We start from the raw sequence: 236,023 nt of genomic DNA on the forward strand, positions 1-236,023 counted from the left end.
CCACCACACTCATCATCATCATCACCACTACCACCACAATCATTTTCATCACAACCACCACCACCACACTCATCATCACAACCACCACCACCACAATCATCACAGCCACTACCACCACCACCAAGACCATACTCATCACCACAACCACCACAACCACCACAACCACAATCATCACAACCACTACCACCACCACCAAGACCATACTCATCACCACAACCACCACACTCATCATCATCACCACCACCACACTCATCATCACAACAACCACCACCACCACACTCATCATCACAACTACCACCACCACAATCCTCATCATCATCACAACCACCACCGCACTCATCATCACAACCACTACCACCACCACCAAGACCATACTCATCATCACAACCACCACCATACTCATCATCATCACAACCACCACCGCACTCATCATCACAACCACTACCACCACCACCAAGACCATACTCATCATCACAACCACCACCATACTCATCATCACAACCACCACCACACTCATCATCACAACCATCCCCAACACCACACTCATCATCATCATCATCACAACCACCACCACCACACTCATCATCATCACAACCACCACCATACTCATCATCATCACAACCACCACCACACTCATCATCATCACAACCACCACTACCACACTCATCATCACCACTACCACCACCACACTCATCATCATCACCACTACCACCACACTCATCATCACCACTACCACCACACTCATCATCATCACCACTACCACCACCACCATCATCATTACCACTACCACCACACTCATCATCATTACCACTAACACTACCACGTTCACCACTACCACCACACTCATCATCATCACCACTATCACTACCACGTTCACCACCACCAGAACCACCACGACCGTACTCCTCCTCCTCATCATCACAACCACCACAAGTACCACCACCAGCACGTTCACCAGCACCACGACAACAACCACCGCCACAACCACGCCGCGCTCCATCCCCACCGCCGTCGCCCCCGCTGCAGCTGCTGGCGTTCCCACCGACGGCGCGCGTCCGCTCGCTGGCGCGTCCCCTCCACGAGGACTTTGCGAGCGCGGCCGTGTGGCACGCCCGCCGGGGCCTGCTGCTGCGCCTGGACCCGCGCCGCGGCCTGCAGGCCCAGCGGCTGTGCCGCGGCCGCGTCTTCTGGGACGGGCCTTGCGCGCCACCGCCGCCGCCGGTCCCGCCCCCGGTGCCCAACAAGCTCGAGAAGAGGGAGGTGGTGACCATGTTCGACGTGCGCCGCTTCTGGGACGGTGGGTGAACGGCGGGCGGGGGGGCGGGCGGGCGGGGCGACGGACGGGGCCACTGAGATTTACCAAAACATTTTTATGATAAAAATAAAAGTCTTTGAGTTGTTGCGCCTTTTGGCGTCATCTGGTCCAACACCATGTTAGACTAGGCTCTAAGGAAAGCTGTCTCGGGTGTGAACCAATCAACTTCATGGACAATGCATACATTATCAGAGTTATGTTTTTTGTTTGCATTATGACCGCAGGTATTGTGGTCTATGCAAACATGACTCCTTGTAAAAAAGGTGTCAGTTTTGTTGCCAGATAGAAGGGTAAAAAACCAATTATCAAAATAAAAACAGTTCCAATTTTTAGTCTTATAGGTGCTGATTCTAGATTTGAAGCTTTCGTGACTGCAGGGATCCATCCTCTTGGTTCTTTCGGTAAAGTCCCGTAGAAGGGAAGTAATAAAAATAATACAAATAAAACATAATAATATTTCGATTTAAAGCTTTCGTGACTGCAGGGATTCATACTCTTAGTTTTTTCGGTAAAGTCCCGTAGAAGGGAAGTAATAAAATAATACAAATAAAACATAATAATATAATATAATAAAATATTATTTTATTATAATAAAAGAATATAATATTATATTATTTTATTATGTTTTCTTTTTATTATTTTATTACTTCCCTTCTACGTGACTTTACCGAAAGAACCAAGAGGAAAGTCACGTAGGTTAAAAATTGAAATTAAAATTAATAAAAAATAAAATAATAAAAATCACGACGTTTCGGAGGCACACGAATAGCAGCATACACGTGCCAACCCACCCCCGACGGTCCATTACGGCTACACGGCGGGGCGCGGGGGGCGGGAGTGGGGGGGGGCAGCCAGCTATGGCTGCAGGGTTTTGGTAGTACATGTTGTTTATGCCATTTATTGTGAAAATTCCGTCACAGTTCCTATGATCACTGTTTCATTGCTTTCATGGCTTTATTTTGGTGATTTCGAAAAGTGTATTGGTTTAGCCATGTTTGTTTGTTGTAGTACAGAGTTAGACTGATGGCCTTAATCTAAGTTGTCTTGTGGTTGTTGTTGTTTGACTTGCATCCCACTGGGATTTTTGCACACAGCGTTGGTGTACGGTGCTTTTTCTGCAATATTTTGCTGTCTTTTCTTGGATTTTCTGTTTGCACTTAGTCACATATTCACTTTAAGATGTTTTTTTGTTCATGTTTTTGTTTGTTGCGGTTGCACCCGATTCAAGAGCCGAATGGCTCACAGGGCTATACCTAATCAATGAACTTGAACTTGAGATGTTCGTCCGTGCCGATGACCGTTCGTCACCTGCCCCCCGCACGCTGTCGTTGGCGCACGCAGAGCTGAGGGCCTTCAAGGAAGGCCGTGGGCCCGAGCCGCGCTTCACCGTCGTGCTCTGCTTCGGCGAGGAGTTCCCCGACGAGAGGCCCCTGCACCACAAGTTCGTCACCGTGCAGGTCGGTGCCCTGCCGGGCGCACCGCCACGCCCTGACCACGCCCTGCCCGTCCTGAACACCCTGAACACCCTGAACACCCTACCCACCCCGCCCACCCCGCCCAACCAGCCCACCCACCCCACCCTACCTCACCCTGCCCACCCTACCCACCCACCCCACCCTACCCGCCCTGCCCACCCCGCCCACCCCGCCCACCCTACCCACCCTACCCACCCCACCCACCCCACCCACCCCACCCACCCCGCCCACCCCACCCACTCCACCCACCCCACCCTACCCACCCACCCTGCCCAACCCGCCCACCCCACCCACCCCACCCACCCCACCCACCCCACCCTACTCACCCTGCCCACCCTACCCACCAACCCCGCCCACCCCGTCCACCCCGCCCGCCCCACCCGCCCCGCCCACCCTACCCACCCACCCACCGACCCCCACCCTACCCACCCTGCCCGCCCACCCCGCCCACCCCACCCCACCCACCCACCCCCACCCTACCCACCCACCCCCACCCTACCCACCCACCCCCACCCTACCCACCCCGCCCACCCACCCCGCCCACCCCCCCCACCCTACCCGCCCTGCCCGCGCGTCGAACGTCGTTTTGTTGTAGTAGGGACCCATTGTGATCTATAGAAATCGGACACAAAGAAACCCGTCGAGACTCGGAGAAACATAGACGTCCACGTATAAACTATCAAACTGTTATTAACCAATTTTGACTTTGCCAGTTAAGCGCCACTGAGTAAGGTTTGCCACGTAAACAAAACGCGCCAATAGGCTGCTACCGGTAGTGTGTTGGAGAGTAAATCCAACAACGTTTACAATTTGAGTACCGTGCCGTTTCCCCGGTGATTACATCCAGTGTCATCCAGCGATTTTGCTAGAATTGTCGTGGGTTAACGACGAATTTACACCCACGCGATCCAACCCAAGTAAAACCTTTACCGTGATAAAAATCGCTTTTCGAAAGCCTGCGTGTCAAAGTGAGCACATTCGTCGTTGTTAAGCCGTCGTTTTTTTTTCTCTCGCCGCGCCAGGTGGAGCCCATTTTCGCCAAGCTCTGCTACGAGAACGCTGTGCGGAGCGCACGGACCGAGCCCGGCGCCTCGCCCTCTCGGCTCTGAAGCCGCGAACTGGCCCCCCCCCCCCCCCTGGAGTACAGTACAACGTCGCTCGCTATGGCCGGGCATATACGTTGTGGTTAGCGCGCCGGGGGGCAACCCGACCTTTTTCGACGACGGTTTTGGATCCAGCGGGGCCGGCCCCGGTTAATACTGCGGCCGCTTAGCCGATGATCTCGCACGACCGCGCAGGCAGGCAAGGCAGGCGTGCGTGCGTGCAAGAGTGGGCCCTTGTGGTCCAAATTAGCCAAAAAATGTCAATGAAAACTAACACCACAGATGGCTCGACTGTGATTACAGCAGCAGCAGCAGCCAGCGATCATTGCCACCCCCCACCCCCCCCCGGTCTCCAACCCCCCTCTACTAAAACGAGTCTTGAGACTTAGCGAGGCTTTCCTGGGTAAACAAACAGAATCATACTAATAATTTGGACATCGTTAGAAAGTATAAAAAAATACTAATTTGGTGAGACTAGATTTGAAGTTTTCATGACTGCAAGGATTCATACGGGTCAGAGCTGAAGTGGTCACGAATTAAATTTCGATTTAAAGCTTTCGTGACTGCAGGGATTCATCTTCTTGGTTATTTCGGTAAAGTCACGTGGAAGGGAAAGAATAAAATAACAAAAATAAAACATCATAAAATAATTCTCACGACGTTTCGGCCACAACGCAAGCAGCCGTCCTCAGGTGAAGAAGAGGTCTGTCGATCAGGTAAAGAACAGGTCTGTCGATAAGACAGAGTCTGATCGACAGACCTGTTCTTCACCTGAGGACGGCTGTTTGCGTTGTGGCCGAAACGTCGTGAGAATTATTTTATTATGTTTTATTTTTATTATTTTATTATTTCCATTCTACGTGACTTTACCGAAAGAACCAAGAAGATGGTCACGAATTGGTGCACACCTTGTGTTTACGTGACACAACCTTTACCCATTGGGATGTGGCGGGTTTAACGACACATTTACATCTCACCAAATTAGACACTTTGGTGTTTTTTTCGGTAAAGTCACGTAGGTAAAAAAATTTAATCTAATAAAATCACGACGTATCTTGGCGTGAAAACAAGCGTTAGACACACTTAAGCGGTGTTGTGCTTTTGCTAAGTTGTCCTCACCTGCAGAAGGATGCTTGTGTTGCGCCCGAAACGTCGCGATTTAATTCATTTTAATGTTTTTACTACCTACGTGACTTTTACCGGAAAAAACACCAAAGAGTCTAATTTGGTGAGATGTAAATGTGTCGTTAAACCCGCCACATCCCAATCGGTAGAGGTTGTGTCACGTACACAGAAGGTGTGTGCCAATTCGTGACCACTTCATCACTGACCCGTTGCGTGCATTGGGAGAGTAAAACCACGACAAACATTTACTAAATTTCCATTTAAAGCTTTCGTGACTGCAGGGATTCATCTTCTTGGTTCCTTCGGTAAAGTCACGTAGAAGGGAAATAATACAATAATAAAAATAAAACATAATAAAATAATTCTCACGACGTTTCGGCCACAACGCAAGCAGCCGTCCTCAGGTGAAGAACAGTTCTGTCAGAAAGACAGCGTCCGAAACGTCGTGAGAATTATTTTATTATGTTTTATTTTTATTATTTTATTATTTCCATTCTACGTGACTTTACCGAAAGAACCAAGAAGATGAAAACATTTACTATTTTCCCGAGCAGCTGTGTAAGACGTTTCGCTGGCGATTATTACAACAACAACAGCAGCAAGCAGCTTCCATCGGGCGTTCAGCCAGAATTGTGAAAGAGTCTTCCTGCTTTGACCTTCAAAACATGAACTGTGGGTAAAATTGGTGGCGAAAGCCGACGGTGTTAATCTATAGAAGGCGATGGTTTACAACAACGGTAGCACAGGTCTCCCAAGCGCATTTCTTTAATCGATGGCAGCTATCCCTGTGTGGAAGAACCTTCGAGTTGATGTATATATATATATCATATGTATGTACCAGAGGTCGCAATCGGGTACCCGATACCCGGCGACCCGTACCCGGCGGGGTACGGGTCGCCGGGAATCGGGTAGGGTATGGGTACGGGTACCCGTTTGCGACCCTGGTGCGGCCGGGTACGGATAGGCCATGAGTCACTGGTGAGTAACCGTGTGTCACTCATTTCCCAACGTCTTGTCTCTTCTCACAATTCAAGTTCCTAGAATCAACCCACCCGCGCCTGCAACATGGCTTCATCCCAGAGGTCGCAATAAGGTACCCGATACCCGTACCCTACCCGATACTCGGCCTGGTACGGGTAGCCGGGTATCGGGTAGGGTACGGGTACCCGTTTGCGACCCTGGTGCGGCCGGGTACGGGTACGGGTAAGGAATCAAAACCCGTTTGCGACCTCTGGTATGTACGCATGTACGTTGAACTTCTTTCGCACCGTACGTAGCCAACCGTGCTAATCGGAGGTGTGCGAGACAAGGACGACGAACTGAACACGAAAAGTAGTTCACAAACGAATGCGATGTTGAATTTTGTTGAAGTCGCACACTGTGGGAAATCGGGAGGCGCGTTGATTCATTTTATCAGTTTATTTTAGGTTCGATCGCCGTGTCCGTGGCAATGTAATGTGTCGTAACTCATAGCCCTCCACCACCCGACCACGGCATAGCCAATCAAATCCGGGCCATCTCGTCACATGGGCACATATGCAATTTGGCTCATCGGCAAAGCCAGAGGAAGAAATGCTGAGAAATCGCAGCAAAAGCGTCATTTAATCCGACGTGCCGCTGTCGGATGTTGAACGTTGACCTCCCCGGAGAGGGGGGGGGGGCGGGGGGGCGGGGGGGCGGGTGAATGCTGCTGTCGGATTTCACCAAGCGGTCCGCTGGCCCCCCACCTCTGATTAGCACCGTTGGCTACGTACGGTCCGAAAGAAGTTCAACATCGTCATCAACATCGTCCTCAACGTCGTCATCAACATTGCCGTCAATCATTTACACCATTGGAACCTCATTTGCCAGTAAAAAATATGATCATTGATTTTTTACCCTCTTATCTGGCAACAAAACTGACACCTTTTTTACAAGGAGTCATGTTTGCATAGACCACAATACCTGCAGTCGGAATGCAAACAAAAAACATAACTCTGATAATGTGTAGTAGAGTTAACTACTCGATGTTCACAAACTGGGAGAGCAAATCGTTAACAAGGTTTTCCCGCTCAAACTAACGGTCAGGGTCTCACAAGCTGTGAGAGCTGACCGTAAACAAGGTTTTCCCGCGTGACCAAACGGTCAGGGTCAGATAGGGTGAATTGGGATCGAAAAGCATATTGGGAACGACCAATCACAGGGTTCCACAAGGTGGCCGGGGATTGGACAACCCGGCCACGAACAAGTATAAAGCCAGAGCGCTCAGAGCTCTCGGGGAGTTCGACTACACGAAGACCCAAGACGGCGGAAGAAGCCTAGGACCCTGGACCAAGCCCTCCAGCCCTTATAAGGGCTAGGGTTCAGAGTAACCAGTGGTCGGGGAGACATCTCCCTAGGTCCAGTCAGAGGACTTTGAAAGAGCGGGATATTAAGTAGCCTGTAGGGTGCGGAGGCTTGTACGTTCTGAGTGTAACGGGTGAGGGGACCGTATACCCCTCAGTGCATAGGGACTGTGTTCATGAGACGAATAAAAGTGTGTGCTACAAAAGACGTTGAAGAGTCCGTCTGTACAACACTACAAATGTATACACTGTCCTTGAAGTTGATTGGTCCACACCCGAGACAGCTTTCCTTAGAGCCTAGTCTCACATGATGTTGGACCAGATGACGCCAAAAGGCGCATCTGGTCCAACCCACGTCATCTGGTCCAACACCATGTGAGACTAGGCTCTAAGGAAAGCTGTCTCGGGTGTGGACCAATCAACTTCAAGGACAGTGCATACATTATCAGAGTTATGTTTTTTGTTTGCATTATGATTGCAGGTATTGTGGTCTATGCAAACATGACTCCTCGTAAAAAAGGTGTCAGTTTTGTTGCCAGATAAGAGGGTAAAAAACAAATTACCATTACCGTCAATGTCGTCGTCATCATCATCATCATCGTCGTCATCATCTCCGTCGTCATTATCGCCGTCACTCAGGGATCAATACAATGAGCGGTACGGTGATACCGCGGTTTAAGCGGGGGACGCGTTCTTGGAAGGTGCGACGACGGATATCACAACGACGTCGATCAAAGCGATTTATAGAGCAGGAGTAGTAGTCGTAGTCGGTGGTGGTGGTGGTGTTGTTGGTGGTGGTGGTGGTGTTGTTGGTGGTGGTGGTGGAGGCAAAGGCCGAGAGGCGACGGACAAGGCTGTCAGCGACGCGAGCATGGGGTCGAGGCAACGCCAATGGGGTCGCGGTGTTACTAATAAAGCGACGACCTGTTTGCGAAACGAGGCGTCGTCATTCACATTCGTAGCGTCACCTCGCCGCGGTCACCCGCGCTTTGGTCTGCGGTGGTGGTGGGGGTGATCATAATGACGGCGGTGGTGGTAGTGGTGGTGATGGTAGTGGTGGTGATAATCGCGGTGGTGGTGGCAGTGGTGGCGATAGTAGTGGTGGTGATAATCGCGGTGGTGGTGGCAGTGGTAGCGATGGTAGTGGTGGTAATAATCGCGGTGGCAGTGGTGGCAGTGGTAGTGGTGATAATCGCGACTTAGAATAGGTAACTTGATGCAAACAGCACCCCAAATATAGGTCAGCTATTCCTGTTTAAAAACCAACTCATTTCTGCAATCAAATTCTCATCATCCAGCTCCCCATGGTGTAAACAGGTGCAGTGACCGACACGCATCACCCACTCCGTCTCTCTACTGGCCTCTCCATTCGCGAACTCTGAAGAAGGGTCATTGCCCGAAACGTCACTCATTATATATGTTCCCTTTAAGGCCAGTGTGGTTAATGGCAACACGGTGGCGAGATGTTAACCACCTCGCCTGGTGTACGGGAGGTCATGGGTTCAATCCCGACCTTGACGCCTTTTGTACATTTGGAGTTTGCGTGTTCTCTGTCGCTCCATGTGGTCGCGTGGATTTGTCTCCGGGTCCTCCGTTTTTTTTCCAACTAATCACACATTGAGAATCGGCGTCACGAGTTCAAGAAGTATTTTGTTTCTGCCGTCAATGTCCGCACGAAGAGTCCCACATGCTTTAGCGATCACTTATGGCCAGGTCGTTTCTGATTTCGAAAATGTGGAGGGGGGGGTAAAAACGATCTGGTAATTTGCGAGTGATTTACGGCACCAACATGACAAACAAAATATAAAGTTACAACTAATTTTGAAGTTTTAACAAAACCAAACGTCACGCGAGGAATCTAAAACAAATATTTGAACGTTAATCAACCTCCAGACATGCAGTGTACGTTTACAAAAGGTTGTATATTTGTCAAAGCTGTTTATATAACATACAAAATGCGTGAGCTGTTTTAAGCAATGAGCTTTTTTACACGCTGCAGTTGGCATCCTTCATTTAAACTGCATCTCACCACGCTAATCCACAACACGCGGGAGGCGTGTAAACGTCGACAGGGACGATTCTACTTACGAACGAGTTCGGTTCCAGAGGTCTGTTCATAAGTCAATTTGTTTGCAAGTCCAACTTTATTCCTGTCGATTTCAAACACGGTGCATGGCGTGTATACACGTTCTGGAGATGTAGATGCCACTGGTTCTTCACATTCTGCAGATGTAGATGACACTGGTTCTTCACGTTCTGCAGATGTAGATGCCACTGGTTCTTCACGTTCTGTAGATGCCACTGGTTTTTCAAATTCTGTACATGTAGATGCAACTGGTTCTTCACGTTCTGTAGATGCCACTGGTTATTCACGTTCTGTAGATGTAGATGCCACTGGTTCTTCACGTTCTGCAGATGTAGATGCCACTGGTTCTTCACGTTCTGTAGATGCCACTGGTTATTCGCGTTCTGTAGATGTAGGTGCTACTGGTTCTTCACGTTCTGCAGATGCCACTGGTTCTTAACGTTCTGTAGATGTAGATGCCACTGGTTCTTCACGTTCTGCAGATGTCGATTCCACTGGTTCTTCACGTTATGCAGATGTAGATGTCACTGGTTCTTCACGTTCTGCAGATGTAGATGCCACTGGTTCTTCACGTTCTGTAGATGCCACTGGTTTTTCAAATTCTGTACATGTAGATGCAACTGGTTCTTCACGTTCTGTAGATGCCACTGGTTATTCACGTTCTGTAGATGTAGATGCCACTGGTTCTTCACGTTCTGCAGATGTAGATGCCACTGGTTCTTCACGTTCTGTAGATGCCACTGGTTATTCGCGTTCTGTAGATGTAGGTGCTACTGGTTCTTCACGTTCTGCAGATGCCACTGGTTCTTAACGTTCTGTAGATGTAGATGCCACTGGTTCTTCACGTTCTGCAGATGTCGATTTCACTGGTTCTTCACGTTATGCAGATGTAGATGTCACTGGTTCTTCACGTTCTGCAGATGTAGATGCCACTGGTTCTTCACGTTCTGTAGATGCCACTGGTTTTTCAAATTCTGTACATGTAGATGCAACTGGTTCTTCACGTTCTGTAGATGCCACTGGTTATTCACGTTCTGTAGATGTAGATGCCACTGGTTCTTCACGTTCTGCAGATGTAGATGCCACTGGTTCTTCACGTTCTGTAGATGCCACTGGTTATTCGCGTTCTGTAGATGTAGGTGCTACTGGTTCTTCACGTTCTGCAGATGCCACTGGTTCTTAACGTTCTGTAGATGTAGATGCCACTGGTTCTTCACGTTCTGCAGATGTCGATTCCACTGGTTCTTCACGTTATGCAGATGTAGATGCCACTGGTTCTTCACGTTCTGCAGATGTATATGCCACTGGTTCTTCACGTTCTGCAGATGTAGATGCCACTGGTTCTTCCCATTCTGCAGATGTAGATGCCACTGGTTCTTCACGTTCTGCAGATGTAGATGCCACTGGTTCTTCACATTCTGCAGATGCCACTGGTTCTTCACGTTCTGTAGATGCCACTGGTTATTCACGTTCTGCAGATGCCACTGGTTCTTCACGTTCTGCAGATGTAGATGCCACTGGTTCTTCACATTCTGCATATGTAGATGCCACTGGTTCTTCACATTCTGCAGATGTAGATGTCACTGGTTCTTCACGTTCTGTAGATGCCACTGGTTATTCACGTTCTGCAGATGCCACTGGTTCTTCACGTTCTGCAGATGTAGATGCCACTGGTTATTCACGTTCTGTAGATGTAGATGCCACTGGTTATTCACGTTCTGCAGATGCCACTGGTTCTTCACGTTCTGCAGATGTAGATGCCACTGGTTCTTCACGTTCTGCAGATGTAGATGCCACTGGTTCTTCATGTTCTGCAGATGTAGATGCCACTGGTTCTTCACGTTCTGCAGATGTAGATGCCACTGGTTCTTCACGTTCTGCAGATGTAGATGCCACTGGTTCTTCACGTTCTGCAGATGTAGATGCCACTGGTTATTCACGTTCTATAGATGTAGATGCCACTGGTTATTTACGTTCTGTAGATGTAGATGCCACTGGTTATTCACGTTCTGCAGATGCCACTGGTTCTTCACATTCTGCAGATGTAGATGCCACTGGTTCTTCACGTTCTGCAGATGTAGATGCCACTGGTTCTTCACGTTCTGCAGATGTAGATGCCACTGGTTATTCACGTTCTATAGATGTAGATGCCACTGGTTATTTACGTTCTGTAGATGTAGATGCCACTGGTTATTCACGTTCTGCAGATGCCACTGGTTCTTCACGTTCTGCAGATGTAGATGCCACTGGTTCTTCACGTTCTGCAGATGTAGATGCCACTGGTTCTTCGTGTTCTGCAGATGTAGATGCCACTGGTTCTTCACGTTCTGTAGATGCAGATGCCACTGGTTCTTCACGTTCTGCAGATGTAGATGCCACTGGTTCTTCACGTTCTGCAGGTGCCACTGGTTCTTCACGTTCTGCAGATGCCACTGGTTCTTCACGTTCTGTAGATGTAGATGCCACTGGTTCTTCACGTTCTGCAGATGTGGATGCCGCTGGTTCTTCACGTTCTGCAGATGTGGATGCCACTGGTTCTTCACGTTCTGCAGATGTAGATGCCACTGGTTCTTCACGTTATGCAGATGTAGATGCCACTGGTTCTCCACGTTCTGCAGATGTAGATGCCACTGGTTCTTCATGATTTGAAAATGTAGATGCCACTGGTTCTTCACGTTCTGGAGATGTAGATGCCACTGGTTCTTCACGTTCTGCAGATGTAGATGCCACTGGTTCTTCACGTTCTGCAAATGTAGATGCCACATGTTCTTCATGTTCTGCAAATGTATATGCCACTGGTTCTTCATGTTCTGCAGATGTAGATGCCACTGGCTTTTCACGTTATGCAGATGCAGATGCCACTGGTACTTCATGTTCTGCAAATGTAGATGCCACTGGTTCTTCACGTTCTGGAGATGTAGATGCCACTGGTTCTTCACGTTCTGCAGATGTAGATGCTACTGGTTCTTCACGTTCTGCAGATGCCACTGGTTCTTCACATTCTGCAGATGTAGATGCCACTGGTTCTTCACGTTCTGCAGATGTAGATGCCACTGGTTCTTCGCGTTCTGCAGATGTAGATGCCACTGGTTCTTCATGTTCTGCAGATGTAGATGCCACTGGCTCTTCACGTTCTGCAAATGTAGATGCCACTGGTTCTTCATGTTCTGCAAATGTAGATGCCACTGGTTCTTCACGTTCTGGAGATGTAGATGCCACTGGTTCTTCACGTTCTGCAGATGTAGATGCCACTGGTTCTTCACGTTCTGCAGATGCCACTGGTTCTTCACATTCTGCAGATGTAGATGCCACTGGTTCTTCACGTTCTGCAGATGTAGATGCCACTGGTTCTTCGCGTTCTGCAGATGTAGATGCCACTGGTTCTTCACGTTCTGCAGATGTAGATGCCACTGGTTCTTCACGTTCTGCAGATGTAGATGCCACTGGTTCTTCACGTTCTGCAGATGTAGATGCCACTGGTTCTTCATGCCACCACCGCCATATATTGCGCGGCGGTTGAGCTTGCGACTCTCGGTCTCAACAGGCAGGTTTGTTCGCATCTCTGAAAGGTCGTAAGTCGGACGTTCGTAAGTAGAGTCACTCTATACATATTTTCGGTAAATTAATGAGTTGTCGTCCTTCCCAACCCCCATGAGCACCCACGGTTAGCTACGTACGGTGCCAAAGAAGTTCAACCCACGCACGTGCGAGGGGGTCATCCTCGATCCCATACGGATGAGACGGTGGCAGAGGTCGCAACCGGGTACTCGATACCCGTACCCTACCCGATACCCGGCCGGGTAGGGTACGGGTACCCGTTTGCGACCCTGGTGCGGCCGGGTACGGGTAGGCCGTGAGTCACTGGTGAGTAACCGTTTGTCACTCATTTCCCAACGTCTTGTCTCTTCTCACAATTCAAGTTCCTAGAATCAACCCACCCGCGCCTGCAACATGGCTTCATCCCAGAGGTCGCAATCGGGTACCCGTATCCTACCCGATACCCGGCCGGGTACGGGTAGCCGGGTATCGGGTAGGGTACGGGTACCCGTTTGTGACCCTGGTGCGGCCGGGTACGGGTAAGGAATCAAAACCCGTTTGCGACCTCTGGCCAACAGTCGTCCCGATCAACCAAACCATCGCCGCTGCCTCCACAACGGCTGCGCCCAGCGTCGAACACGGACGAACTCCAAGCAGAGCCGGTCTTGCGTATTGTAATAACACTGTAATGTTTTATTTTTTTGATAAAGCGTAATGCATGCGAATTTGCGGACAGGAAAAAAATAAACACACCGCGGCGTTTTGAACGCGCAAGTTGCCCAAGATCTGTGGTCCTATATTGGGATGTTTTGGCCAACTTGAGGACGATGGCATTTGCAAGACAATTTAAAAGACGACACAGCAAAGAGCTGATCAAAGGCCACGTACGTTTTGGAATGTCAAGATTACTACGTTACGTAGCAATTTACAACAACAAAACAACCATCCGTTTCATGTCCCATGGCTGCAAAAAAAACAATACAATCTTCACCATTTGAACCTCATTTGCCAGTAAAAAATTATGATAATTGGTTTTTTACCCTTCTATCTGGCAACAAAACTGACACTTTTTTTTACGAGGAGTCATGTTTGCACAGACCACAATACCTGCAGCCATAATGCAAACAAAAAAAACCACTCTGATAATGTATGCACTGTCCTTGAAGTTGATTGGTCCACACCCGAGACAGCTTTCCTTAGAGCCTAGTCTCACATGGGTTGGACCAGATGACGCCAAAAGGCACATGTGAGACTAGGCTCTAAGGAAAGCTGCTATGGGTGTGGACCAATCAACTTCAAAGTTATGTTTTTTTTTTGCATTACGGCTGCAGGTATTGTGGTCTATGCAAACATGACTCCTTGTAAAAAAGGTGTCAGTTTTGTTGCCAGATAGAAGGGTAAAAAAACCAATTATCATATTTTTTACGGGCAAATGAGGTTCCAATGGTGTGTGTCTTTTGTCGCAGCCGACAATGACCAGGCTGCGACGTCGAACGAGGGTTGATCCGGGAGTGGCTGAATCCCCAATTGAGCTCTCGGCATTTGGAACGCCCTGTGCTCAAGTTCTCTCTGACAGCGGCATCGATCTCTCTCTCGACAGAGGGCAGTCATACCTTGTGTAACGATAACACTGTAACAGCCTGAACAACAACGTAAGGCACTCGACCATCAGAACAGAAATGCATTGGACCTATACAGGGGACTCCTTTACTTACGAACTGGTTAGGTTCCAGAGGTAATCTTCTTGGTTCTTTCGGTAAAGTCACACCGAAGGGAAATAATAAAAATAAAACATAATAAAATAATTTGTGAGAATTATTTTATTAATAAAAAGTAAACATAATCAAATAATTTGTGAGAATTATTTTATTAATAAAAATAAAACAATCAAATAATTTGTGAGAATTATTTTATTAATAAAAATAAAACATAATAAAGTAATTTGTGAGAATTATTTTGTTAATAAAACATAATCAAATAATTTGTGAGAATTATTTTATAATGTTTTATTATAATTTTATTATTTCCCTTCTGCGTGACTTTACCGAAAGAACCAAGAAGATGAATCCTGCAGTCACGAAAGCTTTAAATCGAAATTCCAGAGGTAAGTTCGTGCGTCGATGTGCTCGTAAGTCCAAACTTCACTCCTGTCGATTACAAACACGTTGTACGGCGTGTACAATAAACACGAGGAATGGCTTTAAAAGTTCTATAATCTCCTGTAGATGCCACTCGATTCATGTTCTGTCCGCAGATGTAGATGCCACCACCGCCATCTATTGTGCAGCAGAGGCAACTGGACATACGGGGACAGGTTTGTTCGTATCTCTGGAAGTTCGTAAGTTGAATGTGCGTAAGTAGAAGAGTCCCTGGAGCAGTGTGTGGCACACCGAGCCACCGCGTGATCACACGCAAATGCCAATGGCTGCTGCGATGCACAGACCATCGCCAAACATACTTACACAACTATTTATTTGACCAGGTAAGGCCCACTGAGCTACGTAGCTATTTTACTGGTAGGAACCTCCTGGTTACACAAGCCCACAGGGGATTATTGTGTCCGTCCGTCGTGCAGGGAGGGGCTGGGTGGGGAGGGAGGGGCTGGGTGGGGAGGGTGGGGAGGGGCTGGGTGGGGAGGGTGGGGAGGGGCTGGGTGGGGAGGGTGGGGCGGGGCTGGGTGGGGAGGGTGGGGCTGGGTGGGGGGTGGGGCTGGGTGGGGAGGGGCTGGTCACCCCGTAGTGCCCTTATAAAACTCAACGTTTAACCTACTCACGCCGGCTTGTGCCCACCCTCAGTCGGCCATATTTGCGGAATACACCACACCACCGTTGACCCTGGCCATTGACCGAGCAACCCAACGTTCCTACCAGCTCCCTCCGCAGCAGGAATGTGTTTTGACCAGGTAAGGCCCACTGAGCGACCTGATTATGACCTGGCTATCATCACAACTCATAGCCGAACGAGGTGACGGCTTATCGCGTGGACATTTATAGCCGCCAGATACTCTTAAACGCATGTTTCTAAATCTGGAGGTTAAAACCGGAGGCGTCCGGAGGAAAAAAAATCTACACGACCACAGGGAGAGGGAATATGCAAACTCCAAATATACAACAGGCATCAGGGTCGGGATCGAACCCACGACCTCCTGCATACTAGGCGAGGGAGTAAACATCTCCTAGCCACCGTGGCGTTTCACGGTAGACAGCCCTGGTCTGTGAAAACCGTGCAGTTTACCGTCATAAAGTTCAACACAATACTGGTACCAGATCTCCGTACAAATCATTTGCTGCCACCCAAACACAGACACCAACTTACTGACTTGGCAGGGAATAAACCCAGGCAGGTGGCATACGCAACAGCAACTCAATCGATATGCTATGAAGGCAATGTGGAATATTTTCACGTGACACACATTTCGATGAACTTACATGTGCCCATTTATATTACAAATATATATATATATATCTGTCCCTCCACGTAAAAAAATAATCTAAAAGTATTTTACACATTCTATCAGCCGCACGGCCTTCTGGGAGGGCATCATTTTAGCAGCATTGGTTCAACACAAGCAAAGCTCTGGGCTGGTATTTCGACATTAAATGTCTCATCAGCAAGGCTTGCGCTTGAGCCGATGCTGATGAAATGCCAGGCAATGTTTCTAGCCAAGAACCACCCCTCTCTGTTAGACATGGTTCCGAGCTCTGCACACGAGACTAAACACAACGCACAACGCAAACTATTCACGAGCGTAGCTGCTGAGAAGATAATTGACGGAATAAATAAGACGACAAGTCGCCCGCCTTCACATACGCGAGGCACAACAGACATGCGGAGGTGGGCGTCTTTGCCGCCTTATTTGAACCCGGCGGGCATTTAAAAAGCAGACGGATGCATCTCCGTGCAGCGGCTGGGAAACAGGCAAAAAAGGTTTTGTAAACGTAGTCCACGACAGAGGTCGCAACCGGGTACCCGATACCCGTACCCTACCCGATACCCGGCTACCCGGCCAGGTACGGGTACGGGTAGCCGTTTGCAACCCTGGTGCGGCCGGATACGGGTAGGCCGTGAGTCACTGGTGAGTAAATGTTTGGCACTCATTTCCCAACATCTTGTCTCTTCTCACAATTCAAGTTCCTAGAATCAACCCACCCGCGCCTGCAACATGGCTTCACTCATTTCGGGTAGGGTACGGGTAGGGAACGGGTATCCGTACCCGGCCGGGTACGGGTACCCGTTTGCGACCCTGGTGCGGCCGGGTACGGGTAGGCCATGAGTCACTGGTGAGTAACCGTTTGTCACTCATTTCGGGTAGGGTACGGGTAGGGAACGAGTACCCGGGTACGGGTACCCATTTGCGACCCTGGTGCGGCCGGGTACGGGTAAGGAATTAAAACCCGTTTGCGACCTCTGGTCCACGATGTCTCCTGTTGGCGATCTCAACCACCCCACACCCCCCCCCCCCCCCACGATGTGTTTCTTCTTCTCTCGCAAACGGCGACGCCGCTTCGACCCGCGATGCCGCTGCCTCTGGCTCGCGTGGGGAGGGCACCTCGGACGACTGGACACGTCGCCGGTGACGTCATCATCCAGGGGCTGCTGTTACTCCGACCCGGTCCGAGGGTACCGAACGGCCGCGTGTCTCTTCCTCGCGACGAAGTTCCGATGGCGCAGATTAAAAAAAAATAATGTAATTGGGACGAAAAACGAAAAGTGCACTCTTCTCTCCGTGCTAGACAGCCCAACACACACACACACACATCAACACACGGCCCCACGCATACTGCACAGACACAGCCCTGGACACACAGCACAGTACACACAACACAGTGCACACAACAGTACGGTACACAAACAAATATCCCCTGTATAGCCTTAACAGACTGTCGGGGCAAGTTCTGTTAGCAAGCACCTATGAAGGCTGGAACGGTACACGACGGGGTGGGTGGCCAGCACCACGCCCGACCCGCCTTTGTTTACACACCGCACCAGGTACTCATTTGAGGCCGAGTCGACCTAGGGGAGGCCCAGGACCGGTTCAAATAATCGTCACCGGTGTTGGCCGTGAGCGGGAATCGAACTCGGGTGGCCGGGTTCGTAGCGCGGCGTAGCGCTAACCGCTACACTACCAACAACAGCACACACAACAGCACAAAGATAACAAAGATCCCCCGTATAGCCTTAACAGACTGTAGGGGCAAGTGCTGTTAGCGAGCACCTATGAAGGCCGGAACGGTACACTAGGGGGTGGGTGGCCAGCACCACGCCCGACCGCCTTGGTCTCCCCAGTGGCGATGTTTACACACCGCACCAGGTACTCATTTAAGGCTGAGTCGACCTAGGGGAGGCCCAGGACCGGTTCAAATAATCGTCAGCGGTGTTCGCCGTGAGCGGGAATCGAACCCGGGTCGCCGGGTTCGTAGCGCGGCGTAGCGCTAACCGCTACACTACCACTCCCCACACAACAGCACACACACGCACGCACACACTGCCCAACACGCGCACGCACCCACGGCGCCTACACAGAACGCGGCACGGGGTCCCTGCCGGCGCCGCCTAGGAGGCCAGCCCCATCTTGTCGTACACCGCCCGCATGGTGCGCTGCAGCTGGCGCGTGAAGAGGTGTGAGGAGCGTCCGCAGTGAGTGTGCACTGTGGCGAGCAGCTCGCGCTCCAGGGGATAGAGCAGAGACTGGAAGAGGTTCTCGTCAAACGGGAACTGTGAATGGGCGGGGGGCAGAGGATACAACAACAAATGAACAAAATTGCACGATGATGATTTTTTGTTCGCATTTTGACTGCTTGTGTTGTGGTTATTGCAAACATGATGCCTTGTATAAAGGTATCAGTTTTTGTACCAGTTGAAAGGGTAAAAACCTACTACTATATTTTGCCACTGGTAAAGGAGGTCTCATAGTGTAAATGCTTACCCCGAGCTCTCAATACTCTGATAGTGTGCTGTCTTTGAGTTGTACGCCTTTTGGCGCCATCTGGTCCAACACCAATGGAGACTAGGCTCTAAGAAAAGCTGTCTCGGGTGTGGACCAATCAACTTCAAGGACAGTGCATATCATTATCATCATCATCATCAGAGTTTCGATTTAAAGCTTTCGTGACTGCAGGGATTCATCTTCTTGGTTCTTTCGGTAAAGTCACGTAGAAGGGAAGCAATAAAATAATATAATGTTTTATTTTTATTATTTTATTACTTCCCTTCTACGTGACTTTACCGAAAGAACCAAGAAGATCATCAGAGTCGTTTCTTTTTGTTTGCATTTTGACTGCTTGTGTTGTGGTTATTGCAAACATGATGCCTTGTATAAAGGTGTCAGTTTTTGTACCAGTTGAAAGGGTAAAAACCTATTACTAAAGTGAAATAAATCATGACGTTTCGGGCGCAACACAAGCGTCCGTCATCAGGTGGGACAACTACAGCAAGAAACAATTGCTGAAGTGGGCCAAAGGGCTGCCGTGACAAGAGGCCATATACCATTGGAACCTTATTTGCCAGTAAAAAATATGAGGTTCCAATGGTGTAAATGCTTATCCCGAGCTCTCATACTCTGATGGTGCATTGTCTTTTTTGAGTTGTGCGCCTTTTGGCGTCATCTGGTCCAACACCATGTGAGACTAGGCTCTAAGGAAAGCTGTCTCGGGTGTGGACCAATCAACTTTAAGGACAGTGCATACATTATCAGAGTTATGTTTTTTGTTTGCATTATGGCTGCAGGTATTGTGGTCTATGCAAACATGACTCCTTGTAAAAAGGCGTCAGTTTTGTTGCCAGATAGAATGGTAAAAAAACAATTACCATATTTTTTACTGGCAAATGAGGCTCCAATGGTATAAAAAAAATAGTTTAGAAATAACGACAACCAATTTCACATCCAGTTAAGAAATGTCCTATCTGGGCAGCATTAAAACTTGATAGAATATCACCCAGCCGACTCAGATCTCGAATGACACCCTGTCCCGATGTTCAATTGAAAACTATGGTTGTCAAACGGTAACCGGTAAACCATTTTCAGAATCGGTGATTGCTTCCGAAATTCGGGAACCGGTAACCAATTCCTGCGCAAAGTCGGTAAAACGAGCTAAATAGCTCAGTGGGCCTTAGCTGATAAAATAAAAAGTGGTTTAGTTTTAGTTAAATAATTAAAGACCAAGCTTCTCCAATGCCTCCTTAGCTCAGAGGGGTGGAGATGTGAAGGCGGCACATTCCCTGCTTGTTTATTAGGCTGCGTTGCCATTGCGTCATATTCTGAATATGTGTTTATTTATCCTGGAGTAATTCTATGAGCTATCAAGCTTTTTTTTTCACAATAAGAGTGCAAAATTGAGGAAATGTAAACAAATCACTTAAAAAAAAATATTTAAAAAAATATATATATATTTTTTCTATCTTATCAGGTAAAGTCTAATGAGCTAAAACAACGAAACGGCTCATCATCATCACCATCATCACCACGTGTAAATTTATATCAGCAGCCAAACACCCAATCCCGCTTGACGTCCGGTGTACGCCGCCATAACGTACCCGAGGCGCGAGAAATTCACGGCCGCAAAAAAAAATCGAAACGACAAACGAAACGCGCTCGCGACGTCGCTTTCAAAACGCGAACTGGCGTGTCGCGTACGTTGTGGATGGCGTCGTAGACGGCACGGAAGGCCGGCTGCTTGTCGTCGTGGTAGACTCCGCGGTTCCCGTGGAGGACGTAGACCCCGTGCGCGTCGGCGCCCTTGCAGCTGCTGCCGTACATGCAGTGGTCCGGTCGGTAGTTCCACTCGCACGGAAACACGCGGAGCATTTCTGCGGTAGCGCCAAAACGTAAAAACGTAAAAAAAAAGTTAAAGTTTTGCTTCGCTGCCGTACATCCAGTGGTCCGGCACGGAAACACGTGGAGCATTTCTGCAGTAGCGCCAAACGTAAAAAAAAAGTTAAAGTTTCGCTTCGCCAGGGGTGTGAGCGACGGCGAGAGACACGAGGAGAGAGGGGGAGCTGTGGGACCAATCCCCTGCTCTCTCCTCTGAACCCAGGCAAGCAGAGAGTTCGGGACATTCGTCCGCGCAAGTTTCTGTCACTCCTCTCTGCTGCGCGGTTTGTGCTCAGTGCCGGGCTCATGTTGAAAATGCAATAAAGGAATAAATCAGAGACAAGGGAGAGTTCCGTTCGCGTAAAAAAAAGTGGCCACGGGTCAACGAAATTGATAAAAGCAACGACAGAAGAAAGAACAAGTATAACCAGTAAAAACAAAGTTTTTCACTATAAATCCTTTATATGTGTGGCGGCTAGAGTCCTCTCGTCCTCTGGCTTGAGATGGCTGCCACCTATGGGTCAGATGATTGCATTGCACCATTAAGCAATTGGTAATTAAATATAATATTTTTGTCCTAAAAAGTGTAACATTTTGGGAAAATTTTTTCACGAACATTAATTGTCACGCACAACGAGTCTGTGTGGGAAATGTCAGCTCGATTGGATCACGGGAAGTGGGTTAAAAAACGACCGAAAGATTTGCACGGTCCTAAGCAAGCAAGCGAACTTAATATAAAGGATTTTAAAAAGTAAAATGATGAAGACAAAGATAGCGGGAGCCTTTTGAAACAAGTCCCCCGGTCCCAGCGAGGCTTTCCTGGGTAAATGAGTGGAGCATTCCCTCGTTATCCGCTAGAGGTACGTATCCCCGGAGATGCTCGTGAAAAGCAAAATAAAATTCGCGGATGATATTGGCCTACGAAATTAATTACCTATATAAATACATGACAAATTTCGATTTAAAGCTTTCGTGACTGCAGGGATTCATCTTCTTGGTTCTTTCGGTAAAAGTCACGTAGAAGGGAAATAATAAAATAAAAAAAATAAAACATAATAAAATACAATTCTCACGACGTTTCGGCCACAACGCAAGCAGCCGTCCTCAGGTGAAGAACAGGTCTGTCGGAAAGACAGCGTCTGAATGAACACCACCAAGCTTGGCAGCGTATATTATCACAACGCAAACGTTTTTAAATTGGTAATAATAAACCTAAAGTAAAAAATCTATAAATATGAAAGTATTAAATAAACGTTTGTAAATTAACTTACGCTAAATCATGATGCTGCACAGTCGAAGGATGCAGTAACGATGATTCTGACAACAACGATGATGATGACCGTGATCCCATCACTTTATCGCATCACATTCTCTCTCGTTGCTTTAATACCATCACTCTCGTTCTCGCTCTCTCTATAGATGCAGCAGATATGGCCAATTCTAGATTTGAAGCTTTCGTGACTGCAAGGATTCATACTCTTAGTTCTTTCGGTAAAGTCACGTAGGTAAAAAATGAAGTAAAAATTAATAAAAATAAAACAATAAAATCACGACGTTTCGGAGGCAACACAAGTCTCCGTCATCAGGTGGGACCGTCACAGCCAGATTTGCTGCATCAAGTGTTTTATTTTTACACTATGGGAACCTCATTTGCCAGTAAAAATATGATAATTGGTTCTTTACCCTTCTATCTGGCAACAAAAAAAAAAAAAGGTGTCAGTTTTGTTGCCAGATAGAAGGGTAAAGAACCAATTATCATGTTTTATTTTTATTAATTTTAATTTCATTTTTTACCTACACGGTGACTTTACCGAAAGAACTAAGAGTATAGATATGGCCAAGTTCGTAAATGACGAGGCAATACTGAAACCATGTCTCCCTCTCGACGCCCTCCTCCGAAGAGCTCTGAGCAGCTGTTCACCGGGATTGTGGTGGAAGATGATGTTCAGGAGGTCCTGGTCCCCCCAGGTGATGTTCAGTTTGTACTTCTTGTACAGCGGCAGGAGCATCTCTTCCCACTGCAGTTCCACGGGGCTCATGTCGTTCTGCGTCGACAGAAAACACGGACGGCGCACACCCCCCCCCCCCCGCTTGGCTTTAGCTTTAGACAAATCAGCGGCAGCGGCAAATACAAACAGCAGCGGCACGCACGGCAATACGAGCACCTCCGAAGAGAACGGTTGGCTATGTACGGTGCAAAAGAAGTTCAACGTGCGTGCACACACAGTGCCTTGCGCGCTATCGTACTGCGAGCGCTGTCGTGCCGTGTACCAGGTGAGGTAGTCAACACCATGCACCTTGTACCAACCCCTGTATACCAGGCGACGTAGTCAACACCGTGCACCTTCTACGATCTCCCGTATACCAGGCGAGGCAGTCAACACCGTGCACCTTGTACAAACCCACGACCTCCCGTGTACCAGGCGAAGTAGTCAACACCGTGCACCTTCTACGAACCCACGACCCCCCATACACCAGGCGAGGCAGTCAACACGGCGCACCTTCTACAAACCCCCGTGCACCAGGCGAAGTAGTCAACACCGTGCACCTTGTACGAACCCACGACCCCCCATACACCAGGCGAGGCAGTCAACACCGTGCCCCTTGTACGACCCCCCGTATACCAGGTGAGGTAGTCAACACCGTACACCTTCTACGAACCCACGACCTCCCGTGTACCAGGCGAGGCAGTCAACACGGCGCACCTTGTACGTGGCGGCCCGCACGCGCGTCAGGTTGAACAGCATGACGCCGGAGTTGATGCCCGTGGCGCCGTAGTAGGGGTGCCGGGCGAAGCGGCTGTACCAGCCGACGCGCGGCTCCTCGTGCTCAGGAGCGACGGCGGCCGCCTGCGCCGCGGTGAACTCCGGCAGCATGGCCCACAGGTCGTCCACGGCGCGCAGGAACAGGATGTCCGTGTCCACGTAGAGGAGAGAGTCCACGTCGGTCAGCAGAGTCTGAGCCGGGCAAGTGGTTCAAGTTCGTGTATTAGGTATAGCCCTGTGAGCCATTGGGCTCTTGAATCGGGTGCAACGGCAACAAACAAAAAAACTAAAACATGAACAAGACAATATCTTATAGTGAATATGTGACTAAGTGCAAACAGATAATCCAAGAAAAGACAGCAAAATATCGCAGAAAAAACACCGTACACCAACGCTGTGTGCAAAAATCTCAGTGGGATGCAAGTCAAACAACAACAACAACCACAAGACAACTTAGATTAAGGCCATCAGTCTAACTCTGTACTACAACAAACAAACATGGCCAAACCAAAAAACTTTTCGAAAATCACCAAACTAAAGCCATAAAAGCAATGAAACAGTGGTCATAGGAACTGTGACCGAATTTTCACAATAACCAACATAAACAACATGTACTACCAAAAACCCTGCAGCCATAGCTGACTGCATGAGTCACTCCACAACAGCAGGAGCATCATAATTAGTTCTTTACCCTTCTATCTGGCAACAAAACTGACACCTTTTTACAAGGAGTCATGTTTGCATAGACCGCAATACCTGCAGTCATAATACAAACGAAAGAACATAACTCTGATAATGTGCACTGTCCTTAAAGTTGATTGGTCCACACCCGAGACAGCTTTCCTTAGAGCCTAGTCTCACATGGGTTGGACCAGATGACACCAAAAGGCGCCTTTTGGCGTCATCTGGTCCAACCCGTGACTTTACCGAAAGAACCAAGAAGATTATGTTCTTTCGTTTGTATTATGACTGCAGGTATTGCGGTCTATGCAAACATGACTCCTTGTAAAAAGGTGTCAGTTTTGTTGCCAGATAGAAGGGTAAAGAACCAATTATCATATTTTTACTGGCAAATGAGGTTCCCATAGAGCAGGAGCATCAGTCGGAGTATCAACATTTTTCAATGCACCTTTAAGATCAGTGCACTAAATGTTGCGAGTGCGGACACGGTGGTCTCTCACAGGCAGGAAGAGGCGCTGGGAGGCGCAGGGCTTGAACAGCTGTCGCCACTCTTCGGCGTACTCCTTGGGAAACGTGATGGGGTACACGGAGAAGTTGTACTTCCTCCGATACTCGTCCGGCCACGAGTCGAGCTGGGGGGAGACACGAGCGACGAGCCGTTTCCTCACTCCCGCGACACGATCAAGACGAAGATCTGTCGGAAAGACAGCGTCTGAATGAACACCGCCAAGCTTGGCAGCGTATATTTAAGCTGGGTTAGGGGGGGAAGAGCGCCTTGACAAAGGAATTTGGGGGGCTATTCGCTCGTTTTTTAGAAGTGACCTGGCCTCATATTATAGGGGGATCATCACGCGGAGATGGATATCGGCCACAAAGCGGCCCATCATTTGGGCATCTATAGGACCAAAATAATCTCAATAACCTCAATGCACGTTGCTAAATGTGTAGGTAAATTCCGGAGGACACGTATAAGAATCCACGCGACCGCGGGTAGAACACTCAAACTCCAAATATACAGCGGGGGTCAGGGTGGGGCAGAGGTCGCAATCGGGTACCCGATACCCGTACCCTACCCGATACCCGGCTACCCGTACCCGGCCGTGTACGGGTAGCCGTTTGCGACCCTGGTGCGGCCGGATACGGGTAGGCCGTGAGTCACTGGTGAGTCACCGTTTGTCACTCATTTCGGGTAGGTTACGGGTACGGGTAGGATACGGCTACCTGTACCCGGCCGGGTACGGGTACGGGTACCCATTTGCGACCCTGGTGCGGCCGGGTACGGGTACGGGTAAGGAATCAAAACCCGTTTGCGACCTCTGGGGTGGGGATCAAACCGCACGACCTCAAACCGTATACAGTAGAACTTCTGGTCACGAACGCTTCTGACCACGACCAAATCGGGTTACGACCAAAGTTATGGAACGAATTATGGTCGTGACCAGAGGTTGTACTGTACCAGGCGAGGCAGTTCAACGTCTCGTCACCCCGCAGAGCCGTAGCCAGACTGCCGGGGCAGGAGCCGGATCAACGGGCGTGGTGGTGGTGGTGGAGGGGGGGGGGGGGCATCGTGCAACGTACGCTTTCGGCGAAACTGCGGTGGAGTTGCAGCTCGGCGAAAATGTGGAAGTGCAGGTGCTTGCGGCTGAAGAGCACGGCCGACTTGGCCATGACCAGCGTCTCGTTCACCCGCTGGCCGCACGCCACCACTGCCACGTGCATCGTCTCGGACGCGCGCCGCCGCCGCTGCTGCTGCCGCAAGCGCTCGCTGCGAAACGGCGGGCGACATTTAAGGTTCCAGATTTGAAGCTTTCGTGACTGCAAGGATTCATACTCTTAGGGTTTTTTCGGGTAAAGTCACGTAGGTTAAAAAAAAGTAACCGCACCTTCTTCTTGGTTCTTTCGGTAAAGTCACGTAGAAGGGAAATAATAAAATAATAAAAATTAAACATAATAAAATTATTCTCACGACGTTTCGGCCACAACGCAAGCAGCCGAAACGTGGTGAGAATTATTTTATTATGTTTTATTTTTATTATTTTATTATTTCCCTTCTACGTGACTTTACCGAAAGAACCAAGATGAATCCCTGCAGTCACGAAAGCTTTAAATCGAAATTTAACCGCACCTTAACAACTCTGGCACCTCCCCCTCTCAACCGGTCTACATAACAAAGGCTTAGTCGTTTGTTATGTAGACTAGCAGCAGCTTCAGCCGCAACGAGCGTGCTGTGACGGTTCCACCTGAAGACAGAAGCTTGTGTTGCCTCTGAAACGTCATGATTTTTATGTTACTTTCATTAATTTTTATTTTAAAAAAAGTTTAACCTACGTGACTTTACCGAAAAAACCTAAGAGTATTTAAGGTTCCGTCCGGCTGTGCGCGGTTGGCTACGTACGGCGCGAAATAAGTCCGGCGTGCGCAACGCGCGTGCATGTACGAGCGCGTATCGAATTTCTACGTTAAATTAAATAAAAAAACCGTTTTACATGTCAAACACATTCCTGCGGAGGGAGCTGGTAGGAACGTTGAGTTGCTCGGTCAATGGCCAGGGTCAACGGCGGCGTGGTGTATTCCGCAAATATGCCCGACTGTGAGGGCGGGCACAAGCCGGCGTGAGAAGGTTAAACGTTGAATTTTATAAGGGCACCACGGGGTGACCAGCCCCTCCCCACCCAGCCTACCCCTCCCACCCCTCACCCAGCCCCTCCCTCCCCACCCAGCCCCTCCCCACCCTCCCCACCCAGCCCCTCCCCACCCTCCCCTCCTAAACCCAGCCACTCCCTGCACGACGGACACAATCATCTCCTGTGGGCTGGTGTAACCAGGAGGTTCCTACCAGTATAATTCGTATTCCCTCTGCACACGCACAGGAATTAAAATAATGACGTCTTCGTTATTTGTATAAACATTTTTAAGTAATATTAATAAATACTTTTTAAAAACACGCTTTCATGAAATGTACCGTACTAGTAATGGCAGAACTCCACGACTCCAGGAAGTGGCCCCGAAGCTTGCCATAACGTAAGGGGCCCGTGGTGATTTACAGCCAACGTCAGTTGAGCGTGGACAATTAGACCCAAGCCGAAACATAACGTGTAAAAAAAGATTGTTTAATTTTTTTTTCCATGATAGAATATTGTATTGTCAACAGTATGGCATAAGTATACCAAGTTTGTAGTCGATACCACATTGGGAAGTGGGTTAAAATTGAGTTACAAGATTTGCGGATACAACAACAACAATAACAGACGGAGTGAGTCAAATGAAAGCATGTAATAATAAAAAATATTTAAAAATACTTTTTAAAAACACGCATTAATGAAATGTACTGTCCGAGCTGCCCCTCCCCCTGCCCCCTTCCCCCATCGCCCCTCCCCTCCTTCCACACCCCCCGCCCCTGGGCGTGGCTCCCCGAGGCTTGCCATGACGTCAGGGACCACGTGGTGATTTACAGGCAACGTCAGTTGATCGTGGACAATTAGAGCCGTTAAAAAGATTGTTTAAAAATATATATTTTTTATTTTTTAATGATAGAATATAGTATTGTCATCAGTATGACATACCTATACCAAGTTTGCAGTCGATACGACATTGGGAATACGGTTGAAATTGAGTTACAAGATTTGAGGATACGACAACACACATAGTAAGTTAAATAAAAGCGTGTAAAAATGTTTTAAAAATATGTCTTGGATTTATTATGATAGAATATAGTATTGTCACCAGTATGACATAAGTATACCAAGTTTGCAGTCGATACCACATTGGGAAGTGGGTTCAAATTGAGTTACAAGATTTGAGGATACGACAACAACAACGACGACAGACCGAGTGAGCTAAATGAATGCGTGCAGTAGCAGCAGTAACAAAAATAAAATGGCCGCCACCTCGCACGGACTCCGTCTGGTACCTGACGCCCAAGACGGGCGGCTGAGCCCCGGCACCGTGCAGGTGAAGGTCGCGGCTCAACACCTTGACCCCTCCACCTCCTCCTCCATCTCCTCCACCACCACCTCCTCCACCTCCTCCTCCCTTGAACTCGAAGAGGAGAGTAGAGCTCCAGCCCAGGGCGTAGAGCGCCCCGCACAGCGCCAGGACGCAGCCCGCCAGGGCCACGCGGAGCGGCAGCTTCATCCTCACACTGCCAGCGGCGTCTGTGGAGACAGGGAGACAGTGTACAGTGGGACAGTGACTAGAGACAGTGAGACAGTGTACAGTGAGACAGTGGGATAGTGAGACAGTGGTACAGTGAGAGTGGGATAGTGAGACAGTGGGACAGTGAGACAGTGGGACAGTGTGATAGTGGGACAGTGAGACAGTGAGACAGTGGGATAGTAAGACAGTGGGACAGTGAGACAGTGGGATAGTGAGACAGTGGGACAGTGTGATAGTGGGACAGTGAGACAGTGAGACAGTGGGACAGTGAGACAGTGGGACAGTGAGACAGTGGGGCAGTGAGACAGTGGGACAGTGAGACAGTGGGACAGAGAGACAGTGGGATAGTGAGACAGTGGGACAGTGAGACAGTGGGATAGTGAGACAGTGGGACAGTGAGACAGTGGGACAGTGTGATAGTGGGACAGTGAGACAGTGGGACAGTGAGACAGTGGGACAGTGAGACAGTGAGACATTGAGACAGTGGGACAGTGAGACAGTGGGACAGTGAGACAGTGGGACAGTGAGACAGTGTACAGTGAGACAGTGGGACAGTGAGACAATGACTAGAGACAGTGGTACAGTGAGACAGTGGTACAGTGAGACAGTGACGAGACAGTGATACAGTGGTATAGTGAGACAGTGGTACAGTGAGACAGTGAGACAGTGACTAGAGACAGTGAGACAGTGGGACAGTGAAACAGTAGTACAGTGAGACAGTGTACAGTGAGACAGTGGGACAGTGACGTGAGACAGTGGTACAGTGAGACAGTGGGACAGTGTACAGTGAGACAGTGACTAGAGACAGTCAGACAGTGAGACAGTGAGACAGTGTACAGTGAGACAGTGACTAGAGACAGTGAGACAGTCAGACAGTCAGACAGTCAGACAGTGAGACAGTGTACAGTGAGACAGTGACTAGAGACAGTGAGACAGTCAAACAGTCAGACAGTGAGACAGTGTAGTGAGACAGTGACTAGAGACAGTGAGAGTGTACAGTGAGACAGTGAGACAGTGTAGTGAGACAGTGACTAGAGACAGTGAGACAGTGAGACAGTCAGACAGTGAGACAGTGTAGTGAGACAGTGACTAGAGACAGTGAGACAGTGAGACAGGGACTAGAGACAGTGAGACAGTGGGACAGTGAGACAGTGGGACAGTGGGACAGTGAGACAGTGAGACAGTGAGACAGTGTAGTGAGACAGTGACTAGAGACAGTGAGACAGTGAGACAGGGACTAGAGACAGTGAGACAGTGGGACAGTGGGACAGTGAGACAGTGAGACAGTGTACAGTGAGACAGTGTACAGTGAGACAGTGGGACAGTCAGACCGTGTACAGTGAGACAGTGTACAGTGAGACCGTGTACAGTGAGACAGTGTACAGTGGGACAGTGTACAGTGGGACAGTGACTAGAGACTTACCACCATTCAGTCCGTTGAGTCTCTCGTTTGGAGCCCCGTGTCCCCGTGTCCTCTTGTCTGTCCCCGTGTCTCTGTACCTGTGTCTCTGTGTCTGTCTCCGTGTCTCTGTCTCTCTGTTTCTGTCTCTGTGTCTCTGTCCCCGTGTCTCTGTGTTTCTGTGTTTCTGTCCCTGTGTCTCTGTCCCCGTGTCCCTGTGTCTCTGTCCCCGTGTCCCTGTGTCTCTGCCCCCGTGTCCCTGTGTCCCTGTGTCTCTGTCTCTCTGTGTTTCTGTCTCTGTGTATCTGACCACGCCGCAAAATCACAGCTTTCGCCTGAGCTAATCGATTCAGTCACCAGTTAGAGCTTCCGATTCCCGCCCTTCGATTCTCTCGCCGTCCGCGAAGCGGTACAAATCGAAATCGACTCCGGCTGTCGCGGCGTTTTTTGTTAATCGCTTAAGGCGATTCCGAGTGGCGCGTTCACTACCGCAGATGGGCGATTCCCATTGAAAGAATGGAGTTGATTCCATAATCGATTCGCTTTCCATGATTTGACAGATTCGATTTAGATTCCAGCCTTTCTATTGTGTTTTAAGAACGGCTTATTGTTGGGCAAATACTAAAGACTGAGCTGATCATAAATAAAAACTACGTACAGAAACAAAACAAAACATTAACTGAAGGTTTCGAATATTTTGTGGTTGCTGAATGTGAATCAATTACTTTAGGATACTTACATTACGATATCACAATTTAAACTAAAAATATGTATTTACATAAAGTAAACGAACCAATTAATAATAGCAATTCAAATCTTTAAGGGCAAAAATAAAACCGAATAATCGTAGCTGACAACTGTTCACAATAACCAATTCGCACGAAAAATGATGTCTCCAACAGCAGTTTGCAGTACATACCTTTAATTAAATTAAAAAACGATTACGATTTAAATTCCATGATCAAGTTCAAGTTCATGTATTAGGTATAGCCCTGTGAGCCATTCGGCTCTTGAATCGGGTGCAACCGCAACAAACAAAAACATGAACAAAAAACATCTTAAAGTGACTAAGTGCAAACAGAAAATCTAAGAAAGGACAGCAAAATATTGCAGAAAAACCACCGTACACCAACGCTGTGTGCAAATATCCCAGTGGGATGCAAGTCAAGCAACAACAACAACCACAAGACAACTTAGATTAAGGCCATCAGTCTTACTCTGTACTACAACAAACAAACATGGCCAAACCAATACACTTTTCGAAATCACCAAAATAAAGCCATGAAAGCAATGAAACAGTGTTAATAGGAACTGTGACGGAATTTTCACAATAAATGACATAAACATGTACTACCAAAAACCCTGCAGCCATAGCTGGCTGCATGAGTCACTCCACAGCAGCAGGAGCATCAGTCGGAGTATTATAATTTTTCAATGCACCTTTAAGATCAGCACACTAATCCAAAACACAGGTCACGGGCAACGGGGATGTATTTGGAATCCATCGTGTGCGAGATGTTAACCACCTCACCAGGTACGCAGGAGGTTCGCGGTTTCTATCCCAACTCCTGCTGCTGTTACCAACCACGTTCAAAATGTGCACTGCTGATAGCCACAGGCAAGCCCATGTGCGGGTTTTATACTGGTAGGAACCTCCTGGTTACACCAGCCCACAGGGGATTATTGTGTCCGTCCGTCGTGCAGGGAGGGGCTGGGTGGGGAGGGGCTAGGTGGGGAGGGTGGGGAGGGGCTGGGTGGGGAGGGTGGGGAGGGGCTGGGTGGGGAGGGTGGGGAGGGGCTGGGTGGGGAGGGGATGGTGGGGAGGGAGGGGCTGGGTGGGGAGGGTGGGGAGGGGCTGGGTGGGGAGGGTGGGGTGGGTGGGGTGGGGAGGGTGGGGAGGGATGGGCTAGGTGGGGAGGGTGGGGAGGGGCTGGGTGGGGAGGGTGGGGCTGGGTGGGGAGGGTGGGGAGGGAGGGGCTGGGTGGGGAGGGTGGGGAGGGGGAGAAAAAAAATATTTGAAACGGCTGTTACGCCGTGTGAACCTGAAAATTCAATTTCCATGTACAAGAATACGGGGTAAACCGTGTGGGTTGGCAGGTGTGCCTTTCTGAAGAACACGCAGAACCACAGAGTATTTCCAATAAATATGCTAAATTCCTCTTGATATGCAAATTATTTTGTCAAGGCGCTCTCCTTCCCCCTCCAACCCAGCTTAAATATACGCTCCAAGCTTGGTGGTGTTTCATTCTTCACCTGAGGAAGGCTGCTTGCGTTGTAGCCGAAACGTCGTGAGAATTGTATTTTATTATGTTAAATTTATTTTATTATTTCCCTTCTACGTGACTTTACCGAAAGAACCAAGAAGATGAATCCCTGCAGTCACGAAAGCTTTACATCGAAACTTTGAAATCAAGTTTTTGCCGTTTCACAATCACCACACCCTGGTTCTCAGCTGTTGTGGAGGACAGAACACGCAGTTCTAAGGGGCCGTCCATAAATGACGTCACACACCTATTGGGGGGTGGGGTCAGACATTTGTGACGATGTGTGACGAAGGGTGGGGGGGGGGGTTCCGCTTCGGTGATTCTGCACTTGCTCTATTACTATAGTACTGTACCGCCTTCAACTTTTATGAACGACTGGGTGTTTAAGGTTCGGGGCCGTCCATAAAAGACGTCACGCACCTAGGGGGGGGGGGGGGGGTCAGACATGTGTGACGATGTGTGACGAAAGGGGGGGGGGGTTGTTTGAGAAATGTGACGTCACATCAAAATGCGCAACTTTAAATAAATACAAACAACACGTTCTACTTAATTAAATAGACTTTTTTATTAATGTTTTCTCCTACAACATCAGAGTGCAGCGCCACATTAAATACGCACTTCAATGACAATAGTTTAAAGCGATTTGAAGCATGTTTTATTTTGGGATGGGGGGCAGAGCTTTGTAACGTCATATTCGAGGGGGGGGGGGTCTGACTTTTTGTGACGCCGTGTGACTAGGGGGGGGGGGAGGGGGGTCAAAAATCGTCAAAAATCGCGTGACGTCATTTATGGACGTCCCCTAAAGAAATCACGTGTGGTTAGTGCAAACTTGATGCCGTGCAACAAAAAAAAGTGTCAATTTGGTGCCTGAACATCAAATCATTGCGGGAATATTATCTCCTCGTGTTGGGTGACGTGATGACGTAGTGGGATGCAGTCGCACGCAACTTCTTATCCGGTGACGAGAGTGGGCGGTGAAGCTTTTGTTGAATCCTTTGTAGCGCTGCTTTTATCTTTGTCTTTCTCTCCGGGTTTTTGGTCGAGTGTAACGTCTCTAATGGCAACGCAACTTAGCACACGAACGTTGAATTCACATTGCATCATAAAACACATGTGTAATAAAGGTCGTTGAGGCGACTTCTGAAATCCGGTCTTTTATTCAACTTGCATTGCAGCTTTCCTTCACGCTGCTGACAGGCAGCGTGAGAGGGATAGATAGAGACGCACCGCCACGTGGCAACCCAGAGCCCCGCTCCCGCGTGGCCCCCTTCCTCCGTTCGTTTCCGTTCTGACCACGTGTCGTTCGTCTCCACCACTATTTAATACCCGGGTCACGTGGTACGTTTCCACCAATCCTGGTTAGCCTCCATGGAATATTCCAGGCTCCCTCGTAAGTTCCCGGGACCACGCCCCTGACTCATCTCCCCATTGGCTGTGGCCAAAGCCAGCAGAACCAATCCTCTATTTCCAGCTGTCACCTTTCCGTTACGTCAGGGCCACGCCCCTAGGCTTCCCCCCATTGGCTATAGACCAGGACCGGCAGAGCCAATCATCATGACGAGTTGTGATACGTCAGTGAGCCGGATATATCCTCACATTACACATGCACAGGCGGACACAGCAATGCGTTCACGCTTTCAAACTCCTTTTACAGGAAATCTAGTCTGTGTCTCATTGGGATGTCCTCCAGAGATGATATCCAAGACCGACCTTGGCACATATCTTTTGTTCAGTGCTAAATTACACTTTAGCGTGTGTACGAGGCTGCATAAACATCTATTTTTTCTATCTTCAAATGTGTAAAGACTTTACAAACTTCTCTTGAGATGGCTGTTTATTGAAGACACGCTCACTTGACATCAGGCGGAGACCCCCACTGCAACAGCCCCAAGTCTCCCGCACATCTCCCCCTTATATACCAACACGAGGCCACGACCCCCCTTCCCGAACCTTCTTGCTGACTCTGGACGCTCGCTCCACCGGCAGACTCCACCGTCCTCTTCCGTCACCTGACCGCGCTTCCTTCTCAATCATTCCCGTAGCCACCAGTCCCTTCGCACTCACAGCTGACTCTCCTGTCATTACCTCCCGTGGCCACCAGTCCCTTCACACTCACAGCTGACTCCCCTGTCATTACCTCCCATGGCCACCAGTCCCTTCACACTCACAGCTGACTCCCCTGTCATTACCTCCCGTGGCCACCAGTCCCTTCACACTCACAGCTGATACCCCTGTCATTACCTCCCATAGCCACCAGTCCCTTCGCACTCACAACTGACTCTCCTGTCATTACCTCCCGTGGCCACCAGTCCCTTCGCACTCACAACTGACTCCCCTTTCATTACCTCCCGTGGCCACCAGTCCCTTCGCACTCACAACTGATACCACTGTCATTACCTCCCGTGGCCACCAGTCCCTTCGCACTCACAACTGACTCCCCTGTCATTACCTCCCGTAGCCACCAGTCCCTTCGTAATCACAACTGACTCCCCTGGCATTACCTCCCGTGGCCACCAGTCGCTTCACACTCACAGCTGACTCCCCTGTCATTACCACCCGTGACCACTAGTCCACTCACACTGCATGTAGACTCCACTGTCATTACAAATGTAAGTTAAGAGTGCCATGCACTTCAACTATTAATGAAATTAAAATTTTACTAGACTGTAATCTGGCGAGGCACTGTTGTTGGGGTTGAAACCGTGACTAAGTGTTACAACACGTTGATTTAATAAATAGCAGAGGCAATCAATTTGGAATAACGTTTTTATTTCTGTAAGCAAACACCCAATCCCAAAATCATTTGCAAACCCAATGTTCAACATGCTTATTATCACGGATTTATTTAACCAAATCTTCATGGCATTTCTATAGGGTTGTCCATAATTAACTTCCTGATTTGAAAAAGCGGTATTTTGTATTAAACCATTTTTTTTTGCAGAAATAAAGTAGAAGCCTGGGAGTTTATGAGGCATCGGTTACACACCTCAGCAGCATGCAATAACAGTTGAAATTAATTTTCAGATTTTTTTTCCAATTATTTCAACACGGAGAGACTATCGCAGATATTCTAAGAGCTGAACAGCTCCCAACTCCGCACCGTTTTCGGGCGTTGATGTCCCGATTTCGGGAATCAGAAACAACGGCGGACGCAAAGCGTTGTTGGCAGACCTCGAACCGGGTCGATCTCCGACTTCGCCACAAGTTTTGAGGAGAGTGACGGAAAATGCCGGTGAAAGAGCACGGATTTGGCAACGCAATGCAGGCGGTCGTTTACAAGATATTATTTTTCACGCGTAATCGTATAAAATCTCTATGTTTTAAATAATTTTCCATCATTCGGATTTGTCCCGTAAACAGGACCAAATTAGATACTACTTCAGCCCACCCGTACGTTGGAGAGTAAATCCACTCTCCAACATACTACCTCGCCTGGTATACAGGAGATCGTATATTTGGAGTTTACATGTGTAGTGGCATAGAATAAGTAATGTAGCAGCATAGCGCTGGCTGCTGGCGGGGAAGGGGATCTGCGGCTTACAGCAGCCCTGATGTCAGCAGACCACGTGACCCACCAGACAGAATATTTGGGGTAAAGGTTACAGAAGGGGCACTTGGGTGAAGCCCAGGAACCCGTTAGTAGGTTCTAGAGAGGGGACGTGGTTGGGGCAGAGCAAGGCCACACCGGGAGTATAAAAGGGGGCCCTGAGCGAGAGCTCGGGGCTGTCGTTTGGAGTGGGAGCCCCGTTGTGTTGTTGAAGATCGTCGCCATTGTCGCTGTCGTCTTCACTCGATAATTTGCTCCTAGACGGTAGTTGGCTGTCTCGGTTCAGCACCGTCAGTGTTAAAAGGCTCGTGTTGTGTATAGGCTAGCAACCCACGTAGAGTTGTTTATAAACAACTCGCGACAGAAGAGTGTCTACCAGCGTAGGCTGTGTATTGTGCCGAGGGTGCTCGGTTAAATAAAAGAAGGGCCTCCAACTCTTAGTGTCTCCGAGTTAAGTCACTACTACACATGTTCTCCCTGTGGTCGCGTGGTTTTTAGAATCAACATACGTTTAGAGTATTTGGCTGCTATAAATTTGCACATGATGAACCACGTCGTTGAGTTATCATTTGTGGCCAGGCCACTTATGAAGAAGAGCTACATTGATCAGTGGGCCTTAGTTTAGCTACACAAACGGATTAATGTTTATTGAGTATGGCAGGCAGAGAGCGTTTAATGATGACGAGTCTCGCCTTGGCCTGATTGAGGGTGGTTTCATTCATAAATTTCGCGTCAAAGAGATTGAAAACACCCTCACTCTTCATGCTCCGCGCGCCCACCTTCTTGGCCAGGCTCGATTTATTTCCCAGGAAGAAGTGGTTGAGCTCCCCTTTCTCCATGCCCTGAATCAGGAGATCCATGAGGTCGTCAAGGCGGGCATTCAGGTTCGTTGCGGTGTCTTCCCACTGCGTCGGGTTCGTGCGCGTGAGCAGGTGGAGGAAGGCCGTCTTCAGGTGGTACGAGCAGATTCCACTCGCGAACTGCGACGTCTCCTCCAGCCGAGTGTCGTGCTCCCGCAGGTACTTGAGGATCTTCAGGGTCTTCAGGTGGCAGGAAGAGCTTGGAAGCTGATTCAGGATGTCTTTCTCGAAGACCGAGAACGACAGCCTCCAGAGAAGCTGTTCTGGGGCAATCTTCAAAGGCTTGGCCACCACGTAGAGACCATCCCCAATGTAGACCGCAAGAACCAGGTCCACGTGGATTTCATTGTCAGGGCTGAGAGTTATGACGAGCGTACGGGCTGGTTGGTAGCCTGTAAACTTCACATCAAATCTAACCAGAGGTCGTATGTTGTTCATTGCTTGGTCTACTAATGACTGAAACCAATGATATACCTTTGATGGGATCAGGTATCCGCCTTCGGTGAATTTATTTTCAAATTGACTTGGTGGTGTTGATACTTTCTCGGGCCTTTGCAATTGTTTGTGTCGCTCGACTTTTAATTGACGATAGCCACCTGGTACACTGGCATGTGAGATTGGGACAAAGTTGAATTCAGGGTGAGAGAGAGGAATCATAAAATCCAGTTCCATATCTCCCCGAACTTTGAGTCCTTCGTAAGAGCTGCCGGTGGGAATGAAATCATCTGCAATGACGGGTTCCAAGCCTGGCTGTTGAATTTTTCTCATCTCTTGCAGAAGTTTCCTCACCTCTCGATTAGCAGTGTTGATGTGGCCTTCGAGCTGTTTAGGTGGGAATTCAACTTTCTTTTTGTAGAATTTATTAAGTTCGTCCAGATGATCGGTGCCAGACGCCATTGTCGGAGTAGTTCACTGCAACACAATTTTTTTTGTTAATTACTGTTAACCGTTAAAGGTTTACCTCAAATGTATTGACTTTTGTGATTCCTAACAAGCATTATTATTTTGATTTAAAGCTTTCGTGACTGCAGGGATTCATATTTTTTATTGTTTTATATTTATATTATTTTATTATTTCCCTTCTACGTGACTTTACCGAAATAACCAAGAATAAGCATTATTATATACAGTATATAATGACATAATGTTGAGCATTACACACCACCCTCGCATTTTAGTTTTTTTAGATTGCATTTTAATTAAGGACGGGGTAGACCCCATCACAGATGTGACAGAGCCTTGCAACGTTCTGACCTGCCTCTACTGGAAATCTGTGAAAATAGCTTAATAGCTCATCGGATTCCTCCAGGACAAATACATGTTCTGATTCTGCACTGCTGAACATGCAAAATCTGCCTCTGATCAATAATGGAATGTATCCTTATTACTTCACAGGCCAAAAACTCCTAATCATTTTTGCAATGCCATCTGCACCTTAGCTGCAGGCCAAATTCAACATTGCCCCAAGGTCAGAGTGCAATGCCAAGACCCTCAGTTCCGTGATATACATTATTTTGTGATGGTGCATTGGCAGTGGCGCACACGCATAATTAGCATAAAAACAACAATAACACTGCCTTAACATGTATTTAATATTCTAGATTTGAAGTTTTCGTGGCTGCAAGGATCCATACGCTTTGGTTCTTTTGGTAAAGTCACGTAGGTGAATTTTTTTGTTTTTAAATAAGATTTTTTTTATAATAACTAAATTAAATCACGACGTTTCATCAGGTGGGACAACCACAGCAAGAAACAAAATTACTGTCAAATGTATGTATTTAATAGGCCACATTTTGGGCAATTGCCATTCAAAGAAGGGCCATTTCTTGAAACATTAGCTAATAAATATTTAAGACAGTGCTATTGATGAATGCGAGTTTTTTTTTTTTAACGTGTGATTACAAGTGGGCTTCTTAAGTGTTGTGAAGTGATGATCTCGGCCCAGTCACCAATCACTACGCAAAAGGCTCATCACATTACATTTGGCTCTGCACTTGATTGAAATGAAATCACTAGCTCGAAATTAAACTCTCCTTGACGCATGACGGACCTAAATGGCAATGTCGATGACATCCGCATTAGGCCTGCGGCCGCATTTTCAACATTACATTTTTCTGTTGCTGCCCGCTGCAATAATTTGATCGCTTCAAATTTCGATTTAAAGCTTTCGTGACTGCAGGGATTCATGTTCTTGGTTCTTTCGGTAAAGTCACGTAGAAGGGAAATAATAAAATAATAAAAAAATTTACATAATAAAATAATTATCACGACGTTTCGGCCAGAACGCAAGCAGCACCTGAGGACGGCTGCTTGCGTTGTGGCCGAAACGTCGTGAGAATTGTATTTTATTATGTTTTATTTTTATTATTTTATTATTTCCCTTCTACGTGACTTTACCGAAAGAACCAAGAACATGAATTTGATCGCTGTTTGCTTTCGTTTCTAGAAAACAGAAAGGGTTCGTGGTCGAAGCGCTTCTCCCGTATACTGGAGTTTTACCCTTCCCTCTGGCTACTTGGCTTGTGTTTTACAACTTGGCAACTCTGGGCTCAAAAGCTAAAAAGTTTATTTGTGTGAGACAGTGCGAGTGGGGGGAGGGGAGGGGGGGTAATGCTTGGGGTTTGTGTAAGGTTCGTGGTGGGTGGAAACAGTGTCGTAATATTTATTTTCCTGGAGCAATCAGATGAGATATAAAGCTTTTTTTTCTCACAGATGTCCAGTCGGGGGCGGATAAGGACGTTACCGCAACAAACAGTACAAAAACACGATAGCAGTGCAAAGTGCAACAAAGGTAAACACATGTGTGATGTGAGCGCCGTCCCCTGTAATATTGCGGGGCGCTCATTGGTTATACAGCTACGGCTTTTCTCGAGTAGAGATTATACTGGTAGGAACCTCCTGGTTACACCAGCCCACAGGGGATTATTGTGTCCGTCCTCAGGTAGGAACGTTGGGTTGCTCGGTCCTCAGGTGAGGACGGCTGCTTGCGTTGTGGCCGAAACGTCGTGAGAATTGTATTTTATTATGTTTTATTTTTATTATTTTATTATTTCCCTTCTACGTGACTTTACCGAAAGAACCAAGAAGACTTTACCGAAGAATTGAATAAACAACTTGAATTTCTACCGTGTCGGAGCCACTCATTTCACATGTGCAGATGCCGAGCACCTTTGCTCACCACGTATGCATGTTTCTATTCATGAATCTGACCCTTTACTTAAGGTGTTTTTTTTTTACTTATTTGTCCCGAGGCTGCATTGGACAGTTGCCAGGCACAGGGAGAAATCCACCACTGTCACTGGGCAAAGTGTCGAGGCAGTCATCAAATTCACCGTTTTATTTGATGTTTTTGGTGGTAACTACCTCGCCTGGTATGCAGTAGGTCGTGGGTTCGATCTCGTCCCTGATGTCTGATGTGTGTTTGCAGTTTGCGATGTCTTTCTCTCCGTGGTCGCGTGGATTTTTTTTCAGGTACGAACGCTACAACAACAGACGATACAAAAACATGATAGTAGGCGAGGGTTAGATAAGGGCATCGTCACATGGTGAGTCTATTTCCTCATTCGCCACCTTACTAGTTGTAAGACGTGGCAACAATAAAATGATTTTATAATCGTGACGGAGAGAAAACGGCGAAGCGCCACTCACACCCATTAGCATCGCCCCTCGCTGTCCAAAAACTGTGGGGAGAAAACAAATGGCTCTGCCCCTTTTTACCACGATGGGCAAATTGTAAGCTTCGATTTAAAGCTTTCGTGACTGCAGGGATTCATATTCTTGTTGTTTTCGGTAAAGTCACGTAGAAGGGAAACAATAAAATAATACAAATATTAAACAATAAAAAAAAATTCTCACGACGTTTCGACTGCAAGACAAGCAATCATCATCACGTGTGAAATCTTGCTGTGGATTTCACACCTGATGATGATTGCTTGTGTTGCAGTCGAAACGTCGTGAGAATTTGTATTGTTTTATATTTTTATTATTTTATTAATTTGAAAAATTTCTTGCTGTGGATTTCACACCTTGATGATGATTGCTTTTGTTGCAGTCGAAACGTCGTGAGAATTTTTATTGTTTTATATTTTTATTATTTTATTAATTTGAAAAATTTCTTGCTGTGGATTTCACACCTTGATGATGATTGCTTTTGTTGCAGACGAAACGTCGTGAGAATTTGTTTTGTTTTATATTTGTATTATTTTATTGTTTCCCTTCTACGTGACTTTACCGAAAGAACCAAGAATATAAATTGTAAGCTGTCTATGTTATGACGACGACGACGAACGACATTCCTTTCAGAGCAGTATTCTATTTTTTATAAAAGCGGTTAGAAGCCGGTTAACATTTTTCGCCGCACGTACAAAAATGACTGGCAACAACAAACGCACCCTGTTTCTTTTTCAAAAATAGTTTTAACACGTTAGGCTTTAAGAGCGGAAAAGTGGAAGACTCATTCACAATTCTGGCAATCGCATGATGATGCAGGTTGTTGTTGTTGTTCTTGTAAACACCAGCCAAACGCCCTTTGACTCAAATTGTAAATGTGTCGTGAGTTTACTCTCCAACACACATACCGCTGGAGCTGAAGTAGTAACCAATTGGCACCTTCTGTTCACGTGATAAACATTACCGATTGCATTTCGATTTAAAGCTTTCGTGACTGCAGGGATTCATCTTCTTGGTTCTTTCGGTAAAGTCACGTAGAAGGGAAATAATAAAATAGAGCGTTCATTAATTTGTAGTTTTATCCGCTTCCAGTTACTAGCTAGTTAGGGCAATTGGTTGAAATATTGATGTTCATTATTCATACATTTATACTGGTAGGAACATATTGGTAACACCGGCCCACAGGGGATTATTGTGTCCGTCCGTCCGTCGTGCAGGGAGGGGCTGGGTGGGGAGGGAGAGGCTGGGTGAAGATGGGAGGGAGGGGCTGGGTGGGGAGGGGAGGGGCTGGATGGGGAGGGAGGGGCTGGGTGGGGAGGGGCTGGATGGGGGGTGGGAGTGGTGGGGCTGGGTGGGGAGGGGCTGGTCACCCCGTGGTGCCCTTATAAAACTCAACGTTTAACCTACTCACGCCGGCTTGTGCCCGCCCTCACAGTCGAGCATATTTGCGGAATACACCACGCCGCCGTTGACCCTGGCCATTGACCGAGCAACCCAACGTTCCGACCAGCTCCCTCCGCAGGAATGTGTTAATTAGTTTCTCAACATTTCTGAGAATGTATTGGTTGGACAGACGGACGGATGGACAAACCGGCTGTCACCTGATGAGGCTAGTTGTAATTACTGGCGGAACGTCGAACTCCAATTGTAAATGTTGTGGATCTGCTCACTAACACACTGCTGTGCTGGACTAGTAACGAATTGGCATGTTCTGTTTACGTGACAACGCTTTCTAATTGGCTGTGGCGGGTGGTGCCGGGTTTAACGACACATTTATAAAAACACAAAAACCCCTATTATGTAAAACCGAATAATTCTGCCTCTTCTTCTTGCTTCTTTCGGTAAAGTCACGTAGAATGGAAATAATAAAATAATAAAAATAAAACATTATAAAATAATTTATTATGCTTTATTTTGATTATTTTATTAAAATAATTTATTATGTTTTATTTTTTATTATTTTATTATTTCCATTCTACGTGACTTTACCGAAAGAACCAAGAAGATGAATCCCTGCAGTCACGAAAGCTTTAAATCGAAATTCTGCGTCTGTTTAAAAAAAAATGCTTTAAAAAAAACATTAAAACGGAAAATTGGGGGACTAAATGTTTCCCAGTTTACCCAAAACTTCAGCCGAGATCTGCCCTTGGGGTTGGTGGTGGCGGCGTCGATTGAACGGTTCGCAAAATGGTCCCCAAAGTTGCTCGCAGCAGAGAGTCTCGATCCGCCACCCCTGCTGACATTCCACCGAGATGGATTACCGGCTCCTGGACCTTTGGTCGACGGGTCAATGTTCATCAAACCCGGACGTTTACTCACTGGCTGCGACTACTGCGTCCATGAATAGAAATACTGTACGGTACAAACGACGAGCCATCTGCAATGTTGGCAGCAGAGATGATTTTGCAACGTTCCCTAAGATGCTTTTTATTTCACAATACAGGAGGCACACACACAAATTGAGATGTGATATTTGTTTTTTTTTACCCTTTTATCTGGCAACAAAACTGACACATTTTTTTTACAAGGAGTCATGTTTGCATTAACCACAATACCTGCAGTCAGAATGCAAACAAAAAACACAACTCTGATAATGTATGCACTGTCCTTGAAATTGATTGGTCCACACCCGAGACAGCTTTCTTTAGAGCCTAGTCTCACATGGTGTTGGACCAGATGACACCAAAAGGCGCACAACTCAAGGACAATGCACTATCAGAGTATGAGAGCTCGGGGTAAGAATTCTGACCGCAGGTATTGTGGCTAATGCAAACATGACTCCTTGCAAAAAAAAGGTGTCAGTTTTGTTGCCAGATAAAACGGCAAAAAAACAATTATCATATTTTGCAACTGGCAAATGAGGTTCCAATGGTGTAAATTGAGATGTGTGAGGAGTCGTATAACATACCGGGGCGTGTATCCACACACAGGAGCTGGGAAGAAATATCTTCCTGTTATCTGCAATATCACATATCGGGGAGGGGGTGGGCGGCAATACTGTATATAGTTAAATCACCAATCTGCATACTCTTCCCTGTAAAATGAGGGTTAGGTGTTTACTTACATTCCACACAATGACGCGCAATGATCGCTGTGAATCGTTAGTGACCAAAACGTTTTTTTCACTCACTTCCTCTTTCTTTTTCTTCTTCAGGAACTGCCAACAGCCACCATCGCGACATCGGATGGGTTATACGTGGCACGTCGTGGAGACGAGAACGACTCAGTTTAACACGTAGGCTTTCGCGACCAATACCATCCATAGTAGAGGTTTATGGGTTATATTGCGTACACATATAAACGCGTCGTGAAACTCACTACAGCCAATTAGTAAGGGCTGTCACGTGAACAGAACATGGCAATGTGTTACCAATCTGTAAGCCAGTCTTCGAGCGTGACAAAAAAGAAAAGTCGCTCCGCTTGATTCCAGTGTCAAATTTTACATACACGACGTTACACACCACATACATACAACTTAATCAAAATTACTGCACGGAAAAACATCACCCCCAAGTCTTCGAGATTGAAGCACGGTGCAGTGAATGCGGTAACTTTAAAAAAAAAACAGGATGCTTATATCTTCTTAGTTCTTTCGGTAAAGTCACGTAGAATGGAAATAATACAATAATAAAAATAAAACATAATTAACTAATTCTCACGACGTTTTATGTTTATACTTTTATTATTTTATTATTTCCATTCTACGTGACTTTACCGAAAGAACCAAGAAGATGAATCCCTGCAGTCACGAAAGCTTTAAATCGAAAGGATGCTTATATTCGTATAGCCCTGTAAGCCATTCGGCTCTTGAATCGAGTGCAACCGCAACAAGCAGAAAAAACTAAAACATGAACAAGAAAACATCTTAAAGTGACTATGTGCAAACAGAAAATCCAAGAAAAGACAGCAAAATATTGCAGAAAAAGCACCGTACACCAACACTGTGTGCAAAAATCAGTCCCTCCAGAAAAACGCGATTATGCGATCGCAAGATTTCACGCAAAATCAGCCAAAGTCCGCATATTTATGCGGGGGGCGCGTTTTTTCAAATACGCCGCACTTTCGCCGCATAAATTGCAGATTTCCGCGCGCAAAATATGCGGGCTTGCATGATTTCATAATCCCCGCATTTTCGTTGCAAAAAGTCACATATATCTTAGCAGAAAGTTGAAAAATGTTGCGTTTACTTCACACAAGCGCAGCCATTTCCCCTGTTGCCATGTGAACGTTATGAAGTGACGTCACTCATTACGCGACATCATTGAAAAGCTGCAAACCCCGCGATGCCAATGAAACCATGATGAAGCCCGCAAATCTTTCTCATTTGCCAACAAACATAAGCGCAAAAGACCGCGCAAAGCAGTTCCCCAGTGTGTTACATGACAGTGGGGGCAAATTATTTTGCATAGCTACCTCTGTAAAACAGGAAGCACACATTTTATTTTTTAATATTTTATTTATTCATTTTTACAGAAGTTGTAGCATATTCATTTTGTAAAGCTACAGAACTTGTTCGACTCAATGTTTTGTAAGTTTGAGCCATCTGTTTGTTAAGGTCTGAAATAAAACAAGATGAGAACTTAAATATTCCCAGCACTTTCTGTGATGTAGTATGCTTGCTTATCATAGGAAGTAATAAGAAATGACTCTTTACATTAAAGTAGTAGCCTAGTGAATAGGGTGTTGGGGGAATCACTTTTTTTTCTCTTTTTCATCAAACCGCAGTTTTTGCAAGTTCCCGCAATTTTTGCAAGTTCCCGCAATTTAATCGCATAAAATTGCATAAATATCCCGCATATTCCATCGCATTTTTTAAGAAAACGTGCCGCATAATCAACGATTTTTGCCCGCAACAATCACCAAAAAACTCCGCGTTTTTCTGGAGGGACTGAAAAATCCCAGTGGGATGCAAGTCAAACAACAAGAACAACAACCACAAGACAACTTAGATTAAGGCCATCAGTCTAACTCTGTACTACAACAAACAAACATGGCCAAACCGAAAAACTTTTCAAAAATCACCAAATTAAGCCATAAAAGCAATGAAACGGTGGTCATAGTGAAACACTGATCACTCACCAGCATCAACGGATGCCCTCTGGTTCAGCTGGGCGAGGCTGAACGCGGAGCGGCGCTTTTGCCGGCTTTATTTATATTCGCGTCACCCGAAGGGGGGCAACGTAGTTTCTCGGAAAGGCGGTCAGAGAGAGGCAGTCAGCCGTGTCACGAAACGTGACGTGGCCGTGGGCGCAAAGCGACGCTCCCAAATTGCAAAGAGCGATCCGACAAGCGATTCGTCGCTACCATTCTCCACCCCCCCCACCTCACCCCCTTTGTCGTATTCCGACATTGCCCTCTGTGTGTGTTCAGGTTGTTCATGGAGCAGTGGCGTAGTAGCAAAAGTAGCTACATATGTCTTCTTGGTTCTTTCGGTAAAGTCACGTAGAAGGGAAATAATAAAATAATAAAAATAAAACATGATAAAATAATTGTGAGAATTATTTTATTATGTTTTATGTTTATATAATAAAAATAAAACAAAATAAAATAATTGTGAGAATTAATTTATTATTTTTGTTTGTATTATTTTATTATTTCCCTTCTACGTGACTTTTCCGAAAGAACCAAGAAGATGAATCCCTGCAGTCACGAAAGCTTTAAATCGAAATTTAGCTGTATATGCTACGGGTGCCCGCGCTAAATGCTTTCAAGCTATCAATTCCGGTTCGGTGATTCTGCACTTGCTCTATTACATTAGTACTGTACCGCCTTCAACTTTTATTGAGGTTAGGGGCCGTCTAAAAATGACGTCACGCACCTGGGGGGGGGGGGGGTCAGGCGTGGATGAAGGAAAATCTAATTTTTTTATTAATTATAAAATGTTATCTCGATTGACGGGTAATGCTGCATAGTATTGCAGGACAGTACAGGATCGAACCCGCGACCCTCCTGTATACCAGGCGAGGTAGTTAACATATCCTAGCCACCGTGATGATGATGAGAGAGAGACACGCAAACTCCAAATATACAGCAGCAGGCGTCAGGGTCGGGATCGAAGCCAGGACCTCCTGCACACCAGGCGAGGTAGTTAACATCTCCTAGCCACCGTGATGATGATGAGAGAGAGAGACACGCAAACTCCAAACATACAGACAGCAGGCGTCAGGGTCGGGATCGAACTCACGACCTCCTGTATACCAGGCGAGGTAGTTAACATCTCCTAACCACCGTGATGATGATGAGAGAGAGAGACGCAGACTCCAAATATACAGCAGCAGGCGTCAGGGTCGGGATCGAACCCAAGAACCTCCTGTATACCAGGCGAGGTAGTTAACATCTCCTAACCACGGTGATGATGATGAGAGAGAGAGACACGCAAACTCAAAATATACAGCAGGCGTCAGGGTCGGGATCGAACCCACGACCCTCCTGTATACCAGGCGAGGTAGTTAACATCTCATAGCCACCGTGATGATGATGAGAGAGAGAGACACGCACACTCCAAATATACAGACAGCAGGCGTCAGGGTCGGGATCGAACCCACGACCCTCCTGTATACCAGGCGAGGTAGTTAACATCTCCTAACCACCGTGATGATGATGAGAGAGAGAGACACGCACACTCCAAATATACAGCAGGCGTCAGGGTCGGGATCGAACCCACGAACCTCCTGTATACCATGCGAGGTAGTTAACATCTCATAGCCACCGTGATGATGATGAGAGAGAGAGACACGCAAACTCCAAACATACAGACAGCAGGCGTCAGGGTCGGGGTCGAACCCACGACCTCCTGCACACCAGGCGAGGTCGTTAACATCTCCTAGCCACCGTGGATTCAAGGCTTGGGGAAAATATACGATGGTGGCAGGGAATTTCAAAGTGCAGCAGTGTGAGGGGAAACGCAGAGAGAGTATGTTGTCTGCATCTTCAACTTCTTTCTCACCGTACGTAGCCAACCGTGCTAATCGGGGGTTGACCTTGATTATGGTGGCGTGAACACAGCGTGGGCGAGACACAGCAGTAAACTTGGTCGACCTAGTGCTCCACATCTACTGTCGTGGATGGAGGAAAATCGAATTTGTTTTATTAATTATACAATTTTATCTCGATTGACGGGTAATGCTGCATAGTATTGCAGGGCAGTAGAAGAAATAAAACAGGTTTGAAGTTGAGCCCGGCATATGTTTAAAAATAGAAAATTGCTTGCAACATGGGTGAGGCATCAGCAGTTATTGTGGCAAGCATTTTAAAAGCAAATGGCAAACTGGTATATGCAAACGCAATTGCGGCTGCACCCAAAACAAGAATGTGTAGCTCATAAGAGTACCCTAGTCACGTGTAAGAAAGGCAGGAGTTTCTAAAACTGTGTCGTTTTCTTTTATATTATGTCTAAGAAGAAGAAGATGACGATTGTACCGTGGCCGCAAATCCCAGGGGACGCTTGGGGCTCATGAATAAATCTGCGCGGTTCCTGCCCGCCACTCGTGGGTTTCCCACGATCCAATTCTCTGCACGATTCGATTGCGATTAAAGAACCGATTCGTTGTTGTTGCTGTTGTTGTTGTCTCGTTTGCATTGTTTCCCATTGCGTCTCGTGTTTGCAGCCACCGTTATGAAGTGTGTGCGAATCGCGAATCCATGAGCAGGTCCACCGATTTGTGGCTCGGCGAATCCGAGGGATATACTGGCAGTTGGCACGAGGTGGCGACATTGTATGAATAATGATGATGATGATGATACTGGTAGGAACCTTCTGGTTACACCAGCCCACGGGGGATTATTGTGTCCGTCGTGCAGGGAGGGGCTGGGTGGGGAGGGAAGGGCTGGGTGCGGAGGGGAGGGTGGGGAGGGGCTGGGTGGGGAGGGGGGTGGGAGGGGTGGGGCTGGGTGGGGAGGGGCTGGCCACCCCGGGGTGCCCTTATAAAACTCAACGTTTAACCTACTCACGCCGGCTTGTGTCCGCCCTCACAGTCGGCCATATTTGCGGAATACACCACGCCGCCGTTGACCCTGGCCATTGACCGAGCAACCCAACGTTCCTACCAGCTCGCTCCGCAGGAATGTGTTTGAACTGCAGTAGAACTGGTTCCACTGCAAGGAGACGGCGCTGTTGAGGCGAGCATTGGCGCGGGTCACGCACATTTGTGAAACTCCTAAACCCGGCCTCGCTGTGATGTGGCGAGGAAATGGAAAGGCAGCAGTGGAGACGACTCCACATTTGCGTGCATCTCCGAGTGCTTTCATCCTGCAACGCACAGCGGGGTTTGTTAAATTTTAATCAAAGTTCCTACGATTACTATTGTTACATTGTATTTCATGGCTGTATTTTGGTGATTTCGAAAACATATGGTTAAGCCATGTCTCTTGCGGAAGTGCGGAATTGGCCTGATAACTTTAATCTAAATTGTCTTATGGTTGTTATTGTTTGACTTGCATCACACTGGGATTTTTGCACACAGCGTTGTAATAAGTTTGTTTTTGTTCTGGAAGATTTGCTGGTCTATCCAGGATGTTTCTGTTACGCGTCGTCGCTTTAAGATGTTTCTCTGTTTATATTTTGTTTGTTGCGGTTGCGCCCGACTCAAGAGCCGCATGGCTCACAGGGCTATACCTAATACATGAAACTGTGCCCAACGCGTAGCCAAACCTCATTAATAAAACAAAAAATGGCCAAATATCCCAATGTGACAGGCCCCTTGTGAAACGTCTTGATACTCTGTGAGGCTTTCCTGAATTAACACAGGCCATTGTTGTTGAATTATTGATAAGTATTTAACTTCGTATTTGTTTGTATAAACGAGGTTCCTAAGCACAGGCCCGAAGGTCAAACAAATGCCGGGAGGCTAACAATCGACATCACTATCAGAGTTGTAATTGATAGACGTTTGTTAAAATTAAAATGTTGCGTTGACCTCTGGGCCTATGCTCGGGTGAAAGAAAGGATGGGAGGGATTTTAAAAGTGCATCTGGGCAAGGTAAGAACTAGAACCAGAACCAGCAGTGTTTGGTGGTTGGGGGCGAGTGGTTGGGGGAGGGGGGTGGGTGTGGGGGGTGGGTGTGGGGTGGTTGGGGGGAGGTTGAGGGGAGGTTGGGGGGTGGTTGGGGGAGGGGGTTGTTGGGGAGTGGTTGGGGGGAGGGGGGTGGTTGGGGGGAGGTTGGAGGAGTGGTTGGGGGGGAGTGGTTGGGGGAGGTTGGGGGGAGGGGGGTGGTTGGGGGGAGGTTGGGGGGTGGTTGGGGGAGGGGGTTGTTGGGGAGTGGTTGGGGGGAGGGGGTGGTTGGGGGGGGGTTGGGGGGAGGGGGGTAGTTGGGGGGAGGTTGGGGGAGTGGTTGGGGGGGAGTGGTTGGGGGAGGTTGGGGGGAGGGGGGTGGTTGGGGGGAGGTTGGGGGGTGGTTGGGGGAGGGGGTTGTTGGGGAGTGGTTGGGGGGAGGGGGTGGTTGGGGGGGGGGTTGGGGGGAGGGGGGGTAGTTGGGGGGAGGTTGGGGGAGTGGTTGGGGGGGGGTGGTTGGGGTAGTTGGAGGTGGGTGAGCAAGTTTCAAACACAACTGGCTGCAGGGAACCCATTAATTATGAGTTTCAAACTCTCGCAAAGCCACCCAACTATGTCCACGCAAAACATGTTTAACACATTCCATCAGCCTTTCCGTCTTCTGGGGCTGTCTAATTTCAGCGGCATTGGTTCAAAATAAGCAAAGTTCCATGCTGGTTTTGATATTCAGCGTCTCATCAGCAGAGTCACGAGAACATGTTTGAGTTTGTTCCAGGGATAGTCTCGTTTGGTCAGTTTCCCGCTGCTGTTGCTGCTGCTGCTCTAGCTGCTGTTGCTGCTGATGCTGCTACAGCTGCTGCTCCAACTGCTGCTACAGCTGCTGCTGCTACAGCTCCAGCTGCTGCTACAGCTCCTACTGTTGCGACATCTGCTGATGCTACAACTCCTACAGCTGCTGCTGCAGCTGCAGCTACAGCCCCTACAGCGCTGCTGCTACAACTCCTACAGCTGCTGCTACTGCTGCTACAGCCGCTGATGCTACAGCCCACACAGCTGCTGCTACAACTCCTGCAGCTGCTGTTATTGCTGCTACAGCCGCTGATGATACTGCTGCTACAGCTGCTGCTACAGCAACCACAGCTATTGCTGCTACAGCTGCTGTTACAGCTCCTGCAGCCGCTGCTGCTACTGCTCCTATAGCTGCTGCTACTGCTGCAACAGCTCCTACAGCTACAGCAACCACAGCTACTGCTGCTACAGCTGCTGCTGCAGCTCCCACAGCTGCTGATGCTACAACTCCTACAGCTGCTGCTACTACTGCTGCTGCTGCTGCAGCTACACAACCACAGCTACTGCTGCTACAGCTGCTGCTGCAGCTCCCACAGCCGCTGATGCTACAACTACTACAGCTGCTGCTCCTACTGCTGCTGCTGCTACCCCTGTTCAGCGACACGACCGCCGCAGTATCTCACCCGGCGTCTTCCGACCGGACGATCCGGATTTACCCGGTGACCGGCAGGCAGCCGTCATTGAGTCTGAGCCAGTTTTTTTGTAACAAGAGTCATCGCGTTGTTTGCTTTGGGGAAGATTTTTTTTTTTGCCGGTATCAAGATGATGAAATAATACAGAGGCGTTCTACCCTTTCCGGCAAATAACACAGGAGGTGTTAACGGTGTACAAAGACCAAATAGACACACCTATTGTAAGGCATCTTCATTCACGGAACAAAAGGCGTCCCATTGATATAACTACTCAACCCCGAGCTATTCATCACTTGATATGAAAAAATAAGAATAGGTTTAATAACCCTCTCTGGCAATAAAACAGGAGGAGTTAATGTGTTCGAATGTCTGCATTGACCACACGCAAGGCCTTAATTATAATATATTAATTATAATATATTAATTATAATATATATTGGGGGACACATCTCCCCCAATATTCAAATATACTCAAAATGCCCCCCCCCACCCAATATATTGCTATAAATATATATAAAAAATTGCTATGCTATTTAAATAAAAACAACAATTTGCTAAACCTTGGCCACAATATCTGGACTTGTCTTCATATAACAATGCATAGATTTATGTTTATATGATTGTGGTTATGGTTGTACTTTATTAATCCCTAATCTCTGCCATTACATACAATGAAACAAGAAAAAGTAAAAAAAACAGAGCAGTGTAATATAATACACTATTAGACATTGTTGTCAAAAATAAATAAAAAGTCCATACCATGTGTTAGTGAATTTTTTAATATTTTAGGCAGGAAATGGCAGGAAATTAGTTTTCAAATTTAGATATTTTTTCTGGGGGTGACCCCCAGACCCCCTGGAAGATTTGCCCCCCCCCCCCCAATGTTGACTCAATGGCTACGGCATTAACCGCACGTACATGTGTACAACATGCAGACAAAAACATGCTCTGATAACACTGGTCAATAGAAAAAAATCGTTTTTTTCTGGCCTGGACTTTTGCAGCTGTTTTAGACTAATTTCAGGATGCTGATTCCAAATCTGAGCTCAGATTTGCTCTATCACATCTAATTGTATGCTATTGGCATACCCCATTTTCATTGATTTTACCAGAAATTAACTCTGTCACTTATGATTGCAAGTTGTTGCGAGTCAGTGACTGCTTTAGTATTAAAATATGGTGCTGTATTTTTAGGATAGTGTGTTTATAATATCATTTTATGTAGATATCCACATTTATTTAATATTTTTCTTCCGCAGTTTTTATTGAAAATGCAATATTTTATATTTCAAAAACCTGATGTGATAGACAAAAACTGATGCCAGATTTGGAATCAGCACCCCAAAATTACCTTAAACCCGTTGGAATACCTTGTGCTAGAAAAAGTGTGTTGACCAGTGTAATAGACGGCATTGTCTCTGAAACTGCGCAGAGATGTTCATTTTTGTTTGCATTTTGACTGCTTGTGTTGTGGTTATTGCAAACATGATGCCTTGTATAAAGGTGTCAGTTTTTTGTACCAGTTAAAAGGGTAAAACCCTATTACTATTGCATACGTTATCGATGTCTGTGTGTAAGTCCATACGTGTGTGTGTGCAAGTCGATGTGTTTCTATGTGTGTGGGTCGATGTCTGTGTGTGTAAGTCGATGTGTGTGTCTGTCTTTTTTCGCCCGAGCAACGCCGGGTATTTCCCGCTCGTGTTATTATAATAATAATCAAAAGCTTATTCTTGTTTTTTTTCAAATTTTCTTTCTGTGGATTTCACACCTAATGATGATGATTGCTTGTGTTGCAGTCGAAACGTCGTGAGAATTTTATTGATTTATATTATTGTATTATTTCCCTTCTACGTGACTTTACCGAAAGAACAAATAATATGAATCCCTGCAGTCACGAAAGCTTTAAATCAAACATCAAAAGCTTGTTCGTATGGTTTACCGCAAGCATGCATGTACCTATACATGGGGGGCGGGGGATGGGGGGCGGGGGATGGGGGGCGGGTAACCCGAACAAGTTGGGCAATGACTCATTGACGACACCAGCAATAAAAACTATTTGTCCGTGCTGGGGGGGAGGGGGAGAGTGTTTTGTCTTTCTTATAAGCAGCTGTGTGTTCCACAAAACGCAGAGCGTCATATTTAGTCATCTCCGTAATAGTAGTAATTAAACACATCCCTGCGGAGGGAGCTGATAGGAACGTTGGGTTGCTCGGTCAATGGCCAGGGTCAACGGCGGCGTGGTGTATTCCGCAAATATGGCCGACTGTGAGGGCGGGCACAAGCCGGCGTGAGTAGGTTAAACGTTGAGTTTTATAAGGGCACCACGGGGTGACCAGCCCCACCTAGCCCCACCCCTCCCACCCTCCACCCAGCCCCACCCTCCCCACCCAGCCCCACCCAGCCCCTCCCCACCCTCCCCTCCCCACCCAGCCCCACCCTCCCCACCCAGCCCCTCCCTGCACGACGGACGGACGGACACAATAATCCCCTGTGGGCTGGTGTAACCAGGAGGTTCCTACCAGTATAATCATCATCATCAATAATTAATCAGCACCGCAGTATTAAATTTTGACTTAAAACTTTCGTGACTGCAGGAAATTATATTCTTTGGTTCTTTCGGTAAAGTCACGTAGATAGAAAAATAATAAGAAAAATTAAGTAAATAAAAATAATAAAATATTTTTTTATATAAAAAACAATAACAAAACCAAAAAACACTAATGTATACTGTAGTCTGGTTCTAAATCGGAGTGAGTATACTGGCAGTCTATAATGTAGACTGTAGCCTAGTTATTACGTTTGGTGAGTATACTGGCAGTCTATAATGTAGACTGTAGCAATGGTTATTAAGATAGGTGAGTGTACTGACAGTCTATAATGTAGACTGTAGCCTGGTTATTATGCTGGGTGAGTGTACTGGCAGTCTTTAATGTAGACTGTAGCCTGGTTATTAAGCTGGGTGAGTGTACTGGCAGTTTATAATGTAGACTGTAGCCTGGTTATTAACCTCGGTGAGTGTACTGGCAGTCTATAATGTAGACTGTAGCCTGGTTATTAAGTTTGGTGAGTGTACTGGCAGTCTATGATGTAGACTGTAGCCTGGTTATTAAGCTGGGTGAGTGTACTGGCAGTCTATAATGTAGACTGTAGCCTGGTTTTTAAGCTGGTGAGCGTACTGGCAGTCTGTTATGTAGACTGTAGCAATGGTTATTAAACTGAGTGAGCGTACTGGCAGTGTATAATGTTGTAAAACATGTTTTATTACACATCCTCGCATTGTACATTGCAACACCCTGACATAAAATTTATTTAAAAACATGTAATGTAGTCGGTTTAAAAAGTCGTACTCCGATTGTAAAACTTGTGGATTTGCTCTCCAACACACCGGTGTTGCTGTACTAGTATACTACACTACACTATACACTACTATACACTACACTATACACTACTATACACTACACTATACACTATACTACTAAACACTACACTATACACTACACACTACACTACTATACACTACACTACTATACACTACACTATACACTACTATACACTACACTACTATACACTACACTATACACTACACTATACAATACACTACACTATACACTACTATACACTACACTATACACTACACTACTATACACTACACTATACACTACACTATACACTACACTATACACTACACACTACACTACACTATACACTACACACTACTATACACTACACTACTATACACTACACTATACACTACACTATTATACACTACAATATACACTACTATACACTACACTATACACTACACACTATACACTACACTATACACTTCACTATACACTACACTGCTATACACTACACTATACACTACAGTATACACCAGAGGTGGGACAAAGTCATTGTTATACAAGTCCAAGTCGAGTCGCAAGTCATCAAATTCATGACTCGAGTCTGACTCGAGTCCAAGTCACATGACTCGAGTCCACACCTCTGGTATACACTACTATACACTACACTATACACTACTATACACTTCACTATACACTACACTATACACTGGTGCTGTACTAGTAACGAATTGTCCACGTTCTGTTTACGTGACAACCCTTACTAGTTGGCTGTGTCGGGTGGTGGCGGGTTTAACAACACATTTATATATTTACGCGATCTACCCCCCCCCCCCACCAAAAAAGCCTATACTATAATTGATCATGTGTGCGCGGCAAAACCTGTATATACCATGTGGTTAGGGGCCGTCCATAAATGACGTCACGCGATTTTGGACGATTTTTGACCCCCCCCCTCGTCACACGGCGTCACAAAAAGTCAGACCCCCCCTCAAATATGACGTCACAAAGTTCTGCCCCCCCCCCCCCCCGAAAAAAATAAAACATGCTTCAAATCGCTTTAAACTATTGTCATTGTAGTGCGTATTTAATGTGGCGCTGCACTCTGATGTTGTAGGAGAAAACATGTATTAAAAGTATATTTTATTAAGTAAAACGTGTTGTCTATATTTATTTAAAGTTGTGCATTTTGATGTGACGTCACATTTCTCAACCCCCCCCGCCCTCGTCACACATCGTCACAAATGTCTGACCCCCCCCCCTCCTCTAGTTGCGTGACGTCATTTATAGACGGCCCCTTACCGGTAATGCCAAAGTTCATTTATTAGGTATAGCCCTGTGAGCCATTCGGCTCTTGAATCGGGTGCAACCGCAACAAACAAAAAACAAAAACATGAACAAAATAAGATCTTAAAGTGACTAAGTGCAAACAGAAAATCTAAGAAAGGACAGCAAAATATTGCAGAAAAATCACCGTACACCAACGCTGTGTGCAAATATCCCAGTGGGATGCAAGTCAAGCAACAACAACAACAACCACAAGACAACTTAGATTAAGGCCATCAGTCTAACTCTGTACTACAACAAACAAACATGGCCAAACTAAAAAAACTCCCACCAAGTTAACGACCCCCCGACCTGTGAGCCCACTCCTGAGTCGTGAAATTAAAACTGAGTCAACAACTGGGACGAAGTTGTCTTCTCCGTTTTCACAGCCGCCCTAGGGCACAAACCACTCCACCCTGCCACAGCCAGCGGCTATACATCGCAAATAGTGCATTCTGTTCTTTGCCGCAAAGAGTAATACTAATGCAACAAACTAAAGGAAGAAAAACCCCTCCCAATCCCTTTCGGTGAGGTATAAAAATTAATTCTAGATTTGAAAGTTTCGTGACTGCAAGGATCCATACTCTTAGTTTTTTTGGTAAAGTCACGTAGGTAAAAAAATGAAATTAAAATTAATAAAAATAAAAATATCACAAAATGCCTCCGAAACGTCGTGATTTTTTATTATTTTATTTTTCTTCTTGGTTCTTTCGGTAAAAGTCACGTAGAAGGAAAATAATAAAATAATAAAAATAAAACATAATAAAATAATTCTCACGACGTTTCGGCCACAACGCAAGCAGCCGTCCTCAGGTGAAGAACAGGTCTGTCGGGGAGACAGCATCTGAGGACGGCTGCTTGCGTTGTGCGTTGTGGCCGAAACGTCGTGAGAATTATTTTATTATGTTTTATTTTTATTATTTTATTATTTCCCTTCTATGTGACTTTACCGAAAGAACCAAGAAGATTAATCCCTGCAGTCACGAAAGCTTTAAATCGATATTTCATTTTTATTCATTTTAATTTCATTTTTTACCTACGTGACTTTATCAAAAAAACTAAGAGTATGTATACAAATTAATTTACCGTGCGTTTTATTTTATTCTCCCTAAAACCATTGTTACTGTTACACCAGTTTGCGCCTTTTGGCGTCATCTGGTCCAACCCATGTGAGACTAGGTTCTAAGGAAAGCTGTCTCGGGTGTGGACCAATCAACTTCAAGGACAGTGCATACATTATCAGAGTTGTGTTTTTTGTTTGCATTATGACTGCAGGTATTGTGGTCTATGCAAACATGACTCCTTGTAAAAAAAAGGCGTCAGTTTTGTTGCCAGAAAGAAGGGTAAAAACCCAATTATCATATTTTTTACTGGCAAATGAGGTTCCAATGGTGTAAATGCTTACCCCGAGCTCTCCTACTCTGATGGTGCATTGTCTTTTAGTTGTGCGCCTTTTGGCGTCATCTGGTCCAACCCATGTGAGACTAGGCTCTAAGGAAAGCTGTCTCGGGTGTGGACCAATCAACTACAAGGACAGTGCATACATTATCAGAGTCATGTTTTTGTTTGCATTATGGCTGCAGGTATTGTGGTCTATGCAAACATGACTCCTTGTAAAAAAGGTGTCAGTTTTGTTGCCAGATAGAAGGGTAAAAAAACAATTATCGATTGCAAGTTTGTTCTTTACCTGATTGCGCACTCGTGCCACTGCTGGCGGAAGGACCTCTGCAGGAGGGAGGAGCTCTGTGCGCCTCCCGATCGCGACAAGGGGCCGTCCATAAATGATGTCACGCGATTTTGGACGATTTTTGACCCCCCCCCCCTTCGTCACACGACGTCACAAAAAGTCAGACCCCCCCCCTCAAATATGACGTCATAAAGCTCTGCCCCCCCCCCCCCCAAAATCAAACATGCTTCAAATCGCTTTAAACTATTGTCATTGTAGTGCGTTTTAATGTGGCGCTGCACTCTGATGTTGTAGGATAAAACATTTATTAAAAAGTCGAATTAATTAAGTAGAACGTGTTGTCTATATTTATTTTAAGTTGCGCATTTTGATACGACGTCACATTTCTCAAACCCTCCCACCTCGTCACACATCGTTACCTACTCACCCACCCACTCACTCACCCACTTACTCACTCACTCACCCACCCATCCACTCACTCACTTACCCACTCACTCACCCACTCACTCACTCATGCACCCACTCACTCACTCACCCACTCACTCACCCACTCACCACACTGCAGGTCACTACACTGCTATTTTGGCATCTTCCCTCGCACTGGTCCGCTTTGGAATTCCCTCCCAGCATCGCCAGGCCGTCGTAATAGCCCTTGCTCAATTCGAGAAACGTGTGCATCCTCATCTATCACAACTCTTGACGGTGAGTGTTTGTGGCTGGCCGCATCACGTTTCGACCCTTTTGGCCCTGTGCTCAACGACTAAAAAATAAAAAAAAACTCACCATGACCCTTCGCTAATGTTCACGAACAATCCTGCCCCCATCGCCAGCGGCTCATCCACACAGCCTGTGTGTACGGCTCTTATAGAGATGGAGGAGGGGCGGCGAGGGGGGTGCAGGGGAGATGAGAGGGGGGGAGGGAGAGAGAGGGAGGGCAGAGAGAAGAGAGAGGGGAGAGAGAGAGGGAGGAGTCTTTTGACTTTTAAACAACTTTTATACAGGGAGGAACAATGTTCCACACTGCCCACCAGGGATTATTTAGCTGTCTGTCTGACTGTATGTCTGTCGTGCATAAATAAATATATAATACACACAGCTCTTTGATTGGTGGAGACCTTACAAACAGCTCTTTGATTGGTGGAGACCTACTGCCGGGTACGGAGAGGGGAGGTGCCTAAGGGAGGAGGGTCAGGGGAGGGGCCTAAGGAAGGGGGGTCAGGGGAGGGGCCTGAGGATATGGGGGGGGGGTGGTCAGGGGAGGGACCTAAGGGAAAGGGGGTCAGGGGAGGGGCCTAAGGAGGGAGGGGCCTAAGGGAGGGGGGGGGCGATAGTTAAGGGGGCTGTTTGCCTGGCTACCTAAAGTCAAGTTATCTTTTATACATACAGGTAGGAACAACAGGTTCCACACTGCCCACCAGGGATTATTTGTCTGTCTGTCGTGCACGAATGCGCTGTCCAACCAAGTTCCTACCTGCCCACTCAGAAGGAACGTGTTTGTCGCCAGCAGCAACAGCACTGGAGGCGATTTCGAAAATGAAACACACGAAGTCACCAGCAAACAAAAGAAAATCAACGCTACAAATCCACGCGCCGTGGCGCTAAAAGCACCGCGCACAACACCAATACGTGGAGTGCAAGAGCCTGGACTTGTTGTTCAAGGTCCTCAAAAACATCCTCCTAAAGTTCAGCCTCCACTTCTCCCCGACGGTCCTCATCTTTGGATACCAAAAGGGCGACGGACCCCAACATCTTCAGGGGCTGGTCATCGGCTACGCCAAGCTCGCCATTTACAGGGCGAGGAAGGTGGCCCTGGAGGGGAAACGTCCGGCCAGCAGCCTGGGTCATCTTCCGCGCTCTGCTCGGAGCCAGGGTGTGTGGGCTGGAGTTCCGCCATGCGCGGCTGACCCACGCCGTGCCGGCCTTCAAGGAGCAGTGGGCGATGGAGGAGGCCGTGTGCTCGGTGGCAGATGACGGGGAGCTCTGCGTGCTGATGTGAGCTACCCGTCGGAGGCCGTCGGACTGCAAGAAGGGCTGCGTGCAGAACGAGAGTGAGCGAGAGAGTGAGCGAGAGAGTGAGCGAGAGAGTGACCGAGAGAGTGACCGAGAGATTGAGCGAGAGAGTGAACGAGAGAGAGAGCGAGAGAGTGACCGAGAGAGTGACCGAGAGAGTGAGCGAGAGAGTGACCGAGAGAGTGACCGAGAGAGTGAGCGAGAGAGTGAGCGAGAGAGTGAGCGTGAGAGTGACCGAGAGAGTGACCGAGAGATTGAGCGAGAGAGTGACCGAGAGAGTGACCGAGAGAGTGACCGAGAGAGTGAGCGAGAGAGAGAGCGAAAGAGTGACCGAGAGAGTGACCGAGAGAGTGACCGAGAGAGTGAGCGAGAGAGTGACCGAGAGAGTGAGCGAGAGAGTGACCGAGAGAGTGACCGAGAGATTGAGCGAGAGAGTGAGCGAGAGAGAGAGCGAGAGAGTGAACGAGAGAGTGAGCGAGATGTGGGGGTTTACATAAAGCAAAGTTATTTAAAAAAAGAAAATTACGAAATGATGAACGAAGCAAAGTGCCGACTACACCGAGCATCTTCTTGTTTCCACTGTTCGTAAAAAGAAAATAAAGAGGTTGGATGAAGGCCTTCCCCCAAGCCTCGGTCATCGTCTCTTCGTACAATTTTTGCGATGTGGTAACAACAACAAAAAATTCCTACCCAGCTCGCGCGCCCGAACTGATTTCATCTCCCCATCTTTCCCGGTGGATGCGTTCCCATGCCTTGGCTGCCACCTTCTGAACCTTTAAGTATGGAAATAAAACACTTCAAAGTAAAATAAAAAGAGGGAGGAGAGAGATGGGGAGAGAGAGAAGAGAGATTATCTTTCGTGAAATCTTTCATTAAAAAAGAAGGGGGCACATAAAGCAACGCATTGAAATAAAAATGATGAACGAAGTAAAATGCCGACTACACCGAGCATCTTCTTGTTTCCTCTGATCGTAAAAAAAAGAGAAGTTCCTATCTAGATTTGAAGCGTTCGTGACTGCAAGGATTCATATTCTTGGTTTTTTTCGGTAAAGTCACGTAGGTAAAAAAAAATAATAAAAGTAAAATTTAAATAAAACATATTTTAATATTTTTTTTACCTACGTGACTTTATCGACAAAACTCAAGAATATAACTTCCTATCGCTGGGTGCTCGCGAGAGAATGAAGGAAGGGGTGTGGGGGGGGGAAGAGTGCGTTGGTGCGTGGGTAGGTGGGACAACGCGTCGCTGCCTCGAAGCTTTAAAACTAAAAAGAACCCCACCGCACCTCTGCATTGCCTCACGGCGATCGAACTCTCTCTCTCTCGTTCGATCGCCCGCCCCTGGCGCCATCCACATTAATCGACATCTCAGGAGCCACAGCTTGCTCGATCGAGGCTTCTTCTTGGTCTGCCTGCTGCTGCTGCTTCTGCTGCTGCGGCGGGAGTGGCTGGGATTGTATCCGGCGACCATGACTCCTGCCGGGAGAGCGATAGTTGCGCTGTGCGTGGCTAGCGCCGCTATCGTCATTGCCGCCTCCTCAACTCCGCTTGCCCAGGTGAGCGCGTGCACGGCTTTCTCCGGGTCGCGCGCGTGTGCGCGTGCGTGCGTGCGCGCGCGTGTGGGGGGGGGGAGCGGTGGTGGGGCGGTTAGCGCTGCGCTGCGAACCCGGCGACCAGGCGTTCGATTCACGCTCACGGCCGACACCGGTGACGATTATTTGAACCCGGTCCTGGGCCTCCCCCTAGGTCGACTCAGCCTACACATGAGTACCTGGTGCGGTGTGTAAACATCGCCACTGGGGATGTGGTGCTGGCCACCCACCCCCTCGTGTGCCGTGCCGGCCTTTATAGCTGCTCGCTAACAGCACTTGCCCCAACAGTCTGTAAAGGCTATAAGGGTGATCTTTGTCTTTGTGCGTTTAATCGGGCAGTGTTAAGCGCGCTGCGCTATAAACCCCGGCCACCCGAGTTCAATTCCCGCTGCTCACGACCAATAACAGTGGCGAATATTCGAAGCGGTTCTGGGCCTCCCCTAGGTCGACTCAGCCTACAAATGAGTACCGATGTATAAACATCGCCACGAGGGAGACAAGGGCGGTCGGGCGTGGTGCTGGCCACCTTACCCCCACTTGTGTCTTGCCGGCCTTCATAGGTGCTGCTCGCTAACAGGAGTCATCCCAACAGTCTAAGAGCGAGTGAGTGTGTTGCTGTAACCTTTATTGTGGTGGTTGAACATCATATGGATGAGATGAACTATCTTCTTGGTTCTTTCGGTAAAGTCACGTAGAAGGGAAATCATAAAATGAAAAAAATAAAACATAATAAAATACAAATCTCACAACGTTTCGGCCACAACGCAAGCAGCCGTCCTCAGGTGAAGAACAGGTCTGTCGGAAAGACGCTGTCTTTCCATAATAAAATAATTCTTGGGAAGACAGACCTGTTCTTCACCTGAGGACGGCTGCTTGCGTTGTGGCCGAAACGTCGTGAGAATTATTTTATTATGTTTTATTTTTATTATTTTATTATTTCTCTTCTACGTGACTTTACCGAAAGAACCAAGAAGATGAATCCCTGCAGTCACGAAAACTTTTAATCAGGCAAGTTTAGTGAGATTTTATGAATCGTTAATGTAGTCTGGCTGGTGTTCGACAGGATGAGGATTTGAGCTGGCGTTTTAAGCACCCCTCTTTCCCCGTGACTCATCGGCTGCTTGGGGACCTGGTCTTTTGCTTTGGCCAGCTACTCCGCTGCGTCCGTGTACAAAGACTCCCTGTCCAGTCCGCTGATGGGTGACGGCCACTCCACGCCGTGCAGTTTGTCGGGGGTAAATTTCTCAATACTTCGCCACGCTGGTCATAGAGGGTTTGGTGAAGGGCTGGGAGGGGGTGGGGGTAACGTGGAAGTGCGGTGGATGATTGTTTTTTTTTGCTGCACTGCTCTCTCCTGCACGCAAGAATAGTCTTTGAGTCTCGGCGAGGATTTTCCTGCAGCAATTAAAGGCATTGTTTGCCTTGTGTAACGCGTAGAGGGTTTTTTTTTGTTGAACCTGTTTGACTCACAGGTTACGGCATCGCATTTATCCACAACTCTGGCTGTCGCCTGATGATGCCGGTTGTAAATTGCCGGCGAGACGTCGTACTCGAATTGTCGATGTCGTGGGTTTACTCTCCAACACACCGGTGTGCTGAGCTAGGAATGAATAGCCACGTTTGATTGACGTGACACACCCTTACTAGTTGGCTGTGTCGGGTGGTGGCGGGTTTCACGACACATTTATATTTACGGGTTTGAACCCAAATAAAAAAAACCTTATTATGGTTCGCTTCGTCATGTTGAATTTTATGCCATACACCGCGGGGTTCTTTGAGGTTTTTTTTTGTGTCGGTCATTCTGAATGCCTGGTCTCTCGCCCGATGCTTGGCTCAGTGGCAAGCGATACGCAAATTTTGTTACACAATTCGGTCGCGATGATCGCTCCCCTCACCCCCATTAATTGTCACGCGGTCGATTCGGCGTGCACACCACCCAGGTGACAACTGCCATTTGTTGGTTTGTGTCGGGTGGTGGAGGGGTTACACGACGCGCATTTTAGCCAGATTATTCTTAGGCCTAACCCCCCCATTTTTTTGCGAATCCCTTCGTGGTCTTACCCCACCGCTTGTTTTCATTTCTCGGCGTCGCCTTCTCGCGCTCCACGTTCTCAATCTTTGCGGCCTCTCTCCGTTCCTCCGTCTCCTATTGCTCAGTCCACGCTGTCGCTCTGTCTCTCTTTCTCTCTCTCTTCTCCGTGGCGTGCGCGATGACACCACAACCACGTGACTTTTGTTTTGTATTGTACGCGGTGCTTTCAGCGCCACAGCGCGTCGATTTGTAGCGTTTATTTTCATTTGTTTGCTGGTGACTTTGTGTGTTTCATATTGAAATCGCCTCCAGTGCTTTTTGCTGCTGGCGGCAATAAACGTTGTTTAAAAAGTCAAAAAGTCTCTCTCTTCTCGACAACCCCCTTCGCTGGAACAAACTTCGCCCTACACATTAAGCGGTGACCTTCGCTCGCAGAGTTTCCGCTCCGCACTCAACAACTCTCTTCTTCCACCATTGGAACCTCCTTTGCCAGTAGCAAAATATGATAATTGTTTTTTTTACCCTTTTATCTGGCGACAAAACTGACAACTTTTTTTTACAAGAAGTCATGCTTGCATTGACCACAATACCTGCAGTCGTAATGCAAACAAAAAACACAACTCTGATAATGTATGCACTGTCCTAGAAATCGGTGTCGACCAATCAAATTGGTGTGGACCAATCAATTTCAAGGACAGTGCATACATTATCAGAGTTGTGTTTTTTGAGAGAGACCTATAGACTCACCACACAGAGACCCATAGACTGACACAGAGACCCATAGACTCACCACACAGAGACCCATAGACTCACACAGAGACCCATAGACTCACCACACAGAGACCCATAGACTCACACAGAGACCCATAGACTCACCACACAGAGACCCATAGACTCACACAGAGACCCATAGACTCACCACACAGAGACCCATTTCTTTAGCTGTATCGTGCTGTGACGGTTCCACCTGAAGACGGAAGCTTGTGTTGCCTCCGAAACGTCGTGATTTTTATTTTATTTTTCTTTTATAAATTTTAATTTTTTTACCTACGTGAATTTACCGAAAACCTAAGAATATGAATACCTCGTTATTTCGGTATTTCATAATTCGTAATTGGGGATAATTTTGCACGACTGCGCTTTCGGCATATACGGTGTATTGTTAGTTCACCATGAGCCGAATTGGCATAGCAAATGGTCCAATTTCGGTATAGCACGTGGAGTCATGCCGCTCACAACGACCAAAACAATGTCGAGGCACGTGGCGAGCGTGTTCAGACCCGTCGCTGTCGACTTGACCTTGCTCGTGCACTCAGCGCAAGCCAATCATCAAAGAAATGTCGTCGAAAGCTACATCAAGAAGTAATAGGAAGATACCGAAGTATAAATCCCTTAGGGGCCGTCCATAAATGTCGTCACGCACCTGGGGGGGGGGGGGGGGGTGTCAGACATTTGTGACGATGCGTGACGAGGGGGGGGGGGTGAGAAATGTGACGTCACATCAAAATGCGCAACTTTAAATAAATATCGAATTGTTATAAGAACACTAATTGTTATAACAACACTCCTACAACATCAGAGTGCAGCGCCACATTAAATACGCACTACAGTGACAATAGTTTAAAGCGATTTGAAGCAAGTTTTATTTTCAAAATGGAAATATGGTTTTGGGGGGGGGGGGGCAGAGCTTTGTGACGTCATATTTTAGGGGGGGTCTGACTTTTGTGACGCCGTGTGACGAAGGGGGGTCAAAAATCGTCCAAAATCTCGTGACGTCATTTATGGACGCCCCCTTAGTCCGCGAGACAAATCCACAGTTTTGGATAGAATTGATGCAGGGTGTGTCAATGCTTATAGTGTGCGATGAGTTTGGAAAACAAATTTGGAAAGAATATTCACGTAGGTAAAACATTAAAATTAATAAAAGTAAAATAAAATAAAAATCACGACGTTTCGGAGGCAACACAAGCTTCCATCTTCAGGTGGAACCGTCACAGCCACGACAGCTGTATCAAGTAAATGAGAGATTGCAGGAGCTACCACTCCGTTTATTATATAAACCACTCCGTTTAGCTGTCGTGGCTGTGACGGTTCCACCTGAAGACGGAAGCTTGTGTTGCCTCCGAAACGTCGTGATTTTTATTTTATTTTACTTTTATTAATTTTAATGTTTTACCTACGTGACTTTACCGAAAAAACCTAAGAATATGAATCCTTGCAGTCACGAAAGCTTCAAATCTAGAAATTTGGAAAGCAAATGTATCGGGGCAGGAGGTCATGGCAGATAATCCGGCAAGGCCAGAGCCCCCTATGTGCCGAATTAGCAAGGGTTTTGCTCTGCATACTGACCTATCAGTTGGAAAGCTGGAAATCCAGGCTGGCAGATTCGACTGAATGCCGATTGACGGAGGCCCCCAGCACATGAGCGCGTGATGCCAGAGACGATCAAAGGCTTTGAGAAATGTCAAGGACTAAGAGCGGAGATTACGTCGTATTTCCAAATTAAAAGAAAGAAAATAAAACACGGCTCAAATTTATGTGAGTCTAATTAAACCCTCCAGCACACTACCATGTTAATGAGACGTCAGATTTATTACGTATTGTTTCTTTAAATGTATGAAATAAATTATACTCCACCCTATTTGGCTACATGTTCAAATTGTGTGCTGAGTGGCTCAGAGTTTAGAGTGCTTAGCTGGCACCACTAAGAGCCTGGGTTCGAATCAGGGTTTCGTGATTAACCGATGTTTTCAGCCAAGTCACCTTACATTGAAACCCTATGCTCACATAGAGACCAACAGACTCGCACAGAGACCCATAGAATCATAGAGACCAATACGGAGATTGAATTATGATTAAACTGGTTTCTCAAGTGTAATAAGTTGATGGTCTCTGCCCGCTTAACAATGATTTAGAAACCCCACAGGCCAAATAGAGTCGGCGTAGACTAAGATGTGGATTTTTTTCATACGTGTTCTCCAGTGTAACCAATTGATATTTTGTTTGATAGCCTGCGTGATGAACACCGTCGGCAGGGCACATATTGAACAAGTATAACCCGTAAAAAAAAGTTTTTCACTATAAATCCTTTATATGCGTGGCGGCTAGAGTCCTCTCGTCCTCTGGCTTGAGATGGCTGCCACCTATGGGTCAGATGATTGCATGGCAGCATTAAGCAATTGGTAATTAAATATAATATTTTTGTCCTAAAAAGTGTAAAATTTTGGGAAAATTTTTTCACGAACATTAATTGTCACGCACAACGAGTCTGTGTGGAAAATGTCAGCTCGATTGGATCACGGGAAGTGGGTTAAAAAACGACCGAAAGATTTGCACGGTCCTAAGCAAGCAAGCAAGTGAACTTAATATAAAGGATTTTAAAACAAGTAAACCCGTAAAAATAAAGTTTTTCACTATACATCCTTTATATGCGTGGCGGCTAGAGTCCTCTCGTCCTCTGGCTTGAGATGGCTGCCACCTATGGGTCAGATGATTGTCTGCCACCATTAAGCAATTGGTAATTAAATATTTAATTTGTTTTCCCTAAACAGTGTAAAATTTTGGATTTTTTTTCACGAAAATTAATTGTCACACACTACGAGTCTGTGTGGAAAATGTCAGCTCGATTGGATCACGGGAAGTGGGTTAAAAAACGAGCGAATGATTTGCACGGTCCTAAGCAAGCGAACTTAATATAAAGGATTTAAAAATATATTCGCCTGTGGAGGACGCGGGGATCGATCCCGCGACCTTTGGCATGGGAAGCGAGGGCGCTACCAACTGCGCTACTCCGCCACGGCCTGTGGAGGGGTTACGCTCTGGGCTCTTACACTCTGACGTTCAGCCAAAGCCATAAATTAGTTCTCTTTGAATATATGTAAAATATTTTTTTTTTGCCTAAAAAGTGTAAAATTTTGGGAATTTTTTTTCACGAACAATAATTGTCTGGCACAACGAGTCTGTGTGGAAAATGTCAGCTCGATTGGATCACGGGAAGTGGGTTAAAAAACGACCGAAAGATTTGCACGGTCCTAAGCAAGCAAGCAAGCACGCAAGCAAGCAAGCAAGCGAACTTAATATAAAGGATTTAAATAAAAAAGGTGTAACCAAAAAGTGGGTGAGAGCTGAAGGTGACTGCAGATGTCGTTCCGTGACAACATACTCATCCTGGGCTGTTCTCTGAAACAGGGTGATGATTGACTGCTGGCTTTTGCTTCATAGCCGCAACGGATTCCCTCGTGCCACTCACACACAGTCGCTATTTGTGAACACGTATCGCCGACTTAAAGTTAAACGTCGCGTATCTCACCACCGAATTAGGTGGTGATAATTGTTCTCCAAGTAACTCACCGGCGAGTAAGCCAAAAACAATAACAGCTGGCACGTTAAACTCTTCAAGGACAATGCATATATTATCAGAGTTTCTTTTATTTTGTTGCCAGAAAGAAAGGGGGAAACCCCTATGATTATATTTTCGTACTGGCAAAGGAGGTCTAATGATGTAGATGTTCACCTCGAGCCCTCATTACTTTCATAGTGCGTTGTCTTTGAGCTGTACGCATTTTGGCGTCATCTGGTCGAGCACCAATTGAGACGTGGCTCAAAAGAAAGCAGTCTCTGGTGTGGACCAATCAGTTTCAAGGACAATGCATATACTATCAGAGTATTTTTGTTTGCATTTTGACCACAAGTATTGTGGTTAATGCACACATGATTCCTTGTAAAAAGTGTCAGTTTTGTTGCCATAAAAAAGGGGAAAAACCCCTCTATTATGATACAAGTTATGCAAAGAGTAAATTCTGTTTTGCCGTACACTGTCCATTTCTCTGATCCACAACCTCTGCTGACGTCACTCAGCAGGCCTCGTCACGTGATGGCGGCTGCCGGCCGGGATTCGCCGTGGGCCACGTCTGTGCGGACATCCCGAAGCGTGTTCCGTCGGGCCACGTGATCCTCACCCGTGAGTCTATAACCTTTGGATAATGAAGAACACATGGTGGATAACCCATAGATAATGGATAACCTATGGATAATGGATACTAACCCATAGATAATGGATAACCGATGGATAATGGATAATAACCCATAGATAATGGATAACCGATGGATAATGAATAATAACCCATAGATAATGGATAACTCATGTATAATAAATAATGCCTCCTCACCCGTGAGTCTATAACCTTTGGATAATGAAGAACACATTGTGGATAACCCATATATAATGGATAACCCATGGATAATGGATAATAACCCATAGATAATGGATAACCCATGGATAATGGATAATAACCCATGGATAATGGATAATAACCCATAGATAATGGATAACCCATGGATAATGGATAATACCCCATGGATAATGGATAATAACCCATAGATAATGGATAACCCATGGATCATGGATAATAACCCATGGATAATGGATAACCCATGGATAATGGAACATGGATCCTCACCCGTGAGTCTAAATCCATAGATAATGGATAGTAACCCATGCAAAATGGATAATCCATGGATAATGGTTCCTTACCCTGAATCTAAAGCAATGGATAATGGTTAATAACCCACGGGTAATGGATAATAACCCTTGGATAATGGATAACCCATGGATAATGGATACTAATCCATGCATAATGGGTCCCCACCCGTAAGTCTAACCCCATGGGTGATAATGGAGGCGGTGTTTCTCAAACTTTTAGGCCCCATGGACCGCTCAGGGAATGCAAACATTCTGCGGACCACACAACTCCCCCCACCCCTCACCCAAACCCCCACCCCTGGTGACGAAAGCATTCACTTATCTCTCTAAATAGCAGTACCCATACAACACTTTTATATTACCGCAGCATTCCTTTTTTTGTTTGACGCCGCATTACGTTTTTAGGGTTAGGCTGGTTAGCTAGCTTCATATTTTTTTCATATCGTGAGAAAAATATTAATTCACGGCTCAAACAAAAGGAATAATAAACGTTGTCATCGTTTTTCCGAATCAACCCAGCATCACGGCCACTGGTGGGACCACCTAGGCCAGGGGTCCCCAACCCCTGGGCCGCGGACCGGTACCGGTCCGTGGCCTGTTAGGAACCGGGCCGTACAGCAGCAGGAGGTGAGAGCGGTGAGTCCGCGAGTGACCCGCCCCCATTGTTTTATTATTCACCACTTCCGTCCACGCCTCTTTCCCGCACTGCGCACTTGTCTCAGTCACAGTCTTGCTAAGCCCACAAGCTGCTGACCCTAGCCAATATGAGTAAAAAACAAACATCGCTGGAGAGTCTTCTTGGTTCTTTCGGTAACGTCACATAGAAGGGAAGTAATAAAATAATAAAAATAAAAATAAATCGCTGGAGAGCTTCTTTGAAAAGGGGGAAAGACCTAATGATGACCCCCCCCCCCCCCCAGGTCCGTGAAAAAATTGTCTTCCACGAAACCGGTCCCTGGTGCCAAAGAGGGTTGGGGACCGCTAACCATTAGGACCATCGGAGACCACCGGTGGTACCGTGGCCCACACTCTGAGATCCACTGTTGTAGGGAAAAAATCATTCGGTCTCCAGACTAGGACTGCCACTTTTTCGACAGACCAAACACACCCACGCCCATATCATGGGACCGTTTTTGCCAGTATCAAAGTATGGAAAATTCGAATAGGTTTTACACTTTCTGGCAAAAAAAACAGGAGGTGTTCAGATGTTTAAACACTAAAGAGATAGCTGTTGCAAGGATTGAAGTCTGCAATAACCACGCGTGCTTGTGGTTAGCATGCAAACATGCTCTGATAATTCATGCATTGTCTTTGAAACCGATTAGCCGACACTAGAGACAGCAGCCATTTTTATGGCCTAGTCTCACGAGTGCCAGACCAGATAACGCCAAAAGGTGACCAGTGTTCGCCTTATGATACATTTACCCCATGCGATGTCGCTACCGGATCTCAGTGAAAGTTTTTTCCTGACACCCGAATGCTGAATTCCCATTCGGAAATTGTCCAGGAGAATGAAACTCTGGAGAGGTGGAACCCATAGGGTGCGTGGGAGGTTGAGTGGGTGAGTGAGTCAGTGAGTTACTAAGTGGCATTTTTATGTAAAGAGTCCGTGGATGAGTGGGTGACTGAGTGAGGAGTGGGGTGTTTCACCTTTTCCACAAACCAAACCACAGCAATATTTGCCAATCAGTCTAGACCTGTGCAGTGTTTTTACAGTAATAAAGTTCAACCCAAACCCCCAGATCTTGGTAAAAAATCATTCCTGTCACCCGAACGCAACTGCTAATACCCGAACTGTTTAGGTCAAACCCGGGCAGTTGGTAACTAGTCTCCTCCCATAAACACACACATATTTTTTGTAAAATATCAGGCTTTTCAGACCAGTATTATCGATGTTAGTTTTTAAGCAAGCCAACTCTGGAACCGGTTTCGACCTACCGGATCTCATCGGCAAAGTCAAGTTGGTTAAACAAACTCCGCTGGATTAATCACACGTCACGAGCAAAGAGCGCCCGATCGAAATGATGGGATCATAGTGAAAACCAGATTCGGGGCATGATGTCATTTATGAGGCGAAAAACACGAGGAGTGCCTTCTTGGCTGGGAGGGATATGCAAACAAAAGCGTCATCGTACCTCAGGGAAGGTGGGAACGTAATGCCCAAATAAATTACAATATAAGCAACACACAACAACGTTTTTAATTAAACACGCTGTAGCTGTGGTCGGCACGCCTAGCTGTGAACCCTGTGGGAATTGAATTCGATGGTGGCTAACAATCGGGTGCTGGGTGATGCGTGCACTTTGAACCTTGACCTCTTCACGAACCAATGACGGAACCAGTGTGGTGCATTCCCCCTTATAGCCGCTGGGCTCAGCCGAGTGACCAATAGGTTTTTCGAACACCTTGGTAAGCCACGCATTTTTCTTCTTTCGAGCGGCCTCCGAAGAGGATGTCTTGTAGATTTTAGTTGTGATTTTAGCGATGGCTTGTTACACAAAACACTGCTCGGTTGGCTCGTAGGTTTCCGAACGCTCCATGTTTGGCACAGAAATGCAGACGCCAACTCTTGTAGCCTCGCACGGCGTTTCGCCTTCAAAAAAACACTTCGGTGCCCTCATCTCCGAAGAAGTGGCTGGGTCACAGCTTCTTCCAAGAACACCGCATTCACGTGAACTTAATTTATTATTACATCATTAATTGTTATTACAATAACGAAAAATATTAAACAAAAAAAAAACCGCCGAGTGCATAGCCTTCGGCAGCGCGTGCGATCACAATTAAGCGTGCAAATTACAGCTGCTCGCAGCACGTGACTGTTCACTTGAAAAACTCAAATAAGTAATTTTCTGCGGTGGGACGCGTGTGTAAGGCTGCCAACAAATAATGTCCGACGTGGGCGGGCGTGGTGGTTCCCACAGATTTGTGAAACTAACCAAAAAGAACACATCGGACTATGGCTTGGCAAGGAGACTGCAGTACATGGATTACTGCATCCATCTGTGCAGTGTTGTCTGGATATCACACTTATATTGCTACTACTACTACGGTGACTGTTCCAGTGAACTGCACTCATTGATTCCTTATTGAGGCCTCGGTCTGCCAGACTGACTGTTCAACCACCACCACCCTCTACACTAAAGGTTACATCAACTCACTCGCTCACCCACTCATTCACTCACATACCTACTCTCTCACTCAGTAACCCATTGAAGTGAATAGTGTTCATCTCCTCTTTACAGCCCTGCAGAGCCAGTGGTGGAAATTCCACATTCCTATGGCGGGGGCACGTTTTTTTTCTCCCATAGGACAATCACTTTTGGGATTCCCCACAAAGAAGGTGGTACTTGTTTTAACGACCATGGAGTAATGATGGGCTAAGTCACCCCCCCCCCCTCACAACCAGGACTAGAACTTGCATACTTCCACTTGCGAGCCATTCGCCGTACTTCTGAGCCGCCTGGCCGGATAAATAAAATGGTAACTACGACGGTCATGTGAGGTCCACGTTCGGTTGTGGTTCACACGGCTAAATGCCGCGTCAGTACACACTGTGCTGGCAACCGCTGACCGTCTCGGTTGACATCGATTGCTTTACACCGCGACCCACGGTAAAACCAGACTCTCAAGTGTAGCGAGTTGATATAGTGTCAGTTCAGAAACGATTGGCTTCCAAAAAAAAGATATATATACAAAAAAAACACGCTTTTTAAAAACCTACCTTTTATCACTTCATTAGACAAAAAATCCAGTGCTCAGAGCAAGCAGCCTTCTATGACGTCATCTTTCAAGGACTACATCAGTCACAAAGGGGAGACAACACGAGCAGCAACATTCATTAATCTCGCCACAAACTCTGATGCTGTGATCATGATCGACACCATGAGACGCGTGACTGGTCCTTCTTCGACGGCCGGGGTGGTTTAAACACTCGTGTATCACGGCATGGAGCCCTATGTTCGATTAACCGACTCGGGCACCGTTCTGCGTGTGGAGTTTGTGTGTTGTCTCTCTCTCGTCTGTTCTGCATGGGGTTTCCTCCCATATGCTATAAACAACAACAACAACACAACTGGTTTTGACCAAAATATCCCAATGATGAAAAATATACCTGCAAATTACTCCACATATGTACCTTGCCTTCTCCCTCCCGTAAACACTTAGCAGGACCCTCCTTTAAAAAGTTGAACCAGGATATGCCACCTTCTATGCCATACGGATCAGAACTATTGAACATTGAAAAATAAACTGGAACAAAGTAGACGCAGGATTTTGACTTTGAAAAAAAAAGCCAGTGGGCTTGGCTGGGACATGTCACGGGATTTGATGATGACCGGTGGTCATCGTCTATCACAGAGCTTCAGCCAAAGCTTCGTCGGTGAAGTCATGGGTCAGGAGCTGGTCCTGGAGTGGACTTCAGTACCTGAAAGAAACTCCCAGTATGTGGAGCGAATGGCGACAGACAAAGCTTCATCAGCGAAGTCATGGGCCAGCAACTGGTCCTGGAGTGGACTTCCGTACCTGAAAGAAGCTCCCAGTATGTGGAGCGAACGGCGACAGACAAAGCTTTGTCAGCGAAGTCATGGGCCAGCAACTGGTCCTGGAGTGGGCTTCAGTACCTGAAAGAAGCTCCCAGTATGTGGAGCGAATGGCGACAGACAAACCTTCATCAGCGAAGTCATGGGCCAGGAGCTGGTCCTACAGTGGACTTCAGTACCTGAAAGAAGCTCCCAGTATGTGGAGCGAATGGCAACAGACAAAGCTTCATCAGCAAAGTCATGGGCCAGCAACTGGTCATGGAGTGGGCTTCAGTACTGGAAAGAAGCCCCCAGTATGTGGAGCAAAACCACGTGACATCATACCCAACAACACACGTGGTACGGACAGAAAATCTACCGGGGCGATCGATACCCGACTTCGTGTTTGATAGAGCCCGCACCCTCCCCCCTCCCGTCCCCCATTAACCCGGGGCATCTCCGAGCGCCGTCGCACGCGATAAGCGACCTACATCTCACGTGAACGCATTTGAACAGGAGGAAATCCCCCCATTGACAGCTGGTCCCTGTGCTGCACAAGTGATTTAGCGCTGGTCTGCAAGTGGTCATTAGTCTACAAGATTGGGAGGGGGTGGGCGAATGACATCGGGGAGGATGTTTCACATCTACTATCCATACAGTCGCATTTTTAGCTACATGATCTGACCAAATATTTTTTTTATTAATCAACAATTGTATCGTTAACACAGCACACACTGCAGTAATAACCGGGGTGGCCTGTTGGATTCGAACCACGAACCTCTGCAACAAGCGGCGAATGGGCAACTGCACGGCCGTGCCACCACGGAAATGGACACGGGTCATTGTTTGTAGCTAATTCAAATTAAATAAACTACCCTTGAGCCTTCTGTTGAATTGATTCTAGCTCGTTGGGGAAGTCGAATGACGGTGATTTATCTACCCATTGCGGTCACAGTACAAAAATAAACACATGTGATCTTGTGTTGCCAGTGATGCACAATCACAGATAACCAGAACTCTAAAACATTAATCAAGCATCACGCATCTTTCTCAGATGAAAACAAGGCGTATTGCTTGAATCGTCACCTATTATATAGTTTAGTTCCCATGTATGGCCGTGGGGCTATTATTAAATGTGTTGAGTTCTAGCTGTCACGGCAGTCTGAGTTATCACCTGCTGAAAATCAGAATATGTTTACACTATGAGATCTCTTTTACCAGTGGCAAATTATAGTAGTAGGTTTTTACCCTTTTAAACTGGTACAAAGGCATCATGTTTGCAATGATCACAACACAAGTAGTCAAAAAAGCAAACAAAAAGAAGCAACTCTGATAATGATAATAATATGCACTGTCCTTGAAGTTGATTGGTCCATCTGGTCCAACACCAATGGGGACTAGGCTCTAAAGAAAGCCGTCTCGGGTGTGGACCAATCAACTTCAAGGACAGTGCATATTATTATCATTATCAGAGTTGCTTCTTTTTGTTTGCTTTTTTGACTACTTGTGTTGTGGTCATTGCAAACATGATGCCTTGAATAAAGGTGTCAGTTTTGCACCAGTTTAAAAGGGTAAAACCCTACTACTATATCAGAATATGTATTTATACTGGAGGAATCCGATGAATTACAAAGCTTTTGTTGACAGATGTCCAGTAGTTTTATAGATGTCCAGTAGAAATTTGAGACCTAGTGAGGCTTTTCCTGGGCAAATAACAGAGATATACATTTTTTAGACGTCGTCTGCTTCAGAGATGAAATGTGGAGTTTGATGTGCTGAATTCAAATATGACAATTAAAACAACTGATTTGCTACTGTTCCTAAGATATTAAAGTTTTGACATTTTACGTCTATGTATATTGTGTAGATAGAGTTTTACTCATAAGTTGTAAACCTAGGTCTTTTAATGTGTTTATGGTTGATTTACATGATAACATGTCACCTGTGCTGTTCATGTAACACTTAAAAAATCAGCAAAGGGGTTATATAAATACAATTTATTATGAAGCAAAAGGCCAAACACTATTATGTATATATAAGTACATAGTTTAGTCCTTATTCAGTGTCTACTCGGCACTTCTTGGCGTGTCTCTTGAATTCATTAAATGGAGCATCTCTTGTCACTCTCCAGCAATAGTCTGCAAGCATTGATGGGGCTCCATTTGCCCTGATAGCGTTTCTCCATTGTCGCAATGTCCCGGTGACATCGCTCGCCATGCTCGTCGCTCATTACTCCGCAGTTTTGTGGGAAAAAATCGAGATGAGAGTGCAAATTTGTTATCTTTAGTGACATGTTGCAACCAAGGCTTTTATATGCCTTGAGGAGGTTTTCCACCAACTCCCTGTAGTTGTCTGCCTTGTTGTTTCCGAGAAAATGTGTTGCCACTAACTGGAAGGCTTTCCATGCCGTCTTTTTTTCCTTGCCACGAAGTGCACTGTCAAATGCATAATCTCCAATAAGTTCACGAATCTGATGACCAACAAAGACACCTTCCTTTATCTTAGCTTCACTTAACCTTGGAACATTTCCACGGAGGTACTTGAAAGCTGCTTGTGTTTTGTCCATGGCTTTGACAAAGTTCTTCATCAGACCCAGCTTGATGTGTAAGGGTGGTAACAACATCTTCCTTGATTCAACAAGTGGTGGATGCTGAACACTTTTCGTCCCAGGCTCCAATGACTGTCAGATTGGCCAATCTATCTTGATGTAGTGGGAATCTCTCGCACGACTATCCCAGTCGCAGAGAAAACATCAGTACTTTGTGTATCCAGTCTGCAGACCAAGCAATAGAGCAACAACCTTCAAATCGCCACAAAGCTGCCACTGATGTTGGTAATAGTTTATGCACCTCAAAAGTTGTTTCATGATGTCATAGGTTTCCTTCATATGGACTGCATGACCTACTGGAATTTATGGCGAAACATTGCCATTATGAAGCAAAACAGCTTTAAGATTCATCTTCGATTAATCAATGAACAGTCTCCACTCGTCTGGATCAGTAACGATGGTGAGGGCTGCTATACCACCATCGATGTTGTTGCATGCTACAAGATCACCTTCCATGAAGGAGAGTGGGACAAGATCTTTTTGATGGTCATGGAACATAAAACCCTCACATCACCTGCCAGGAGATTCCACTGCTGAAGTCTGGAGCCCAACAGCTCTGCCTTACTTTTGGGAAGTTCCAAATCCCTGACAAGGTCTTTCAGTTCACCTTGCGTTATGAGGTGTGGTTCAGAGGAGGAGGATGGGAGAACATCTGGGTCATGTGACCTTGATGGTTCAGGACCAGAAGTTTCATCCTCTTCCTCATCTGACTCAAGTGAGAATGATTCTGGTGCATCATGAACCGGCAGTCCTTCTCCGTGGGGTACTGGGCGAATAGCTGATGGAATGTTTTGATAATGCACAGTCCATGATTTATTCTTTGACACACCTTCCCCAACTTGAGGCACCATGCAGTGATAACAATTGCTGATATGATCTGTTGGCTTTCTCCAAATCATTGGCACTGCAAAAGGCATGCATTTCCTTTTCCTGTTCAACCACTGGCAAAGATTTGTTGCACAAGTGTTGCAGCATATGTGTGGGGCCCACATCTTGTCCTGATCTCAAATTTTGCAGCCAATATTAAGGTGGTAGGCTTTCTTAACCACAGTGGTTATATTGCGCCTTTGTGATGCAAAATCCACTTCACCACAAACATAGCAGAAGTTATCAGCTTTGTTCACACAAGTACGAGGCATTTCTGCTCACTTTGGCAAAACAGAAATGTGTTCCGTTACAAAATCAAACACTGACAAATAAGAGAGCACGGCACTGGATAATTTCTAGAGCTTATATAGGGATATTTTTTTCAGCAGAGGGATGTAAGCCTAGTTATTATTGCATTACCAATGCCTTCTAGGAATAATATCATGTCTGATGCAATCCCAGGTTCAGATTGCATCATTCATTGTTTTGCTCAAAAAGCAAGTACAGTAGAACCTCGGAGATATAACGCATCAGAACTCGAACAAATCGGTGTTCGAAAGATATTTCCAAACCAAACGAAATTCGGAGGTCGAACGGGCAATCACGACTTGAAAGAAGCTGTATGGCTGAGACTCGCATGGCCAGCATGCATGACGTTTGCCCGGGCAAAGGTTTTACCACCTCCTCCTTCTCACCACCTTCTACTCAAGTCATCAGCTCTCCTTACTACAGGTAAAGTGAAGTTCAATGTTCATTTATTTCATTTATTCCATATATTTATCAATTTATTCCATTTATTTATTGTGTTTCTTGTTTTTTGTATGATTTTATGCATGTAATTCCTGTAAACTTCGTGTAAAAATGCTTTATAATGAGAGATTTCTTGTGTCTGGAACCAATTAATGCCATTTACATTCATTCTTATGGGGAAAATTAATTCGGTGTTCGAACAAATCGGTGTTCGAATGGCCTTCTGGAACGAATTAAGTTGGATCTCCGGAGTACCACTGTACTGTCCAAACCCGGTCATAGATTTATTCATAGATCCAGTCAAAGATGTATTTTAGTAATTTCTGGTTTAAATTGAGATCCCTTCCCTTCGTAGTGACGTTAAGGGTGTCACCATGGTGGTAGCGCCAGGCACTGTCCTAAGAGTTCTACTGTGCGTCTGGGGCCAGAGTGAGTACGGCATGCGAGCCGGGCCCTGGGGGGCATAGTCCTGGTGGCGGCCTGAGAGAGGGCAAGTTAGGACATGGTAGTCTGGGTGAACCCGAGAGGGCACGTGACCGGGACAGGGTAGTGAGGGGGGGGGGGGCAAGCGAGGCTTGAGGGACACGTGACGCTCCGTCGAGATCCTTCGGGAAAGGTCTCGAAGGGGGAGCAAGGCCACACTCAGGAGCATAAAGGGGCAGTCCGGAGTGTGTTCGAGGCTCGTCTGTGAAATCATCCTGGGGTCCCGCGTCTCGTCGTCGTCTCCGGGTCTTCGGTCTTCGCTCGGCATCGTGGGTCAGGCAGCGTGGACGCTGACTGACCCGTTCATGGAGTTAGTCCGCTGCTCACGTAGGTAATCGTGTAGTTGTCACTGAGATTCTAGATTTGAAGCTTTTGTGACTGCAAGGATTCATATTCTTAGGTTTTTTCGGTAAAGTCACGTAGGTAAAAAAATAAAATTAATAAAAGTAAAATAAAAAATAAAATAAAAATCACGACGTTTCAGAAGCAACACAAGCTTCCGTCTTCAGATGCAGCTATCGTGCTGTGACGGTTCCACCTGAAGACGGAAGCTTGTGTTGCTTCTGAAACGTCGTGATTTTTATTTTATTTTTATTTTACTTTTATTAATTTGAATTTTTTACCTACGTGACTTTACCGAAAAAACCTAAGAATATGTCACTGAGATGTTGAAGCCGTGTACGCTTATGTAGTTAGCCCTGTTGGGGTGTTGAAATAAACGTGTAGCCTCCAACTCCAGCGTGTGCCTCTGTACAACGCACTACACCTTTATAACTCACTTATCCTCTGCCATTCCCAAGTCAAGGGTCGTATAGTTCAAGTTCAAGTTCATTTATTAGGTATAGCTCTGTGAGCCATTCGGCTCTTGAATCGGGTGCAACCGCAACAAACAAATAACAAAAACATGAACAAAAATATCTTAAAGTGACTATGTGACTAAGTGCAAACAGAAAAACCAAGAAAAGACATCAAAATATTGCAGAAAAACACCGTACACAAACGCTGTGTGCAAAAATCCCAGTGGGATGCAAGTCAAACAACCAACAACAACCACAAGACAACTTAGATTAAGGCCATCAGTCTAACTATATACTGACCCAGTAGCATATCTTGAAAACTGGAGCCAATCAACAATTTCAAGCATAATATAAATTCTCAGTGACCCAGAATTAGTAATGTTGGACGACGTTTATTTCGGAAGCATTTTGGCTGTAGAGCAGTGTTAATGGCATTATTTATGAATGGCATTATACGGCACTTCGACATTATACCGTCATTCATCCGGGGTAACGTCTTTACAGCGTGAGCCAAGAGGTAATCCATCACGGACAATGATTATCATCGCGGGAAATGTGACAAATTGAACCATCGGTCAAAACGCCTCCTTGAACATTACTGTTGTCTCTCCAAAGATAAAAAAAAAAATGTATTTTACACATTCCATCAGGCACACACACAGAGCCTCCTGGGCGTACACAACTGCAGCCGGCGTTGTGGTTCGACACACGCAAACATTCATCATCTTCATCGGCAAAAAAGTTGGGCTCGCTCGATCGCAAGAACTGCCGAGAATTTCTAAAAGACCTCATCTCATTAGTATTTAGAACGCGGTGTTGTGTACCGTGCCGCGTTCACGACGTGCTCACTCGTGCCCACATTGCCGGCAGCGTTCTCGCATATTATTGCCCTGCCTACGTGTGCAGGGCCTTTGGGCGAAAATGCAATGTGAGTATGAGTGTGGGGGAGTGGTGGTGTCACGTGGCCTCAAGGTGCACCTGGCCTGGCGCAGACGCCGTGGTGACGTCACCGTCACTTAGTTGCGAATGGCGGGTATTGGGATTGGTGCGCTACGAATCCGGCGACCCGAGTTCGATTCCCGCTCACGGCCAACACCAGTGACGAATATCCCCTAGGTCGACTCAGCCTAAAATGAGTACCTGGTGCGGTGCATAAACATCGCCACTGGGGAGACAAAGGTGGCCTGGCGTGGTGCTGGCCACCCACCCCCTCGTGTGCCGTACCGGCCTTCATAGGTGCTCGCGAACAGCACTTGCCCCAATCGTCTGTTAAGGCTATACGGGGGATCTTTGTCTTTGTCGGGAGGTAGTGTGGTGGTTAGCGCGCTGTGCTATGAACCCGGCGATCCGAGAACGTTCTTCGTGCATGGGCAACATGAATAATGAACATCTGCTCCGGTCCAGGGCCTCCCTTAGGTTGACTCAGCCTTCAACGAATAACCCATTGGATCGTCTAACACATCACAACTGGGGTAACACCCCTTCGCGTGCCGTGCCGTCCTCCATAGGTGCTCGCAAACAGCACTTTCCCCCAACAAACAATCCTCTCAAAAAGGCTATACGGGGCATCTTGGTCTCTGTGCGTTTCTGTGCATGTGCATACGCATCTGGGGAGTAGTGGTGCGTGATTAGCGCACAGCACTTTGAAACCCAGTCACCTGAGTTGGGTCACTGCCTGTTCTATGGTCCAGTGTTATTGACGGGTGTGGTGATTTTTGTGTCAATCGCAGTATCACACGAAACATGCTTCCCAAAACGATGTACCCGTTCCTATATTGTAATTGGCTGTGCTTGGATGGTATCCGTCACGTGTTCCTCATTTGAACGTCAAATGCCATCACTGCACCTCCATGCATTTCTATAATACATATATATACCGTATGTATGTTGAGCTTCTTATTATCCTGGTTGTGAGAAGGTGAGTATGATTGTTTGGAATGGGTATAAAACACGTGCACTCATGCTCTCGATTTTCCTAAGAACTTTTATTCGAATTAACGACACTCTATCCTCGGCATGATGTTCAACTGCATCCAGTTATGGTGCCACAAAAAAACAAGAACACTAGCGTAAAGCAAGGGGAAGCCACGAGAACATCTTAACCTTAACATATTTCGATTTAAAGCTTTCGTGACTGCAGGGATTCATCTTCTTGGTTCTTTCGGTAAAGTCACGTAGAATGGAAATAATAAAATAATAAAACATAATAAAATAATTCTCACGACGTTTCGGCCACAACGCAAGCAGCCGTCCTCAGGTGAAGACCAGGTCTGTCGAGGAGACAGTGTCTGACGCTGCTTGCGTTGTGGCCGAAACGTCTTGAGAATAATTTTATTATGTTTTATTTTTATTATTTTATTATTTCCAACCTTAACATAGTTTAATGTTAAACGAGCATTCACGTCTTATCCCTTGGATATAGTCGTCTGGCAATTCACCAGCATTGTTTCAAGCAAGCCTGGCTCTGTCAATGACGCGCGGAATGTCAAAACCAGTCCAGTTTGCTTTGGTGTCGAACAAATCTTGCTGAAATGATGCACTTGTAGAAGGCCCGTGTGACTGATTGGACGCGTCAAAAAATACTTGAGATGTTTCACGCGGCGGGACAGATATAGGCGAAGGATGCGAATGGCCTTCGTCGTGATGAATCTCGATAGCTGTATGACTCAATAATCCTGCCACGTGGGATTCGATGGAAGAGGATCACAGGACTATTTCTTAAGTGACTCTCAGCAGAGACCTATGGTTGTCCCCACACTGTGGGCTTACCTCCTATGCACAGAGTGTTTGGCATAGGTCAAACGTCACCGCTGGAATTTAGTCTGGATAAAAAAAGACATATTGCGTGGTCGTTTTTTTATGTCATTGGTGATCTGCCGAGACATTAATCCATTACACTGGCAAAGCTCTCGTCTTACCACAACTTAGGTTATGCAGTCATTGTGTCTCTATGCAAATATATTGGTCTCTATGCAAGTCACTGCGAGCAAGCCACGGTCGGTTACTCGCTACCCAAATATATGGGTCTCTGTGTGAGTCTATGGGTCTCTGTGTGAGTCTATGGGTCTCTGTGTGAGTCTATGGGTCTCTGTGTGAGCTTATTGGTCTCTGTTTGAGTCTATGGCTCTCTGTGTGAGTCTATGGGTTTCTGTGTGAGTCTATGGGTCTCTGTGTGGTGAGTCTATGGGTCTTTGTGTGAGTCTATGGGTCTCTGTGTGAGCCTATGGGTCTCTGTTTGAGTCTATGGCTCTCTGTGAGTCTATGGGTCTCTGTGTGAGTCTATGGGTCTCTGTGTGAGTCTATGGGTCTCTGTGTGGTGAGTCTATGGGTCTTTGTGTGAGTCTATGGGTCTCTGTGTGGTGAGTCTATGGGTCTCTGTGTGAGTCCATGTATGTTGAACTTCTTACGCGCCGTACGTAGCCAGCCGTGCTAATCGGAGGTGCAGGGGAAAGGACAACAAACTAACACACCAAAAAGTGTAATCACAGTTTAATTACAGGCGGTAGCTGAAACTTGGATTCGAACCCAGGACCTCAGTGGTGCTAGCTCAGCGCTCTTGACTCCTGAACCACCGAGGTTTACATCCAGGTAGCTGCGGTACCAAGCTTATAACGGGTTCTCAAGTGTATGGACCTAAGCCAGAGTCATCGGTGAACTGCACACAAACAAAATCAGTGTTTTGTAACCCTAATTTGCCTAAAATTCCAGACCTGAGGGTTGCGGTGGCAGCATGTTGAGTATGGCGTTCAGACCTCTCTTTGGCGACTGACTCCAGCACCACGACACTATACACTACTATGCACTACTATACATTACTATACACAGACTCTAGCTCTTCCTGGGGAATTCCCAGGGGTTCCCAGGCTAGCCGAGTGACATCGTACCGCCGGCATGTCCAGGTAGAATGAAATATATAATAGTTGAACGCTAGTTTTAAATGTGATTGGTGGTTCGCGTGATATCATCTCCCCTATGTAAGAATCTGGGTCAGGTGACGCCGTTATTCCGACTTCCTGGATGCTCCTGAAGATGCTTTGCACAGTTTGAAGCGAGCCGGTTTGTGGCTAATCGCCAAATTAGATTTTGAGAATTGTTCTTAAACTCACGAGCGAACCGAAACCATAATTGGCGTGTTGAACGCTCCTGCCCGTGAACAATTCACTCGCTCAGCTACGTCGAGTGGTGGAGGACCTCACGAACAAACTTTGGCCACATCTTTGCGTGACCTGACCCAAGAGCCCAACTGTGGACCCTCTCTCTCCGTCTCTCTTCGGCCTGCAGTCCCGTTCCGATCGTGCGGCGGCATGCCGGCGCCGACGTTCGCAGTGAGGCCGCGCTCTCTGCACGTGACCTCTCGCGGGGTGCTCACGACGTCACGACCTCTGACCCTGGCCGCGGGGTCGGAACTTCACGTGGCCGTGAGGGCGCGCGGCATTCACGGTGGCAAAACGTGGAGGAGTGCAGCGCGGGTTCTTGTGCGGTGCCACGCTCAGGTACGTCTCTCGCACCCAACCCCCCCGGCGATGTTTGTTGTCAACCGCCTCGAGGTAATTCCTCATCAACTTCGATCTCATGGGACAGCGCCACGGTGGCTCGGAGATGTTAACTACCTCGCCTGGTATACAGGGAGTCGTGGGCTCGATTCCAACCCTGACGCCTGCTGCTGTATATTTGGAGTTTGCGTGTCTCTCTCTCTCTCCCTGTGGATGCTTGGCTTTTTTTACGGGTCCTCAGGTTTTGCCCTTTACATTTAGAATCAACATCACGCGTTTAGAGTGTTTGGCTGCTATACATTTCCACGTGATAAGCCACTTCGTTGATTTATCATTTGTAGACAGGTCGCTTCTGAAAAAGAGCTATATAGCTCAGTGGGCCTTACCTGGTAAAATAAAAATTGTTAAGTTGTATATATTTTTATACTGAAAAACGCCTTATTTGAAGGCGCTTTACAATTGTAATGATGATTCTGACAACCGGAACTGTAGAGGGTTGCTTCATTTCTTAATTAGGGCGCTTCACGCAGATAACTTGGTCAGGGATGACACACAGGTTACTTGGGCCAGGGTTGGCACGCAAGTAGCGACGACGTAAGACAGCAACGACAGCGACAATGCGAAGACAGCGACGGCGTGAAGACAGATGACCCCGATCCCATGGCAGCCCCGTGCCTCACCGGTCACCCCCTTTTATCCCCGGCGTGGACTCACTCCGCTCCCGGCCACGCCCCCTTTCTCGAACTTTCTAGCCCATTCCCGAACTTCCCTGATGGTTCCCCTTTGTGACCAGTCCACGCACTGTCCTTGCACCCGCACTGTCTCCACACCCGAACTGTCTCTACACTCTGGGCTTCTTACGCGGGTTGTTCGTCTTGTTTCCATTTTTGGCCACTTCTGACCCCAGTTGTAGTGGGTATAAATTGAGGAATAAACTTCTGATGAGGCAACACGATATTTATTGTCTTTCTTACAAGTCCCTAACATAAAGGGTATATCGGTCCCCTTACCCGATACCTGGGGAGGTATGGCCTCCGGACTATACGGGCCCTATCACTGGGTACCCCGGTACCCTCCTCTGGCTGGAGCCCTAGGGGAGGCTATCTGACCCGACCGTACCCGGTCCGTGGGTCCTGACCACTGGCCACACTGAGCTCTGGCCCTTAGAAGGACAATGGAGCTTGGGGTCCAAGGTCCTATCCTTCAGCCCAGGTCTTCGTTGTTCAGCTTGCAGATGACTGAGCCAGACCTCTGAGAGGTCCGGCTTATATACTGGCTCGTGGCTTGCTCCGCCCTAGCCACGCCTCCCTTCTAGAACTTTCTGGAAGGTAACATCATCCCCTGATAATTGCTTTTTTACCCTTTTATCTGGCAACAAAACTGACACCTTTTTTACGAGGAGTCATGTTTGCATAGACCACAATACCTGCAGTGATAATGCAAATAAAAACATAACATGACTGCAGGTATTGTGGTCTATGAAAACATGACTCCTCGTAAAAAAGGTGTCAGTTTTGTTGCCAGATAAAAGGGTAAAAACCCAATTATCATATTTTTTACTGGCAAATGAGGTACCAATGGTGTAAACATCATCCCCTGTTTCCCTCCTCTCGGGGCCCTGGGGAATGCGTCCCAGGATCCGTTTGCTAGGGTTTGTCGTTGGCCCCTTCTTGGGCCATGGACATTAGCCCTGGCGTGATAGCGCTTCCGCTCCCTATTGACGATAAGGGGAAGCTACCAGCCCACAGAGTGGTGAGTGACGATTACCCCTACACAATGATAAAAATCGTACACAAGACGATAGTCATTGAGATAATGAAAACTGGGGTTGTTGTTATTAAAAGTGGTGGTGTAATTATGGTGACAGGAGAACAGGTGAGAGTGGTGAATTAGGGTTTGGGGTACTGATATGTGTAGTGATAGGGGTATTGATAGGGAGTTGGGGTAGTGATAGGGGTTGGGGTAGTGATAGGGGGTTGGGGTCGTGATAGGGGGTTGGGGTCGTGATAGGGGGTTGGGGTAATGATGGGGTTTGGGGTGGGGTCAGGTCATAGCTGGGGGGCGGGGAGTAGCAGAAACAGGATGGGCAAGGGGAGAAGAGGTGGTTTTAAGGGAGGAATGGAAGCAGGTTAGTTTGCTATCTTGATTCTAAAGACAAAAAAGTCGAAGTAATTTCCTCGCTCAAATGAACAGGAATTTGGTGTGGGGGGGGGGGGTCATCTCCCATGCACAGCCCTCCAGGGCCAGTGATGGAAATTCCACACTCCTGCGGGGCCGCCTTTCCTGATAGTTTTATTTTATTACAGGACATGAAAGGGTATTTGAAGTCACCTCGTTCACTCACTGAGTACCTGACTTAGATGCTGTCTAAATGATCTACCAGCTCTGTCTGCCTGTCTTACATCAGTTACTGCCACACTCCCTTCTTGTCTTCGCATCATTGCATGTGTTAGCCTGGCGACCTGCCTGCCTGCCACGCTATCTCTATGGCCATCTTTTGCGTCTGTTCATGTCTTCTTCACTGGCTATAACTGCGTCTGCCAGTCACTATCTCTGTCACTCTACCTGTCCATCCATCACTCTACCTTCCTATATGTCACATCTAGCACTACGTCTGACTGTCTTTATGCCTCTCTGTCTGCCCGTCTCTCTCTACCAATCCGTAACACTTTCTATCACTGTATTTTTTTTTACCATTCACTTTGCCTCAGTGGCGGCTCCTGCAAAATCTCTCAGGGGGGGCAAATGTCTGGATGATTGATAAGGATAAGGTCCACCCATGCAATGGATAAATTAACAGCTTAAGCATGTAAAGGCAACTTCACTTCTTTAATATTAATGAAAAATAAAGTGACTCTTACAATACATCTTGTTTGTTTCTATACTCACTATTAAAACAAACCACTCAAGTTTCTTTTATTAAAGATTCCACTAGGTGGCGACAAATTATATTGTTGGATGAAACGTGCTTACGTATGATGGCGTAAGCACGTTAGGGCGAGCCCGCCCGGAAGCCATAGATAATGCATTGCAGCGCCCCCGTTCGAAAAAAAACATCTTTGAATGTAAGTCTATGCGACCACTCTGGGCGATTCTCAGCTGGAGGGAAATCGCCCAAAAAGAGGCGGTACTCCACAGAACGTAGCATGACGCTGATTGGACTATATCCAGAGGCACAGTGACGGCTAGCGTGACTCTGTGGTTGAATGACATTGGTGGTGCGTCGCCCAATCGCCCTAATGAAGAAACCGCCCCTGCTTTGCCTGCTTTTCCATCTTTCCATCCGTGCGTCCGTCTCTCTCTCTCTCTCTGTGTTTGTCCTTCCTCGCTCCCCACATTTGTCCTCAGGATGGTGCGTCGTCGTCTCGGTGCCCGAGCCGCGTTCGTCGAGAGTGGACAGTTCCCAAACCTTACGTCAACGAGAACGATCCCGGCCCCTACCCGGCCTTCGTCACCATGGTAACGCACGCACACAGCGGCCTAGAGTGGTGGGCACAGGCCCTGATGCGAGGAAGGAACGAAACTGGGTCCCCCTGTCCAATTCCCCTGCCACTATTCGGTGATCTGCGCCTACTAGCAGAGGTCGCAAACGGGTTTTGATTCCTTACCCGTACCCGTACCCGGCCGCACCAGGGTCACAAACGGGTACCCGTACCCGGCCGTACCCTACCCGTACCCGGCCGGGTATCGGGTAGGGTACGGGTATCGGGTATCTGATTGCGACCTCTGGGATGAAGCCATGTTGCAGGCGCGGGTGGGTTGATTCTAGGAACTTGAATTGTGAGAAGAGACAAGACGTTGGGAAATAAGTGACAAACAGTTACTCACCAGTGACTCACGGCCTACCCGTACCCGGCCGCACCAGGGTCACAAACGGCTACCCATACCCGGCCGGGTACGGGTAGCCGGGTTTCGGGTAGGGTACGGGTATCGGGTACCCGGTTGCGACCTCTGGCGCCTAGGCCGCTCCGGGCCGGTAACGATTGCGCCGCCCGTGTACTCGATAGCTGAGCCGCTGCCTAATTGTGAGCCACGAAGGTGGAGAGATGTTATCCCTCTCGCCTGGTGTGCAGGATGGTCGGGGGTTCGACCCCAACCCTGAGGCCTCTTGTATATTTGGAGTTTGCGTGTCTCTCTCCCCGTGGTGTTGTGGGCTTTTTTTCTACGGGTCCTGTTTTTTTTTCTTTCCGCATGTAGAGAGATGCGTTGAGATTATTTATATTCACTTGCTACCTCGTTGAGCTATGTTTTGTGGCCAGGTCGCTTCTGAAAAATAAGCGAATTGCTCAGTGGGCTTTACCTGGTAAAATGAACAGGTAACAATTTAGTTTTGATTTAAAGCTTTCGTGACTGCAGGGATTCATATTCTTGGTTCTTTCGGTAAAGTCACATAGAAGGGAAATAATAAAATATGATTGTTTGATATTTTTATTATTTTATTATTTCCCTTCTACGTGACTTTACCGAAAGAACCAATAGTATAACAGTTTAGTGTTTTGTATTTTTTGCGATTTGCTTACCTTTCCAATACTTTGCGCTCCTATTGTGTATTTTGTATTGTTGTTGTGACCTTCCAGCCTGCCCCTACTGGACATCTGGCACTTTACAAGTCATCGGATTCTTCCAGCATAAACATACCTATCGGTGTCGACCTTATTACAGACGAAGTCAGACCTTATTGGTCACCCCGTGCCCTTCTAAATCTCAACGTTCATCCTACAAAGTCCCATCACAAGGGAGAAACACAGACAACAATTACGGGTTTTTTTGCCCATATCGAAACGGCTGTATGCCGTGTGGACCTGAAAACTCAATTTCCCTGTACAAGAACACGGGCAAACCATATGGGTTGACAGCTATGCATAAAGATTCTGATTCCGACATCTTGCTTCACGGATTAAGGGGATGGACACACAAACTGTGGGTCAAAATTTGAGTTTTTTCTGACTGGAGGCCCATGTCATATGTGGATTGGAGAGTTGTGGTGGAGAGGGGAAGTGTCTCGCAGTGAGACAGACCCCCGGTGAGCAAGTGGCTGGAGAGGTGATGTTTGATGCTGGTAATCCTGCATAATGCACGGGCATAATATGACTTTGAAACCCCCCGCCCACCTCCTACGCATTCCACAAGTAGTGACTAATCCCATATTTGCATTTCCCATAAATATGCTAAATTCCTCTTGATATGCAAATTCCTTTGTCAAGGCGCTCTTTCCCCTCCAACCCAGCTTAAATATACGCTGCCAAGCCTGGTGGTGTTCATTCAGACGCTGTCTTTCCGACAGACCTGTTCTTCACCTGAGGACGGCTGCTTGCGTTGTGGCTGAAACGTCGTGAGAATTGTATTTTATTATATTCTATTTAAATTTTTTAAATTGTTTCCCTTCTACGTGACTTTACCGAAAGAACCAAAAAGATGAAGTAGCCGCTGTCCTGGGATGTGTCTGGGATATTTTTCAGTCTTCCCAGGAATGTTAAAGGTCCCCACATTGTAATAATAATTCTGCACTCGCTCGAGACAATGCACACGCATGCTGTCCTCCCCTCTCATCGTCATGCGAGATATTCTTCTTTGCCTGATATCTCCATTTTTAAAATCTATATATTTACATCTCAGAGGTGGCAACCGTAGTGGACCGCCACTGGCTATTTGTTTTCGTACACGCGCGCGTGTCCGCAGTACACATCGGACCAAACGAAGGCACACAAGTACAAGCTCACGGGCCCCGGCGCGGATGAGGATCCCGTGGGGCTGTTCTACCTGGACGGCCATGGACGGATATACGTGAAGGAAGCTGTGGATCGCGAGACGCTGAAAGATTACCAAGTACGATGCGTGAAATCACGGGCCTTCAAAAAGTATTGTCGCTCCCTCGACATTAGAGCTGTCAAACAGCGGGGCGGCAGAAAAGCCCCAACGGTAACACGTTCGCCTCCTTGTTGTAGAGAATTGCGGTTTGACTCCGTAAGGAAGTCCCAGTTAATACCTCGGTTTGTATTAACCGTGAAATGCTACACGCAGTCCACTTCACTCAAGATTGAACACTAAGCGTACCCGCAATGCCATCTGAAATGAGTGGGGCATTAAATGCCAGCGTCGAATTCGAAGAAGATGAAAATACACTGCAAATTACAGTAAACCCTCACGGTGTACGAGCTCTAGATTCAAGAGTTTCGCATACTCGCGAGTTACTAAGCGTATACGAGTTCATTATTCGCGACCTGCCGGACTCCAGTATTCGCGAGCGTACAACGTGCCAGACCACCGACACTGGGAAGGTGACGCAGAATGTTGTTCCATTTAAAATTGTCTGCAATGTCTTCTTGGTTCTTTCGGTAAAGTCACGTAGAAGGGAAATAATAAAATAATAAAAATAAAACATAATAAAATAATTCTCATGACGTTTCGGCCACAACGCAAGCAGCCGTCCTCAGGTGAAGAACAGGTCTGTCGGAAAGACAGCGTCTGAATGAACACCACCAAGCTTGGTGGTGTTCATTCAGACGCTTGGTGGACGAAACGTCGTGAGAATTATTTTATTAGGTTTTATTTTTATTATTTAATTACTTCCCTTCTACGTGACTTTACCGAAAGAACCAAGAAGATGAATCCCTGCAGTCACGAAAGCTTTAAATCGAAAATTGTCTGCAATGATCAGGCACCCCCCTTGGCTGCCCATGTTGTTGTCAGTCTCGCAGTAATCCCTCCCGTGAGATTGCGTCTGCGGTAGGCTGACATTTTGGTATAAACGAGTCCACTGTGGCAGCCAGCGCTCCTCATAGTGCTAAAATGATAAGTGTGCATTGTTATCAAACACCTGCATCTTCTCTCGCGGTGAGAGACGGTTCACTCCACGGGATAACACTGGTCAACACACTTTTTCTGGCATAAGGTATTCCAACGGTTGTAAGGTAATTTTGGGGTGCTGATTCCAAATCTGCCATCAGTTTTTGTCTATCACATCAGGTTTCTGAGATATCAAATATTGCATTTTCAATAAAAACTGCAGAAGAAAAATATTAAATTAGTGTGGATATCTACATAAAATTATATTATAAACACACTATCCTAAAAATACAGCACCATATTTTAACACTAAAGCAGTCACTGACTCGCAACAACTTGCAATCATAAGTGACAGAGTTAATTTCGGGTAAAAATCAATGAAAATGGGGTATGGCGATAGCATAAAAATGAGATGTGATGGAGAAAATCTGAAATCAGATTTGGAATCAACACCCTGAAATTAGTCTAGAACAGCTGCAAAAGTCCAGGCCAGAAATTTATTTTTTATTTTTTGTTGACCAGTATTATAATTACACACAGTAATCATTGCCCCCTACTGGCAGACTAATGCATGCTTGCAGACCTGGTGCTGAGCAATCTTGTGCGGAGGATGGGTGGAGGAGGGCAGAGATGGAGAGGGGAGGAGGATGGTGGTGTATGGAGGAGGTGGCATCGGAGGTGGCATCGGATGGAGAAGAAAGATGATTGTAGCCACGGGGATCGCGCCCATCAAGCCCAGTGGCAGCATCCACCGTGAGTCTGTAGCCGTGGGAGCCAATACGGTGCTCACGCCGGAACTCATTGCTCCCGCAGATGTTTGTGCACGCGTATGACGAACAGGGCCAGGAAGTCGAAAATCCTGCCGTGATGACGGTGCTGGTGACCGATGTCAATGACGAGACTCCGCAGTTCGTGGAGAAAAACTTCACGGGAACGGTGCTGGAGAACCAGCCAGCCGGTGAGCGTATTTAACGAAAACGAGAATGATAAAAAACATTTTTTATAAGAGCTGCCCTCCTTCGTGTCTCTCAAACTACTTTACGGTCTAGATTTGAAGCTTTCGTGACTGCAAGGATTCATATTCTTAGGTTTTTTCGGTAAAGTCACGTAGGTAAACATTTTTAAATTAAAATTAATAAAAGTAAAATGAAAATAAAATAAAAATCACGACGTTTCGGAGGCAACACAAGCTTCCGTCTTCAGGTGGAACGTCACAGCACGATTGCTGTATCAAGTGAGAGAAATTCCAAGAAAACAGTCCTTGTATAGATACTGGTTGAGGGTGGGAGGAGCCAAGGTAGGCCCTGGATATTACGTTTGTGAGGTTCGGTGCGGCTGAAGCACGCTGCTAGGAATGAGCCTTTGTTGTGTAGAATGGTGTATATGACAAGTGACGTGCATTGCATCTCACTTTAAGCATTTTAGGGGGTGATAATTGCTGCTTTGTGTGTCATCCCTCCTGAGCAATATGCTGTATATATTTTCTTTAAATTGGCAAATTTGAACCACGATAATGCTGTTATAAAATGGCCAACTGGTTTCAAATTATGGCAGGGGATGTTTGAAGATCCACTGTGATTACAATATATATATATGTATAGTTGATACCCCTGCAGTAATAACCAGCATGTCTGGCTGTATCCTAATCGTAAACCTCTGCAATAAGTAGAAAACAGCCTACTGCTGGGCCATGTCACTCCCTCAGCTGTGCAGTGCAGCAATAATAATAACGATGTGTTATTTGTATACATGCACATTTTTTATTTTTTTAAAGCCGGAAGAATTTGTAACGTCTTCTTGGTTCTTTCGGTAAAGTCACGTAGAAGGGAAATAATAAAATAAAAATAAAAAAACATAATAAAAAAATATAATTCTCACGACGTTTCGGCCACAACGCAAGCAGCCGTCCTCAGGTGAAGAACAGGTCTGTCGGAAAGACAGACCTGTTTATTATGTTTTATTTTTATTATTTTATTATTTCTCTTCTACGTGACTTTACCGAAATAACCAAGAAGATGAATCCCTGCAGTCACGAAAGCTTTAAATCGAAATTTTATTTGTAGCGTGCAAAGTTTTTTTGTATGGCAGAGAGCGGGAATGCAGGCAGAACCAGCACCAGCAATTGCCCAAGCTTCATGATCCTATATTGGGATGTGATTGGGATGTACTTATTTTAACACAGTTAATGTCCACAGACCCACAAGACGACAACATCAAAGTGTGCATACTTTATCCGTAGGCTGTCACGACCAATATGATGATTCATAATTGGTTAATTTTGGGTTGGACAGTGCGGGTACAATGCCGACTTTTGTCCTATTACCCTCCACGACCCGACAAAACCAATCAAATCAAGTTGTCATGTGGGCAAATATACAAATTGATTTGGTTTTTCAGCAAACTAGAATATTGAAAAGCAGGCACATTTTTTTTGTCACAATACAGTATTTATATGGCGTATTACTGGAGAATACATCCAGCATCATCAACGTTTTAAAGCTTTCGTGACTGCAGGGATTCATCTTCTTGGTTCTTTCGGTAAAGTCACGTAGAAGGGAAATAATAAAATAATAAAAATAAAACATAATAAAATAAAATAATATATAATATTTTATTGTGTTTTATTATTATTTTATTATTTCCCTTCTACGTGACTTTACCAAAAGAACCAAGAAGACATCATGAACGTGTTAACACGAGCTCAGTTCTCCCATCAAAGAGCTTCCTGATCCGGGCCCTTAATTCGATGCCCAGGCATCTTTGGCACGATCACGCGCGCGATCCATTTTCATCTTCTTCTTCGTTCGTATGGCATTTTTGGAGATTGCAGCAGATTACAAATTGATGTCGAGGTTTTTGATATCCATTCCATTGCTTCAGGAGTAGCCGCGTGGGATTTGTTTCAGATCGCCGTTCACGATATACGTTGCACGGTCCGAGATGTTGCACAACCAGTCACAAACTGGACTCTCGTTAATTTTCCATTCATGGAGAAAGTGTCTCACATTTTCCATGTAGTGGAAGATCTTTTCATCCATTTTAATAACTACGGTTCATTGCTGGTAGCTGATTGGTTGTGATTGGCAGGTTAGCTTCGTGTACTACTATTTAGGGGTTGGCGATAATTGGCCACCCTTAATTATATTACGGTGCATTGTGTGAATAATGAATCTGGAGTTGTAATGCTTATTGTGATTCTAGTTAAGCCTTAATTGGTTAATAGGCTCGGTTTGTAATTTTATGAATTGGCACTACAGGTAGTCCTCTACTTACGATGGAGATGCGTTACGACGACCCCATCGTAAGTCAAGAATATCGTAAGTCGAAGATGGCCTAGCCTACCCAGGAGTCTTAAAGAATGGTGATAATTTAGCAAAACAGAGCAATTTACAGTACCGTAATGTATAAACTATATACTTTATGTATTTAATAATTACAATACTGTATTGCACAGTAAAGTGTAAAGTAAAAAATACAAGGTAAATTCTAAGCCTACCTATATGAACTGCAATTTAATAGAAAGTGTTTTCAGGAAACAATCCTATCTGCATCACACAAGGCAGGAGATGCGTACATCCCGGCAGCGTCCCAACGTACAGTATCATACCTCGTAGGCTGCTGCGTTTGCCTGCCACGCGAAATTCAAAATATTTTACAATTTTGTTGTATCGCTATCGCATCGTAAGATCGAAATATCGTAAGTCGGACCATCGTAACTCGGGGACTATCTGTATAAGGAATTTGTGATACAGGTTGATTGAAGAGATTGTTGGTGTTACATTGTGATAATAAATGATCAATTGATGGCTAGAGTTGTTTACCGACATTATGAATTTAGTTCGCTACACGGATTTTTTTTTCTGTTCAGGCACGACCGTGATAAATATAGAGGCGACAGATGGAGATGATCCAGCTACAGACCACGTCATCATCATGTACACCATCATCTCCCAGAAGCCACCCATACCCAAAGCGTTCACCATCGACAGGAGCAGTGGCACCATCACTACCCTGATAAAACTGGACAGAGAGGTGAGGCCACGGTCACCATCGTCACTACCTCCACCATCATCGCCAGCATAATGTGATTACAATCTCCGTCGTCACCAATACTAGCACCATCACAACACTGATCGTGCTGGACAGAGGTGAATCCACCACCATCGTCACCACCTACACCATCATCATTGTTACTACCTCGACCGTCACCAACGTAATGCTCCAAGACCTTCTGAATTCCAGCCAACAAGCCTCCGGTGATCGAGGGTCTTGATGATGTCTGTGCCAAGATATGACCCATCTGCTAAACCTAAGGAAAGCTGCTCCATTCACCGATGGACCATATATTCCATTCATGGCACTCTTAGAAGCGCTTCTGTTCCTTAAAATTTACCTGCTGACAATTTCATCGCACCAACATTCTTTTCATTTCTCACGCTGCAAGAGTGTGGGCACGTGCAGCCATTTTATACCTCGTGCAATCTGTCAATGGTGGCATTATTCTGGTCAAAACCAGTGTGGGCACTTGCATCCGGTGATATCAGGTACCCAAAGCCGTCCATAGGGCATAGCGAAACGGGGCGACCACCCTGAACCCTTGCGCTTCAACCTCACGGTGTCAGATGTAATACTTTAGTTTGAAGGTGTGTCAGGAGGCCCATATGGTGGCATTTGCCCCGGGCCCCGCACCTCCCCTACGGACGGCTCTGCAAGTACCTTCATAGACACCTCCTGAACTTTGTCCCTGAGGAACTGCGAATATCCACCCTCCATATCTAAGGAGGAATGCTCAGAAATATGCTCCCCTCGTGTTGTTGTCAGGGCTTCCTGGAACTGGGTAATTGTCTCTTCAAGTTTGGTCCAGTTTGGTAATGTTGAGTTTCTTTGGGAGGTTTGACATTGACTTCTTGATTTTCAGGATGGATCGAAAGGGAGAGCCCTTGTGTGTACCAGAACACTGTGTCCACCTCAACTGCATGCAACACCCTGGTGACAAGGACCTCCGTAACATCTCTCTGCCTGGTCAACAAAAAAAAAACATTTTTTTCTGGCCTGGACTTTTGCAGCTGTTTTAGACTAATTTCAGGGTGCTGATTCCAAATCTGATTTCAGATTTTCTCCATCACATCTCATTTTATGCTATCGGCATACCCCATTTTCATTGATTTTACCCGAAATTAACTCTGTCACTTATGATTGCAAGTTGTTGCGAGTCAGTGACTGCTTTAGTGTTAAAATATGGTGCTGTATTTTTTAGGATAGTGTGTTTATAATATCATTTTATGTAGATATCCACATTTATTAAATATTTTTCTTCTGCAGTTTTTATTAAAAATGCAATATTTGATATCTAAAAAACCTGATGTGATAGACAAAAACTGATGCCAGATTTGGAATCAGCACCCCAAAATTACATTAAAACCGTTGGAATACCTTATGCCAGAAAAAGTGTGTTGACCAGTGTAATCAATCAGACGTCAGTGTTTAGATCTTGGATGCATCCAGGTTGTTTTTAGTCTGTCTGGGAGGAGGGAAAAAGTGTTAGCGCGCCATGCCGGCCGCCTGAATAGGTGCTCATGGACAGCACTTGCCCCAACCCATCTGATACGGTTGTAGTGAGTCCAACTGAGTCATAGACGTTGTCTTGGTAGCAACACTATTTATTACATCAACTCAACACGCAACATAACGTAACCTACACTCGGGTGTTGAACGCCCATCTAACCACGTTACGGCAGAACTAGACACGGTCCCGCTATCCCGGTCCGGACCACAAGCTGGGTCCCGGACCACGTGGCTAGAGGCTTCTTCAACACGACGTGGATCTTCACTCAACAACAGTCAAGAACCGCGAGCCCCACATGGGGCCCCCATTATATCGGCCCGGGCTGGGGCTGGCTCCGCCTCTCACCCCGTCCACCTTCTAGATCTCTCTGGATCCTTCCCTCACCCCGCCCACCTTCTAGATCTCTCCGGCTCCGCCCCTCGCCCCGCCCACCTTTTAGATCTCTCCAGCTCCGCCTCTCACCCCGTCCACCTTCTAGATCTCTCCGGATCCTTCCCTCACCCCGCCCACCTTCTAGATCTCTCCGGCTCCGCCTCTCACCCCGCCCACCTTCTAGATCTCTCGAGCTCTTTCCCAACGGCTCCCGAGAGCTCCTCTATACCACGTGACCACCCAGCAGCCCCCGCCTACCGGTGGACCCCCTCCAATATCATCCGGTCACGTGTTGGGAGGTCAACCAGCGTATCATGCCCCAACGTAACCCTGGCTGCCTGACACTCTCTCTCGCTCCCTCACCGGGAGCCTGCACCGCACACCGTACGTGTTGCCTCTGCGCTAACCAGCGCACACCCAAGCCCCGCTAGGGCTGGTGGTACTACGCCCAGTAACCGGGCTGCACATAATGACAACAGATTATCCGCCGTGGCCTCGCAAGGCCGGCACCGCACAGTGACATTCAGAGTCACTACACGGTCATAAAGGCGGTCTTTGTATGCGAGATAGGATGACGATCTCCCATATCCCTTCCCTTTGATGCTGCTAATCCTGCATAATGCACGGGCATAAGTAGTACTAATCACATACCTGCATTTCCCATAAATATGCTAAATTCCTCTTGATATGCATATTCTTTTGTCAAGGCGCCCTTTTCCCCCCTTCCAACCCAGCTTATATATATGCTCCAAGCACGTGTGCTGTTTCATTCAGACGCTGTCGCCTCGACAGACCTGGTTTTCACCTGAGGACGGCTGCTTGCGTTGTGGCCGAAACGTCGTGAGAATTGTTTTATTATGTTTTATTTTTATTACTTTATTACTTCCCTTCTGCGTGACTTTACCGAAAGAACCAAGAAGAGGATGACGATATTGGTTTGTGCGCAGACCGTTGATGGTGGCCTGTGGAAGCATTCATTCAGCAATGGAGTGACCGTCGCCTATGTTGACGATGATACGTGCGTGCGTGTGTGTGTGCAGGCTGTGAGTCAGTTCCTGCTGGAAGTGAACGCCAGGGACTGCAACGGCTCCCCCATAGGGCTCAGCAACACGACCACTGTGACCATCATCGTGGGGGACACGAACGACAACCCCCCAGAGTTCACCTCCCCCAAGGTCTTGTCTCGCGCGCACACAATTCCCAGTGTCGCACAGTGATCATCGGCAGCCACAGCAATAGTGTAGAGGAGTAAAATGGGGACGTGACGTCAGGTGTGCCGTTCAGTGCGATGACGTCACGTCTCCTAGGGTACTTACGGGAGACCCCGTGACGTAAGCGGGGTCACTGTGGGAACGGGTAGAGTGAGCAGGGTGAAGTGGGAACCAGGGGTAGAGAGAGGGATCGAGTGGTGAGTCTGGGGAGAAGCCGGTGGTAGCCGTAGAGGTGCTTCTCTCTCCGCTCGGTGGAGTCGGCAGAGTCCACGATCCGACACGAGAGAGAGAGACCGGAGCTAGCCGGCAGGGACCCAGACTCAGAGTAGGACCCCCCTAGCCCCTGGGAGTTGTGTACCCTGCTGTGTGTGTAATATTGATAAGTTTTAATAAACCCTGGCGAAAGCCCTTAACTTACCTCCTTCTCCGGGTGCCTCTGTGGGAACTCCTCTACAATAGTATCAGTATCATCATCATCAACATGCCGAACATGGTGGCGAGATGTTAACTACATCGCCTAATAGACAAGTTGTCGTGGGATCCTGACCCTGAAGCTTGTTGTATATTTAGAGTCTTGCATGTTCTCCTGGTAGGTGCGTGGATTTTTCTCAGGGTTCTCTGGTTTTCCCTTCCACATTTAGTATTTGGCTGCTTTAAATTTCCACGTGCTAAGCCACTTCGTTGAACTATCATTTGTTGCATGGTCGCTTCTAAAAAAGAGCTATATAGCTCAGTAGGCTTTACCTGGTAAAAGAAAAAATATTTTAATTTTTTTTTATAATTTTAACAATTATAATATTTATTTGACTGTCAAACGATGAATGTCACTCTCATAATCTCACTTTCTTGCAAATTAGACTATCCTGGCCTCTTTAAAATCTCTCGCCTGGTTAAAACAAAATTAACTTGAACCATGCATCCCGAGCAATTGGGAAAGTGCTGCCCTCTACCGTGTGTGAACCAGAAGTTACTCGAAGGGATATGCACCAGAGGTCGCAACCGGGTACCCGATACCCGTACCCTACCCGATACCCGGCTACCCGTACCCGGCCGGGTACGGGAACCCGTTTGCGACCCTGGTGCGGCCGTGTATGGGTACGGGTAGGCCGTGAGTCACTGGTGAGTCACCGTTTGTCACTCATTTCCCAACGTCTTGTCTCTTCTCACAATTCAAGTTCCTAGAATCAACCCACTCGCGCCTCCAACGTGGCTTCATCCCAGAGGTCGCAATCGGGTACCCGTACCTTACCCGATACCCGGCCGGGTACGGGTAGCCGGGTATCGGGTAGGGTACGGGTACCCGTTTTCGACCCTGGTGCGGCCGGGTACGGGTAAGGAATCAAAACCCGTTTGCGACCTCTGATATGCACGTCTGTGGGCCGCTCTGCAAAACGGAAGGATCGCTTTGCTCTCCGAGATATCCGAATGCGTCCTTCGTCTCGCGACGATGATGATGCTGACAGCACAATCGGGATGAATTTCGATTTAAAGCTTTCGTGACTGCAGGGATTCATCTTCTTGTTTCTTTCGGTAAAGTCACGTAGAAGGGAAGTAATAAAATAATAAAAATAAAAGATAATAAAATAATTCTCACAGTGAGAGTGACTTTACCGAAAGAACCAAGAAGATGAATCGGGATGAAATTGGCGATTGTAATCAGAGCCCATCACAGAGGAGGCTCGAACTTTCCCCGCTCCCCTCCCTGCCTCCCTCCCGGCCTCTCCTCGCTGTGCAGTACGAGGGGACGGTGCGGGAGAACGAGCTGGTGACCCAGGCGGTCGTGCTGGACATTCGAGATGCGGACGCTCCGGGCTTGCCGGCGTGGCGAGCCGTCTACACCGTCACTCGCGGCAACGAGGCAGGGCACTTCACCATTGCCACCGATGCCAAGACCAACCAGGGCGTATTGTCCGTCGTCAAGGTTTGTGTGGTCAATGTGTGTGTGCAGTGGGAGCGGTGGTGCAGCGGTTAGCGCGCTACGAAAAGCAACCTGGCGACTCGAGTTCAATCATCGCTTTATGGCTACCAACACACAGTGACGATTATCTGAACCGGTCTTGGGCCTCCCCGAGGTCGACTCAGCCTCAAATGAGGACTTTGGTGTGGTGGTGTAGACATCGCCACTCGGGAGTCAAACGAGACGTAATCTAAAAAAGCTGTTTAATTACAATGAACATTATAACAAATCATTATAAATCGAATACATATCGGGGTACACCAGTAATGCAAAGAAGAAGACTTCTTGAATATGCCGGTCATATTTTCAAGCTAAATTCATGTCTAATTGCCGCTAAATTTGGTTGTGAAAATTGTCATTCGACTGACAGGTGTGAGCTGAAACAGACAAATGTAATTTGTTTGGCTTTGTTGAATTACAGGTTGATGTAAAGACTGGCCAATTAGGGGTAAGTGGTGGTGCGGGTTGTCTTGAAATGAGATTTTAAATAAGGTCCTACTTGACAATAAAAATATAATATAGGTTTTTGGGTCAGATCGCGTTATTTATAAATGTGTCGTAACCCTCCACCACCCGACACGGCCAAATAGTAAAAAAGTGTCACGTTTTTCAAAGGACAAAATAATTCACTTCTTTAGCCCACCGGTGTGCTGAAGAGAGAATCAACAGCATTTTTAATTTGAGTAGTACGACGTTTCGCTGATAATTACAATCAACTTCATCGGGCAAGAATTTGGCCGTGTCGGGTGGTGGAGGGTTACGACACATTTATAAATAACGCGATCTGACCCAAAAACCTATATTATGAATAATATTGGTCGCGAAAGCCTCCTACATGTTAAATCAAAATATATATCATAGGGATAGGGGGGCAGGGAGCATGGGGGCGGGGGGGAGGAGAGGTCAACGGCCCCGTTTAGATCCGCTACTGTGTCGGTGGCGGAGGGTTTCACAACATCACTTTAGCACGATCACGATACAGTCCTACCAACACAAACTATAGGGAATCAAAAACAGAAACGTCCTTGAGCTGAGACTTGAACAGTTGGGCAGAAGGGCGGAAAGCAGAGGTCGCAACCGGGTACCCGATACCCGTACCCTACCCGATACCCGGCTACCCGTACCCGGCCGGGTACGGGTACGGGTACCCGTTTGCGACCCTGGTGCGGCCGGGTATGGGTAGGCCGTGAGTCACCGGTGAGTAACCGTTTGTCACTCATTTTGGGTAGGGTACGGGTACGGGTAGCGTACGGGTACCCATACCCGGCCGGGTACGGGTACGGGTACCTATTTTCGACCCTGGTGCGGTCGGGTACGGGTAAGGAATGAAAACCCGTTTGCGACCTCTGGCGGAAAGACGATAGAGGGCAAGGGAGCACAACAACATGGACAGTTGGGGGTCCACGAGTTCCAGGCCGCGGAGATGCACGAGCTGACCCTAGCTGGTCGATTCAACGCCGCCCGAATTTCTCACCACCGCAGCCACTGAACTTTGAAGCGATAACAACGGCTGACAAGACGGTCCCTCTCGTGGTGACGGTGGCCAACGAGGAGAAGCTCCTTCCCGGCGTGGTCGCATCGTCGTCGTCCACCGCCACGGTGCTCGTGCGCGTCACGGACGTCAACGAGGACGCGGCTTTCGTTCCGTCGGTGCGCATGGTGCAGTGCGACGAGGGGTCGCCGCTGGGATCGTCGCTCGGGGTCTTCTCCGCACAGGACCCCGACACTGGGACAACGCACAACTTCACGTGAGCATAAAGTCGCGCTGGGGGTAGGCCTCGGCAAGGTAAGGTAAAAGTGTAAAAAACAACGAGCCTACCTTTTACCCTACCACAATACAATCACTCTACCCTACCTTTTACCCTTTAGCAGGTAGGGTAACAGTGTAAAAAGCAACGAGCCTACCTTTTACCCTACCACAATACAATCACTCTACCCTACCTTTTACCCTTTAGCAGGTAAGGTAAAAGGTAAAAAGCAACGAGCCTACCTTTACCCTACCCTTTACCCTTACCCCTTGGCATGTCGATACCTTTACCCTTTACCCTTTTACCCGGTAAAAAGGGTAAATTACCTTACCTTGCCGAGGCCTGGCTGGGGGGCGGGGGAGGCTCGTAATAACCATGTCAGGGATGGTGAGAAGTCCATAATCAGAATTGAAAAAAATCCTGGAGGAAGCTGAGATGAGGTACGAAGCTTTGTTTCACTGATGTCCAGTAACAGGTGACGGCAAGGGTGATGGCATGTGTGTATCAAGCGTAAGATACCGCACACCCGTTTGCTTTATAGCCGATGTTACAGACCGACCCCATGTAATTCAAATTGAATTGGCCACTGGTGTGCCGGTGTCAGGGCCCAAATATGGCACACGGCAAATGACTCAATGGGAATACACTTGACAATCAATGCCCGCTACTGGAAACACCAATGCCCACTTGCAGGCTAGGTTCTGAGTCACCTTGTGTCCTGCATGAACAGCTGCCACTGTGTTGAGATGAGATGTAAGTCACTTATCACGTGTAAAGCGCTCTGAGATGGCCCTGCCCAAAGGTGGTTCAGCTATATATATATATAATTATCTTCTTGGTTCTTTCGGTGGTGCTCATTCAGACGCTGTCTTTCCGACAGACCTGTTCTTCACCTGAGGACGGCTGCTTGCGTTGTGGCCGAAACGTCGTGAGAATTGTATTTTATTATGTTTTATTGTTATTATTTATTATTTCCCTTCTACGTGACTTTACCGAAAGAACCAAGAAGATGAATCCCTGCAGTCACGAAAGCTTTAAATCGAAATTTATAAAATTATCATTCAACCCTTGGGGCTTGGTTTTCTCCATTTCTCATGGGGGTTCATAATGGCCGTATCAGGGATGGTAAGCAGGTGGTAAGGGTGAGTGTATGGGTTCAAGACTTAGAGCTGTGTCTATGCATGCTGATGTTAACTCCGAATGGACCGGTTGTCCACAGCTACAAGATCGTGTCAGACAGGGCGGGCTGGCTGGCGATTGACCCAAGCACAGGAGCGCTCAGCTTGGCTGGGGACGTGGACTATGAAGACCCCGAGTACATCCGCAGTGGGCAGTACAACGTGACCGTCATTGCCATCGATGCAGGTGGTCACTCATCCGAGGGCTATGCAAGGCAGCACGACTCTGCTTTAGCTGCCGAGATCTGGTGCGATCTGGCTCAATCAGGGTGATTTGGGTCATCAAATATCCAAAAGCCAACATTGGCCTCCTTCGAAAGCGACACATCATATCACCCAGGGCTTAATTCCAGCCAGGGAAAGATATGCACACCCAGCACACCCCATCCAGTTTTCTTCTCGCTGTGGCTGGGGCTACTAGTCGACTCAAAACTGCTCTAGAGGAGTTGTACACCCCTAGCTGCCAGTGCTATTCAGTGGCCTAAAATAAGATGTTTCACTTCGGATGATCGCTGCAAAGTATGACCTGTGTTTTGATTTAGTGTGCTGATCTTAAAGGTGCATTGAAAAATTATAATACTCCGATTGATGCTCCTGCTGTTGTGGAGTGATTCATGCAGCCAGCTATGGCTGCAGGGTTTTTGGTAGTACATGTTGTTTATGTCGTTTATTGTGAAAATTCCGTCACAGTTCCTATGATCGCTGTTTCATTGCTTTCATGGCTTTATTTTGGTGATTTGGAAAAGTTGATTGGTTTAGCCATGTTTGTTTGTTGTAGTACGGAGTTAGACTGATGGCCTTAATCTAAGTTGTCTTGTGGTTGTTGTTGTTGTTTGACTTGCAACAACTCTGATGATGATAATGATATGCACTGTCCTTGAAGTTGATTGGTCCACAACCGAGACAGCTTTTCTTAGAGCCTAGTCGCCATTGGTGTTGGACCAGACGACGCCAAAAGGCGTACCAGTTGAAAGGGTAAAAACCTATAACTATATTTTGCCACTGGTAAAGGAGGTCTCATAGTGTAAAGGAGTGACAGCCAAGGAATGGAACGCATCAGAAAGGAGCTGGAGAGATGTGATCAGTGCAGGTGCTGGATGTATCGTTGCATCACGTGATCATGAGAGCTGGTGACAGTTTGGGAAACACCTTCTTTCAAAAGTTGATAAATCAAAGCTGATGATGATAACTTTGTTTAACACGTAGGCTTTCGCGACCAATATTATTCATAATCAACGTTTTTGGGTTTAGATCGCGTTATTTATAACACACCGGTGGGCTAAAGCAGTGAACTATTTGTCCTTTGTCAACGTGACACTTTTTTACTGATTGGCCGTGTCGGGTGGTGGAGGATTACGACACATTTATAAATAACGCGATCTAAATTCAAAAACGTTGATTATGGATGATAACTTTGATTGCTTCAGGTCGCCCGGACTTCACCTGCACGGGAACCGTGGTTCTGAACATCGTGGACGTCAACGACCATGCTCCCAAGCTCGCGGGGCCTCTTTTTGCAACAGGGGCCTCAACGCCACACCTCTGCCTGGCCAGGCCTTCTGAGGGTCTTCCCCTCATGGCCACCGACGATGACTCGCCTGCTCATGGGGCCCCTTTCTACTTCCAATTGGTCAACAAGCCTCCCGGCACCGATGAGCTGTGGGAGGTCGTGACTCTGAACGGTGAGAGTGGCGGCAGAATCGATGCCTTTTTGCGACTTTCGCCATCGCAAGATTTGGGACAAAAAGCAAAATGGATAGTAAAATGACCGGGTTGTTCAGAGGCGAGAGCTTTGAGCTTGGCACCGCTGAGATGTTGGGTTCAAATCTCGGTTTCACTTGCCCGTGATAAATCCGAGTTTTCAAGTCCAGTCAACTAATCACATTCATTATAGTGACAACTTCTTCATCACCGTAACATGGCCAGCCACTACAACAGCACTTAATGTGGCTCTGCACTCAAACGTGTCAAAGTTTCAGCGCTGAGAATTAAAATATTGGTATGTCATGCGTTGTACGTTACTCTGACATGCAGAGCGGGTGGAGATAATGCTCCCCTCTGCTGTGTCTGTGTGAGGGTAACATTAAGAAGGGATCTTAGAGGTAGCTCTGTAATATCCACTTCAGCGGGTCATTCTCCAACACAAAAGTTTAGCAGCCCTCTGAAAGATTTGCGAATAGATTATTTGTCTCTTTACGCTGATAGTACAATCAGGATAAAACTGGGAGAATGACAAAAACTGACCTTTCTCGATTTCCTTATCATTCGATAAACTAGAGTAGCACAAATATGAGCCATGCACAAAACATCTGGAAACAATTTCCCCTTTCAAATATGCAAGTTTGTATTTTCAGAGTACATGACCTGATCTGGAGAGTGGAATGAAAATGTTTAATGTATTGTTTGATTGATTACTCGCTAGGGACACATTTTGACAGTGAGCTGAATTCAAATGTTTGTTTTATCATTGTCATAAAATTGATTGTTTTCGTTCATGACACACTGCCATTTTTATTGAAAGATTCGTGTTCGTCATTTCACGTAAACCTCAAGAACCAATGTCATGAAAGGATGAGCCACGTGCCAAAATCGGCAAAAGTATTTCACATTTGAAAAATATTTTCGAGAGTGCGTGACCTGAGTTAGAGAGCACGAAGACATATTTGACGCAGCAAACGGTTGTGATTTCTCCCTAAAGATATCTAATTACACATTTTTAAACAATCGTTATTATGGCAGTGACACAGCCCAATTGTTAGCACATTCATCATTCATTGCAGAGGTTTTCGATTTCAAAAAGGCCAGCAATTTTGGTTAATACTGTGGCATATTGCCCGAACAACACATGCCACCCACTTCATCGCGGATGCTCACAATCTCGTGACAATTTGAAATTAGTAGATCATCGTGTGCCGGTGTCACAGTCCAAATTTGCCATCTTGATACTGAAAATATTCGACTGGGATTTCACGAAGCACTAATTGACCCCTACCGGCAGACCAATGCTCGCATGCAGGTCGGTGCTGAGTCCCCGTGTGCCAGACAAGTATAGCTGCCACTGTTAGTAGCTATTCAAATCTTAATTTTAATTTTGGAGCTTTCGTGACTGCAGGAATTACTCTTGGTTCTTTCGGTAAAGTCATGTATAAAGATAAAATAATAAATTAAATAATAGCATACGACGTTTCAATCGCAACACAAGCAATCATCATCAGGTATAAATGAAATAGCAACGAAAAATTCTAACCAGAAAAACTATAGACAGACATATAAGCAGACAGATATCTTGGTGATATAGTTTTTTTGGTTAGAATTTTTTGTTGTCATTTCATTTATACCTGATGATGATTGCTTGTGTTGCAATCGAAACGTCGTAGGCTATTCAAATGTTTGATATGAGGTGTTATGTATGTATGTGGAACTTCGTTCGCACCGTACGTATCCAACCATGCTAATCAGATGTGGGGGGGGGGGAGAAGGACAAGCAAAACATAAAAAGCAGTTCTAGTTTTCAATCTATATTTAAAAGTGCATAGCTCCAGTGGCTTCCTAATATCAGATGGGAGAGCGTTCCAAACGGCCGAAGAAGCGCATCTGAAAGCGCGCAATGTGGTGACCGTCTTTGTTCGATGGCCAGCCAAAAGCCACTGCGAAGGTGACTGGAGAAAGGCTAGAGTTCGCTTGATGCAAGTCATGTACTGCATGTAAATCACTCTTGTGATGCCCTTGCGTAAAGGAGGGCACACTCTATATATATGTAGTGACATAGAATGGTCACTACTGTGTCGGCCTGTACGAGGGCTGGGGGCCCCAAGGGGGTGCCTGGGGGGTCACGTGCTGGAGGGATCCGGACCTTCCCAGAGGTGGGGGAAGTGAGGCGTGTCCTGGGAAGGGAGGCGTGGCCTGGAGAGAGCCAGCCACGCCGGGGCGGAGCCAGCCACGCCAAACGAGATATAAGCGTGGTGTGAACGCAGAGCGAGGCTGTTGTACTGTACTCCAAAGTGAAGACATCATCGGTCGTCAAGTCCCGAGTCGTCGTCCTGGGCCAGGCAGGCCGTTGCCTGCCTGGTCCAGTCTGTGTCGTGTTCTAGAGTGTTAGTGAGTTGAGGAAGGTGCTCACCACCTTATGTACAGTGTTATATTACTTACCGTTTAATAAATAGTGTTGCCTCAAAGCTGCGTGTGTGTGCACCTAATTCGAACCTACTACATTTGGCGTCAGAAGTTGTGGAAAAATAAGTATTGCTAGGTGTTATCCTAGGGAAGTAAAATGGGCACACGAAAAACAAATATAAAACTCACCTGGACGCCTTCGTACGACGGGGACGGTGTGACGACCATCCTTCGGACAGCCCCGGGGATGGCAGCCCCGGTGACAGAGAGAGAGAGAGATGGCGCTGCACGCGGAGCGGTGGGACTTGCATCGCACTGCTGCTTCGCCACCATCGGGAACGGAGCTGGCGGGGGAGGCCCGGGCATGCGGGCCACGCGGTGGGCCCGCCATTTCGGCGGCGAGTCGGGGCGCTGTTCCCGCCAAAGCGCCGCTCCCGCCGACATCAACGCCTGCGGAGGGGGAGTTCCACACGTGCAGGTGGCGCCCCCGTCTTGTGGATGGGGGTTCGCAAGAGCAGGCCGTGTTCACCATGCAAGATTCTTCGGGGTGTCCCAGTGCTCCACCTTGCCGCCCTCCACTATTCACAGTTTGCCAGGCGAGTCGTGACATGACAAGCACCCGGCCTCAAGAAAAATAATAATAACTTCACCCATCTTGCGTGTGCCGGGTTGCGATCGCGGGTGTTTTTTTTTAACTCGCTGGTTTGCGGAGCGTGTTTGTCCAGTTGTGTGCGTGATAAATTGACGCGGCTTCCATGCGGGTGTCTGCTTGTAACGGCGTTGTTAAATACGGCGTCGAGATCGGTATCTTCTGGGTGTAGTTAATGATTAATTCGTTGTTGGTGTCCCGAGCTCCGTTGATATGCTGTAGGTTGCCGTGTTAACGACTCGTGTTGTTACATCGTTTTGTTGCGAAATCGCCATTGTTATTGTGTATACTGTATGGAGTTTCGCTCGTGATTGTCACGTGTAACTGTAAGAAACTTTGATCGTCATTGTTGCCAAGGTACAGACTGTATGGAGCTTTGCTTGGAATTGTTAACAGGGTATGGAATGTTGGGTACTTGCTTGTGATTATTTACTATGTACGGATTGTCTGGAGTATTGATTGTGTGTGTTGCCATGTGGGGACTGGATGGAGCATTGCGCCAAATGATTGACTGTACGAACTTCGTATACTGCATATACTGTATTAATAAATTCGGCGATTTTGGACGTTTGTGTCTAGTTTTTTTTTTGCTCTCAAAATTCGAATGCCCTGAGTCCCATGGTTAATGTTGAAGGGGATTTTGAAATGACAGGTTCGGTTTGTTTCAAACTCACTGGTTGGTTCCTGTCCGTTGTTGCACAGATGATGTCTTTTGTGCGGGAATGCTCCTTGTGTTCTACGTGGATCGGGGGTGCGTTTCCGTTAATTGCCGTCAAATTGCGTTGCTCTCTCCACTCGGTTGGTACAGCTGCATGCTGCAATGCGAGTCTCGGAGATGATGTGTACGGATACGGGATGTGAGGTGTATTGTTGTGACCATTGAATATTCGGGATCGTCACAAATTGTACGTACCTGTTCGGCATTGGATCAGTTCTGTGGGGGATCATAATTCAAATTGTATGTGTTGTGATGGTGTTAAATTGCGATGGTGACATGCTGCCAGGGATTTGGAATTGTGCTGCTGGCTGTCACCTATCTTGGGGCGCAGGTCCTGACCAGGATGGCCCAGTGAGTGTTGCGTGTCTAACATGAACGTTGTGGTCCTGTCATGCTATGGCTGACGGCTTGACCTGACAGCCCGGAGATTGAAACACTCCGTGGCATGTCTAGCCTAGTGGGCTGTGCGCTCACATGGCTCGGAGAGTGTGGTCCCGTCATGCTATGGCTGACGGCTTGACCTGACAGCCCGGAGATTGAAACACTCCGTGGCTTGTCTAGCCTAGTGGGCTGTGCGCTCACATGGCTCGGGGAGTGTGGTCCCGTCATGCTGTGTCTGACGGCTTGACCTGACAGCCCGGAGATCGAGACATTCTGTGGCTTGTCTAGCCTTGTGGGCTGTGCGCTCACATGGCTCGGGGAGTGTGGTCCTGTCATGCTGTGTCTGACGGCTTGACCTGACAGCCCGGAGATCGAGACACTCTGTGGCTTGTCTAGCCTTGTGGGCTGTGCGCTCACATGGCTCGGGGAGTGTGGTCCCGTCATGCTATGGCTGACAGCTTGACCTTACGGCTCGGAGGTTGAGACCCTCCGAGGCGCGTTGAAACAGTGGGCTGGAGATTCGTAAGGTTCAGGTGGAGTTGTCCTGTTACGTTGAGACTGTATCCCTCAGTTGTTAGGGTGCATGTTGTGCAGTGAGTGAGAGACTGGGTCGTCTCAGCTCGGTCGGTACAGCTATATGCTGCGATGCGAGTCTTGGAGAGAGACTGGGTTAAAATCCCCCCGATATGGCCGACGCGTGCTACTGGTTGTGACGCCGCGTCGGAAAGGCGGTGGGGTGGTAACATGGAAATTCCCCCCCGATATGGCCGACGCGTGCTACTGGTTGTGACGCCACGTCGGAAAGGCGGGGGGGGGTGCTAACGGGTGACTGTCATTGCATGCGTGATTCTAACGGGGGGGGGGGGGGGGCTGTGCTGGAGCGTAAGTGGGTTAGCCAGTTTTCATGTATATTTGTTGTTAATTCCCCGTTTTCTGTGCGGTTCCCTTTTACCGTCGTCGATTCTGTATATATTACGTGATTGTATTTCTTATCGGTCGCCAGTCATTTATTGATGTTGCTGGTTCGGAGGCACACCTTTTCGATTTTTCACAGTTGTGTTACAGCCGGGGACGGCTGTGTGTTTATACAGGGGGGGGGTGATGTAGTGACATAGAATGGTCACTACTGTGTCGGCCTGTACGAGGGCTGGGGGCCCCAAGGGGGTGCCTGGGGGGTCACGTGCTGGAGGGATCCGGACCTTCCCAGAGGTGGGGGAAGTGAGGCGTGTCCTGGGAAGGGAGGCGTGGCCTGAAGAGAGCCAGCCACGCCGGGGCGGAGCCAGCCACGCCAAACGAGATATAAGCGTGGTGTGAACGCAGAGCGAGGCTGTTGTACTGTACTCCAAAGTGAAGACATCATCGGTCGTCAAGTCCCGAGTCGTCGTCCTGGGCCAGGCAGGCCGTTGCCTGCCTGGTCCAGTCTGTGTCGTGTTCCAGAGTGTTAGTGAGTTGAGGAAGGTGCTCACCACCTTATGTACAGTGTTATATTACTTACCGTTTAATAAATAGTGTTGCCTCCAAGCTGCGTGTGTGTGCACCTAATTCGAACCTACTACATATATATAAAAACTCGTTATCATTCAACCCTTGGGGTTCAGTATACTCCATGACTTTATCAGGGAGTTCATAATGGCCATGTTGGGGTCAATGAGAAGGCAATATGGGTATGAGGCATGTAAACCCCATAGACATACAAAGTTTATTATTACAGTGCTAGTCATTTATTCAAAGATACTAAAAAATTTGTATCACCATGTTGCTGCTACCCCTGCCATTGCTTCTACTTATACCTCTACTGCCACCATTGCACCCCACCCCACCATCCCACCCGTGCCCCCCTTTCCTCTATCAAGCCACGAACGCACGATTGCAGGCACGTGTGACCCCTTCAGGCAGGGGCCCCCTGCCCGGGGTGCACCAGCTCTCGGTGCTGCTGAGGGACCGGGAGGGACTCGGAGAGGCGAGACAAATCACCGTGCGTGCCTGCCACTGCTTGGGCCTACTCAAGGGCTCGGGTTGCGTGACCCCCGCTGGGTCGGTGGGCCTCGGATTCGACGGCGTGGCCGCCATTGTGTTTCCGATCCTCACTCTGCTGCTGCTCGGTGAGGGCCAATTCTGTTCGGCTGAAAACTTTTATTGTTATTATTATTTTAAATATATATTGTACGTAAAATAAAATAAACTAGCTTACACGGTCCTGGCAGCGATTTCAGCCGCATCACCTCTACATAACAAAGGGCTCAGTCCCATTTACACGCACCTTTACAGCAGCCGCACCTAGTTTACACAACAAAGGCTCATTCCTAGCAGCGTGCTTCAGCCGCACCAAACCTCACAACAATAATATCCAGGTGCCTACCTTGGCTCCTCCCACCCTCAACCAGTATATATATACAAGGACTGTTTTCTTTGAATTTCTCTCACTTGATACAGCTATCGTGCTGTGACGGTTACACCTGAAGACGGGAGCTTGTGTTGCCTCCGAAACGTCGTGGTTTTCATTTTATTTTTTATTTTACTTTTATTAATTTAAATGTTTTACCTACGTGACTTTACCGAAAAAACCTAAGAATATGAATCCTTGCAGTCACGAAAGCTTCAAATCTAGAATAAATACACAGTTCAAGTTTCATTTATTAGGTATAGCCCTGTGAGCCATGCGGCTCTTAAGTCGGGTGCAACCGCAACAAACTAAATATGAACACAGAACATCCAAAAGCAACGACGCGCAACAGAAACATCCTGGAATAAACCATCAAATATTCCCAATTTCTTTTTTATTAAAACGCTGTGTGCAAAACATCACAATGTGGTGCAAGCCAACAACAACCATAAGTCAACTTAGATTAACCATATGTTTTCGAATCACCAAAATAAAGCTGTAAAAACAATGTAACAACAGTAATCATAGGAACTGTGTTTTAAATTTAACAATAAACGATATACAAAGTTGCTGAGCACAGACCCGCACGTCAAAACGGTCAGCAACAAGCAGCACGATGACAGTTTCAATTGACACGTTCGCACGTTTGTTGAATTTGAGCAACGTCATAAAGGCCCACCCGGTGAGCGACTGCTGAAACACATTCCTGGCGAGGGAGCTGGTAGGAACGTTGGTTGCTCGGTCAATGGCCAGGGTCAACGGCAGCGTGGTGTATTCCGCAAATATGCCCGACTGTGAGGGCGGGCACAAGCCGGCGTGAGTAGGTTAAACGTTGAGTTTTATAAGGGCACCACGGGGTGACCAGCCCCTCCCCACCCAGCCTCACCCCTCCCACCAAGCACCCAGCCCCACCCTCCCCACCCAGCCCCTCCCCACCCTCCCCACCCAGCCCCTCCCCACCCAGCCCCACCCCTCTCCACCCTCCCCTCCCCACCCTCCCCACCCAGCCCTTCCCCACCCTCCCCTCTCCATCCAGCCCCACCCCTCCTATTTTTGGATGCACGACGGACGGACGGACACAATAATCCCCTGTGGGCTGGTGTAACCAGGAGGTTCCTACCAGTATTAACGTGCCGTGTCTCCCACAGGAGTTCTCTACTGCTGCTTCTGCCGGCAGCCGCGACCGGCACTGAAGGTCCCCGATGTCTGGGCTGAGTCGCTCGTCCAGTACAACCAGGAGGGCGGTGGTGAGGAGGCAACGGTTTGACTCCCACTCCCGGTGCTGCTACACTTATTGCATAACAAGTGTTATGACACGCTGGAGACGGCTTGTAGAATCGGTCCTTTTATTTCACTTCCTTTGCAGTTCACAAACACTCCCCGTTGCTGGCAGGCAACGGGAAGCGGGCAGTCAGTCACCAGAGACCCACCACCACGTGGCACCCGGAGCCCCACTCGCGCGTGGCCTCTCCCTCTCTTAGTTCCGTGTCTGACCCCGTGTCTCTCCTCTCTCCCCTTATTTAATGCCTGGGTCACGTGGTACACTCCAGCCAATCCTCAATAGCCTGCGCCGAATGTTCCAGATCCCCCATCAACTCCCGGGACCACGCCCCCGACTTGTCTTCCCATTGGCTGAGGCCAAGACCAACGAAACCAATCACCTAGCTGACATCCCGTGATCACGCCGGGGCCATGCTCCCAGGCTCTCCCCCCATTGGCTGTAAAGCGGGACCGGCAAAGCCGATCACCACGTGAATCTGACATAGGCTCTTATTACACAGGGATGGTGAACTGGGCTCGACAGCTCGTTGTGAATTAACGGTGCGCTTGTTCCGGCGTGTGCGTGTGTGTCTGCCTTGTGGTTCGTACAGACTCCCTCATCGCTGGTTAATAATCTCGACCGTGATGCAACCTTCACCAAACACGGTGGACTGTCCAGCCACTGACATCGGCGTGCTGCACAAGCCTCCATCGGCCCTGAGTCGTGGAAGATTCCACAGCTGTCGTCGGCACCCGTAAACGGAACCAAGTGGCTTCTACGCTCCCGCCGTTCGACTGTCTCCCAATATTCTTAGGTTTTTTCGGTAAAGTCACGTAGGTAAAAAATTAAAATTAATAAAAGTAAAATAAAATAAAAAATCACGACGTTTCGGAGGCAACACATGTTTCCGTCTTCAGGTGGAACCGTCACAGCCACGACAGCTGTATCAAGTAAATGAGAGATTACAAGAGCTACCACTCCGTATATATAATGGTTGAAGAGGGGAAGGGCCAAGTACGGCACACTTTTTATTAATATGGTAAGGTGAGGGTTAAGACTAAGAATAGACTGCATAACAAAAGACTGAGCCTTTGTTATGGAGAGGTGCGGTTTGTGACTACGCCTAGCCTACATAACAAAAGTTTGAAAAAAGAAAAAACTAAACCTGGTAAAACAAAACTGGCTGTCTATCAATAACCTGTAATAGTTGTCTGTCAAATAAGATGGTCCAAATAAGTGTAGTTAAATCTTTTTTGCATGGTTAATCACATCTTTCCAATGGTTACTCAGTTTGTAACCATCATCACGGTTGAAATTATGTCTGTGTATATATATTCCAATCCGATACCAGATCAATTTCACGATCGCTCTCACTGACTTTTAAGATCCTCCGTGAACTCGCCCCCGTCTTCATCTTCCCCTCTTGTATTGCTCAACTCCCCTCTACGCACTCATCTACCTACCATCAATCATCTAGTGACATGTCCTACCCACTGTTATGAATGATTTAAGTTTATCCGTTGATCCAGGTGAGAACGTGTAAGACCAAGATGGTCCCGTGTGCAAGAGCGGCTTATTTGAATCTTGTCATTGACTTCCGTACCTAATGTAATACACCGTGCAATTTCTGTGCACCTGATGGATTGCAATCCTATGGAGCACTTTCGTTCGCATTACTTTCGACAGTATTGCAACGTTATTACAGTGTAAAAATGGTCGCGATGCGGTTTCATGCAGTCACACTCCATACGTGTACGCGTGTTGCTGTGTGCATGTGCAATATGCGTGTATGCATGAGTCAACGTACGTATGTGTTTGCATGTTGTGTGTATGTGGGGAGCGGTAGGTGTAGTGGTTAACGCACTGCACTATGAACCCCGGCGAGTGAGGTTGATTCCTGCTCACAGACCAAATATCAGTGATGAATATCTGAACGGGTTATGGGCCTTCACTAGATCAAATCACCATTTAATGAGTACCTGGTGTAGTGTGTAAACATCACATGGCCATGTTTGGTGCGAGCCAAACCACCCCCTCGTGTCGTATTCTGGTCATCATCGGTACTCCCTAACAGCTTTAGCTTGTTCCCCAACAGATTGTTGAAGACTACAAGGGGAATATTTGTTTCTGTGTATGTACGTATGCATGTGTTTCTATCTTTTGCGACAATATTGCACTCGCATGCATCGCCCTCAGTGGTAAAGCATTTCACCTGGAATTCTTGCAATTGTTGGAAGCGAATCGGGTGCAAACCGTGCAATGTGATTGCATCGCCATTGACTGCAATGGAAATGTCTAGTGTATATTGGTCTTTATGCATAAAACAAACACTACATTTCACATCAGAAGCTGAACTAGCCTCTGGCTTGTATACTTGTATGGTGGTAGAGTTAGGCAGTGGTAACACCTGTGCCTCACAGCAAGATTAGCGTGGTTTCAATTCCCATCTCAGGCATCTTTCTGCAAGGAGTGTATTTGTTCTCCCCCTGTTCAGCATGATTTTCCTCCAGTTTCTCCAGTTTCCTCCCATAGCTAAAAAAAGAAGTGTAACCGATATTGGCCAAACATCCAAATGCTGAAATATTACCTGCATATTACTCAATTGAGATTACAAACAGCAACTTCACCGCCTACTGTACATTTGAACTTTTATGCCGACTCACAGATGTATCTTAAGACACTGACTGATACCAAAGTCGCAGTTTCCGTACCATCACATCGTCTTGTCGAGTTGTGGATGCGCCTAAACTTTCTTAAACTACACTATGAGACCTCTTTTACCAGTGGCAAAATATAGTAGTAGGTTTTTACCCTTTAAACTGGTACAAAAACTGACACCTTTATACAAGGCATCATGTTTGCAATAACCACAACACAAGCAGTCAAAATGCAAACAAAAAGAAGCTTACCCCGAGCTCTAAATACTCTGATAGTGTGCTGTTTTTGAGTTCTACGCCTTTTGGCGTCATCTGGTCCAACACCAATGGAGACTAGGCTCTAAGAAAAGCTGTCTCGGGTGTGGACCAATCAACTTCAAGGACAGTGCATATCATTATCATTATCAGAGTTGTTTCTTTTTGTTGGCATTTTGGCTGCTTGTGTTGCGGTTATTGCAAACATGATGCTTTGTATAAAGGTGTCAGTTTTGTACCAGTTTAAAGGGTAAAAACCTACTACTATTTCTTAAACTAATTTGTGAGAAGACAGATCACGTCGTTGGGCTTTCCACATCAATTGCGTAAATTGGATGGTTTTATTTTTCGATTTAAAGCTTTCGTGACTGCGGGGATTCATATTCTTGGTTCTTTCGGTAAAGTCACGTAGAAGGGAAATAATAAAAATAAAACATAAAATGAAATTTTCACGACGTTTCGGCCACAACGCAAGCAGCCGTTCTCAGGTGAAAACCAGGTCCGTCGCCTCGACCAGGTCCGTCGCCTCGACGGACCTGGTTTTTACCTGAGGACGGCTGCTTGCGTTGTGGCCGAAACGTCGTGAGAATAATTTTATTATGTTTTATTTTTATTATTTTATTACTTCCCTTCTACGTGACTTTTTGCACCATGAACCTCTGCACCACGAACCTCTGCAAACAATGGCGATAGGGGGCATGTGTTGTTTGCTCCACTTGCTGGGTTCTTCTTAAACTGAGTTTGAGATCCTTAATAAACTCCGAGCACACGGAATGAAACATTAAACATCACGCCGAACAAAGAAGAGTGACGTTATCTTAACTCGTAAAGCTTGCTGGGGATACTTGCGATCTTTTTCTGTCTACCTCATAATACACCATTTTGCGTGTATATTATGCTGGTATTTTCATGCGTTTCGTTGCCTATGGTTGTGGTACAATCATGCAAATTGCTGGCCATGACAGGATATCCCTCCCATAGCAAGATGGCCGAACAAGTCTGAGCCTGCGAACATGTTCCTCTCCATGATAGTTGCCAATTGGATTGTAAATGTTGAATGTCATCTCACCCGTTCTGTAATAAAACACAATGGAGACAACTTATACTGGGAGGAACCACCTGGTTCCACCAGCCCACAGGGGATTGTGTCCGTCCGTCGTGCATCCAAAATGGGAGGGGTGGGGCTGTGTGGAAAGGGGAGGGGCTGGGTGGGGTGGGGCTGGTCACCCCGTGGTGCCCTTATAAAACTCAACGTTTAACCTACTCACGCCGGCTTGTGCCCGCCCTCAGTCGGCCATATTTGCGGAATACACCACGCCGCCGTTGACCCTGTCCATTGACATAGCAACCCAACGTTCCTACCAGTTCCCTCCACAGGAATGTTTGTAGTATATTTTCAGACGTTTCTTGCCGAAATACATTGTAAACTTTGTAAAGATCTCTCGGCTTCACCCGTTGCTCGTATCAAACCCTTACTCCCCGTGACTCGTCCAGTTCTCATTTTGCCTTGAAAGACCATTAATTGTAAAGCGGCAAAAACGCTCCTGGCACTTGCTGAACAACGAGACTGCCTCCAACACAACTGCTTGGAATAAATCCGCAAAGCTATGGGACTGTACGCATTCGTGGAACCAGAGTCGATCAACCCCTCAAATCGCTGCACCAGATCGAGTTAAAAGATCGTCACCATGCTGCTCTATTTACGACCGGGATCACGTGGAGGGCCTCGCTATTCTGGCAAATTGTCCCGATGCTGCTGGATGTAATGACCAGCGAAACGTCGGACTTAAAAATAGTAAATGTTGATGCAGTCTTCAAAACACACCGGTGGACTAAAGTAGTAAACTATTTGTCTTTTGTAAACGCGACACATTTTTTTTACCGTTTGGCCGTGTCGGGTGGTGGAGGGTTACGACACACGAATAAATCACGCGATCTACGTGTTAGACTAAAATCAACCCCATTGCTAATATAGCGCAGCGAAACCACCATGGTAGTTTCCATACCCAGAGCACAGTCCAACACGGCACGTTTATGCAACCACGAGATTTATTTCACAACATCCGTATCATTCAAACAGCCGCGTTACTCTTTGAATGCGGTCAGCGCGTGGCTCCTGCCATGCCGCTCGTGGTGCGCTCGGAAGTTGGGGTGGCAGCAGAATTTCAAGGCCGCGACGGTGATCACGAACTCGAGGAAGTCGACTTGCCCATCTTTGTCATCGCCAAGGTCCCGGAGGATGCGGCTCACCACGAACCCATCCACGGGATTCTGAATGAAGCATAACAAGCAAGAGGGGACAAGGAGTTCGCCTGGATTTAGGCGACAGATTGCAGAACATCGGCAAAATATTTAGCAAGTAAAACTGGTGCAAGGGAGGCTCACAACGGTGGCACACGCAGAGAAGCCCAGGGCATTTAGAAACGTATCGCAATGCACCTCGCACCATCCACAAACGCATACTTCAGGCAAATGGCGGATAAAAAAAGTGCACGCGAGATTAAAAACACGGGATTTGGCACAATTGAATTACCCAAAACTACAGAGTAGGACAGGATTATCTTTGTGTGTGGAAGATGCAATATTTGCCATGAGGGGATGAAAATTTAGCATGAAACTCAAAACAGCATTACTGAAAACGGTCCGAAGTTGCACCACATGCCTGCCGAAACCAGAGGCTATGAACATTGGATACACATCGATGTAGTGTGCAAAGATAATGAGTATGTGCCACGAGTATGCTTGGACACACCTTTCCTCCAAAAAGCAGTGTTAACTAAATGGGTCGAGATGATAATGTGCTCGACCTTGAAGCAAGGCATGGGATCAGCTGGGACAGGCGACTGCATGAACAGCCGGCGTTATAGGCCATAGGGAGATGACTCAGGCAGGAATGCCACGGTTCTACGACACGCTTTTAACCCACCTTGTATGCGCCAAAGTTAAGCTCACACTGCTAATAACGGCGACATTTGTGTCAAACCAAAAAGTGTGAGAAAGACCCCCATTTGGAGCAGTGGACTGTATGCGTACATGGTCAGAAAGGGGAGATTGGAAAGGTATGATGCCAAATAAATAAACAAAAATGAGATAAATGGATGGACTCTTCTATGTGAAAATGAAATCTGCGTCTCACCTGGATCAGACTCTTGCCCTTATCCCCTTTCAGGAAGCTCCTAAACTTTTCCTTCTTCAGACAACCTTTGACAGCGTTGTCGCAGGCGAGCTCATTGAAGGTGGACAGGAGCTTCAGCGTGGCTGCATGCAGGTCGCTCATCTTGGCAGAGGAGATGCGCGGTCGAGTCGGTACGCAAGAGGAATCTGCGAGGACACGACAGACAACGAGACGGTCTTCAAATCATGCACACGGCACCTCACCACACCACAATGTGACGAATCGCAAAACGACCGAACACCACGTAGCACCCCCAGCTTTGCTCCAAACACTTTCAAAATAACGGTTTTTGGTTTAGATCGCGTTATTTATAAATGTGTTATAACCCTCCACCACCCGACAGCCAAACTGTAATAAGTATAACCAGTAAAAACAAAGTTTTTCACTATAAATCCTTTATATGCGTGGCGGCTAGAGTCCTCTCGTCCTCTGGCTTGAGATGGCTGCCACCTATGGGTCAGATGATTGCATTGCACCATTAAGCAATTGGTAATTAAATATAATATTTTTGTCCAAAAATGTAAAATTTTGGGGGAAAAAATTTGACGAACATTAATTGTCACGCACAACGAGTCTGTGTGGAAAATGTCAGCTCGATTGGATCACGGGAAGTGGGTTAAATAAAGACCGAAAGATTTGCACGGTCCTAAGCAAGCAAGCGAACTTAATATAAAGGATTTAAAAAGTACCACGTTTACGAAGGACAAACAGTTCACCACTTTAGCCCACCGGTTTTGAGTGAATCAACATCATTTAAAATTAGAGTACAACAAACACAATTTGTTGGGTCTAAACCTCAGCCAGCGCTGCGCACAGCTCTCATCGAACCCAGGTAAACCCCACACGTTGCACAGAGATCCCCATAGCACGTGGCGTCTTCCCCAACACACCGGCGGCACAGAGACCTGCAAGCGACGTCTGCAACTTGAACAACGACTGGTGCCCCCCGTCGCGGCTTTTATGAAGCGCGTCCAGTGACGTCACCACTCACACGTGCTCGCTCTCATTGTGCGTTTGAGTGATTATCTCTTTGATTGGTCCCGTTCATCCAGTTTCCCGGCTATTTTACAAGGGAAGTCTGAGCACAGCGGCAACAACATCAACAGGCAATTCACTGGGAGGCGCGTGCCAAGCGGCCCCAGCATTGTCATCAAGCGGGCTCTTGATGGAGGGAGTGGAGGAGTTTGCACGGAGACGAATTAATTGAAAGCTACATGGTCACTCGCAGCCGACACCACAACCCCCTGCTGTGATAATTGTACGTAAATGAGATGCCCGCGTTTTCACTTCATGATTTCACTGATATGTACATATATACTGGTAGGAACCTCCTGGTTACACCAGCCCACAGGAGATTATTGTGTCCGTCCGTCCGTCGTGCAGGGAAGGGCTGGGTGGAGTGGGGAGGGTGGGGCTGGGTGAGGAGGGGCTGGGTGGGGAGGGGAGGGTGGGGAGGGGCTGGGTGGGGAGGGTGGGGAGGGGCTGGGTGGGGAGGGTGGGGAGGGGCTGGGTGGGGAGGGTGGGGAGGGGCTGGGTGGGGAGGGTGGGGAGGACTGGGTAGGGAGGGTGGGGCTGGGTGGGGGGTGGGAGGGGTGGGGCTGGGTGGGGAGGGGCTGGTCACCCCGTGGTGCCCTTATAAAACTCAACGTTTAACCTACTCACGCCGGCTTGTGCCCGCCCTCACAGTCGGGCCTATTTGCGGAATACACCACGCCGCCGTTGACCCTGCAGGCCATTGACCGAGCAACCCAACGTTCCTACCAGCTCCCTCCGCAGGAATGTGTTATATACGTGGATCTGCCGTGGTGTCAAGGTTTGCTCGCTGGATGTGTAATGCAGAGGTCTTCGGGTTGAGTTCCCCGAGCGGCAGATGAACCAATGCCCACCCAGCATTTTAAAGAGGTCCACCACAATCTCGATTAGAAGCTTTCGTGACTGCAGGAATCCATACTCTTTGGTTTTTCCGGTAAAGTGACGTAGGTAAAAAAAATGTTTTAAATATTTTTTCTCATATATTTGTTCTACCTACATGACTTTACCGAAAGAACCAAAGAGTATAGGGACACCACAGTATGTTTTGACAGCAGTCGCTTGACCAACATGTTGCCACCTCCTGTATATCGGAGCAGGTGATATGAACTGAGATTATCGTAACGGATAATTGATGATAATGTGGACTGCGTCAAACTGTGTTCAACGATGAGAACAACGTGCCCCTATTAGAACTACGAACGACCATAATTGAGGGCAGCGTGATCGTGATTGGTGGAGTTAGGGCCGTCCATAAATGACGTCACGCGATTTTGGACGATTTTTGACCTCCCCCCCCCCCCTTCGTCACACGGCGTCACAAAAAGTCAGACCCCCCTCAAATATGACGTCACAAAGTTCTGCCCCCTCCCCTCAAAAATAAAACATGCTTCAAATCGCTTTAAACTATTGTAATTGTAGTGCGTATTTAATGTGGCGCTGCACTCTGATGTTGTAGGAGAAAACATTTATCAAAAAGTCTATTTAATTAAGTAGAACGTGTTGTCTATATTTATTTAAAGTTGCGCATTTTGATGTGACGTCACATTTCTCACCCCCCCCCCCCTCGTCACACATCGTCAGACCCCCCCCCCCTGCTAGGTGCGTGACGTCATTTATGGACGGCCCCTTAGACGCTGGGATGCCGTCACAGGCGGCAAGACTCGTGTTGCCCCCGCGTGGCTGAGAAAAGAACAGAGCCCCGATTAATATTTAGCTTGGCAGAAGGTTTTATATCACGAGTTCATAAAGCCTGCCTTTGCTAGGAAAAGGTTTTCAATAAATATAATAATGAACCTGATGACGGACTCTTGTGTTGCGACCGAAACGCCGTGTTTTTTTTAATAAACAAATTCTATCTACGTGACTTTACTCAAAGAACCAGAGTATAATAATTAACCTCAAATGATTTTTTGACAATTTTTATCTACGATCAGACACTAACTACTCAAAAATGAATGAACTTAATACTCTGAAGGTAAGCGCATATCTTCTACGATGTTTTAATTAATCAGATTTGAACATCATAAATGCATATTTTTTTCGTTCAAAACCTCTTGAATCTGAAAGATCTCAAAAGCAATGAAAGATTGGACAATGGTTCTCCCTTTCATTGTATTTGCTGTTTAACGCTCCGAAACAAAAAAACCCACAATATTATATTTAAAAGTTTCTGTATGACACGCACAAACATGTTTTAGGGCACTTCAAATCGAGATTTGGGGGCCTTAAAATGAAAAATCTCGGATTTTTAGATGTTTCCTATTGTCTTAAAACTACCCATGTACCAAACTTCAACTTTGTACTAGGTCTGGAAGTACCCGAGAGGTTTGAGACGCAGATTGTCTTTGTATATATTGGTTTTGTATTTCTTAAATATTATCAGTATACATTGGTTTTATTCGGAATAAAGTCTTACCAAACTCAATTGTATTTGCAAGTATATTAATGGAATAATTGCATGCACACCACATTACAACTGTTGTAATTATTTAATTGAACCGTCATGAGTAAAATATACTTGATGCATTCCTTGGCCCAACCGCAATTTCAACAGCGTGAGAGCAGCTCTCGAAAGAACTTTCAAGTGTTAGAATTACCTTTAGTTTATAGTTTCCTTTATTGTAATTTTGTTCAACTACATTTAGTTTATTTTTAGGCCTTGCATTACAATTGAGACGTCGTGTCATGTACACCGTTTCAGTAGGCGTTACACAAACTATGGTAAAGTTCAGTCCTGGGGGATTCAAGGAATTCGGTATGAACGCAGCAGACCTGAACTTCAGTCATTCCCACAACGCAAAACAAGGACATGCACCAACATCTCAGAGGTAATCTCTAAACAAATTCACAAGTGTCCAACCATTTACTTGATTTCATACTTGGCATGTTCGCGGGAAACACGCAGAACACCGGGCTTTCTGGGGACTTGGGCAAAGTTGTTTAAAGTCTGCTAATATGAAAAACTAGTTATATTGAAATGAAAGTGCCGAGACCCTGAAAAAAAAGTGCAACCAATCTCATTTCTACTCCCCCCCCTCCCATTTCAGACTCGGAACGGTCCAAATGTGGCTGAAAACCAGCCCTCATGCCACCATCCACAGCACACGTTGGTTGCAGTTATGATGCCAGTCGTGGGAATGGAGCCTTTACGATTATAGTAATGTTAAGGTTGTAAAAACAGATAACCATCTTGGTCATATTTAGATACGTGCTGTTGATATTGCGCATAGATCTTGTCAACGCAATCACGTATACAATAGGGCACCCTATCCTACGTCGAATAGATTTGGTCAACTTGATTCGGCATTCCAGTTATGAAACCACAACCAGGGAAACGGATTTCTGGGATTTCATATCGCCAGACTTATCCTGGTAGCCGCCAATTGTGGACATTGCAAAGGACAGTGCATGCGTAACCACTGCAGAACTTTCTATAACCAAAGTACCAAGTCACAAGCACGCCACGTTTATGCGATCAAATGTTTATTTCACAGTATCCGTATCATTTCAAACAGCCGCGTTACACTTTGAATGCGGTCAGCGCGTGGCTCCTGCCATGCCGCTCGTGGTGCGCTCGGAAGTTGGGGTGGCAGCAGAATTTCAAGGCCGCGATGGTGATCACGAACTCGAGGAAGTCGACGTGCCCATCTTTGTCATCGCCAAGGTCCCTCAGGATGCGGCTCACCACGAACCCATCCACGGGATTCTGAATGGAATCACGACAGCAAGAGTTACGAGAAAACAATGAACCGAGGTAACAGACTGGCAAAGACAGAACCATGGGCGAAATCTACAGCAAAAAAATCAAATCGCACATCCGGTTTAATTTCAAATGCCAATGCAGATCATTTCATTGAAAGTTGATTAACGGTGCGCAGCCAATATATTGCATATTCTCGGATAAACATGTGCATATTCTTCTGCGTGTTGATTAAACGGACCAAGCAAAGCCATAAAATTTTAACCCGTAAAAACAAAGTTTTTCACTATAAATCCTTTATATGCGTGGCGGCTCGAGTCCGCTCGTCCTCTGGCTTGAGATGGCTGCCACCTATGGTTCAGATGATTGTCTGCCACCATTAAGCAATTGGTAATTAAATATTTAAAAAAACATTTCCCTAAACAGTGTAGAATTTTGGGAAAATTTTCACGAAAATAAATTGTCACGCACAACGAGTCTGTGTGCAAAATGTCAGCTCGATTGGATCACGGGAAGTGGGTTAAAAAACGACCGTAAGATTTGCACAGTCCTAAGCAAGCACGCAAACTTAATATAAATGATTTAAAAAGGGGGTACTGCATTCTCGTTAAACATGGTGCATTGCAATTTAGACAACATTAAGCCACCTGGTTCAGATAGGCCCATAGTGATGCCACCACTTTTACCCCTCTCAGACCTTAACCAGGCAGACTTACAATTATAGCTATCGCCTGATGAAGCCGACTGCAAGCGACAGCAAAAAACTAATTTTAAATGTTTTGAGTTTGCGCTCCATAACATGTGTGCTGTAGAAATTGTCACGTTTTGGTTACGACACAAACATTACTAATTGTCCGTGTAAGATTGAAACGATAGATACACATTTACGCAATCAAACTTAAAACTTTATGCAGAACGGAGATTCGAAGATACAAGGTCAAAAAGATGAAACCGGAGACTCAAGATATGACGATTAACAGAGGGACTCGTCCATGCGAATATCAAAAGCCACGTCCTCACCTGGATCAGACTCTTGCCCTTATCCCCCTTGAGGAAGCTCCTGAACTTGTCTTTCTTCAGACAATCTTTGACAGCGTTGTCGTGGGCGAGCTCATGGAAGGTGGCCAGGAGCTTCAGGGTGGCTGCATGGAGGTCACTCATCTTGGCAGAAGAGATGCACGTGGTCGAGTCGGTACGAAAGAGGAATCTGCAGAGGACAGAGCGAGACGGACGTCACTCCCGTGAAGATGATTAAACACGGCAACCACAAAACCACCAATTTGTCCCGTATGGCCTGACCCTCAGCCAGGGAACTGTTCTCGCCGAACCCAGATAAAACCCACGCGTTGTAGAGATCCCCACTCCACAAAGCATCTTCCCCCAACAGCAGCAGCGGTAGCCGCACGCAGAAACCTGAAGGCGACGTCTGCAACTTCAATAACAACGGAAGCTGCCCACGTCGCAGTCTTCAAATCATGCACACGGCACCTCACTCTACACACCACAATGTGACGAACCGCAAAACGACTGAACATCTCGATTTAAAGCTTTCGTGACTGCAGGGATTCATCTTCTTGGTTCTTTCGGTAAAGTCACGTAGAATGACATAATAAAAATAAAACAATAAAATAATTCTCACGACGTTTCGGCCACAACGCAAGCAGCCGTCCTCAGGTGGAGATCAGGTCTGTCGAGTAGACAGTCTGAAATGTCATTTCATTGTCCGTGTAATGTCATTTCAGACTCCGTCTTCTCGACAGACCTGCTCTCCATCGAAACGTCGTGAGAATTATTTTATTAGGTTTTATTTGTATTATTTTATTATTTCCATTCTACGTGACTTTACCGAAAGAACCAAGAAGAAGACCGAACATCAGCACGTAGCACCACCCAGCTTTGTTCCAAACACAATTTGTTGGGTCTAAACCCTCAGCCAGCGCTGCGCACTGCTCTCATCGAACCCAAGTAAACCCCACGCGTTGCACAGAGATCCCCCACAGCACAAGGCGTCTTCCCCAACACAGCGGCGGCGCAGAGACCTGCAAGCGACGTCTGCAACTTGAACAACTGCTGCTGCTGCCCCCGTCGCGGCTTTTATAAAGCGCGTCCAGTGACGTCACCACTCACACCTGCTCGCTCTCATTGTGCGATCGAGTGATGAGTTTATTTGATTTGGTCCCGTTTAGCCAGTTTTAATTTACAAGGAAAGTCCATGATGCGTGAGCACAGCAGCAGCAGCAACAACGTCAACAGATAATTAACTTGGAGGCGCGTGCCACGCGGCCCCGCCATTGTTATCAAGCAGACGCTTGATGGAGAGAGGAGTGGAGGAGTTTGCACGAAGACGAATTCAGTTTAAATCAATCTACGTCGTCACTCGCAGCCAAGACCACGGCCTCTGCAGTAGGCCTCGGCAAGGTAAGGTAATTGTACCCTTTTTACCGGGTAAAAGAGTAAAGATAAAGGGTAAATGTGTCGACATGCCAAGGGGTAAGGGTCAAGGGTAGGGTAAAAGGTAGGCTCGTTGCTTTTTACCTTTTACCTTACCTGCTAAAGGGTAAAAGGTAGGGTAGAGTGATTGTATTGTGGTAAGGTAAAAGGTAGGGTAAATGTAGGCTCGTTGCTTTTTACACTTTTACCTTACCTTGCCGAGGCTTACTTCTGCAGTGACTAAAATTACAATTAAATGAGATGCCCCCGTTTTCACTTCAGAATTTGATTGAGACTGAAGTATGCACGTGGGCCTGCCGTGGTGTCATGGTTTGCTCACTGGATGTGTAATGCTGCAGAGGTCTTCGGTTTGATCTCCCAAGTTCAAGTTCACTTATTAGGTATAGCCCTGTGAGCCATTCGGCACTTGAATCGGGTGCAACCGCAACAAACAAAAAACAAAAACATGAACAAGAAAACATCTTAAAGTGACTAAGTGCAAACAGAAAATCCAAGAAAAGAGAGAAAAATATTGCAGAAAAAGCACCGTACACCAACACTGTGCAAAAATCCCAGTGGGATGCAAGTCAAACAACAACAACAACAACCACAAGACAACTTAGATTAAGGCCATCAGTCTAACTCCGTACTACAACAAACAGACATGGCCAAACCAAAAAACGTTTCGAAAATCACCAAAATAAAGCCATAAAAGCAATGAAACAGTAATCATAGGAACTGTGACCGAATTTTCACAATAAACGACATAAACAACATGTACTACCAAACTCTGCAGCCATAGCTGCCATAGCTGCAGAGTTTGATGAATGAATTCCCACTCAGCATTGTAACGATGCACACCATCCAGTATTTGATCACTTTGTTTTGCCAGCGGTGGCTTGACCAGGTCGTTACAAGGCTGCATCTTTACCTTACACCTTCTGCATGTCAGACCAGGGAATATGAACTGAGATTATTAAAACTTATAATTTAAGACAATGTGGATTGCGTCAAACACAATGCCCATAATATAACCCGATTATATTAAAGAAAAATATTAAACACCAATGATGTTACTAATAGGGGTTTTCCCCTCTTTTCTGGCAACAAAACTGACACCTTTTGCAAGGAATCATGCTTACATTAACCACAATACTTGCAGTCAAATGCAAACAAAAAACAATACTCTGATCATTTATGCATTGTCTTTGAAACTGATTGGTCCACACCAGAGAAAGCTGTCCCTAGAGCCTAGTCTCATATGGTGTTCGACCAGATGACGCCAAAAGGCGCACAGTTCATAGACAACGCACTACCAGAGTAATGAGAGCTCGGGGTGAGCAGCCACATCATGGGACCTCTCTTGCCAGTACCAAAACATACTAATAGGATTTTTCCGGCAACAAAACTGACACCTTTTGCAAGGAATCATGCTTACATTAACCACAAAACTTGCAGTCAAATGCGTTATAAAAAAAACCTCTTGCCAAGCAACGAGCAATCCGGGACATCTCCTCATTCTCAGCCACACGGGGGCGACACGAGCCTTGACTCTAGATTTGAAGCTTTCGTGACTGCAAGGATTCACATTCTTAGGTTTTTTCGGTAAAGTCACGTAGGTAAAAAATAAAAATTATTAAAAGTAAAATAAAAATTAAATAAAAATCACGACGTTTCGGAGGCAACACAAGCCTCCGTCATGTGTTGCCTCCGAAACGTCGTGATTTTTATTCTATTTTTATTTTACTTTTTTTAATTTTAAAATAAAAATCACGACGTTTCGGAGGCAACACAAGCCTCCGTCTTGTGTTGCGTCGTGATTTTTATTTTATTTTTATTTTATTAATTTTAATTTTTTTACGTACGTGACTTTACTGAAAAAAACCTAAGAATACGAGTCTTGACGCCCGTGACGGAATCCGAGCGCCTGATGGGAAACGCGTACACCTAGGGGGGAGGGGGTCAGACATTTGTGACGATGTGTGACGAGGGGGGGGGGTGTTTGAAAAATGTGACGTCACATCAAAATGCGCAACTTTTAATAAATATAGACAACACGTTCTACTTAATTAAATATACTTTTTAATAAATGTTTCTTCTACAACATCAGAATGCAGCGGCACATTAAATACGCACTACAATGACAATATTTTAAAGTGATTTGAAGCCTGTTTTTTTTTTGGGGGGGGGGGGGGGGGCAGAGCTTTGTGACGTCATATTTGAGGGGGGGGTTCTGACTTTTTGTGACGCCGTGTGACGATGGGCGGGGGGGGGGTAAAAAATCGTCAAAAATCGTGTGACGTCATTTATGGACGGCCCCAAACTGCACCAATCACGATCAAACTGCGCTCAATGAAGAGTGTGAGTCGTTCAAAAATGATCAGTTTGAATAATCTCAGGTCATATTCCCCGCTCTGAGACACAGGAGGTGTTAGCAACAATATACATGCTTGTAATTACTTGGTCAAAGCTACTGCTGGAAAATAGTGGTTCAGCCACTGCTGGCGAAACATGCTGATAAAATACCTGTGATGCACATCTTTGCAATGCTGGGTGGGCAGTGGTTCAATTGCCGCTCGAGTTCAAACAGAAGGCCTCTGCATTAGACATCCAGTAAGAAAACCATGATACAACGGCAGACCCACGTACATGGGGACATATCAGTCAAATCATGAAGTGATAACGCGGGCATCTCATTTACGTACAATTATCAGAGCAGGGGGTTGTGGTGTCGGCTGCCAGTGACGATGTAGATTTAATTCAATTCGTCCCCGTGCAAACTCCTCCATCAAGAGCCCGCTTGATGACAATGCTGGGGCCGCTTGGCACGCGCCTCCCAGTGAATTGCCTGTGGATGTTGTTGCCGCAGTGCTCAGACTTCCCTTGTAAAATAGCCGGGAAACTGGATGAACGGGACCAATCAAAGAGATAATCACTCGATCGCACAATGAGAGCGAGCGGGTGTGAGTGGTGACGTCACTGGAAGGCGCTTCATAAAAGCCGCGACGGGGGCAGCAGTCGTTGTTGAAGTTGCAGACGTCGCTTGCAGGTCTCTGCGCCGCCGCTGTGTTGGGGAAGACGCCTTGTGCTGTGGGGATCTCTGTGCAACGCGTGGGGTTTACCTGGGCTCAATGAGAGCTGTGCACAGCGCTGGATGAGTTTTAGACCCAACAAAAATTGTGTTTGTTGTACTCAAATTTTTAAATGATGTTGATTCACTCAAAACACCGGTGGGCTAATGTAGTGAACTGTTTGTCCTTTGTAAATGTGGTACTTTTTACTGTGTGGCTGTGTCGGGTGGTGGAGGGTTACGACACATTTATAAATAACGCGATCTAGCCCAAAAACCTTTTGTTATGAAATTGTGTTTGGCACAAAGCTGGGGGTGCTACGTGGTGTTCGGTCGTTTTGCGATTCGTAACATTGTGGTGTGGAGAGGTGAGGTGCCGTGTGCATGATTTTGAAGACCGTCTCGTTGGTTGTGGTGTCCTCGCAGATTCTTCTTTCGTACCGACTCGACCGCGTGCATCTCCTCTGCCAAGATGAGCGAACTCCATGCAGCCACGCTGAAGCTCCTGTCCACCTTCAATGAGCTCGCCCGCGACAACGCCGTCAAAGATTGTCTGAAGAAGGAAAAGTTTAGGAGCTTCCTGAAGGGGGATGAGGGCAAGAGTCTGATCCAGGTGAGACGTGGTTTTGATATTCGTCTGCACCAGTCCCAATGCTCATGATCCCATTTTGAGTCTCCGGTTTTGTTTTTTGAGCTTGTGTTTTTTAACGTCCGTGTTCTGCATAATAAAGGTTTCTGGATTGGACCGCGCAAATATAAATGCCCGTTAAACTCGACACGGCCAAATTGGTGAGGGTGGTTATGTAAAGCGTGCCGATCGGTTGCTACTTTAGCACACCGGTGTGAAGAGCTGGCAACATGTACTTGTAGAGTACGACGTTTCGCTGGTTTCTAAAATCGCATTTGAGGCGCCAGCCATAATTGTGGCAAGTGGCGTTTTGGCCTTGTAGAGATGGTTTCTGATGGGGCCTAATCCGGGGCGAATACCCGTTAAGGGATTAATGTCGCCTTAAAGGCTCGAATGGATCTTGTTTAATTCTGAGACTGCAGTACATATTGTTGTGGTTGGCTTTGTTAATCAACATGATAGAATTGCCTGCATTAGCATGTAATTAAACCGTGTCTCACTTGATTGCTAGAGGCTTCACCCGTTCTGCAGTCGGTCCAGTTCCAGGCTTGTCTAACTCTTGCTGTTGTGATTCCGTTTCAGAATCCCGTGGATGGGTTCGTGGTGAGCCGCATCCTGAGGGACCTTGGCGATGACAAAGATGGGCACGTCGACTTCCTCGAGTTCGTGATCACCGTCGCGGCCTTGAAATTCTGCTGCCACCCCAACTTCCGAGCGCACCACGAGCGCAATGGCAGGAGCCACGCGCTGACCGCATTCAAAGAGTAACGCGGCTGTTTGAATGACTCGGATACTATTAAATAAACATTTGATCGCATCAACGTGCCGTGCGTGTGACTTGGTACTCAGGTTATAGAAAGTTCTGCAGTGGTTTCTCGTGCATTGTCCTTTACAATGTCCACGATGGCCAGCTACCAGGCTAAGTCTGGCGATCAGGAATCCGTTTCCCTGGTTGTGTTTTCCATAACTGGAAGGATTAATACAATTAACCAGATCTATTCGACGTAGGATAGGGTGCACGAATTTAATACGTGAATGCTTTAACAAGATCTATGCGCAATATCAACAGCACGTATCTAAATATGACCAAGATATTTATCTGCTTTTTACAACCTCCAAATATTACTCTAATCGTAAAAGCTCCGTTCCTACGACTGGCATCATAACTGCAACTAACGTGTGCTCTGGAAGGTGGCTCGAGGGCTGGTTTCCAACCAAATTTGGACCGTTCTGAGTCTCAAATAGGACGGGGGTTGAAATGAGATTGGTTGCACACTTTTTTTCAGGGTTTCAGCACGTTCATTTGAAATAAACGTTGTGCATATTAGACTTTTCACAATTTCTCCCAAGACCCCAGAAAGCCCGGTGTTCTGCATGTTTGCCTCTAACATGCCAAGTGTAAAGGTTGTGGAAGTGACTTCTGGAATCCGGTCTTTATTTGTCATTCATTACAACTCCTTCACGCCGCTGATGGACGGCGTGAGAGGGATAGAGATGCGCGCAGCCACGTGGCAGCCTGGACCCCCGCTCTGGCGTGGCCTCTTCCCTCCGTTCGTTCCAGTTCTGGCCACGTGTTCGTCTCCACCCCTATTTACTACCCGGGTCACGTGGAACCTTTCCACCAATCCTGGTTAGCCTCTGAAATCTTCCAGACTCCATCGTAGGCTCCTGGGACCACGCCCCTGACTCGTCTCCCCATTGGCTGTGGCTAAAGCCAGCAGAACCAATCCTCTATTTACAGCTGTCACCTTTCCATTACGTCAGGGCTACGCCCCTAGACTTCCCCCCCATTGGCTATTGACCAGGACCGGCAGAGCCAATCATCGTGACGAGTTGTGATCCGTCAGCGACCCGGATATATTCTCACATTGCACAAGTATGCAATCCAGGGAATGGTTGGCCGCGTGTGAATTTGTTTATAGATGACCTCTGAGATGTTGGTGCATGTCCTTGTCTTGCAGTATTGTGGGAATGTGACTAAAGGGTTTGTCTGCTTTGTTCATACCGAATCCCTTTCATCCCGCAGGACTGAACTTCACCTGAACTTGAATGTTTAAATTGAGCGATAGTTTCATCTGACGCCTACTGAAACGGTGTACATAACACGCCGTCTCAATTGTAATGCAAGGCCTAAAAATAAACAAATTTAATCTATTTGAAAAAAAACTTATAATGAAGAAAACTAGTAACTAAAGGTAATTCTAACACTTGAAAGTGATCTTGAGAGCTGCTCACCCTGTTGAAATAGCGGTTGGGCCAAGGAATGCATCAAGTATAATTTACTCATGACGGTTCAATTGAAATAATTACAACAGTTGTGATGTGCAAGCAATATTCCATTATTGTACTTGTAAATACAATTGAGTTTGGTTAGACTTTATTAAGAATGAAACCAATGTATACTTAATAATATTTAAAAAATAGAAAACACCAATCTATATAAAGACCTTAATCTGTCTCGCAAACCTCTAGGGTACTTCCCGACATGGTAGAAATCTGAATTTTGTTACATATAGGTAGCTTTTAAGATAATTGGAAACATCTGAAAATACGAGATTTTTCATTTTAAGGCCCCCAAATCTCGATTTGAAGTGCTATAAAACATGTTTGTGCGTGCCATACAGAAACTTTAAAATATAATAGTGGGTTTTTTTTTGTTTCAGAGCGTTAAATAACAAGTATAAAAGGGAGAACCATTTTCCTATCTTTGATTGTTTTTGAGATACTTCAGTTTTAAGTGGTTTTGAACGAAAAAAATACACATTTTATGATGTTCAAATCTTATTAATAAAAAAGCCGTAAACGATATGAGCTTTCCCTCCGTAATAAGTTAATTCATTTTTGAGTAGTTAGCGTCTGATCGTAGATAAAAATTGTCAAAAAATAATTTGAGGTTAATTATTATACTCTGATCCTTTGGGTAAAGTCACGTAGATAGAAACAAGTATAACCCGTAAAAACAAAGTTTTTCACTATAAATCCTTTAGATGCGTGGCGGCTAGAGTCCTCTCGTCCTCTGGCTTGAGATGGCTGCCACCTATGGGTCAGATGATTGCATTGCACCATTAAGCAATTGGTAATTAAATATAATATTTTTGTCCTAAAAAGTGTAATTTTGGAATTTTTTTTTCACGAACATTAATTGTCACGCACAACGAGTCTGTGTGGAAAATGTCAGCTCGATTGGATCACGGGAAGTGGGTTAAAAAACGACCGAAAGATTTGCACGGTCGTAAGCAAGCAAGCGAACTTAATATAAAGGATTTAAAAATAAGGGAGACACGCCGTTTCGGTCGCAACACAAGAGTCCGTCATGAGGTTAATTATTATATTTATTGAAAACCTTTTCCTAGCAAAGGCAGGCTTTATGAACTCGTGATATAAAACCTTTTGCCAAGCTAAATATTAATCGGGGCTCTGTTCTTTTCTCAGCCACGCGGGGGCAACCCGAGTCTTGCCGCAAGTGACGGCATCCCAGTGCCGAATGGGAAACGCGTGCTTTGGGGCCGTCCATAATTGACGTCACGCACCTAGGGGGGGGGGGGGGTCAGACATTTGTGACGATGTGTGACGAGGGGGGGGGTTGAGAAATGTAACGTCAAATCGAAATGCGCAACTTTAAATAAATATAGACAACACGTTCTACTTGATTAAATATACTATTAAGTAAATGTTTTCTACTACAACATCAAAGTGCAGCGCCACATTAAATACGCACTACAATGACAATAGTTTAAAGCGATTTGAAGCATGTTATATATTTTTTTGGGGGGCCAGAGCTTTGTGACGTCATATTTGAGGGGGGGTCTGACTTTTTGTGACGTCATTTATGGACGGCCCCTAACTCCACCAATCACGATCACGCTGCCCTCAATTATGGTCGTTCGTAGTTCTAACGAGGGCACGTAGTTCTCATCGTTGAACACAGTTTGACGCAGTCCGCATTGTCATCAAACACATTCCTGTGGAGGGAGCTGGTAGGAACGTTGGGTTGCTCGGTCAATGGCCAGGGTCAACGGCGGCGTGGTGTATTCCGCAAATATGCCCGACTGTGAGGGCGGGCACAAGCCGGCGTGAGTAGGTTAAACGTTGAGTTTTATAAGGGCACCACGGGGTGACCAGCCCCTCCCCACCCAGCCCCACCCCTCCCACCCCCCACCCAGCCCCACCCTCCCCACCCAGCCGCACCCCACCCTCCCCTTCCCACCCAGCCCTTCCCTCCCCACCCAGCCCCTCCCCACCCTCCCCACCCAGCCCCACCCTCCCCACCCAACCCCTCCCCACCCTCCCCTCCCCACCCAGCCCCTCCCCACCCTCCCCTCCCCACCCAGCCCCTGCCCACCCTCCCCTCCCCACCCAGCCCCTCCCCACCCTCCCCACCCAGCCCCTCCCCACCCTCCCCACCCAGCCCCACCCCCCCCACCCTCCCCACCCAGCCCCACCCCCCCCACCCTCCCCACCCAGCCCCACCCCACCCAGCTCCTCCCCACCCAGCCCTTCCCCACCCAGCCCCTCCCCACACAGCCTTTCCCCACCCTCCTCTCCCCACCCTGCCCCACCCCACCCTCCCCTCTCCACCGAGCCCCTCCCTCCCCACCCAGCCCCTCCCTGCACGACGGACGGACGGACACAATAATCTCCTGTGGGCTGGTGTAACCAGGAGGTTCCTACCAGTATATGTACATATCAGTGAAATCCTGACAGTGAAAACGCGGGCATCTCATTTACGTACAATTATCACAGCAGGGGGTTGTGGTGTCGGCTGCGAGTGACCATGTAGATTTAGTTTAATTCGTCCCCGTGCAAACTCCTCCACTCCCTCCATCAAGAGCCCGCTTGATGACAATGCTGGGGCCGCTTGGCACGCGCCTCCCAGTGAATTGCCTGTGGATGTTGTTGCCGCAGTGCTCAGACTTTCCTTGTAAATTAGCCGGGAAACTGGATGAACGGGACCAATCAAAGAGATACTCACTCAATTGCACAATGAGAGCGAGCAGGTGTGTGGTGACGTCACTGGACGCGCTTCATAAAAGCCGCGACGGGAGCAGCAGTCGTTGTTCAAGTTGCAGACGTCGCTTTCAGGTCTCTGCGCCGCCGCTGTGTTGGGGAAGACGCCTTGTGCTGTGGGGATCGCTGTGCGACGCGTGGGGTTTACCTGGGCTCGATGAGAGCTGTGCACAGCGCTGGCTGAGTTTTAGACTCAACAAATTGTGTTTGTTGTACTCAAATTTTAAATGATGTTGATTCACTCAAAACACCGGTGGGCTAAAGTAGTGAACTGTTTGTCCTTTGTAAACGTGACACTTTTTACTGTTTGGCTGTGTCGGGTGGTGGAGGGTTACGACACATTTATAAATAACGCGATCTAGCCCAAAAACCGTTATTATGAAATTGTGTTTGGAACAAAGCTGGGGGGTGCTACGTGATGTTCGCTCGTTTTGCGATTCCTAACATTGGTGCGTAGAGTGGGGTGCCGTGTGAGTGATTTGAAGACCGTCTCGTTTGTCGTGTCCTCGCAGATTCCTCTTGCGTACTGACTCGACCGCGTGCATCTCCTCTGCCAAGATGAGTGACCTCCATGCAGCCACGCTGAAGCTCCTGTCCACCTTCAATGAGCTCGCCCGCGACAACGCTGTCAAAGATTGTCTGAAGAAGGAAAAGTTCAGGAGCTTCCTGAAGGGGGATAAGGGCAAGAGTCTGATCCAGGTGAGACGCATATTTGATTTTCACATAGACGAATCCATCCATTTATCATCCCATTTTTATTTATTTGGGATCGTACCTTTCCAATCTCCCTTTTCTGACCATGTCCGCATACAGTCCACTGCTCCAAATGAGGGTGTTTCTCACACTCGTTTGGTTTACACAAATGTTGCCATTATTGGCAGTGTGAGGTTAACCTGGGCGCATACAAGGTGGGTTAAAAGCGTGTCGTAGAACCGTTGGCATTCCTGCCTGAGTCATCTCCTTATGGCCTATAACGCCGGCTGTTCATGCAGTCGCCTCCCAGCTGATATCATGCCTTGCTTCAAGGTCGAGCACATTATCATCTCGACCCATTTAGGTAACACTGTTTTTGGAGGAAAGGTGTCTCCAAGCATACTCGTGGCACATACTCATTATCTTTGCACACTACATCGATGTGTATCCAATGTTCATAGCCTCCGGTTTCGGCAGGCATGTGGTGCAACTTCGGACCGTTTTCAGTGATGTTGTTTGAGTTTCTTGCTAAATTTGCATCCCCTCCTGGCCAATATTGCATCTTCCACACAAAGATAATCCTGTCCTACTCTGTAGTTTTGGGTAATTCACCTGTGCCAAATCCCGTGCTTTAATCTCCCGTGCACTTTTTTATCCGCCATTTGCCTGAAGCATGCGTTTGTAGATGCTGCGAGGTGCATTGCGATACGTTTCTATATGCGCTGGGCTTCTCTGCGTATGCCACCGTTGTGAGCCTCCCTAGCACCAGTTTTACTTGCTAAATATTTTGCCAATGTTCTGCAATCTGTCGCCTAAATCCAGGCGAACTCCTTGTCCCATCTTGCTGTTGTGCTTCCATTCAGAATCCCGTGGATGGGTTCGTGGTGAGCCGCATCCTGAGGGACCTTGGCGATGACAAAGATGGGCACGTCGACTTCCTCGAGTTCGTGATCACCGTCGCGGCCTTGAAATTCTGCTGCCACCCCAACTTCCGAGCGCACCACGAGCGGCATGGCAGGACCCACGCGCTGACCGCATTCAAAGTGTAACGCGGCTGTTTGAATGATACGGATACTGTGAAATAAACCTTGTGATCGCATCAACGTTGCGTGCTTGTCATTTGGTACTCTGGTTATAGACAGTTCTGCAGTGGTCTCTATGCACTGCCGATTGCAATGGACAACTACCAATACTGAACATGCCACGAATATATTATTTCTTGCTTTCAGTTCTGTGGCTTGGTAACTGAAAAGGAAGCGTACGTTCATACCTCCAATTGGCCCTCCCTTTGCATTTTCGTGGGCTAAATCGTTGAGTTGCAAGTGATGTGGGTTTCATTTGACTCGTTTAGCCTATCCTAAACAAACCAATGGTGTGGTATCACGTGATACATCAACTAGCCAAGTTAATTCTAGATTTGACGCTTTCGTGACTGCAAGGATTCTTAGGTTTTTTCGGTAAAGTCGTGTAGGCAAAAAATATATTATAATATAATGGCCAAGTCGGGTCTCCGTACATTAAGGCTGGGGGGGGGGGGTGGCTAATTGAAAGCAGCTGAACCTTGCCACTGCAGCAATAGCCCTGTAGGTTCTGCTATTCTTGTCATTGCAGTAGCCATGGAAGCAATAGAAACGAATGGATCAGAAGCGATAACAAAGGGAGGGTAGTTTTGAATAAGCAGACTTTATCCAATAGGCTCCAGGGTTGGGTGCTGTGTTTGCCGCCATTGCAGTGCTGTTTGTAAGCTGCTTTGCCTATTGGTGGGCCTGAGGTTTGCCGCCATTGCAGTACTTGTAAAATGACATCAATTAGTGTAAAAAAAAAGTATAAAATTTTCACGAACATTAATTGTCACGCACAACGATTCTGTGTGGAAAATGTCAGTTCGATTGGATCACGGGAAGTGGGTTAAAAAACGACCGAAAGATTTGCACGGTTGTAAGCAAGCATGCGAACTTAATATAAAGGATTTAAAAATGATATATGTAAATAAAAGTAACAATTTGCTAAACCTTCGCCACTATCTGGACTTATCTTCATAGAAATCAATGCATAGATGTCCGTTTATATGATTGTGGTTATGGGTTGGACTTTATTAATCCACTAGCTGTATTACCTGGCTTCGGGCCGGGACTTGGATCCACCACGCCCGGCCGCCTTTCTCTCCCCAGTGGCGATGTTCACACACCACACCAGTTACTCGTTTGAGGCTGAGTCGACCTAGGGGAGGCCTAGGACCGGTTGAAATAATCGTCATTGGTGGTGGCCGTGAGCGGGAATCGAACTCGGGTCGCCGGGGTTCGTAGCGCTGCGCGCTAACCACCACTACAATGCGTTACGCTTCCACATGCGCGGGTCACGTGACATTTGACATCACAGCTCACTTGCCCTGCAAAAAATATATGCATTATTGAGCTCCCTCCCCCCCCCCCCCCCCCAAATGTGTATTTTTATAATTTTTACATGGTGTAGTCTGGAAAGTACCCACATGGCAAATTTCAAGTTTGTTGCATGTCGGGAAGTACGCTAAACATTTGGAACGGACACACTCGCAAATTTCCCTTTTATATATACATAGATTGTCAACACCTCGTGTCTGTTGGTAAAATGTTTTTTTTTTAAACCACAATATAACGCCACACATTTCCTGTGAACCTGCAACAGCCACGTTTCTACAACTGTTACCACAACATTGTGTAGGCATAGCCACCACTGCAACCAACATGCTTGTCATGGAAGGTGGTCTGGTGGTGTCTCCCACCAAATAATTGAACATGAACATTGGAACATCCATATTCTTGGCAATTTATGCACGTTAATTTGAAGTTAAAATAAAAAAATAACATGTTAGCTGACGTTACGCACAATTTCCCCACGCCTATGTTTGGTGTTACGCATGCTTCCCTCAAACGTACCAAGCACGAGACAGATCACATGACTTCCGGGACCTGTGACCTTAAAACGGTACAAGTCAACTTCATTCCTTTCATCCTGCAGGGCTGAATGAATCTCACTCAAACCAGTTGTAATTAATATCCACTTATTGATGCATTCCTTGGCTCAACCCTCATTTCAACATGATTAGGGAAGCGCATTTAAAATAATTTGAAGTGTTTGTAATATCTTAAGTCAATATCAAGTTATTTTTAGTGTATTTTTAGGCCTTGCAGTACAAGTCTAAGGAGTGTGGCGTTACATATGTAATGCGGGCGTAAGCGACCTTCCGGATGTGACGTCACGGGGGGTGGAGTCATGTGACGTGGGTGGAAGGTTCGGGTCCTTAAGCGGGTAAACCGGAAGGGGAAGTCAGTCGGGGTGTGAGCGGAAAAGAGTGAGGCCACGCGGGCGAGTGAGAAGAGGGGGGGCACCGACGGCCATCGGGAGCCAACCCCGAAGACAAGAGGAAGCTGCGGAGTGGTGTGCAGCTGCAGAGGAGACAGCCAGAAGGGCTGCGTGTTAGAGGCAGCGGTGTGGCTGCCAGGAGGAGCTGCGGAGAGAGAGAGAGACAGCACGAGGCTGTCAGAGCTGCGGAGGGAGAGAGGGAGACAGCACGAGGCTGTCAGAGGTGTGGTGAGAGAGGAGTTGCAGCGAGTACAGCCAAGGGGGGCTGTGTGAGAGAAACAGCAGCGGGGCTGCTGTTGTGGATCGGGCCGACATTGGAGTCAGCACCGTGGAGAAGCTACAGAGTAAAGACAGCCGTGTGGGTGTACAGCACGAACCGAATAAAGGACACTGAGCCAGACATCGTGGTCCAGTCGTTTATTACACATATACAAGTGTTCCAATAAGAGTTACACCATATTAAACTATCGCTCAATAAAGAACAGGTTTAAATTAATGAGGCATTGTTCTACAAGAAAAATGTTAAGTTTGAATGAAGCAGACGTGCATCGTTTTTTGGTCATCCACACAAATGAAGACAAGGCCCCAAAAGCCATTTGAAAAAAGAAAAAACCATGTGTCCAGCCATCATGATATATTTACACGACCTAACCCCCCCCCCCCCCCCCAAAAAAAAAAAACAACCTGTATCATGGATTTTGGTCGCAGAAGCCTTCAGATTTAAACCGTTATGATCTAGATCGCCAACGTCGTACTCAAAGAAAAAAAAATGTTCCAAACCCATAACTTGCTAGGGAGGTGTTTTTCTTAGTGAGAAACGCAAGGTAATATCCATAACAAATTTGCATGATCTTTTACTTAAAAAAAGGTACCGAAACTAGTATTGCATTTTTTTTGCCAATCTCATTCATAGATCCCATTTCAGATACTTGAAGTGTCCAGATTTGGCGAGGACGCTATCGGGGGTCACCTTCATTAGCACACCTCGATTGTGCCTAGGCAGTAAAACGTTGCGATTACGGCAATTGTGATGGACGTGGGTACATGCTCACAATGGTTGGCGTTAGATTGTGGTTATAAAGAGCCATCGTGGTAATGTTTGTGCACGTGGGAGTATCGTACCTAGGATTAACGCGTCACAACTGTAAAACACTTTCCAGCATGAAACCCACAACTGTAAACCGGGCACGTTCCATATCGCTAGACGACACCTGGTAGATTTCCATTTGCAATGGCCACGGTGGGCGTATATGGAGACCATTCCAGTCGCTTTTATACCCAAAGTATCAAGTCACAAGCACGCCACGGTCATGCGATCACAAGGTTTATTTCACAGTATCCGTATCATTCAAACAGCCGCGTTACTCTTGGAATGCGGTCAGCGCGTGGCTCCTGCCATGCCGCTCGTGGTGCGCTCGGAAGTTGGGGTGGCAGCAGAATTTCAAGGCCGCGACGGTGATCACGAACTCGAGGAAGTGTGAGGGTCGCTAGCCCCCGAGATCCCTCCCTCGATAATGCTAACGGCCGGGCTAGCATCATCAATCGCCCCCCCGCTGCTAGGTTCCTCACCCGTGGCGTGGGAACCATCGCCCGAGGATTCCCCTCCCCCGCGGGTCCGCGTAGCCGGCATGGCTAATTACCGAGTAGTATTCTGCCCCTCCCTACTACGATACCTCCCTGTCCTAATCGCGCGCCTGCAACCCACACGGAGCGAACGTACGCACGCCCACACACACACACGCCGCTCCGCGCACTCCAACTCAACTCGCGTTATGATCGCGCACCTGTATCGCACACGGGGTGGTCGCACGCACACACACGCAGCTCCCCACGCGACACACTGCTCAACAAGATCACGCGAGACCACGCTTCGCTATTAATGATTTATTATATGCTACCTGCGAATTGATGTTGAATCAGTGAGTCGACGAGGCTGGCCTATTCCACCCAAACCTGTACCTATTCCCTATTTATCGGCTTACGCTACCCTACTTCACCTCCCCACTCACTGTTTGGTGCCCGCGGTGGTTCGCTGCTCCCGGTGCTAACAGCGCACCTCGACACATCGCACGGACGTCCGACTCGCTGTCTGGAGCTGCTGCGGGTCCGCTGGCCTGGAGAGAACCGTCCGATTTCCCCTTTGCGCTTCCCATTTATCCTGATTCCCGGACCCCTACCCCCTTCCCACGCACCGTGCGCCTTCGCTATGCTAATTAATCCTTTGTCCGCGCGGCGTGAACTCCAAACAATGGCACGCGCCCCCCTCGCCCGGGCCAGGCAGCTCCGCGGTGCCTTTGTTCCGCTAATCAATGAGCGACCTGCACGGCGCAAATTCCAATCAATCCTTTTCTCATGCAGGCCCCCATCATCGAGGTTCATGCGGCGGTGTCCATCACAAAGGCCCGTCGTGGGAAGCTGTGCATGGCTCCTCGCGTGCCTCCCCTCTCCCAATTATTTATACTAATAGCCTTATCCTTTAACTCCCCTAACAATGGTGCCTGCGCGCTCAAGCGTAATTATCCCAACCCTCCATGACTATGCGCAACAGCTCCTGCGGTCCCGCTATTCGTGCTGTCCCGTCCCTCCCCTGCTTGCCCCGTCGACCCGTGGGGGTGTGTGTGGGGGGAAAATGCACCTCAACCGCGGTGGCCGAATGCCCCATGCCGCGACCACACCATATTACGGCTGGTCGCAGCGCCGCGGCGCAACGTAGCACGGGGGAGGTCGTCCAATTCCCTGATCGCCGGAAACCGTGAGAGTTAACCCCGATAAGGGTTTCTCGGATAAAAACCGGTCGGCCAGGTGACCTCCCCTCGGAGCTCTATGGGGGGGGGGGGAATGCGTGCGGGTGTGTTCGTGTGAGGTGAGGTGAGGGGGACGCGGGGTTGGCTCCGTTGCTTGGTGGTGGCGAAGTCGGGGGTTTGGGCGCCTGCCGAACGGCTTCGTGGCGGCGGCATCACATAGCCCCCCGAGGTGCCAGTCCCCGCCCGGGTTGACTGGAGCACCTCGCTTGGGCCGCGCCCACGAGGAAACGTTGCGGGGTCCGGGGGATCCGTCCGGACCTGGTGGCTGGCCTCGGGGCGGGTGGTTCCGTCCTCTGTAGCTCCTGCGGCGGTCTCCTCCTCCACTCCAGCGGCTCTCCCCGTCCTCCGGCACCTGTGGGCTGGGGCACAAACTCAACAGCGGAAGGGTTTAGTGGCCGTCGTCCGCGTCTTCTCCGGACTGGATCGGGGCGTCTCGGGGGCCCGGCGGGGCCCATGTAGTGTGCGAGGCCCCCCAACACGAGGGGTGCGGGTACTCCGGGATTTCGGGGCCTTCGGGTGACGGGGTCCTCTCTCGCCGGGGCCGCTTTCCACGGTTTTAAGCGGCGGACGTTGACCACCGTCTCTCGATCCCTCTCCCCGCCATAGATTAGTACCGTCCAGGGGGATATCTGCCGCACCACGGTCCAGGGTCCCCGCCAGTAGGTCGTCAGTTTCCCCACCTGCCCGGCCCCGACGCGAGGGGTGTGTAGCCACACCTTAGCACCTGTCAGGAATAAGGGGGGTTCCATGCGGGGTCGGGTGCCCTGTTCCTGCCGCCGATGCGCGGCTTCCCCTTGCGGGTATGCTCGGCCTCGGGCTTCTCGCAGGGTCTCCAACAGGTGTTCCACGGGGCGGCTTCCCTCCTCCGGCTGGGGGGAAGGGACGCCGAATAGCAGATCTGCGGGTAAACGAGACTCACGGCCGAACATCATTAAAAACGGGGTTTGTCCCGTCGACGTGTGTACGGTGGTGGCGTAGGCGAAAAGGGCGTAGGGGAGGTGTTCGTCCCAATCCCGTTGATTTGCGGCCGCCATACGTTTGAGTTTCCCCGCTAGGGTCTGATTCATGCGCTCCACCATACCGTTCGCTTGGGGGTGGTACGCTGTGGTTCGGTCCTTCTGGATTCCGAACTCTCGGCACAGTGCCTGGAACAACTCGGCCTCGAACTCGCTACCCTGGTCGGTGAGGACTCGTTCTGGGATCCCGTGCTTAAGTACGTAGTGTTCCACGAATGCCCGGGCCACCACCAAGGCCGTTTTATCAGGGATGGCCACTGCCACGGGGTAGCGGGTGAAATACTCTACTGCGACAAGGATATATCGGTTGCCTCGATGGGATCGCGGGAATGGCCCCTGTAGGTCAATCCCGACCAGCTGATTCGTGCGGCTGACGCGGAACGGCCTTAGGGGTACCTGGTATCGTGCCGGTTTCGGCCCGCACTGCTGACAGGCGCGGCAGCCCTGTACCCAGGCCGCCACGTCTTGTGCCAATTTGGGCCAGAGATACTGGCGACGCAGGGTCTCTCGAGTGCGTCGTTCCCCATCGTGGCCCCCGAGTGGGTGGTCATGCACCAGCCGAAGCAGCTGGGGTCGCACCTGGGCAGGAACACAGATGCACCCCGGCTGGCCGGCCTCGGTTAACTCCCGTACCACTCCGTTCTGCACACACAACCGGGCATACAAACCGCTCCAGGGTCCTGGTAGGGCGCTCTTTTCCTCCCGCAGTGCCGCCTCCACTGCCGCCAGATCGGGATCTCGCTGCTGGGTCTGTCTCAGCTGCTCGTCGTTCAGGCCCGGGAAGGCGCAGCCGACGTCCTTTTGGATCCGTCCGATCGGGTCCCGAGCCGCGGGTCCCGCGCTTGCCGTGCGGTCGACGGGATCCTCGGTGCCACCTGCGAGGGTCTCTGTGGCGCACACTGCACTCTCTCTCGCTGGGGGGGGGTCAGTGGCCGCGGCCGCTCGGGGGTCCGTTGCCTGCCGGCAGCGTCCCCCCGTGAAGCACGGGCAGGCCTCCTCCGCCCTTGTCTCGGCGTCCACCGTGGGTCGCCTCGACAAGGCGTCCGCGTTTGCATGCGTCCGGCCAGCCCGATACTCGATTTGCAGGTTGTACTCCTGCAACTGCGCCAACCACCGGGCCATCTGCCCCCGCGGCTCCTTGAATGTAAGAAGGAACTGCAGAGCATAATGGTCAGTGCGTACGCGACATTTCCTGCCGTACAAATACGGCCGGAACTGCTTACATGCGAAAATCACGGCGTACAACTCTTGGCGGGTCACGCAATAGTTAAGCTCGGCCCCACTCAAGGTACGGCTGGCGTACGCGATGACTCGTTCCGTCCCATCCTGTACCTGTGACAACACCGCGCCCAGCCCGCTGCTGCAGGCGTCGGTGTCCAAAATAAAATCGGTGGTAAAATCGGGGAAAGCGAGGGTGGGGGCGTGGGTGAGGTGGTCTTTGAGAGTGGTGAAGGCCGTCTGGCAGGCCCCCGTCCACTGGTAGGGGTGCTTAGGGGAGGTGAGTTGGGTGAGGGGGCGTGCAATCTCGCTGAATCCCTTTACAAATCGGCGATAATAGGTGGCGAGCCCCAAAAATGATCTGATCTCCGTCAGATTCCTTGGCCGTGGCCACTCCACTACGGCGCGTACCTTCTCCGGATCGGTGTGCACACCTGCCTCGCTGACGCGATGCCCGAGGTACCCCACCTCGCGTTGTGCGATGTAACACTTACGTGGCTTGAGCTTGAGATGAGCCGCTCGCAGTCGCTGGAACACCTCTCGAAGCCTGGACCAATGCTCAGACAAAGATCTACTGAACACTATATCACATCGTCCAAGTAAATCAGGCACTGTTCCCATTGCAAGCCCCGCATCACCAACTCCATCAGCCGCTGGAACGTCGCGGGCGCATTGGTGAGTCCGAACGGGAGTACTCGAAACTCGAATAGCCCCATCGGGGTGGTGAATGCGGTTTTCGGCCGATCCTCCTCCGCCATCTCCACCTGCCAGTACCCGGACGCGAGATCGAGGGTGGAAAAATATCGCGCTCCAGCGAGGCTGTCGAAGGTGTCGTCGATGCGGGGTATGGGGAAGGCATCGCCGAGCGTGACTGCATTTAGTTTACGGTAATCGACGCAGAACCGGGTTGACCCATCCTTTTTCGTCACTAGTACCACTGGGGCTGACCAGGGGCTCGCCGAGGGCTGAATTATGTTATCGCAAAGCATGTCCCCAACTGCCTCTTTGATTTGGGCGCGTTCGGGTGCGCCCACTCGGTACGCAGGGAGTTTGATGGGTCGGGCTGCACCGGTGTCAATTTGGTGCTTAACAAGATCGGTCCGACCCACGTCTGAGTCGTGTTCACTGAATACGTCGGCATACTCCCGCAGTAACTCGCGCAGCCGATCGGCCTCTCCCTTAGGTAAATCCGCCCATGGTGCATGTAACGCGTCGAGCAGGGGAACGACCTCGGCTCGGGGAGTCGGGCCGACTCGCCAGGCCAGGTCCTGGTCACCCTCAGGACGCCCGGGGTCCTCAGCCCAGAGTGCGAACACCGAGTCGTTAGAGTGGCGTGCGTGCAGGGGGTGTACGGTGGCTATCGGGGTGCGCCGCCGCAGTGTCGCTGGGGTACTGTGGGGGTTAAACATCCGCATAAACAATCGGTCCCCATCTGCGTTTACCAACGTGGCGGATCCCACGACCCCATACCGTTTTGCCAACTCCGGGTGAGGAGTTAGCATTACCTCTCCTGATGGTCGGAGCGCGGGGTCGGTGGGGGATGTTGCCACCGGCACCAGCATCTCGGTGAGCGGGCCGATGGTGACTGCCGTCGCCAGGATAGCGGCCACAGGTGCGAAGCGGGGGCGCGTTGGTTCTCGTCCCAGGAACGGTATCCGCTCGCCGTTGCTCTCCATGGTGGCGCATCGCTGGCGGGGTTGCACGTTGAGTCCCAGCCGTTCTAAGAGGTCGGTACCTGCGATACACTCGTGACACAACGCACTCGACACATAGAACTCCTGGGTGCACACCTGACTGCCTATGCGGACCTCTAGGGTGGCTCTCCCCAGCAGCCCCATTCCGGCTCCGCTCGCCGTGTGCAGCGCGCGGTCCGGGGCCTGCAGGTGACGCACGTCGACCCCGATCGCGCTGCAGTGCGCTGCGCTCACGAGCGAGGCCACCGCCCCCGTGTCCAGCAGAATTCGGGTACGCACTCCGTTTACCTCCCCTTCCACCAGCGACGTGGCCCCCGTGATCCCCGCCACCAGCTCCCGTAGCCAGTCGCCAGGAGTCACCGTTTCCGTGGGCGTTGTTGTTGGAACCTGTGTGGAGATCACTCGCTCGCCATTATTCTCATTATCGTCTATTTGTATCGGGACCGCGTCGATTGCACCCCTAGTTGGTCCGCTTTCTAGGGGGCGTTGGAGTTTAACCCCCGCATCTGCCTAGCTCGGGTGATTTCAGGACAATCTCTCACTAAATGCCCTCGGCGATCGCACATATAACATGCCCGAGGAGGGGGGGCGGCTCCGTAGTGGGCCCCCTGCCCACTCCCTCCCCCCCCATTACGCCGCTGTCCACCCTCCGCCTCTAGTCGGGCCACCCTTCCAGATAACCCCCCTACCGTGGCGCGTAGGTCCCCCATTTCGGATCGGATGGTCTCAACGGAGGATTGCAGTTTGGTCATATTCTCACCTACGTGGGTTACCCTCTCACCTACATGGGTTATCTTACCGTCCATTTGGTCTACCCGGCCAGCAATATCTCCCATGCCGGTCTGTAACCCGGCTACCCACCCTGGGGTGGTCTCGCTGGGTCTCTGGGGCTCCCTTGCCCGTCCCCTTACTGCGATGGCGATCTCTTCCTCCTCGTCGGAGAGTAGGCTCGCCACGGCGCACTCTCGTCCCCTCCCTCGAGGCTGCGCGCGCTCACCTGAGAGTTTCTCGCATTTGCGCGCGCGCTCGACGAGGGTGTTAAAGGAGAGGCGTGCACCGTCTACATTTGGCTGCCACCACGGGATGCGTGCCAAATATCGTTGGATTTTACCGGCGGCGAGGCCCTCAATTATTTTGGCCTCGTACTCTGGGTACGCGAGCTGGGTCAACATGCGTACATTCTCGGCGTAATCTCGCAGATCCTCGCCGGGTTGACGACGGCGTGCCTCTAAGGCCGCCTGCGCATCCTCCTCGTCATAGGCGCCGAAGCACCGTTCGAGTTCGCACATTACTTTTTCCCACTGATTTTGTGCGCTTGCGGGCAAAGCTTCCACAAAGTCAGCTGCCCGCCCATCTAAATGTAACTCTAACTGCTGCAACGCCTCCTCATCTGACCACCCATTAACTTTTTTAGCCCCTCTGATGCTGCGGGCAAACGATTTCCATGATGGAATTCCTTTGCCCGTAAATGTGCATTTGATTTTAATCTGGGTTGGGGGGCCTCTTTCCCTTGGGGGTGCGGGGGATCGTCCCGTTTCTGACACCAATATGTGAGGGTCGCTAGCCCCCGAGATCCCTCCCTCGATAATGCTAACGGCCGGGCTAGCATCATCAATCGCCCCCCCGCTGCTAGGTTCCTCACCCGTGGCGTGGGAACCATCGCCCGAGGATTCCCCTCCCCCGCGGGTCCGCGTAGCCGGCATGGCTAATTACCGAGTAGTATTCTGCCCCTCCCTACTACGATACCTCCCTGTCCTAATCACGCGCCTGCAACCCACACGGAGCGAACGTACGCACGCCCACACACACACACACACGCCGCTCAGCGCACTCCAACTCAACTCGCGTTATGATCGCGCACCTGCATCGCACACGGGGTGGTCGCACGCACACACACGCAGCTCCCCACGCGACACACTGCTCAACAAGATCACGCGAGACCACGCTTCGCTATTAATGATTTATTATATGCTACCTGCGAATTGATGTTGAATCAGTGAGTCGACGAGGCTGGCCTATTCCACCCAAACCTGTACCTATTCCCTATTTATCGGCTTACGCTACCCTACTTCACCTCCCCACTCACTGTTTGGTGCCCGCGGTGGTTCGCTGCTCCCGGTGCTAACAGCGCACCTCGACACGTCGCACGGACGTCCGACTTGCTGGCTGGAGCTGCTGCGGGTCCGCTGGCCTGGAGAGAACCGTCCGATTTCCCCTTTGCGCTTCCCATTTATCCTGATTCCCGGACCCCTACCCCCTTCCCACGCACCGTGCGCCTTCGCTATGCTAATTAATCCTTTGTCCGCGCGGCGTGAACTCCAAACAATGGCACGCGCCCCCCTCGCCCGGGCCAGGCAGCTCCGCAGTGCCTTTGTTCCGCTAATCAATGAGCGACCTGCACGGCGCAAATTCCAATCAATCCTTTTCTCACGCAGGCCCCCATCATCGAGGTTCATGCGGCGGTGTCCATCACAAAGGCCCGTCGTGGGAAGCTGTGCATGGCTCCTCGCGCGCCTCCCCCAATTATTTATACTAATAGCCTTATCCTTTAACTCCCCTAACAATGGTGCCTGCGCGCTCAAGCGTAATTATCCCAACCCTCCATGACTATGCGCAACAGCTCCTGCGGTCCCGCTATTCGTGCCGTCCCGTCCCTCCCCTGCTTGCCCCGTCGACCCGTGGGGGTGTGTGTGTGGGGGGGGAAAATGCACCTCAACCGCGGTGGCCGAATGCCCCATGCCGCGACCACACCATATTACGGCTGGTCGCAGCGCCGCGGCGCAACGTAGCACGGGGGAGGTCGTCCAATTCCCTGATCGCCGGAAACCGTGAGAGTTAACCCCGATAAGGGTTTCTCGGATAAAAACCGGTCGGCCAGGTGACCTCCCCTCGGAGCTCTATGGGGGGGGGGGGGGGGGGGAGAATGCGTGCGGGTGTGTTCGTGTGAGGTGAGGTGAGGGGGACGCGGGGTTGGCTCCGTTGCTTGGTGGTGGCGAAGTCGGGGGTTTGGGCGCCTGCCGAACGGCTTCGTGGCGGCGGCATCACAGAAGTCGACTTGCCCATCGCCAAGGTCCCTCAGGATGCGGCTCACCACGAACCCATCCACGGGATTCTGAATGGAATCACGACAGCAAGCGTTAGGAGAAAAGACTGGACCGTGTTCTGCAGTCCTGCAAAGGACTGCAGAACACGGGTGAAATGTACAGCAATCAAGTGGTACACTGGTTAATTGCGTGGGGAGGCAGGTCCGTACAATGAGTGTTGATTAACAGAGCAGCCAACAATAGATACAGAATATTTTCAGAACACAATGCAAGTAGATTAACTGCGAATGCCAACCAACAAATAAGCACCTCATTTCGCAGTATTAAAAGGATCCATTGCAACCTATAGGACTAGATTTACTTCCCTTTTCTGCTCTTTGCACAGGATTCAGGCAGTCCCATTCCCTTTACCCCACGCAGGAAGACGTTCATCACAATTCTGGCCATAGGCCGATGAAACGGATTGTATCGCCAGATAAACATCAAATTATAAATGTTAGTGGACCCTCAACCACATCAGTGTCCTAAAGTAGTGACAAACTTTCCGAATTGGCCACGTCCCGTTTAACGATACATTATACCTTCTTGGTTCTTTCGGTAAAGTCACGTAGAAGGGAAATAAAATAATAAAAAATAAAACATAATAAAATAATTCTCACAACGGTTCGGCCACAACGCAAGCAGCCGTCCTCAGGGTGAAGAACAGGTCTGTCGGAAAGACAGCATCTGAGAATTATTTTTATTATTTCATTATTTCCCTTCTACGTGACTTTACAGAAAGAACCAAGAAGATGAATCCCTGCAGTCACGAAAGCTTTAAATCGAAATTTGATACATTTATAAATTAGAAGATCGCAAAAAACCGCCCTTTTTATTATGCATAACAGAGCTACAGGTACAAGCTCAGAAATATAACCAGAGACTCCAAAAATGGAATTATTAACGGAGCAACTCCTCCACATGCATATCAAAATCCACGTCTCACCTGGATCAGACTCTTGCCCTTATCCCCTTTCAGGAAGCTCCTGAACTTTTCCTTCTTCAGACAATCTTTGACAGCGTTGTCGCGGGCGAGTTCATTGAAGGTCGACAGGAGCTTCAGGGTAGCTGCATGGAGGTCGCTCATCTTTGTAGGAGGAGATTTCACGGTCGAGTCCGTACGCGAATGGAATCTGCGAGGACACGACAGACAAGACAACGGAACAGACGTCAGTCCCATGAAGACAACGCACACGGCATCACATTTTACGCATCACAATGCGATGGCCCATAACACGACCTCAATCCTGCCAACATCAAGTAGCGCCAGCTTTGCTCCAGACTCTAGAGCTTTCCCCCCCGTCTGGCCTCATCAGCTGGGCAACTGCTCTCACAGCACCCAGGTAAAACCAACGCGTTGCACAGAGCCCCATTACACAAAACATTTGCCCCAGCAGAAGCGGCGGCGCGGAGACCTGAACGTGACGTCTGCAACTTCAACAACAACGGCAGCTGCCCCCTGTCGCCGCTTTTATGAAGCGCGGCCAGTGACGTCCCCACTCACACCTGCTCGCTCTCATTGCGCGATCGAGTGATGAGTTTATTTGATTTGGTCCCGTCTAGCCAGTTTCCCGGCTCATTTACAAGGAAAGTCCGTGATGCGTGAGCATAGCGGCAGCAGCAACAACATCAACAAAGAATTAACTTGGAGGCGCGTGCCACGCGTCCCCGCCATTGCCATCAAGCAGGCGCTTGATGGAGGGAGGAGTGGAGGAGTTTGCACGGAGACGAATTCAGCTTAAATCAATCTACATCGTCACTCGCAGCCAAGACCACGGCCTCTGCAGTGACTAAAATTACAAATAAAATGACGTAGATGAGATACCCGCGTTTTCACTTCAGAATTTGATTGAGACTGAAGTCTGCACGTGGACCTGCCGTGGTGTCATGGTTTGCTCACTCGATGTGTAATGCAGAGGTCTTCGGTTTGATCTCCAAGATGAATCAATGCCCCCTCAGCATTGTAACGAGGCACACCACGAGTATTTGATCATTCTCTTTGGTTTTTTCGGTAAAGCCACGTAGGTTAAACAAATATAAAAATAAATTAAAATGACTTTACCGAAAAAAAACAAAGAGTACGGATCCTTGCAGTCACGAAAACTTAAAATCTAGAAGTATTTGATCAGTTTGTTTTGCCAGCAGTAGCTTGACCAAGTAGTTACAAGGCTGCATCTTTACCTTACACCTTCTGCATGTCAGACCAGAGAATATGAACTCGGATTGCGCTGGTCAACACACTTTTTCTGGCATAAGGTATTCCAACGGTTTTAAGGTAATTTTGGGGTGCTGATTCCAAATCTGGCATCAGTTTGTGTCTATCACATCAGCTTTTTGAGATATCAAATATTGCATTTTCAATAAAAACTGCAGAAGAAAAATATTAATTAATGTGGATATCTACATAAAATGATATTATAAACACACTATCCTAAAAATACAGGACCATATTTTAACACTAAAGCAGTTACTGACTCGCAACAACTTGCAATCATAAGTGACAGAGTTAATTTCGGGTAAAATCAATGAAAATGGGGTATGCCGATAGCATAAAAATGAGATGTGATAGAGCAAATCTGAGATCAGATTTGGAATCAGCACCCTGAAATTAGTCTAAAACAGCTGCAAAAGTCCAGGCCAGAAAAAAACTTTTTTTGTTGACCAGTGTTATTATTGTCAAACAGCCAGTTAACTGGCTAAACGGGACCAAATCAAATGAACTCATCACTCGATCGCGCAATGAGAGCGAGCAGGTGTGACTGATGACGTCACTGGCCGCGCTTCATAAAAGCTGCGACGAAGGCAGCAGAGGTTGTTGTTGAAGCTACAGTCGTCACGTTCAGGTCTCTGTGCGGCCGTGGGTTTGTGGGTGGGTTGGTGGGTTGGTCTCTGCAACGCGTGGGGTTTGCCAGGAAGCGTTGAGAGCAGTGCGCAGGTCTAGCGGAGCATGAGGCCAGGCATGACTCTTAGGCTCTGGAACAAAAAGTGTGCAACGTGATGTTGCCAGGATATCGGTCATTTTGTGGTCCATCGCATTATGGTGTACACTGAGGGGCCGCGTGTATTGTCTTCCTGGGACTGAGGTCTGTCTCGCTCTGTCTGTCGTGTCCTCGCAGATTCCTCTTGCGTACCGACTCGACCGTGCATCTCCTCTGCCAAGATGAGCGACCTCCATGCAGCCACGCTGAAGCTCCTGTCGACCTTCAATGAACTCGCCCGCGACAACGCTGTCAAAGATTGTCTGAAGAAGGAAAAGTTCAGGAGCTTCTTGAAGGGGGATAAGGGCAAGAGTCTGATCCAGGTGAGACGTGGCTTTTGATATTCGTCTGGACCAGTCCCTCTCGTTAACACCATTTTGGAGTCCGGTTTTATCATTGAGCTTGTTGCCTTTAACATCCGGTTTTCTGCGCAATTTTTCCTTTTGGGTTGGAGGTCTCCTAGTGTAAATGCTTACCCCGAGCTCTCTACTCTGATGGTGCGTTGCTCTTTGAGTTGTGCGCCTCCTGGCGTCCTCTGGTCCAACATCATGTGAGACTGGACTCCTAACAAAAGCTGTCTGTGGACCAATCAATTTCAAGGACGGTGCATACATGATCAGAGTTGTGTTTTTTGTTTGCATTTTGACCGCAAGTGTTGTGGTTAATGCAAACATGATCCATTTGTGTAAAGGTGTCAGTTTTGTTGCCAGATGAAAGGGAAAACCTATTGCTATAAATGGATCGTTAAACCCGACCGTCAAATTCGTAAGGTTTGTCGCGTAAACAGAACGTGCCAATTAGTTACTCCACACCAATGTGGAGCGCAAACTCGCCTTTTTATAATTAAAATTTTGCTGGTAATTATAATCGGCTTCATCGGGCGACAGCCAGAATTGTGACCTAAAGTCCTGTTAACATCTTAAGAGGGGATAAAGGTGACGTCATCGCTCTGTGCTTATCAGATGCGAAGACGGGTGGGTTAATGTCGTAGTCTTACAAGTTACAATGGATTGTGTTCATCTGAAAATGCAGTACCTGTGTTATCTGGGCATATGCAGTAGATATTAACTGCTCTAATTTTGTATCGACATGAAGTGGAATCCCCTGCATTGGCGTGCAATTAAACCACGTATGACTTGATAGACCGGGACCAATATCATCGTGAAGTCGCACACGCCGTTAGGCAGCACTAAAGAAGAAGAAGATCACTTGATTCCTGTAGATTTTACCCGTGTTCCGCAGTTTTAGCACTCCATCCAGGTCTAGTTTTTTTTAATTTCTTTATATTAAGTTCGCTTGCTTGCTTAGGACCGTGCAAATCTTTCGGTCGTTTTTTAACCCACTTCCTGTGATCCAATCGAGCTGACATTTTCTACACAGACTCGTTGTGCGTGACAATGCATTGTCGTGAAAAAATTTTTTCCAAAATTTTACACTGTTTAGGGAATTTTTTTCAAAATATTTAATTACCAATTGTTTAATGCTGCCAGACAATCATCTGACCCATAGGCGGCAGCCATCTCAAGCCAGAGGACGAGAGGACTCTAGCCACCCCGATGCCACGCATATAAAGGATTTATAGTGAAAAACTTTGTTTTTACGGGTTTACTTGTTCTAACTCTTGTTGCTGCGATTTCCTTTTCAGAATCCCGTGGATGGGTTCGTGGTGAGCCGCATCCTGAGGGACCTTGGCGATGACAAAGATGGGCACGTCGACTTCCTCGAGTTCGTGATCACCATCGCGGCCTTGAAATTCTGCTGCCACCCCAACTTCCGAGCGCACCATGAGCGGAATGGCAGGACCCACGCGCTGACCGCATTCAAAGAGTAACGCGGCTGTATGATACGCATACTATGAAATAAACCTGATGGTTGCATCAACGTGGTGGGCTGGTGGCTTTGCATTGTGGGTATAAACTACTGCAGTGGTCTCACTGTATTGCTACTGCAATGTACAACTACCATCAATAGTCATGTAATACTGAACGTGCCATGAATGGTTTCTTGCTTGCAGTTATGTGGCTTTATAACTGAAAGGATTCTTAAAGTGTGACCAAGTAATTGGTAGGATGGGCTGCCCGGTTCTAGTTAGTCCCTCCAATTGGCACTCCCATTGCATAATCGTGGATAAATATTTTAAATTGTATGTGACATGGGTTCTTTGTACGTTTTTTGACCAAGATAACCTATCCTAAACATACAGATGCATTAACAATCGTATTACCAACACCACGTGTTTAATCAAACATTTCCAATAAACTGCAAGAGCAACATTCCCACAACATATCATAACCACAACATTGTAGAGCCACCACTGCAACCAAAGGTCCTTGCCATGGAAGGTGGACTAATGGGGTTTCCTGCCAAATCGGGAGTTCCAAATGTATGCAGTGCAGGTGTCATTGGTGAGCATGAACGTTGGCAAATTCATATTTTTGACAATTTGGGCACGTTCATTTGAAGTTCAAACAACATTGTTAGCAAAACAACATTGTTAGCTGACCCAAAGAAAGCTTTCGTGACTGCAGGAATTCATATTGAGTAAAGATTTGGCTTCATCCCAGAGTTGACCTAGCAGAACAGCCCAGCTCTCTCCGTCCACACCCTGCTTATAACCACTCCGGCGTGGCTGGCTATTTTTATTCTATTTACGTGGCTTTACCGAAAGACCCAAATAATGAATTCCTGCAGGCACAAAAGCTTTAAGATTTAGACGTTTCACACTTTCCCTCGGTCTCGTGTGACTGCATGTTTCTGACAAACGTACCAAGTATGAGACTGAGCAGATGGCCTTTGGGACATGTTGGTGCATGGCAGTCTTGATTTATTGTGGCAATGTGACCACAAGGATATAGGTCTGCTTCAAACTTAATTCCTTCCATCCGGCAGCATCGTGAACACTTCACCTGAAACGGTTTTAATTCTCGATTAAAATCCACTTGATGCATTCCTTGGCTCAACCGTCATTTCAAGAGGATTTGGAAACTGAGGCAATTTGAAGTGTTTGTAATGTCTTAGCTATATTTAGTTGAATTTCAATTTAAAGCTTTCGTGACTGCAGGGATTCATATTCTTGATTCTTTCGGTAAAGTCGCGTAGAAGGGAAATAATAAAAATTAAACAAAAATCTCACAACGTTTCGATAGCAACAGATAATTTTCTTGCTGTGGGTTTCACACCTGATGATTGCTTGTGTTGCAATCGAAACGTCGTAAGAATTTAATGATTTGAATTTAATTATTTTATTATTTCCCTTCTACATGACTTTACCGAAAGAACCAAAAATATCTGTAGTTGATTTAAACTATATTTTCGTTGCGGTACAATTATTAAAAGTGTGGTTACATATTAAAATGCGTTCTAATAGGAGTTTCACCATAGGCTATCGCTCAATACAGCGATAAATGCATGGGGCATTGTTCTGCAGGAATAACACGTTCCTTCGGAGTGGGCAGGTAGGAACTTGGTTGGACAGCGCATTCGTGCTATCCACGTCACGCGGCGCAAGCTGCGTGGGGTGGCGCGTCACGTGATGCTGAGCCCGCCCGAAGTGCTCTATGAAATACAAATCGAGGGCGTGGCTATGCACGACAGACAAATTAATCCCTGGTGGGCAATGTGGAATTGTTGTTCCTGCCTGTATGAAGTTTAAATGAAGCAGACTTGCATCGTTTTTTTTGGCCATTCCCACAAATGAAGACAAGACCATGCACGTGTAGTGGCATAGAATAATAGTAACGTAGCAGCATAGCCAGGCGCAGGCTACTGGTAGGGAAGGGAATCTGCGGCTTTGGCAGCCATGACGTCAGCCATGACGTCAGCCCTGACGTCAGCAGGCCAGGTTATACACGACAGGGGAATCTAGGGGAAATGTCACAAGGGGCACACCAAGAAAGGGGGTGTGGCCAGAGGCGGTCCTCTGACAGTATAAGGGCCCAGATTTGAAGCTTTCGTGACTGCAAGGGTTCATATTCTTAGGTTTTTCGGTAAAGTCACGTAGATAAAAATGTAAATTAATAAAAGTAAAATTTTTTTTTTTAAATCACAACGTTTCGATAGCTGATACAGCTATCGTGCTGTGACGGTCCCACCTGAAGACGGAAGCTTGTGTTGCCTCTGAAACGTCGTGATTTTTATTTTTTATTTTATTTTTATTTTACTTTTATTCATTTAAATTTTTTACCTACGTGACTTTACAGAAAAAACCTAAGAATAGTTTAAGGGCCCCTGTAGGGGACCTCTGGGCTGTCATACGGAGTGGGATCCCCGTCGTGCCGCTGAAGTCTTCACCATTCTTCTCCTCGTTCTTCATTCTTCACCATCTCGGGGCGTCACCAGTCAGGCAGCCGACCAACTGTCATGAGTAATGTCGACTATCATAGACGGACTTATAATAAAAATGGTGACCCCCGATGGTGCTTGTTAATAAATAAGCGCCTCTCACTCTTAGTGTTTGTTAGTGTCGAATTGGTCACTACACATGCCCTCATAGCCATCTGAAAAAGAAAAAACAAATCACGTGCAACCATCATGCTCTAGATCTCCAATATGTATACTCTTTGGTTCTTTCAGTAAAGTCACGTAGGTATAGAATAAAATAAATCACGAAGTTTCGGGCGCAACACAAGCATCTGTCATCAGGTGGCAAAGCATGGTCTGCTGCCGAGGCAGACTATTCTAAAAGGTTTGAAATGGGTGTAGTTCAATGGTTATAAAGTGGCCAGGGCTAGTGATGTTAATGTGAGAAAACACATTCCTGCAGAGGGAGCTAGTAGGAACGTTGGGTTGCTCGGTCAATGGCCAGGGTCAACGGCGGCGTGGTGTATTCTGCAAATATGGCCGACTGAGGGCGGGCACAAGCCGGCGTGAGTAGGTTAAACGTTGAGTTTTATAAGGGCACCACGGGGTGACCAGCCCCTCCCCACCCAGCCCCTCTCCACCCAGCCACTCCCCACCCACCCAGCCCCTCCCCACCCCACCAGCACGACGGACGGACACCATAATCCCCTGTGGGCTGGTGTAACCAAGAGGTTCCTACCAGTGTAGGGGTGTTAGAGAGAGCCCGTTATGCATGGCAGCTTATGGCAAACAAACACAGTGGGCGGGGCTACGTGAGTTCACGGGGAGGTGCTCTCTACGACGTCTGCGCCAGGCACCCCGGGGGGGCTGATTCGGAGTTATGATCCCCCGGGGGCCCCACCCCTCAAGGGGGGGGGGGTTGGGTATAAAAGGGGATGTGTCGGAGGGCTCGGGGGGAATATTAAGCTAACCAGTGAAGACTGAAGACGTCTTAGCTAGAGCCCTGGACTCCCCTGGTTCGCCGTCCTTATCAGGGCCGAACAGGACCGAGCCAGCGGCGTGGTCCCGAGATCCAGAGCCGGTGCTCGTGTCAGAGCTGGTCTGGGACTCAGGGTACCGGGCCCGACTTACCAGTGTCGGGCCAGTTAGCCTCCCCTAGCCCGTTAGTGGAGGACTAGGAGACAGGCTAGGAGTAGCTAGCGCGTGTATCCCCAGCCAGCCGGGTGAGGGGGCCGATACCCCCTCTAGTGTTGTATGCCACAACCGTGCTGTGTGAATCAAACCCGTGTGCCTCCAACTCCGGCGTCCAAGAGTCATGAACTCTACTACACCAGTATTAGCATGTACCTGTAAGATAGGAGAGTGCAACCCAACGGGCATGCGAGCATGATATATCTGAGAGAGAGAGAGAGAGTCGGAAATAACAGCCGACATAGGCAGATAGGATGGATCAAGATCTCACATATGTTACACGAGGGAAATGCTTCAAACCAAACCCACGATTTGCTGGGGACTTTTTGGCAGTGTGCAACGTAAGGGCAAATCCATAAAACGCATAAAAATGTTTTATTGTAAAGAACGTGCCGAAACCAGCATGGAAAGAAAGTATTGGCCAATTGTTCACGAACCCCCATTTCAGATACTTGTAAAAGACAATCATGTCAAGTCGATTGTGCCCAAGCAGTAAAGTGTTGCGATTATGGCAATGTGGGCACGATTACATGCCCACAATAATCGTTGGCGTTAGATTATGGTTGTCAAAACGGCCAACATGGAACTGTTGGGACACTGGGTGTATCGTACCTACATTAGTTTGTCAGCTTTATATATATATATATATATTAAAGAAACTTTCCATCAGGAAACTACAGCAGTAAACTGGTAGACTCCTGGTACGTTTCATATAGCCAGACAATGCCTGGTAGTTGCCCATCGTAAATGGCAGTGCATGGCGACCACCGCAGTCGTGTCTGTATTTAAAGTGACAAGTCACAAGCACTGCATGTTGCGATCAAATGTTTATTTCACAGTATCCGTATCATTCAAACAGCCGCGTTACTCTTTGAATGCGGTCAGCGCGTGGGTCCTGCCATGCCGCTCGTGGTGCGCTCGGAAGTTGGGGTGGCAGCAGAATTTCAAGGCCGCGATGGTGATCACGAACTCGAGGAAGTCGACGTGCCCATCTTTGTCATCGCCAAGGTCCCGCAGGATGCGGCTCACCACGAACCCATCCACGGGATTCTGAATGGAAGCACAACGGCAAGGAGTTAGAAAAGACTGGATTCTTGACCGAGTGACAGACTGCAAATACATGTACAACAATAAAGGGAGACACTTGTTAAGTGGCGTGCATATGCAGGTCATGCCACTGCATGTTGATTAACGGAGCAGCCGATAATAGTACTGCATATTCTCAGATCACCATAATGGCTGTGGCTTAACTGTAAATATGCTAACAAGTACTGCATTCAGTATTGACAGCTTTCATTGTAACCGACAGGACTAGATTCAAATCCCGTCTGGTTTTCTGACCGGATTGGGCTCAATGGACACTTTACCCTCCGACATCGCCGGATGAAGCAGATTAAGATCGCCAAAGAAACGTCGCTAGTTTACTTAGAACCACACCGGTGTCATAAAATAGTAAAAAAGGTCCACATTTGTTTAGGCGACAAACATTACTAATTGGGTGCATTGGTGTTTAAAACGACATGCATATTTCACGCCATCCAAACAAAAAAAAAAATCTTGATTGTGCGGAACGGAGATTCGAGGGTCAAAGCTAATAATTGAAAGGCAGAGTCGAAAATGGGACGATTAGAGGGACTCGTCCATACGATCAATCAAAAGCCACGTCTCACCTGGATCAGACTCTTGCCCTTATCACCCTTCAAGAAGCTCCTGAACTTTTCCTTCTTCAGACAATCTTTGACAGCGTTGTCGTGGGCGAGTTCATTGAAGGTGGACAGGAGCTTCAGGGTGGCTGCATGGAGGTCGGTCATCTTGGCAGAGGAGATGCACGGTCGAGTCGGCAAGTGAGAGGAATCTGCGAGGATAAGAGACAGATTTCCGTCCCCAGAAGATAATACACGAGGCATCTCATTTTACGCATCATTATGTGATAGACCACACAACTACCTTAAATCCTACTTTGTTTTTTTCGGTAAAGTCACGTAGGTAATAAAAACAACTACATTAAATCACGACGTTTCGGAAGCAACACAATCCTCCATCTTCAGGTGGAACCGCCACAGCAAAAATTACTGTAGCGAAGAAAAAGTAATTTTTTTTTTACCTACGTGACCGAAAAAAACCAAAGAGTATGGATCCTTGCAGTCACGAAGACTTAAAATCTAGAATTACCTTAATCCTAGCAATATCACACGGAACACTAGATTCCGTCCCTTCTAGCATCATCCCGGGCAATGCACCGAACCCAAGTAAACCACACGCCTGGCAAAGATCCCCACTATACAAGGCATATTCCCCAACACAGACGCGGTAGCAGCGGCGCGGGCACCTGAAAGCGACGTCTGCAAATGCACCAAGAACCTCTGCTGCCAATGTCGCGGCTTTTATGAAGCGCGGCCAGTGACGTCACCACTCACAGCTGCTCGCGCTCATTGCGCGATCGAGTGACGAGTTTCATTGATTGGTTTCGTTTTTCCGGTTTCCCGGCTCAATTACAAGGGAAGTCCGTGATGCGTGAGCACAGCAACAGCGTAAAGAGACAATGAACTGGGGAGTCGCGTGCCACGATGCTGCGCCATTGTCATCAAGCGGGCGTTTGATGGAGAGAGGCGTGGAGGAGTTTTCACGGAGACGAGTTTAATTTAATTCTGTATCGTTACTCGCAGCCCAGACCACAGCCTCCGCAGTGCCGAAATTACAAGTAAATCAGATGCTTGCGTTTTAACCTCAGAATTTGATTGAGACAGGCGTATGCACGTGGGTCTGCCGTGGTGTCATGGTTTGCTCACTGGATGTGTCATGCAGAGGTCTTCGGTTTCATCTCCCAGAGCGGCAATTTACAATAATGCCCACCCATCAATGTAAACACCGCAGGTATTTGATGGGTATGTTTTGCCAGCAGTACCTTGACAAAGTAATCACAAGGATGGTCACCTCCAGTATGTCAGAGCAGGAAATATGAATTGAGATTGTTAAAACTCACCAATGAAGACAATGTGCGTCAAATACAGTGGTCACAATATGATCCCATTACATTCAAGAAAAGGATAAAACACCAAAAACCAGTTCGCACAAAAATCGAACATTCCATAGTCACCGCTTCTGGCACGTCCTCCTTAAAGGCAACCTGGACTCAGTTGTGTTGCCTGGCACGATCCGGTGTGAAGCTTCCTCCCGGCCCATCGCGCCAACGCCTCGCATGTTCCTGGCGCTGTTCCGCCCACACGGGTTCTGCATTCGCCTTAGCGGTCTTCTCCTGATCGCTCTGTGCCCGCTGGCCAGCAGAGTCCTCAATTTCCGTAGCACTCCTGTCGAGCCCGGCGGCAAGATTCGTGTCGCCGCCGTGTGGCTGAGAATGAAAAGGGCCTGGATTGATCTCAGCTTGGCACAAGGTTTCATAATGTTTTTGGTGTTTTATCTTTTTCTTGAATGTAATGGGATCATATTGTGACCACTGTATTTGACGCAATTCACATTGTCTTCATTGGTGAGTTTTAACAATCTCAATTCATATTTCCTGCTCTGACATACTGGAGGTGACCATCCTTGTGATTACTTTGTCAAGGTACTGCTGGCAAAACATACCCATCAAATACCTGCGGTGTTTACATTGATGGGTGGGCATTATTGTAAATTGCCGCTCTGGGAGATGAAACCGAAGACCTCTGCATGACACATCCAGTGAGCAAACCATGACACCACGGCAGACCCACGTGCATACGCCTGTCTCAATCAAATTCTGAGGTTAAAACGCAAGCATCTGATTTACTTGTAATTTCGGCACTGCGGAGGCTGTGGTCTGGGCTGCGAGTAACGATGCAGAATTACATTAAACTCGTCTCCGTGCAAACTCCTCCACGCCTCTCTCCATCAAACGCCCGCTTGATGACAATGGCGCAGCATCGTGGCACGCGACTCCCCAGTTCATTGTCTCTTTACGCTGTTGCTGTGCTCACGCATCACGGAATTTACTTGTAATTGAGCCGGGAAACCGGATTAACGAAACCAATCAATGAAACTCGTCACTCGATCGCGCAATGAGCGCGAGCAGCTGTGATTGGTGACGTCACTGGCCGCGCTTCATAAAAGCCGCGACATTGGCAGCAGAAGTTGTTGGTGCATTTGCAGACGTCGCTTTCAGGTGCCCGCGCCGCTGCTACCGCGTCTGTGTTGGAGAATATGCCTCGTGTTGTGGGGATCTTTGCCAGGCGTGGGTTTTACTTGGGTTCGGTGAGAGCCGTGCATCGCCCAGGATAATGCTGGAAGGGACGGAATCTGTTCCTCTGTGTGATATTGCTAGGATTAAGGTAATTCTAGATTTGAAGTTTTCGTGACTGCAAGGATCCATAATCTTTGGGTTTTTTTTCGGTAAAAAATAATAAACCTTTTTTATTCACTACAGTAATTTTTTGCTGTGGCGGTTCCACCTGAAGATGGAGGCTTGTGTTGCTTCCGAAATGTCGTGGTTTAATTTAGTTCTCTTTATTTTTATATTACCTACGTGACGTCACCGAAAAAACAAAGTAGGAATAAGGTAAATTTGTATTTAAAGCTTTCCTGACTGCAGGAATTAATATTCTTGGTTCTTTCGGTAAAGTCACGTAGAAGGGAAATAATACAAATATATTGTGTAATATTTGTATTTTAGTATTTCCCTTCTACGTAACTTTACCGAAAGAACCAAGACTAGGATTAAGGTAGTTTGTGGTCGATCACATAATGATGCGTAAGATGAGATGCCTCGTGTATTATCTTCTGGGGACTGAAATCTGTCTCGCTCTGCCGTGTCCTCGCAGATTCCTCTTGCGTACCGACTCGACCGTGCATCTCCTCTGCCAAGATGACCGACCTCCATGCAGCCACCCTGAAGCTCCTGTCCACCTTCAATGAGCTCGCCCGCGACAACGCTGTCAAAGATTGTCTGAAGAAGGAAACGTTCAGGAGCTTCCTGAAGGGGGATAAGGGCAAGAGTCTGATCCAGGTGAGACGTGGCTTTTGATGATCGTATGGACGAGTCCCTCTGCTAATCATCCCATTTTGGACTCTGCCTTTATTTTTTAGCTTGGACCCTCGAATCTCCGTTTATCACAATCGTTTTTTTTGGATGACGTAAAATGTGCATGTCGTTAACCACAATGCAGCCAATTATTAAGGTTTGTCGCCTAAACCAAATGTGGAACTTTTTTTACTATTTTATGACGCCGTTGTGGTTCACAGTAAACTAGCAACATTTGCAATGTGAGTACGCCGTTTTTCTTCGGCTATCCAATCTGTTTCATCAGGCAATGCCGGATTTGTCAAGGTCTGAGGGTAAATTCAATGTTATTGGGCCCAATCCGATCGGAAAACCAGAGGGGGCTTTTAATCTAGTCCTATCGGTTACGATGGATCGTGTTTTAATACTGAATGCAGTACTTGTCGGCATATTCACAAACATTATGAGGATCTGAGAATGCAGTATTATCGGCTGCTCCGTTAATCAACATGCAGTGGAATGACCTGCATATGCACGCAATTTAACGAGTCTCCCTTGATTGTTGTACGTGTATTTGCGGTCTTCCATTCGGTTCAGTCTTTTCTAACGCTTGCTGTTGCGATTTCCTTTTCAGAATCCCGTGGATGGGTTCGTGGTGAGCCGCATCCTGCGGGACCTTGGCGATGACAAAGATGGGCACGTCGACTTCCTCGAGTTCGTGATCACCATCGCGGCCTTGAAATTCTGCTGCCACCCCAACTTCCGAGCGCACCACGAGCGGCATGGCAGGACCCACGCGCTGACCGCATTCAAAGAGTAACGCGGCTGTTTGAAATGATACGGATACTGTGAAATAAACATTTGATCGCAACATGCAGTGCTTGTGACTTGTCACTTTAAATACAGACACGACTGCGGTGGTCGCCATGCACTGCCATTTACGATGGGGAACTACCAGCCATTGTCTGGCTATATGAACCGTGCCAAGAGTCTGCCTGTGTACTGCTGTGGTTTCATGATGGAAAGTTTGTTTTTTAATTTATATATAAAGCTGACAAATTAATGTAGGTACGATACACCCAGAGTCCCAACAGTACCATGTTGGCCGTTTTCACAACCACAATCTAACGCCAGCAATTATTGTGAGCATGTAGTCGCGTCCACAACTTGCCATCACAACACTTTAGTGCATCGGCACAATCAAGGTGACCTCATGGTGTCCTTGCCAAATCTGGACTTTTCAAGTATCTGAAATGGGGTTTGTGAACGAGAGTGGCAACTTATTTCAACGCTGGCTTCGGCACGTTCTTTTCAATTAAAAATAATTATGCTATTTATTGATTTGCCCTTGCGTTGCACACTGCCAAAAAGCCCCCTAGCAAATCATGGGTTTTGTTCTAAACATTTCCCTCGTATACCATATTGGACATCTAGAGCATGACCGTTGCACGTGAAATATTTGTTTCAGATGGCTGTGGGGGCATGTGTTGTGACCAACTTGGACACTAAGAGTTTGAGGTGCTTCTTTATTAACAAGCACCATCGGGGGTTAATACTTTTAAAGTAATTCCGTCTGATAATCGACAATACTCATGACAGTTGGTAGGCTGCCTGACTGGTGACGCCCCGAGATGGTAAAGACTGAGACAATGGTGAAGACTTCAGCAGCACGATAGGTGATCTATCTTTGTATGACAGCTCTTATGCCAGCAGACCTGGCTCTGCCTCTGGCCACACCCTTTCTTGGTGTCCCCCTTCTGTGACCTTTCTCCTAGATCCCCCTGTCGTGAATAACCTGGCTGACATCAGGGCTGCCAAAGCCGCAGATTCCTTTCCCTACCAGCAGCCTGCAATATGCTGCTACGTTATTATTCTATGCCACTACACGCGCATGGTCTTGTCTTCATTTGTGGGAATGACCAAAAAATACCGATGCAAGTCTGCTTCATTCAAACTTCATACAGGTAGAAACAACAATCCCACACTGCCCATCAGGGATTATTTGTCTGTCGTGCATAGCCACGCCCTCGATTTGTATTTCATAGAGCGCTTCGGGCGGGCTCAGCACCACGTGACGCGCCGCCCCACGTAGGTTGCGCCGCGTGACACGGATCGCACAAATGCGCTGTCCAACCAAGTTCCTACCTGCCCACTCCGAAAGAACGTGTTATTCCTACAGAACAATGCCCCATGCATTTATAGCTGTATTGAGCGATAGTTTATGGTGCAATTCCTATGAGAACGCATTTGAATATGTAACCACACTTTTTATAATTGTACTGCCTGGAAAAAATAGTTTAAATCAACTAGATATTTTTGGTTCTTTTGGTAAAGTCACGTAGAACGGAAATAAAAAAAAAAATGATCACGACGTTTCAATTGCAACACAAGCAATCATCATCAGGTGTGAAAACCACAGCAAGAAAATTGCTTGTGTTGCAATCGAAACGTGAGAATTTTATTGTTTATTTTTTATTAGTTTCCTTTCTACGTGGCTTTACCGAAAGAACCAATATGCAGTCACGAACGTTTTAAATCGAAATTCACCTAAAGATAGTTAAGACATTACAAACACTTCAAATTACCGCAGTTTGCCAATCCTCTTGAAATGACTGTTTACGTGAAGTATTCACAATCCTTCAGGATGGAAGGAATTAAGTTTGAAGCAGACCTATATCCTTGTAGTCACATTGCCACAAATCAAGACGGCCATGCAGCAACATGTCCCAAAGGCCATCTGCTCAGTCTCATACTTGGTACGTTTGAGGGAAACATGCATAACACACGAGACCGAGGGAAAGTGTGAAACGTCTAAATCTTGACTTAAAGCTTTCGTGCCGGCAGGAATTCATTATTTGGGTCTTTCGGTAAAGCCACGTAAATAGAAAATCAATTTTTAAAAATAGCCAGACACGCCGGAGTGGTTATAAGCAGGGTGTGGACGGAGAGAGCTGGGCTGTTCTGCTAGGTCAACTCTGGGATGAAGCCAAATCATTACTCAATATGAATTCCTGCAGTCACGAAAGCTTTCTTTGGGTCAGCTAACAATGTTGTTTTGCTAACAATGTTGTTTGAACTTCAAATGAACGTGCCCAAATTGTCAAAAATATGAATTTGCCAACGTTCACGCTCACCAATGACACCTGCACTGCATACATTTTGAAGTACCGATTTGGCAGGAAACACCATTAGTCCACCTTCCATGGCAAGGACCTTTGGTTGTGGAGGTGGCTCTACAATGTTGTGGTTATGATAAGTTGTGGAAACGTTGCTCTTGCAGTTTGTTGGAAATATTTGGCGTTGTGGTTGAAAAACATCGTCACTAAACACGTGGTGTTCCTAATACGATTGTTAATGCATCTATGTTGAGGATAGGTTACCTTGGTCAAAAACCACAGAATCACATACAATGCAAATATTTATTCCACGAAAATGCAAAGGGAGTGCCAATTGGAGGTACAAACTAGAACCGGGCAGCCCATCCTACCAATTACTTGGGTCACAACTTTATGAATCTTTCAGTTATGAAGCCACAGAACTGCAAGCAAGAAATCCATTCCTGGCACGTTCAGTATTACATGACTATTGATGGTAGTCGTCTATTGCAACTAGCAACACAGGGAGACCACTGCAGTAGTTTATATTACCCACAATACCAAGCCACAAGCCCACCACGTTGATGCAACCACAAAGGTTTATTTCATAGTATGCGTATCATTCAAACAGCCGCGTTACACTTTGAATGCGGTCAGCGCGTGGCTCCTGCCATTCCACTCGTGGTGCGCTCGGAAGTTGGGGTGGCAACAGAATTTCAAGGCCGCGATGGTGATCACGAACTCGAGGAAGTCGACGTGCCCATCTTTGTCATCGCCAAGGTCCCGCAGGATGCGGCTCACCACGAACCCATCCACGGGATTCTGAATGGAAGCACGATAGCAAGAGTTATGAGACGTGGACTGGATCTTTGTGACAGACTGAGGAACATGGGTGAAATCTACAGCGATTAAAACACTCGTGCGAGCGTGGCTTAACGCCAACAGCCGGTTTATGTGCAAGACACGGCTTTGCTTCGTTTACCAAGCAAAGGGGTGAAACCCTCGCATTTTGGGATATTTTTATTGGAACGGCTCAAATAGATGAAAGCATATGCCAATACTCACACCATCCACCAACTAAAGATGAATATCCTTCAGGTCAAAGGGTCGGATAAAACAAGTTGCATGCAATAAAAGGGATTTCGCACAGGTGCATTACCCACAATAGATGACCGAATTACTTGCACATGTAGAAAACGGCATGTTGACCAGAGGGGATGAACCATTAATCCAAAACGCAAAGGACATAAGTTGCACTACATGCCTGCCAAAACAGACGACTCGACTAGCATTGATATACATCGATGTTCTATGCAAAACTAATTAGGATGTGTCACGAATGCATTTTTAGACAACTTTCCGCCAAAAGCAATATGCGCTCGACCTTTGAAGGCATGAGTTCAGCTGTGACGGGCAGCTACGTGACCAGCCGGCGCTATAGGCAAAGGGGCCACGACTCGAGCAGGAATGCCACGGTTCTACTAAAACGCGTTGAAGTCACTTATATGCTCCCTGGTTAAACCCACACTGCCAATAATTTATAGCAACATTTCTCAAAACCAGAAAAGGCGCGAGGAAGACCATTATCCAGCAGTTAACAGGCAATAGACTTTACGCATACATGGTCAGGAAAAGGGAGACTGAAAGGTACAATCCCAAGTATTAAAATCGGAGACCGAAATAGGAGGTTAAACGGAGGGCCTCGCCCATGCGAATATCAAATCTGCGCCTCACCTGGATCAGACTCTTGCCCTTATCTCCCTTCAGGAAGCTCCTGAACTTTTCCTTCTTCAGACAATCTTTGACGGCGTTGTCGTGAGAGAGCTCGTTGAAGGTGGACAGGAGCTTCAGGGTGGCTGCATGGAGGTCACTCATCTTGGCAGAGGAGATAAACCTTCGAGTCGGTACGCGAGAAGAATCTGCAAGGACACGATACAGACGGGGAGACAGATTTGAGTTCTGTAAAGGCAATGCACACAGCACCTCATTTTACGCATCACAATGCGATGGACCACACAAAACGATCTTAAATCCTGGCAATAGCACGTAGCGCCAGCTTTGTTCCAGAGGAAGTTTGTCCCGTCCGGCCTCATCCTCGGTAAGAGCGGAGTACTGCCCCCCCCCCCCCATAACCAGGTAAACCCACGCGTGGCAGAGCTCCCCACGCCATAAGGCACCTCCACCAACAGAGCAGCGGTAGCGGAGACCTGAACGTGGCGTCTGCAGCTTCAACAACAACAACGACTGCTGCCCCCCGTCGCTGCTTTGCGAAGAAACGATGCAGATTTCAGTCCCGTGAAAACAATGCACATTTTTTTTTCACACGTCCTGGCAACATCGCGTAGCGCCAGCTTTGTTCCAGAGCCAATTTGTCCCGTCGGGCCTCATCCTCAGCCAGAGCTGAGCACTATTCCCCAAACATCGACAAAACCCACGCGTTACACAGATCCGCAAGACATGTCCACAAGCAGCAATTTCAAGACCTGAACGTGACGTCCGCAGCTTCAACAACAACGGCTGTGGCCCCCTGTAGCCGCTTTTATGATGCGCGGCCAGTGACGTCACCACTCACACCTTCTCGCTCTCATTGCGCGATCGAGTGATGAGTTTATTTGATTTGGTCCCGTTTATCCAGTTTCCCAGTTAATTTACAAGGCAAGTCCGTGATGCGTGAGCACAGCAGCAACAGGCAATGAACTATGAGGCGCGTGCCACGCGCCCCCAACCATTGTCATTGAGCGGGTGCTTTGATAGTGGGAGGAGTTTGCACGGAGATGAATTAAATTTAATTCAATCTGCATTGTCACTTGAAGCCGAGACCACCCCCTGTAGTGCCGATTATAACACGTAAATGGAATGCCCGGGTTTTCACTACAGAATTTGATTGATACGGAAGCATGTATGCGGGTCTGCCGTGGTGTCATGGTTCGCTCACTGAATGTGCAGTGCAAAGGTCTCCAGTGTGATCTCCCAGAGCGGCAGCTGAATCAATACCCATCCAGCATTGGTAACAGATAATCCACCGGCATTTGCTCAGTATGTTTTGACAGCAGTGACAAACTGTGTTAAACAATGAGAACACGTTCTCCGAGTCGAGCAACTCGCGCTCTTCATTGAGCGTAGCTTGATCGTGATTGGTGGAGTTGGCACGCGTTTCCCATCAGGCGCTAGGATGCCGTCACAGGCGGCAGGATTCGTGTCGCCCCCGCATGGCTGAGAATGAAGAGGGCCCGGATTGTTCGTTGATTGGCACATCGGTGTTTCTTATTTTTTAAATCCTTTATATTAAGTTCACTTGCGTGCTTGCTTAGGACCGTGCAAATCTTTCGGTCGTTTTTTAACCCACTTCCCGTGATCCAATCGGGCTGACATCTTCCACACAGACTCGTTGTGCGTGACAATTAATGTTCGTGAAAAAATTTTCTCCAAAATTTTACACTTGTTAGGACAAAAATATTATATTTAATTATCAATTGCTTAATGGTGCAATGCAATCATCTGACCCATAGATGGCAGCGATCTCAAGCCAGAGGACGAGACGACTCTAGCCGCCACACATATAAAGGATTTATAGTGAAAAACTTTGTTTTTACGGGTTATACTTGTTCTGGACTATTATCAGAGCATATAATTATCAGTGACATGTGAACACTCAAATGAAGATGGTCAGGATACATTTCCATACGATTTAAATTTCGATTTAAAGCTTTCGTGACTGCAGGGATTCATCGTCTTGGTTCTTTCGGTAAAATCACGTAGAATGGAAATAATAAAATAATAAAAAATAAAGCATAATAAAATAATATAATAATAAAAATATCTTATTTTACAATAATAATAACAAAATAATAAAATAATAGTATAAAAAGTTTTTTATTATCGTTTATTTGTATTATTTTATTATTTCCATTCTACGTGACTTTACCGAAAGAACCAAGAAGATGAATTCCATACGATTGTTATTGTAATAATTTATTCCAGTTCAAATATATGAACTGTTGATCCCCTTTTCCCAAATGTGTACAGATATAGATGAGGATTGTGATACCCATGTATTTCTCCCCAATCTGTTATCACCACAGGTCGTGCTCTTTTATATAACAATATTTTAATGTGTCCAGGAACAACCATCAATAAAATGAAAAAAACTAGTGTAGGTCTTCTTGGTTCTTTCGGTAAAGTCACGTAGAAGGGAAGCAATAAAATAATAAAACTAATAAAACATAATAAAACAATTCATTCAGACGCTGTCGCCTCGGCAGACCTGGTTTTCACCTGAGGACGGCTGCTTGCGTTGTGGCCGAAACGTCGTGAAAATTGTTTTATTATGTTTTATTATTTTTATTATTTTATTACTTCCCTTCTACGTGACTTTACCGAAAGAACCAAGAAGATGAATCCCTGCAGTCACGAAAGCTTTAAATCGAAAACTATTGTAGGGTTATATATCTGGCTGCTGGCGGAAAGGATTAACTGCAGTGTACGATAGTACTCGCATCAGCAGGCCACAGTATATACGGGAGGGGGACATCTAGAGGAACGTTCATAGAAGGGGTCCATCGGGAAGCTCCGGGAACCCGCTAGTAGGTTCCAGAAGGGGGCGTGGTCGGACGGAGCTAAGCTGGGAGCAAAAGAGGGGGCCCTGAGTGGGAGCTTGGGGCTGTTGCTAGAAGTGGAATCCCCGTCGTCGCCGCCGCTCAACACCATTGTCATCTCCTCGTCTTCATCCGTTTCTTCACCATCCAGGGGTGCTGTTAGTCATGCAGCCTATCAACTGTTCTTACCAAGTAGTACCGCCGACAATAGATGGTCTTAATTATAATAGTATGCACCCAAGTAGGGTGTGTATATATCCCGATGGTGCTCGTTACACATTCCTGCGGAGGGAGCTGGTAGGAACGTTGGGTTGCTCGGTCAATGGCCAGGGTCAACGGCGGCGTGGTGTATTCTGCAAATATGGCCGACTGAGGGCGGGCACAAGCCAGCGTGAGTAGGTGAAACGTTGAGTTTTATAATGGCACCACGGGGTGACCAGCCCCTCCCCACCCAGCCCCTCCCTGCACGACAGACACAATAATCCCCTGTGGGCTGGTGTAACCAGGAGGTTCCTACCAGTTAAACAGGTTCAAGTGAAGGTTCTGCAGGATTAAAGAAATTAAGTTTAAATCAAGCCAAATTGTATGATTTTCTGGTGACATTCCCACAAATCAGAGGCCACGCACCAACATGTCCAGGAGGCCATCTGTACACAATTCACACGTGTTCAAGTCATATTTTGTACATTTGAAAAAAACATCCTTAACGAACGATATGGCGTTAAGGATTTTTGGGGCAAGTGCTAAATGTCTGTTTATTATACAAAACTGTTTTTACTTCAAATAAACGGTCCAGATTTGGTGGGAAACCATCCCTCACACCTTCCTGCAGCACACCTTGGTCACCGTTGTGGCTAAAGTGTTGCGGTTAAAGTGCTATTTGGGAACGTGGCTTTCATGTTAATTTGTGGGGGGGGGGGGGGTAGAAACAGATATAACCATTGGTACCATTTTGACACATGGTTTTTGGTTAATATTTTACTTGTCAAAGCATTTCCACTGATATTACAGATCAAAAGGCTAGCTTGTCACTGGAAAAGAACGTGCAAGAAAGCCAGATCACTGGCCAATCACCAAAGTGTTTATCAAGAACACCCAGGGAGTGTAAACCGAGGTATGACAATGAAGTGCATATCCTTTGGTTCTTTCGGTAAAGTCACGTAGGTAGAAAAAGACTGTTTCAATTGCAGCGCAAGCAATCGTCATCGCCTGACGAGTACGATTCCTGCAGCCACGAACGCTTCAAATCTAAAATGAATAGTGCAGCCTATCCGACGTAGTGTTGCAAACTTTATTAATCCTTCGTTACGAAACCACATAACTGAAAGCAGGAAACGGATTCCTGGCACGTTCCATAGACTTACCCTGGCAGCTGCCCACTGGCCATTGCATGGATAACCACTGCGGTTGTTTTTATACCCAGAGTATCAAGGTCAGAAGCACGCCACGTTGATGCGATCAAATGTTTATTTCATAGTATCCGTATCATTCAAACAGCCGCGTTACTCTTTGAATGCGGTCAGCGCGTGGGTCCTGCCATGCCGCTCGTGGTGCGCTCGGAAGTTGGGGTGGCAGCAGAATTTCAAGGCCGCGATGGTGATCACGAACTCGAGGAAGTCGACGTGCCCATCTTGGTCATCGCCAAGGTCCCTCAGGATGCGGCTCACCACGAACCCATCCACGGGATTCTGAATGGAAGCACAACAGCAAGGAGTTAGAAAAGACTGGATCTCGTGATCGACCATAAAAACACTGGCAAAATCTACAGCAAGCGATATCCGCTATAAAATAAAATCGCAAATCTGTCTGTCTGTCTGTGTGTGTTGCCGGACCATACACAGTTTCATTGGACGGCGGTTGCCCCTGGCAACGGGTAGCGACGCATTCGCTGCGGGGTGGACGCTATTTTTAATTCCCGTTTCAAATATGCGCACGCATTAACACGCGACTCTGAGGTAAATTCATCAAAGTTTCACGTCCTCTTCACTCCCCCCCCCCAACCACAATGTGTTCAATTACTATTACAGGGTCGGTAGATAATAAAATTATAGCGTTTAGACAGTATTATTGTAGCGCGGGGGGGGGGGGGGGTAACGGCCCCTGTACCCAGCCTCAGCCAGGTGGGCAATTTAGGCGAGGCCGGAGGCTCTGCACGGTACTAGGCCTCGACATCCCACCACACTATAGGCCGTACATATTACTGCACAGCGGCCCAGGAGATCGTGGCTGGGGGGGGGGGGCAGGGGTAGCAGCCCATCTGTGTATATATGTAAGGTTATTAAGAAATATATTTTTCACCCGGGCAACGCCAGGTACTTATGCTAGTCCGCTATAAAATTGCGTGACAATGCAGGTCATTCCACCACGTTGATTAACCGAACAAGCCAGCCACAATACAGCACGCGTTAGACAATACTGGAACTAGACAGACTGCTAAAACTGCGAACACAAGTAAAACCTACAGCAATCAAGTGATACGCGGTTTAATTGCATTCTAATGCAGGCGATTTCACTTCGAGTTAATAAAAAAATGTGAGCAGTCAATGTTTACGGCATATTCCCAGGTAACATAATGGACATGCATTATACATTAGGTACTGCATTCTCAGATTAACACGACCCATTGTAACGTGCAAGACTACATTAACTCACCTCTGGTCTTCGCATCCGATAAGCACAGAGCGATGACGTCACCTGTATCCCCTCTTAAGACGTTAACAGAGCTTTCTTCACAATTCTGGCTGTCGCCTGCAGCCGATTGTAACTACCAACAAAACATCACCGAAATTGTAACGGTGGGTTTGCGCTCCACATTGGTGTGCTGGAGTAACCAATTGGCACGGTTTGTTTACGCGACAAACCTTAACAATTTGGCGGTCAGGTTTAACGATGCATGTATATTTTCATGATCCAACCCAAAATAACATTTACGCAGAAACGGATGTTAGAAGCTACAAGCTCAATGATGAAACCGGAGACTCCAAAACGGGATTATTAACGGGCGGGACTAGTCCAGACGAATATCAAAATCCACGTCTCACCTGGATCAGACTCTTGCCCTTATCCCCCTTGAGGAAGCTCCTGAACTTTTCCTTCTTCAGACAATCTTTGACGGCGTTGTCGCAGGCAAGCTCATGGAAGATGGACAGGAGCTTCAGCGTGGCTGCATGGAGGTCGCTCATCTTGGCGGAGGAGATGCACGGTCGAGTCGGTACACAAGAGGAATCTGCAGAGCAGAGGACACGACAGAGAGCGAGACAAACCTCAGTCCCAGGAAGATAATACACGCGGCACCTCATTGTACGCATCACAATGCGATGGACAACACGTTGTGCCATTTTTTGCTCCAGAGCCAACGAGTCATGCCTGGCCTTATCCTCCGCTAGACTTGCGTACTGCTCTCAACGATCCCAGGCAAAAACCCAGCGTTGCGGCACAGAGCTATTAAAATTTTATTTAATTTCAATCACGAGCAAGCCTCTGCCTTGAACAGCCAAAGAGAACAGGAAAAAAAACAGGAGAACACATGTCCAGAACCCGAACAGAGGATCCTCTTGTAACAACCAGTGCCCTTACAGCAGATGCACAGAGTACGACGCGATAGCGCTTCCCATCCTACACACCCTTTAAAGCAAAAGGCAAAAAAAATCACCGTCGCGAAGGAAAATACCGTTGCGGCACAGAGACCTGAAAGCGCCGTCTGCAACTTCAGCAACGACTGCTGCACCCCCCCCCCCCCCCCGTCGCGGCTTTTATGAAGCTCTGCCAGTGACGTCACCACTCACACCTGCTCGCTCTCATTGCGCGAACGCGTGATGAGTTCATTCGATTTGGTCCCGTTTAGCCAATTTCCTGGATATTTTCCAAACAATATCTTTGGTGCGTGAGCAGAGCAGCAACAGGAACAAAACGCGATTAACTGGGAGACGCGTGCTACGCGATTGCCCCCCCACCTCATTGTGATGACGCGTGCCCTTGGTCGAGTGAGGAGTTGAATAAATTGCACGGAGACAAATTAAATTATAATTATTCAATTTACATCGCCGCTCGCGGTAATCTGGGATAGGCTGCGCGACTCGTGTCACCCCGCGTGGCTAAGAATGAAGACGAGCCTGACATGCACTCAGATAACATGGTCAGACTGAATTTTCATAGAAATGATATATTTCGATTTAAAGCTTTCGTGACTGCAGGGATTCATCTTCTTGGTTCTTTCGGTAAAGTGACGTAGAAGGAAAATAATAAAATAAATAAAATAAAACATAATAAAATACAATTCTCACAACGTTTGTGTAGTAGTGACTATTTGTGTAGTAGTGACTAATCCCGTATCTGCATTTCCCATAAATATGCTAAATTCCTCTTGATATGCAAATCCCTTTGTCAAGGCGCCCTTCCCCCTCCAAACCAGCTTAAATATACGCTGCCAAGCTTGGTGGTGTTCATTCAGACGCTGTCTTTTCGACAGACCTGTTCTTCACCTGAGGACGGCTGCTTGCGTTGTGGCCGAAACGTCATGAGAATTGTATTTCATTATGTTTTATTTTTATTATTTTATTATTTCCCTTCTACGTGACTTTACCGAAAGAACCAAGAAAATAATATATAAATTTTATATCCCAGCACGGGTGTGTGAACTCTTGACCTCCCTGTGCCCAACTGTTTACGTTAAAGATGAGGGCTGTAATCCCAATTACCTTTCCCTAAACTGTCAAGTAACACCACTGTCGTTCTTTTTTTAAAATCCTTTATATTAAGTTCACTTGCTTGCGCGCTTACGACCGTGCAAATCTTTCGGTCGTTTTTTAACTCACTTCCCGTGATCCAATCGAGCTGACATTTTGCACACAGACTCGTTGTGCGTGACAATTAATGTTCGTGAAAAAAATTTTCCCAAAATTTTCCACTTTTTAGGGAATTTTTTTTTTCATATTTAATTTAAAATACCAATGTGATAAAAATGAAACTCTTACTCAAGAAAACCAGAAATGAATAATGAAATAAAACCGATGCCACGCATATAAAGGATTTATAGTGAAAAACTTTGTTTTTACGGGTTAATTTTTATTACACACGTTTATGACACACTTTTATTAAAATTGCCCTGTTGTCTGTTTACATATTTTCAAATCTTTGACGCTTAATATCTTCGGATCTCCGATGTCTAACGAGCGTGAAAATTCAAGATTTAATTTAAAAAACCGTCCAGGTCCACCGATCCTTGGCCTCTTCGTGTTTTTTTAATCTATTTTTTTATTGCACTATTTCAAATATATACAATTATCCAGACAATAATGGATCGGTGTTATTGTATGGATTGATATATTAGAATGAATATGTACATATACAAACATATACAAAACATTAAAATAAATGAGGTAACAAACACGTTTTTTAATGCACACACGTTTTATTTGTACTCAAAAAGTAAAAAATAAATTATTTTGACCCCAGAATTAATAACATTTGATGTGCTGAATAAAAGTAGGTAGTTTCCTTTCCATATGTTTAATTTTATTTATGCAAGGGAGGGAGGAAGGAGGGTTGAAAAATGTGACGTCACATCAAAATGCGCAACTTTAAATAAATATAGACAACACTACTTAATTAAATAGACTTTTTAATACATGTTTCATCCTACAACATCAGAGTGCAGCACCACATTAAATACGCACGACAATGACAATAGTTTAAAGCGATTTGAAGCATGTTTTATTTGGGGGGGGGGGGGGCAGAGCTTTGTGGCGTCATATTTGAGGGGGGGGGGGGGGGTCTGACTTTTTGTGACGCCGTGTGACGAGGGGGGGGGGTGTCAAAAATCGTCCAAAATCGCGTGACGTCATTTATGGACGACCCCTTTTCCCTCAACATTTAGAAACGTGCGTTTAGAGTATTTGGCTTTTATACATTTTCACATCATAAGCCACTTCATTGTGCTATCATTTATGGGCAAGTCGCTTCTGAAAAATAACCAATGGGCTTCAACTGGTAAAATCTCCAGTATAAATAAATATTCTGATTCTGAAATGAAAATTTTTAATTTTTTACCTACGTGACTTTACCGAAAAAACCTAAGAATATGAAAAAAATAGTTACGTTTTATTTTATTTATAGTGATTTTCCTACCCTTCCTATACTTTACAATACCTATCGTTTGTTGCTGTTGTATTGTTTGCTGTTGCAAATCTCTAACCCAACCTGACTGAATATTTGAGAAAAACATACCTGTCAAACCCATCTCTGAAATGGTCTGGAACCCGTGCCCTTATAAATCTCAACGTTCATCATACAAAGTCCCATCACAAGGGAGAAACAAACAAATAGACACAACACATTTATGATGCCCATATTGAAACGGTATGGACCTGAAACACTCAAATTCCCTGTACAAAAATAGGGGTAAACCGTATGAGTTGACAGGTATGGAAAAGGAGCTTAACATCTCATCGGATTTCTCTTCCACTCTAAAGATTCGAAGTGAACTCCATTTTTCGATTTCAAGCTTTCGTGACTGCAGGGATTCATCTTCTTGGTTCTTTCGGTAAAGTCACGTAGAAGGGAAGTAATAAAATAATAAAAAAATAAAACATAATAAAATACAATTCTCACGACGTTGCGGCCACAACGCAAGCAGCTGTCGCCTCGACAGACCTGGTTTTCACCTGAGGACGGCTGCTTGCGTTGTGGCCGAAACGTCGTGAGAATTATTTTATAATGTTTTATTTTTATTATTTTATTATGTTTTATTTTTATTATGTTTTATTTTTATTATTTTATTACGTCCCTTCTACGTGACTTTACCGAAAGAACCAAGAAGATGAACTCAATTTCCCCACAGCGTTTTCCCCTACAAAGATAGCAACCGGGGGGGAGGGGCGTGGCATCGGAAGTTGCGTCACACGGCGCCGGAAGTAGTCGAGGAGGGAGGAGGAGCAACAGCGGGGGGGGGGGGTGGAGAAGGAGGTTGAGGCAATGGCGGGCGTGAGTTTGGAGTTCGTGGCCTCGGCCGGTGCCAGCGACCCCCAAGAGCGGCCCGTGGTCTTCCTGGGGCAACTTCAGAACCTGCAGAAGCTGGCGTGGGCTCAGATACGTGGCAAGCTCGAGCCTCGCGTTCCGGAGGAGGTACGGCCCGTGCACAGTGTGTGTGTGTGCGCGCGCGTAGAGTTCGCTATACGTGCTGCGGTGAATTGTATAAAAGGCGACGTTTGTCGCGGGAGATGGAGCGATTGGGGTCATTCTCGGCGTGCAGGATTGTTGGTGATCGCTGTCGGCAGATGTGGTGACGCGCTTGCGGATAGCCGTCAGCCAGCAGCTGACGGTTACATAATTGCCCTGGGATGTACTGGACCGTCATGGTAACGGGGAGTTGGCGGCGCCCGAAGTGTGGGCTCTATGTCAGCTGAGGGCACTGACGCGGGGAGACGCTTTGATTTAATGTCACTGCAGCGTTGGGAGGAGGAGTGGTGCCGCAGTGAACTCGGGTTTGTTAAACCAGTTGCTTGCGTTAAAAACCGGTAACCGCATGGGGGTAAAAATGGTGAAAACAGTTACAGGTTTTTTTTTCCCGCTTATCTGCAAATATTTAGCAATTAATGTACTTTTTTTTTAAACCGAGAAATGAAGCGTTATCACGGTGGTTTTGATGGTTAGTGCAATGGACTTGCAATCCAGATGTCGCTGGTTCAATTCAATCGCCCGGCGCGGCAGGTAAGACAATGGGCACGCTTCTTAAATCTTCCCCGCCTCTGTCGATCGTCAGATGGCGTGTGGTGCGGAGCAAAGTGTGGGTGCATCCAATCTAATTCTAGATTTGAAGCTTTCGTGACTGCAAGGATTCATATTCTTAGGTTTTTTCGGTAAAGTCACGTAGGTAAAAAAATTAAAATTAATAAAAGTAAAATAAAATAAAAATTCACGACGTTTCGGAGGCAACACAAGCTTCCGTCTTCAGGTGGAACCGTCACAGCCACGACAGCTGTATCACGTGATACCTGAAGACGGAAGCTTGTGTTGCCTCCGAAACGTCGTGAATTTTTATTTTATTCTACTTTTATTAATTTTAATTTTTTACCTAAGTGACTTTACCGTAAAAACCTAAGAATATGACATCCAATCTACTTTCAAGAAGTCTCTGCTCAGTGTGGCAAGTAGTCTAACGACTCGTAACCATGCAATAACTCACGCTCGTTAGAGGGCTCTTCTGCCAGCAGTGGCGTTAGCGAGTAGTTTCAGGGCTGCGACTTTACCTGGTAGCTGAACAACGATTGGGAAATGCACCACGCGGTGACTCGGGCCGCGTGGCAATTCGTGCGTACAGACATTCCAGTGGCAATGTATCCCGCCATAGGAATGTGGAGTTGCCACCACTGGCTCAGTGGCTCTGACATGTATTGCTAGAGTGGACCCAGCCTAGAAATATAATGCAATACAACACAAAGAGTCGGCTAACACAACAGTCAACACCCTAAGTTTACAAGGTTTGTTTTCTCTTTCATTTGTACCTGATGATGATTGCTTGTGTTGCAATCTAAACGTCGCATGCTATTATTTAATTTATTTTCTTTCTACGTGACTTTACCGAAAGAACCAAAGAGTAATTCCTGCAGTCACGAAAGCTCCAAATTAAGTTTGGACCCAGCCTATTAAGGTTGAAAAACAACAGTACCCTTTTGTTGGAAGTTAGTACTGTTCTAATAAGCTATTGAATGGACTCGCCCCCGTCGTAGGAATGTGGAATGGTCATTGCCAATTGATATTAGCGGCTCGCAGTTTCTCGTTAAAATAGGTTGCATTGATTTTCCAATGTAAAACCACAATTATTTAAATATATCAAAGACCGTATTTTTATTTAACCGCGTCTCTCCTTGTCATTGACACCTATTAACTTAAAATGTTGTCGTCTTTTCCCCCAATTTTATCTCAATTGTGTTATCAGTGTCACCTCATGAGATGAAAAATCCCATTTGAAACTCTCGCAGAGCGGTGTATCCCCCCGTGTTAAAGTATGGCTCATAAAAATGAATATCACAGAGCTACCCTCAAATCCCTTCAAGTAATAATCATACTGTAACTTATAAATAAGTTATCTCTTACACAGTAGGGAGCAGACACCTTCCCACCTGCCCTGTCGGAGTAATGTTCTGTTTTGTCATGTGGCCGTTAAGTTGAAAAATTTATTCCTTCTAGATTTGAAGCTTTCGTGACTGCAAGGATTCATATTCTTAGGTTTTTTCGGTAAAGTCACGTAGGTAAAAAATTAAAATTAATGAAAGTAAAATAAAAATAAATATTCAGGGCCTACCTTGGCTCCTCCCACCCTCAACCAGTATATATAAAGATACGGGTTTCTTGGAATTTCTCTCACTTGATACAGCTATCGTGCTGTGACTGTTCCACCTGAAGACGGAAGCTTGTGTTGCCTCCGAAACGTCGTGATTTTTATTTTATTTTTATTTTACTTTTATTAATTTTTTACCTACGTGACTTTACCGAAAAAAACCTAAGAATTTGACATTTTTAATTCTCAGAGCTGGAATTCAGTTCAATTCGGTGCAGAACCAAATTCAATGTGATAGTTTTATTTGTGTTGTTGTTGACAGTCATTGGCAACTTGGCTGAAACCAGCAAATCGCTGCACTTGAGAACCCGGCTGGTTTAATGACAGTGCTGGATTCGAACCCAGGTGCTCAGCAGCGCCGACTCGGCGTTCCGACCCCTGTATTTGTTAATCATCACTGACGAGAAGAATTCTCAGACTCTGATCATCGACTCTCTTTATGAGTGGGGGAACTCTGTCCTCTGGACTTCTGAGCTGGACTCTTTTTCATTCACGCTGCAGTTTATCCCCTAAACCCCAAGCCTGCACAGTTACAATGTTCAACTCTCTACGCTACAATATCCAACCCTGTACAGGAGAAGAAAATACATATTTTGTGAGTGAACAAGTTTCAAAGAAGGCAGCCTAATGGGCCTGACTTGGGATAGTTATCCTGCAATTCTTACATTCTTCAACCATTGTCTTTAATTTTGGTTGTCTTAAGCCTGTGCAATTTACACCGAGTGGTGGGAATTGTAAACATGGTCTGATGTGACTTGGGCGATTTGCAGCAAAACCCACGTTTCTTAGCTACTGTTGTTGTGAAGGTACTTATTCGAGACCACCCACTTGCCACACGAGAGATCCCGGTTTAATCGCAGGTGGCTGAAATCTGGATTTCAAGCCAGGATCTCAGCGGTGCTAGTAATGCGCTTTGACCTTTTTGAGTCACCTGGCCACCTCGTGTATCATTGCCTTGAGGCTTCATTAATGGACTGGCTTGGCAGGTTTTGTTCTTCTTGTAAGTGCCGCTTGTTACAGAGGTTCGTAGTTCAAGCCCAGTAGCTGCCCTGGTGGTTCATACTGCCGGAGTACGAACCATAAAATACACGCCGTCTAGTTCACAGTAGCCGTTAAAGATCCCCTCCATATGTATGTTGCACTTCTTTCACACCGTACGTAGCCAACCGTGCTATTCGAATCGGGTAGGACATTGTGGGCCGTCATCATGATCCAAATTTGTAAAATTCACCAGAAAATTACTTGGATGAAATCAAATAGCAACGTCGCCCCTTACTGTGAAACTTGCGAAGACTACACCCATCTGTGAAACATAGCACCTTCGTAATAGCCTTGCGCGATAATAATGGTACAAATACCAATTGAATTATATTTTTAAAGTCACGTAAAAATATCAGGGTTTTATTAAGAAAACGTAACTACCGGGGCAGGCCACCCCTGACGATGTAAAAGGCACATAACCTACACAGATGCGTACGCAAGTGAAAACGGATATATTTCAAGACGCAACCAACTGAGAGTACCTAAATGTTCTGGGGAAGAGCGCCATTACATAGATGAGAAGGAGACACCTGGCTGCTGCTGTTGAAGACTCTTATTTGTCCTGCGACTGTGGCGACGAGGCACGGTGGTGGCGTCATTGGCTTTGGCTGCAACGACGTCTTTGACCTCTCCTCCTCTCCTAGACGTGGCAGGCGGCGCTGGGCTCCCTGAACCCGAATCCCAGCGACTCGTGCTCACTGTGGCTCAACAACGCGACCGTGGCGGCCCTGCCGTCGCGCGTCAGCCGGCACAACTCCCCGTCCGCCGCCACCTTCATCCCTCGCCTGCTCCGCTCGGGGCTCCCCGGGGGGGTCTCGCAGTGCGTCGTGGTAAGTGCTGCCCCGTTGTGGTAAGTGCCGCCCGTTGTTGCGGTTGGACTCCCACATCTGAGCTTCTCTGCCTTTGCGGACCCGCCACCGAACCAGTGCGGTGAATCTTCTTGGTTCTTTCGGTAAAGTCACGTAGAATGAAAATAATAAAATAATGAAAATAAAACGTAATAAAATAATTCTCACGACGTTTCGGCCACAACGCAAGCAGCCGTCCTCAGGTGAAGAACAGGTCTGTCGAGGAGACAGCTGTCTTTACCGAAAGAACCAAGAAGATGATGATTGTGGTCATGGTGATGGTTGTCATCGTAGTGGTGATGTTTGTGGACGTGGTGGTGGACGTGGTGGTGGGCGTGCAGGTGGTGTGCGAGCGTGCCGATGTGCTGGCCTGCTGTGGCGCCGTCTCCCGTACGTTCCCTCTCTTCTCGCGCCGCTCAGTAGTGACTCGACGTGCAGAAAAGCGCTCTGTCTCCGTCGAGTTCATCCTCGTCGGACTCAACAACGGTCCCCTTAACACGGGTGCCCTGCAGGTGAGGTCACGGAGGTAGCGGAGCTTTGGGGGGCTTAGGGACTCGCACAGTTTGTGCAGCCTGGGGACGTCAGCATAAACAGTGATCTTCTTCTTCTTGGTTCTTTCGGTAAAGTCACGTAGAATGGAAATAATAAAATAATACAAATTAAACATTTACACTATGAGATTTTGCCACTATTAAATTAAACATTGTAAACTAATTCTCACGACGTTTCGGCCACAACGCAAGCAGCCGTCTTCAGGTGGAGAACAGGTCTGTCGAGAAGACAGTCTCTTCCCCCTCCAACCCAGCTTAAATATACGCTCCAGGCCTGGGGTGTGTCATTCAGACTCTGTCTCCTCGACAGACCTGTTCTCCACCTGAGGACGGCTGCTTGCGTTGTGGCCGAAACGTCGTGAGAATTATTTTATTATGTTTTATTTTTATTATTTTATTATTTCCATTCTACGTGACTCTACCGAAAGAACCAAGAAGATGAATCCCTGCAGTCGCGAAAGCTTTAAATCGAAAAATAAACAGATGTATTATCATGCGAGGGCTGTGGGAGAAGTCCGTGTGCCGACACAGAGAGAGTGGTGGGCGAGTGGGCCGTAACGGAAGCTGCATTGCTTCTACGGTGTTTTCCTAGCCGTGCGCCGAATACGATTTCTCCTGTGGTAGGAATTGCACGTCAGTTGATACGAAGGGCGGCACCGCGGCCCAGGGGTGGCGTTGCGTTCACTGCTTGGTGCAGACGTTCGCGATTCGATTCCACCAGGACGCTCTGATTGTTTTACTTACGTTTCACGCGAACCGTGAAATGCTACGCGCTGTCTACTGCGAAGTGGACGTTCAGGATCCCCTGGCGAGACCGACCAGCCTCGTGCGCTGTGCCAGACTAACATCAGTGGCAATCGTTATCAGAATTTTTCCCGGGCCTCCCCAAGGTCGACTTAGGCTAGCCATCGAACGAAGACGGTCAACGCATCGTGCACTTTCAGACGTGTGCCTGCGGCCATCTGGAACGCTCTTCCGATGTTAGGAAGCCACTGGAGCGATGCATTTTACATCATCTAGATTTAAAACTTATTTGTTTAGAACTGCTTATTGTGTTTAGTTTGTAGTGCTTCCCCCGTACCTCCGATTAGCACGGTTGGCTACGTACAGTGCGAAAGAAGTTCAACATACATATAAACTAAACTATTGTTATATTACCAGGTAAGGCCCGCTGAGCTCCATAGTTCTTTTTCAGAAGTGACCATAAATGACAACTCAACGAAGTGGCTTATCATGTGGAAATGTATTGCCGCCAAATAGTCTAAATGCATGGAGGGAAAAACCGGAGGATCCGGAGAAAAATCCACGCGATCACAGCAGGCATCAGGGTCGGGATCGAACCCATGACCTCCTGTATACCAGGTGAGGTATTTTAACATCTCGCCATCGTGGCACCCCAAATGAGTAGTATCCCACGCGGCTTGTGTGTGTGTGTGTGCGTGCGTGCGTGCGTGTGTGCGTGCGCAGTGCCTGACAAGCCTGGCAGAGGGAGTGCGTCTCGCCGCGCGGATCGTCGACATGCCCTGCAGCGAGATGAACACCGACCACTTCCTGGAGGTTTTCCCCCCTTCTTCTACCCATTGGCATTTATACAAAAAAATATCTCGTCGGTACCATGCGAGGGTGGCAAACGCTATCAAGGATTTTCTTGAAGTGTCTCTCGGTTGGATTGCAAGCCGAGTATGATAGCAGGGTCGCAATGGTAGGCTTCATGAGAAAAATGTTGTAGTAGGTTTTTACCCTTTAAACTGGTACAAAACTGACACCTTTATACAAGGCATCATGTTTGCAGTAACCACAACACAAGCAGTCAAAATGCAAACAAAAAGAAACAACTCTGATGATGGTAATGATATGCACTGTCCTTACCATCATCAGAGTTGTTTCTTTTTGTTTGCATTTTGACTGCTTGTGTTGTGATTATTGCAAACATGATGCCTTGTATAAAGGTGTGAGTTTTGTACCAGTTTAAAGGGTAAAAACCTACTACTATATTTTGCCACTGGTAAAGGAGGTCTCATAGAGAAAAATGTTGTTAACAGAGGGTACCGGAGTATGTCTGAATATCGATTTGGAAAATAAAAACTCGTTTGATATGAAACATATGGAATATGAAAATACATGCGTCGATACAACAGTATGTACACTAAGCTTCCTGCCCATGGTAAACACTACTCATGCCCGTGGTGGACATTACCCGTGGTGGACATTACGTGTGGTGGACACTGCCAATGGTGGACACTGCCCACGGTGGACACAAAAATATGTCCATCAGCATTTCACGAAGAACTGCATTGTGCTCCCTCTTGTCTTAAGCCAAAAGCAAATTAAGTTTCGGCAAAATGTGACCACCGATTTACAGCAGCAGTAGTAGCACTGTGATAGACAAACTGTGGGGGGGGGAGGGAACTCTGTCCTCTGGACTTCTGAGGAGCTAGAATCTTTTCTGACATTCTACTGGAATTGGTTTACCGACTCTTTCGGAACCGGTAACCGATTCTGTATCTGGTTACCGGTTTAAAGGTTAACGACCCAAGTCACGTGGTTACGTCCCCTACGCCCTCTGCCTCCGGCCCTCGGTGCAGGAAATCGCGGTGGTTGGCAAGGAGCTGGGATTGACACCGACTGTGATCCGCGGAGAAGAACTCAAGGAGCGCGGGTTCGGAGGTGATTGACGGCGCGCGCACCGCACCGCTCCCATCCACGGCCTCGCCCTTCCACTCGCTCGTCAATCCACTCCGCTTCGCTCGCTCACTGGCAGTCAGTCACCTCCTCGTCACCCTTCCGTCGCTACTACGACCACCATGGTTTCCATTCTCGTGAATGTCACTCGTTAATTCCTCCAGCCTTGCAGAGGACTCAATCTACCAGACACTTGACTGTGTCGTCTCATCCATCACACGGAGTTCAACCACCCCACTGCAATTCACAACATGCTCATTCGCCGACCCGCTCACTCGCTCGCTCACTCACCTACTCGATAACTAACCCACTCGTCATAACAACAAACTCAATCACCAGCTCACTCACCACACCGCAGGCCACAACAGTTTGCTTTCTGCTTCTGCCCTCACACTGCTCCCATAGTCTCTCTTTACACCGATAGCCTTGTGCAAATCAAGAAACGCCTAAACTTTTATCATCCGATACAACTTTAATACTCTTAGGTTTTTTCGGTAAAGTCACGTAGGTAAAAATTAAAATAATAGAAATAATAATAGAAATTAAATAATAAATCACGACGTTTCAGAGGCAACACAAGTCTTCGTCATCAGGTGGGACCGTCACAGCTAAATTTAAATGTAGCTAAATTTAATTATTTTATTTCTATTATTATTTCTATTATTTTTATTACTTATTTTTACCTGCGTGACTTTACCGAAAAAACCTAAGGGCATGAATCCTTGCAGTAGCGAAAGCTTCAAATCTAGAACAACTTTAATAGTTGTGTTTTGTGCTGGCCCGCGCTTGGCCAGACTAGGTGCACTTTGTCCACGAGTCAGACCCAGGTGCTTTGGGGGTCGACTGACCAAGGTGAGGGGGAGATGCGGCGGCACCCGCGCAAGGTGCTGCTCCCCTCCCCGTGCATGCACCCAGCTTGGTACGGCAACCTGTGTGCCTGTGTAGGCATCTACGGCGTGGGCAAGGCGGCATGCAACCCACCGGCGCTGGCCGTGCTGAGCCACAAGCCCGAGGGGGCGACGCAGACGATCGCCTGGGTGGGCAAGGGCATTGTGTACGACACGGGTGGGCTCAGCATGAAGGGCAAGGTGGGGCCTCGCTCACAATCACTCGCTCTCACTCGCTCTCACTCGCTCTCTCACAATCACCAGTCCTAGGCCTCTCCTAGATCGACTCGGCTTTGAATGAGTACCTGGTGTGGTGTGTAAACATCGCCACTGGGGAGACAAAGGCGGCTGGGCGTGGTGTTGGCCACCCACCCCCTCGCGTGCCGCGCCGACCTTAATAGGTGCTCGCTAACAGCACTTGTACAAGCGGTCTGTTCAGGCCAGAGGTCGCAAATGGGTTTTGATCCCGTACCCGTACCCGGCCGCACCAGGGTTGCAAACGGGTACCCGTACCCTACCCGTACCCGGCCGGGTACGGGTAGGGTACGGGTATCGGGTACCTGATTGCGACCTCTGAGATGAAGCCATGTTGCAGGCGCGGGTGGGTTGATTCTAGGAACTTGAATTGTGAGAAGAGACAAGACGTTGGGAAATGAGTGACAAACAGTTACTCACCAGTGACTCACGGCCTACCCGTACCCGGCCGCACCAGGGTCACAAACGGGTACCCGTACCCGTACCCGGCTGGGTACGGGTAGCCGGGTATCGGGTAGGGTACGGGTATCGGGTACCCGGTTGCGACCTCTGGTTCAGGCTAAACCGGGGATCTTTGTCTTTTGTGCGCGTGTGCAGACTGCCATGCCCGGCATGAAGCGGGACTGCGGTGGGGCAGCCGCGGTGCTGGGCGCATTCAGAGCGGCCGTCAAGCAGGTACAGGCGGATGCTAAATGGAAACGCGGCCACTCTCTCTCACGTGTGCCGCCACACGGCCCAGCGGTGGCGCATTTGCCGCTTCGAAGTCAACTCTTTTTTTATTTACCAGGTAAGGCCCCACTGAGCTATGAAGATCTTTTTCAGAAGCGACCTGGCCACCATTGACAGCTCAACGAAGTGGCTTATCACGTGGACATTTATAACAGCCAAATACTCTATAAATGCATGACGTTGATTCTAAATGTGGAGGGTAAAAAACGGAGGACCCGGAGAAAAATCCACGTGACCATGGGAAGAGAGACATGCAAACTCCAAATATACAGCAGGCGTCAGGGTTGGGATCGGACCCACGACCTCCTGCGTACCAGGCGAGGGAGTTACCATCTCATCACCACAGCGCCCATTACAGAGGCTTGTGGTTGGAATCCGATCAGCCACGCCAGATAATAATGCGGTGTGTATTAACTGTAACGTACTAGGCGCCGTCTCCTTCACTCGGTAAACGTTAGAAATCCCCCCAGTAGACATTTGAAGTGAGTGTCGGTGTCATGGTTCAATTAGCCAAAATGCCACATTTTACTGCAAATTACCGAATAGTTTTCTTCTTGCTTACGATGGAGTTAAATGCCAATGTCGAGGTCTGCTGGCCAAAGGAGGACTTCAGTGTAGAGAATTCGCATACTAATAGGGTTTTTCCCCTTTTTTCTGGCAACAAAACTGACACCTTTTGCAAGGAATCATGCTTACATTAACCACAATACTTGCAGTCAAATGCAAACAAAAAACAATACTCTGATAATTTATGCATTGTCTTTGAAACTGATTGGTCCACACCAGAGACAGCTTTCTTTAGAGCCTAGTCTCATATGGTGTTCGACCAGATGACGCCAAAAAGAATTCGCATAGTTTTGCTATTGCGTTTCCTCCGTTGAAGGAGCACAGACTATGGCGGTTTCCTGTTCGCTGCGTAAATGTGGGTTTGCACCGGTGGCTCGAGTTTAATGTTCCATTCGTGGAGGAGACGTCCACACCAAGCTGGTCACCGTTCGGCTGCGGTTGATGGTGACGCTGGCACGGCAAGACGACAGTCGGCTTCTCGCGGCCCACCTCATTACGTGTCTTCATGTCACCTTAAATGCAACGATGCCGACGTTTTTAAATCCTTTATATTAAGTTCGCTTGCTTGCTTACGACCGTGCAAATCTTTCGGTCGTTTTTTAACCCACTTCCCGTGATCCAATCGAGCTGACATTTTGCACACAGACTCGTTGTGGGTGACAATTAATGTTTGTGAAAATTTTTTTCCAAAATGTAACACTTTTTAGGACAAAAATATTATATTTCATTACCAATTGCATAATGGTGCAATGCAATCATCTGACCCATAGGTGGCAGCCATCTCAAGCCAGAGGACGAGAGGACTCTAGCCGCCACGCATATAAAGGATTTATAGTGAAAAACTTTGTTTTTACGGGTTATACTTGTTTGTTACTCGATTGGGATCGAACGTTGCAGCAATTGTCGCCCCACCCGCCCCCCACTTGCGCAGGTTAGCTGCTGAGTCACTGGTGCTGCCACTGATGATACGTGACACAAGTTGCTCGTATAACGCTCCGAGAGACGCCCCCATTGCCAAATTTTTTTGGGCTTTTCAACATTCCTTCTACTGTTTGGCTGAAAACCAAATCGGTGGGGCATATGTGTGCATGCGACAACACGTTTGGATTGCCTCTGGTGGGTGGTGGTGGAGGGTTTATAGTAAAAAAAAATGACAATACGCCTACACAATTATCTAACCCAAAGGAAACCAACTACAAATTCTAATATTGGTTGGTCACGAAAGCCTACGTATAAGCCTTCCCCGCACCTCCGATTAACACGGTTGGCTACGTACTGTGCGAAAGAACTTCAAGACAGCCGACTTGAACCACTGTGAGTTACACGACCGCTGTAATGAGGTTCACCCCAGCCGGCGGGGAATCTGGGAGTGATCAGTGTCGCCCACCTCGCGTGTGCCTCCGTGTCCACGCGACCAACCCCCCCACCCCACCTCTTGTCGTCGCCGCAGGGCTTCTGCGAGAACCTGCACGCCGTCTTCTGCCTGGCGGAAAACGCGGTGGGGCCCAACGCCACTCGGCCAGACGACATCCACCGCCTCTACTCGGGAAAGTGAGTCGTCCCACCCTTCCGCCCGACTGCCACCCCCACGTGGCGCAACGGGACGTGCGGTAGTGCGGCGTCGCTGAACGGGAGGGTGGAGCCACTGCACAGATTCTCGTTGCTGTGCACCATCATCATCATCGCCACCACTACCACCATGAACTTCATAAATGTCACTGCCATCGTCGTCGTTACTGTCATAAACCTCATCGGTACCGTCATGAACGCCAACATCATCGCCGCCGCCACCACCACCACAAACCTCATCAACATCACTGCCATTGTCCTTACTACCATCATCAACCTCGTCAAACTCCCATCATCATCATGACTGTTGGCCTAATGATCGACATCTTCATACACCGGGGTTACTTTCGCATCTGCTTCGCATCTGAGACTATCCTGGTCTCTGGAGCTCACAACTGATTAAACAAAATCAACTTGAATCGCCAACAGGGATGATAACGATGCTGATGGGAATGATGCTGCTTGTGCTGACAATGACATGGACGACGACGATGGTGAAGTTGTTGCGGTGATGATGACACTAATCATGAAGATTTTGCCATCTCGGTTTCCGCAGGACGGTCGAGATTAACAACACGGATGCGGAGGGTCGCCTTGTGCTCTCGGATGGCGTGGTGTTTGCTTCACGCGACCTCGAGGCCGACATCATCCTGGACATGGCAACACTGACCGGGGCGCAGGTGAGCGTCAGAGGTCGCAAACGGGTTTTGATTTCTTACCCGTACCCATACCCAGCCGCACCAGGGTCGCAAACGGATACTCATACCCGGCCGTACCCGTACCCTACCCGTACCCGGCCGGGTATCGGGTAGGGTACGGGTATCGGGTACCCGATTGCGACCTCTGGGATGAAGCCATGTTGCAGGCGCGGGTGGGTTGATTCTAGGAACTTGAATTGTGAGAAGAGACAAGACGTTGGGAAATGAGTGACAAATGGTGACTCACCAGTGACTCACGGTCTACCCGTACCCATACCCGGCCGCACCAGGGTCGCAAACGGGTACCCGTACCCGGCCGGGTACGGGTAGCCGGGTATCGGGTAGGGTACGGGTATCGGGTACCCGGTTGCGACCTCTGGTGAGCGTGTGCCGCTGACATACGCGCGGTCTAAACAACAAAACAAACTACCCCCCCTTTCCCCCTCCGTGCGATTGGCGTCGCGTCACGAGATGAGACGACCACTCGGAACACCTGCACAGGCCACACGGGGCGGATGGTCTTTTGTGCCATGTGTATGTTGTGTGTGCATACATGTGTGTGTGTGTACACTTGTGTGTTGCTTTCATTTGTATGTTGTGTGTGCCATGTGTATGCTGTGTGTGTGTGCATACACGTGTGTTTCAAAACATCTACACTGGATTGAAACATTCAGGCTGGCCCTGATTGCAATCCATCAATCTGGATTGTGGGAGGAGCTCACAGATCCTTGAAAGGCCTGGACACAGTCCCATCGCTGAGCTCCTCTGGCAGTCGAGGCTGCGTTGGTTGGGTCATGTAGCCCACATTCCCAGCCGCTGCATGTCCAAGCAGCTTCTGTTTGACTGGATAGATGGGGCAGAACGGGTGCAGCACAGGCTATAAAAGAAGTTGGCTCGTGGTACAGGAGGATATGGAGCTGAGTGGGCTTACTGATGCCCGGTATCACTGGTGTCAAGCCTCTGTAGAGGAGGCTCGTGAAGGACACTACTGGTTAGTTGGAGGCAGTCACCCTCCAGCAGCAATGGAGGGCAGAGGAGCGGCACTCATAACAAGCGGAGCGCTGGGTGGCTAAAACGCTGCAAGTTGGCACTGTGGGCAGCAGTTGGTGCATCTGTCAGTCATCTCAGCCAGTTAACCCATAACACCTGGATCTGTTCCAAGACCTTTGACACTTCACATGACCTCAAAGTGGACCTAGCCAGGCACAAGCACTGTGGCTATGGCACCGCCACCTAATAACAAATAGCAGCTGTTGTGCTGTGTGCCATGTGTTTGCTGTTTGTTGTGTGTGCCAGGTCGTGTAATCCGTATGTGTACATTTGTATCTGTGTGTACATGTGTGCTATGTGTGTGTGTGTGTACGTGTGCTATGTGTGTGTACGTGTCTGCTATGTGTGTGTGTATACGTGTGTCTGTGAGAACGTGTGTGAGAGAGCGTATGAGTGCGGGAAACGGTAGTGTAGTGGTTAGTGCACTGCGGTACGAGTACGATTTCCCACTCACGACCAACACCAGTGGCGAATACCTGAACTAGTCCCTGGCCTCCGTTAGGTTGAATCAGCATTGGTGAGACAAAGGCGGCTGGGCGCGATTGGCCACCCACCTCTGCGTGTGCCGTGCCGGCTTCCACATACGTGCTCGCTAGCGGCACTTGCCCCGACGGTCTGTGTGGGCTACACGGTGGGGAGGAGGAGGGGGGGGGACACCTCTTGTTATCTGTTTGCGTGCGCCCGTGGGTAGGGCATCGCCACGGGGAAGCACCACGCGGCAGTGCTCACCAACTGCGCTGAGTGGGAGCTGGCGTGCTGCGTCGCGGGCCGGCGCAGTGGGGACCTGGCCCACCCGCTCGTCTACTGCCCCGAGCTGCACTTCAGCGAGTTCTCCTCCTCCGTCGCCGACATGAAAAACTCCGTCGCGGTGAGAGCCTCCCCTTGCTCCCCTGGGTCAGAGGTCGCAACCGGGTACCCGATACCCGTACCCTACCCGATACCCGGCTACCCGTACCCGGCTGGGTACGGGTAGCCGGCCGGGTACGGGTACGGGTAGCCGTTTGCGACCCTGGTGCGGCCGGGTACGGGTAAGGAATCAAAACCCGTTTGCGACCTCTGCCCTGGGTTGCTCCCCTACGCTTCTGCTCCCTCCCGTGCTCCCCCGGCAGGCAGGCGATCTGCGATCACACGCTCGTCGTACGACGCCAGTTAAACAAGTCGCTCCCCCGACTGATTTTGTTTACGCTTCAAGATAGAGGTGGAGACGTCATCGTGCGCGGCCGAAGCTGTTGTTGCCACCAACGCTCTCTACCGCCACCGCCAGACCCCGCAGTTTATGAACAGGGCACACGCAGCCTCCCATATCCACTCTTATATTAGACTCACATCAAATATGCAGAGACCCACACCCCGTGGTGCCCTTGTAAAACTCAACGTTTAACCTACTCACGCCGGCTTGTGCCCGCCCTCACAGTCGGGCATATTTGCGGAATACACCACGCCCTGGCCGTTGACCCTGGCCATTGACCGAGCAACCCAACGTTCCTACCAGCTCCCTCCGCAAGAGGAATGTGTTATTATCCCGCTGACCGCCGTAACGCTGTCCCCTCCTTGCTGCCTGCCAGGACCGGGGCAATGCCCAGAGCTCGTGCGCTGGCCTGTTCATCGCGGCGCACCTCGGCTTCGACTGGCCGGGCGTGTGGGTGCACGTGGACATCGCGTCTCCCGTGCATGTGGTGAGTCTTGGCTACCTCTCCCCCCCCCCCCCCCCACTCGTGCATTGCCTGTCTCTCTGCCCAAGTCTTGGACTGTCTCATCACGCCTTGCCCTCGTCACTCAATTGTCAGGCCATATGTCGGATCGTGTCTCTCGCCCGTCTCCTTCGAGCCTTCCGAGTGTCTTAATCGCTTCTCCCCTGTCCACCCCCTCGTGTTTCTCTCGTCTCCTCTGTCCTCAACGGTGTATTCCCCTCCTCCCCCCCCCCCCCCGTCTCCCTCTGGCTCACTCGCTCACCTGTAGGGCGAACGTGCCACAGGATTCGGCGTGGCGCTGCTGCTCTCGCTGTTTGGCAGCGCCTCCGATGACCCCCTGCTGCAGCTTGCGTCTCCCCTCGGCGCCGAGCAACCGGGGCAGACACCACCGCCCCCCTCTTCTGCCAACGCTGCAGCCACCAACCAATCGAAGCGACGCCGCCTCGTCTAAGACTCGGCTCACTCGTCCGTTTAGTCTTCCGGAAGCCCCTGCGTCTTGACTTTGTCTTTCGCGACATTGTAAACGCGTCTGTTCCGCCACGACCTACACAGTATTCACCACTTGCTCCTTCTTGTGATTCCACAAATATAATCCCGCAATGCGGTGGTGCCTTCTTCTAAGACGCTTTTGATTGTTTCGGTTGAGAAAATTATGATTTTTTTTGATGGAATGTCTTCCGGGCCATCTCGGAGCGCCTCTGCACGCGATAAGCGACTTGCATCACATCTCATCTCAAACATACGAAGGGCACCGCCATTGGCAGTTGTTCCTTGGTGGCATTAAGTGGCTCAGCACCTGACTGACAGCCAGTTTGGGGCCAATGATTGTCCTCTCAATTGAGTAATGAGTCATCCGAATTTGCGGGTAATTCGCATTCGGCAAATTTGGACAATAACGCCGGCACTCAATGGCCTACTTGTTTCAAGACCCAGAATATCATTTTGCGTTGCCGTTTTGAGATTGACCCCCATTTAAGGAGTATCCCATAATCATCTTGAGAGGTGCGACCCCCCCCCCCCCACCCCCCCCCCATGGTTGCTGTGCCACGGCCCTCAAGGGTCAAACGTCAATCCGCTGCCCAGCGTTTGAGATCCGTGTGTGGTGAGCATATTTAGCGCGGACGATCGAGTGGTTCGTCATGACGCCGAGACATCTTCGTTGGGACAATTGGGAGATGGTGATTGCAAATAAATTGCGGCAGACAGCGGTAGTCGCCACCCCCCCCCCCTCCCCCGTTCAACGTGAAGCGGCAGCTGTTTTGACGTTTGCAACCGCGTGTTGGCGGGCACGATGGTCCAGAATGCGGACCGAAATTTCGGGACGTCGTGCCGAAACACCACACGAGGTAAGAACCCGACGACGCCTCGGGAGAGCTGCACGGAACAATCCGCGAAAACTTAACCCAGTATTCATCGACGGTGAAACGACGATACCATGCGTAACGTTGCCGTTATTACTGCTGCATGTTAAAGTTTACTGCCGCAATGTTGAACAATGTTAAAGAATTCTAGATTTGAAGCTTTCGTGACTGCAAGGATTCATATTCTTGGGTTTTTTCGGTAAAGTCACGTAGGTAAAAAAATTCTACCTGAAGACGGAAGCTTGTGTTGCCTCCGAAACGTCGTGATTTTTATTTTACTTTTATTAATTTTAGTTTAAATTTTTTACCTACGTGACTTTACCGAAAAAACCCAAGAATATGAATATTAAAGAAGTTCTAAAGAACCGAGGTGTGTCAAACATCCGAAGGGATAGAAGAGGTTCATTTGATCATGCCTGGGTCTCTCTAAAAACGCGTTAAACCTGTTGGATTTGTTCACCTTTGGAAATAAACTCTAGTGATATAACGAAGTGAAGTTTGGACCAATAAAGGAGGAAAGTCACAGATTGCTTAATTTGCAAGTTCTCCGGTGGTATTGACAGTTTTGGATACTCCCTTTTGGCGTGTCAGCACCCCCATGAGTGATTAACAAAGTCCTGGTGGTTTGTAGCGGTGGTTGCCGCTCGCCTCATGGTGGCCACACCTAGACATTTTTAGACACGGCCAGACAAACTCAACAGCCACATAATACACGGGGTGACGGATTATAGTCACGGCTTTGTGTGTTTCTGGTAATATATTCTCAGTCTCAACTCGTGAATTCTCATCGTCCAAATTCTAATAAACCACGGGAAAGTTATACAAAGTCTCTGTTACTTTTGTCTCGAGCCACGGGCCCCACCAAAAAAAAATAACCTCATACCAGGGCAAGGCTTAAGGCCAAGAGAAAATAACGTTGCATTTAAACAAGACCGACACAAGTCAAATAGACCAGACCAATGCTATTTACAGTTAAACGTATTCGGTTACGTTACAACAGGACCTCACGGCACAATATTAATAGCTAACAATGAAAGTCCAGTGCAGTCGCGGAAGGCGAGGGTGTGATATCCGAAGCTTACACGCTGGTCTCGGACACAGGCCCAAGAGGGGCCACCAAGGTCCAAGCTCACAACACAGGCAGAGTTGCAACAGGTTGCATGGCGTTGTCTTTACTGGGTGACATTGGATGAGGTCTGTCTCCCAGGGGGTCTCCTAATTCCTGGCGATTGTCACCCTGCCTGAGTATCTGCAGGCTGTAACAAACTGGAAGTTACATTCCACAGGGTGGTCCAGGTGTCTTGTCCCCCCCCTCCCCCCCAATTAAAACACGTTCGTGGTTAATTGGTTTGGGGGGGTGTCAATGGCATCTGGACCAGGATGCACTACTATCCCATAGAACTATAGTAAAAGCACTATATCACTGTCCTGATAAACGTTCGGCTAACACCGTTTCACTGCCCAGGTAATCAATGTCCAACGGGGGCTATATTACTGCCCAGATAAACGCTAAAGGGCTTAAAAAAGATCACTGTACAGGTCACAATAGGCTATCGAACTATCACTGTCAAGGCAAACACTATACAGTATTCCAAACAATGAACTCAGGTGGTGTCCACTTGACGAGGTTAGCACTCGTGTGGTTGAACGAGGTGTGAGGCTCTCACGTGCAGCCAACGGTGAATATCGGAAGAGTACCACCCAGCAATTGCAGGCAAGCACGAGGCTGACCACGTGCCGCTTAGGCCTCAGTCGTCAAGAGTCGGCAGCCAGGTCACTTATTCGATGGGACGCTGGGAGCCACTTACCCGAGGGCCACGTGGCGATATGTTAAATATCTCGCCTGCTATACAGGAGATTGTGGATTCGATTCCGACCCTGATGCCCTGTATATTTGGAGTTTGCATGTCTCCCGGTGCTTGTGTGGATTTCCCCCCGCCCCCAGTCCTGCGGTTTTTCCCTCCACATTTAGAAACATTCGTTCAGAGTATTTGGCTGCTACTAGAAATTTCCACGTGGTGATAAGCCACTTCGTTGAACGATCGTTTGTGGCCAGGTCGCTTCTGAAAGAGAGCTCCATGGCACAGTAGGCCTTCTTACCTGGTAAAATAAGTTTGTTTTTAATAGTTTTTTAACATTATTTTAAACCTCTTTTTCAAGCCGCTTGCCACGCACTCACGAAACGGCATCCCACCCCTCGGCAGAATGGCGTCTCCAAAATATGGCAGTTCTTTTTGAAAAGCAGTGTTCTTCGCTAATTTGCGGGGGGGCATTTTCACCGATAAGACATCAGTCAGTGTGAGGGCCGCCACACATTTGAAAGCATTGGAGTTTGACGGCAGCACATTGATGGGGCATTTTCACACAAGTGTATTGTTGGGTGCCAACGTGAGTGGCTGCCAGTGGCCTGTGGTCCTTGCAATGAAGAACACTGCCTTCAGGTTTAAACGCCCGGGGCCTTAAGTGTCCAGCGATGAAACAGATCACTACAATTAGTAACAAAATAAGCAGACAATGCACCTTCACATATCTGTTCGTCCGTTAAAACATTTTTTTACACAAATCCTCAGCCTTCTGGGAGTGCTCTTGTAATTTGTTGACCCGCCCATACTGGACATCTGTGATTAAAAAGAGCTTCATAGCTCATCGGATTCCTCCTGCAGTCGAAACAAGGATTGTGATTCTGAACAGGAGGAAGCCGGACTGCTGTTGAGACAATGAACACTGAAACTGGTTTGAAGTTTGCTTGTGTTTAACCAGTGCTGCTGGAATCACTCCCAGAAGGCTGTTTAACCGATAGGATGTGTAAAAATACGTACATTAAATGTATGTGGAGAGACAGATGGGAAAGTGTATTGTTTATGTTGTTCATGTGAATAAGAGGTCACTTGAAGTAGTTGTGCAACAGGAGGATCGTGATGTACCACTCTTTTAAGAGTTTCGGATGGACGCATTGAGAGCACAATTGGAAAATAATTGAAATTGAAAAAAAATATCCCCCCAAGAAAATGTTTAGAAATTTATTGCCGGTATCAAGCGTTCCGTAAAAAAAAGAGACCCACATGACTACAAGCATTGGGACATCAGTCCTCCAGTAAAATAAATGTCCACATTGATACAGAGAACAATATAACATTTAAGGATGACGAAACAAAATATAGATTTAGAAAACAAAATGCATTGGAATGCTGAACGATTGCTGGTCTAGTTTAAGGGTCACATTGGCGTGCTACCAGAGGTCGCAATCGGGTACCCGATACCCGTACCCTACCCGATACCCGGCTACCCGTACCCGGCCGGGTACCCGTTTGCGACCCTGGTGCGGCCGGGTACGGGTAGGCCGTGAGTCACTGGTGAGTAACCGTTTGTCACTCGTTTCCCAACGTCCTGTCTCTTCTCACAATTCAAGTTCCTAGAATCAACCCACCCGCGCCTGCAACATGGCTTCATCCCAGAGGTCGCAATCGGGTACCCGTACACGTACCCTACCCTATACCCGGCCGGGTACGGGTAGCCGGGTATCGGGTAGGGTACGGGTAAGGAATCAAAACCCGTTTGCGACCTCTGCGTGCTACCGACACACTTAAAACCAGTGGACAGGAGGACGGGTGGCTCCGGTCCAACACGGCGAGCGGGTACCGCTATAATCCTGGGCTCGAATCCCGCATTTCAGACACCGGGGCTTTCAAGTATGGAGATGATGGGCTCAGATTGGTCACGGACAACTTACACATAGAGACCCACACATTGTATGGAGCCCGAGCCCCAACCCTCCTATAGAATTAGCACAGAATGAGGTGGGAAATGGGCCGGGTGGCACATATTGAGCGAGTACTGCTGAGTGTCTGGGTTTTGAATCTGGGTTTCAGCCGACGGTGATCCAACTGGGTGCTTAAATGTCGAGGGTTGGCGGAATTAGACTGGTCACCAAAGATCCCTCGAATAGCCTTCACGGACTGTCGGGGCAAGTGCTGTTAGCGAGCACCTATGAAGGCCGGCACAGCACACGAGGGGGTGGGTGGCCAGCACCACCCCCCGCTGGATTTGTCTCCCCAAAGTTGATGTTTACACACCGCACCAGGTACTCATTTATGGCCAAGTCGACCTAGTGGCGGGAATCGAACTCGGGTTGGTAGCGCACCCCACTAACCACTACACTAACGCTCCCCACCGGTCACCAATGACTTTTACACACACATTTATAAATAACCCATAGACTTAGCTAATTGAGTTGTGATCAAACGGGCTTTAGATGTAATGGGTTGATGGTCTCAGACTCGTCATTAATAACTGCAAAAAAAAGCCACCGTGTGAAATTTGATTGTGACTTGGCTAAATTCCAACTCTGAGAATTCATGTTTTTTTACAGTTTAAATGTTACGTGACAATATCAAGCAGAGTGTGGGGATCGTCGTGGGCCATCTCCCGTGCAAAAGATAAACAGGCCACTCCAAGCAGTGTTCGGGTGGTCCTGGAGAAAAAAAAATCTTCTGCACTGCTTTGCGAGTTTAATGAATGATTTTTCATTTCATGGCAAACAAAAAGCACAATTGGAATAAATTGGGGGGAGGGGGGGGGGGAAAGACCAACAAATATTTCAAAACAAAAACAGTGGTTCGACCCTATTACATATTTCAAGCATCCTAACGCGAGATTGTCCTTTCAACGTATCTTGTTTAGGATGTTTTGTAACTACTTCACTACTCTTGACTTTATTAAAGGACGTGAACTCAACGATTGCTGCTGATGCCACCATCCCACGACATAGCTTCCTTCCTCCTGTTCAGCAGATTGATGATCTCAAATCCAGTCACCGATGAACGCGCATGCAAAAAGCATCACATTTGCTTGTTTACGTAACTTGGCAATAATTCCGGCTCGAATGAAAAATAAAATTCGGCCCGACTGCCCACACGATGACCATTACACGCTGCAGCAGGGCATGTGGAAACGTGCAGCGCCCTCCCCCCCACGTGTCAATGAGAGGTCACATGTTGGAAGGGGGTCAGAAGTAGTGCTGAAATATTAAACTAAAACTATTCAACTATTTCACCAGGTAAGGCCCACTGAGCTACGTAGCTCTTTTTCAGAAGCGACCCGGCCACAAATGATGGCTCAACGTGTAGCAGCCAAATACTATCAAACGCATGTTTGTAAATGTGGAGGGCAAAACCGTAGGGCCTGGAGAAAAGAATCCACGCGATCACGGGGAGAACATGCAAACTCCAAATATACAGTCGTCAGGATCGAACCCACGACCTCCTGTATACCAGGCGAGGGAGTTAACATCTCCTAGTCACCGCAGCGTGCGCTTTCAGATACGCTTCCGTGGCCGTCTGGAACTCTCCCTTGTGATATTAGGAAGCCACTGGAGGTATGCACCTTTAAATCTACATTGAAAACACATTTCTTTACGACTGATTTTTCTGTTTAGTTGTCCTTCCCCCGCACCTACGGTTAGCACGGTTGGCTACGTACGGTGCGAAAGAAGTTCAACACATTTCGATTTAAAGCTTTCGTGACTGCAGGGATTCATCTTGTTGGTTCTTTCGGTAAAGTCACGTAGAAGGGAAATAATAAAAGAATAAAAATCAAACATAATAAAATTATTCTCACGACGTTTCTGAATTTCAGACACTGTCTTTCCGACAGACCTGTTCTTCACCTGAGGACGGCTGCTTGCGTTGTGGCCGAAACGTCGTGAGAATTATTAGATTACGTTTTATTATTTCATTATTTCCCTTCTACGTGACTTTACCGAAAGAACCAAGAAGAAGTTCAACACACATACACGCATGCACCGCTGTGAGTGCGAGGTCACAGCGGATGTTGAGTTTCACCACGCAACGCCCAAGAGCACAATAGGAATACAATTGGGGGGGGGGGGGGTGACCAAAATCATGAATCTACATACTGCACAGATGCCACTGACATGGTTGCACTTTTGTCTATCATATACACACAGGATTGTGAGGTGGCCAGGAGAGATGACAGTACAGCGAGCGGTTTCACGAACACTTGAGCGGCATTCCTTTGCCCGTGGCTGGAATTCGAACTTGGGTTTGTTGTGCAACGTGCTAACCACTTGCCAACGCTTCACCCATAATCTGACGTATGTAATGATGATCGTGCTAGCACGCATATGTAGTAGCACGTGTTATCTACCTTGCTTAGCTTCCAAGATCTTAAGGGAACGTACATTCTCTGTATGCATAAACATTTGGTCCACATTTCAGTGTTTCCTACGGACTTAAAGTCGAATAACGTTCACGTACATTCACAAATAATTATACTGAATTCTCTGGATTATAAGACACACTCCCAACACCCCCCCCCCCCCCCCGTATTTCAAAGCAAGCGTAGGAGGGCGTGCGTCACATAATCCGAGTAGCTGCGCTGCGTGACTTTGTCTTGTCTTTGTGAGTGCCGGGTGGCTAAAGCACAGCGAGTTGGTACAGCAGGGGGCACAGGTGGTGCATCAGCCAGTTATCTCGGTCATCTCGGTCAGTCGACCCGTGGCACCTGCTGGGTCTGCCCCGTGACCTCCTGCCAGCGGGCGTTCGACACTTCACGTGGCCTCAAGGTGCACTTGGCTTGGCACAAGCGTCGTGGTGACGTCACCGCCACTTAGTGGCGAATGGCGGTTGTTGTTGTTGTCTTTCAGATGGAAACTGCCTCGGTAGCGCACGATCACAATCACTCATTACTTCCATAAAAAGATTAATTGCAGCGCCACACCTGCCACCACCATTAAGGGGGGGAAAAAGGTGATCAGATCTCCACCCACCCCCCCCAGGAACAGATCTGCAGGTTTGCAGAGAATTTCATAAGTCTTGGGGAAAAGGAAACCCCTCAGCTTAGATAATATCATACTCTTTGGTTCTTTCGGTAAAGTGACGTAGGTAGAAAAATAATAGATCACGACGTTTTGATCGCTACACAAGCAATTGTCATCAGGTGGGACAACCACAGCAAGAAAAACTGCTGAAGTAGGCGAAAGATCTACCGTGGCCTACTTAAGCAGTTTTTTCTTGCTGTGGTTGTCCCACCTGATGACGATGGCTCGTGTTGCGATCGAAACGTCGTGATCTATTATGTTTCTACCCACGTGACTTTACCGAAAGAACCAAAGAGTATGGATTCCTGCAGTCACGAAAGCTTCAAATTAAGATAGATAATATCATGTTGAAAGATGGGGTTGACCCTGATTTGGGCTGCCATGCCTCAAATATTAAGAGGAAGTATCCGCTCCCTGCGAGTGGCTGGCTGATGTGCCATCTGTTGAGGAAGTACGAAGGGTGATCCAGATCCTGAGACCAGAAAAAGCGCCGGGCAGAGATGACCTCTCAAGAAAACTGCCGTGGGAGGGTTGTGTGAAGGCTAGATTTGAAGCTTTCGTGACTGCAAGGATTCATATTCTTAGGTTTTTTCGGTAAAATCACGTAGGTAAAAAATAAAAATTTAAATTAATAGAAATAAAAATCACGTTTCGGAGGCAACACAAGCTTCTGTCTTCAGGTGGAACCGTCACAGCACGATAGCTGTATCTCACTTAATACAGCTATCGTTCTGTGACGGTTCCACCTGAAGACGGAAGCTTGTGTTGCCTCCGAAACGTCGTGATTTTTTTTATTTTATTTTACTTTTATTAATTTAAATTTCAAAAAATTACCTACGTGACTTTACCGAAAAAACCTAAGAATATGTGTGAATGCTACCCTATATATCATTGCAACTGTCTGGTGCACAGAATGGGTTCTGCAGGATTGGAAGGATGCCCAATGATTGCAACTATCATCACAGCATCTCCCTCTATGCCAGGAAATATCCTGACGATGATTAGTCAACATCCCCTTTGCTGAGGAGAGGCCTGTGGAACCCCATTGTGGTTTCAGACCAGGGCGTTTCTGCAAATATGCCAAATTCTCCGTCTCATCGTCTACACCAGAGATGTACGCAATGTCAACAGGACCTACATCTCTTCTTTATTGACCTAGTCAAGGCCTATGATATATTCATGTTTACAGGGTCCCTGACGCTCTGTTCACAATCATTAAGAACCTTCATGCAGGCCCCGGTCAATTTTTATATGGGAGTCAAAGCCATTTTCTGTTCACCTTGGGGAGCGACAGTGATGTTCTCTAGCCCTTACACTATTTAACATCTTCTTTAACCACCCAGCTCAAGACGCTTTCAATGGCTGTACTAGGGGATTTTCCATCTGGTACAGGTACAATCGGGTGCTGATCGATGCCTGGGTTCGATCAAGGAATGGCTCCCTATTTGTTATCCATGTTAGTTATGCTGATGAACTGGTATTTTTTGTTCACTCTGAGAAGTCGTTGAAGACTCTGCTGCTGACCCTGGGGCCTTACTATGAACCCTGCCTGGATATTTTATGACATCAAATATGCCAACCAACTCAACTCCCCATGAGTGATGGGGCAGTTGTGTATTGAGTGGAACGTTTCCATATTGGGGCAGTGTGGTTACGGCCAACTCTGGTTTGGCAGTGGAAGCCTCACTCCGAATCAGTCGAGCAGCATTATCTATTCATCAGCCGCGAAACACTGTGTGAAAGCTACTCGGCCTATAGTTCCAAACAAAGCTCTAGGTCTTTTACGGACATTGAGGCTGGCCTGCATACACTCCATCCCGGGTTTAACCAGACTGAAATGGACATAGAGTCATATCAGTGAGCTCCTCCAGCAGGCAAGGCTGCATTGACTGGATTAACAGTCAATGCATGTAGCCTGCATGGCCAGCCACCGTATGCCCAAGTAGCTTCTGTTTGGTCGGACAGAGGGAACTAAACGGGAAAGGCACAGGCTGGAGATGAGATGGACCGATGCGATACGGGAGAATGTGGATCTGATTGGACTTGCTGATGAGTGACACCAGTGGTGTCAAGATCAGCCTCTGTGGAAGTGATTTGTCAAAGACGCTACTGGGAAACTGAAAGCTTTGCCCTCCAACAACAATGGAGGAGTGACGCTTACTACAACGTGTGGAGCACCGGGCGGCTAAAAAGCAGCAAGTCAATCAACCCATGGCACCTTAACGTGGTCTAAAAGTGCACCTAGCCTGGTACAAGTGCTATGTTAATGGCAGCTGTTGTTGACCAGATATTTGTATAACTTTATTGACCACTAGGCACACGTTTGGGGTGCATCTCACTTTTTCCAGAATGTTCTTATAATCCGGGAACATTTGCTCCGTCGGTAGGAATGCGTGAAAACTCATCGATTAAAAACCCAACCCCTACACCGCAGCTTACCACCCAGGCCCAACCCTCCAACATAGCTCGCTACCCGCACCGAGACCCAACCCGGGCCTGTAGATTACGAGGCAAGCAACACAAGCACAGGCCCTTAACACCGGTTTCACACCCCGAGCAGTTGGATGCACACAACTAAATTGCTTTATGTGGGCGTGCCTCTGCAATCGGTTGCTTATTCTTGGATGAGAGCACAGACTTCGCCTTCCAGGCGACCTGCTCGGCGATGCATAGCGATGCGTTCCATCGCGTGACGCATTTACAAACTGCGTTTGATTACACTGGTCAACAAATTTTTTTTTTTTTGGCCTGGACTTTTGCAGCTGTTCTAGACTAATTTCAGGGTCCTGATTCCAGATCTGATCTCAGATTTGCTCTATCACATCTCATTTTTATGCTATCGGCATACCCCATTTTCATTGATTTTACCCGAAATTAACTCTGTCACTTATGATTGCAAGTTGTTGCGAGTCAGTGACTGCTTTAGTGTTAAAATATGGTGCTGTATTTTTAGGATAGTGTGTTTATAATATCATTTTATGTAGATATCCACATTTATTTAATATTTTTCTTCTGCAGTTTTTATTGAAGATGCAATATTTTATATCTCAAAAACCTGATGTGATAGACAAAAACTGATGCCAGATTTGGAATCAGCACCCCAAAATTACCTTAAAACCGTTGGAAAACCTTATGCCAGAAAAAGTGTGTTGACCAGTGTTATCAACTTAAATAAGTAATCCAGAATACAAGTGCCATTCAATGTTTTGTTGTTGTTGGCGCATCTACTACTCGCCGAGAAATGTAAAAATCAGTTGCAGGCGATCGATTAGGTTACGCAATTTCGAGAGCCATTAGGTAGCCGCAACTCCTCGCGGAGACGTGGACGAAGCAGTTGAGGGCCGGCGAGTTGCGCGATTTGGTTACGGGACGGATTGCTCGGGTGTTAGGCCCGGTTTTAAGCGGGCAAGTGCGTGCCCCCTCCAACCTGCATAGTGCATTATCCCTGCTGCGTGCAGGTGGTGGTGGGGGGGGGGAAGAAAACCAAAAAGCCAGTGCAAATATATATACCAACAATACAGCGTCACATATCCCACTCGTTGGGGACTGGCATATGGGGCAGAGGCGAAGGACGGCCACGTGGCACGGTGAGTCGCACCACGTGCGCGCAAAACGGGTCACGGGACGAATTCAAGTGCGGCTCGATTTAACGCGGGGGAAACGCTTGACTGCACGCTAAGGAACTGCTCAATTGGGACGACCACATTGGAATCGGCGCTCACCCACTGGCAGAACAACGGAGTCGCCTTGCGTCAACGCGCAGGGACAGCTGCCAATGGGGGGGGGGGGGTGCCCATCGAATGGTTGAGATGCGTTGCGTTCCAAGGTGAGTTGTTGGGGCATATTAAGCCAAGTGTTATGTAAATGCAAAGATATTATCAGAATACTTTTGTGAAAAGGTCGGATTTGTTATTAGCTGTGGAAACCAGTATCTTGTTACAAGCATGCACAGCTACCGCACCGGGTGGTTAATTGATCGGGTCGATATGCGACGCTGCACTGCGTTAAAACAATTTCCGTAGAGTATTCAAAACAATAAGCATATTTACGAGAGGTAGAGCTATCTACGCTTGCAGGCGAGGAGCGCATTTGTGACCTAGGCTAGAAATTGTGCATCGTCGTTGCCTAGCGATGTGCAGTGTGTCGTGGGCGCGTAACCCACCGTGTCCTTGCGTATAACAGGGTTGGGAGCGGGGGTCCCAAAATTATGATAAAAAAAACATTGGAAATTTGACGATCACAATTACACCCGCTGCCCTGGCGCAGTCTGGCAGCGACGGCCTTGTCATTTTGGAGTGTGCAGGGTCCAGAATTGTCTTGTGACATTTTGGTGATTTTTTTGCAGTGGTTTATATCTTTACATTGTTTTTTTAATTTTTATACAAAAAGCCATCGTAATAATAATAATAGAAAGAATTAATTATTGTAAATGGGTAAGGTTTGTTCTTCACGGAAAAATATGGATTTGTAAAGAGGATGGATTTAGTGTATTGCCCGCCCAACCCCCCTCACTCTACATTTTCCCCAGTATCTCGAAGGCGCGTTGTACGATCACCGCGTCATTATCGTGGCCGTGATTACCGGGCGAGTGACGGCTCATGGCCGTCCCTACCCACCCGTGTGATTCGACGAGCCGGCAGCGATCCCGAGCGGCGGTACGACTGCCGTAGTCTCGTTAGCTCCTTGATGTCCATTTTTTAATCCAAGAGCCATTCAGGGGAAGGATGTGGCGCATGAGTGAGCGACGAAACCCGTTGCACGCATTAACACATTCTCTGTAAGAATGAGCATAATGGTATAAACGATCAAACGATTTATGGCAACAGTTCAATTTGCGCCGCTGCGTCGTCGTCGTCGTTATCCCCACCGTCATCAAGGCCCTGCGCGCCTGCTCGGGCATCGTCCCCAGTTTCCGAGTTCAGCTCTCTGGCGATTTTGGGCCGTATGTCATGTCAGTTGGCGCGATGTGCCGACGTTTCGCTTGGCGTGCCACGACAAAGCTTTTTCAGCCTCGGAGCGGAACGGTGACAGGTGTGGCTCCATCGGCAACTGAAATCGAGCGCCGAAGAAGCTCCCCAAACGCGAAGAGCGAGACGCCGGGCACCACGTTGAACGACGCGCGGCACAAGTCGTCATTGTAACAGTCACCGCCCCCCACCCCTCCCTGTAGCCCCCCCCGCCCCCCCCCCCGAACCTCATCACCCACCCACCATCACCGCCGCTCGCCAAACAAAGCACGGTAAGCGACGAACAGCAGGGCCGGCAAAATCACCGCGGCCAGCTGGTATAGCAACGGGTACGGCGCAGCGCGTCTGCCGCGGACCTGCGGGGTCCCGTCCATCTGTCGCACTGGATTGCCGTTCGGCCCGTCCGCGAAGACTCCGTCCGCGCGCTGATTCTCGACGCGGCGTTCCGCCTGCCCGACCGCACGCAGCCTGGGCTTCCCATCCACATCTCCCAGCCCGTCCGCGCGCACGCCGCCACCTCCGTCCGCGTGCCCGTCCCCTGCTGCGTCTTCCCGCCCGGCCTCGCCCTCGCCCGCCCGCACTTCTCCCCGTCCGTTGTCTGCGTCTGCGTCTCCCTGCAAGTCCGAGTCCGCTGGAGGCGGCGGCAGCTCGTCCCGTCCGTCCGCTCGTCCGTTTGTCCGCGAATCCCTCGGAGCGTCCACGCAATCGTCCGTTCGTGGCTTTGCCCGCTCGTCGGCAAGCTCGCCCACCGGCGGCTCTCCCCGTCTCCCAATCTGCGCGTCTCCCTGCGAGCCGTCGCCCGCCTCTACCTCTTCCCGTGCGTCGCCCGGCCCGTCCGACTGTCCGTTAACGCACCCGTCCACCAGCATTCCACTCGCCGGGCCCGTCAGGGGTCTGTCGGGGAGTGCGGGGGGGTCTGCTTTACCCTCTGGGGTTGCCGGGAAGAAGGGGGGCGACGTAGGCTCGAGCGAGCGGCGGGGGGGCGGGAGCGGTGGCGTGTTTGGGGGGGGTGGCAGCGGGGTGAGGCGGAGCATCTCGGTGTCCTCATCTTCAGCGTCGCTGTCTTTGTCATCGTCCTGCCAGGAATAAAAAAGAAAAAACAGAAATGTTGTTTCATTTGCTCATATTTATATTCGCTTCATTGTCGTACTCGATTTTTTTTCGTCTTGTAGCTTTTGCCACTGTGGCAACCCAGGTCTCTCTTGCCAATGACTCTCATCCTGTTCTCATTTGACTACTCACCTGGTTAAACAAAAGCAGTGCAAGCTTTACGCGAACGTTTCACGTATTTATTGCGTGCCCCCCCACCCGTTACAAAGTTTGTTCAACCAGCTCAAGAGACAAGGTCTGAGTCTCATTTGTTTTCCTTCCCCCACACGTCTGATCAAGGTAACTAGGCCCAGGGTTCCATACCTGACTCAGGCACCTTTCTGTGTGGAGTTTGCATATTCTCCCCCTAATTTGCATGGGTTTCCTCCCAGTTTGTTTGATTTCCTCCCTTAGTAAAAAAAAACACAATTTAACTGGTGTTAAATTGAAAAATGATCTAGGATCAAAGACAAAGATTCCCGTACAGTCTTAATAGGCTGTTGGGGCAAGTGCTGTTAGCGAGCACCTATGAAGGCCTGTACGCACACATGAGGTGGTGGGTGGCCAGCATCACGCCCGGCCGCCTTTGTCTCCCCAGCGGTGATGTTTACACACCGCACCAGGTACTCATTTGAGGCTGAGTCGACCCAGGACCGGTTCAGATGATCGTCACCAGTGTTGGCCGTGAGCGGGAATCGAACTCGGGTCGCCGGGTTCGTAGCGCAGCGTGCCGACCGCTACACTTCCGCTCCCCATTGTGGGATCACACACAGTGGCAGCAACATCGCCCCCCATAAAAAAATGAGTCTTGAAGCTCAGCGAGGCTCTCCTGGACGAAAAAGCATAACGCATGCAAAATGTAGCAGCAGCAGTGGTGGCGGCGGTATGACTGTGAAGCTCACCTGGGAGTGCGTGTCTTCCCCCAGCAAGGCGAGGTATGAGAAGCGCAGCTGGTCGGCGGTCTGGATGAGGCCCATTCGGGCGCGTCGCATCGACAGCAGCTCGGCTCGCACGTCCACCTCGCCTCGCTCCGACAGCTGCAAGAGAGCGGAGGAGGGCGACAAATGGAGCGTAACAAAGCACAACAATCGCCCACCCTCCCTCGCCAAGATCGCTTGGGAGGTCATCGGGCGCCACGGTGGCGAGATGTTAACTACCTCGCCTCGTGTACGGGAGGTCGTGGGTTCGATCCAGACCCTGACATCTGCATATTTGTGGTCGTGTTTATTTTTTCTCCGGGGTCCTCCGGTTTTACCAATTAAGCCTGGTGCAGCACATGAGGGGGTTGGTGGGCAGGCCCAGAACCGGCTCAGATAATTGTCACTGGTGTTGGCTGTGAGCGGGAATCGAACTCTGGTCACCGGGTTCGTAGCGCAGCGCGTTAACCGTGACACTATCGCTCCTCACATACATACACACGCACACCCATGTACACACGCACACACACAGACAAGCTGACACCACCACCAACACCGCCGCCACCAACGATTTTAACTGTCCCTACCAGTGCCAGGCAGGCGTCGACGAGGCAGAAGGAGCCGGAGCGGCCGATGCCGGCGCTGCAGTGCACGACCGTGGGGCCATGGCCGCTGTGCAGGACCCCCGATGCTCGCACCGCCTGCAGGAAGGCGCGGAAGCGAGCGGGCGACGACGGGACGCCGAAGTCCGGCCAAGCCGTGTAGTGGAACTGCAGCACCTCGCGGCGCTCCCCGCTCTGCGCGACAACGCAGTCGCGGCCGTCATCAGATGTGCGTATGTACGTACGTTTAACTTCGTTCGTGCTGTACGCACCCAACCGTCATGATCGTAGGTCGGGGGGGGGAAAGACCAACTAAAAAAGCAGTTCTCAAGAAATTAGTTTTCAAACCTAGATGATTTCAAAGTGTATTGCTCCAGTGGCTTCCTGACTTCAAATGAGAAGTGATGAAAGTCTTTTTACTGCACATAAAACCACGCTTGAGAAATCGTCAAGGAGGGCAGTTCTACAGTAAAGAACTCGTTATTAATGTGAATCGCTTGCAATGCCTGCTTATCAGAATATTTATACTGGAGGAATCTGATGAGCTATATAAAGCTTTTTTCACACAGTAGGAGGCAGCTCAGAATGTTACAACAACAAACAATAAAAACAATAGGAGTGTAAAGTATAGTAGAGATAAACAAATCACTTAAAAAAATATAACAAATATAACTAAACTCCTTTTTTATCTTACCAGGCAAAGCTTCTTATAACGTGAAAATGTATAGCAGCAAAACAATCTAAATAATCTAAACGCATGCTGAGGATTTATTGGTGAGAGGTCAGTAGTCACAGGGGTTGGGGTGCGAGTTGCGGGAGCAGGGGGGAGGTGGTGGGTGGTTGTGGGGGGTGGTGGTGGGGTGGTGGTGGGGGGGGTGGTGGTGGGGGGGGTGGCAGAGGTCGCAAACGGGTTTTGATTCCTTACCCGTACCCGGCCGCACCAGGGTCGCAAATGGGTACCCGTACCCGATTGCGACCTCTGGGGGGTGGTGGTGGGGGGTGGTGGGGTGGTTGTGGGGGGTGGTGGTGGGGTGGTGGTGGGGGGTGGTGGGGTGGTTGTGGTGGGATGGTGGTGGGGGGTGGTGGTGGGGTGGTTGTGGGGGGTGGTGGTGGGGTGGTTGTGGGGGGAGGTGGTGGGGTGGTTGTGGGGGGTGGTGGTGGGGGGTGTGGGATGGTTGTGGGGGGGTGGTGGTGGGGGGTGGTGGTGGTGGTGGGGTGGTGGTGGGGGGTGGTGGTGGGGTGGTTGTGGGGGGTGGTGGGGGGGGTGGTGGTGGGGGGGTGGTGGGATGGTTGTGGGGGGGTGGTGGTGGGGGGTGGTGGGGTGGTGGTGGGGGGTGGTGGTGGGGTGGTTGTGGGGGGTGGTGGTGGGGTGGTTGTGGGGGGTGGTGGGGGGGTGGTGGTGGGGGGTGGTGGTGGGGTGGTTGTGGGGGGTGGTGGGGGGGTGGTGGTGGGGGGTGGTGGTGGTGGGTGTTGGGGTGGTTGTGGGGGGTGGTGGGGTGGTTGTGGGGGGTGGTGGGTGGTTGTGGGGGGTGGTGAGTGGTTGTGGGGGGTGGTGGGGTGGTGGTGGGGTGGTTGTGGAGGGTGGTGGGGGGTGGTGGTGGGGGGGGGGACACGGGCACCGGCAGGAACTCCAGCTCCAGTCGGCGCATGGTGAAGCTCTGTCGTTCGCGCTCGCGACGGAGCACCACACGCACGCCCGTGTCGTCGAAAATCATCTCGGGGTGGTCAGGCAACGGCCAGTACCGCTCGCACTTAATCTGCAGCAGCGCACACACAAGGCAAAGATCCACCGTGCATCGTCTTAACAGCAGACTTTTGGGGCAAGCGCGGTTTGGGAGCACCTACGAAGGCCGGCACGGCACACAAGGGGGTCGGTGGAAAGCAAAGCACGAAGACATAAATCCCCTGTATAACCTTAATAGAGTTTTGGGGCAAGTGCTGTTAACGAGCACCTATGAAGGCCGGCACGGCGTTCATAGCATTAAAAATCAGCTACTGTGCAGGTGCTGTGTGGCTTGTTACATCGCAAGATCGTGGGAGGTGGTAGCAGCTTGAGGAGGCCCTTCAACAAGCAGTGGATTGACCATGGCCAATGATGATGATGATGTCCAGAGACAGCGCTGGGAAACTCACCGAGTTGTTCTCCACGAGCCGGTTGAGCATGACCACGGCCCGCGAGCCCTGCTCCCACACCATCTGCCAGAAGTGACCGCACGTGTGTGGCAGAGGTCCCTGTGTGGAGGGAGCGAAGGGAGTCGTGGAGCAAGAGGGGTGGGGGGGGGTTATTAAAATTGAGATGAGCTGTGTGGTGGTGGTGATAGGAGTGGTTGGTGGTGGTGGGGAGCGGTAGTGTAGCTGGGTTGGCAGCTGCGCTACCAATCCAGCGCCCCGAGTTCGATTCCCACTCACGGCTACCATCCACCAGTGATGAATATCTGAACCAGCCCTGGGCCTCCCCAAAGTCGACTGAGCCTCAAATGGGTATCTAGTGCGATGTGTAAACATCGGTACGGGGCAGACAAAGGCGGCCAGGCGTGGTGCTGGTCACCTTCAGAGGTCCTAGCGAACAGCACTTGCAACAAATAACATGGCATCTCTCTCCTCAGTGTGCTGGGAAAAGTCCTGGCAAGGATGATTCAACATAACCTCACCAGTCACACTGAGGAGAGGCATGCAGAGCGCCATTTTGGTTTAAGATCAGGGCGGTCCTGCACAGTTGCCATATTCTCTGTCCTTCTGCTTCAGCAGGTGTAGGAAATTTCAACGGGACCTCCACCCAGGACCTCCATCTGCTTAAATTACCTGGTCAAGGCCTATGATTATATCAATAGGCCAGAGCTCTGCGTTATTATTCGGGTTCATAGATCCTTGAAATATTGGAACACAGTTCCATCGGTGAGCTCCTCCGAGAGCCTGTTCGCTGGGTTATGTAGCCCGCACGCCCAGCCACTACATGCCAAGAGGTGGAAGAGCAACGCTCAGACTGAGCGCCGGGCGGCCAAAACACAGCAAGATGGCAAATTGGAGAGGACAGGAGGGGGCATCTATCAGTCATTTCAGTCAGTCGACTGTTATTCCCTTGGTCTGTGCTGTGAACTCCCGACAGCAGCAACCCATCCACACTTCACGTGATAGCCTCAAAAGTGTATCTAGAATGGCACAACCGCTGTGGTGACGTCCCCGCCACTGAGTGGTCAACAGAGGTTGTTGATGTTTTCTACGTAGGTATATGCTAAACTATAGACTCAACTATTTTTACTCAACCAGGTAAGGCCCACTGAACTATATATCTCTTTATCAGAAGCAACCTGGCCACAAATGATAGCTCAGCAAAGTGGCTTATTACGTGGAAATTTATAGCAGCCAAATATTCTAAAACACATGTTGATTCTAAACGTGAAGGAGGAAAAACCGGTAGGACCCGGAGAAAAATCCATGCGGCTACAGGGGAGAATACACAAACTCCATACAAACAGGCATAAGGGTCGGGATGGAACCCATGACCTCCTGTATACCAAGCGAGGGAGTCAACATCTCGCCACCATGGCAAGAATGCTTGTAGGTGTACGCGTGTATGTGCGTAGGTATCCGTGCGATCATGCGGGCACCTGTGTGAGTATGTATTTGCGGCCGGCTTGGGGCACGCACACCAGGCTGGCATTGATGTAGTCGTTATCTCCCCTCTGCAGCTTCACCCGACTGTCGTCATCTGGTCCCCAACGTCACAAAAATACAAACACCCCCCCCCCAAACAAGTAAACACCACACAAAGCAACGCCCTCCGGGTGCGCTATCAAAAACACACGGCGAGGAGGGCGCTGACACTGCGGCCCAGCCGTAGCACGCTCGCCGCTCATTGCAGAGGTTCATGGTTTGAAATCCAGCGGCCGTTCCAATTATTAATGCCGGTCTAATAGCTGTAATACTGCACGACGTCGCGCGTAAGAGTGCAGACCATTGCATCGTGGCGTTAATGGTCCAAATTTGAAAAATTACACCGCAAATGATTGAACTTTGCAAAACACACAAAATCAACCAGGATTAACCTCGCATACACAGAATCAATCACGCACACAGAATCAACCGCGCACACACAGAATCAACCACGCACACACAGAATCAATCCCGCACACACAGATTCAGCCACGCACACACAGAATCAACCACGCACATACAGAATCAACCACGCACACACATAATCAACTACGCACACACACAATCAACCACGCACACACACAATCAACCACGCACACACAGATTGGGGGACACGTACATGGGCTGACATCGCGGTAACGGTTCAGCGTGCGGTTGCGCGGTAGGTGAGCCACACGGCACGGGAAGTTAGAGCTGTCCCGGGCCAGGTCCTGCACACGTGCACACACGCACACAGACCTTAGGATGCACGGACATCAACCAGTGGGAAGTGTGCAGAGCAGCTCAAGTATACACCACGTGTATAGAGACATCACCACGCACACGGATAACGTGCACACAGACAGCGTCACACGCACAGATTGCTAAGTGTACACAGTGCCACGCGTACACACCTCGTGTACACAGTAACAGACCCGAACATGTGCAGACAGCACACAGACATCACACAGGGATCACACAGGCAGCACCCAGGGATCGCACTGACAGTACACAGACAACACACACACAGCACACATACAGCACACAGGCATAATCACACAGCCAACACACAGGCATCACACATACAGCACACAGGCATAATCACACAGACAGCACACAGGCATAATCACACAGACAACACACAGGCATCACACATACAGCACACAGGCATAATCACACAGACAGCACACAGGCATAATCACACAGACAACACACATACAGCACACAGGCATAATCACACAGACAACACACATACAGCACACAGGCATAATCACACAGACAACACACAGGCATCACACATACAGCACACAGGCATAATCACACAGACAACACACATACAGCACACATACAGCACACAGGCATAACCACACAGACAACACACATACAGCACACATACAGCACACAGGCATAATCACACAGACAACACACACACAGCACACATACAGCACACAGGCATAATCACACAGACAACACACATACAGCACACAGCCACACAGGGATAATCACACAGACATAATCACACGGACATCACACATACAGCACACAGGCATAATCACACAGACAACACACATACAGCACACAGGAATCACACATACAGCCCACATACAGCACCCCCTCACAGCACACAGGCAGCACACAGACAGCACACAGGCAGCACACAGCCAGCCATAGCCAGCCACAGCCAGCACACAGGCATCGCACATACAGCACACACATGCATCACACAGACATAATCACACAACCAGCACACAGGGATCACACACACAGCACACACACAGCACACAGGCATAATCACACAGACAACACACAGGCATCACACATACAGCACAAAGGCATAATCACACAGACAACACACATACAGCACACATACAGCACACAGGCATAATCACACAGACAACACACATACAGCACACATACAGCACACAGGCATAATCACACATACAGCACACATACAGCACACAGGCATAATCACACAGACAACACACATACAGCACACAGGAATCACACAGACATCACACATACAGCACACATACAGCACCCCCTCACAGCACACAGGCAGCACACAGGCAGCACACAGGCAGCACACAGACAGCACACAGGCAGCACACAGCCAGCCATAGCCAGCCACAGCCAGCACACAGGCATAATCACACAGACAACACACATACAGCACACATACAGCACACAGGCATAACCACACAGACAACACACATACAGCACACATACAGCACACAGGCATAATCACACAGACAACACACACACAGCACACATACAGCACACAGGCATAATCACACAGACAACACACATACAGCACACAGCCACACAGGGATAATCACACAGACATAATCACACGGACATCACACATACAGCACACAGGCATAATCACACAGACAACACACATACAGCACACAGGAATCACACATACAGCCCACATACAGCACCCCCTCACAGCACACAGGCAGCACACAGACAGCACACAGGCAGCACACAGCCAGCCATAGCCAGCCACAGCCAGCACACAGGCATCGCACATACAGCACACACATGCATCACACAGACATAATCACACAACCAGCACACAGGGATCACACACACACAGCACACAGGCATAATCACACAGACAACACACAGGCATCACACATACAGCACACAGGCATCACACAGGCATAATCACACAGACAACACACATACAGCACACAGGCATAATCACACAGACAACACACATACAGCACACATACAGCACACAGGCATAATCACACATACAGCACACATACAGCACACAGGCATAATCACACATACAGCACACATACAGCACACAGGCATAATCACACAGACAACACACATACAGCACACAGGCATAATCACACAGACAACACACAGGCATCACACATACAGCACACAGGCATAATCACACAGACAACACACATACAGCACACATACAGCACACAGGCATAATCACACAGACAACACACACACAGCACACAGGCATAATCACACAGACAACACATATACAGCACACAGCCACACAGGCATAATCACAGACATAATCACACGGACATCACACATACAGCACACATACAGCACCCCCTCACAGCAAACAGGCAGCACACAGACAGCACAGCACACAGGGATCGCAGATACAGCACACACATGCATCCCATAGACATAATAACACAACCAGCACACAGGGATCACACACACAGCACACACACAGCACACAGGCATAATCACACGGACAGCACACAGACATAATCACACAGACATAATCACACAGCCAGCACACAGGCATAATCACACACACAGCACACACACATACTCACACACACAGCACACTGGCATAATCACACAGCCAGCACCCCCCCCCCCATCACAGCAAACACACAGCACACAAGACAAACACACAGCACACAGGCATAATCACACACACAGCACACACACATAATCACACACACAGCACACATGCATAATCACACAGCCAGCATCCCCCCATCACAGCAAACACACAGCACACAAGACAAACACACAGCACACAGGCATAATCACACACACAGCGCACAGACATAATCACACACACAGCACACAGGCATAATCACACAGCCCCCCCCCCCACATCACAACAAACACACAGCACACAAGACAAACACACAGCACACAAGACAAACACACAGCACACAAGACAAACACACAGCACGTGCACACTGTACACAGTCTCCACGTGTGCCCCGCGCGAGTACACAGCGGGCTACCTGGAAGACGCGCTCCCAGCCTCCCTGCCCGCGCTCGATGGCCCTGAACGCCTCCTCCATTCCGCCCGGCGGGGGGGAATCGCCGCGAGGCCTCACGGAGTCGCGGGCTCAGAACGCCGCCTCACACGACTCCGAGGCCACCACGCCCTCCCTTGCCCAACCGTCCAACGGCCCCGCCAGTTGCGCGATGACGTAGAGCTCCTGCGCGGTGACGTCGCGTTGCAGCGCGGTGACGTTTGTTCCAGCGCGGTGACGTCACGCCCATGCGCGGTGACGTCACGCTCCTGCGCGGTGACGTCACGTCCATGCGCGGTGACGTCACGCCCCTGCGCGGTGACGTCACGCTCCTGCGCGGCGACGTCACGCTCCTGCGCGGTGACGTCACGCCCCTGCGCGGTGACGTCTCGCCCCTGCGCTAAAGCCAAGTTCCTGCGCGGTGAGGTCACGCCCCATGCGTGGTGACGTTGAGTTCCAGCGCGGTGACGTCAAGTTCCTGCGGGGTGACGTCACGCCCCATGCGCGGTGACGTCGCGTTGCAGCGCGGTGACGTCACGTCCCTGCGCGGTAACGTCGAGCTCCAAGCGCGGTGACGTCGAGTTCCTGCGCGGTGACGTCGAGTTCGAAGCGCGGTGACGTCGCGCTCCAACGCGGTGACGTCGCGTTCCCTGCGCGGCGACGTCTCGCGCTGAACTGGAGACGCAGGCGCGCGCTCGCGCCACCGCCCTGCGCGATGACGCAATGTAAGCGCGATGACGTACGTTGAAATGACGTAATTGCGCAGTGGACGTTTTTCGATCGAGTGGGTTTGCCGACGTTGAAATATTTGTCAGAATCTGTTATTTATCCTGGAGGAATCCGATGAGATAGAAGGCTCTCTTTCACAAGTGTCCAATAAGGGGCGGATCAAAACGTTACAACAACAAACAATAAATAAGCAATAGGATTGTAAAGTTAAATGTTTTACCAAAAGAACCATAGAATAGGATTGCAAAGTATAGGAAAGGTAAGAAAATCGCTTAAAATATATACAAATAAAATTAAACAAAAGAAAGCTTCTGATTTCTGTATTATTTTTTACACCACTACCGTACGCAATGACGTACCAGTTTCCAAAATACGTCATCACGTAAAGAGTAATGTTGTACGTTGTGACGGCATCACGTCGAGCCACACTACCACCCGCTCTGCCCAATCAGCGGCGTGCTTACATGAACCCCGCGTGTGGATAGCCAATGAACGCACATTACGCAACGACTCACCTGATTGGTGGGTGCCGGAGAACGTGGGAGGGTAACGGCGTTTCCCATTGGCTGAAATGGGCACCGGAGAATGGGAAGTGGTGTCGGGAGGGGGATTATGGGGGGCGGTGTCGTCCCATGCGCATGCGCAATAGGGGAGGGGTGTCGGGAGGGGGGTTAGGGCGGGGCAGTGTTGTCCCATGCGCATGCGCAGTAAGAGAAGGGGTGTCGGGAGGGGGGTTACGAGGGCTGGTGCCGTACTATGCGCATGCGCAGTAGGGGAGGGGTTTCGGGAGGGGGGTTCAGGGGGGTCCGGTGTCGTCCCTTGCGCATGCGCAGTGAGTAGCGGGTGACGCGACAGCTCTAGCAAGGGTTTCTGTGGGCCCTGTGTGGATAATCCTTTACTAGTTCATTTTTTTTTAAGTTTCCTTCAGTTGAGTTCACATATATTCTTGTTTCGTCCGTTGTACCGTGGGTTTTTGCGGCCAAGCCGAGATGTCATACGCCTATCTCTTCAAATACATCATCATCGGCGATACGGGTGAGGCCCGGCCCGGGAGGCCTCACTTAGGCCGGCGGGCCGCTCTCTGCTTGCGGTCCGCAAAATCAGCATCGTTAAATACTAACGGAGCCCTTATAACTACAAATACACAGCGTGTCGTGTGAACGGTGGTTGTCGTGCGCTCTGTAAGTAGTTAGTCGTCATAACCCGTAATGTGCCGATCAACCGCATCGATCTGCTCAGAGGAAGGGTGAAATACCGACGTCGCCTATTATGTATTTATTTGCTTGGCTTTAAGGCCACTTCTTCTTGGTTCTTTCGGTAAAGTCGCGTAGAAGGGAAATAATAAAAATAAAACATAATAAAATACGTATTTTATTGTTTCCCTTCTACGTGACTTTACCGAAAGAACCAAGAAGATGAATCCCTGCAGTCACGAAAGCTTTAAATCGAAATTTAAGGCCACTGTAATTGACGAATTCGTTGAGTTTGTTGTGTTGATTATAATGGAAAGTATAACTTAAAATGTGTAGCAATGATAGTAATGGTTACGATGGCACTAGTTGTTGGTTTTGCTCAATTATATTGAAATGTGTAGCAATGATAGTAATGGTTACGATGGCACTAGTTGTTGGTTTTGCTCAATTATATTAACGCTACTAGGCGAAATACACTTGGCATAGTAATAATGAGTTGTAATGACGTAGGCGGTAATGTTTCACATAATTACGGTAGTTATGATCGTTATACTACGTATAGTAACAGTGCTGACCCTTATAATAATTGTCATAAATAATTGAGGTAGAAATATGCGTTATTACAGTAATCGTGTTGTGCAGTCATGATAAAAAAACAATCTATAATCGAATTTAACCTAATTTTGCTTGTATATATGTAATCAATGCTGCATACATGTTAATTGTGCACTCACTGCAAGGAGAGACGGGTGCTTGAATGAGACATTGTCTAATTGTTGATGTTGTTTATTTCCTTTACAACTATGCAAATGATTATTGTGTACGAGTAATATAGTTGTAATCTTGACTTAAAGATTAATATAGTTGTGTTATATGTAGTTAAAATCGTGATGGTAGTAGGTACTTGCGCAATAATGTAGGAATTAAATACAGTGGTGTAGTAGCATATATAAATGAAGTTACAATCCTATGTAATAGTTACGATGACAGTAACGAGATCATTGTACAATTCAAACTCATAAATATGATCATTCGATAAACGTGATCATGACAATGATAGTGCGGCTATGATAATAGTTGTGATGTTGTCATTGGGCCAAGCAGTGCTCTTTAGTGGGAGGGGAGAGCTCGACTCGGTCTGAAGGTCAGACTAAATATCTCTTGTCGGGCGTCGCTCTGAGATCATCATCCTTCCAGAGTAAAAAATATATATATACGAGTTCCACATTGTAGAAGGGAAACTTTCACTGTTCATGAGTGAATTTGGCCCCGCCATACGAATATGGAATTTGCACTTCTGTATCAGTGCCCTCGACAGATGAATACCGCCCCCCATTGCTCGTTGGTGAACAGGGAGCTGATTTGGCTAAGATCGGGGGCTTTGCCCTTTTAAAACAAACAAGATAGGCATACGCATGGATTCTGGAATGCAACACACACAACAACCCACTCGTATAACCAATGTATACACAACCCACACTACACACGCATATAACCCACACACACATTTAACCCACACACACATTTAACCCACACACACGCAGATCCCGCATACACAGAGAACATACACACAACCCATACCGCACACAATCTGCACCACACACAGAACCCTCACCACACACACACAACCCACACCACTCATATGGAACCCGCACACACACACAACCCTGCCACGCACAACCCACACACGCATATAGCCTACACCACTCATATATAGAATGCACATCTATCGAACTCACACCACACACAGAACCCATACCAAACCTACACAATACACACACAACCCACACTACACACACCTACAGAACCTCACGACACACACAGAGCCCACACCGAACCTATGACAACACACAGAACACACAGAAAAAACGTATAACTTTGTGAGATGGTGATAATTTTTCGAGCAGTGGATTTATTATGGCTGATGGTGGTAAAGATGATGGGAGACATGCTGACAGCCCCTCTTGTCTCCCGCCTGCCCGAAACGCGCGTGTAGGTGTGGGGAAGTCGTGCCTGCTGCTGCAGTTCACAGACAAGCGCTTCCAGCCCGTGCACGACCTCACCATAGGTGCGTCTGCCCGTCCCCATCTCGCCCTACTCAACCCCACCTGTCCATGCCATGAGTTCCGTGTCTGAGCACTTGCATTGCCTGATCAGCTATGGGGGTGATTTTCAGTTTATGAAAATTATTGTAATGCTGCCTGTGTATGGTTGTTTGATTTGTTGTAGTGTTCTATGTGAGCGTGCTGATATGAGTGTGTGTGCTTCTCTCCGAGTTGGCTTCCCTGTGCCTGTGAAAATGCATGTTTATCCTCTGCTCTGTGTGAAGGCTCCTTCGTGTGTGTGAAATTGTGATTATGTTCTTCGTTGGGAGCAGTAAAGTGGTGTTTAGTGCACAGTGCTAAGTGCACAGTGGTACGTTACAGGTGGTCGGAAGTGGACTCCCGCTCCCGGCCAACGTCGGTGGCGAATGTCTGAACGAGTCTCCTTGGTAGACTCAGCCTTAAATGAGTACCTGGTGCAGTGTGTGAACATTAACACGGGGTAAACAAAGGCGTCCAGGTGTGGTACCGGCCACATCACCCCTTCATAGGTGCGCCGTGCCGGCCTTTCATCGATGCTCACTAATAGCACTTGCCTCAGAAACCTGTGTAGGCAATACGGAGGATCTTTGTCTTGTTATTTGTGTTGGTGTGCTCTTCTGTGTCTGAACTTCTTTGTGTAAACATGCACCTATGTGCGTGTTGGCTCTGCTTTTTTATTGAAGTGTATCTGTGAGCTGCAAATGCAAACATTGGTTTTATTGAAGAATGTTTCCGTAGATCACACAAGTGGATGATATAGCACGGTGACCATGGCAGCTTATCAAGGAATATTTTGTTAAAGAAGGGCAGCATGGTACGCTTGAAATAGAATATCATTGTGGAAGGGAAAAAAACATAAAATAGCAAGTACATACACTCAGCTTTCTGCCTATGGTGGGCACTGCCCATGGTGTACACGAGAAGCATTTTCCACTCCAGGTGATAGAAATCATCCACCCTTTTGCTCATGACCTCATCTGAACCAGTCCTGTGCCTCCCCGAGGTTTACTGAGGCTTACATAAGTATCGGGTGTGTTGTCTCAATATCAGCACTGGTGCATAGTGCTTTCCACAGGGACCACCTCATGCACTGTGCCAGTCTGCATAGGTGCTCACTAGCAGCACTTGTACCTGTGGGGTTTGCAAGGCTAAATGGGGGAATACCTTCTATTTGTTTACAGGAGTCGAGTTTGGTGCACGGATGATCAACATTGATGGGAAGCAGGTGAAACTACAAATATGGGACACGGTACGTGACGCCAGTTGTTACTCGTTGCACAACTGCGGTAGGGACAGAATATGGGGTCGGAACCATTGGCCTAGGCAGCAGAGGCATGAGGATTGGATGTGGTCCGAGTGTATGTGTGTTGATAAAGATGTGCGGGGGAAGGACAACAAACTTAACACAAAAAGCAGTTTTAAAGAAATTAGTTTTCAATATAGATTTAAAAGTGCAGAGCTCCAGTGACTTTCTAATATCGGAAGGAAGAGCATTCCAGACGGTTGCAGAAGCGCATCTGAAAGCGCATTTCCGCTATGGACAACAACATACAACTTTATAGTATGGTTCACAAAACACTAGTTTGAGAGTTTTTAGTTATATATTTACATGAACATAAATGGCACAGAGCAGTGTGTGTTTTGAACAGTTGTGAACAAAATGGGCTATAGCAGAGCAGCATTTGTTCATGGTGAAAAGGTGATTGCGGATTCTGGAGGCTTCAATATTGAAAATGCATATACATAATTAAAAACTCACAAGCTCTGTGGTTTGCGAGCTATAATTTCAAGTTGTATGTGTGTTATCATAGCATATATGTATGAACACTAGTATCTGTTTCTGCAGAATCTGTAAATGCAGCCACATCCGAAAGAACAGTAATCATTACATTAAACTATAAACTAAACAATTTTTTAATCCTTTATATTAAGTTCACTTGCTTGCGCGCTTACGACTGCAAATCTTTCGGTCGTTTTTTAACCCACTTCCCATGATCCAATCGAGCTGACATTTTGCACACAGACTCGTTGTGCGTGACAATTTATTTTCGTGAAATATTTTTCCAAAATGTTACACTTTTTAGGAATTTTTTTTTTATATTTAATTACCTATTGCTTAATGGTGGCAGGCAATCATCTGACCCATAGGTGGCAGCCATCTCAAGCCAGAGGACGAGAGGACTCTAGCCACCACGCATAGAAAGGATTTATAGTGAAAAACTTTGTTTTTACGGGTTAATTTTTTATTTTCCAAGTAAGGCCCACTGAGCTATATTGCAATTTTTTCAGAAGCGACCTGGCCATCACAAATGATAGCTCAACTAGTTTAGCTTACGTGACATGTTTCTCAATATGGAGGGAAAAACCGGAGGACCTGGAGAAAAATCCATGCGACCGCGGGATGAACAAGCAAACTCCAAATATACCGGCGTCAGTCGGAATCTAACCCACTACCTCCCGTATACCAGCCGAGGCAGTTAACATCTCGCCACCATGGCGCCCCTAACACGGCGCATCTACTCAAAACCTTGACATACCACCTCTAAATTTGGTTACTTGGAAAAGCGGTTGAGCGCTGTTAGTGAGTGAGCACCTGTCGAGGACGAGCCGTGTGACCCCACGTGTGCCGTGTGTAGGCGGGGCAGGAATCGTTCCGCTCCATCACGCGCTCCTACTACCGCGGTGCCGCCGGGGCTCTCCTGGTCTACGACATCACCAGGTGATCGCGGCCCTCGATGCCCTGGGTTACACACCAAGGCCATTTCAGCGCAATAGTCTCCGGCACCGCAGTCTCTGCGAGTAGCTACGGCTACTTGGTATAGCAGTGGTGTGGAGTCATGTCTGGCCAATGAAAACAGAGTTCGTGGAACAGTGTGTTTTAACGGACGATGAAAAATGAGCGAGTGGGCATGAGTCTGCACACAGCGTTGGTCTATTTTTCCGTATTTTCTTGGATTTTCTGTTTCTGTTTGCACTTAGTCACATATTCACTTTAAGATGTTTTCTTGTTTTTGTTTGTTGCGGTTGCACCCGATTCAAGAGCCGAATGGCTCACAGGGCTATATCTAATACATTAACTTGAGAAGGCTCTTTTTAAGGAGGGTCCTTCCAAGTTTTTCACAGTAGGTGGCGACGTTGCTACGTACATTCCCAGTAATTTGCAGCGTAATTTTTCTAATCTGGACCATGACGCCGATATAGGATGGCCTGCTAATTTCTGATGACAATGCTGGATGTCTAACGTACACTTTGAAGCGGACGGTGTGTATGTTTACGGTTAATGCACTCGCATTAATAACTTGGGTGGACCTGCGGGGTTGAAACTGTCAACCTCTGCAACAAGCGACAGAGGCGCTACTGCTAGGCCATATCGCTGCCCCAAAGCAGTGAGTCGATTTATCCAGCACTGGTCATAACATGATTCGCTGAACAGACTGTTTCATGATCAGTTTAACACGTGGGCTTTCGCGACCAATATTATTCATAATAAACGTTTTGGGGTTAGATTGCATTATTTATAAATGTGTTGTAACCCTCCACCACCCGACACAGCCAATCAGCAAAAATGTGTCACGTTGACAAAAGACAAATGATTCACTACTTTAGCCCACCAGTGTGTTGAAGAGTGAAACCACAACATTTACAATTTTTGAGTACTGTGACGTTTCGCTGGTAATTCGCAAGAATTCTGGCGAATTGCCCGATGATGCTGGATGCAATTACCAGCGTAACGTCGTACTCCAAAATTGTAAATGTCTTTTGTCAGCATGACACATTTTTGCTGATTGGCCGTGTCGGGTGGTGGAGGGTTACGACACATTTATAAATAACGCGATCTAACCCAAAAACGTTTATTATGCTTCATGATCGACACAAGTGTTGTGTGCACTGAAGCCCACATATAAAATAGTCATTGACAGAGTTGGCCAAAGGTCCAAATATAGAACCACAGTCGGGCTCTTCAGCCAGTGGACACATGGGCCACATCTAGCCCATGACAGCTGTTCGAGTGGTCCGCCAAGCTGTGACCTGCCGAGAGATGACTTACTGCGAGATAAAACGATACGGATTTCTGAGATGAATCGGACTAGAGAGGACCATGCCAGGTTTCAGTTTGATGTTATTTTGGTTAACCCGGTGAGAACTTAATAGACCAGGATAATCTTGTTTGTAAGAGTTTGACCTGGGTTATCAAAATGACGAAAGAAATGCAAGTACAACAATGAGGCAAATAGAAATCGGGGCAAAAACGCCCACATTACAGAAGACATTTTTAAAAGTGCACAAACAAAATCAGAATTTGTAATACATTTCCAGAAGCAAAACTTGGTTCGGACAAATGACTGTTATCAACCATGCATGGTAAAATTACCGAAACATCGAACATAGATTAAGGGTGACAATTGCAACAGTTTTTAAATGGTCGAGGACTGCGTCAAATAATAACAACTGCAAAATGAGGTCATCGCTAATGAATCAACAGCTCGGCATCAACATTTTCATGCCGTCATGTCTAGAGCGCAGAGCCTCGGGCAGTCGTAAAGCTACCTCTCGTTTTACGTGGTGGGTTTGTGTTCTTGAAAAACGGCACGTAACTCAAAATCGCGTAAATTAAGCGTAATTTTCCCATAAGAAATTAAGAGAAATAGTTGGGGTTATGGGGAGCATGCTATCAAACCTCGTTCTTACGTCTACATATTTCACCGGTTACAATACGTATTACAGTCACAATACTACCATACATGTATTGCAGATAGTAACAGCCGAATTAAAGAATAAAGAAAAAAAATAGATTTTTAACACGTAGTGAGATGCTTGAGTGTGGTGTACTGGGGCTAGTGGATGGGAGGAGTGGAGAGTGGCGCGTGGGGAGATGCTGATGATGCCCGCGCTTGTGGTTGTCAGTACTGCACCTTGGGTATCGCTCATGAACTTTGCTGTCTGGCTAACAATTAGCTCGCAAGTGCCGTTCCATACACCGTGACCGACGCGCTGGAGCGCGTTATTTCAACAGTAGTGCATGCATAACAAAATGAGTGTAAGTTAATCTTGCGCGCTATTTCAAAATCGCGTTATGTAAACTGCGCGTAAAATTCCAGGCAACTATTTGCCTTCGTAGTTTGATTGTAAATGCCATCCCAAGTGTCCACTAGGGGGTGCAGTGATCACATTTGTCCAAAGTTTGGCGGCTTTGTGTTTTGTTTTGACAATAGGGATTGGTTGGGTGAACAAATACCGGTGGTAGTGGTAACTGCTCCGTTGTTGCGTCCGCAACCCTCCTCTGCCCCCGCCCCCCACCGCACTGCTGACGCCAGGAGAGACACGTTCAACCACCTGACCACATGGCTGGAGGACGCTCGCCAGCACTCGAGCTCCAACATGATCATCATGCTCATCGGCAACAAGAGGTGCAGCCACTACATTTGTCGGCGGAGGGGAAAGGCAGAACAGGTGCAGGGATAGAGGAAGGAATGAGGGGAGAGGGGGACGGGGGGAGAGATTGAGAGAAGGAAGAGACATGAGAGTGAGCCAGGCTGGCAAAGAGAGGAAGGAGGAGATGGGCAGAAACGGAGAGATATGTATGTTGAACTTCTTTCACACGTCAATTTTAAAGAAATGAGTTGATGAGATAGGCTGAGAGACGGAGTGGAGTGTGAGGGTAAAACAGGAAAAGAGGGAGAGGCGAGACAGGAAGGTGGGGTGGTGGAGAGGGATGTATTAGAGACATAAGTATAGACGAAGTCGAATTGACACCATTGGAACCTCATTTGGCAGTAAAAAATATGATAATTGTTTTTTTACCCTTTTATCTGGCAAGAAAACTGACACCTTTTTTTTTTTACAAGGAGTCATGTTTGCATAGACCACAATACCTGCAGTCATAATGCAAACAAAAAACATAACTCTGATAATGTATGCACTGTCCTTGAAATTGATTGGTCCACACCCGAGACAGCTTTCCTTAGAGCCTAGTCTCACATGGTGTTGTGCGCCTTTTGGCGTCATCTGGTCCAACACCATGTGAGACTAGGCTCTAAGGAAAGCTGTCTCGGGTGTGGACCAATCAGCTTCAAGGACAGTGCATACATTATCAGAGTTATGTTTTTTGTTTGCATTATGACTGCAGGTATTGTGGTCTATGCAAACATGACTCCTTGTAAAAAAAGGTGTCAGTTTTGTTGCCAGATGAAAGGGTAAAAAAACAATTATCGAAGTCGAATTGATAGAGGGATAGACAGGAGAAGAGACCAGGAGAGGCTGAGAAATCGATATGAGAGAGCGTGATGAACAGGGAACGACGGACAAGTAGAGTAAGAGACACATTTCTGGAAACAGATACAGGGGTGGAGTGATGGAGAGGGAGATTGAGATATTCGGAGACTTACTGATAAAGAAAACACAATATGATCATTGACATCGTTGTGTAGAATATAAGTCACAAAATAATTTCGAAGGTAATACATACCTCCTTCCCATGTCTGTTTGTCCAATGTTTTGTGTACTATACAGTTGTGCATTCAACTAAACGCCATGCCTACCAAAGATGGTCCTTGATTGTAAACGTCTGGCACTTCACCAGTATTGTTCCAAGCAAGCCCGACTCGTGAAAAGACACTGCATTTCTAAAACGCCGCAGAATTTACACGCGTTGAACCAATACCGCTGAAATCGTGAACCCGCAGAGGGAAGGGGTCGTATGGCTAATGGACAGATATACGTGAAGGAGCTGGGGTCTATTAGAGGTGGAGGAGACAATGAGTGATGCCCCCCCCCACCCACCCACCATGTGCGCAGTGACTTGGAGTCCCGGCGTGACGTGAAGCGCGAGGAGGGCGAGGCGTTTGCACGCGAGCACGGCCTTGTGTTCATGGAGACGTCCGCCAAGACTGCGGCCAACGTCGAGGAGGTGAGGGCACCGGCGTCATCCGGAGGACAAAGTCTCCTCCTTGCAGTCGCTTCACGGAGAGGCCTCTTCACTCGTGGCGCAACAACACCTCGTCGCCGTCGTCCCTTGCGGCGACGTGTTCGCTGCGTGACTCGCCTCGGAGAGCCGTAGCGACACGACCGCGCGCTACGATTAGCCGGCGCCGAAATGTGCCAAAAGGGTTAATTGGCTAAAAACAAATTGCGTTTAGTGTTTAGCGACACGACTGCGCTCTACGATTAGACGGCGCCGAAATGTGCCAAAAGGGTTAATTGGCTGAAAACAAATTGCGTTTAGTGTTTAGCGACACGACCGCGCGCTATGATTAGCCGGCGCCGAAATGTGCCAAAAGGGTTAATTGGCTGAAAACAACTTAATATGTAGAGGACCGCAGAGTTTGAGAAATTGTTGGCATCAGCTCACCGCGTTGCTGCTGGCTCTCCTCGCTTGTTTGTGGTTCCTGCTCGTGCCTCCGAGTCGTTCTGTCTTTGAGAGTGAGCGAATACTGTGCGGCCCGTTACACTTGTTGACGTTATTTTCATTGATGCCTTCTAAAAGTGTTGTTTACGATTGACGTGTTTAATGTTTGCGTACCGTTTATTCAAATAAATGCTTATTCTGATTTTAATCTCCCCCCGCCATAGGCCTTCATCAACACAGCCAAAGAGATCTACCAGAAAATTCAAGAAGGAGTATTTGACATCAACAATGAGGTGCTTACCTATGTAACAGCCTTGTACCACACCGTAAGCCCACAGTTGTCGGCACGTGCATAACATCGCTGCTCACGAGGACATTTGATTTTGATAGTTAATTTTCTATGCTAAACTAATGACTATTTGCCAAGACTCCATTGAAGTTGAGAAAAAATAATTAAAACAGAGCTGACAGGTATAGACTGAAGGGTGGCTTGGAAATGCATGATTCAGTAATCACATGACAATCTTATAATATTGTATTAACATGTACCGAAACGAATGCAGCACCAACATACTTATTTTCACACAGATTTGTGAAGAAGTCCTGTTTCGGTCTTAAATAGAGGCGCAAAGGCGATGTCATCACTGTGAGCCTATCAGGTGCGGCGACCAGAGGGGTGGGCGGGATTAGTGCGCCTTTTGGCGTCATCTGGTCCAACCCATGTGAGATTAGGCTCTAAGGAAAGCTGTCTCGGGTGTGGACCAATCAACTTCAAGGACAGTGCATATATTATCAGAGTTGTGTTTTTTTGTTTGCATTATGGCTGCAGGTATTGTGATCTATGCAAACATGACTCCTTGTAAAAAGGTGTCAGTTTTGTTGCCAGATAGAAGGGTAAAAAACCAATTATCATTGGTTTTTACTGGCAAATGAGGTTCCAATAGGGATTAATGTCAAATAAGTCATGTAATAATTGTTTTTTTACCCTTCTATCTGGCAACAAAGCTGACACCTTTTTACAAGGAGTCATGTTTGCATAGACCACAATACCTGCAGCCATAATGCAAACAAAAAACATAACTCTGATAATATATGCACTGTCCTTGAAGTTGATTGGTCCACACCCGAGACAGCTTTTCTTAGAGCCTAGTCTCACATGGGTTGGACCAGATGATGCCAAAAGGCGCACAACTCAAAGACAATTCACCATCAGAGTATGAGAGCTAGGGTAAAGCATTTACACCATTGGAACCTCATTTGCCAGTAAAAAATATGATAACTCATGTAAGTTTGTAAGACCACACGAGGGACCTCACGCTCCGCGTAACTGTGCATTCGTATGTTTCTCTGGCAGGCGAACGGCATTAAGATCGGGCCCCAGCACACACCGGTGGGATCGGCTGCTCCTGGTGCAGCAGGCAGCGCCCAAGGTGGCGTCGGCTGCTGCTAAGGCTCCTGCCAGTGCCTCCTGGGAGAGATGATGACGGTAGTGGCGATGGTGGCGGCAGCGGCGGTGTTGGTGGTCACGCGTACGTGTGGTGCTGGAGGTGTGGGGGGGGCCGGAGGGTACTCCAGAGAACGAGAGACACCCACCCAACCGTGGCGGCGATCGGGCACGAGGGGCAGCGCTTGCCCTATTTTGCTTTGCGTGATGTCACGGTGCGTGCGTGTGTATGTTACGCGCGTCGTGACAAACCCGTTTCCCACCCCCCCCCCCCCGTCGACCCCACGTGAACTCCACTTCCCTCATACACAGCCCTCACCACACTCGATACACCGCTGTGCATTCTGCGAGTGCTGTTTGCCCCTCCACCCACATCCCTCCGTACATCACTCCACAGCCCAGCTGACATCTCCCTGCCCTAAACCTTTGTCCTCTGCCTTCCAATCCCTCCCTCCCCTCCCTCCCCTTCCCGCCTCCCGTTATCCTGTGACGGGTTTTTGCACTCCGGTTTGAGTTTGTGAAAATGACAGCGCTGCCCGCCCCCTGTGCGCTGCGAGTGTTCTCCGTGCGGGGGAGGGGGATCACCTGCAGCTGAGCTGCCCAGGAAGTTGTCGGGTACGGTTGGAGTCTTGAGTAGGTGGCGGTGACGCATCTGTTTTCTTTTGGCCATTAGACTGAATATTGACCACTGCTTGTTTTTTTGTTGTATTATATGCAGATTAAAGACCACGATGCTTTTCGTTAATGATGGTGATTATTATGATTTGTTGACATTGATAATAAGGGTGGTAATGTTGGTGATAATTATAATGATGTAACAAGCTTGTTTTTTTATGTTTTCGTACATTCCCATGACCTTGTTTGTGTGCAAAAATGTTGGATTTAGGCGCAAGGTGGCTGGGAGAGTGTGGGGAAGGGTGATTTAAGGAGATGGAGCAAGGTTAGAAACTCCTAAATTCTACGATTTTTGCTTTGCACAGGAATATTTTTAGTGCCATGCAAATGTCTGTCTTGGGCATGGACTTTGTGTTGAGCGAGACATCTGTTCAGATTTGTTTGGTTTAAAACATGGTATAGTCTTCTCCATGAGCATCGGTTTGGATCGGGGTTTTTGTTTTGTATCTCCGGATTGAAATTTTTCCGAACCAGAAGCTGTGGATAGGAGTGGTCGTTGGCGTCGCCAAAAAAAAAAAGCATTAATTTCCCCGGGTAACCAACTAAAGCGATGGCTCACGAAACATTAAGTTGTGACCGCGTGTCCCTGCAGTGCTCGCACGTTTTGCATATGAAGGCACTACAGTAGCGATCCCTATGCCCCCAAACTGTCGGCAAGCGTGACTGCGGTGGGATAATGGTGACCGAATGGAGTGTACTGTCTTGTTATCGCTGCTCACCATTGGGTATCAAATGCAGCGCTTTCACACGTTTTACACATGGCGCACTCGACACTATGTATGCATACGTACGTATGTTGCACTTCCGCACCGTACGTAGCCAACGGTGATAATTGGAGATGCGGAGGATGGACAACAAACAAAACACAAAGCAGTTCTAAAATTACTCTTTGGTTCTATCGGTAAAGTCACGTATAAAGAGAAAATAATAAATTAAATACTAGCATACGACGTTTCGATTGCAACACAAGCAATCATCATTAGGTTTAAATGAAATAGAAACACAAATCTAGTATACTTAGAAATGTAATGTAATACAACAGAGAGTCGGATAACAACACAACACCCTACCAGGTTGATTACGTTCTTCCTGAGAATGCTACATTTGAGAGAGAGATAAAACACAGTTCTAAAATGTGCTCAAGTTGGCGGAGAGACGTGGGCATTGGGCAATTTTGCGTGGGTTCCCTCTCCGATTTGTGCCCACTTGTTCCAACCTCTGTCGTCGTCGGCTCTCTCGGAGACGGTGCAAAGCAGCCTCGTACAGCCCCCAACGTAAACGTCTTGAGATGCTCGCAAGCTTGGCTGCTCCTGCACGTCAAGTCGTGGTTGTACCTTGGAATATTCTGCACATGCAATACGGAAGCGACAAATACGATGACGGCTAAACAACAACAACTTCGATTTAAAGCTTTCGTGACTGCAGGGATTCATCTTCTTGGTTCTTTCGGTAAAGTCACGTAGAAGGGAAGTTATAAAATAATAAAAATAAAACATAAAATAATTCTCACGAAGTTTCGGCCACAACACAAGCAGCCGTCCTCAGGTGAAGACCAGGTCTGTCGAGGCGTGGTGGTGTTTCATTTAGATGCTGTCGCCTCGACAGCCTCGACAGACCAGGTCTTCACCTGAGGACGGCTGCTTGTGTTGTGGCCGAAACGTCGTGAGAATTATTTTATTATGTTTTATTTTTATTATTTTATTACTTCGCTTCTACGTGACTTTACCGAAAGAACCAAGAAGAACAATAACAGCATCAAGTTGAGTTTATTATCTGGCGGCTGGAATGCAACTGCATCTCAGGACGAATCGATCTATGCCGGGTGGTTGTGGCGGTGACGCAGAGTTGGTGGTGTGTCCCACCTTGTGGCTTCCAGTGACCGGAACTTTACCGATAGGTGCCCCACCGCGTAGCACACGACACGGTTGTACATAAGTTAATGTACATCCTTGCCGAGCACCAGGGTTACGGTGGCTGGAAACAAATATAAAAACGAACAAAACATTGAAGGAAATTCTGTTAACACTTCTCGGTGCCGTAAAACTTTAGGTACGAGTAAGGGCGCTGATGCTGCTGTTACCTGTCGGGTATGCCCCGTGGCTGGAACGTGAAACGAAAAAACTGCATTGCACTGTCCTACGGTTATTTTACCTCCAATTAAAGTGGGATACTACACAAATAAAAACTATATATAAAGTGTGTTTCTCATTCGCTGCATCCCAACTGCATTCAATTGACGATTATCACCCTGCACTGTATTCCAATAAATTTTAGCTTTGTTTGCTTTTCATGTAAAAAAAAATGTGGACATTAAAATTTAAAATAATGATAGTTATGAAATCAATTATTTAACTCGGAACGAGGATAAATGTGCACGTTTATTTTTTTTCCTCATGCATTTCGGATGCAGAGATGAGTTAACTATGTTTTGAATGTCATCCGAGCCAATTATTCCCTATTCGTAATTCAGAAAAATCAGATTGGCCGTGCACAGGAGACATCACTTAAGCATAGTAGTAGGTTTTTACCCTTTCAACTGGTACAAAAACTGACACAAGGCATCATGTTTGCAATAACCACAACACAAGCAGTCAAAATGCAAACAAAAAGAAACATATTCTTGGTTCTTTCGGTAAAGTCACGTAGAAGGGTAATAATACAAATAAAACCTAATAAAATACAATTCTCACGACGTTTCGACCACAACGCAAGCAGCCGTCCTCAGGTGAAGAACAGGTCTGTCGGAAAGACGCTCTCTTTCCGACAGACCTGTTCTTCACCTGAAGACGCTGTCTTTCCGACAGACCTGTTCTTCACCTGAGGACGGCTGCTTGCGTTGTGGCCGAAACGTCGTGAGAATTATTTTATTATGTTTTTTTTTCTTTTTTTCCCTTTTACGTGACTTTACCGAAAGAACCAAGAAGATGAATCCCTGCAGTCACGAAAGCTTTAAATCGAAACTTACCCACATTCACTACAGCGCCCGATTTGACGGTGGTCAAAGAGAGAGGCGTGGGGCGCGTTTAACTCCCGTTATCCGTTTCTCGCGTAATCGCTCCCCAAAACCGTTTTGACTTTGAACGAAGCTTGACTTGTGTAATGTTTTATTACGTATCTATCGGTGTATAATTATACATGAGCATACAAGGTGTGACTTGGCGCAACGACCTTTTCGTTTTAATCTCCGCGTGGCACGCGGCGGTATGGATACGTGCGCACTGCCGCACGCTGGCTCTTGCACGCGTACTATTAAGTGTGTCCAAAGCTGTATTGTGCAATGTATAAAAATACACTACCATCACCTACCCCACACTTGCAGTCGCTTTATCAGAGCGAATGTATCTGCGCGTTTGTGTTTATGCCCGTTGGTGGTTGTGTGCGTCTTGGTTTTGTCTGTATGCGCGTGCGGTCGTGTAGCTGCGCAAAGGGGCCGTCCATAAATGACGTCACGCATCTGTGGGGGGGTGGGAGGGGTCAGACATTTGTGACGATGTGTTACGAGGGGGGGGGGGTGAGAAATGTGACGTCACATCAAAATGCACAACTTTAAATAAATATAGACAACACGTTCTACTTAATGAAATAGACTTTTTAATAAATGTTTTCTCCTACAACATCAGAGTGCAGCGCCACATTAAATACGCACTACAATGACAATAGTTTAAAGCGATTTAAAGCATTTTATTTGGGGGGGGGGGGCAGAGCTTTGTGACGTCATATTTGAGGGGGGGGTCTGACTTTTTGTGGTGAGGGGGGGGGTCAAAAATCGTCCAAAATCGCGTGACGTAATTTATGAACGGCCCCAAAGGAACCTGGTGACCTGGGTTCGATTCCCGCTCACGGCCAACATCAGTGACGATTATCTGAACCGGTCCGCTAGTTTTCGATTAAAACGTTTTCATTTTCGTATATTTTTGGACAATTTCGGGGTTGTACAGTCCTCCCCCCGCATCTCCAATTGGCACGGTTGGCTACGTACGGTGCGAAAGAAGTTAAACATTTACATTCCCGTGAAAATGGAATATTGTAATGCGTCTCCTTGCTGACGAGAAAATAATCCACGGGTCATTACATTTTCCTACAGGGCACCAGGGGACGCTTTTAAACGAATTAACTGTATAACTTTTTTTTACTGGGAGGAACCCTCCTGGTTACACCAGCCCACAGGGGATTATTGTGTCCGTCCGTCGTGCAGGGAGGGGCTGGGTGGGGAGGGGAGGGTGGGGCTGGGTGGGGAGGGGCTGGTCACCCCGTGGTGCCCTTATACAACTCAACGTTTAACCTCCTCACACCGGCTTGTGCCCGCCCTCACAGTCGGGCATATTTGCGGAATACACCACGCCGCCGTTGACCCTGGCCATTGACCGAGCAACCCAACGTTCCTACCAGCTCCCTCCGCAGGAATGTGTTAAATCCTCCCATAGACTTCAATGTTAAAGGCTCCCATAGACTTCAATGTTAAAGGCTCCCCATAGACTTCAATGTTAATGGCTCCCATAGACTTCAATGTTAAAGGCTCCCATAGACTTCAATGTTAAAGGCTCCCATAGACTTCAATGTTAAAGGCTCCCATAGACTTCACCGTTAAAGGCTCCCATAGACTTCAATGTTAAAGGCTCCCATATACTTCAATGTTAAAGGCTCCCATAGACTTCAATGTTAAAGGCTCCCATAGACTTCAATGTTAAAGGCTCCGATAGACTTCAATGTTAAAGGCTCCCATAGACTTCAATGTTAAAGGCTCCCATAGACTTCAATGTTAAAGGCTCCCATAGACTTCAATGTTAAAGGCTCCCATAGACTTCAATGTTAAAGGCTCCCATAGACTTCAATGTTAAAGGCTCCCATAGACTTCAATGTTAAAGGCTCCCATAGACTTCAATGTTAAATCCTCCCATAGACTTCAATGTTAAAGGCTCCCATAAACTTCAATGTTAAAGGCTCCCATAGACTTCAATGTTAAAGGCTCCCATAGACTTCAATGTTAAAGGCTCCCATAGACTTCAATGTTAAAGGCTCCCATAGACTTCAATGTTAAAGGCTCCCATAGACTTCAATGTTAAATCCTCCCATAGACTTCAATGTTAAAGGCTCCCATAAACTTCAATGTTAAAGGCTCCCATAGACTTCAATGTTAAAGGCTCCCATAGACTTCAATGTTAAAGGCTCCCATAGACTTCAATGTTAAAGGCTCCCATAGACTTCAATGGTAAAGACTCCCATAGACTTCAATGTTAAAGGCTCCCATAGACTTCAATGTTAAAGGCTCCCATAGACTTCAATGTTAAAGGCTCCCATAGACTTCAATGTTAAAGGCTCCCATAGACTTCAATGTTAAAGGCTCCCATAGACTTCAATGTTAAAGGCTCCCATAGACTTCAATGGTAAAGGCTCCCATAGACTTCAATGTTAAAGGCTCCCATAGACTTCAATGTTAAAGGCTCCCATAGACTTCAATGTTAAAGGCTCCCATAGACTTCAATGTTAAATCCTCCCATAGACTTCAATGTTAAAGGCTCCCATAGACTTCAATGTTAAAGGCTCCCATAGACTTCAATGTTAAAGGCTCCCATAGACTTCAATGTTAAAGGCTTGTGCAATTTGCGCTTCAATGCACTGTGTTATTTTACCCGGTAAGGCCAACTGAGCTATGAAGCTCTTTTTTCAGAAGCGACCTGGCCACAAATGATAGCTCAACGAAGTGGCTTATCGCGTGGAAATGTATCGAGGCCAAATACTCTAAACGTACGTTGATTTTAAACGTCGAGGAAAAAACCGGAGGATACGGAGAAAACTCCACTCGACCACGGGGAGAACATGCAGACTGCAAATATACAGGTCGGAATTTAACCCACGAACTCCTCACCACCGTGGTGCCTATAATTTCCGCAGCGCTGGACAGGGTTTAGACGTCATGTTGCGTAATTGGACAGATGAAGTGTTTTGGCCACTGGGCATTTGGGTAAGGTGTGCAGTGTCCAGACTTGTTTGTCCTGTAGATAAAGTGAGTTTGGAATGCAGCTACGTGTGCGTGGTGAACTCGCCTGTGTGCATACACAGGTACAAAAAAGACAAACACATGCACGCAGATACACAACGATAACATTAACACACGCAAAGAGAAAGATTCCCCATATAACCTTATACATAATACACATTTTTTTGTGTTAGCGTAAATATAAATTAATAATAATTACGCGATCTAACCAAAAAAAACTATCATGGATTATATTGGTTGCGAAAGCCTACGTGTTTAACATCCTTAACATACTTGTGGGGTAATTGATGTGGGCGAGCACCTATGAAGGCCGGCACGGGCCACGACGGGGTGGGTGGCCTTTTTTGTCTTCCCAAGTGGCGATGTTTACAAACCGCACTCGGTACTGATTTGAGCCTGAGTCGACGTAGGGGAGGGTCGGGACCAGGCGGAGTTGTGGCGCGTTATTTGCGCAGGGGTATGATCCGATCACCGCCATGACGAACACGGCGTGAGGAGGCCTTCATCCAGCAGTGGATTCACAAGGGGCTGCTGTGTAAGTTTGAAAGTGCCAAAAGTTGAAAATGTTTTTTTAGATGGATATATTTGTATGTATGTTGAACTTCTTTCGCACCGTACGTAACCAACCGTGCTAATCGGAGGTGAGATGGAAGGACAACAAACTAAACACAAAAAGCAGTTCTAAAGAAATTGGTTTTCAATTTGGGAAGAGCGTTTCAGACGGTCACAAGTTTCAAGTTTCATTTATTAGGTTTTGCCCTGTGAGCCATTCGGCTCTTGAATCGGGTGCAACCGCAACAAACAAACAAAAACATGAACAAGAAAACATCTTAAAGTGACTATGTTCAAACAGAAAATCCAAGAAAAGACAGCAAAATATTGCAGAAAAAGCACCGTGGGATGCAAGTCAAACAACAACAACCAACGACAACTTAGATTAAGGCACAACTTAGATTAAGGCAGAAGGGCATCTGAAAGCTTGCGATGCAGTGGCCGTCTTTGTTCGATGGCCAACCAAAAGCCGCTCCTGCGAGGGTGATAACATCTGCCAAACCTTTATTATTATCATCATCATCATCATCCATGATCAATCCACTGCTGGATGAAGTCCTTCAAAAGCCGCCGCCTATTCTCACAACCCTCCATTGATGCAACAATCCAATCAGCACCGACTCCCCACGTGCTGATTCCATCGATCCGTTTCCTCGGTGGCATTGCTCTCGGACGCGTTCCAACTCCTTGGCTGCAACTCAACACGCAGTTGCTTTTTAAATATCCGTACCAGAGAATGAAAATCTTAATTTATAGTGCAGGAGGAATCTGATGAGCTATAAAGTTTTTATCACGTATGTCCAAGTTAGGGAGGAGGAAGATGACTGATAGTATCATTGACCATATTCCATAAACGTTCTAGATTTGAAGCTTTCGTGACTGCAAGGATTCATATTCTTAGTTTTTTTTCTGGTAAAGTCACGTTGGTAAAAAATTCAAATTAATAAAAAGTAAAATAAAAATAAAATAAAAATCACGACGTTTCGGAGCCAACACAAGCTTCCGTCTTCAGGTGGAACAGTTTGTGTTACCTCCGAAACGTCGTGATTTTTTATTTTATTTTACTTTTTATTAATTTTAATTTTTTCCATTAACGTGTTGGATGCTGCCATGAATCTCGCGTGTGCGCTGTAATTCACGTGTGTCCCCCCCTCCCCCCATGCGAATCTCTCAATGTAATTCAAATCGTGCATCTCTCCCCGTGCATTTGTAGTGAGTTGCAGGGAGACTGACGACGGAGTTGAGGCACACTCTTTTTATTAACTCAAGGACAGACACAATAGTTGAAGGGGTAACGGCCCCTTCACCCGTACTAGCTGGGAAACCACCCCTAGTACTAAGTCCCCTGTCCTGTTCCCAGTCCTCCTCTAATAGGCTACGGGAGGCTGTCTGACCCGGCCCTGGTAAGCACAGATCCCGGCACCCAGCTAAGCCGGCCTTGCCCTTACAAGAGCAGAGGTCCGGAAGCTCTTGGGCCGCGCCGCTGGCTTACCCAGCTCGGCCCTGACAAGGGCAGCGAGACAGGGGAGTCCCAGGGCCTATTCTGCCGGTCTTCAGAATTCACTGGTCAGCTTCTTCTTAAACTGGCCCCGAGCTCTCTGGCTCCACGCCTTTTATAGGGATCCCCTCGGAGGGGCGGGGTTATGGGGGATCACAGAGCCCCCATGGCCCCCCAGTGGTTAACGAATGCGGACGTTGGTGTAGACACCCGTGTGTGTGGGTGCAGACACCCTTGTGTTTCCCGTCCGCCTTTTCTCCCGTAATAACCCCTACACATTGTTCTTCAAGTGTCACGTCTAGATTTGTCGTTAACGACCACGCGTGTTTTCTTGAACCGAATTTCACGGCAGGTAATAACACTCTTTACAGCCGCCTTTCTACAATCGGAATTCACGTTAGAATAGCTTCCGACCGTCTGGTTTCCTGTGAGTATGGGGTTGTCAGATTTGTAGGTCTGTGTCTGTGCGTGATCTCCGTGCATGCTGTCTGTATCTCAAAGTGCACCTCGCCTGGGACAAGCGCCGTGGTGATGCCACGACCATTTAGTGGCGAATGGCCGTTTCTGTCTTTTTCTTTTATGTCTGCAGCCTCAAATGAATACCTGCTGCGGTGTGTAAAGATGGCTACTCGGGAGACAAAGGCGGCCGGGCGTGGTGCTGGCCACCCATCTCCTCGTGTGCCGTGCCGGTCTTCATAGGTGGTGCTTTTCGCTACCTCGTGTGCCGTGCCGGCCTTCATAGGTGGTGCTTTTCGCTAACGGCACTTGCCCCAACAGTCTGTTAAGGCTATATAGGCTACCTTTGTCTGCGCGTGTGCATTGGCTGTGCGTAACCTCACGTGGGCAGTGTGCATTGTGAAGTTACTGGAATCGGATTATTAAGGCGATCGTATTGGCCATTCAAACGCAGCACATAATAATCTATTGGCTCTATGGTTAAGCCGTAGATTGTGCAGATTTTGCCAGATCCCCTCGCCCTCATCACTTTACTTCAGTCGTAATCATCATCAGCCGTGACCATTCATAGGGTGACAACATTGTACAAAGGCAACGATCTCCCGCGTAGCCTGCATAGACTTTTGGGGGCAAGTGCTGTTCGCGAACACCTCCTTAAAGGCCGACACAGCAGACGAGGTTCGTTGTGTGTTCCACAATGCTGATGCTTACACACCGCACAAGGTACGTACTCCACGTAAGGATGCTTCAACCGAGGGGAGGCCCAGCCTTCAAATATTCGCCAATCACTGCACCACCACTCCGCATAAAAGACAAAGATCCCCCGTGTAGCCTTAACAGACTGTTGGGGCAAATGCTGTTAGCGAGGAGCAGCTATGAAGGACGGCTTCGGCACACGAAGGGGGTGGGTGGCCAGCACCACGCCCGGCCGCCTTTGTCACCCCAGTGACGATGTTTACACACCGCACCAGGTACTAATTTGAGGCTGAGTCGACCTCGGGGAGGTCCAGGACCGGTGCAGATAATCGTCACTCGGTGTTGGCCAGGAGCGGGAATTGAACTTTGGAAGCTGGGTTCGTAGCGCAGCGCGCTAACCACTACACCTCCCATCCCCATACACACAGACAAGCCAGGGACGTGCG

The 236,023-nt window shown here is 47.8% G+C and overlaps 15 protein-coding genes and 1 long non-coding RNA gene across 24 annotated transcripts in view; 7 read left to right on the forward strand and 9 right to left on the reverse strand.

Annotated features, from left to right (window-relative positions):
• LOC144736887 (uncharacterized) overlaps nt 1-3,926 on the forward strand; it is a 31,893-nt gene extending 27,967 nt beyond the window's left edge. Inside the window, exons 7-9 of the mRNA XM_078619551.1 lie at nt 1-1,297; nt 2,657-2,772; nt 3,813-3,926. The exon at nt 1-1,297 is cut by the window's left edge and continues 1,094 nt beyond it. Of these exons, the coding sequence (XP_078475677.1) occupies nt 1-1,297; nt 2,657-2,772; nt 3,813-3,899 (1,500 nt within the window). The 3' untranslated portion in view covers nt 3,900-3,926. The remainder of the gene's footprint in view (nt 1,298-2,656; nt 2,773-3,812) is intronic.
• Nucleotides 3,927-17,434: 13,508 nt separating this feature from the next.
• On the reverse strand, nt 17,435-30,195 carry LOC144736920 (glucoside xylosyltransferase 1-like). Its single transcript, XM_078619603.1, has 8 exons — nt 29,800-30,195; nt 28,132-28,375; nt 25,800-25,986; nt 24,722-24,853; nt 23,481-23,732; nt 22,697-22,820; nt 20,599-20,771; nt 17,435-18,680 (listed from the first exon to the last, which is right to left on the reverse strand). The coding sequence occupies exons 2-8, from the start codon at nt 28,353-28,355 to the stop codon at nt 18,519-18,521; spliced, it is 1,254 nt and encodes a 417-aa protein (XP_078475729.1). The 5' UTR covers nt 28,356-28,375; nt 29,800-30,195; the 3' UTR covers nt 17,435-18,518.
• Nucleotides 30,196-34,791: 4,596 nt separating this feature from the next.
• On the reverse strand, nt 34,792-45,340 carry LOC144736763 (inositol 1,4,5-trisphosphate receptor-interacting protein-like). 3 transcript variants are annotated; one of them, XM_078619375.1, is made up of 4 exons: nt 45,195-45,340; nt 43,024-43,073; nt 39,810-39,926; nt 34,792-37,358 (listed from the first exon to the last, which is right to left on the reverse strand). In XM_078619375.1, the coding sequence occupies exon 4, from the start codon at nt 37,341-37,343 to the stop codon at nt 36,225-36,227; it is 1,119 nt and encodes a 372-aa protein (XP_078475501.1). In that variant the 5' UTR covers nt 37,344-37,358; nt 39,810-39,926; nt 43,024-43,073; nt 45,195-45,340; the 3' UTR covers nt 34,792-36,224. The 3 variants fall into 3 exon arrangements, with proteins under 3 accessions (XP_078475501.1, XP_078475502.1, XP_078475503.1); XM_078619376.1 differs by having other exon boundaries at nt 39,779-39,926; XM_078619377.1 differs by lacking the exon at nt 39,810-39,926 and having other exon boundaries at nt 45,195-45,333.
• A 14,999-nt stretch (nt 45,341-60,339) lies between these two features.
• LOC144736851 (cadherin-13-like) lies at nt 60,340-112,551 on the forward strand. The gene is made up of 15 exons (XM_078619501.1): nt 60,340-60,509; nt 67,435-67,537; nt 82,363-82,574; nt 85,923-86,033; nt 88,254-88,400; nt 90,174-90,318; nt 93,229-93,392; nt 96,339-96,473; nt 98,245-98,430; nt 99,949-100,214; nt 101,434-101,579; nt 102,820-103,074; nt 109,107-109,355; nt 110,785-110,897; nt 111,508-112,551. The coding sequence occupies exons 1-15, from the start codon at nt 60,423-60,425 to the stop codon at nt 111,580-111,582; spliced, it is 2,394 nt and encodes a 797-aa protein (XP_078475627.1). The 5' UTR covers nt 60,340-60,422; the 3' UTR covers nt 111,583-112,551.
• Nucleotides 112,552-115,840: 3,289 nt separating this feature from the next.
• Nucleotides 115,841-117,990, reverse strand: LOC144736855 (protein S100-A1-like). Of its 2 annotated transcripts, none has more exons than XM_078619508.1 (3): nt 117,890-117,990; nt 116,946-117,130; nt 115,841-116,080 (listed from the first exon to the last, which is right to left on the reverse strand). In XM_078619508.1, exons 2-3 carry the CDS (start codon nt 117,084-117,086, stop codon nt 115,895-115,897), a joined length of 327 nt encoding a protein of 108 aa, XP_078475634.1. In that variant the 5' UTR covers nt 117,087-117,130; nt 117,890-117,990; the 3' UTR covers nt 115,841-115,894. The 2 variants fall into 2 exon arrangements, with proteins under 2 accessions (XP_078475634.1, XP_078475635.1); XM_078619509.1 differs by having other exon boundaries at nt 117,875-117,922.
• Nucleotides 117,991-121,482: 3,492 nt separating this feature from the next.
• On the reverse strand, nt 121,483-123,871 carry LOC144736853 (protein S100-A1-like). The gene is made up of 3 exons (XM_078619503.1): nt 123,756-123,871; nt 122,737-122,923; nt 121,483-121,722 (listed from the first exon to the last, which is right to left on the reverse strand). Exons 2-3 carry the CDS (start codon nt 122,875-122,877, stop codon nt 121,537-121,539), a joined length of 327 nt encoding a protein of 108 aa, XP_078475629.1. The 5' UTR covers nt 122,878-122,923; nt 123,756-123,871; the 3' UTR covers nt 121,483-121,536.
• A 3,077-nt stretch (nt 123,872-126,948) lies between these two features.
• On the forward strand, nt 126,949-128,661 carry LOC144736852 (protein S100-A1-like). Its single transcript, XM_078619502.1, has 3 exons — nt 126,949-127,195; nt 127,643-127,829; nt 128,427-128,661. Exons 2-3 carry the CDS (start codon nt 127,689-127,691, stop codon nt 128,610-128,612), a joined length of 327 nt encoding a protein of 108 aa, XP_078475628.1. The 5' UTR covers nt 126,949-127,195; nt 127,643-127,688; the 3' UTR covers nt 128,613-128,661.
• A 4,130-nt stretch (nt 128,662-132,791) lies between these two features.
• LOC144736854 (protein S100-A1-like) lies at nt 132,792-151,560 on the forward strand. Of its 4 annotated transcripts, none has more exons than XM_078619504.1 (3): nt 132,792-132,926; nt 133,364-133,550; nt 134,408-134,647. In XM_078619504.1, exons 2-3 carry the CDS (start codon nt 133,410-133,412, stop codon nt 134,591-134,593), a joined length of 327 nt encoding a protein of 108 aa, XP_078475630.1. In that variant the 5' UTR covers nt 132,792-132,926; nt 133,364-133,409; the 3' UTR covers nt 134,594-134,647. The 4 variants fall into 4 exon arrangements, with proteins under 4 accessions (XP_078475630.1, XP_078475633.1, XP_078475632.1 ...); XM_078619507.1 differs by lacking the exons at nt 133,364-133,550; nt 134,408-134,647 and adding exons at nt 149,818-150,002; nt 151,325-151,560 and having other exon boundaries at nt 132,850-132,926; XM_078619506.1 differs by lacking the exons at nt 132,792-132,926; nt 133,364-133,550; nt 134,408-134,647 and adding exons at nt 149,439-149,544; nt 149,818-150,002; nt 151,325-151,560.
• Nucleotides 146,670-148,220, reverse strand: LOC144736857 (uncharacterized). The gene is made up of 3 exons (XR_013588838.1): nt 148,117-148,220; nt 147,648-147,834; nt 146,670-146,730 (listed from the first exon to the last, which is right to left on the reverse strand). It is a non-coding gene; the product is annotated as an uncharacterized LOC144736857 (long non-coding RNA).
• A 4,423-nt stretch (nt 151,561-155,983) lies between the features above and the next one.
• LOC144736858 (protein S100-A1-like) lies at nt 155,984-157,590 on the reverse strand. The gene is made up of 3 exons (XM_078619510.1): nt 157,499-157,590; nt 156,840-157,024; nt 155,984-156,219 (listed from the first exon to the last, which is right to left on the reverse strand). The coding sequence occupies exons 2-3, from the start codon at nt 156,978-156,980 to the stop codon at nt 156,034-156,036; spliced, it is 327 nt and encodes a 108-aa protein (XP_078475636.1). The 5' UTR covers nt 156,981-157,024; nt 157,499-157,590; the 3' UTR covers nt 155,984-156,033.
• Nucleotides 157,591-159,181: 1,591 nt separating this feature from the next.
• Nucleotides 159,182-161,019, forward strand: LOC144736831 (protein S100-A1-like). Its single transcript, XM_078619476.1, has 3 exons — nt 159,182-159,310; nt 159,966-160,150; nt 160,779-161,019. Exons 2-3 carry the CDS (start codon nt 160,010-160,012, stop codon nt 160,962-160,964), a joined length of 327 nt encoding a protein of 108 aa, XP_078475602.1. The 5' UTR covers nt 159,182-159,310; nt 159,966-160,009; the 3' UTR covers nt 160,965-161,019.
• A 2,801-nt stretch (nt 161,020-163,820) lies between these two features.
• On the reverse strand, nt 163,821-165,839 carry LOC144736825 (protein S100-A1-like). Its single transcript, XM_078619469.1, has 3 exons — nt 165,723-165,839; nt 164,974-165,158; nt 163,821-164,061 (listed from the first exon to the last, which is right to left on the reverse strand). Exons 2-3 carry the CDS (start codon nt 165,112-165,114, stop codon nt 163,876-163,878), a joined length of 327 nt encoding a protein of 108 aa, XP_078475595.1. The 5' UTR covers nt 165,115-165,158; nt 165,723-165,839; the 3' UTR covers nt 163,821-163,875.
• A 3,444-nt stretch (nt 165,840-169,283) lies between these two features.
• Nucleotides 169,284-171,614, reverse strand: LOC144736839 (protein S100-A1-like). 3 transcript variants are annotated; one of them, XM_078619485.1, is made up of 3 exons: nt 171,522-171,614; nt 170,876-171,060; nt 169,284-169,522 (listed from the first exon to the last, which is right to left on the reverse strand). In XM_078619485.1, exons 2-3 carry the CDS (start codon nt 171,014-171,016, stop codon nt 169,337-169,339), a joined length of 327 nt encoding a protein of 108 aa, XP_078475611.1. In that variant the 5' UTR covers nt 171,017-171,060; nt 171,522-171,614; the 3' UTR covers nt 169,284-169,336. The 3 variants fall into 3 exon arrangements, with proteins under 3 accessions (XP_078475611.1, XP_078475612.1, XP_078475613.1); XM_078619486.1 differs by having other exon boundaries at nt 171,505-171,560; XM_078619487.1 differs by having other exon boundaries at nt 171,487-171,541.
• A 3,166-nt stretch (nt 171,615-174,780) lies between these two features.
• On the forward strand, nt 174,781-191,920 carry NPEPL1 (aminopeptidase like 1). Its single transcript, XM_078619477.1, has 12 exons — nt 174,781-174,956; nt 178,857-179,042; nt 179,402-179,572; nt 181,079-181,168; nt 182,197-182,278; nt 183,239-183,381; nt 184,033-184,110; nt 186,182-186,282; nt 186,857-186,980; nt 188,740-188,916; nt 189,614-189,724; nt 190,008-191,920. Exons 1-12 carry the CDS (start codon nt 174,807-174,809, stop codon nt 190,188-190,190), a joined length of 1,596 nt encoding a protein of 531 aa, XP_078475603.1. The 5' UTR covers nt 174,781-174,806; the 3' UTR covers nt 190,191-191,920.
• Nucleotides 191,921-203,133: 11,213 nt separating this feature from the next.
• LOC144736833 (tyrosine-protein phosphatase non-receptor type 1-like) lies at nt 203,134-213,049 on the reverse strand. The gene is made up of 8 exons (XM_078619478.1): nt 212,893-213,049; nt 209,787-209,877; nt 209,122-209,222; nt 207,647-207,745; nt 207,133-207,270; nt 205,499-205,708; nt 204,897-205,031; nt 203,134-203,981 (listed from the first exon to the last, which is right to left on the reverse strand). Exons 1-8 carry the CDS (start codon nt 212,950-212,952, stop codon nt 203,151-203,153), a joined length of 1,665 nt encoding a protein of 554 aa, XP_078475604.1. The 5' UTR covers nt 212,953-213,049; the 3' UTR covers nt 203,134-203,150.
• A 1,409-nt stretch (nt 213,050-214,458) lies between these two features.
• Nucleotides 214,459-226,619, forward strand: LOC144736864 (ras-related protein Rab-2A-like). The gene is made up of 8 exons (XM_078619519.1): nt 214,459-214,671; nt 216,826-216,897; nt 218,095-218,162; nt 219,550-219,632; nt 222,229-222,321; nt 223,709-223,820; nt 224,483-224,551; nt 225,613-226,619. Exons 1-8 carry the CDS (start codon nt 214,626-214,628, stop codon nt 225,706-225,708), a joined length of 639 nt encoding a protein of 212 aa, XP_078475645.1. The 5' UTR covers nt 214,459-214,625; the 3' UTR covers nt 225,709-226,619.
• The last annotated feature ends 9,404 nt before the right edge of the window (nt 226,620-236,023 follow it).

The sequence above is a fragment of the Lampetra planeri genome, chromosome 63 (assembly GCF_965212315.1).
Source record: "Lampetra planeri chromosome 63, kcLamPlan1.2.h2, whole genome shotgun sequence".
Classification (NCBI taxonomy): domain Eukaryota; kingdom Metazoa; phylum Chordata; class Hyperoartia; order Petromyzontiformes; family Petromyzontidae; genus Lampetra; species Lampetra planeri.

What these genes read in the sequence shown, in the direction of transcription:
- LOC144736920 (XM_078619603.1), bottom strand. Translation starts at nt 28,355, where the DNA reads ATGAAGCTGCCGCTCCGCGTGGCCCTGGCGGGCTGCGTCCTGGCGCTG. An exon ending in ACCGCAGTTTCGCCGAAAGC is followed by an intron (nt 24,854 to 25,799) that starts GTACGTTGCACG and finishes GTCTCCCCCCAG; the next exon opens with CTCGACTCGTGGCCGGACGA. An exon ending in TGCGGGCCGCCACGTACAAG is followed by an intron (nt 22,821 to 23,480) that starts GTGCGCCGTGTT and finishes CTGTCGACGCAG; the next exon opens with AACGACATGAGCCCCGTGGA.
- LOC144736763 (XM_078619375.1), bottom strand. Translation starts at nt 37,343, where the DNA reads ATGGCGTCTGGCACCGATCATCTGGACGAACTTAATAAATTCTACAAA.
- LOC144736851 (XM_078619501.1), top strand. Translation starts at nt 60,423, where the DNA reads ATGACTCCTGCCGGGAGAGCGATAGTTGCGCTGTGCGTGGCTAGCGCC. An exon ending in AGACGCTGAAAGATTACCAA is followed by an intron (nt 88,401 to 90,173) that starts GTACGATGCGTG and finishes TTGCTCCCGCAG; the next exon opens with ATGTTTGTGCACGCGTATGA. An exon ending in GGAGGTCGTGACTCTGAACG is followed by an intron (nt 103,075 to 109,106) that starts GTGAGAGTGGCG and finishes TCCTCTATCAAG; the next exon opens with CCACGAACGCACGATTGCAG.
- LOC144736855 (XM_078619508.1), bottom strand. Translation starts at nt 117,086, where the DNA reads ATGAGCGACCTGCATGCAGCCACGCTGAAGCTCCTGTCCACCTTCAAT. An exon ending in AGGGCAAGAGTCTGATCCAG is followed by an intron (nt 116,081 to 116,945) that starts GTGAGACGCAGA and finishes TGCTTCATTCAG; the next exon opens with AATCCCGTGGATGGGTTCGT.
- LOC144736853 (XM_078619503.1), bottom strand. Translation starts at nt 122,877, where the DNA reads ATGAGTGACCTCCATGCAGCCACCCTGAAGCTCCTGGCCACCTTCCAT. An exon ending in AGGGCAAGAGTCTGATCCAG is followed by an intron (nt 121,723 to 122,736) that starts GTGAGGACGTGG and finishes GATTCCATTCAG; the next exon opens with AATCCCGTGGATGGGTTCGT.
- LOC144736852 (XM_078619502.1), top strand. Translation starts at nt 127,689, where the DNA reads ATGAGCGAACTCCATGCAGCCACGCTGAAGCTCCTGTCCACCTTCAAT. An exon ending in AGGGCAAGAGTCTGATCCAG is followed by an intron (nt 127,830 to 128,426) that starts GTGAGACGTGGT and finishes ATTCCGTTTCAG; the next exon opens with AATCCCGTGGATGGGTTCGT.
- LOC144736854 (XM_078619504.1), top strand. Translation starts at nt 133,410, where the DNA reads ATGAGTGACCTCCATGCAGCCACGCTGAAGCTCCTGTCCACCTTCAAT. An exon ending in AGGGCAAGAGTCTGATCCAG is followed by an intron (nt 133,551 to 134,407) that starts GTGAGACGCATA and finishes GCTTCCATTCAG; the next exon opens with AATCCCGTGGATGGGTTCGT.
- LOC144736858 (XM_078619510.1), bottom strand. Translation starts at nt 156,980, where the DNA reads ATGACCGACCTCCATGCAGCCACCCTGAAGCTCCTGTCCACCTTCAAT. An exon ending in AGGGCAAGAGTCTGATCCAG is followed by an intron (nt 156,220 to 156,839) that starts GTGAGACGTGGC and finishes GCTTCCATTCAG; the next exon opens with AATCCCGTGGATGGGTTCGT.
- LOC144736831 (XM_078619476.1), top strand. Translation starts at nt 160,010, where the DNA reads ATGACCGACCTCCATGCAGCCACCCTGAAGCTCCTGTCCACCTTCAAT. An exon ending in AGGGCAAGAGTCTGATCCAG is followed by an intron (nt 160,151 to 160,778) that starts GTGAGACGTGGC and finishes TTTCCTTTTCAG; the next exon opens with AATCCCGTGGATGGGTTCGT.
- LOC144736825 (XM_078619469.1), bottom strand. Translation starts at nt 165,114, where the DNA reads ATGAGTGACCTCCATGCAGCCACCCTGAAGCTCCTGTCCACCTTCAAC. An exon ending in AGGGCAAGAGTCTGATCCAG is followed by an intron (nt 164,062 to 164,973) that starts GTGAGGCGCAGA and finishes GCTTCCATTCAG; the next exon opens with AATCCCGTGGATGGGTTCGT.
- LOC144736839 (XM_078619485.1), bottom strand. Translation starts at nt 171,016, where the DNA reads ATGAGCGACCTCCATGCAGCCACGCTGAAGCTCCTGTCCATCTTCCAT. An exon ending in AGGGCAAGAGTCTGATCCAG is followed by an intron (nt 169,523 to 170,875) that starts GTGAGACGTGGA and finishes GCTTCCATTCAG; the next exon opens with AATCCCGTGGATGGGTTCGT.
- NPEPL1 (XM_078619477.1), top strand. Translation starts at nt 174,807, where the DNA reads ATGGCGGGCGTGAGTTTGGAGTTCGTGGCCTCGGCCGGTGCCAGCGAC. An exon ending in CACCGCCTCTACTCGGGAAA is followed by an intron (nt 186,283 to 186,856) that starts GTGAGTCGTCCC and finishes CGGTTTCCGCAG; the next exon opens with GACGGTCGAGATTAACAACA. An exon ending in TCGCGTCTCCCGTGCATGTG is followed by an intron (nt 189,725 to 190,007) that starts GTGAGTCTTGGC and finishes GCTCACCTGTAG; the next exon opens with GGCGAACGTGCCACAGGATT.
- LOC144736833 (XM_078619478.1), bottom strand. Translation starts at nt 212,952, where the DNA reads ATGGAGGAGGCGTTCAGGGCCATCGAGCGCGGGCAGGGAGGCTGGGAG. An exon ending in GCTGGGAGCGCGTCTTCCAG is followed by an intron (nt 209,878 to 212,892) that starts GTAGCCCGCTGT and finishes GCACGTGTGCAG; the next exon opens with GACCTGGCCCGGGACAGCTC. An exon ending in GCAAATACATACTCACACAG is followed by an intron (nt 207,746 to 209,121) that starts GTGCCCGCATGA and finishes CCCTCCACACAG; the next exon opens with GGACCTCTGCCACACACGTG.
- LOC144736864 (XM_078619519.1), top strand. Translation starts at nt 214,626, where the DNA reads ATGTCATACGCCTATCTCTTCAAATACATCATCATCGGCGATACGG. An exon ending in CGTGCACGACCTCACCATAG is followed by an intron (nt 216,898 to 218,094) that starts GTGCGTCTGCCC and finishes ATTTGTTTACAG; the next exon opens with GAGTCGAGTTTGGTGCACGG. An exon ending in TATTTGACATCAACAATGAG is followed by an intron (nt 224,552 to 225,612) that starts GTGCTTACCTAT and finishes TTTCTCTGGCAG; the next exon opens with GCGAACGGCATTAAGATCGG.